Below are 265,478 nucleotides of genomic sequence, written 5' to 3' on the forward strand. Positions count from 1 at the left end.
TGCATCTGGTTTTTTCCGAATCTCTAACGCTACCTTAATAGACGATTACGTTATTTTTCATTTTTAAGTGATACTAAATCAACACCCTCGCAGGTTTATTGCAGAAAGATCTGTTCCACAATTTTACTGTACTTTGTTCATGTTTTTCCACAAACGCACACCCATGCAAACACAATTAAAGATCCTGATCATTTGGGGGGGGGGGGGGGGGGGGCAACTGATGGGGTAACACCCTGCCGGAGATGGCAACTCTTCTTTTCCATCTGTCATATCTTCCTATGCTATTATCAGGACACCCTATACAATTTATTGGTCTATAGGTGGCGCTGTTCATCCTGTCGGTCTCGTGGGCCTTCTTTGCTTAGTGTCGGTCTCATGAACCTCTTTTGCGTAATGTCGGTCTCGTGAGCCTTGTATGCGTAGCGTCGGTCTCGTGGACCTTTTAAGTGTAGTGTCGGTCTCGTGGGCTTTGATTGCTTACTGTCGGTCTCATGAGCCTTTTGTGCGTAGTGTCGGTCTCGTGAGCCGTATAACTCCTGGGCTTATTTTACTTGATGTCGAACTCATGGGCTTTATTTACTCAGTGTCGAACTCGTGGGCTGTATAACTGGTGGGCTGTATGACTTGTGAGCTGTATGACTCGTGGGCTGTATGACTTGTGAGCTGTATAACTTGTGGGCTGTATGACTCGTGGGTGTCGGTCTCGTGACGTGCACCCAAAATGTCTGCCATATTGGTAATGCAGTGCATTGACACCATGTGCAGTATTGTAGAAGCACTGTGCACAGGCAAGGGCTGTTGAGTGGCATGTCAACATGTCTTCGTTGTTCTGAAAACGTCAAAAGTATTTCAAAACCCAGGCCAATAATGTACAGAAAAGAATCAGACGAGAATATTGAATTACTTAATCTTGACTTAGTGAAGGAAGAATGGCAAGAAGTGTATCTTCAAAATAACGCCGATAAAGCTTATGATATTTTCTTAGATAAACTTTTACATTATTATCGAAAAAACATTCCTTTAGTTAAGAAAAAAACACGTAGAAAGAACAAACATCCCTGGATTACAAAGGGAATCATCAATTCAATAAAAACCCGTAATAAATTGTATAAATTGGCGATTACTACCCACAATACAAAACATTTTACAGATTACAAAAAGTATAGAAATATACTCAGTAATTTGATTCGTATTTCTCGTAAAATGTATTATTCTGATAAGTTTGATAATCAAAAGGATAACGTAAATGGCTTATGGGAAACTATATATGAAATAACAGGTAAAAATAATAAGGAAACATCGTCCGTTTTTTATAATGACAACAAAGAACTCACAAACCCTGATGAAATATCTGATGCTTTTAACTCATACTTCGTAAATATTGGCCCCCAATTAGCTTCAAAAATAAAAAAAAAAACAAACATGTTCATTCAAACTTTACTGAATTTCTTCCACCAAACTGCGACAAATCCCTTTTCTTTACCCCAACAGATGAGGAAGAAATACTGGAGATTGTTAACAGATTAAAACCAAGTAGATCTAGTGGCCATGATGAAATAAGTGTTTATATACTGAAGAAAATCATCAAACAAATAACCACACCTTTATCTTACATTTTCAATCTTTCACTGTCTTCTGGAATATGCCCAAACTCATTAAAAATTGCGAAAGTAGTTCCAATTTTCAAAAGAAAAGACGACCCTTCTCTTTTAACAAATTATAGACCAATATCGTTATTACCTAGTATTTCTAAAATTCTGGAAAAAATTATTCATAAACGTCTGTACATTTTTCTTCATGTAAATGACCTACTTATACCTAATCAGTTTGGATTTAGAAAGGGCCATTCCACCGATTTAGCTATAATTCAATTGTTAGATAAGATTACTGAATCTTTTGCAAATAAAAAACACTTTATAGGAATTTTCATGGATTTATCAAAGGCTTTTGATACCATAGATCATGATATATTAATTTACAAATTAAAAAGATATGGTATTCACGGTTTAGCACTTTCTTGGATTATTGATTATTTATCCAACAGAAAGCAGTATGTACTATTTAAGTCATCTAAATCTCCGAATTCTAATATTGTATGTGGTGTTCCCCAGGGATCAATTCTTGGCCCCCTATTGTTCCTTGTATATATCAATTATATAATAAATACATCAAAAACTCTTAAATTTATACTTTTTGCGGATGATACTAATATTTTTTTACTCCCATGAGAACCTCGAAACACTGTTTAATACTCTGAACACGGAAATAGACAAAGTCTCCCAATGGTTCATATGTAATAAATTATCCCTTAATGTCTCTAAAACAAATTTTATACGTTTTAAACCTACTGCTTCACAGAACATTAACAGCAGTTATAATATCAATATTGATGGATTATCCCTAACTGAAGTAAGATCTACTAAATTTTTAGGAATCACAATTGACTCGAGTTTAACTTGGAACGATCACATTCATGATATCCACACGTCTGTCTCAAGAACTGTAGGAATTTTATATCGACTGAAAAACTTCATTTCTCAAAATTCCCTGACTATTCTATACAATGCATTGATCTTACCACATATCACATACTGCAATATCGTTTGGGGAAACTGTGGCTCAACTAAAATTAATCCAATTTTTACCCTCCAAAAACGTGTTGTACGTTTGATTACCAATTCCCGTTACTTATCCCCATCCAATCCCCTATTTCGTCAACTAAAAACATTGAAAATTTAGGATCTTCACACCTTTCAAACTGCTGTTTTTATGTATAAATATACATTTAATTGTCTTCCAAAAAATTTTGATGGCTTCTTCACTCCAAATTCCACCGTTCATTCATATCCAACACGTCAGTCGTCCGATTACCATCTCGAAAACCCCAGAATCATTTCAGCTCAAAAATCATTAAAACATAATGGACCAGATATTTGGAATTCTTTACCCCCTAATTTAAAACAATGTACGTCGTTGAACATTTTCAAACGAGAACTAAAAAACACCCTCATAACCCAGTATACTTCTGACACATAAATATTCATACCACCTGGTCAACAAACACCCTAAACAATGAGTTCACGGCCATAACTGAAGTAACATTCACCTCATCACACTGATACACAAAATAACACTCAACGTACAAACCAAGATTCATCCCAACACAATGCACACCGCACTGCACCGCACGTCCTTCGCACAATTACTTCCCACTCAGTGAGTGGTAAGATTTTCTTTATGTATCTCTTTATTGTGCCCTTTGCACAATTACCCCCCACTCAGTGAGTGGCAAGATTTTCTATATGTATCTCTTTACCTGGGGCCATCTTCCACGTCAAGCTTAGCTTATGATGATGGTCCCCTGCATTTCATTTTTATCATTTCCAATTGCTTCCTTTCATATATGATATTCGTTCTTGAAAAAAAGAAAATGTATGTAAGATCCAAACGTTACGAATATTAGCTGTGTAAATGACTATGTAAGTATTTTGTTGATTTGTTGATTTGTATTGATTCTGAAATGCAGAAATAAAAACTGAACTGAACTGAACTGAACACAAAGACTACAAAAGCAACCAACGTGAAGAGACCCGTCATGACAGGCAGGTCACTATTGTGATGAACAATGGACCTCGCAGTGTAGAATGAATGATGGCTGCACTTGCTGGTCATGTCGGTCATTATAAAATGTTGAACAGACAAATTTTCTGCAACCATTAGTTTCTCTGCAGAGAGATTTGTCCAGCAGAATCCAGGAACTTTGTTTAGAAGGCTCATAACGTTGAATGTAGAGATGATGATGATATCATCACTAAATGACCGAAGGATATGAGTAGTTCATCTGAGTACCTGTGCCTGTGATCCCACATGATCCCTCTACTAATGGAATTTGACATAAAATTCTCTTGCTTTGTGTCAAGGCTGTTGGTGCAACATTGTGTAAATTTTCCTGTTGATTGGAAGTTCATGAATATTATTGTATATATTTTCTTTTGTTTGAGGGCTCCAGCCACAAGCACATAATTGCTTCTTAGGAGTCCTGGCATGTACTTGTTTCTCTGTAATGACCTGTAAGTTGTATATTGTTTTATATTTTGCCAATAAAATAAATTAATTAATGAATGAAAGTCTTTGTTGTTTTTTTTTTAATCTTCGGCTTGTGTAGTTGTTAATAGGGGGTCGTTCAATTATCCCAACACCCAAGAGTCATACGGCCCATAAGCTCCACACTTAATATGTGACCGTGCACCTCAAAACGAACATAAAGTCGCACACACTGATTTTGCGTGAGGACTGAAAATAAGTGAAATGGGTCAACCTAGCCGAACTTGGCTTTTTCATATTCTCTGAAAGAGCGAGTCTTCTTTTATATTATGCTAAAATTTGATATCATAAAACGGGCAGGAAAGTGTGTTTTTTAGCAGTTTATCTTGAACATTTTTGGTAGAATAGTGTGATTAGGTGTGTCTTTAGAATCCCTTTTTCATTTCTGAAAAACCTTGTCCACACTCTTCATTTTCAAATCTAATAACTTTTGAAAGGATAGTGCTACTACTTTGAAAGTTGGCATTAATTATGGAAAGAATGTGTTAATGAGGCATGCTTAATTTCAGTTTAATCTGATAATCCCTTCATTGTTGTTACTCTGGTGGATTACTTCCTGTTTTTTGTCCCATTCATCGCGCAGCCAGCACGGTTTGGTAAAGAATAAGCGCTTGAATAGACACTGTACTTCAGAGCCTCTTTTCTCAGTTCACACTTTTCTTGAGTTTGTGCTTTCTTTCTAATATTTAGATAGGTTAAGAGAGTCCATTTGATTTGAGTTATACATCATTTTAAAGCTTAAAGTCTGTTCTTTCAGAATATGGTCTTAACTAAAAATTCATGTCTGGCGACTTTTTGTTTGTTTTGAGGTGCAGGGTCACATATGCAAATAGGCTTTGCGGGCCCGACGGGAGGCCAACAAGGCCCATGCGTCCGACAATAGGCAAAAAGGCCCATCAGTGCGACGCTTGTAGGCAAACAAGGTCCACGAGTCCGAGAAGAGGCAAAAAAGTTCCACGACAGTGTCAGACTCGTGAGCCTTGATTGCATTTATATCATCATAGTGTCGAACTCAATGACTTTGCTTTTTTTTGGGGGGGGGGGGGGGGGGGGGGGAAGAGTCGATGTCTTTCTTGCCTAGTGTCGGACTCGTGGTTTGTATGACTCATAGCTGTCGGACTCGTGACATGCACCCGTGAATATAGAATTTTCAGGAAGGCCAGGTTCGAGATCGCATATTATGCAAACGATCAAATAGCTTAGCGATATAGTGATAGCAGGGGACAAGTCACCCGTATCTGATGCAGCGTTAGTACGTCATTACAGATCATTGTGAAAATCCACAGCTGGCTGTGGAAGTAGAGACATTTTCCATTTTCAAAAATTCAGGATATAAAAGCATGTCAGTTCATATGAACACAATTATAAGAGAAGTATATGTGAAAAGCTGAGGAGTTTACACACATTTGATACTGTACTGTAATGAATACTTCATGTGATCTGATGACTGAAAAAGAAAGAATGGAACCATTTCAAGTTTCTGTTCATTTCACCCGTTTAAAAAGATACAACAAAAATACAATATTACATACAATATTACATTGAAAATAGATATGAGAGGAAAATATGTCATTGCATTATAGAATACTTATTAGTAAAATCATAACTGTCATTTAGGATACAAAGTAATTACATATTCTAGGTGGAAACATGGTCGGATTACTCATTATCAGAAAAAGAGCGCATCAGATGTAGGGACAACAGCAAAAGCCATTGACTAACCAAGGCTTAACGTTTCGTATACTACTCTTGTTACAAATCCAACAAACACTAACAAAGCCAAACAAAAGCTAAATATACATCAACAAGAACAACAAAAATATACATGAATGAACAAGAAAGAACAATAACCCTCAAGTTTCTTGTAGACATATATACCTTCAAATGGCTTTTGTGTTTGTGGACATCACGTTAGCATTTTTAGTTGGTAGATTCGTGTCAGAAACCCTTACTATGAACAACAAAATAATGACGGAGACAACCCTTAACTTCGATCAGAGTTGGATAAGAAGTAATCGGTATCCTTGAGGATGGCAATTTCAAGTACTCTTAGAGAGGATATTCAGTCCAAATATAAGTTAGTGTGATAACATTGAGTAAAATTTTACGAGTTCAACATTAACAAAATTTAACTGAAATCGGATGAAAATTTAAGAAGTTATGAAATTTTGAATTTTGATAATTTCTCCAAAACAGTTCTTGTACAATGGGTATGAATATGCAAATGATCGTGTACACACCAAAAAAAAAAAAAAACAAAAAAAAAAACAACACGACGAAAATTCAATGTTTCTGTCATTGAAGTCTGAAACATGACGTTATTCCTGGTTAAATAACTTCAGAATAGTCATTGTTAGATATAATAAATGAGGATTTGAGCCTCGGGCATAATTGCGTTTGAATGAAAAACTTGAACAAAAATTGCAAAATTTTACGTAGAAACTATGTGGTAAGTTGTGACGGAATGACATGCTCACTTTGCCATTTGCATGTTCATATTGACTGCTCAAGAACTGCTTTCTCCAAAATAGCGAAACTTCAATATGTCATTACTTCCTTATTTTTATCCGATTTCAATCGAATTTATACCGTTGAACTCGTAACATTTTACTCTTTCTATCAGACAAACATATATTTGGACTGGATTTCCCCTTTAAAATCAAACTAACATGGGTAAAACCTTTACACAAGTAACTTAAAAAGGCTCTGTACTAATCGTCACCAATTACCATGGATTACTTTCACCCAACTTCTCTTCTTTCTCAGCCTACATCTTTCACTTTCACGTCAAGTGGTCGTGACGCATGCATTCAATGGTCAAGCTATACTATGGTGCGCTGCAGAAACATCAGATTAAACGTCCTTGATATATTCCTTGTGACCTACATTGTACTTGTATATCATTTTTATCTACAATGTTCTCCTTCCTCATATATCACGTGAGGCAAAATAACTAACACTTTATATACTTAAAACAAAACAGTTATTAATTGTAAATGCGATAATGTTGCAAAGAGAATCAATTTAGACGGCCAAGGTATGAAGAATATTATGCATATGCAACATACTGGATGCAAATTGGAACGTCTTTGTTACGGAAAAACATGATTGATACAAACACAGAGAACCATCTTGAATTTTGGACATGGCCATTGATCAACATACATGCGTTCTCTCGTACAGTTTATTTAGATATGAAACGCTCACATGTGTCACATTCGTTATCAAACCTCGTTTCAGTATCATGCTAGGAGACTAAAACAGGCAGAACTATAGGAACATAAAATCCTTAAGTTTAACAACAAACCCAATATCTTCTTAGAACACGTCACTTTGCTTTTCGGGTCATGGGTCTTTATGACGGTAATGACAAAACATTAACTTGCTCCTGCGACGATCGCATGTCCATGTAGTGGTCCGTGTTGCTACCTTGTCTGTCTATCTGTGTAGACGCTGTCCGTGCAGACACCTATGTGGGATCACATCCACGCCGGCATTGAGAGGTAAATTGGGCCGTTGTGCGCCGGGACACCACGGATTTTTACGAATTTTCGTAAAAATGCGATTCGATGTTATCTGATTCTCGATCATCATCATTCATTGCTCTCCTTATCGAAAGGTCTGTGATGTATATACCTTGGTAGGCCCTAATGTGCTGGATGGACTCACTATCCTCTGAGTCATGTGGTGAATCAATCTGATTCTCTTGTGATCTGATTTTGCAAGTGCAAAATACATAAACAAAAATCGTCATGAAGAAGAACAAAACGATGGAGATTCCAGTAGAGAAAATTGTGATCAAAGAGGCTGATTCATCTTCCTCTTTGGATTTTACAAACGGAAGTGAACACCGAATTGGAGTGACATTCAAAAAGTGGTCGAGATGAATATCCAGTGAGCGATATGTCAAAATTTCATGCTCCAGAGAATAAGTAAATGAGCCACCAGACAAATTAATGCAGCTGACTTCCTGATGCAGGTTGCGAGGTCTAACTGTCCAGTCATATTCTTTGTCACGTAGTCCCGTGATGTTACAACTTACGGACAGGGTGTTGACTTTCAGAAGTTTTTTGCCTGAACCTGCATCAAAGAAACAAGTGCATCCGAACACACGAACATGAAACGTTGTTGCCTTTACATATCCTGTGCCATTACCTGATAATGAACATGTATAGTTGCTCGAGTCGCTGTAGGAGATATTAGTGAAAGACAGGTTCAGGGAACCAGTTCCCTTCACATCTTCTACGTATGTGCTGATGGTGTGATCATTTATGACTTCACGTCTTGGTAAGTTTTCATCTAATTTCGAGTAAAAGGCAAAGTAGTCGTAGTCCGTCACGGTGGTACTATTCATCAGGTAGCTTGTTTTGGAAAAGCGAAAACTGTCAGTGCCTTCATAACCGTTGCATTCCAAAGTCAAATTATCACCTACGTTGATAGCTATATTTGCAAAGTCTTCTCCGGTATCGATATGTAGCGTGCAGACCTCCAAGAAGACGAGAGAAAACAAGATAAACCGACATATATTCCAGTTTAAATTGAAAATGGTATTACGGGACCCCATCATACCGTTGCTACTCTCTGTGATGTCTCGATTAGAATAAACAATTCAGTGACAAAGTCTCCAAGAGGCGTGAGCTCACTCCATGACCAGTTGCCTCATCGAACGAGTGTACAGAACTTCAGTATTAACACTCAAACCTGTTCTTTCTGTTGCCTGTAAATTAAATTCGTAGAGAAGCAAGAGCACGAATGTAGTAATTATAGCCACTGTAAATAATGCCTATTGACAACTCCTTTGTACACGGCTTTATATACACTGAGTATCCATTCTGATTGCAAAGATGGAAAATGGAAGCGCCGCTCTTGTGCAACAAAGGCGCCTCGTGTACTGTAAATAGATTTGTTTTTTTTCTGCAATGTGTCGACGTCAGATTCCGTGTGCATTGTGTACGAAATGAAAGGCCATCAAATTTCTAAAGCTCCTGTAAGTTTTATGAACTTTAGTTTCTTCGCAAAGTGCAAGGCTAGACAAGGGAATAAAAAATTAAGATCGAGTACTCATGAACATGCGTTCTCACTATCACATTTCTTAGCCGCTCAAGTTGACGTATATAACAACAATAGGTTTTGAAATCGAAACCCCGACATTGTTGGTGAATGTACTAAGCATTCATTTTAGAATATAACTTCCTTGAATCGAACATTACTAATTGATTTTAAAGTGGAACTGTAAACATTTACCTTTCATATAATCGTAAAGAGAGTGTAATGTGCAGTTTACAACACGCATATCACTTAAATTGCTCGAGAAGCTCGCTACGGGGATTACCACAATGTGTGCATTTATCAGGAATTGGATATTGAGGACATATTTCAGGATTCAAACAATTATGTTTTGTAGGTATTTTTTTAAAACAACAATTGCAAGTTATTGCTGCACCTCGGTATAGTCTGCGCGAAGTCTTTGAATTCTTATACGGTGTTACAACAACGCAAAATTACGCACATTGGTTGTAATGCCGTGTATCATCCATATCAAAAGTCACTTTGCAAAATAATTCTTCCTTTAATACTTGAAGGATATTCGAAGGATACAAAATGTTAATTTGTCACAACAAATGTAGTGGAACATCTTATATTAATCAACCAATGTATTAACTAAACAGGCTTTTTACTAAAAATTATTGATTACAACAAATTACGCTTTCTTCTGTGGTCTCCTCTATTTCAGCATCCAGCATCTGTAGCATTCACTTTCACTTCAAGAAGTCGTGACGCATTGTTTAAATGACCGACGTATTTTGTGGTAAGACTTCAAAAGCTATATCCTCATACATTCCCCTCGACTATCTTGTTTCTCTTTTTTACATTACGATTCCTCTTATCTCGTTTATATATCACGTGACGGAAAAAGAACTCACGCTAGGTATAATTGATATATAAGGTAATGGATAGGTTGCAACTGCAGTAATGTTGAATCAATTTATACCAGATATTATAGGTTTTCCCGGCCAATTTCGCACTTTTTTGTCCATTCCTAATTGCTGCATTCAATTTAGCACAATTTAGCCTAGATGGCATGTTCGGTATTTCAATTGTATAATCTTTTCCTTCAAAGTCATTTTGGAGCATTCAAATTACCTTTAACATCATTGAAATGAGCACTTTTTCAGTTCAAATTCGTAAGACAAGCATCATTTCGCAAATCGTTCATTGAATTTAGCATGATATAATCACGTGATCACGTATACGCTGCGCTCGTTCATTCAAATTCATTCTTGGCCATCCAATTTTGTATTTACTGTAATCAATTTAGCAGACACGTTTATGCTTTCATCCCTTATTTTCTATTTTCATTCATCATAGGTATTGTTTGCAAGCATGTCAACGTTTTATATTTTCGTATTCATTCTTTATTCTGATACCACATTTGCAATAGTCTTTTCAAAATATGTGTATGTGCTTAAAATGTTCGATAGCATTATTTCATTCACAGATACATTAATCTCAAATTTGTTTCGATGGTAAGTAGGAGAAGGAGATTTCAATTTACATCGTGATTATTTCTTTCATCTTCATGTTTCACTATTTTCATGTGGTATAGGTGTTATATTGCGTTAATCATCAGTAGGAATAAAGTCTTGTATCAGTTCTAGCCATCAATTTGTCAAGGTTATTAATCTCAAATGCTTCTATGATTCTTTCCCTGTCTTCTTGAGAGATACACCTGTATCTAACTCGTGCTGCTATTACCGGACATAAGTGAATCTATGGTACTGCATGGTGCATATATAGTTCTGATAACACGTATGGAAGAGGAGGGGCGTTACAGAGCAACAAACTTGAGTTATTTAGGGTAAGAGATATCTTTACTATATATTTGTCCGTGTGTGGATGACAAAAAAAAATCACATTTAAATACATATAAATCACGGTTCTCACTTTTTCAAAATAGAAATAACATTACGCCGAATTTGAATGAACATGTTTGGAATTTGACTGCCCATACGCGAAATTGAATGGCTGACACACCATTTTCCGCCAGTGCTGGCGAATTTGAATAACTGAACAGCACGTGCCAATTTGTATGCCGTTTTACGAATTCGAAAGGCACATGTGCGAATTTCATTGATCGAAATGCTAAATTGAACGAACAAGTTGCAATTTTGAATGTCAGAATGTGCAGTGATTTTCGCTAATTTGAATGAACTTTTTATCAAATGGACTGACAAAAGTGCGAAATTGGCCGGAAAAAAACCTACACACTAAGAAAAATGGTTCAATAAGGGAGCTAGAAGGGTTCGAAGTCGCGAAAATGGGTGCAAACTACACGATTTGAGAAAATGGTGGAACTTTGCTTCTTATATGATTCATTTTGGGTTCGATCTTGCCACGGTCATTGACGGTGCAATATTACGCCCCAAACTAGTCGCAAAACAAAGGCCATCCTATGGTGTTGCTCGGCACTAAAATGCAATAGTACATATCCTTGTGCTGATATTATGAACATATATTTTTTGATATCAGGAAACTTAAATTTCTTTCACATTCTATAATCATTCATCGAGAGTATATTTTCAAATTAAGTTGAGTCCATGATGAAAGGGGTCTACTAAAAAAAAAAAAAGTAGAATACCTGATTGCTTGTCTGGTATTGACCAATCACATTGTACACATAACCTAGGAGGTTTAACAGATGAAGTTCCAACTGGATATAATTATTCAAATAGTCGTCAGATTTCTATTGCTGTACAAAACAATTCCACAGGTGCATTTGTGCCTTGGCTGATCGGGATTCGATGCCGCCGTCTCACTGAGCAATCTGAAGATTCATTTTGGACCTTTACATAATTTTGGCTATATTTTGCTTCAAATGAAATCCTATACTTTAAGATAAAAACATATAAAACAAAAGTCAATTCTGAACAGAAATATTATTGTGCAAAAGTGTCAATCAGAGCTGTTTCATGTGAAAGTGTTTAAACTGTACCCTGGATAGCCGGTTTATTTTATCACTTTTCCTCATGATTCTGACAAAGCAAACTGATATGAATCTTCAAATAGAATTCTCTATCAATAGAAACATCAGATTACTGCCCAGGCATGCCTATTAGAATAATGTTCGTTTTATTTCATTTTTTTTTTTTGGAGCAATTTCTATTCGTGTATCCCCGTGTCTTTAACATTCACCTAACTTATCTCTTATTGGTTGGGATGTCGAAACGTAATTACCATTACAAAGACATATCTTCCTGTTTGTGGTTCATTCTTGCTAAGGTGCAATATTGAGCCCATAACAAGTCTCAAAGAAAGACCCATATGGTGTTGATTGACACTCGAATACAATATTGCATACCGTCGTGGTGCTACTATGTACATGTTTTTTTTTAAAGACATCATAAAACTTGCTGTTCTCCCATAATTTCATAATCATTCATCGGAGCATCTTTAAATGAAGTTGAGTCTTTGATGAAAGGGTCTGCGAACAAGCTAACGAAGAATACTTGACTGCTCGTCTGGTATTGACCAATCGAAATGGAATACGTTACAGCATTCCCTGCATGCTTACTGTGCGATGATGGAATCAAACCCTACTACACGCTAAAGATTTTCGTTGCGACTCGATCTCGGGACAGAAAAAAAAAGTCAATATTTTTTCAAGGCCCTCAAATCTGGAATTCCATCCACTCTGATGTGAAATGTAAGAAATGGTACAAAGTTTTAAGGAAGCTTTAAAACGTATTTTACTTGAAAGGTTTTCTGGAAGTTACCAATATCATTTTACGAATTTATAAGAGACTAGCAAGATAGGGTGTGTTTGTGAAAATGACATCTTGTGTATTGCTAATATGCGCTGGTCCATGTTTTTGTCTGTGTATGCATGTGTGTGTGTATGTGTGAGTGTGTGTGTGTTTGTGTGTGTGTGTGTGCCAATATTTTTCTCTGTATATACAATGTATTTACTTTTCCGGGATTAGTTTTAAATAAGGCCAATTGCCTTCTCACTCACCCCTTCACTTGATATCTTTTGCTGTTTGTTTGCTTTGTTTGTTTGTTTGTCACATTGTCATTTTATTCATACCATTGTCACATTTTATGTATGCATATTTTATTAAGTGAACGTAAAGGAAATTATAAACTAAAATCATTTAGAGAGCAAACTCGCGGATATGTAAGGGTGCAAACTACACGATTTATTTGTAAGGGTTGATTTCCCCCCCCCCTTTTTTTTTCATGGATTCATGCACGGTAAAGCTTAAGGGTAAAATGCATGCACATGAAAAATGTAAGCACATGTTTCCGTGTGCTTGCAAACACCACATTTTAGAATGAATAAAGACTAGCTGTGATAGTGGAATTTCTCATGAATAAATAATAAAGCATTAAAACCCTGGCTATTGTTCAACACCAATGTCAGGGTGTTAACCACATACTCCCATACACACCCATTGACCCCTGTGCAAAGTGAAAATTTTGTACAGAGGGTTGGAAATAGAGCAAAATCTGTAACCTAACTGTGAAATTGATCATGGATTTCATGAAACTGATTTGTGTTTTAAACCACCTCCAACGAAATTGTACACTATACAACTATCTCCCATATCAATGATAGTGTTATCTGATATATAGTTACTGAATTATTAAGAATCAAAAGTGGAATTTTTTTTTTTAAACGCCTATTAATCCATAAAATACATTCGATGCAAAATAATGACATGGATGTTTCCTAGAATGTCAATTCACGGACCCAGTAGTTTGGTCACCTGGTGTGGGCATGTTCGTTCTTTTCTTGAACATGATTTATGAATTCAATGAATTGTTGAGTCGTGCAAACTTATGTGCACATAAGTTGACTCCCAGATGGCTCATTGTACAGCTCGTTCATGCGTGTTTGAGCTGAGCATCTAGCGCAAATTCCATTTCCATAGCAGATCAGCTCTTCTGAGGCTTTTCGTAGCGGCTTACTGCAACTCTGACTTCAAAATTATTTTGTCCACTTCATAATATCAAGACCCTGCAGATTCCTACCACGTGGAAAATGGTGAGTTAAAACATCATCGTAAAGCATGGTTTGAAATATCCACAATGTTCTCGACCAAGGCCTTACTCTCGATACTACCCTTCATCAAATTTCTTGTATCTGTTATGTTTTTGGTTGTATAGCCATGTCTTATAATGTAGGCTTGCATGCAGTAATATTAAAATGTTCATTTTAGATTTCTGTTAAAACTGGCTAGTTTTATGCGTGCTGTTTTCTGTTCTATTTTGTTTTGTTTCGTAACCATTCTGTGGAATTAGAGCAGCTTTAGCGATAAAATGTCTTGCTAAAGACGTCATGGCATTCCGATTTCAGATTTCAGATTCATTTATTGTTCATTTAGGAAATTCTTTTTGTTGGTACATGGGCGTGCACATAGGAATATCTACATACATGCATAAACTCACATATATTCATGTACATGTACACATTATAAATGATACAATTTTTACTACATACACAATTATACAAGCATAATTTATACTCACAATACAGTGAACACATACATAATCACAAATTTCAAGTAATTCTTTATATTTACCGATCAACAACAAAACAAAATAGTTAAGAAAACGTGGAATCGGATATTCCTATAGGAAGTGTATCCTTAACATATCCTTTACGCCACCTCCCCCCCCACACCCCCCCCCCCCCACACACACAAACACACATCCCCAAGGATAATACATCGGGTCGTGCCATACCACATTTGATTAATAACGAATAAAAGGAACGGAACTGAAGTTGATGAATAATTGTTATGTTATGTTAAACTTATGGATAAATAGACTAGTGTACTAACTAAACTTATAATGGCAAACAATGCACGCTTATCTTTATGCTGGGATAATTCTCTGTAGTCAGGTAGTGTTAGTGGTAGACTTAAGTTCACCTTGTATGCAGCAAGGCAGTGCATGAAAATTGAACTATACATTAAGCTGCCATGGAGAGAGTTATGTAGTCACATTTACATAAGTTAGCTCTTCTGCAAAATTATTACACACGCATGAACAGTGGCCTTGAACTCATGACACTTGATTTTCCTTTTCAGGTATTCAAGCAAGATACAATAATTTGCGCGCATTCTCCTGATCACGTAAACTGATATGCAATTCTGAAGGACAGAGTGATTCCTCAACAGAATATGTAAGTTTCATTAATGGATTAATCCGTAATACATGTACACTTGTATATGTATTTTCAGGTTATTGATTCATCTAGATTTTCAGCATGTGATATCCGTGAAGTATATTATATTAAAGCGTATTATTACACATGAACGCAGTTTTATCAGTTACTATAACGTAGCCACCGTTTAGTGGGTTGCGGAAAATTTGATAAGACTATAGTGCAATTTTTGATACCATCTATAATCGAGAGATATGTTACTCAAGTGGACCATTGCGATCATTCATTCTTGCCTTTTCCGTTCTACTTCTTCTCAGTTTTTTTGGACTTTTCCTGAAAACTCCATGATGGATTGTAACTCATACAGACAGCATCTCTACCCCGCAAGAATCTTCATTTTTTTTTATTTTTTTTATTTATTTATCTATTTATTTATTATTTATTTTATTCTATATTATTTGATTTATTATTATTATTATTATTTATTTATTTATTTTTTTTTTGGGGGGGGTAATCTTCTTTTCTGTAACCAGTATTATCAAAGTAAATCAAATTAATGTTATGAATAAGTAGAGGGGGCTATATTTTCACTTTTTTTTGTGTGAGGACTACAACCTGCCAGGCAGTATGGCGGAACAATACTCTATTATCAGCGTCATAGAATAAATGACAATGATGTAGTTCTGAAGCATGCTATTCATTAGATACTTTTGCAATGACTCCATGTATACTTTTAATCGAACTAGGTATATAATCATCAATGTCTTGTACTTGAATAACGACAGAATGATTTCGGTGAGGAAAGTTTTCTGTCACGTCATTTAGGAATAAGGGAACGTGTCAATATTATGCTATTTGTTCCATAGTTATTTCTGAAGTGGTTAAATGTATTTTCCTTTAAAAAAAAAAAAATCATTTTATATATACCTACGTTGCATCCAGATGCTTATTCGTTGAAAAATATGGGCAATGTATTCAAAGGACAAAGATCATACACTAATGGGCTTAGGGTATACAACATTTCACTCGTTGTTGTTGTTTTGCTTTGTTTTGTTTTGTGTGTTGTTTTTTTTTTTGGGGGGGGGAGGGGGGGAGGGGGGGGGGGGGACACGGTTCAAAGTGTCCTGAAACCTTGTATAATACATGCATTTAGTCATGTATGATGCCAAACTGTTCCCGCTCATACAAATGCAGCCGTTTCAAGGAAATAACATAAGATTATTCTTATACTCCATGATTTGGTAATGCTTAAGTGGTTCATAAGAGTCCAGTGAAACTGTGTACAGAACAAAAAGTGGATTTGACAATGGTATACGATATCCGCAATTTACTCTTTGACGGGGTCTATCATCCGATTAATATGTATAAGCACGGTAGTCCCCTATTCGGAAACTACAAGTTAGATAAGCTGCAATCATTTTGCACGCGACCATGGCGTTATAGCCAAAGGTGATCTGCAAATCCCTGTGTGCCTACAGAGGATTGGAAAACGTAACAACTTTCTATGTATAGAACAACGAAACAGAAACTGGTGCATGTATTATTCTCAGTCACTTTGTTAGTCATTATGATGATTTGCTCATTGCAGTTCCGGAATCTCAGCTCGAGGGACTCGAATTGATCACCCAAAACAAAATCTGAATACATAACCATGATAACTGCGATTCTGCCTAGTCTCCATTGGTAGCCCATAAGGGCTGGTATCAAGTTCGATTTTCATATTATAATTATACCTTGTATTTAGATGTTTTCATCGAAATGCCCGTATATCTGAATATGGTATGCGTATGTCAGTTAAGTATCTAAACCATAATAAATTGTATAGTCGTAATCTAAGTGCCAAGAATCTCATGATTTGAATAAGTGTGAACACCAAGACATGTCGTGATAAGGACTTTAAGACAATTGGCATCGTCATTATAAAACAAACTCCTAATTGTAAGACATGTTTTAAATTTTAGATAAATTCATGTCTATGCTGGAAACATATCTTTTTGATGATTCATGATGACGTCACTGTTACATGAATATTGCACGCATGGAAATATGTAGGCCTATTCGTTTAAATGCATACAAACAACTTGTTAAATCCTCTTACATTTTTTTTTTTTTTTTAGATATGGTGCATACTTTAGAAATGTACGTAGCACGCTTTTGTTTTTTGAGGCTTTGTGTACTGGCAAAAAGCATATCTTATTCTTATAGATTATGTGAATAAGTACGTATTCAAGTACGTTTTGAATAAAACGTATCCAGACAAATGTATATCATATTTTTACCTCTTCCTTCATGCAGATGTATGCTCTTGCCTAGAGGGTTTGTTTGATAGATAGTGATAGTGCTCACCTCATTGGAAAGGTAATTGGGTTAATATTTGGTTTTAGTATGTCATTAAAACACAACTATAAGTTAACTTCTACATTAACATTTCAACACTCACAAATTCCACGCACACATTTCATGATTCACAGGATCCAAATTACACCAATCTTATTTACTTTGCAGAGTGCAACAACAGCATAAGTTTGATATACTGAGCAAACTGGCTTGCATTAGTTCGCACTATTCAAGGTTTAAAGTAGTTAAGTAACCAAATTGTACCTTGTTATGTGATGCTAAGTATATTTGTATATCTAAGTATATCTGTTCCTCTAGAGACGCAATATTGCCCAGTAATCTCAAAGTTCACTTGAGGTTATACTGGGCAACATTGCGCCTCTAAAGGCGTAGACAGTGACACTGACTGGCTCCTTTAAAGAAGCAATTTTGCTGCAGTCATGGATCAAATAAGCACCACATAGGTGCAACATTATACCTATATATATGGCACAAAATCGCACCCTCAAAAGAGGCTACAATCTTGGAACTTAGGGTGCTTCTTTGCACCCTCACGAAAGGTGTAAAGTTGCACCAAAAGTACACTGTAAAAAATGCGACATGCGACATGTTTATGAACTAAACACAGTGTTAAAAATCTAAACACTTTGTTTAACATCTAAACACCCGGTGTGTATAGCACGTGGAAAGTATTGAGAGTTAAAGTGTTTAGCTTGGAGTGTTTAGTTGGAGTGTTTATTCTGGTCACGCTATGTTAATCTCAATATGTCCATATATATATATGGAGAAGTGTTGGAAATGGTGTGTAAATTGCAATTTCTAGTTTCCTTTTATCACGAGAAAGTGGAAACTGTTACGACATCAAGATGCACTATGAAATAATTCATGTTTTAGGCCTTTCACGGAAATGCCTAATCAATAAGGAAAAAGGATAACCTAAAAATATGTAATACAACTGTAATAAATTTATATTTTGGTTTCGCATGTACAGTCCTATATTTTAACTGCTAGAAAAAAAATGGGAATTGCCTTTGTTAATGATTTCGTTCATGGTTTAGGGCATTACCCAAATGTTTGTTGGTTAGGCCTAAACACTTCTACTGTCAGGGTAAACAGACGCGTTTACATTTAGAACGCCTCGTAAACACGTTCTAAACACCGCACATGTTTAACATAAACACTGTGATACTCGTATGCTCTACAAGTCAGCTCAGCGCATGTGACATGACGGCCGCGGCCACAACGCACGCACGCAGTGGTGCCCTGTGCGTGCGCTTCATAGCGCACACTCGTGCTATGCATGCATGACCATAATCAATGCACAATTGGCGGGAAAGGAGATGTGCGCGTATACGTATACGTACCTGTACAGATGGATCTGTCTGATTGGCTGGCTGGTGCTGCGCCCTAGCAGCGTGATGTGCGTAGGCCTACAAAGTACGTGCGCATTCGTTCTAGGCTTGGTACTTGTTATGCTTGGTACGACTCGCTCGATCGACTGCACTACTACTGCATAAAGCTAAAGGCCAAGGAGCGGATCTAGCTAAGATGGCGTCGAAGCGATAAAGTTCTAGCCTGGCCGGCCTGCATGAAAGCGGTAAGTCTGCTAAGCCTGCTAAGTCGGATAATAACAAGATTTATTGCAAAATTGCCCTCGTTTAATGTAAAACTGTAGTAGGCGTAGAAATAGGCTACACCCTTAAAGATTTTGCTCGTTTGTTTTAGTTTTCTATTTCTAAATCTAACGTTTATAGAACGGGGAACGCTCACTACATAACGTGTTAGTGTTGTTAACGCTTACAATAGGCCTACACTCTACAGATTACCGGTACCGTAGTTATGGGTAAACTCGGCCTAGCGGGTAAACTCACTGTATCTTTTACGAAGTTATGAAGTATCTTTCATGTGAATGACGATGGGTTAGTGACTATATTTTGAGTGAAATTCAGTTTTATTCCCTGTAAATTCTTCATAACTCAACAGGTGGTGAAATTTGAATGTAAAGCCCATCCATTAGGATGTCTTGGAAAGGGATGCCGATGGCACCAAAGTGGGTGACGATGATGTCCTGACGACTGTAGAACCTCTATAGATTCTGCAAGACATTACCTCTGCTGGCAGAGAACGAGGCATGGTGCAGTCAGCAGAGTGAATCAACTGGGGATAGTACATCACTGTATACTACCCATGTGGAAAGTGGAAATCAAGTAAGTACTCAAAATTGCAGAGCCTAAATCAATGAATATTATGTATGGTATAGTAAGGTACCATCTATCGGCAGGGTACCTTCCCATCGGCACCCTGCGTATCATGGCTGTTTGCGTATAGAACGAAAAGGTACGCGCGGGATTAAGTGTCATTAGCTATAAAGACAATAAAAACGAAGAAACGAAAATCAAACTCAAAAACAAACTAACAAACGCTCCAATTACACATCCACTCAGTAACGACGCATGGCTGTGAAATTCACGTGTATTTAAGGTGCCGATCGCAAGGTACCCTTTGTAGCTGCGCGAAGAAAACGGAACGCACGCACTAAAATTGCGCTATTTTAAAACGGAGATTCATAATCAACGAGACGGTCACGACATTCAAAACTGCAGTATTTATGGCATATTTGAGGTAAGGATTAGGCGAATTTGTGTTATATTTTTAGAATAAACAAGCTACAGATCCTTAGGGTGACGATAGGTGGTACCCCCAATACTACTTAAAGGGCATGTAAATGATTTTCTATAAAATGCAGATTTTAGATGCTTTAAGTTCTTCTGTTTGTTTGTCTGTTTGTTAAATTATTTGTTTGTTTGTTTGTTTGTTCGTTTTTTTTTTTGAGGGGGGGAGGGGACCTACTCCCGACTCCCGAATACATTCCATTACCTAAAATAAATATGGAAAATTGATTTATTGCAAATATTGTTGAAAGTGTAAAAATCTTCACCCAAGAGACAAAGGATACAGTAATGGTCGTAACTCTGCTTGATAGTGATGATGAATAAAAAAGAAGGAACAACAACAACAACAACAAAGACTTGAACTATGTCCAGAAAATTCAGCAAGGTAAGTAAAGACTGACGCAAGACACTAAGTGCTAATGTGACGAAGGGATTCTGTCATTCATTTTAATTATGTGAACTTGCTTATGGATTCAGTCAACTTCTTTGCTACCCAATAATTTTCAGAATCTATGGGAGCAGTTAAGTCCATTGTATTGCAAAGCCAACTGATTTGTTTTCCTTGTGTAATCATTTCTTTTACCAGCACCAGCACGTCGTGGAAGAATTGATCAGGGATCACGCCAAACCTGTCTGGATTAGAATGAAAGATTGATGCGCTTACTTCTATACAACCCGTCTAAAAGTGCAAACATCTGAGGATTACAAGGACATCGCAAGATATACTGATATACAGTATATCTATAGGCCTACATGCCATATGAAAGAAATGAACCATGGATAACAATTTTGAATATTAATGATCTTTTTCCCGCTAGCCATGTGATGTCTCACATCGTCATGATGCACTATTACAGACCTATTAGGAGGCATCCCACCTGTTAAAGCAACCTTTCTATTGTTTTTTTTTTCTTCATTGACAGTGTGCATGTAAACCTGTATACTAGAATACTTAGTAAAGTAAATCATATGGGGGATGATAGGGTTTTGTATGCGATGGGGCTTCAGTTCTCCGTGTGTGTGTATTCGTGTGTATATTACATAATGACGATCGAACCTCTAAAGAAATATGAAGGTAGGGGGCCTATATAATTCAAAGAGGAATTCAATGCTTATTTGATGAAAATTGGTTTTGAAATGGCTGGGATATCCAAAACAAAGCGATTCTATTGTCCTCTGTGCTTACGATAATGGTCACCTGCATTCTTATTGCTCATAGATATGTGTAATTGTCTTTTTTTAACAGCTGGTACGTAAAATTGTAATTTTATCTAATATGTAAAGACACTTGCTCGAAATCGTTTTGCACTATTAAGAAAAACAGTTTCATTCGCTTCATTTTATTCATCAACCAATGTCCTTGTAATTCACTGTTAAGGTATTACTCAAGAACTTTGTTCGATTGGCTCTCTGTTATATTCTTGTGCAAAAAGTAATATAGAAATCAAAACAAATCAAATCAAAATATCTGCCATTTCATTTTTTTTCCCTCAGGTGCTTCCTATACAATCAGCAGATATTGGACGCAAATAAGAGGCCAGTAGTTGTATTTGTTTGGGAATTCTTTGCAATTTTCTTGTAGACCTGATAGGAAATGCAGTATTCGGTAGTTAATAGTTTCTTTCTGAGATATTCTTGAAATCCGTCACATGGAGAGAGGTATTAGAAATGTAGTACAACATGTATGGAGAATAGGGAGGAGTCTTGCAACTGACTGACAAATTGACAAGGGAGGAGTCTTGCTGATCACATTGCGTGTTCATAGTTATGACAGCCTTGCATACCCTCCCGCCTCCAGTTGCAATGCACTATTTTTTTTTTGTTCATACCCTCTTGTCTTTACCAAAAATTCTGCTGTGTCGAGATTGAAAGTAGCCCTCCATACCATGAGTATGTGGAGTATGATTAGACTGATTAGACTCTAATAGACTATTCATGTATACCCATTGGGTTTGACTTCTTTCTCCAAGGTTCTAGCAAGGTACAGTTGTAGAAGTTTTTTCTCAATCACCCCTTGAAATCCACTAACATTCTAATATTTCTCTCAAAATAGCAAAAGTGAAAAATCCATACAGTACTGTTAGCTTACATGTACTTTCAGTGATCGTCGCAGTGAAAAGAACAATATCATGTATGTATTTAAGTTCCATTATTGGTACTGATCAGGGAGTGCAGATGTTCACCACAGGCTAAATACAGTGAAAACATTTTTTTTTTTTTTTTTTTTTTGGGGGGGAGGGGGTCTCTTTATGATGGAGTGCATCATCTACACTCCCTGATCAGTACCAATACGACCATAGTGTTGTGCATGGTATAATTTGCCGTGAGCCTAATCTGGTTCGGGTACCCAAAGCACTTTGCCAATAATTGATGCAATCTTCAAGGTCGGCATGGATTTGTTCACAGACTGCAGTTATGTTCATGGAGGTGTTACATACATGTCAAGCTTCCGAAGCGTTGAGTTGCAATTCACAATCAACAAGTTTATTAGTTTGTTTTACAATGCTAAGAATTAATTCTGAATACAGTAGAAAGACGGCAATTCTTGAAAGTAGGCCAAGAATTACATGTGACTGAAAAGTAATTGTTAAATGCAATATTTTTTTTCTCCAAAATGAGTTGTATGCCATTTCCTGCATATACATGTACAAACTTTACTGTGTGTATAGGAGAGAATTTCATTTACGTCTTCGTGTACAGGCCAGTGACTCCCAGGTATCTTGCATTTAACTCAGTATGGTGTCGTATAGCAAAACATGGCAATATCTAAAGGGGAAATCCAGTCCAAATACAAGTTAGTCTGATAAGAAAGAGTAAAATATTAAGAGTTCATTGGTAAAATTTTGATCGAAATCGGATGTAAAATAAGGAAGTTATGACATTTTGAAGTTTCGCTAATTTTTGAGGAAACAGTTCTTGAATGGTTAATATGAATATGCAAATGGCAACGTGGGCATGTCATTCCCTCACAACTTACTTAATTTAACGTTTTTTATTCAAACGCAATTATTCCCGAGGCTCAAGTCCTGATATATCTAACTGATTACTTTCTGAAGTTATTCAACCAGCAATACCATAATGCTTCACATTTCATTAACATAAACATTGAATTTCATCATTTTTTTTTTTGTATACGATCAATGGAAAATTGTGAGGTTATGACAAGGTCAACTCACTCATTTGCATATTCATATCCACTTTTAACTGCTTTGCAGAAATTAGCAAAACTTCAAAATTTTATAACTTCCTTATTTTTCATCCGATTTTATTCAAATTTTTACTCTTAAACTTATAAGATTTTACTCTTTTTTATCTTATTTATTGGACTCGATTTCCCCTTTAAAGGATTTTAACTTATTATTCATCAGATATTGCCCAAGCTTTGACTGATGTTTTGATAACTTGCATTCAGAGAATTGCATTTGACTCTTGTAGCCAAAATGTTTGTGAAAGCTAACCCAGATCTTCCCTGGTATTATGCGATGCAAGTGTGCTGATGATTTGGTACATCACTGGGTAAATTCTATATAATGTTATGCGTTTATCTCATTCCATGCAAAAGTGGAAACAATCCACTTTACATTAATAATTACATGGGAATTAACATGCATGATGAGTAACATGTCTCATTTAAACACGTAGAAATTAGCATGTATGAATGTATGATGTGTAAACATGTCTCATATAAACACGTGGAAATTACCATGTATGATGTGTAAACATGTCTCATATAAACACTCAGCATGTATAAGGTGTAAACATGTCTCATATAAACGCTGAGAAATTGCGATGTTTAATATGTAAACATGTCACATGTTTAGTGTATGCAATTTTGTGATCGATCTAAAAATCAGACATGTGTTCTGAGAATAAACACTCAAATGGCAAATAAACATGTCGCAGTGTTTTTAATCTGTCACAGCGAATAAACATGTCGCAGTGTTTACATTGTAAACAGTGCGTCATGTTTATTTTTTGGTGCAGTGTTTAGATCTTAAACATTGTGGGTGATTATGTGACTGTGCGGTGTTTAGTATTTAAACACTGTGAGTGATTATGGTGTAAACGTTTGGTGTTTAGGCTATAAACAGAGCAGGTGTTTAGTTTTTAAACATCAGAACCGTTTAAAACATAAACATGTGTGTGTGATAAACACCTAGGGTGTGCTGAAAATAAACACAGCATGTGTTTAGTTCCTAAACATGTTTGATATATAAACGCGTCGCAGTGTTTTTAAACTGTCACAGAAAAGTGTTTAGTTAGGTGTTTAGAAACTAAACAAATTTTTTACAGTGTAGAGGCAAGAGAGGGTGCAAAGTTGCGCCGAAAATTACAGGGAGAAAGATCGCACCCTCAAGAAAGGTGCATCTCAGCACCAATTAGTGTGGGTGGAAAGATGCACCCTCAAGAAAAGGGTGCAACTTAGCACCACTTAGTGTGGGTGGAAATATGCACCCAAGGGAACCACTTCGCACCCTCAATAAAGGGTGCAATGTTGCACCTTCTTTGGCGGTGCAAAGGTACACCCACAGGTTGCAAGGTTATACCCTTGCGCAAGGTACCACTTTTGCACCCATTTCTCGAGGGTGCAAGATAACACCCATAGGGAGCCACCAGTGTGACATCACTTTGCACCCTTAAAAGGTGCAAGAATGAATCATTTTTTTCTTAGTGTGTATAATAAACAATACACGATGTAAATTGGAGAGTTCCTAATAAGAGCATGGAAGACAGGGAGAACCATAAAGAACTTACATAGACTCATATTATCATTGCACAAACTCACAGTTGTATACAGGTCCCCTCATACAGACAGTAATTTATTTTTGGAAAATTTGGATGTTTTATTAGAGCTGATCAATCAAGAAAACAAAGATGTTTACTTGATGGGTGATTTCAATATTGATCTTTTGAATCAAGGAAGTAATGCTAAGAATAAGTTTTGCAATATTTTGCAAGCAAATTTCTGTAATGTCACTATAGATAAGCCCTCGAGAATGACGGTTAACTCATCAACACTGATTGATGATATTGTAACTAATATTGACACAGATCATTCGAAATCTGGTCTTTTGTATAGTGATATATCTGATCATTTACCTATATTTTTTATCTGTGACGAGATACAACATTCCCATGTCAAGCAAACAGAAAGTAAGAAGAATCGCAAATTCACATCAGAAAATATATCATTACTCAACGACGATTTAATCTCGGAGACATGGGATGATGTATTGCTTTGCGCAGACCCAAATATTGCTTATGATACGTTTTGGAATATATTTCTTTCTTATTTTAACAAACATATCCCCGCAATTGAAAGGAAAAGTAATAGAAAAATTAAAAATCCATGGATAAGAAAAGGAATTTTCCGATCAATAAAGAAAAGAAATATGTTATATAAATGCAGTTTACGCTATCCTAATAATAGCTTATAAATCATATAGAAATAAATTGACACAAATTATAAGGCTTTCCCGTAGGATGTTTTATACAGAAGCCTTTCAAAATGCTACTGGAAATATGTCAGCCACTTGGAAAGTTATTAATGATGTTATTGGTAAGCAAAAGAATATGTCAACATTTCAAATTATGCATGACGGTCAAACACTCTGTAACCCTAGGGATGTAGCATGTTGTTTCAATGAGTATTTTGTTGCTATAGGTCCTAGTCAAGCTTCAAAAATAGATCCCACACAAACTAATTTTTCGCAGTATTTAGGTGCGTCAAATGATAATTCATTATTTTTTAAACCAACAGATTATGGTGAGATTCTTGACATTGTTCACTCATTAAAATCAAGTTATGCAACTGGTCATGATGAAATGAGTACGTATTTTTTAAAACAGATTATTGGTAGTATACTGACACCCTTAGTGTACATCTGTAATTTGTCACTCTCAACTGGTATATTTCCGAATGCATGTAAGATTGCTAAAGTTATTCCAATATATAAAATAGATGACTCTTCTTTTGTATCAAATTACCGTCCTGTTTCTATTCTTCCTAGTATTTCTAAGGTAATAGAAAGGCTTGTATATAACAGATTGTATGATTTTTTGACACAATATGATATATTTAACCAAGGCCAGTATGGTTTCAGGAAATTTCATTCAACAGATATGGCACTAGCCGAATTATACGATAGAGTGTCGACTGCCTTAGCTGAACAAAAACATGTCATCGGTGTTTTCATGGACCTAAGCAAGGCATTCGACACTCTTGACCACACTATCCTCATACGTAAATTGCAGTCTTATGGTGTTCGTGGCATTCCACTTGAATGGTTTAAAGACTACTTGTTAAATAGAAAGCAATATGTGTACTATGAATCTGTTAATTCTGAAGTATTACCTATACAATGTGGAGTCCCACAAGGATCCATATTGGGACCGTTATTATTTCTAGTGTATGTAAATGATATTTCAAACTCATCTAAGTCACTGCAATATATTATGTTTGCTGATGACACCAATGTATTTTGTTCCAATTCTGATTTTCATTCGCTACTAAGAACTCTTAACACTGAATTACCGAAATTATCTATGTGGTTTAAGAGTAATAGATTATCACTTAATCTGAAAAAGACAAATTTTATGTATTTCTATAACAAGAAGCACAACAATGAAATGCAACATTTAAATATTATAGTGGATGGTGTATTATTGGAACAAAAACAAAGTATTAAATTCCTCGGAATATATATAAATGAAAATATGAAATGGAATGTTCATGTACAATATATCTCTGACAAAGTATCTCGTAATGTTGGTATACTTCAAAAGTTAAAGTATTATGTCCCTCAGAATATTTTATTTATGTTATATAATTCACTGATATTATCGCATATTTCTTATTGCAACATTGTATGGGCAACATCAAAAAGCCACATTGATAGTATATTACTTTTGCAAAAGAAAGCAATACGTATATGCACCAACTCAGGTTATCGAGACCATTCAGATCCTTTATTCGCAGAATTAAGAACACTTAAGGTAAATGACATTAACTTTTTGCAAAACTCACTCTTTATGTTTCGCTTACATAATGGTCAGTTGCCATCTTCTTTTTACTCATTATTTCAATTAAATAAGGAAATACATTCTTATCCAACAAGACAATCTGATAAGTTTCACTTGTACAATCCCAAAACAGTGATGGCTCTGAAATCTGTCAGACATACCGGACCCGATGTTTGGAATTCTCTTCCTTCTGAAATTCGAAGTTTAAAGTCCACGTATTCTTTTAGGAAGGCTGTAAAAACGATGTTGTTATCTGAATATCAGTAATTCCATTGTCATTGTTATATACACGAAATTCTTTCGTACAAATATCGACACAATTAATCTATTATGTAATAATGATTATGTAACCGACCATGACCTGTATCAACTGTCCACCTGTACCTCGTTGAAGAAACATTTTGTCATGTCTTGCTAAATCAGTGATACAGGTGATTTTATTTTGTATAAACCTTTAGTGAAAGCAGACAAGCCTCTCCCTTCCTTTTCTCCTTTCAACTATCCTATCTCTATGCAAGTCATCCCTCCCTCCTATTCTCCTTCCGATGTAAATTATATATTATGTTATGCTACGGGGGCTGCACGCAAATCAAGCTACGCTTATGCTGTAGCCCCTCTGTATTATTCATTGTAGTATGTTTTGTTGTACTTTTGCTGTACATTGTACACAGGCAATGAACAAGAAAATACTTATATATATTGTGATATTTATGTTTGTACATGAATGTGTATATGTACAATGATGATACAGAAACCAATAAATCAAATCAAATCAAATATGAATCGAGCATTCTCAATGAATGAATCAATTATGTAAGTGAATATAATTGCATTATGATATATTTCACATGACAGTAAACAAAATATACCTTGTAATTATGAGTGAATGGGATTGCATTATGATATATTTCATGTTGCCACCGAACAAGCCAGAAAATGCTTGTTAGTAAGCAAACATGAGATATGCAGGAAAAAAAAAGTCTGTTGTAAGGGTTTCATGGAAGATATTGATAAACAAATGGACAGAGAGATGAATGAATACAGTGAAAAGTAAAAACAGATCATATAGCGTGTTTAACTCTTCATGGTTGTGAGTGGTAATGGGGACCCTTAGATTGAGGTCAAAGCTACAGCCACCATACAAGTGGAAATCTTGGTGCCTTCCTTGTAAAAATGAAAGCACAGTCAATTTTGCTTGTTATTTATGAGTAATGCTAGAATGTATTTTATACTTTGATAGCAAAAACACACAAAATTCATCAGCTTTCCCTGCCAAGTGCAGAGAAATCACTCAAGCAAAAATTTCCGCCTTTAAAGTTTACTTTAAGGACCACTGTTTGAAGTCTGTGTGAACTCTGAGGGGGCGTGGGCATAAGATATTACGCAAAATTCATCTTTCCCTGCTAAGTGCGAAAAATCGCTCAAGCAAATATCTCTGCCTTTAAAGTTTACTTTAAAGGACCACTGTTTGAAGTCTGTATGAACATCGAGGGGGCGTGGGCATTGAAGCTTCTCTAACAGACAAAATAATGCTAAGAGTGTGTGTGTATGTGTGTGTGTTTATCTGTTTGTGTGTGTACCACTTGGTACTGTATAAATATATTCGTATGATATGCATGAGGGTTTATGAATGAGCTCAGTAGGGTCCTATACACTGCATCACCTGTCGAAGTACATCTGCCAAATTTTCCAGGCTACTTCACAATGGCCATCTCTTCTGCTTTGTGACATGACTGGTATTAAACCGCATCTTGTTACCCTGGCATCTATCTAGATGGTAACCCAGTTAATGTCTATTCTCCCGCCTATATTCAAACCATCATTTGATCTTTCTATTTGACTCGTAATCATTTTACATCGATGACTTTTGCCTGTAATATCATTGGATTCTGGGGAAGGATTTTCAAAGCAGGGTTGAAAGTATATATTTTCCTTCAATACACATATATTTATTTATTGCAATGAAGACAAGACAATTCTAGCTGCAAAACATTGAGATTTCTTTCAATTACTCTGCAAGAATAGAAACAGGTAGATTAATTTTGTCACAAAATTTGAAAAGGATAGTGATTATTTTGGTTCTGACTTCGATAGATTGCAATGTCATTTCCAACTGTCACAAAGTAGAGTGATATCACAGTTAGTTCAAATACTTACATATTTTTTCTTTTTAAGTTGAAAACTGATTAATTTAAAGGTAAACATGACAAAGAATAAGGACTTGAGCTGCCATGCTCTAGGTTTGTTTGTTGGTTTGTTTGTTTTTTATCCAATCTTATGAGGGAAAAGAGTCCATATGTGAGATTAGATTGTGTTCAGATGGAAGAGGAAATAATCTTATTGCTTTCTATCTCTCTCTTTCTTTTCTTCCTTTTTTTTTTTGGGGGGGGGGGAGGAGGTGGATGGTTTGTGTTTTGTCTATTTTTTTATCATTTTGGGTGACAAAGATGTATAAAGCATTAGAAGAAACCTTTGCAGTTGGCCAGAGAATAGGCGATGCACAGGACTGTTGTTAGTTTTCACAAGTTTTACAACAGTTCAAATTAGAGCTGACAAGGGAATTCTTCAAAATAGCAAGCATCGTGCAAAAAAATTTGTTGTATTTCATCAAATTGATTGTAGGCAAGATTCACTGAAAGCAGAAATAGAGAGCGAAGGATAGAGGGAGAGAGAGGAAAAAAAGAAAGCAAAGTGGGAGAAAGGGATAGATACAGAAGGAGTCATATCTACAGCAAAAATTAGAGAAGAGCCTTTCACATAATTCGATAGCGACAAGTCAAACTCGCCAAGCTCTCCATAGAGAGTGCAAAAGTTGCTTTCAAGAAAAATGCATTTGAAGCTTTACGTAGCCTACTTTATAACTAGCAGTCAATTGCGAACTGGCGAAGCCGCTTTTTCTCTGAAATATATCAAATTTTGGTCTAATGTTTTGCCACAAGATGGACAACACCTTGTACCATCAGATTACACAAAAACCTTGAATTTCAAGTATTTTGTGTGCTCAAAACACACATTTGGCCAGTGTGATTTATCTGAATTCCCCCCCCCCCCCATCTCAATAAAACTACACTATCCCTCTTAATAAATCTTGCTTCTTATTGGGTAGCACACAATTTACAGTCATCTGCATCAAAGCAACACAGAACACAAAATAAATGAGATAACTCTATAACATGTGGGGTGAAATTTGATATAGAATCTTCCATATTTTTTCCACTTTTCCCTGAAAAGGCGAATTTTCTATCACCCTTTCTTCTTGGGGAATTGATGAACTGTGTCATAAATGTGTAGGAGAAATAGCTTATCTGAATGAAAGACAATATATTGTGAGGAGAATTTGATTCCACTGAATAATGAACTTTTTGTAAGTTTCCTTGGGCTTGTTTCATCGGACATGTTTTAACTGTGAGAGCTTGCTGCAATGTTGTACCCAGCTGGGCTTGGCTTGTTGCCAGCACAATCTTGTACCTGAGAACAACCTCGTATGCTGTGAGACACATAGCAATAGATGACGCCTATTTGTTGCACCTGTAACCCCAGCACAGTGGATGAACTTTGGCACTATATATCTGCCATGACCTTTGCCCCTTGCCCTTTGACATACCTGCACAGTATGTAGTTAATACACACTTCACACCGGACTAGAATCCTCAACCTTCAAGTCCGTTTTCACCTTTAGTGTGTACGGTCTCTCTAGCTGACAGTGTTATTTCTGTGACCCGCAGAATACTAAGTCCAGGAACTTTCTCATAATGGATAATATTACTGTCATAGATAATGTATCTGTACGTTCTTGACTGTAACAGCAAAAGCAGGGCTCGACACTAACGGTGGCCCAGTGGCCCGGGGCCACCAAAAATGAAAGTCGGGCCACCAAATTTCAAAAAAGGGCAAATTTGGTGGCCTGCCTCGGGCCACCAACATTTTTTGAAGAGTATGTCAACAAATTTGTAACTTTTTGCGCCGGAAATTAGCAGTTAAATTTGTTCAAAGGATGGATGAAAAGGACTGAATGAGTGCCTGAGAGTAAGTGTTGCAAGTCTGTTGAAGTTTACTTATGAGTAGATATGTCCAACTTCTAATTCTTACTATCATAAATCTTAAATATTTGACTCATTAAAAAAAAAGACTTTTAATGTTTTTTATTGTTTTTTTTTTCGGGACACCAAATTTTTCTCTCGGGCCACCAAAAATGTGAAATTTAGGATTTTGGTGGCCCCATCAGGCCACCAAACAAAAAATCTTAGTATCGAGCCATGGCAAAAGGATAAACAATCAGCACTCTAACAAAAAATACCAAACAAAATATATAATGAGCAAGTCCCTCAAACCAGCAACAAAACTATTGATAAAAAATTGTGGACAGCTTAATATAATGTCTCTTTCTTTTGCATAATTGTATTTTGTGCTGAATGGTTTAGAAGTATTAATGCAGGGGTCTTTTTGTTGAACGTGCTTCAGATTTTTAAAGGACAAGTTCACCTTCATAGACATGTGGGTTGAGGGAATGCAGCAATATTAGTAGAACACATCAGTGAGAGTTTGAGCAAAATCGGACAATCCGTTAAAAAGTTATGAATTTTTGAAGTTTCTGCTCAGTCACAGCTGGATGAAAAGACTACTATAGATTGTGATGTCACATGAGTACAACGATATAAAGAAAGAATAAAGAAAATTCAACATATTTCCATTGTTCTCCCATAACAAAAGAACACTCGACTTCTCTCTTTCAGAAGGCGGGGGGAATAATATTACCCTTAACATACGTCAGTAGCAAGTCGAAGAACTGTGCACTTTATTCAAAAAGTAAAGTTTTGTGAAATTCTCTTTTTATTTTCTTTATATAGTTGTACGCATGTGACATCATACACTGTAGTAGTCTTCTCTTCCAGCAGTGGCTGCGCAGATACTTAAAATATTCGTAACTTTTGAACGGATTGTCCAATTTTCCTCACACTTTCACTGATGTGTTCTACTAATATTGCTGCATTCTCTCAATCCTTATGTATATGGAGGTGGACTTGTCCTTTAATATGCGCTGCACTGTTGCTTACTCGTATAATATTTTTAAATCTGATCCATGAGCAAGGTAGAATTTGGTTTGACATTTCTATTCATGAAAGTAACCGGTACACAGAAATCATGCGAGTATAGCCAACATGAGATATTAATGCAATGAATGCTAGGACACATACTCACACTGACTACTTCTGTAGAATCATATACTGTATGTCCCCACAAACATTACATTACATTACAAACATTACATTACAAACATTACACAAACAATGGGGCCCTCCGCATTGATATCTTCAAAAATATTGCATCATTCTAAATACAAATTCCGGGTTAGAAATTATAACTCTTGCCCACATCTTACAGAAAACCCCATTCGATTTGTTTCAGTGGTCAAAGAGAAATACAGAATTTTGTAAAGGATGTCCGGAATCTCTTCCCTCCAAGTTCTGCCTATTATTCACACACAAGATCATGGAAGTGCTAAACTTGGAAGAATCAGACTCATGACATGCTTAACCAAATCGAATGGGGATTTCTGCCAAGTAGAGCTAAAATGTTATATCTGAAGACCCTGAAGTAGCATTTAAAAAGTTCAATCATGTTGGGTGTTATCAATGCGAAAATCTGATTATAATTTTCATGGGGGGACATACTGCAGTATGTTCCCAAAAAATTACAATCAGATTTTTGAATTGATAGCACCCAATATGATCGACTTGTCTAAGTGCTACTTAGCGTCTTAAAGTATAATATCTTAGCTCTATTTTGCAGAAAACCCATTTCAATTTGGTTTAGCGGTCACAGAGAAATGTGGATTGTTGTAAAGCATGTCATGAATCGGATTCTTCCAATTTCAGAAATTCAGTGCTCTTGTGTGTGAATTATAGACAGAACTTGGAGGGAAGAGATTCCCAACATCCTCTACAGAATTCCTCATTTCTCTTTGACCACTGAAGCAAATCAAACAGCATTTTCTGTAAGATATGGGCAATGAGTTATAGTTTCATACCCTGAATTTGTATGTAGGTTGATTCACTATTTGTATGCCTCCGCCACGAAGTGGTGCCGGAGGCATTATGTTTTCGGGTTGTCCGTCCGTCCGTCCGTCAAATACATAAAAAGGTCAAATACATAAAATTTCACTATTTCCTCCATATCTATGCATTGCCTGAAGATATTTTCTTGAAACATAGTGTATGCAATGACAGCAGGATTATTATTATTTTTTTTTACACTTGGTGTATGCACGTGTAGCCCAATAGAGATTCCCTGTTAAGTTTGTTTTTCTTTTTTTGCCTCAAAGGGCAAAAGGTCAAAGATCAAGTGAAAGTGCTGAACTAACTGTTTCCTCCATATCTAGGAAATGGTTCAAGTTATCTTGAAACTTACTACATAATATTTATGCATGTTCTGCCTGACAGTGATTATCTTAATATAAAGTTTAAAGGCCAGATGAAAATGGCAACAATTTACTATTCAATACAGAAATTACACTTTTTCTCCATACCTTGAAAATTACTCAGTACCTAAACTTATGAATGGATCAAAGTCAAGTTAAAGTTCTTAAATCTACAAATAAATGCTCTCCTATTCATCCTATTAAACCTAGGTCAAGGAAGGTGAACATTCAACACATTTGTGACAAACTTGTCATTTTAATATTTTGCCAGTTTTGTGAAAATTCAATCACACATTGTCCACATGTACTATAGACCTGTTAGGAGAACCATGCATTATGGCGGAGGCTTAAGTCGCCGTAGCGACATTTCTAGTTAAAGATATCATTGCGGGGGGGGGGGGGGGCGTTGTAATTTTCTTTTGGGACATACTGTACAGTTCATCTGATAAAGCACAGAGCAAATTTAAGCATGCAAATATTTTTGAGGGTCTGAGAATTTGCACTGGCCAAAAGTAGTGCTGAAATCCAGGAAACTGTATGTATAGTGTACTGTGAATATTTATGCATTTACAGTACACTGCGGCTTTCACACAGGGACAGCACATCGCTTAAATAAAAAAAGGGGGGGTTATATTGGTTTATATTGGATTATACTGGTGCCACTTTCATGATCCATCAGCTAACAAGCAAAAAAGAAAAAAAAAAAAACCTTCGGTGGCAATTTTCTGGTACAACTTCCGGGGTTCATCAGCTTGTAGTCAGTGGCACAACGATGCACCGTAATATAGAAATAGCACGAGGTATAATTGGATCCAAAGAGACCCTCTGACCTAATTAACATAGCCACAAAATGAAAAAAAAAACCTTACCACCTAAGAAAAAACAAAAACACCTTAGCAACAAAAAGAGAAACCCTGAGCCATAAAAAAATCCTTAGCCACAAAAAGACACAACAAAAAACAAAAAAAGAAAACATCAGTAATGTCAGTTTTTGTAAAGATATGAAGTTCCAAATTCAAGAAGATGTAGCAAAGCAGAACATATTATGTATTGTGAAATATAAACCTTAAAAGAATATGAGGGATTCTATTTTTTTTTTTTTTTTTTTGTATTTGTAAGTCAACTATGTACTGAGGTGATGAGAAGAATGAACATTTTTCTTTCTATACTAAGAGAAAATATGCTCGGATATGCTTACAAGTGATATCTTATCCTATACTATCAACCCTCGTTCAGAGATACATATAAGTAGGAAAAAAAATCATGTGCTTTAGAATTATCTTTGTGACATGAAAAGAAAGACGGATTTTTTTTTTTTTTTTTTTAGTCTGGATCAGAAACAGGAGAATGGATCAGAAAAAGTTAGCCAAAAGTGAGACACCAACGAAAGTGGTGTTGTCACATTTTTGTTGTACACCAATCTCTGTCTTGCAGGGTGAGCTGGGTAGATTTAGGCGCGGCCCCTCTTGGCGGAAAATATTCAAAAGCAAAGAGGCCGCCGCCCACCACCGCAAAGACAAACTCCCATTGGACATGACGGCGGGGGAGTGCATGGAGGCTTACGGCCCCTCTCCGGGCTCCCCCACCCAGAGGACCATGATGTTCCCCACCCAGCGGGCTGCGCCCGTGGCCCACGGGGTACCCGTGCTGCCCGCCTCCCCACCCCCAAAGGGGCCCAGGGGCGGGGGCGGGATCGGTGGAGCCGGAGGGGGAGCGACGACCTCACCTAGCAATACGGGAGATCTCAGAACTTATTCCTGCTGACATAAGACCAGTGAGGGCGCTCTGACATAGTTTAGCGAAAGGTGTGTGTCATACCTGTCAATTTTACCCTAAATGTCAGAATTTTGCTAGAAGCTGTTTCGTACCCCACAAAGTGAAGATAATTAGACTTAAAGGGATGGTACAAGTTTGGTTGAGATAGGGTTTCAATCGTTGTTGGGTTTTTTTCTTGTGTGTGTAAGATAATAAGAAACTACTCATGAATTTTGAAAGGGCATACGATTCTAAGAGGAATTCAAAGTTTATTTGATGATGGAAATTGCTTTTGAAATGGCTGACATATCCAAAATCAGAGTACAAAATCAAAGTGGGCCTGATAGAATGTAGGACCCACCTTTTATTAGGGCCACAACCAAAACTGTGTCATCCCTTTAATGTGTTTGATTGGCTCTTTCCTATTTATGACATCATAGCACAAACTATTATTAAGGGTGCATTCCTGCAATGAGAGTTAGATTTAAAATCTATCGTTAAGTAAAACATAAAAACCAATGATGACACTATACAGTTCGATATTTAGAATGCAATTTGTAATGAAAAGAACAGGGCAGGAATAGTGTTGTTTGGACATGGATTTCAGATCCGTACTCACAACTGTGAACTTGAACAGCGGGAGCAAAATTTTGCTGCAGGAACTGAAGATTGACATCTTGGTTTACATCGACAGAAATTCTTTTGGAAGTATTGGAAGAGTAGTGGTTTCAAAAAAAAAAAAATACTGTTTATAATTGGTATTGGGGTCTTGGATTTTTTTTTTTTTTTTTTTTAGATATTTGTTATAACCCAGAAGGGACTTCATTTAGAAGGATGTCCTTGTATGTAGCCTTGCTTGATTAACAATCATTAACTGTATAATCGCAACTGCCACCTAACTTCCTGATCAGCTTTCAAAATGTCGCATGCTTCCATAGCTCTCACTACTAGTTGCATGTTGGATTAATCTCTATAGCCGTCTACTATTTAAAGAGCCAGATGGTGAAATTCGAATACCCAATACATGCGCAAAAGTCTCAAGAGGCCTGTGGTTCCACTAAACAGAAAGCACGCATTAGTTTCATTTTTGTCTCGCCCACCGGAGGTGAAGGCGAGACTAAGGGATCCAAATGGCGTCCGTCCGTCGTCCGTCCGTCCGTCGTCCGTCCGTCGTCCGTCGTCCGTCCGTCGTCCGTCACAAATGTTAAAGTTTACCTGCAAGACTCTCTTATGATGCATAACTTGGCAACTGTTACAGCAATGGCAGCCACACTTGGGTGATAGAAGCACTAGGGGTAGCTTCATGTTATGGTGTTGTCAGAGGTCATGTGATGAGGTCAAAGGTCATTTGAGGTCATATATTAAAGGGTATGTGCAAGACCCTCTTTTCTATGTTAAAGTTTACCTGCAAGACTCTTTTTTGACTAATAACTTCACATAAGTTGCTTGGATTACAACCTAACTTGGGTCATAGATGCACTGGGGGTACCTTCATGTTATGGTGCCATTTGAGGTCACAGGATAAGGTCAAAGGTCATTTGAGGTCATACGTTAAAGTTTACTTGCAAGACTTTCTTATCACTCGTAACTCGACACATGTTGCTACAATAGCAATCAAACTTGGGTGATGGATGCACTGGGGGTACCTTCATGTTATGGTGCCGTAAGAGGTCACATGATAAGGTCAAAGGTCATTTGAGGTCATACGTTAAAGTTTACTTGCAAGACTCTCTTATCACACATAACTCAGCACATGTTGCTACCATGGCAATCAAACTTGGGTGATGGTAGATGTCTCTTGGGAAGTTGAAGGTAACCACAAGGTCAAAGGTTACAGACAGGGGTCAACGAACTTTTAGGGCCCAATGTTAAGTCTTTAGGGTGCATTTCGTTTATGGCTCATAACTTTTGATCCCTTTGTCCGTTTGTGACCAAACTTTAATGGAACATGTCTCTTGGGGAGGTGAAGGTCGTCACAAGGTCAAAGGTCACAGACAGGGGTCAAAAAACTTTAGGGCCCAATGTTATGTTTTTAGGGCGCGTTTTGATTGTGGCTCATAACTTTTGATCCCTATGTCCGTTTGTGACCAAACTTGGACGGTAGATGTCCCTTGGGGAGTTAAAGGTCATCACAAGGTCAAAGGTCACAGAAAGGGGTCAACAAATTTTTAGGGCCCAATGTTAAGTTTTTATGCCGCGTTTCGATTATGGCTCATTACTTTTGATCCCTTTGTCCGTTTGTGACCAAACTTGGATGGTAAATGTCCCTTAGGGTATTGAAGGTCACCACAAGGTCAAAGGTCATAAGCAGGTCAATTAACTTCTGGGAGTTATAAAAAATATTAATTCCTTGTACGCGAATGGGCGAGACACAATTTGGCGATTGCCTTGTTCAACAGAATGTAGTTTCTGCTTTTGAGTTTTTTGTTTTCATGATTTAAAGTCCCAGATTGATGATTCGGTCAGACCAAAAGTTAAGCAACCTGTGCAATTTTCTATTCTTGGAAAGTTTGCGGTGTTCATTTCCTGTAAACTGTGGTGGAAAATAATGAATAAATAAAACAGTTTCTATTAAAAGCGAAAACATATATTAGGAGACCCAAGCTTCAAATTGAGAGTCATATCCTGAATATCGTTTGGATTTACAGCTTCAATATTTTTGTGACTATTAAGCCGTGGAGGACAGATTGATTTTGCTACGACACGCATTTCCCATAGACACCTACCCAAGTTAACTCGGGAGTCGGAACTAATCTTCGACGGGTTAAAGTGACAGTAGTGAGATTGTGGGTGTGTGCAAAATCCACGAAAGACTTGTTCTGCCTTTCCATTGCTCACAACGTCAGTGAATGACATACTTACATCCATGCAGGTGTGGCTTAAAATTACAAGTGTGCCCGTAATCTTATGAGATTGTTTTGTGTGTATTATATGGGAATGGGGGTGGGGGAGGGGCGGTAGTTTTGAGGTATGCACACACATGCACACACAAATGCACACACTTTCTAGTGTCAAGTGTATGTACTGTGCAGTGATAATTTCAATCCCTTAAAAGATGTAGGAGAGGTACATGTAAACTGTAAAGGAAGGAATTTGTGGCTAAAAACAATGAGAGCATTTATCTGTAATTACAGCATAGCATAGCAGCATCATTTTAATAGTCACATGAAAATATTTTGTGTTTTCTCTGCAGGTGATAACATTGCAATGTCACATTTTGTAGATAGATACTGATTTTATTTATTTATTTATTTATTTATTTATTTATTCATTTATTATTTATTTATTTATTATTATTTGTGTGTGTGTGTGTGTGTGAGTATCCAAAATGGGTCACATTTTCATATGCTGCTTTCAAGACAAAGGATGTATTAAAATGCATTCATCCAAATTCAACCAATACCACTTTATGGCACGAGACCTCAGGTTATGTGCATGGTACATCAAGTGTTCATCCTAGCAGACATTACATTGTGTATGTAGGTTATATAATTGCCCATGGATTTAAAAGGTCTGTAGAACATGGAGAGATCAACATCTTCATTTGCCAATTTATATTGCTATTTCTGAATTGCTAGAGAAAGTATACAGAGCAATTTTACGTTTGTTTTGTTTCTGGGTTTTTTTCCACCTTTGGAACATCTTCTAGGTATCATGCATAAACTATGACAAGTCCTGCATGTGGATGGGTACCCATAGCCTGCATTAACAGTCATGTGCTTCTTCCTGTAAAATAGCTTCCATCATGTGTGACATGTATTTTGTTGTATTTAACCCTACCTTTTTTACTTCCTGTGACGACTGAACTTCCTTTCCACAGATGTGCATTTCACAGATTCATCAAATTTTCCGTTTGCCCCCTTTTTTTTTCTTTCATCTTATGAAATATGTAGGACTTTGTCCTCGTTTCCATTTCAATTCTGGGTACTATTGAGCTAATTTTTCATTAGGGATGTAATCTGTGGGAGCGGGAAATTACCTTGTATGATGTGCAAAGAGAGAAAGAGACTTATTTAACGCACCTCTTTTCCTTCCAATCAAAACGTTACCCGAGATGGGATGTTTTTGGCTTTTATAAATGTAAAAACATTCTGGGCTAGTTGATATACAACGTTTGTAGATGGCAAAATGAAACAAAGAGTGCAAAGGAAAAGAATACATCTACTTTCTTTATCTTTTGTCTTCTTTCATGGATTTCCAAAGTTTGTCAGCATAATGCAGTGCTTGTGGTATACCTAAGGTGGCCTCTCAGCTAGAATGCATTTCTGTGTAAAATGCTCCTTTATGATTGCCTGCTTTACAGCAAACTTGTATTTGTGTCCGTCAGTATGTTGGCAGGAATAGTAGAAATCAAATTTGTGTTGTAATAGCTTCCGTGTGCTTGTGTATAATCCCAGCTTCATGTCAAAAAAAAAAAAATGAGTCAAAATAAGCTAAAGAGGGAAGGGATCTGTGTAGTAACTGCATTGTGCTATTATGTTCAAAACCTGTATTAAAGTGACAAACAGTAATTATTTCAGCATTTGTTTTTTGTTTGTTTGTTTTTTCACAAGAAAGGCTGCCTGTTCTTTGTTTTACCTTCCTTGAGACTTTCACATGTCCTTGTTTTTTTCCCCCGCCTACAGAACACATCACCGTGGAAACAAGGACCAAGTCACCCAATCAGCTGACCACGCTTTCCCTAGCGGAACAGACTGTATATGGTAGGCCAAACTTTCGGAAAGCGCAGGACGTCGTTCTGCCGCAGTTCCTCGTGACTTGCAACCCTTTGCAGGGAGCGCTACGTGCGACCAATCGCTCGCCCAGATCGGCAGATGCTCTGTGGTGTATGGTTCAATTCATTTGTGGGGGGATGGCATTATTCCACTATGGACCTGTGAGTGTCGGGGGCCATTGGTGTTAATTTGCGATGACTTCCGCGTGACACAAGAGTCCGCGAGAAATTGTGCACCACATGCAATGATGGGATGACCAATCAGTTTTGTTAATGTGTCCAACCAGACAGTAAAGAGAAAAGCTGGAATACTCCAGGCCACCAAATGCAAGAATTGTCCTTTCCGCGCACGGTCAAGCCAACCCACGTCCAGAGAAAGACGGCCTCTGGGCCGGATGACAGTCCCGCAGGATTTGAGGTCCTGCCCCACCATGATGCAGAAGAGATGACCTGTTTCTGAACCCGACCTGACCCCCCTCCCTCCAATATTAGCAAAGGCAGCTCCGCAGATCCACGAACAATGTTACTTCTGTCTTGGTGAGCAAGCCTGGCCAAACTCTCAGCAAGTCACACGCTCTCTTCAATGCCAAACTCTCACACATCCTCTCCAATTATCTTTTACGATGCTCTCCGATCAACTGAAACTAAAATGCTGACATGCAATGAAGTACTTAAATCACTGTATTGAAATGTTTTCTGTGTATCCTTCTACAACAAGCAGAATCTACACATTCCATTGAGGAAATAATATTTTGTTATTCGTAAGGTTCTGTCCCTGGAGTGTAAATGCTCACGAGATTCCATTGTTTCGATGTACAATTGTATGTGCACTTATTCGTTAACAGAAAGGAATGAATAGAAGAATCAGAGTGTGGTATTCTAAACAGACTGCGGAGTCTGGTTTTGGTAAGAGGAGACTTCCGGTAGAGAATATTTTGTAGCAGTAAAACATATTAATTTAGCTGTAGCATGGTTTAAAGGGGAACACCTTTCAGCCAGATCTGCTTTCAGCTCATTTAAAATTCCAGCAGCAGATGAATTTATATTGCTGTAGATTTGCTTAAAGGGACTACGACGTAGCCCACTTGAAATCCCAGAATGACCTCAAAATTAGTATTCCTGTCATGTTATGTTGCCTCCGTAATACACACAGTGAAAGGGGACATATAGAAAATCATATATGTTGATTTCTAAAAAGTTTAATTGTGTTTGAATAAAGAGTAGAAAAGAGATGATGTCACAGTCTTTTGTTATGAGCTTGGCTTGGAACCAGGTGGGAGCCAACAATAGTGTTCACAGACAGGGCCAGATGAGGTTGTCTAGAACCAGTTTCCATAGCGATGCATGCCTATGACATCACTCTTTGGTACTCTGTTGGAGGGTCTGAATCATGAATTCGGGGACAGACATTTGAAAGAGTGTGGTAAAGAGCTACCAAAAAGATGAAGTTGTATGGTCAGTTATGGTGCTTGATGGTGTCATTGATCATTAATTTTAGATTTTTTTTCCATCTTCATTGGGCTTTTGCCTTCACAAGCATGCAGGTAATTTTTTGTTTTTTCTAGGTAGAGGACATTTTGAATATTTTCGCTAGATGCCGATATTCATTTATGATGTGTATCGATCATCCCATTCACATACATTGCACATTCTGAGGTGTAGGGGTCATATGGTACAATGAATAGGATAATGTGGTATATCCTTTGTCTGTGCTATTGTACATGTACGTAGTCACCAGTTCACGCTCATCGTCAAAACTACCTCTCCCCCTCGTAAAGACCGGACACCGATGGTTAAAGCTGCAAGCAGCCAGTCCGTCACAGGTCAGCCTGCATGGAGTGAGTTCATTGACCTCTGTCTCCCCAAAGTGCTCTTTTGCAACATTATCCCTACAAGTACTGAGGAGAATAAACTGGAAGAAATCACCTTTTTCCTCATCAAATTGGCAACATTCAATATTGATGGATATCCCATGTTTCAACATGATAAGATGAAACAGGTTAGAAAAATGCAATTAACTTAGAATAAACTTTCATCTTTAAAAAATGTGTTGCCAATTTAGCAATTACTTTACAAGTATTTTCTCAAATTTGTGAAAGTTTTGCAACAGCATCAAACATTGTATTTTTCAAATACATCTTTTCTTAATTCTATATCATTTTGACTTTATTCTTGTGAGCGGCAATATTTTTAAAACCCATTTGCTATTGAAATTAATGAAAATGAACAGTCACGTAAATTGGTATCCCAATATCTCATTTGCTTCACTTTTCTTTGATAACAGTCAAGATTCTTTTTTGTTTCCCCCACTAATAAATTCTTAAATGATATCATGTCTGTATCTCATCAAATTGATCATACCAATGATGTATAAAAGAATAATGACGAAAACCATAAAAAAAATGCAAACAAGAAACTTAAAAAATAGACTTTCGCATTAATTCTTCCAGCCTAACAGGAAGGAAACAAAAAATATAGATACTTGTTGCCAATTTTCAATGCAAAATGGTCAGGATGAGGGTAGTGCCAAGTGGTAGAGATGACTTTCTTCCGTTGATGCAATGCTTGTGGTTGTTGCAGAATGTGCCATGTGTCGGGGACGAAAATCGTCGTCTTTATTTGTCGAAACATCAGGGAACCCGTAGGGACCGCGAGCAACTCACAGTAGAGACAAAGTTAGAATCTAAACAGTGTACGTGTGTTTTCTGCTCTGACTGAAGATGCAAATATTGATATAATGAGCAGGAATTTAGAGAGAAAGATAGGGAGAGAGTGAGATGAGAGAGGGTGAGTGAGAGTAGATATATGCAGTATGTAGAATGTGAATTACGTTTATTACTTAAACCGAATTCACGCGACAAAATTTCTCTCAAGTATTGTGTACATAAAACTATATAAACGTGATGATATACACTCTATGTATATGATGTACAGCATATCGCAAACGTAGCTAGTGGAGAGAGAGTGTGAAAGAGAGAGAGAGAGCGAGAGAGAGAGAGAGAGAGAAAGAAAGAGGGAGATAGGTTGGCGATCCCCAGTTAACGTAGAGTTAAGACTGTTTTACAAGCCAAATATGTAATGTACTTTTTTTTTCTATCGAAGTCTAGGGATCGACTTTGAGAAGCTGGAGGATGAAGTTTACGTTGTCTATGCAAATAATAGAACAGGGGAGAAGAGAGAAGAGATATTTAATATGAATCAAAGGAAGTGCATGTGGATTGACGAGCTGAAAAAGCTAGCAATCCTGTCAAAGTCTTATGGTGTTTTTGTATTTGTTTTTTGTTTTTTTAGATGCAAGTACTCCCTATGAAGACAAGAAAGTCGGCTCTGTGAGGCGTGGTGAAGATACACAGGTGTTTAAAGATAGCAAGATGTTTTATGTTTTTCATAGTGCTGTGGTGAACATGATTCTCTCTTTTTTCCTTTTTTTCCCCTTTAAATCGTTCTTGTATTGCAAGGTAGTAACAGTGTTACCTTTTTGGTATATTGCTTAGTCTGAATTGTGTTTTTGATCTCACAATTTACACTTGGTATCAGAGGGAATGCAAAATGTGTTGATTATGGATTTCAATTTGAGATGTTCAGGCACCTAATAAAGGACACGAAAACAGAGAGAGACAGGGAAAAAAATATCGGCTGCTGTAATTGTCACAAATATTATGGTCACACAAGTTATTCCCTAAGTCCCGTCTGCCTACATGTGTGTGGGATTGGGAGATCAGTACAGCCCCTTACCCCAGCTGCAGGGAGTATTAAAGTGATATTAAGTGATATTAAATGACTTGTCTGGGTAAACCTCCTCTTATGACAGAGAAATTGTGACCCGCTACAACAAAATGATCCTAAAGTCGGGCGAGGTCGATTATTTGAAAATTTCATGACACAATTCCCTAATCTTTCTGCTTTAAATTGATATATAACACGTCTCATAAAAAAATTTTTATCGGAGAATGGCTGTTTAGGTTGTTAATTATAAATGAAGACGTGATGATATTATGATCGTGTGAATTCGAAGAAGAAATTTCAAAAAAAATAATAAAGAGATAGATAGATAAATAAATAAATAAATAAATAAATAAATAAATATAAAAAAGGGGAAAAGGTGACATCGAATGATGAAACATATTCAAAAACCACAGTGGGTTTTTTTTTATTATTATTGCACAATTCTTTGTTACTCTGTGTATGGTGTTAAATACATTGCTACCTTCATTGTGAATTTGCTCAGTATACCTGGTATAAGTATGTGCAAAAGGAAAAATCTTTGTTTGATTTCAAATGGTGTCTTTAGATTTAGTATGTTGTCTTCTAGTACAAAAGAATGAAGGATGAACCATGCCCATACAAAAGGTTACGTTTGGTATTTTTTTATTATTTTCTGTTTAAACATTGCGGATACACATAGAAACTGTGGTATGATTTAGTGGACGATATCATTTCGGACAGAGTTTGATTTGTAATTCTTACTGTAAGGTCCTTCCGTAATGCAATCATCAGTTATTGTGCCCCATGTTTGTAATACATGTGAGTAAGATTGTTAATGCCTTCCTTGTTCCTTATATACTCTTTACCCTTTTCTCCTTTTTTGTTCTATTTCTTGGAGGGTTAGACTAAGATTCAAACTCTCAAAGTAAACCATCTCATTCAGTGAAATATGCCATCAGACTGAAGAAATGCCATGTTAATACATCATTTCAACACACAAAGGGTGCATTAATACTCAATTTATGAAGGCAGAATCAGCACTTTTGAAACATTATTCCAAATGCCATTCATTGGAATGGTGTTTATGCTCAATTATTTCAAGCTCCAGAAAGAGTTGATTTTGCAAACATGGACTGCGTATTGTTGAAAAACTATAAATTCCTCTTGTAACTAGCTGAGCAGCATACATGAACATGATTTTGCATTTATGCGTCCCCAGTAAATGTGATTAGAAAGACTGCAAAGACATCCTTTTGTGCATTTTAAATCAGCGTTTTGAAAGAGTGCTTAATATCAAAATGAATCAGGATGCAAGGGTGTTTGCACCAGCTACCACATTTCAAAGCACAGATTGTTTCCCAAAGAGTTAAGCAGAAATCACCAAAGGTGATTTCTTGTCCCTGCAAACTGGAAAGCTGTCAACTTAGTTTAGGACGCCGCTCTGTATTCATCACAGTTTGTCTTTATGTTTAAAAACAGATTCTTAAAACCAAGATGATAATGCCCAACACAGGGATAAACATAACTATAAACATACATTATCAATATTTATGTATACTATTTTATCATATTTTGTCCACAACCTGAGTGGGTGCATTGTCTAACCTTGTTAAACTTCAGTGTATGTGTAGACCATTTGTTTGTATTGGGAATTATTTTATTTATGTTCACAAGCAGTGTCTTTAGTTTGTAATGGTAACACCGATGTATTTGTCTAATTAGTCCAGAATATATGCGCACCAATCTTTCTGATTCTAGGAAATAGCATTCAAACTATATACCTTCTCGTTGGTATACTTATTCAGGATGCATATTCATTTTAAAGAAATATACCTCAGTGGAGTCAAATATATGCATTGTGCTCAGTTCCTGTGAGTGCAAATGATATACATTCCTCTTCATATTTTTCAGACAAAATAACAGCTGTTGTTTGTGCCTGTTGTCTGTAGAACAAAAAAAAAAGAAACGAGAGTACACTGCACCAAATTACTATTGATTTCTTGATTACTGTGTTGAATGAAATAACAACAACAACAAAGACAGAATGTTTGCCCTCTATACCCCCTATCCAGGCAAAATATGTCACAGCTAGCTGCTAAAAACCCTGTAAAATTATTCTCTTCAGATCAATGATGGACCCAGGCAAGAAACTAAAATCATGCAGTTCAATTTGTTTGTAGATGTACTGAATTATCCCCCCCCCTTTTTTTTTTTTTGAGAGAGAGAGGGGGGGGGGTAGGATTGTGTTACGTTAATGTCCTTTGGTTTTTCCTACTTTGAGATGTGATTCATTTTGTCGCAAAGTCCGTAGTAGAACATGTTTAAAACTGATTTTGTGGGAATGAGAACTACTAGTATACATAGTGTCGCATGTACCATTCTCTGCCCCACCCTACCACCTTCCCTTTCTGGTGTGGGTGCTGGCATAGGGTTGACAAAAATCCCTAGAGACAGTGAAAATGTGTCGTCCTTTAATAGTCAAGCCACAAAATCCATGGACTTGTGAAAGATCTTTGAGTGGGAATGTCCCTGACTTTTCTGTTGATTCAAAAATATGTTATCGTCACAAACACAGGGACCTTCACTTGTATCTGTACTTTGATGAATTATTCATGAACCTGTGTATGAAAGAAGTATACTTTATGCATTTTGATATTTCATATAGTTGTAGTACGAGAAATGAATTTTGAACGTGCGAGAGAGAGAGATAAAAAATGATTTTATATTCAGTGAGATCGTTCTGGGATTGTCTTTATATCAGAAGCAAATTGGTAACATGAATAAAAGAAAATCATCTCAGAGTGTATATTTTATGGGTACATTACAAGTAGTACAACATTTGTCCAGGTATAGAGGATTAATTTGCTTTCTTTTATTTGTGTCTTTTTTTTCTGTTGTACTGATATTTTTGCTTGATGTTAGTTGTATGTAGTGTAATGCAAAATGGTTTTTAATGCTAGAGTGGACTCCACCCTGTGACATGGAAGTTCACAAAGAGGAGAAACTGTTGCATAATCAAAGACAGTGTACAGAGGATAAAGAGGATACTTAAAAATTGATTCCTTCAGAAATCTGCTATGATTACTATGATACAATAACTGACGATGTTGATAAAAGAAGGGTTATTTGTTTTATGTACCAGATACACTCTGTATGTTACAGGACTGAAAATAGAGAGTGAGAGAAAGCAAAGCAAAAAGAAAAAAAAAGGAGAAAGATAACCAAATAAACTACCTGAGTTATTCTTTACCAAGCCTTGTGTATTTTTGTGTACTTTTTCCTCCTTGTATGTCCTTGGGTGAAAAGGAAATTGATCTGCCGTGCGTGTGATGTGGTTTGCGGAGTTGGTAAATACTCAGTATCAGTTTGGATACCCTGTCAAGGGAATGTAACAGAAATGAAAATATATTATGGTGAAATGTACAAATCTTTGTAGCAAAGAGTTGTACGTTCTTTGTAGGCTTGTCTCTTATTGATAGGACACACAATTGAGGTCCCGTACGTGTGTGGGAAAGTCACAACTCGTGCACGTAAAAGATCTCGCTTCATTCATTCATGGCAAAGAGCAGGGTGCATGACTCGGGGAAGGAGTCCCGCCTCACATTCAGCTGGACCCTATGAAAGACCAGCTAGTGTAGCTGAATATGGGCTATCCAGCCATCTCAGATGGAAAATTAAAGCAAACAAACATTACATGGTATCTGGATGTGTTTTGTTCTTAACGTTTCCTTCCAAACCAACATTGTGATTTGAAAGCTTGACTGAAGGAAAGGAGAGATAAAGAGAGACAATTATATAGACAGATAAGGAAAAGTAATGGGACTTTACAGTGGGGATTTATGTTTTGAACATTCCTAAGTGAGATAATGAGAAACCTCTTATGAAATATGAAATAGCATGTAATTTTAGGAAGGATTCAACGTTTATTAGATGAAACTTGGTTTTCAAATGGCTGAGATATCCAAAAAAAGTGACAATAATAAAAGGTGACAGCCCACGCCGTTTATTAGGATCTCTTTGTTTCACCGTGCTTTTTGTTTTGATATCTCAGCCATTTCAAAACCGATTTTCATCAAAGAAGCTTTTGATACCCCTTAGAATTGCATGCTCTTTGACATCTTATAGAATTGTTTCTGAATATCTCGCAAAACGTTAAAAGCTAAACCCTCACTTCAACCAGAACTATATACAACAAAAGAAAACACTTTTCAGGAGATGAATATCTATCGTCATTAGTCGTCATACGTTACGAGTGGTAATATGGTTATCTGAAAGACACCCGATTGTGCGCTATTTTTGTTTTCGCTCAGCTTAATCGTGTGTTACAGTACAAAACTTTTCACAGACATAAATCTGCAATGTATGAAAAAAATCCTCTGCCATTTATTTCATGAAAGTTTGACACATTCGAAAGCATTTGAAACATGAAAGTACTGGGAAAACCATACTTTCATCCGTCACAAGTACTCACAGTAGATTAGATTATTATAAGGCCTTAATTTCCTCGTCTACCTGACAATCAGATGAACAACACGGCACAGAATGCCTGTGCTAGATTAGTTTGCGATTCTCGTCGCAAATTACATGTATAAAAATAACCTCATTTTGTTACCTATGAATCAGAGATCTTAAAACTGTAGTACACTGTATACAGTCAGTGTAGGGATCTGTCTTCTGCTGAGAATCCTCAATTTTCGCGCGATTACTCTCCATTGCAAACATGGTGTATATAATGTAATTACATTTGCTGATGTGTTTGTTCGCGACACTCAGTATGCTATGGTTTCATAATCACTGATGAATGCTTCGCTTTTGTGACGTACGTCAATGCAGTGTTGATGCATGAGTTTTGAGGATATTTCTTTATGGGTATAATCACGGGATTAAACTGTAATTTATCAAGTTTTTATTGTTCTGATATTTGTTGGTACATGGACACAGGACTCTGCTCTTCCAGCCGCTGCATGATTAGGCTATGTACATGTATTTTATGAAATGACAGTGCGTGACATCTAACTTTCTCACAATCACCTTTACAGAGTGTCAGGCGTATATTCAAGAGGGTTTGACATTCAGAAGCGAAAGAAAACCACTTCACTTCGATGCTTCCATCACGTCCATGTATCCATGTATTTTGAATTGTGTAGCACAACTGTAGCACCAATGGCTGCAGAATAATATCAGCGTATAATAGGTCCTACTTTAATGGGCGTTGTACTTATCACAATGACATTTAACGACACTATAACTTTGTCTAGGAAAACAAATTTGGTTGTGTCTGTAGACGCGAACGAGATCTCCAGTTAAGTAGTGTTGTATGCTCGTTCTAGAGACTCTAGAATACAAATTATCTGCTGTGTTCTGCTACGAGATATTAATGACAGTACGAGAATGGCGGAATAATGCCTTACGATTTCATTCCATCATTTTTTTTTTATTGTCAGCTGTTTGAAAGCTGTGTTGACCACAAACGAAGACTTACACAGTGTGTCATAAACGCAAACTCTTTCCTGGATGGGCAATGCCTATTCCGGTAAACAGAAAAGGGTTGCTATAGGAAAGAGGATTTTCCGCTTCTTCCTTTGTTTTCATCAGGATTTGATAAGGAAGAAAAAGTATCTATACACAAATTAGGAGAGTATGTATAGTCTTAAGAGGAGCATAATTCGTTAGTAAAGGGACTGCATGTATAGTCATTATCTTTACTATATTAACACTAATAATCATGTCATATTCTTCATTATGTCTTCATTGCTATCTTCACAATCTGGTAATGGCATTTCTCTATGTTTGCACACGATGAGAAAAAACATCAACAAAAACAAAAATCTGTTGCGAAAGAGGCACGCTTTTCTTTATTTGTATATTCCCATATTAAAATTTATCATTACATTTATTTATCTATTTCAGTCATTTATTTGATTCTTTAGTTATCTTTCAGTTTATTAGTATATTTATTTATTTATTCATCCATTCATTTATTTTCTATTCATTCATTAGTTGATTGTTTATCAAATAATTAGTTTATTTATTTATTTATTTATTTATTTATTCATTTATTTATTTATTTATTCATTTTTGCGTTAATGCCTACGTATCTTGTAACGGTGGCAATACCTTGCATATTATGTAGGGCTCGACATTTGCGGAGGCCCTGTGGCATCATGACGGGGGCCTTCATAATTGATATCGGTCACTAAACTGCCAAATAAATCCCAACAAACCCACAATTTGATAACAATCACTTGGGGCCCTTAAATTCTACTTTCAAGTATGAGTAATTTATTGAAAATATATGCGTTCTTCGAGTTCCATTGTTGAAAATAAAATGTTCATGAAAAATTTGTAGTATGAATTATTCCTTTTTTTCTGGGGGGGGGGGGGTCGTTTGTCTGGAGGAAGGGGCTAGCGTGACAAATTTGATTACATTATATAATCACAGCTTCTGCAATGAATAATAATTGTTTCTGTTGATACATTTTATTATAATCTTTCGAAGTTTGCGAATATGTGTGTGAATTGTTTTACCAGGGTCTCCATTGTTGTACTAAAAATGAAGCCATCCTGTGAAAATAAGATAAATTGATAGACTAATGAATTAAATAGAATAGTACATGAAAAAATGAATTGGAAAAATAATACTGCTACATGAACTGTATTCAATAGGTATCAACTTTAATCAAAATATCTTGTCACTGAAGTAATTCAACAACGTTATCAAGATTTTTTCTTTTTTTTTTCATTTCAAGCATATTTAGGAATGAATAGTACGAAGATTTGTATATTTGAACCTCTAAGATTTTTATTTCCTGAGGTAGAATTTCTGGATATTATGGTCACTTTTTGCAGGATGATTCATATCAACTTTTAACATGGAGTTTATCTCCATGATGCTTAAATTTTCTGGTCGCTGCGATAGATTTTTGACAAATCATTGTTTGTATCCAAACAACATCGATTGTTAACAAATGCATCAATCATCGAGATGAACATGAAAGAGACGTGTTCATAAGATACGCAGGTGTATTGATAATTTTAAATATTAATAAAATATTTATGCATAATAGAGAGGACAGATTGCGTACATTGTTATTCATGTAGCATGGAATAAGGTAGAAACACTGATCTCTTTCCTATACACCTTATGAGTTTTGAATGCAATTATGTAAACTCTTATACCAGAAGATTAGTATGATCAAGTAAAGATACCTTCCGTCCAATTACCCAATTCAATATGGAATGCTATTTAGACTAAATACATATATGATTCCAATAAAAGATTCATGTTGGATTCAGGCTTTGTATATTTAGTCTGTATACGTTCAAGAACACGAGGTTATTTCAGCAACTTTACGTGTGAGGGTAACATTTAGGAGTGAAAATTGAAAGATGCGAGGTTAAAAGCTTTGTATGAAAAACGTACAGTCGTGGTTATAATACCGCCGGTTATTGGCGGACTGCTGAAAATCATTTCGCAGTTGCAGTATCCATCTTCTCGGATTCTTTTAAATTTTCAGCTACTTCCACAGGCCATCTCTCCTTATCCGATTAATATTCCTTGTTCGAATCACGTTGTAGGTTTGTTACATCGCTGGATTCGTAGAGTGGGTTGACGACCACTTCGTCGTCCTCGGCGAAAAAGTCGTAATCGTACAGGTGGAGATCGATGTCATCAAGCTCTTTATCCTCGTACCCAAATGCCGTTTCCTGTGATTGATGCGGGATTCTTTCGTAAAGGTGAGGGTACTGTACTGATTTACACTTCTCTGTGTCATCCAGGAGTCCTGCTCCCGGTGAATGAGCATGAGCAGGGATCGTTTCGTAGAAGTGACCATGCTGACTGAGAGATCCACTCGCCACGGCTCCATCATCTACTATATCCCGCTGATTCCTGCAACCTTTGACTGGGCACGCGTGTTTCATATTCTTGTGTCTGCTAATCAGGCAAACGAGGATCACTACGACTGCTATCACGCTGATGATGATGACTCCAGTTGATGGCCAAGAAGGAGGAGATGGTGAAGGATAAGCTAGAGATGGCGAAGTGGACGAAAATGCTTGCGGTGCTGACGGGAGAATGCCACACCAGATTGGAGTGACATTCGAAAAAGGTTCAAGTGTAATGTGCAATGAACGAAATATCGGAAAGTGTTGATCCAATTGATATGTAAATGTGCCACCAGACATTCTCACTTTGACTTCTTGATGGAGGCTACGAAGTCTAACTGTCCAGTCATACTCTTCACTGCTTAGACCCGTGATGTTACAGCTTACGGTGTTTACTTTTCGGTTTTTATGGCCTGATTGGCTTGCATCAAAGAAACAGGTGCATCCGAACACGCGAACATGAAACATTTTCGTCTTTGCATATCCCTCATTGCTATTCGATGATATTGAACATGTATAGTTGTTGGAGTCGCTGTAGGAGATAATAGTGAAAGACAGATGCAGAGAACCAGTTCCGTTCACATCTTCTACATATGTGCTGATGGTATTGTTATTTAAGATTTCACGTATTGGTAAGTTTTCATCTAATTTGGAGTAAAAGGCAAAATAGTCGTCCGTCTGATTATCTCTCTGATAATCTGACTTGGAAAGGCGATAGCTGTCAGTTCCTTCCAAGCCATTGCATTCCAGTGTCAAATTATCTCCTGCATTAACAAGTACAGTGATAAACTCTCCGTTATCAACACATAACACACATACCTGCCAGAAGACGAAAGAAAAAAAACGCAAGAAGAACAATATTCCAGTGTAATTTGCAAACAGCATTAAGGGATGTCATCATGAAGTTTCATCTCTCTCCGATTGATATAAACGATATCAACATTGTTCAGTCTTTTGGCGAGTACAATTCTTTTAGCGAGTAGAATTATTCAATGATATAGTATGAGACGTAAGCTCACTCCACATCAACATTCTCATCAAACGAATGTACGCTGTACAGAGCATGGAAATGAGCAATTCATCATGATATAATCCCCAGTCAGAATACAGTAGTATTTGGTTCAAATCATTTCTCTTTACGTATCCGTCTGTAGCCCAATATCAAAGAAACGTAGCAGCAGAAATCAGTTATGAAGTTGGTGATAAGACGTCAGTAAGCTCCTGTTCAGAACTTCTCTGCGCACTGCTGGTACTTCTAAATACAGTAGTCTATTATATTGTGATGAAGCGTCACGTACTGTAGATTTATACTGTCTTCAATGTGTATAACCGCCAGTCGCCTTCCAAATTTGAAACCCCTGTGATGGATCAACATCCAATCTAAAGCAAACCCACCTACTTTCGGATATTGAGGCGACTGAAAAGAAACGTATACACTCTTTCCCAGGCTGATCTATGAGTAATCATGATTGAAGAAACAATAGTTGGTTTTGATACCAATGCTTCATCATTACTGGTGATTGTTCTCAGTATTCATTTCAGAGAGTACCCTCTTTGAATCGAGCGTGAAGAGGCATGCTTATCGTACACAATTTGCAGTGAGCACGTCTTTACAGTAAAGATTGTTTAAAGGAAACTTCCGAATGATTTTCAGACTTTTTTTTATAAACAACTATGGTTGTGCGTGGTACAGAGTTTCAGGATTTATAGTAATTGGGATGAGGAATGAAAATGTTTTCAGAATTTATAACAAATCACAATGAGCAAGGCTGATGACATGGTATCCTCACTATACACAAGAATGCATTAGTATGAACTCAAGGAAGCAGAACAAAACTATACACAGGTGATCTTGTGAAGCACGTGGTATTGCTATGGAATTACACTGCTACATTTCTGTAATATGTGAGGCTGCATGTCATCATCCTTGTTTAATGTAATTTGTTTTGGAATTTTCAGAAAAATGTAATTCTCTGCTCAAGTGCCGCAATACATACCACAAATCTATACATGGAGCTGACAATTTATGTAATCCATAATGTCAAATTATGAAATCGTCTGGAAAACCCCCTTTATAAAGAGTGACATGCTGCCGGAGTCGCTTCAATATAAAGGGCATATTTTGTTGTTGTTGTTGTCTGTTGAATACCCGGCACACCAAATTCCAGAGGGGGAAAAAAGTGAAATGTTTCCCAATATGTTACAGGTGTGGTATATTGGTATAGTCTGAACAAATTCTTTTAAATTCTGTTTTAATAAGTGAGTAATTACGACTAGGAGGTGATGTCATCACCATGTCTATGTTACAGTTCTAAATTATTCTTCCTTGACTACTTCAAGCTTTCCATACTGGAGGAATACAAAAACAATATAATTCTAAACAAAAAAAGTGAGTGGCCTGTAAACTTCGAATCGGACCAGAGTGGGACATTCAAACGGATTCAAAGGATGGATGCAAATCTCGCATACTCTCAAAACCAAACTCACATGGACAAACTTTACCCGAAAGGATGCACGCTTTCATCTCTTAACCCTTTCTGTGTCAGGGACTTTGGAGAGTGTGTACAATGCTATGGGGTTTTCTGAGCCAATCGGTACTAAAAGCACGTACAAAAGTGGTTTGTGTCCGAAACAATTTAGCTATACATGTTGTGTACAAATCATCGCCAATTGTCACGAAATATTCTCTTCTAGCTCGTCTTTTTCAGCCTACAGCTTTCACTTTCACGTCAAGCGGTCATGATGTATTACTTTCAAATGGCAAAGATGTTTTATTGTGAAGAGCAGCCACATCAAACAATGTATCACGATAGTTCCCTCTCTCTGCCTCTTCCTCCCTCTCTCTCTCTGTTGTCTTTGTATGCCAGTGTTATCTCTTATAGTAATATTTTAATAACAATTTGTTCGCTATATTGGGCTTCTGATATCAAAGTATGTTTTTTTTTTGTTAGAAGGTCCAACATTATGACAAGGGCTGTCTGTTCAATAGGTCCATCCACTTTCATACAGTATGTATTAATTGTTCTCGTAGATCTTTATTACAATGTTTTGTTACGTCAATGATGTATCATCATTTCTTGCTATTGTTTTACAACGTTCCTTTATTAATTTGCCTCTTTCGATATGAATGTATATGTTTTGTCGAAATTTTGAATAAATTTAGATTGAATTGACTTGAATCTTAAAGAACTCGTATCATAATGATGCATGTCTACAAATAATTATTCAAAGTAATCTCATAATGTTGTAAAGAAATTGATATCGTCTGCTTCGAGGCAGTATGGTTGAAATAAATGGTTAAAAATTTGCACATAGGTGATTCTTCAACTTATGCAAAGACTACTAGTATGCCAATACCATGCCAAAACTGGTAATACCCCATCTACGGCGAATCAATGCCAGTCTGACGAGGCTGAGAAATTGAATTTAGAAGAATTAGGAAATATAAAATTGGAAGTTGTTTATACAGGTATATCTGGAAACTCGTTAGAAAAGAAAGGATGGAATACAATTATATTGGTGGTTCAACATATTATTATCACATCGTTGTCGTTTTTTTTTTTCTATTTCTTCTACCTTTTCCACATCATCTCCATATTGATATGATTACTATACTGTATGCTGAATAAAATGGAAACTTACACGGCAGAGTTATTCAAGTGTAAATATAAACCTGGGGGCGGAAGGCACGGGGAGGGTGGGGTAGGGTGAGGGGAGGGCATGTTGGTGTTATGTGGGTGTGTCCTACCTGTCATGGACTCAAATGGATTTGAATGAAATCGAAAATATTAGTTTAACAGCTCTGCTTGGTAGGCTTCAGTGATCTTTCACATTGATCCGTTCCCTGTTCTTAAATTTCCACATGCAATTCAGACTGGCGTTATTGTTTCATGGAAATTGTAGAAATTCTATATCTTCCTTATGTTACATTTTCTGGTATACCACCTTAGATCATCGACTCTTTTGTTGGATGGAAATGAGTTCAATGTAAGTTAGTGTAATTGAGCAATAAATGAAGTAGGTTGTCATAAATTTATAACATCGTGGGTTCATGTGACCACTGACACGACTCTTAAAGCTCTGATTGAGAACAAAGGTTAAAATGTGCACACTGTTTGTACGTGTGATTGATAAGGTCTGTCTGTCTCAGTGTTAAGCACAAAGTCCAAATGGTATAGAGTATGAATTATGTATATTGATCACGTTAAATCAAATACCAAGACCTCATTTTCGTGGATGCCTTATCGTTTTACAAACTTATGTTTCAACACTTCTATATTGCATAGATATATCACACTGTAGACCTAGTCGGGGCGTATTACTTACGATACTCAAATGCGCTGGTTTTTCCGCGACTTATGATTTCAAATAAATAAATGTCATCTTACTTGGATGAATTGCTGATAAGTTTGTATACTTTACATGCTTTATCGAAAAATCACTTTTTCGCAAATAGCAATCTAATTTACAATAGTCTTAAAAACAAAGCACACTTCCACAAACAAACAAACAAGATGTATGTCGAGTGCTATTAGATTCAGTGGAGACAGACAAACTTTTTAGTTCATAAATATTCTCCTCCTTGCTTCATTCAGTATTGACAAGACAATAATCTACGATAACATATGTGACCCGCTACAACAAAAGGATCCTAAAGTCGCTGACGGGTGAGCCGAGAACATTGGGTTTGAAGTCAGCTCACCAAAATCTATCGAAACGTTCGGATTTCTGTTTTTAACATAATTTTGTAGTCTCGTTGATCTTCTATCAGGTGCCGAAATTTCGAAGCTAAATGATCAAAGGAAAGGCCTGAAAATATCATTTTTCTGGGCCATGCTCGGCTCACCCGTCAGCGACTTTAGGATCTTTTTGTATACACTAAGAAAAAAAGGTTCAATCAGGGAGCTAGAAGGGTTCGAAGTCGCGGAAATGGGTGCAAATTACACGATTTGCGAAAATGGTGGAACCTTGCTTCTTATATGGTTCATTTTGGGTTCGATCTTGCCACGGTCATTGGCGGTGCAATATTGCGCCCCAAACTAGTCTCAAAACAAAGGCCATCCTATGGTGTTGCTCGACACTAAAATGCAATATTACTCATCCTTGTGCTTATGATATGAACCTATATTTTTTGATATCAGGAAACTTAAGTTTCTTTCACATTCTATAATCATTCATCGAGATTATATTTTCAAATTAAGTTGAGTCCATGATGCAAGGGGTCTACTAAAAAAAAAAAAAAAACGAACGTAGAATACCTCATTACTTGTCTGGTATTGACCAATCACATTGTACACATAACCTAGGAGGTTTAACAGATGAAATTTCAACTGGCTGTAATTATTCAAATAGTCGTCAGATTTCTATTGCTGTACAAAACAATTCCACAGGTGCATTTGTGTCTTCGCTGATCGGGATTCGATGCCGCCGTCTCACTGAGCAATCTGAAGATTCATTTTGGACGTTAACATAATTTTGGTTATATTTTGCTTGTTTATCTATTAAGTGAAATGACATCATAACATACTTTAAGATAAAAACATACAAAGCAAAAGTAAATTCTGAACAGAAATATTAGTGTGCAAAAGTGTTAATCAGAGCTGTTTCATGTGAAAGTGTTTAAACTGTACCATGTGGATAGCCGGTTTATTTCATCACTTTTCCTCATGATTCTGACAAAGCAAACTGATATGAATCTTCAAATAGAATTCTTTATTAATACATACATCAGATTACTGCTTAGGCATGCGTATTAGAATAATGTTCGTTTTATTTCATTTTTTTTTGCGCAATTTCTATTCGTGTATCCCCGTGTCTTTAACATTTACCTAACCTATCTCTTATTTGTTGGGATGTCGAAACGTAATTACCATTACAAAGACATATCTTCCTGTTGTGGTTCATTCTTGCTAAGGTGCAATATTGAGCCCATAACTAGTCTCAAAGAAAGACCTAGGTGTTGATCGACACTTGAATACAATATTGCATACTGTCGTGGTGCTACTATGTACATGTTATTTTTCAAAACATCATAAAATTTGATGTTCTCCCATAATTTCATACTCATTCATCGGAGCATTTTTAAATGAAGTTGAGTCTTTGATGTAAGGATCTGCGAACAAGCTAACGAAAAATACCTGACTGCTCGTCTTGTATTGACCAATCAAAATGGAATATGTCACAGCATTCCCTGCATGTTTACTGTGCGATGATGGAGTCAAACCCTACTACACGCTAAAGATTTTCGTTGCGACGCGATCTCGGGACAGCAAAAAAAAAGTCAATATTTTTTCAAGGCCCTCAAATCTGGAATTCCATCCACTCTGATGTGAAATGTAAGAAAACGGTACAAAGTTTTGAGAAAGCTTTCAAGCGTACTTTACTAGAAAGGTTTTCTGGAAGTTACCAATATCATTTTACGAATTTATAAGAGACAAGCAAGATGGGGTGTGTTTGTGAAAATGACATCTTGCGTATTGTTAATGCGCGCTGGTCCATGTTTTTGTCTGTGTATGCATGTGTGTGTATGTGTGAGTGTGTGTGTGCGTGTGTGCCAATGTTTTTTTTTTTCTGTATATACAATGTATTTACTTTTCCGGGATTAGTTTTAAATAAGGCCAATTGCCTTCTCACTCACCCCTTCACTTGATATCTTTTGCTGTTTGTTTGCTTTGTTTGTTTGTTTGTCACATTGTCATATTATACTTGTCATACCATTGTCACATTTTATGTATGCCTATTTTATTAAGTGAAAATAAATGAAATGATAAAACAAATTCATTCAGAGAGCAAAATCGCGGATATATAAGGGTGCAAACTACACAATATATTTTTAAGGGTTGCTTTTTTCCCCTTTTTTTTTCATGGATTCATGCACGGTAAAGCCTAAGGGTAAAATGCATGCACATGAAAAATGTAAGCACATGTTTCCATGTGCTTGCAAACACCACATTTTAGAATGAATAAAGACTAGCTGTGATAGTGGAATTTCTCATGAATAAATAATAAAGCATTCAAACCCTGGCCATTGTTCAACACCATTGTCAGGGTGTTAACCACATACTCCCATACACACCCATTGACCCCTGTGCAAAGTGAAAGTTTTGTACAGAGGGTTGGAAATAGAGCAAAATCTGTAACCCAACTGTGAAATTGATCATGGATCTCATGAAACTGATTTATGTTTTAAACCACCTCCAACAAAATTGAACACTAAACAACTATCACCCATGTCAATGACAGTGTTATCTGATATATAGTTACTGAATTATTAAGAATCAAAAGTGGAGAAAAAAAATTAACGCCTATTAATCCATAGAATACATTCGATGCAAAACAATGACATGGATGTTTCCTAAAGTGTCAATTCACGGACCCAGTAGTTTGGTCACCTGGTGTGGGCATGTTCATTCTTTTCTTGAGCATGATTTATGAATTCAGTGAATTGTTGAGTCGTGCGAACTTATGTACACATAAGTTGACTCCCAGATGGCTCATTGTACAGCTCGTGCATGCATGTTTGAGCTGAGCATCTAGCGCAAATTCCATTTGCACAGCAGATCAGCTCTTCTGAGGTTTCTCGTAGCGGCTTTCTGCAACTCTGACTTCAGCATTATTTTGTCCACTTCATAATATCAAGACTCCGCAGATTCCTACTACGTGGAAAATGGTGAGTTAAAACATCATCGTAAAGCATGATTTGAAATATCCTCAATGTTCTCGACCAAGGCCTTACTCTCGATATTAGATCTACCCTTCATCAAACATCTTGTATCTGTTATGTTTTTGGTTGTATAGCCATGTCCTATAATGTAGGCTTGTAGGCAGTAATATTAAAATGTTCATTTTAGAGTTCTGTTAAAATTGGCTAGTTTTATGCGTGCTGTTTTCTGTTTTGTTTTGTTTTGTTTCGTAACCATTCTGTGGAATTAAATCAGCTTTAACAATAAAATGTCTTGCTAAAGACGTCATGGTATTCCGATTTCAGATTTCAGATTTCAGATTCATTTATTGTTCATTTAGGAAATTCTTTTTGTTGGTATATGGGCGTGCACGTAGGAATATCTACATACATGCATAAACTTACATACAAATGTAATTATATTCATGTACATGTACACATTATAAATGATACAATTTTCACTACATACACAATTATACAAGCATGATTTATACTCACTATACAGTGAACACATACATCATCACAAATTTCAAACAATTCTTTATATTTACCGATCAACAACAAAACAAAATAGTTAAGAAAACGTGGAATCGGATATTCCTATAGGAAGTGTATCCTTTACATAACTTTTACGCCCCCCCCCCCCCCCCCAAACACACAAATCCCCAAGGATAATACATCGCTTCGTGCCATACCACATTTGATTAATAACGAATAAAAGGAACGGAAGTTGAAGAATAATTGTTGATAAACTTATGGATAAACAGACCAGTGTACTAACTAAACTTATAATGGCAAACATTGCACGCTTATTTTTATGCTGGGATAATTCTCTGTAGTCAGGTAGTGTTAGTGGTGGACTTAAGTACACCCTGTATGCAGCAAGGCAGCGCATAAGAATTGAACTATACATTAAGCTACCATGGAGAGAGTTATGTAGTCACATTTACATAAGTCAGCTCTTCTGCAAAATTATTACACATGCATGAGCAGTGGCCTTGAACTCATGACACTTGATTTTCCTTTTCAGGTACTCAAGCAAGATACAATATGATGAAGTTGCGCGCATTCTCCTGATCACGTAAACTTATATGCAATGCTGAAGGACAGAGTGATTCTTCAACAGAATAATTTTATGTAAGTTTCAATAATTGATTGATCCGTAATATATGCATTTTCAGGTTTATCGATTCATTTAGATTTTCAGCATGTGATATCCGCGAAAATAAAGCTCATTGTTACACATGAACGCAGTTTTATCAGTTACTATAACGCGGCCACCGTTTAGTGGGTTGAGGAAAATTTTATAAGACTATAGTGCAATTGTTGATACCATCTACAATCGAGAGATATGTTACTCAAGTGGACCATTGCGATCATTTGTTCTTGCCTTTTCCATTCTACCTCTTCTCAGTTTTTTTTTTTCCTGAAAACACCATAATGGATTGTCACTCATACAGGCAGCATCTCTACCCCGCAAGAATCTTCAAATGCCCTGAATAGCCTTTTTTTTTTTTTTTTTTTTTTGGGGGGGGGGGGTAATCTTCTTTTCTTAAACCAGTATTATTAAAGTAAATCAAATCAATGTTATGAATAAGTAGAGGGGGCTATACTTATATACTGTGTGGTAGCAGGATTAGAGGTGTCAACCATAATGGGCATCATTATACACATTGCCATTGCCAGCACCCGGACCATCATCTGTGGCAAGATCAGCAACGGGTGAATGGCTGAGGTCTATAAGTCTTACTCCTTTCCTAACTGTGTAAAATACCCTGCAAACTGATGTTAAATTGGCATGTAATATGATGTTGTCTTACTTTGTTATTTTATGTTATGAAGACTTTGAGTTGGTCAGGAAAAATGTGGGAATATTTGAATTATTATGCAGGCCTACATAAAAGGTGTGTATTTTCATCTCAGCCCAAATTCGCCACATTTTTTTTTTCAACATGACTTTACTCAGGCTATTCCTCATCTAGTCTTTTTTTTTTCAGCTCTATCTTAGTGATGACTGTCTGCATGCTGTCTCCTAATCCCCGTCTGCCTGCAGAGGACATGCTGTATGTCTGTGACAAAGTAAGTGCTGCATTTTTTTTTTTTTTAATGGGAGACAGGAATTCCATCTGCTTTGTGACTAGAAATATAAGAGGAATATTTCTTTGCAACATTACTATGCTTTACTTATATGACAAAGAGCTGAAATAAATCTATCCGACCGGATTTGTTTAGAAACCAATATCAAAGCCGAAAGGGATGGTATAGTATTGGTGGAGGTGAGGATTTGGGCTTTTCACTTTGTGTGACATACCAAGAACCTACTTATGAAATAATAGAGAGTATGCCATTCTAAGAGGAATTTTCTAAAGATTATTTGATGAAAAATGGTTTTGAAATGGATGAGGCATCCAAAAACAAAGTAAAACGCAGCGATCGTGATAAAAAAATGGGTCCTACATTATATCATTATTACTCTGTGTTAGATATCGCAGCCATTTCAAAACCATTTCTCATTATCTCAGCAAAAGATGTTAGAAACCTGAAGTAGATCTCAACAAAAACTATACCAGTATACAATCAATTTGATTTTCCATTTTTTGGTCAATGGTCATAGTTGCAACCTGTTAGTTTATGTAAGCAACAAAACTGCGTATAGTGTAAACGACCTATTTCCTTCGAAATTTTATTCAGTCATTATTTATTCATGCCAAAATCTCTTTCAGAACCTGGCAGGACTAAATCCCACAATCTTCACTGTGAATGCTGCGCACTAGTGACATCACTATTTGGCTGGATGGTTGTGAAATCTGCCCGAATTCCTGTATTAGACAGGGCAGTGCCAGGCAAAAACTGCCTTTTTTTCCAGTCAAGGTTTTCTCACTTGATTCTGGTACTTTAGGCCATACTTAACGAAATAAGCTTCTGCGCCATCTTGAAATCTGTCCCGAATCCAAGATGGCCGCCAAAAATCCAAAATGGCCGCCAGAGGACCCAAAAAGTGCCTTCTGTGGTTAAGATTTGTCTGGGGATGGTTTTTTTTTTACTCTATTTGATGATAAATGGTAAGAGAAATAAGATTCAGTGGATTAAAATTAGAATCAGTTTCTTTTTTATTGCGAAAATCCAACATGGCCGCCAGACGCAGCTCCCGAAATTAATAAATGTCATAGTAACCGGAGGGCCAAACCATAAAAACTCGCTTACTTCACGAGTGAGTTCCACTCTCTCTACAAACTAAGTAGACCATGCTTATTTTCAAATTTCTATCAATTGTAACAAACAACATTTCACTGGTCTACCTCAAAAAACTTGTTGCGAAAGCCTCCAAATCCAAAATGGCGTCCAAGATGGCCGCCATATTTGCTGAATTTGCTATTTGAAAGATAGAATTTGATAGAAACATCAAATTTCAACAAATGTGATGTCATATGAAAGAAAATAAAAAATCCTACAAGTTGATACCATTTGTGTGGGAGATTGTGATAACTGAATTGAGATTTTAAGGAAAAATTCTCATTTTTTGATATTTTTCTGAAAAAAGGAAAATCATGAAAATGCTTGATTCAGCATAAATCAGAAAAAGACTGAAGTATTATCTTGAAACGTTTTTAAGAATTTTGTTTTAACATATAATTAATATTTGGAGAAAATTAGGGGTCAGTACCATATGCGGTTCAGGAGTTATAATGTCTCAAACTTGAAAACTCACTATGTAAAAATTTCCACTTTAGCTATGACAAGACCTTGTTGGTCGTAAAGAGAGTCTGCACACGCCAAGACTACTACACGCACCACTGGCACTGACGCTTGTAGCAGTGCCAGTGGTGCGTGTAGTAGTCTTGGTGCGCGCAGACTATTTTTGACAAACAAGAGTTTGTGCCTGCAAACTAACTTTTCATACCAAGTGGTAGCTCAGGTGACGCCGATCGCTATCATTTCAAAGTAGATTGTTCTGGAGCAGATGAGATGAAGCAAAAAATGTCTTTCAAATAGAGGTAGAAGCTTGAAACAACCATGCTATAGAAAGTTTAAAACAAAATTTGGATCAATCACTCAAAAACTTGAAGATTGCAGGCCATCAAAGCTGACATAGTTTATTGCGCCAAATTAATGTATTATTTTAATTTTGGTACAATTTTGTCTGTTGTGCTATCTATTTATAGTTTTTACATATTTTGAACATTGTAGTGCTATTTCAAACCGTCATGGGTTTTTATGGAGATATTTTTAAAACCAGTGATATTCTACTCAGAAAAAGAAAAAAAAATCGAGTGGAAGTTTCATTTTTGAAGGAGTTAATAACGGAAATCAGTAAATTTAAAGTAAAATAGGAGTGAATTTTGAGTGAAAATTGTCATTTTCACTCATTTTAGAGTGACCTTAGGGATCACTTGTCACTCTTTGAGTGATCCCTGAGATCACTCTTAAAGGAATGAAAATGAACATTTCCACTCTCGAGTGATCCTGATATCTAAAATGTGAAAGCATCTACAAATGGCATTAGTTCAATTCAATTTTAACACTATAACCCACATGAAATCAGCCTAAAACGAAGTTAAAATCTATTCACAGTGAATACACTTTCAGCATGCTTATTTGTAAATTCAATCCGATTCAATTCAATTCAATTCAATGTTTTATTTCATTTTTCGACAAGAACATACAGACATCACTTCTTCTTTTTTGATCACAGAAAATCAGGTGCGTAGAACTATGTGGGATGAAAAGAATATAGTACATTAATTGTAGCACCTTGCAATAATTACACATTATCATAAAACTCGAGTGATTTGAAGTAAGTAAACATTGTGGATAATTCGAAAAATGGAGGGACCCACTAAAAAGACAAGTCTGGTAGAATGTTGGCCCCTCAGAAATGTGAATATACAGCATGAATAATCATTTGGAAAGTGTTATTTGAACAATATACTGAAAAGTAATTTCGCACAACACATTTAAAAGCAACTTTGAGAAATTGCCGCCATGTCGGATTTTTCGGGGGGGGGGGTGCTCGGATCTGAAGGGCTTTCAAGGACATGTACGGATCAGATATCATTACACATATACCATCATCATTCACGTTTCTTCAACAGCAGAGTAACAAACAAATACAAAAGCATATCTTTGGTACAGAAGCATTTCTTTTTTAAATCAAAGATCGGTCCTTAACCAAACACTAAAATGAGCTCACCCCCCCCCCCCCCCAAAAAAAAAAAACCCTCAATATGGCTTAAACAAGGACAATATGATAGACAGCAATACAAGAAATTCTAAAAATATATCAAATTATTAATCAAGATTTGACTCTGACGCAACACACTAAAGGTATCGTTTACCATTGGAAGAGATATCACATTCGATTTATATGTGCAGGTTAGTTGTATCACAAAACATTCTACCATGTAGAAAAAAAAAAATATATATATATAATGAAGCCTAAAACATACGGAGATATCACCAATTCTTTTCAAGAAACCATAACATTGATAACTGTTGACAGCTTAGTATAAAAAAACTAGAAATGTCGCTACGGCGACTGGTATATGCCTCCGCCATAATGCATTGTTCTCCTAATAGGTCTATAGTACAATGTCTTGACAATGTGTGATGACAGTTTCACACAATTGGCAAAATATTAAAATGACAGGTTTGCCACAAATCAATGTCTTGACAATGTGTGATGACAGTTTCACACAATTGGCAAAATATTAAAGTGACAGGTTTGCCACAAAATGTGCTGAATGTTCACTTTCCTAGAACTAGGTTCAATTGGATGAATGATTAAAACGTCAGAGTGCAGGTATTTGGGGAACTGATGATTTTTACTTGACTTTTGACCCTTTTATAAGTTTATGTATTGAGTAATTTTCAAGGTATTGAGAAAAAGTAATATTTCAGTATCAAATGGTTAAATAGCATTATCTAAACCTGGCCTTTGACCTTTGACCTCACAGTTCCAAAGAGAATCACTGTCAGGTAGAACATGCATAAATATGTAAGTTTCATGATGATACCTTGAGTTACTTTCGAGATATGGAGGAAAAAGTGTAATTAAGCACTTTCACTTGACCTTTGACCTTTTGACTTTTGACCTTTTGGCAATAACTTCCCACAGAATGTATATTTGGTAACACATGCATACATCAAGTTAAAAAAAAAAACCTTCAGGCATTGCATAAATATAAGAAGTGATATTTTGAGGAGTTGACCTTGACCTTTGACCCCCTGACCTTTGACCTTTGACCTTTGACCTATGACCCCCAACCTTCCTAGATAATCACTGCCCATCGGTACAAGCATATCAGTTCCATGAAGATACCTTTAACCATTTGCGAGAAAAACATGAAATTTCAACCTTTTTTCACAAAATAACGTGTGACCTTAGACCTTTGACCCCATGACCCTAAAATCCAAACAAAGTATTATCCCCCAGGATATACCCTCATACCAAGTTTGATGTAAAACCACCACACGGTTCTTGAGATATCGACAAAAACAAAACGGGACGGACGTCCGGACGTACGGACGTACGGACGGACGGACGGACGGACGGACGACCCGAAAACATAATGCCTCCGGCCACTTCGTTGGCGGAGGCATAAAAACATATCAGAACAATCTACTTTGAAATAATAACGATCAGCGTCACCTGAGCTACCACTTGGTATGAAAAGTTAGTTTGCAGGCACAAACTCTTGTTTGTCAAAAATAGTCTGCGCGCACTAAGACTACTACACGCACCACCGGCACTGCTGCAAGCGTCAGTGCCAGTGGTGCGTGTAGTAGTATTGGCGCGTGCAGACTCTCTTTACGACCAACAAGGTCTTGTCACAGCTAAAGTGGAAATTTTTACATAGTGAGTTTTCAAGTTTGAGACATTATAACTCCTGAACCGCAAATGGTACTGACCCCTAATTTTCTCCAAATATTAATTATATGTTAAGCAAAATTCTTAAAAACGTTTCAAGATAATCCTTCAGCCTTTTTCTGATTTATGCTGAATCAAGCATTTTCATGATTTTCCTTTTTTCAGAAAAATATCAAAAAATGAGTGTTTTTCCTTTATATCTCAATTCAATTATCACAATCGCCCACAAAAATGGTATCAACTTGTAGGAAATTTTATTCTCTTTCATATGACATCACATGTGTTGAAATTTGATGTTTCTATCAAATTCTATCTTTCAAATAGCAAATTCAGTAAATATGGCGGTCATCTTGGACGCCATTTTGGATTTGGAGGCTTTCGCAACAAATTTTTGAGGTAGACCAGTGAAATGTTCTTTGTTACAATAGAAATTTGAAAATAAGCATGGTCTACTTAGTTTGTAGAGAGAGTGGAACTCACTTGTTAAGTAAGCAAGTTTTTAGGGTTTGGCCCTCCGGTTATTATAATTTCAGGAGCTGCGTCTGACGGCCATGTTGGATTTTCGCAATAAAAAAGAAACTTATTTTAATTTTAATTCACTGAATCTTATTCCTCTCACCATTAATCATCAAATAGAGTAAAAAAAAAACCCATCCCCAGACAAATCTTAACCACAGAAGGCACTTTTTAGGTCCTCTGGCGGCCATTTTGGATTTTTGGCGGCCATCTTGGATTTGGGACAGATTTCAAGATGGCGCAGAAGCTTATTTTGTTAAGTATGGTCTAAAGTACCAGAATCAAGTGAGAAAACCTTGACTGGAAAAAAAGGCAGTTTTTGCCTGGCTCTGCCCTGTCTATATACAATCGTGTCTTCATTCGCTACAATGTTTGCGGCCTTCTGTGCTCTGTGGCTTTGAATATCCCCGACAAGGCAGAAACATTCGATGCATTCTTCAGCAGTACATCATATGTACATTGCAAGCCCTGATCTGAACAGGCAACTATCACGAAAAAAAACCTACGGCATTTCATTAGCAATATTGTTCAATAATTGTCTTGATATAGTTTACCAGCCTAAAGTTTTCATGGTGTATACTTTTACAAGGAATTGTCACCAGGGAAATGATGTTGTTCAGGTTGTCCCTCCGTTCGTACATCAGTCTGTAATCGATTATGGCATCGTTGTATCACGAAGGGAAATGAAACGAAAAGTACAAGTGGACTAGTTTATGCAGGGAGATTACTTTAGCAGTTGAACACATCGTGACAAATTGAGGAATATCGGCCATACTTTCAGAGCTATATATACACATATATTTAGAGTTTCAGTGCCGCCATTACGAGATGAGAAAGCTACATCTTTGACGTCAACCATGGAAAATTGTATAAAGAAATGTAAAGAAAACAGGCATAGTTTCACGTTTCTAGCATTACAAAAGGAGCACTTGATTTACTTCTTCCAGAAGGGGGGGGGGGGGTAATATTACCCTTAACATTATGGCAACGACAAATAAGTGGAGGCAATTTTGTACTTTTCATTTAGAATCAGATTTTATGGAATTCCCTTGATATTTTCTTCATATTAGTTCCCATACATGAAAGTGACACTGAAACTGTAAAAAATGCATAACTTCCACTGGATCATACGATTTTCCACGTTAACGAATGTGTTCTCATGATATTGCTCCAATCCACGGGCACATTTGGGTTTCATTCCCCTTTAAGTACTGTTTGAGGTATCCAAATGAAACTTTGCATGTATGTACGATTGGACAAAGTTACTTCTACCACCTTGTGGTTGCCAGCGTTCAAGGTCAAATATTGTAGGTCATTGTCAAATTCTACAATGTCATTTCGTGCTCTTTCTTTGTATCTCACCTGGTAAGCACTGTCGACATAGTATTGTGGTGTTCTTTTAATAACTTTCCACACTTTTGAGCTATATGACCACCAAATTCACTCATCAGATCATCTAAAGATGGCTGTCAAGTGTTGATAATGGTAAAGTCCGACTCTGTCAACAGTCAAAAAATTCAATGAGCTTACATTTGAAAATCAGTGTAATCACAAATTCGATATGTGGGCAAGACATCACTTCGCTTTTACCTTGTTATATGGTGAATATTTGTGAAGCTTCCGTTTCTAATTCATACAGCATCAGCATACCTCATGTCTGAGAATAGTGGTAAAGAAGATTAGAGACTTTGGCAACAGCGTGTAAAATTCGCAAAATTTAATTTTGTGCCTTATTTGCTGAACAAACGTCGCAGGAGTACTACAACCTGTTAGGCAATATAGTGGAACAATAACTCTATTATTAGCGTTATAGAATAAATGACAATGATGTAGTTCTTAAGCATACTTTTCATCAGATACTTTTGCAATGACACCATGAATTGAACTAGGTATATAATCATCAATGACTTGTATACTTGAATAACGACAGAATGATTCGGTGAGGAAAGTTTTCTGTCACGTCATTAAGGAAGAAGGGAACGTGTTAATATTATGCTATTTGTTCCATAGTTATTTCTGAAGTGGTTAAATGTATTTTCCTAAAACATTTTTCATTTGTGACCGTGCACCTCAAAACGAACATAAAGTCGCACACACTGATTTTGCGTGAGGACTGAAAATAAATGAAATGGGTCAACCTAGCCGAACTCGACTTTTTCATATTTTCTGAAAGAGCGGATCTTCTTTTACATTATGCTAAAATTTGGTATCATAAAACGGCCAGGAAAGTGTATTTTTCTAGTAGTTTATCTTGAACATTTTTGGTAGAACAGTGTCATTAGGTGGGTCTTTAGAATCCCATTTTCATTTCTGAAAAACCTTGTCCACACTCTTTGCTTTCAACTCTAATAACTTTTGAAAGGATAGTGCTACTGCTTTGAAAGTTGGCATTAATTATGGACAGAATGTGTTAATGAGGCATGCTTAATTTCCGTTTAATCTGATAATCCCTTCATTGTTGTTACTCTGGTGGTTTACTTCCTGTTTTTTGTCCCATTCATCGCACAGCCAGCACGGTTTGGTAAAGATTAAGCGCTTGAATAGACCCTGTACTTCAGAGCCTCTTTTCTCAGTTCACACTTTTCCTGAGTTTGTGCTTTCTTTCCAATATTTAGATAGGTTAAGAGAGTCCATTTGATTTGAGTTATACACCATTTTAAAGCTTAAAGTCTGCTCTTTCAGAATATGGTCTTAACTAAAAATTCATGTCTGGCGACTTTGTGTTTGTTTTGAGGTGCACTGTCACATTTTATATACACCTATGTTGCATCTAGATGCCTATTCATTGAAAAATGTGGGCAATGTATTCAAAGGTCAAAGATCATACGTTAATGGGCCTAGGGTATATAACATTTCACTAGTTGTAGTTGTTGTTTTGTTTTGTTTTGTTCTCTCTTTTTTTTTTGGGGGGGGGGGAACAGTTCAAAGTGTCCTGAAACCTTGTATAATACATGTATTTAGTTATGTATGATGCCAAACTGTTGCCGTTGCAAATGCAGCCGTTTCAAGGAAATAACATAAGATTATTCTTATACTCCATGATTTGGCAATGCTTAAGTGGTTCATAAGAGTCCATTCGGAAACTACAAGTTAGATAAGCTGCATTCATTTTGCACGCGACCATGGCGTTATAGCCAAAGGTGATCTGCAAATCCCTGTGTGCCTACAGAGGATTGGAAAACGTAACAACTTTCTTTGTATAGAACAACGAAACAGAAACTGGTGCATATATTATTCTCAGTCACTTTGTTAGTCGTAATGATGATTTGCTCAACTTGTTAAATCCTCTTACATCTTTTTTTTTTTTTAAAGATATGGTGCATACTTTAGAAATGTAAGTAGCATGCTCTTGTTTTTGAGGCTTTGTGTACTGGTAAGAAGCATATCTTATTCTTATAGATTATGTGAATAAGTACGTATTCAAGTACGTTTTGAATAAAATGTATCCAGACAAATGTATATCATATTTTTACCTCTTCCTTCATGGAGATGTATACTCTTGCCTAGAGGGTTTGTTTGATAGATAGTGATAGTGCTCACCTTATTGGAAAGGTAATTGGGTAAATTTTGGTTTTAGTATGTCATTCAAACATAACTATAAATTAACTTCTACATTAACATTTCAAAACTCACAAATTCCACACACACATTTCATGATTCACAGGATCCAAATTACACCAATCCTATTTACCTTGCAGAGTGCAACAACAGCATAAGTTTGATATACTGAGCAAACAGGCTTGCATTAGTTCGCACTATTCAAGGTTTAAAGTAGTAAATTAATCAAATTGTATACCCGGTTATGTGATGCTAAGTATATACCTTATAGACATAATGTTGCAAATATGTGGTGCTTATTTCATCCATAACTGCTGTAAAATTGCTTCTTTAAAGGAGCCATTCAGTGTCACTGCCTGTTCCTCTAGAGACGCAATATTGCCCAGTAATCTCAAGGTGCACTTGGGGTTACTGGGCAACATTGCGCCTCTAAAGGCGTAGACAGTGACACTGACTGGCTCCTTTAAAGAAGCAATTTTGCAGCAGTCATGGATCAAATAAGCACCACATAGGTGCAACATTATACCTATATATATGGCACAAAATCGCAACCTCAAGAGAAGGCTACAATCTTGGAACTTTGGGAGCTTCTTTGCACCCTCACGAAAGGTGTAAAGTTGCACCAAAAGTAGAGGAAAGAAAGGGTGCAAAGTTGCGCCGAAAATTAAAGGGAGAAAGATCGCACCCTCAAGAAAGGTGCAACTCGGCACCAATTAGTGTGGGTGGAAAGATGCACCCTCAAGAAAAGGATGAAACTTAGCACCACTTAGTGTGGGTGGAAATATGCACCCAAGGGAAGAACTTCGCACCCTCAATAAAGGGTGCAATGTTGCACCCTCTATGGCCGTGCAAAGATGCACCCACAGGGTGCAAAATTATACCCTTGCACCATGGTGCAGCTTCTGCACCAATTTCTTGAGGGTGCAAGATAACACCCATAGGGAGCCACCAGTGTGACATCACTTTGCACCCTTAAAAGGTGCAAGAGTGAACCATTTTTTGTTAGTGTGGTATAGTAGCGGGTCACATATGTCACAATAACGCCACATATTTGCGATGACAGTATGAATTTTAACAAATCTAATGAAGTTTGATAAATTATTCAAGACAAGCAAGGTTAGCCACAAATGTCTATCCAAGCTCAAACAATATTGTATTCATCTGTTATCATAAACTGCATCAGTTGTACTCTTTCGATTCATATCATAATTCTAATACTTATAAATTCACGTCAAACTCATACACAACCAAAGTGAAAGCATACTAGAGAAAGAACTTTGTTTTGTGTTTGTTTGTATATATCCTTTTATTAGCCCTCTGAATTTTGCACATTAGTTCATATTATATGTATAGGACATAGCAATAACGGATGATTCTTGTTATTCCGAAGGTCCGTTATTCCAAACAAACAAATTCCGTATTTTACCATAGTCGCTGATCCCTAATGAAATTGTGTTCGTTAATCTGATCATCAGGTAGCCTTATTGTAGAGGTTTGTTACTCAGAAGTTTCGCTGTTCTGATGGATATATTATTTGGAATTTCGAACTATATTGGTTCATTTTCGGATTAATACAATTTCGGAAACAGTGAAAGCACAAGAACACCCGACACATGTGTATGATTTGTGTCTGGGAGCAAGATTAAAGCTAACGTATTTCAGAGAGTGGTCTATTAATTCTTGTGTGTTACTTGCGTAGCGCAAAGTGTCCACATAAGCGCCCTTTTTAATTTCAAATTTGAGGTCATGATAATCATGTGTGTGTGTGTGTGTGTGTGTGTGTGTGCGTGTGTGTGTGTGTTCGTGTGTGTGCGTGCGAGCGTGTGATCATGCAGTGGAGCCCTTCCAAGAGGGTCATTCCAAGATGATGCTAAATACCCATATTCAAAAAAAAAAAAAAAAAAAACATCCATACGCCGACGAGTCATACACCCTTAGACTCATTCAGCTCACCATGCAGGTAAAACAGACCCATAAGCTAGACACTTCTAAGTAAATTCTAAGATGTAACGTCCAGCTCGTGTCCAGTTCTTTGGGCCTCATTTTAATAGTGTCTAACTCGTGGTCCTTATTTGCGTAGTGTCTAGTTTTTTGCATAGTATAGCTCATGGGCCTCATTGACATTAGTGTCGAGTTTGTGGGCTGTTTAACAATCGGGCTGTATCACTCATGGGTGTCGAGCTCGTGACGTGCACCACTCGCAAGTACCCAATTTGTAACGTGCTCATTACGCCAACTACACACATGAAACACGATGGCGCGTACTGTAGAAGTTATCTTAACTGATACTTTATCATAACTACAGATGTCAGCCATGCACTGATCTGAAGACCGTATCATCATTCTCCAATGCTATTGTACAAGTAACACTCCCTAATTATCCTCAGGTTGGCCTTTGGCCGCGGAAAAATAAAGCAGAATGAAATGGCCATATAAGAGTTTACCGTCTAAGTACGCGTTACACGATAGGCCTATGGAGTTCATTATCAAACACGATATGAGCAAACAGGCAAGTTTACTGCTCATTGGACCTTGGACTATGTCTCCTACGAACAAACAGTGCCAACAGCATGATGTCAGCTACATGATCTCGAAATACGAAAATTTTAACAACTTAATAAGAAAAGCAAGCAAACGGCTGTGTCGCGGGTAGGAGCGTCACATTTACTTCCACACGCTCACAGACGAATTCATTTTGTCCCGCGAGGGTTTATTACTTGGGGTGTATTTCACTATTTTCATTTTTCATTATGATTATTGTGATTGCCTGAGAGTATTTTAGGACATTACGATCCAAACATGTATTCATCTTATTCTTTTTGAATCATCTCAGTCTCAGACTACCAGCGATGGATAGAATATACGAGCTCTTTCTCCTTTTGACACTGACTGCTACTATGTTCTGTGACCAAAATATAAAAGGTAAGTGCAACTTTGTTTTCATGAATCTGCACTCAATTAAATCGTTGCCGAGTAATTACCAATATGATAGGTTGGTTCAAAACAACAGATCTTTCTAGAAAATTACAAAATTCTGAGAATGTCTTAAAACACTATTATGTTTATTTTTATTTATTTATTCAGTCTTCTTTAAAAACAGGGTAGTCTTTTCAGAGCCAAAAGGCCTGCTTTTAAAAAGAGCCCTGTTAACATAAATATAAGAATTACACATCGAAACATATTTGCATAAGTGTAATGAAAAAGTAATTACATCAAAACCAAAACATACCAAGTCAAAACACAGTAACAACTAAACAGAAACAAAACAAACAAACAAACAAACGAGACAGAAACCATTAAACTGAGCTCATAACAGAACAATATGCGACATAACAAGACAGGGTATATAGCCAACGTGCCACATAACAGTTGTGGCTACAGTTGGTGCGCAAAACTGTAAGAATGAATGAACCAGAATATTTGCGTTAAATCTGCACTTACAAGTTGATCGATTGAATTTGGGTCTTGAAAGAGATGAGTGTTGTTGCCGTTCGAATGTGGGTTGGAAGTTTGTTATAAATACTGGGTGCTATGAAAGAAAAGAATCGCTTTTTAAATTTGGTGTTGGGCTTTGGAATGAATAGTGGATTTAGAGTAGAATGACGGGTGACATAATATATAGAACGTTTTGTGGCAAGATCATTCAGGTAATACGGTGCTAAGTCATTTAGTATCTTGAACACAGAAATACAATACTGATAGTTGATTCTACTGGCGACACTTTGCCACCCAAGTCTATTCAAAAGCGTTTCTTTGGTTGCTGAGTAGTCCGCATTTAAAATCAGTCTTGCATATCTGTTCTGGGTTCGTTGCAATTTGACAAGGTCTGTTTTGTTACACTTCCCCCAAACCACCGAGCAATAATCTATGTGAGGTAGTATAAATGAGTAATACAGCTGTGCCAGAATTGTTTCTGTTAGGAAAAACTTTATCCTCCTGATACATGCTATTGCTCGATTAACTTTTCTGATTATACTAGATACATGTAATGACCAGTTTAAACTCTGGTCAAGAATTACACCAAGATACTTAATATTTGTAACATTTTCAAGGTAATCTTCTTCATGAGTAATTCTTAAAATCTGGTTTCTAATTTTACGTTTGGTTCCAAAAACCATAACTTTTGTTTTTGTGGCATTGATTTTCATTTGATTAACTCTGAACCATTCACACAATGTATTATATTCCTTTTGCACGGTCATTTGAACACTAAGAATATTTTTTCCCTTGCAAAACAATGCCGTGTCATCAGCGTAAAGGGTGATTTTAATTTGATTTTCAAAAGATAAATTACACATATCATTGATAAATAAACAAAAAAGTAAGGGCCCCAGAATAGAGCCTTGGGGGACACCAGAGGTAACCTTCTCAAAAGCACTCTGGGCACCTTGAAAAGAAACACATTGCTGTCTGCTACAAAGATAAGATGAAAACCATTGTAGTTCAGTTGTTTCTATGCCATAGTAAGGCATTTTTGATAAAAGGATTTCATGCGATATAATATCGAATGCCTAGGTCTAAAAAAATTGCACCTGTTATAAAACCAGAATCAAGGTTATTTAACAAAAAATCAGTAATTTCAATTAAACATGTAGCCGTTGAATGCTTTGGGCGAAAACCTGATTGCCTCTGCGAGAGCAGTTTGTTTTCTTGCAAGTATTCGTAAAGTTGTATGTGGACCGCCCTTTCAAGAATCTTTGACACACAAGATAATAGGGATATCGGACGAAAGTTGCCCAGTTTACTTGTATCACCACCTTTGGGTACAGGAACAATCTCGGCCTTTTTAAAATCACTCGGGAATTGCCCAGAGTTTAAAGATTTGTTTAAAATACGTGTAAGAGGTTCCGCGATGTACGGAGCTGCGGATTTCAATAGCCTTGGATGTAAGTCATCTAAACCGGCAGCTTTTTTGGCGTCTATTTTGTGTAATTCTTTTTTAACAAAGTCTATTTCAATTTCTCTGAATTTGAAAGTTGATTTCACTTGTGACAATGTATTAAGGGAGTTAAAACACTTTTCGGATTGAGTGAAACCATTTCCGACATTAACGAACATCTGATTAGACGCTTCAGCGATTTTATACTTATCTGAAATAATTTCATTGCCTATTTTGATATTTGAATTGATTGTAGCTTTTTTCTTGGGCAATAGATCTTTCAGCACTTTCCACGAGTTCTGCATATTGCTGTCGCATTGTCGTAACCTGGCATAAAAATATTCCTTCTTAAGTTTCTTATTCAAATTATTGGCTTTGTTTCTAAGATGCTAGTACTTGTCCCAGATAACGTTCAGATGACTTACATCCTCTTGACATGGTGTTTGACCTTTCTCAGACAATCTTCTTTTCAGTTCAGTGAACTTTCTCTTATGGTAATCACGGTCTCTGGCTATTGCTAGATAGTCATTAGTAATCCACGGGGCACCTCTTAACTTCTTTCGAACAGAGACAAAGGGAGCATGTTTACGTGATATAGCAGAAAAGGTTTCTTTAAATTTTGCAAAGCTCCTCTCTACATCGTCACTCTCAGTAACAAGACGATCCCATTGAACATGTGAAAGGTCATTAAGAAAATCTTCTTCGACAAAGTATCTGAACGATCTGAATGAAAAACATTCAGGCTGGAATTTTGATGGTCTGCACCTGAGAATTGCATAGACAAGGGAGTGGTCACTAAATCCAACAGAATCTGTCCCACAGATTTCTTTGTGATCTCCACCATTGAGTCTGACACACAAATAACATCGATCAGTGTGGAGCTATAGGGGGTTGTTCGCGTAGGCTCCTTGATGAGCTGCGTAAGGTTAAACACTGAACACAATTCGTTAACCTTGTTTGACAAAGAACTTTTTGCTAACATGTTGCAATTTAAATCTCCAAGTATAAGAACGTTATCAGAGAAGGAAAAAACCTGCTCTAAATTCGATTCCAAACTACTGAAAAAAGTCGAACATGGGGAATCCGGTTTTCGATATATCACACCGAGAAAAAATGACATATGATTTTTAACTTTGATTTCTAACCACATTATTTCCAAATCATTATTTTCAAGATCTTTACGTCTAACGTATGACATGTTTTCTCTTAAATAACACGCTACTCCACCGCCATGGTTATCCCGATCTCTCCTTTCCAGGATATAACCAGGAATCTCTAAAACACTTGAATGAATGGAGTCATCAATCCATGTTTCGGAAAGTGTAAACAGATCAACTGATTCTTTCTTAATGTAATTATCCACGTCCTCCTTTTTATTCCGTATACTTCGAACATTAAGATGGGCAATCAGCAGACCATTATTATTTGTACTCTTAAGCTGAATAACATTTCCAGGCAACGTAACATCATTCTTGGGCTCTTTAACTTTTTCTAATTTTGGTATAGCCGTTTCAGGAGTTTTCGGATCTTGTTCGAAAAATGGTAATTCTTCAAAAATACACATGGAACACATCCAGTTTTCAAAACATTCATTTTTGTCATCGTACTGAACTTGAGTTATACCGGCACATATTATATGAACCCACTTGTTACACACTGTACAGAGCAATGCATTTTACTGGTGTTTTACAACACACACATGGAAACCTAACTGGCATAAATTGATATATCAAAATAGATCATCAAACATATCAAACACCAAAAGAATGAAACAAACAGATAATCACATAAATCACGAAAATGATTATTCAAAGGTATTGCACAAAATTTACTCAAGTTAGCATTACCATTCAGACGTTTCTAATCAGTCTGAGTTCAGTGTTCACGTGTTTAGATTCAATCTCACCAAGTCTCTTTCTCTGACGATTGTGATTCTCTGACGATTGTGAACAGAGTTGTTCGTTATTGTTGCATCTCTTTCACTTAAACCGTTTGGAATTTAGCCAAATAGCGACTTAACCCTCGTATTGTAGACCTATTATAAAGTTACTTCAGTTCAACGTATCCAATTTAACTTGGACAATGAGTGTATTCACTTTAATTCTTTACCAGGTATCAGTCCTAGATATATAGGCCTGCGGATTGAGGCTGAATTTGGGGGTCAACTGGCAACTATCGTATAACAAACAAATGTTGTAATTTTTTGAAAGTATATGTCTTAACAAACTTACCAGTAACATTTACCCGAAATTTCTGCGTCGGAACATGCTCAAATGACGTCATCAATATGGCCACCCCAAAACCAAAAAAAAAAAAAAAAAAAAAAATCAATGAGAATTTTAGGATATCTCAAGTGTTCATTATACAACTGACATTATGATCATTAGATAAGTTGCCAGTGTATGTATTTCTTATTTCCTGCCTTTCTTCAAACAAAATTGGGCCCATTTGTGACCTCTTTTCAAAAAAATCTGAGCCCAAATTCGGTCATTTCTATGGCAACTTTATGCTGAAAACATTTTTTTTTCTCAAACAAAAAATGCAACACCCTCTCAACGATAAACACCATTCTAGATTTATATAAGTATGTAAATTTAATAGACTAGAGTTGAGACCTAACCTGTGAGAGACCATAGCTACCATGGTTACACTCAAATTTGCCTGTTGCCATTATAACACAGCTGTCTAGATATCACACTTTTCATTATTAGTGGTGTATAAACCAATATTCCATCTCAGTAGCTGGGTTTTTTTGTTGTTTTTCGTTTTGCATTTGGCACAATCATAAAACAATCTGACATTTTGTTCAAGCCAATTAGGCATAGAACATAAAGATAAAGTCAATTTCTCATATTAGATGAGACCCTCCTCCACCTCAGCCCCCTTGTTAGTTCATGGCTGTTCCTTTCTTCCAGTCCTGTAGGGTGTTTCACCAAACTTCTCATTGGCTTCAGTTTCACTTCACTGGTTTCAGTCTCGCTATCTCACTTGTTCATGGGCGTCACCAGGGGGGGGGGGGGGGGTGCGTTGGGTGCGAACGCACCCCCTTCAGATCCTTAAAAAAAAAAAAAAAAAAAAAAAAAAAAAGCTTCAGTCTGCAAGCAACCTCAACGCCGGACGCTAAATAATCATTCTTTTCTTTTTCTTTTTTTCAATTTTGCACCAGGGACATTAAAAAAAAAATCGTGGGCAAAAACAATTCGCACCCCTGGTTCTGGCAGCACTGATTTTATTCATATCTACTATATAGTATTCTATACAGTGTTTACTATGTATCGACCGTACTGTACATCCGTACGGTACGGAGCACGTACACGTTTGCATGTACGTCTGCTACTTACAAGTATGTAGGGTCTATGTAGGTTACTTCTGACCAATCCATATTGCCAGTCCAAGAGCGAGCCCTAAATTAGCCTCATTAAAAAAAAAGAATGGAGGGGCAAGCATATCATTTTGCCCACCCCCCTCTCCATAATTCCAGAGACGAGAAGATTTTCTTACCTTTTTTTTTTTTTGAAAAAAAGTTGCCCCAATAAAAACATTGGAGGGGCAAGCAATGATAATCCTTATAATTTCGCCCCCCATAATTAATAATTCCCGAAATGAGAAGATTTTCTTACTTTTGAAAGAAAACAAAAATGTTGCCCCCATAAAAAATATTGGAAGGCAAGCGCACCATTTGCCCCATCCCACATGATCATAATTCCCGCGATGAAAAGATTTTCTTGTTTTTTTTTTTGTTAGAAATCTGTCCAATTATTTCACCCAAAAGCAGTGGCGTAACTACGGGGGGGGGGGGGGGTAAGAAAATCTTCTAAGGTAAGAAATTCTTCAATGATTTCTTTTAACCATAATAAAATAGGTGTATATAATAGTGTGAAACATTGTTCAAAAAGCCCGGAGCCGACAAAAGATTGTGATTCAGCGTGATTCCTGGTTGGCATTCTGCATATAAGCAGTATGTGCGCAGTGTGTACTGCAAAAAACGGCAAAAAGAGTCGCTACAATGTTGCACAATGTGATGTAGAATTTACACCTTTGTACCTTACGCTTCGTTATATCAAAGCTAGATCATTGATTTTGCAGTGTTGCTTTACATACTAGTCTGTATTAAAATGTCTTGCATTGCCAATAAAAAGACTTCACCTTTATGGGCTAATTCCTAACTTTTCCATGTATATAGTACACACACACAAACAAACACTCACAATTAGGGGATGCTCTAAAGTCCAGATTTTGGACATCCTTCCCCCGCTTGGTCACTTCGACGCCACCTCGCTGGTCATACCTCCCCCAGTCATGAACATAAACCGACACCCTTGACTACCAGTGGCGGATCCAAGGCGGGGGGCGCACCGGGCGTCCCCCACCCCCCCCCCCCCCCCCACAATTTCCAAAGCGAAAAAATATAGCTTCAAATGGCAGTTTTTGGACTGTAAAATGTCAAAATTTTCAAGCTCGCTCGCTCCGCTCGCTCGCATTTAGTCGCATTTAAATTCTCCTGATATTGCTGCCAGTAATTGCCAGCAGTTGCGCCCGGTGCGCCCCCTTAATTTCGAAAGCAAAAAAGACATAGCTTCAAACGGCAGTTTTTGGTCTGTAAAATGTCAAAATTTTCGAGCTCGCTCGCATTTAATCTTTATGCAATTCTTCTGATGTTGCTGGCAGTAATTGCCAGCAGTTGCGCCCAGTGCGCCCCCCCCCCTTAATTTCGAAAGCGAAAAAAATATAGCTACAAGCGGCAGTTTTTATACTGTAAAATGTCAAAATTTTCAAGCTCGCTCTCTTCGCTCGCTCACATTTAATCGTTATGCAATTCACCTGATGTTGCTGACAGTAATTGCCAGCAGTTCCGCCAGGTGCGCCCCCCTCCTTAATTTCCAAAGCGAAAAAAAGAAATATGGCTAAGAACGGCAGTTTTTGGACTGTAAAATGCAACATTTTCAAGCTCGCTCGCATGTAATCGTTATGCTCTCCTGATATTGCTGCCAGTGCCAGCAGTTGCGGCCGATGCGCCCCCCTTAAATTCCAAAGCGAAAATATATAGCTTCAAACGGCAGTTTTTTTTTTTTTTTTACTGTGATATGTCAAAATTTTCAAGCTCGCTCGCTACGCTCGCTCGCATTTAATTGTTATGCCATTCTCCTGATGTTGCTGCCAGTTATTGCCGGCAGATGCGCCCGGTGCGCCCCCGTTAATTTCCAAAGCAAAAAAAATATGGCTACAAACGGCAGTTTGGGGACTGTAAAATGTCAAAATTTTCAAGCTCGCTCTCTTCGCTCGCTCGCATTTTTTTGTTATGCCATTCACCCGATGTTGCTGCCAGTAATTGCCAGCAGTTGCGCCCGGTGCGCCCCCCCCCCCTTAATTTCCAAAGCAAAAAAAAAAAAAAAAAAAAAAAAATGGCTACAAACGGCAGTTTTTGGACAGTAAAAATGTCAAAATTTTCAAGCTCGCTCTCTTCGCTCGCTCGCATTTAATTGTTATGCCATTCACCCGATGTTGCTGCCAGTAACTGCCAGCAGTTGCGTCCGGTGCGCCCCCCCCCCTTAGTTTCCAAAGCAAAAAAATATGGCTGCAAACGGCAGTTTTTGGACTGTAAAATTTCAAAATTTTGAAGCTCGCTCGCTCCGCTCGCTCGCATGTAATCGTTATGCCATTCTCCTGATATTGCTGCCAGTAATTTGTCGTTTCACACCGCCATTTCATAATCCATTTATAGGGGGACAACCCCCTTCCACAACCTCCCCTCTTGCTCGGTCGCGTTCATGACATCAGTGTAAGAATTGCTTCTAGAAATTTATCTAAATTATACCATTTATAGGCAAATTGTTCAATAACAATTTACTTCAAAATGTATGGATACCTTAAGCAAGTGGGACTGTTTCAAGTCGATAAAACACGCAAAAACTTGCATCACATTGCACTATTTACAACATCAAAATGCAAAAAGTGCTCACCGTGGGAGGGGGACACCCACATCCTCCCACTCGCTCACTCCTCTCGCTCTTGCTTGGCCGCGTTCATGATATTCAGTGTAAATATTAAAACAGGAAGTTTATTTGGATGATACTATTTTACAGGCAAATTGTTCACTAATAATCTACATCAAAATTTACTGCTACCTTAAACAGTGTTAAACAAGTGGGACTGTTTCAAGTCGATAAGACAAGCAAAACATGCATCAAATTGCACCATTTACAACATCAAAATGCAATTTCAGTTCGAACCGTGGGAGGAGGGGGGGGGGGGGACAACAGGCACTTCTACATCCTCCCCCCCCCCCCTTGTTCGCTCCCTCGCATACTAACCCCCCACCCCCCCCCAAAAAAAAAAAAAAAAAAAAAAAAAAAAGATGAAATCCTAGCTACGCCGATGCCCTTTCCCCGCTTGGTTTCCCTCAAAAAACAGTAAAAATCTAGGGATTGAGAGCTTCCTATGTTCCAAATGTCCAAAAAATCTCGTTACATTTTAGTGTCAAAACGCACCCCCTTGAAAAAAAGCTGGTGACGCCCCTGCTTGTTTGATTATGTTTCAGTCACGAGGACATGCTAAGTGAAACTGAAAACACTAATTGACACTGATCTCACTGAAATCAATGTCGGTGAAACGGGTCTTGCATGGATTTCTGTACGATATCAAAGCAAGCTCATTATACTCGATGGACTACTACAACAAATACTGTACTTCTGAAAGAAATGAAGCACTGTTAACAGAAACTGGATACACATTTTATCATAGATCACATTAGTCCAGTCAAAATAGGGTTTCACCCACTATACTAATTGCAGTAGGAAATTCCACTGCAGTGCTACTTGTTATGGGCTCCTAAACACCTTACTTAAAGTCCCAAGAAATCCAGTGGGGTATAGTGGCTAAATTGCCATAATATGCAAATTAGCACCCATTATGATAAAAAATACAGTGTTTCCATGAAAACTATACTTCTAGGTTTTAGATTGGAACACCGAAAGTGTTGAAACCTATGTTTATAATGTAAGTTAGTGCGATGCAAACATTCGCCATAACATGTACATAGTCTGGGCCTCATTTGCATAATATGCAAATTAGCTCCCATACGCCTAATGATAAAAATACATTGTTTCCATGAAAACAATGCTTCTAGGATTGAGACTGGAACACCGAAAGTGTTGAAATCTATGTTTACGATGTCAGTTAGTGCGATGCAACTATTTCCATGTACATAGCCTGGGCCTCATTTGCATAGTATGCAAATTAGCTCCCATAATGATAAAAATACAGCGTTTCCATGAAAATAATGCTTCTAGGTTTCAGATTGAAACACCGAAAATGTTGAAACCTATGTTTGCAATGTGAGTTAGTACGATGCAAACATTTCCACGTATATAATCTGGGCCTCTTGCATAATATTCAAGATTCAAGATTCAACTTTATTTTCACCTCCATCAAAATGAACAAAGAAATTATGTACATTGCATATGCACGGGATAGTTGTGATACAGAACAAAATGTGAAAAGGTACATAAAAAAAAATTATGAAAATGAGAAGTAGATGCGATTACATCTTTGTTAAATACATAAAGCGTATGATACAAGTCAACTAAGGATGAGGATGGAAGTGGAGGGTCCCACTAAGAAGCAATGCTTGTACGATATGGGACCCTCAGAAAATACACAAAACATCAATATAAAACACAATAAACGAACCGATGTCAACTGACATCAAGATGATTGGGAAGAGAAAAAGAGAGAAAAGGAAAGGAAAAAAAAAGAGGAAAAAAAGAGAGAAAAAAAAGGGAGAAAAAAAAAGAGGGAACTACAGCATGTGCCAATATGCAAAGGGTTCCTAGCCAACGGAATATTCTAATGCATCAATGTGCCCGATATGAGCATATCAAGAGTGTTCAAATATGATATTTCAGTTTCTCTTCACCAAACACAAACTTTACAGCCTTAGTAAACTAGCATGAATAATATCATACAATTAGAGTTTGTTATCCAACAAATAATGATAGCTTAAAAGTAAGAAATTAAACAAGTGTCAACATCTATAATTTGTCTAATTTTGTAATGAATGAACTCTATTTGGAGGGTGGTTTGCTCGAATCTTGATGATTCATCTCTTGTTTCCTTGAGGGTTTTGAGATATGGAAGATGGCACAGTCAAAAGAAACCCTGTAGGTAGTGCCCAAAGTCACCCCCAGTCGATCATATTATCCCCACGACCATTTAACAACATACATCAACCAACGCGATTTCCGTTGTTTTAAGCGTACGAGATTTTATTTATAAGTCGTTTGGCCGTCTAGCAAAGACTCTTTTATTTCCATGAAATAGAATTGGCATTGACAGAGACATTTTCCTACAATGAGTATAATTGTCTTTAAAAAGTGGTGCACAGTCAAAGCGACTCGGGAGGTACCCGAATTCATCCCTATACCCTCACGGCATGGTACAAAACATAATTATACACACGTAAATACAGCTGTTTGAAGCAAAAAAACTCTGTGCATAACCGTTTTTTAGTTTCATTTCAATTAAAATTCAGTGGAAGTTATAGAAGAATTTTTGTTGTACAATATCTAAAGGGTAAAAATGGTTCACATACGAAGGCAACCACGTGGAGGGCGCCCAAAATTACCCCACCCAAAGGCAGTCTAAGACATGCAATAATCATGTATATACCAACGCAAATACATAATTATGTTCTATGGGTACATGCCTTTAAACAGTCCTTTTGGTCCTCTAGCAAAGAAAATTTTATTTAATGAAATTCAACGGAGTCAACAAACGATATATTGCTCTGCAATTTTGACTTACACTGACATAGTTAAAGTGGTTATCATTCGAAGGGAGCGTACTATATGGGAAGTACCCACATTAATTGCCTCTATACATGACCCTTTGTAACGCAAATATCAACGCAATTAAAGTCGTTCCAAAAGTGCATGTCTCAAAAAAAAGTCGTTCCTTGAGTTTTATGACTATCACTTGAGTTTTATGTTCATGTATAATTATCGTATGGTGGTATAATCATTGTAAATTCTTTTCATTCGACATAGTTTTACGCACCTCATTTTCTTTTACAAAGAAAGTGATGTCTCGATCTGTTCTTGTTGAAAATGAAATAAAAATTAAATTGAATTGTATTTAATAGGATTCCTGCCATATCAAAACACTTTTTTTCCTATAAAAGTTGCCGGGGTAGAGATAAAATAACAACATTGATCTACAATATCTATGCAGTCCAAAGGGTTCACTTGCAAAGACCACCTTAGGAGAGGTGCTCAAAGTAACTCCATGCATCCTAAAGGCGATGAAAAACATGCAGTATATATACAACCGAGAAAAATGTTTCATGGTTACATACCTCTGAAAAAGCTCTTCCGCCTGTGTAGCACATACGCTTTTATGTTCGTAAATTGCCATTAAGGTGATATAGGACACGTCGCTTTTCAATATATATTTTGTCAAGCCCTTGGGAAGTGCCCAGATTACCCCTCCCCTGACCGTCGTGGTCCTGAAACAGATTCACAAAACGTGCATTTATGCCAAAGCAAACTCACTTGTACATGCATGTAAAGTCGTTTTGCCGAGTGGTAAGTAAAGACACTTTACTTTTCATGAATTTTAAATGTTAGAGACACTGCTTTGCAATCATCATATAGTCAAAGGGGTGCACATTCAACGGCAACCGAGTGGGATATGTTCAAAATCATCTAACCCCACGGCAATATAGAAACATGCACTAGCATATAGCACAAATATGTCTCAATTCTCCATGCCTTCACGTTTTCCCGATCGTTACGGTTGTAGAGCAATTGCCCTTTTGTTTGTAAGAAATGCAATATAATTACAAAAAGAAAAATGTTCTACATTAAATACATTGTCAAAAGGGTGAACGTTCAAAAGCAATCCCTTGGGAAATCTCCAGAATTACACTGCCGCTCAAGACCCGTAATTACATCACACGGATACTATGAACGCAAATACCGACGTTCTTTCGTGCATGCATGGTTTTAGAAGTATTTGCAGCAATACAGCTACACAATTTTATATCAATGAATGTCGTGGAAATGATGGGAAAAGCATTGCTTCAAAATATCTATTTAGTGGGAGGATGCACATTAAATGCCAATCCTGTGGGATGTGTCCCCAAAGTGCACCACCCTCATGGCAATATAGAAAACATTGAATATCATTGACGCGAATACACTATAATCATGTTCCAAACATACATGATTTCAAACTTCGATCGTGCCGTAATCCAAGGGCACTTTTGTTTTCAAAAATACGTTGTAGCTAATAGAGGAGAAATTGCTCTACAGTATCCACATCGTCAAGAGGGTGAACATTAAAAGACAACCCCATGGGAATTGTCCAAAGTACACCTACGCCCAAGCCCCCTTAAAACAAAATATAGATATTAGCAACACAAGCATCGTTGTTCTATAGCGTGGATGGTTTTAAAAGCAGTTACGGCAATTTAGCAAATACACTTTTTAAAAGTCATGGAAATGATAGAAGAGGTTTAACCTTACAGGATCTATGCAGTGAAGAGGGTGCACATTAAATGGCAACCCTGTGGTAAGTGACAAAAAATATTCCACCCTCACGGCAATATATAAGACATATAAAATCATATAACGCGAATATATTATAGTATTATATGTGACCCTGCACCTCAAAACAAACAAAAAGTCGCCAGACATGAATTTTCAGTTAAGACCATATTCTGAAAGAGCAGACTTTAAGCTTTAAAATGATGTATAACTCAAATCAAATGGACTCTCCTAACCTATCTAAATATTGGAAAGAAAGCACAAACTCAGGAAATGTGTGAACTGAGAAAAGAGGCTCTGAAGTAAAATGTCTATTCAAGCGCTTAATCTCTACCAAACCGTGCTGGCTGTGCGATGAATGGGACAAAAAACAGGAAGTAAACCACCAGAGTAACAACAATGAAGGGATTATCAGATTTAACTGAAATTTAACATGCCTCATTAACACATTCTGTCCATAATCAATACCAACTTTCAAAGCAGTAGCACTATCCTTTCAAAAGTTATTAGAGTTGAAATTGAAGAGTGTGGACAAGGTTTTTCAGAAATGAATAAGGGATTCTAAAGACACACCTAATCACATTATTCTACCAAAAATGTTCGAGATAAACTGCTAAAAAACACACTTTCCTGCCCGTTTTATGATACCAAATTTTAGCATAATGTAAAAGAAGACCCGCTCTTTCAGAAAATATGAAAAAGTCAAGTTCGGCTAGGTTGACCCATTTCACTTATTTTCAGTCCTCACGCGTAATCAGTGTGTGCGACTTTATGTTCGTTTTGAGGTGCACTGTCACATATGTTCCAAACGTGTATGTCTTCAAAATGCCATCGTGCAGTACAGCAAAGGCACTTTTGTGTCCAAGAAATACAACTTATTAATAGAGGAGACATTGCTTTACAATAAATATAATTGTCAAAAGGGTGAACATTTATAATTAATCCCTTGGGAAAGTGTCTAAATTCATACCTAAGCTTACGCCCCCTTGTTACAGAACACATATATTACCAACGCAAATACCGTTGTTCTAGCGTGAATGGTTGTCAAAGTAGTCCCGGCAATACAGCAAATACAATTTTCATCGACGGGAAGCAATGGAAATGATAGAAGAGACTTAACTTTACAAGATCTATACAGTGAAGAGGGTGCGCATTATACGGCAACCCTGTGGGATGTGCCAAAAATACTCCACCCTCACCGCAATATAGAAAACAGTGTAATAATATCATATAACGCAAATATAAATGTTCCAAACGTACATGTTTTCGAAATTCCATCGTGCCGTATAGCAAAGGCACTTTTGTATCCAACAATGCAACCAATTACTAGAGGAAGCATTGCTCTACAATAACTACATTGTCAAAAAGGTGAACATTCAAAGGTAAGCTTTTGGGAGGTGTCTAAATTTACACCTACGCTAACGGCCTTTATTACAAAATACGGATATTAGCAACGCAAATGCAGTTTTTCTAACGTGAATGGTTTTAAAAGTAGGTCCGGCAATGCAGCAAATATACTCTAACATCAATGAAAAGTCATCAAAATGATAGGAGAAGATTTACCTTACAAGATCTACATGATAAAGAGGGTGCTTATATATTGAAGGGCGACCCGGTACCGTGTGCCCCCAAAATGCCCTTTATCCTCTTGGCAATATAGAAAACATATTATCCTATGACGCGAATATATAATATGTTTCAAACGTACATGCTGTCGTGCCTTATAGCGAGGGCACGATTGTTTCCAAGAAATGCAATGTAATTAATACAGATTGTCACATAGTTCTTTACCTCAAATGTGACATCCATATTAATATATTTTGATAAACAGAATACACAAGCAAAATGACACTCGGCAGATATGTTGAAATTGCACTCTCATTCCATTGCGTAAACCTGTTTCCAAAGCTCCTTCTCGTTGCCATGGAAACAATTTTGGTGACCATGGTTAGCCTTACAATAAATTGAGTCATCTAGTGACTGGATACGTTTACTGGGCACCTACTTGTTTGAAAGTTATTAAGCTTAATTTATAACTATTTGCGTAGAAAGAATTACATTTTATCATTTAGGGTTTTTTTCATGGAAGCGTTACCATGGCATTGACTATATTTCCCCCATATTAATACATGATTAAGACGGAAATTGGTTCGGCACTTCGCTGAAACCAACAAGACACATCAAAAAACATATCTTTAGGCATTCTTGTTTTATTTCAACAAATTAAATGAAAATTATGAAAATTATTATTATTTTTTTTGTTTATTTCTACTACGTCAGTGTAAGGTTGCTATAGAAACGCTATTGGTATGCGTACAACTCACCAGCTCAACTGAAAATGAGCATAATTGATGGCTGATGACCTGAGGTACATGAGAAATAGCATTACTGTAGCTAGAATTACTTCCTTTCCGAAATATTCCATTTGTATTATTAGAGATGTCAAGTGACAATTACTCTGGCAAAATTGCAGATCTTAAGAGGCCATTTTGATGACGTCATTTGAGCATGTTCCGATTAGATTTTCGGGGGTAAATTTCAGGTGGGATATTGTCAGGATGTATACTTTTTAAAAAAGTTAAAATTTGCTTGTTATACGATAGTTGCCAGTTGAGCCTTTCAAGCCACTTTTTGGCCATCGTCTGCAGGCCTAATAGGCCCACAGCAATCTATCCAAAGTTACATGTTTATTACTTTGGGGGCCCAAGAATGTGGGAAAAAGGGAAAGTCCTTAAAGGTTTGAAGTTATTAGCATAAGCTTTTAATTACTGTAAGGGAAAAGATTAGAGTAGAATGTTATTGAATGATTTTCAGGTAAATATTTGTGGTGTTACAACGGAAAGTTATGACATTATTGACTTTAATTAGAATCTACCAGTTAGAATTTCAATAACGTCATGATTTTTTTTTTCGGACAATATTTTGATTTTTTATTGAGGACAATGTTGGTTTATTTCAAAACGTGCAAGAGAAGAATGGTAACGTGACTGTTTGTTTATTACGTCATTTGTGATGTATTATTCTTACATCTTATCTTTTATGATCACTTTAATCAAATGGAGAGAAGAAAATAATTGTTACATAGGTGCATTAGGACAACATTGATTATTTTTATTTGAGCTAATATTACTTATTATATTCCATTCTTCAGGGCAAAAATGTTTTCACTTCACCTTGAAAATCAGACTCAACTTTTTTTTTAATATTCAAAGTTTTATACCTTAGTTACGTATGGGGAAGAAATTTTTCTTCTGTATACAGCCCTTACATTTTATGATTGAAAGCGTAAGAAGGACACTGAGTGAACAACTTTTTGCTAGTTTACGAGACAAACTGGGGTATCAAAAATAGTAATAATAATAGAGAAACAATCTGATCTCTCTGCTGCACCTCCCCCATTTCCGGGGGGGGGGGGGGGAGGGCATGGAGACAGGCATCATGCAAATAAGAACTTTAGAGTAGAAACCTTATGTTTATGAAGTTCAATGCATGCATACTATCACTCGAACTCAAATTTCTGCCATCTATAGCGTCAGTGGTAGGCACTGCCCCCAACGTTCAAGGGTGGAAAGGAGAAGACATCCTGTTGCGGTGTGACATCAAGGAGGAGCCTCTTGGTGTGTACTGGTTAAAGGAGGGCTTCTTAAATCCCGAACAGAAGACGCCTAAGGCTGAATATTTCGATGGAAATTCGGGGAGTTTTGAGGAACGGTTTAACATCGACAAGAACTTCAGCCTCGTCATCAACGACTTGGAGGTGTTAGATGAGGGTCGTTACTATTGTCAGGTGCTGCTGAAGAACACCCAAAGTTTTGACAGTTTCACTTTCTTGACAATTAGCTGTAAGTAACGTCTGTCTCTATTCATGTCAATATTGGTTACAGGGGAAAATTGTTATGATTAACTTACCGGTAAGTAGAACAAAAGAAGAAGCTTTAGAAACTCAAGCTTGAAAGAACGACATATCAGTGATACTTCGTCACAGTATTAAAGTATCACATTGACACTGTTAGCATTTAAGCCAATTCAAGAGTAATTGTGGTGAAGAATAACTGAGACTAATTGAGTATCCGAATATAAGAACGACCCAAGTCCATGAAAGGCCATTTTGAGTAAACTTAAAAAAACCGCCATATACTTTTTTTTATTCGTCCAATAGTATTCCATTTAACTGTGATGCGAAGGCAACATTGTATACACACATAAGAACATATATTATTATGACAATTAAAGGGAAGATAAACCCCAAGAGCATTGTGGATTGAGTGAAAGCAGCAACATTAGTAGAACACATCAGTGAAAGTTTGAAGAAAATCGGACAATCGATGCAAAAATTATGAATTTTTAAAGTTTTGGTGTTGGAACCGCTGGACGAGGAGACTACTAGAGGTTATGACGTATGAGTGGACAACAATACCAAGAAAACATACAGAAAATTCTACAAAAATCCATGTTTCATGAAAATTACAAATTCCATCAGCTTGATATTGACATATGTTAAGGGTAGCAATTATTCCCCCTGCTTTCTGACAGAGGTTGGTCCATTGCTCTTTCATAATTCCAGAAAAGTGAATTTTTGTTGAATTTCCTTTATATTTTCTTTGTATTGTTGTCCACTCATACGTCATATCCTCAAGTAGTCTCCTCATCCAGCGGTTCCAACACCAAAACTTTAAAAATTCATAACTTTTGCATCGATTGTCCGATTTTCCTCAAACTTTCACTGATGTGTTCTACTATATATAAATGTTGCTGCTTTCACTCAATCCACATTGCTTTTTGGGTTTACCTTCCCTTTAACATTTGAGGACCCATTTTGTGTGATGGACTTGGATCGTTCTTTGAATCATATACAGGATAGGCTGCTATATGAGATGAGAGAAGTAATGAGATAGGGCACTATAATGTGAATGTCAGAATGACCCAAGTCCTGGACTTGGGTCATTCTTACATTCATTTAAGATTTCACTCATTGATTTCAGGCACTTCCGGGGGTAATTAAGATTTATCATTTATAAACAAGATGAGTCCATGCCTAAGCGACAATTTCCCATGTCAAACTGAATTTGGCCAAAAATTGGACTTGGGTCGTTCTTTACAACGACAGATATGATGACAACTTCAAGCTCACCCACTACGGACCCGGTTTGCTGAGTATGGTCTTCAATTGCAATTAAACCTTTTGCTTGAAAGAAATACAAGTCACAAAAAGTATACATTGTTAATCAGAGCATGTTTACATTTGTTCATTTTCTCACAAACACACTTTACCTTCCGTTTAGTTTCCTTTTGATAAAGCATTACATTCCTAGACTTGCAGTGTACGATGACATGATATATGAGACTGTTCTCCTATCACAAATTTCACAACAAACATATAAATGAATATAGTAGAAACACTTTTGTATAAAAAAAAACTATATTTTACGTACAAACCATTATTTCATAATGATTTTGTGTCAGAGAGGAAGATTTACATTTACAACAATTTTTAGCAACTGGACCTTGTCTTCTTTTTTTATTTTTATTTATTTTTTTTTTTTTGGGGGGGGGGCACTTTTCTAGATTGTGGTGTCATATCATCTGTCATATTTGACATTACCGTTTATGTCTTATTTCAAAATAGATGTAGACTGCGGACAGTTAGTAGGTAAACTTTTTGTATTAATCAGCCATGAATAATGTTTTGATACAAATTATATTAAGGTATATTTTTCCCTAAAACAGCAGTTTCTACAAAGGCGTTACCATAGCAACCACCAAGGTTAAAACATAGTAAGACTTTTGATGACCGAGTTTTTTATGACTAACATAATTTTCACTTGTAGAAGACATACTTAGACAAGTTCAGTCACTTGTCTCACATTTGAATTTACCATTATTGGAAACATGTTTATTTTTTTATAGCTTTATAACTACAGTATGAAAAATGATTTTTCTTTCCGTTTCATTTTGTTACGCTGTTCCTTTTTGCGTTTATCATATTACTTATGAATTTTTAGGTATATTAACAGTGATTTTGGTATCAAGTCATAAAGCTATATATGTAACCCTGCATCACAAGATCAACAAAAGTCGCCAGACGTAATTTCTAGTTCAAGGCAGATTCTGAAAGAGCAGACTCCACGCTTATCAATGATGTATGGCTCAATTGAAATTGACCCTTCTAACCTATGTTAATATTGGAAAGAAAGCACACCCTCTGGTAAAGTGTGAACCAAGAATAGAGGCCCTAAAGTACAGGGTCTATCTCTCTATTCAAGCGCTTAATCTTCACCAAACATTGCTAGCCGTGTGAATGGAAAACAAAAATAACAAAACAAAACAGAACGTTAACCACTTGAGCAACAACAGTGAAGAGATTGTCAAATTAAGTTGAAATTTAGCATGCTCTTTTAGCACATTCTGTCCATGATTAATGCCAACTTTCAAAGCAGTAGCATTATCCCTTCAAAACTTATTAGACTTTAAAATGAAGAGTGTGCAAAGGGTTATCAAGAACTGAAAAGTGGCCTCTAAGACATGCCTGATCTCACTACTTTACAAAAAGGATTGGAGAAAAACTGCTGAAACTGCACTTTCCTGTTCATTTTGTGATCCAAAACCTAATTAAGGATATTCTAGAAGAAGGGTAGCTCATTCAGATATTATGAAAAACGTGATATTGACTTGGTTGACTTGTTTCACCTTTTTTTGAGCCCTCACTTAAAATCAAGGAGTGCGACTTTTTGTTCGCTTTGTGGTGCACGATCACATATATAAATTATGTAATCATCCTAAATTTCGAATTCAAATGTAAACAGGTGGGGTTTGTTTATTTCATGCTATCATTCTATAATGTCATCATTATGTTTCTTCATTGTTCAGGTTGTACGTAGTTTCGTTTGTAAAATGGCAAATCCAAAAACAACAAAAGCGAAAACAACTCTCCGTTACATCTACGCAAAGCGTCAGGTGATACCAAGTCCTGTCGCTTAACTGCCGACTGAATATTAGGATACGTATATAACATATACGTCATTTTAAAAATTATTGTCTTATTTTCCTAGCGATGGCATCAGGACATACGATTGAGGAGTGTGCTGATAGAAGTCAATCTCGTCAAAGCCGGTGTACATATCAATCTCCCTCCAGCACCCCTTCCGTTACTCTTACGTGTGTCGTGAATGGATTCAAACCTAACGTTTCCATGCTATGGACCGAGGAGTCGGGAAAGAGACTGAATTCCGTCGTTTCACAACAGAACACACTTTCTGATGGCACATACGAGAGGTTCGAGAAAATCACTGTTTCAGCCAATCATGGGACAGAGCAAACCTTCACGTGCGTGGCTACCGGTGACTCGCTGAATGGAACGTCGACCCAAGAAATCACAGTTCTGCCTTTATCAGGTTCTTGAAATATTGCCAATTTTAAGTTTCTGAATAATAACTGTCAAACTGAAACCAATGTTCTTATTGAGATTTGTAACGAGGAAGTATAATTCGATCATTCATATTTTGAGCAAAGTCATCTTTCCGCACAAAACATGTCCATTTTACTGGTCTCCAATTTACTGTAAAAAAAAGAAAAAGAAAAGATCTATTCAAAAGAAATGTTGAACAATTCTAATGAATTACAAGTAGGAAAAGAAGAAGAGAACGAAGAAGAAGAAGAAGAAGAAGAAGAAGAAGATGAAACTTATGACAGTTGACAGGGGGTACGTGTCACAAGTCCGACACCAACGAGCTATAATACAGCATGCACACGAGTCGCATACACAGTCCGTGATATCGACACTTCTAAGCAAGTATATGAAGGCCCATGAGTTTAGGTATAAAAAAAGGTCCACGAGTCCGACACCTATTATTCTTATAATTATGCAGTATTGGTCTTATTAACCGCTTTTTTGTTTTTGTTTGTTTGTTTGTTTGTTTGTTTGTTTTCTTTTGTTTTGTTTGTTTTTGTTTGTTTTTGTTTTTTGGCTACGGCACGTGGGACTTGCAGGCCTTGTCTGCCAAGTGCCGGACTCATGACCTTTCTACCTATATAATGTCAAACTGGCAGGCTGAATGACTCTCGAGCCGTGTGACTCATGGACCTGGACCTTTTATCAATGTCGAGCTTGTTGGCGGTATGACTCGTGGGTGTCGGTCTCGTATGATGACTTAATGAGAAGTGTGTCCTTTGAATAATTAATTTTTATCATCATAATGATGATAATGTGACCGTGCATCACAGACCCAACAAAACGTCGCACCCCTTGCTTTTACATGAGAACTCCAAAAAGGTGGAACAAGTCAAAAAAAAAATCGTTTTTACGTTTTTATACTTTCTGCAAGAGCTAGTCCTCGTCATCGTCTAATTCTTAAAAGTTTGGGATCATAACATGAATGGGAAAGGGTTTTCCAGCAGATTTTCTACAACCCTTTCTTGTAGAGTAGTGTGATCAGGTACGTCTTACAGGTCCCTTTTCATTTCTTGAAAATCCTCTGCACACTCTTCACTTTGAACTCTAATAACTTTTAAAAGGGCACCACTACTGCTTTGAAAGGTGGCAATGATCATGAACAGAACGTGGTAATAAAACATGCTTAATCTCAGCTTAATATGAAAATACCTCCATTGTTGTTGCTACAGTGGTTTACATCCTGTTTTGTCCCATCCATCGCACAGCTAGCACGGCTTGATAAAGGTTCAATAGACCCCGTACTTCAGATCCTCTTTTCTCGCTTCACACTTTTCCAGAGTGGGTGCTTTTTTTCCCCATAATTTATAGGGGAGTCCATTTGAATTGAGTTATACAACATTTTGAATCTTAGAGTCTGATCTTTCAGAATCTGTCCTTAACAAAAAAAAATCATATTTGACGACTTTTTGTTGGTTTTGTGATGCAGGGTCAGATATTTATTCAGGCAATCAACCACTTCGTTGTCACTATTAAACATAATACTTTTTCTCTCTTTCTCTATCTCTCACACACACATACACACTCAAACACATATACGTATAAATATTGACATTGTGTTGTATATCTTAGTATTCATATGTGTTTATTTTACTGTCTTCTAAATGAAGTAATGAATGAAAACGTGTTTCATTTGTGTCTCTATCAAGTTTCAGGAAAACGCGTTAATTCGGGTCTCATCATTGGACTCACCATTGGTGTGCCTGTTGTCATAGTCATCCTATTTCTCTCTGTTGGGACACATCTGCAAAGCAAACATCCGGACTACCTACCGCGAAAAGGTATTGGTTTATTTTCTTTAATATTAGATATTTGAATATGTTAAGTTAATAATCATGCGCGCGTGTGTGTGTGTGTTTGCGTTGTGCGTATTAGTGTAAATGTCTTTGTTTTTTATGAATTTGACACAATTTTGATACAAAAAATAATATTATTACTAATATTTGTCAACATTACGGAGACCGAAAACTTGTCCCATGTATAAGCAGAACTTGCAAATCTATTATCAAGGATGGTTACTCTAGTCAAATAAAATAAGTAACATTATCCATTAAAGGTGAATGCATCAGACCACACATCGAAAGTGTATAGATTATGCTTGAAATGATGTTGGCCTGAGAGTCTGGTAGTGAAAAGAGGGGAAACGAGAAAGGTGTTGACAATAAGTTGTAACCCTGACATACTGAATATAAAAACGATTATTTATATTGATGCTCTTTTTGAAATATTGATAATGATAATATTTCAGGATGTGGCTGGAACCCCTGTTGGAGAAGACCAAACATACCAGAGAGATTTCATGAGGAAGCAGAATTAATGCTGAGAAAGAAAAGTATGTAGATAATCACAATATTACTGGTTGTCTTGAAATAGTGCATTATTCCATTATGCACAGACTTTTATATTTCCAAAATTACGAAATCTTATATCTTTTAACTACATTCTTTGTACAGTGACACAGCTGTATATGTAACACAGTAGAAGAACGATAAATCATATCCCAAGCCCTCTGACCAGTTGGTCCCTCCCTCTCTCTCTCTCCTCACCTGCCCCCCTTTATTTCCCTTTCTTTATTCACCCCCCTCTCTCTCTCTCTCTGTCTGTCTCTCTCTCTCTCTCTCTCTCTGTATACATGTACATGTTATAGTAATCAATCTACATGTCTGCGTGTATTTACGTACACTCATGCATTTTTAACAATGTTTTTGCTTTTTCTTTCATTTTGCTTTCTCTTCTAAGAACCACCATCGCTTAAAAAGAGACAGGTACAGCAATGCAAGGACGATCTGAAGGCATACTACCGTGTGTCACGACGCAAGGTCACGGTGGATCCACTCAGCTTTATGGAACGTATTGAATTGGATGATATTTTCACGGATTTAAGGATAAGAAATGAAAATAGCAAGAGTAAGGCACGACTAACATACGACGATCTTCTGACAAACGATGAAAAAGGAAATCTTTCAAAAAGGCTTCTGATCCAGGGTGAGGGAGGTGTTGGAAAAACAACACTTTGCGCTAAGATTGCCTGGGACTGGTGCCAGGGAAGGATTCTCCAGGATCTGGACATGGTGCTCCTAATACCTCTACGAGATATTAAGAACGCAACAAGTATTGGTGGTATTGTCAGAACGTACCTCTCTCATTCAAATAGGGCAACAACGGAAAAGATAGATGGCTATATTTCAACAAATCCGAGTAGGATTCTCATTATATTTGACGGTTTCGACGAGTTTGACGAAAAATTAAGTAAGACGAGCTGCAGTGACGTCATTCGCATTCTACGAACAGAGCAATACAATTCATGCAAAGTAATTGTCACAACACGCCCTTGGAGGACAAATGAATTCGTGATGGACAGGAGTCTTGCCGAAACTTACACGTTTCTAAACGTCGAAGGATTTAACAAAGAGAATTTATCAACTTATATTAGGAGGTACTTTCGGATTAGAGAGAAGGACAATCTTGCAGAAAGCTTAATCAGTTTTATGGAGGAAAATGATGTCATCCAGTCAAACATGGCCCCGTTTCCTATTTACTGTGCCATGCTTTGCCTCCTGTGGAGCGACTTCAGTGAAGAAAGACGAAGAGAAATGCAAAAATTGCGCACTTTCTCCCAGATTTTTAGAGAAATTATTTCTTTCCTGATAGAACACTACGCTTCAAAAAAATATGAAAATCTACAAAATGAGAACATTGTTGGACATTTAAAGGAAACTGGTAGGGCAATTCAAGAAATAAGTGAGATAGCGTTAGAGGGTTTATTTGACAGGAATCTCTTATTTCCTGAAGAACAATTCAGAGAGTGTCATGATGCCATGGTCACATGCTGCAGAGTGGGAGTTTTGACTATAGAAAAAGATGTCATCCCAAGGGAACGTCGGCGCGATGTCAACATCTCATCCTTGGTTACATCAACTGTTTCTTTTCCCCACAAACTGTTTCAAGAATATATTGCAGGGGTATATATTGAGTACTTATTCGAAAATGATCGTGCTAAATACGACAAGGTAAAAAACAAACTTCTTAGTCGACCTGAGGAGTTCCGCTACGTACTCTACTTTTCCTCAGCTTCAGGGAAAGAACTTGGCCTTGATATCATCAAAGGCTTGATAAACTGTGCTAGTGAAATATTTCGTTCGAGAGATTATGAAAAACGTGATTTCTGCGTTGACGTTGCGTTTGAATGTCACACTGAGGAGGCAGCAAAGGCAGTAGGAGAACGATGGCATGAATACACACTAGAAGGTTCAACAGAACACACAGTGTCAGGAGTAGTGTTCATGGTGCGCTATAACCAAGTGGTGAGTAACACAACTTGAATATTGATTTGAAATATATGTCAGAAAATATAATGTCGAACGAGAATAACATTCCTTGTGTGTGGGGTGTGTGTTTGTGTGTGTGTTTCCCCTGTGTGAATTTGAGTGCATAATCTACAACCTCAACAGCTTCATTTACATTCTTTTTAGACCTGGAACAGGCCCTATTATTTAGGGAAATCGTTTTTATATAACATTCTGTGCAATTGTATCAACGTTTTAAGTATTATTGTTATGTAAAATAATTGCCCTCCTCGCATGATACATTATGATGACTTAATGTGTAAGTTTAATCTGAATTGCCATGGTACTTATTTCATGTCTTGATATCAATTGGAACGTTTGATGGTAAATTGTATGAAACGTTTTTCGTCGTGGCTTTTAGAAAAACAAAATGTTATGAGGAGTCAAGCAAAATGTTCTTATGGCAAAATAATTGCACTCCACGAAGTTTCAACGTCTACTGAAATGAGACCCTTTGCGAGAGTTGCAGATGTCAAACTGCCCTTTGTAGTAATCACCCAGCCTTGCCTATAATAAAGACGCCGTGTGTATTAAAGGGAGATGTCAAACTGACTATCGTGTATAGTGTTTTGAACATACAGCTACTTAGGGCACCTAACACGACGGCCGTGATAAGGCAAAGGAACGTAACTCAAAATTTGGGCATTTTGAGTTATGAGCATATGGCTCCTAAATAAAATGCGTTCTTTTTAAAATGGTGAATGTCTCAATCCTCTAATGTTTACCATTTCAGAGATAAAAAGCGTATCTCAAACACCTTTTTCACAACTTTGCCGTTTCCAGCTAGGCAAAACAACGTAAGCTGAGATACGTATAGAAATGACAAAGAAAGCTTTTTCGCTGTTACGGCAAATGCACGTATCTATACATACACTGTTTTTTCATGGTGGTTTCTCAAGAAAAAAGAAGGAAATTGCGACGCCAAAAGAACGTATGTCATCATACAGCGCTTTGCTGTATAAAATCAGGGTCATGCGCGCGACAGTCAGCACGGCAAAACAACGTATCAACATTGTGGCAATCAAACACACGCTACACTGCATAACTCTATGTGGAAGACCTACGGCTACGTGCTGCAGATCCATTTCATCCGCGGCAGTGAGTGTAGTGCCGCCGCTCGAGTATTGATGTAATGCAATCATATTCATCGCCCCTCTACCTTTCTCATCAAACTGAAAATGCATTCTTTCCTTTCCGAGTTGTGATTAGTGAAATGACGATATGAATAGAACCTGTATAGAATGATTCTTTTTTGCTCTGTGAGTTTCAAACCTCCAGTCAACTGCGAGTACTGTATCAACCTTATTCTTCTGAGAATAATTTATTTCCTCTACTGTCAATTCATGTTCGTTCTATAAGCAATCGCTAGATATGAACGAAGTGAAGTGCGGAAGAACTGTTTCACGTGACTTGGCGGAGGGCATGTCCTCCAGCAGTGTACTCCGTAATGTATGGCTATGGCGCTCACAATTTCACGTGGAATTCTACAAGATCCTCCGGGCAGAGGCTTCAAACTGTCTGGTAAGAATATTCACGTATTATCATGATCTACAACACATGTCTTTATGTACAGACTACAGATGAAGTGTTACTAAGATATTTCAAAGAGGAAATACATTAAATGGATGGTAATAAGAAATGTAAAAAAAACAATCTTAGGTGCAAACAATGTTTCCTTGCAGAAAAAAAAATCTTCTCGAACAAAGAATCCAAGTTACATCTGAAAACATATACTGATCATGTTATAGTAGGTGTTTCAATATATATATATATATATATATATATGAGTATATAAATATAAGAACGACCCAAGTCCAATTTTTGACCAAATTCAGTTTGACATGGGAAATTGTAGCTTATGCATGGACTCATCTTGTGTATAAATGATAAATCCTAATTACCCCCGGAAGTGCCTGAAATAAATGAGTTAAACCTTATTATGAATGTAAGAATGAAGGACTTGGGTCATTCTTACATTCATATTATAGCGCCCTCTCTCGTCCTTCTCTCATCTCTATAGCAGAATATCATGTATATGAATCAAAGAACGACCCAAGTCCATATGAATCAAAAAACGACCCAAGTCCATCACACAAAATGGCCTCTCCACAATTAATGTTAATGTTAATTGTCATAATACTATATGTTCTAATTTGTATATACAATGTTGCCTTCCCATCACAGTTCAATAGAATATTATTGGACAAACAAAGAAGATATGAAGTTTTTTTTTTAGTTTACTCGAAATGGTCTTCCATGGACTTGGGTCGTTCTTATATTCATACTCATATATATATATATATATATATATATATATATATATATACACTCAGCAAAAAAAGTAAGTTCCCCCTAACATTATGGATATATCTCAAAAAGTATTTTACGGATGTTCATAATTCGAACGGGAATAGATAGGGAATTTTATTACTCATAACATGAATGGCATACTATTGCCACCAGATATCATTATTGGTGTAAAAAATCACATTTTATGTCAAAATGCATGGGAAAAAAAGTTGCACTTTAGGCCATAGAGAGCATATTGTATACATTTCCTATGTAAGTCATCAAATGATCTTTTTAAACTGTGTAATTCTCAGGAACTTCTTCAGGTACAATGTGCTTCCCTATTAAACAGATGTTATGCATACTTTTTGAACAATAGGCCTTCTCAATATGAAAATATTGGTAGAAGCCATGTGATTTGTAATTCCAATTCAGGTTGATCACATTAATGTGCCTGTGGGCATTTTGCATCATGGCAAATGGCATCGAACGTATGGAGTGGCCTGCAAGATCCCCTGACTGTAATCCAGTAGAGAATCTTTGGGATATCATTAAGTGGAAAGCGGGCAAGAAGTTGAAAGATGACACTTCATTGCAAGAATTTCAGCGCATCTTGCAGAGAGCATAGACCAACATTGAGCAGCGCCAATTACAAACTTTAGTTAACAGTTTGAGGAGGAGATGGCGGCTGGTCATTGCGGGTGGTGGACCTATCAATTATCAAATATTTCACTATATGCTCATGAAAAGAAAGAGATAGAGAAATATGCAATAACCCATGCTTAAATGTTCAGAATCATGAGTGATTGTTTGATTATTAAATTGTGTAAAAGTCATTGCAAATCACTAAAGTGCAACTTTTGTTTCCATGCATTTTGACATAAAATGCATTTTTTCACACCAATAATGATATCCGTTGGCAATGATTTTCCACTCATGTTATGAGTAATAAAATTTTTTATCCATTTCCGTTTGAATTATGAAAATCGGTTGAATACTTTTTGAGATATATCCACAAATGCTAGGGGGGAATTTACTTTTTTTGCTGAGTGAATATATATATATATATATATATATATATATATATATATATATGAAGAGTTTGTTCGCAAAAACCGATAAGTCCATTTTCGAAGATTTTGAAGTACGATCTCTGTCATAAAGTACAAATTAATACCTTTTAAATGATATATTGGTCACTACATATAAAGGTACATTTTTGAAGTTATGGTCAAAAGAAGCAAACAATTTTTATTATTCTCTTTATTTTTCTTGACCTTTAATCGCAAATATATCAATTTGGCAAATATGGACTTATCGGTTTTTGCAAACAAACTCTTATATATATATATATATATATATATATATATGACCATCATCACTGATTCAGAGGGAAAATCCTTAACCACTCACGAAGAACATAATGCGATCTAAATTATAGTATGCAAGTTTGAGTGAAATGAAGGTCAACTTGTATAGAATAAAAACATCGTTAAAAATATATGGAATGTTTCTAGATATGCATTTCACCGCAAAAGTGATGTTGAGGGCATCATAAATCAACACAAATCGACATGCATTTAGATTTCAGGGGCCCTTTAAGGTGAAGGATTATCCCCATTTTTGGCTGCAGCTCTTCAACTCTCCCTCGCCCCCCCCCCCCCAAAAAAAAAATGCGTTCGAAGCATCGCGGTAAACTATGACTATGTAGTCACTTACCTGTAGACGCAAAAGGCAACACAGAAACAAGGATGCAATAATATATCATGGTCAATAGAAAGGCGCACCTGGCATCCTTTTCAATGCAATCGTCTTTATCGTCAGTTAAGCTTGTTATTAGAATTAATTGAGTAATATGTTGTTTTCCCATCTTCTTTTTGACCAACAGCAATAAGCCCTAAACATATTCTTGTCCTCGCTATTCTGAATATCTTTGCAAAGACATACAAGAAGTGGATACTATAAGATTAAATCTACAATATTCATTTGCGTAACGAATGACAATCATCCAGCAAAGTCAATGCAAACCCGGTAATTATAATTCAAATATGCAGGGTTCTAGAGGAGCCTTTACAGGGATTTTCACTCAGTATACAGCTGCTACAAAGATGGGGAGGAAGGAAGGCTTCTGTTAGATCCGGCGTCCGGGGACCTCTGTAGGCGAAGGTACCTCTCCATCTAAGAGTGCACACAAAGTTGACAATTACATTCGAAACGCTTGACATAATATTCCGTCTTAGAGCATTACTTCAGGCATAACATTACATAGCGACGAATGAACCCCATGATGATTGTGCACATAATTATATAGGCGATTGTTTACTATCATGATTAGGACAATGGATGTTCTACTACAAGGGGAAGTTATATCAGAAACCGAATGGATTATGACGTGCAGTGAGTATTTCTTGCGGCAATCATGCATGGGTAAATACCTCTTGTCGAAACGGAAACTAAATCCTAGCCTCGCCACAGTGTCCGTGTAGAAGTGTATGAGTGAAAAATAATTCCCCCACCCCCACTTACCCCAAATGAAAGGCAGAGTTCAAAGCCTGACGTTAATGGCGAACGATAAAGTCAATATTAAACCAATGGGCGTTTATAAGGCAATCCAGGGATAAGACAATAATATGCACAAAGTGTCCATTTTGGAACTAAGTTATTTGGCAAATAGTAATAAAAATGACTTTCGTATGAGGGACTTTGATCAAAAAAAAAATGTAAACGCAATCACCTTTTATCATTTTTTAATATTTATTTTCCGTATAAAACAACAACAAAACAATAATCGTACAGTCAACAGAATGATTTTTTCTTAAAGAGGAAGTCCGGACGATTATCAGCCGTTTCGTGTGTAAAGAACAATATTTCATGAACCTATCACCCTTTTCCCGACGACAAAAGACCATCAAATACATTTACTATGATTTTTTTTTTTAGATAAGGTAATTCTTCATGTTCGAATCCGTCGCGAGCTGCCCTTCGTACTATCTGTCCCAGGATGCAATTGCGCGTGACGTATCGGGCGCAGTTTCCTCAGCTGAGAGCAACGCGAGCGAAGCCCAGCTACGCATCGATCTCCCATGGCACTGCTGACTGCGGGCGGTATCTGCATGCCTACATAGGTGTGCCTTGCGGCGCTACTGCAGGAGACCGTACACCGATTTAGGAGTGCTGTTGCCAAACGCTGTATTCCTTTATTCAAATAATCTTCGTTATATATCTATATAAAATCTTCAAAGATTAATGTAAAATAGTTGCAATGCTATAACATTTTCGTTTAAATTGAAATATGTATGTATTATAATACTGCCGTACTTATTAGTGTCCACCCCATCACTTACAATGCATTAGCTGTTGTCGGGCTGTGCAGGCATACATTTACGTCTGCTGCTGCCAAGTGCTATCACAATCCGCGATCGTTTTTTCGACTTTTGAGTGTGAACAATCTGAAATCAGTGTGTCAATGTCAGAATTATTGCCTCTTTTGTTGTCCGAGACTGTTGAAAAGTGTGTCTGACGGTGATAAAATACGACAGTATACATGTAACTTAAACCGAGGAAGAAACGCCAGCGCCAGCTTGGTACCGCCGCCGCGCCGCGCCGGTAACTACGACCAGCAGCCCAATACACACAGCGTAATCGGGCTGCGTGTTGTAGCATTCAGGATCATGTAAAGGTAGTATCGTGGATAGATATCAATTTAAAATCGAAATATTTCTTCAATTTGAAGACTTACTAGTAAAGTTGAAGTATTGACAACACCCTAACACTTGACACATCGGCATTTTTTTAATGAAGCAATAGATCATGCCGCGTGCATCCGCTGTGTGGTCAGAGACTGTTGAGCGGTACGCTACTACCGCTTGCTTGGCCCATATCACCGTTGCTCAAGCAGGGCTCCCCCGAGCCAGCTGACGCTCCAAGCAAAAAGCAATGTGAGGATGAAACGTCACGCTGTCACGTGATCTTTCTCGCCGGCGTACAGAAATCGAACGGTTACGATTCAAAATTAGTGATGCTAAAAAATCGATTGTGGCGAGTTGGGAGGGTCTTTTTCAATGAAACTTAGTCATTATGGTCCTTTATTTATGTAGATTTTGGTTAATTTTTTTTTTCAAAATCGTCCGGACTTCTCCTTTAATACGGCTGGATTGCCCTACTCAGCTGTGCCTACACGATACAGCTGTTCTACCGAGGGGTCCAGGAACAGAGTAAATTATAAATGCAATAGAAAACATTGAATGCGAAAAACAAAAACCCCAAATAACAAAAAGAAACATTAGTATAACTTTACAACAATTTCTAAAAAGAAGGGAGCAAGAATTAGGCCTAAGTACCTCCCAACCTCCCACCCTATTTTGTAAGCTTGATATTTATCTCAATATGAACATTATGAAAAGGGAATACAAATTACAGGTACAGTTTATTTTATGCCACATTTAAATCAAAGGTATTTCAGAATAACATTAATCATTTTATTAAAACTGGCTACACTAAAACAGCCCTTGGGCTCTGAATGTAATTCATTATAACTGAAAGCACCTCTGTACGAAGACATTCTCCGACAATATTCGGTCCTGGGTTTTGGCAGTGAGAGGGTACCATTTGAGCGGAGAGAGTAATTTCGGGACATAAAGTTAAATGATTCTTTAAGATATGGGGCACTGTAGTCATGGAGACATTTGGAAACCATGGAATTTAAATGCTTTTTGCGCCTTACGTTTAAAAACTCCCAGTTTAGAATTTGATGAATTTCATGGTTTCATACGTGCTTATATGGATTTATCCCAAGAATTATCCTACCCGCCCTATTTTGTAACTTTTCTATTTGCGAAGTATAATTTCAGCGAGGCCAAGTCATAAATTAAATCGGCATAATCAAACAGAGGGAGTATAAGAGAATTATATGACAGTTTTAAGCATGTTTCATTAACAATATGACGAAGTCGACTAAAATATTTTACAACTTTACCAGCTTTACCAAGTAATGTATTGATATGAACATCCCACTTTAATTGGTGGTCAAATGTAACTCCAAGGTACTTAACTGTTTCTTTGTGTTTGATCGCCTGCCCGCATAACTTTATGCGAAGGGCATTGCGGCGTGATAATAAAGAGCGAGAACCAATCAAAAACCCTCAGTCTTTTGGAGATTTAGACTAAGTTTGTTAACGCACATCCAATCATGATATTCTTTTAAGATCGTTGTTTAGGACGTTTTCAATATTGATAGGGTCATTATGTGACAAGTGAATGCGACAATCCTTTACTTAACTGACAATGTCATTGATATAAATCACAAAGAGAACTGCCCCCAGGATAGAGCACTGTGGGGCACCATGGAGTATATCTGAAAAATTTGACATAGAAGAATTTAAAAGTGTTCCGACTTTTCGATTTGTTAAATAGCTTCTAAACCAAGCAAGACAAGCGTCAGAAAAACCCCATTCGCTTTAGCTTTTGCAACATAATGAAAGGATCCACCGTATCGAACGCTTTCTTCATATCAATGAAGATTGACCCTGTGTAAAGACCTCTGTCGATGGCGACCAAAAAGTCATCCGTGACTTTTAGCAAAGCAGTGGTGGTAGAATGTTTCTCTCGATAGCCTGACTGTGCTGGAGATAGCAGATCGTTTGTTTTTAAATAACTTGTAAGCTGCTTTTGTACTATATTTTCAAGATCTTTTGAACACAGGGTAAAATCGCAATGGGGCGATAATTTGTAGGACAAGATTTATCACCTGACTTGAATAAAGGAATGAGTTTAGTCCTTTTCCACTGAATGGGGTTGATTGATTGATTTTATTTCTAAATTTCTTTGTCATATGTGACCGTGCACCTCAAAACGAAAGGACTGAAAATAGGTGAAATGGGTCAACCTAGCCGAACTTGACTTTTTCATATTTTCTGAAAGAGCGGGTCTTCTTTTACATCATGCTAAAATTTGGTATCATAAAACAGGCAGGGAAGTGTGTTTTTTTAGCAGTTTATCTCGAACATTTTTGGTAGAATAGTGTGATTAGGTGTGTCTTAAGAATCCCTTTTTCATTTCTGAAAAACCTTGTCCACACTCTTCACTTTCAACTCTAATAACTTTCGAAAAGATAGTGATACTGCATTGAAAGTTGGCAATAAATATGAACAGAATGTTTTAATGAGGCATGCTTAATTTCAGTTTAATCTGATTATCCCTTCATTGTTGTTACTCTGGTGGTTTACTTCCTTTTTTTTTTGTCCCATTCATCGCACAGCCAGCACGGTTTGGTAAAGATTAAGCGCTTGAATAGACACTGTACTTCAGAGCCTCTTTTCTCAGTTCACACTTTTCCTGAGTTTGTGCTTTCTTTCCAATATTTAGATAGGTTAGGAGAGTCCATTTGATTTGAGTTATACATCATTTTAAAGCTTAAAGTCTGTTCTTTCAGAATATAGTCTTAACTAAAAATTCATGTCTGGCGACTTTTTGTTTGTTTTGAGGTGCAGGGTCACATATATAAATGAAATACAAAGTCAATTGAACAAACTAATTGAATACAGTGTAATTTGAATCTTACAGTTAAAACAAATGACTAATTCAAATATTTAACCTTTTCCCCTTACACGATGCAAAAATAGAACTAAACAAACTATTTTGTGCATACATTTATGCAAACATACGTTACAATATATTTATTACTCAAAAACAAATTATGTCATTATTCTTGATGCACAGAATTCAGGAGACCATTATCATAAGCAAACGCTTGACGAGGACAATAGCCTCAGAAATTATTGTCTACGTAGAATACAACATTAAGAATATAACATATAAATTACAACTCACTGAGTGGCGATAAAGAGAAAGAAAGAGAAGAATGAGGGGACAACGTGCAGTGATGCATTGTGCAAGATTTGAAGTGTTTGAAAAAAAAAACAATTTATATGCGTTCTTTTCTGATGCTTTAGGAACGATAGCTTGTGCGTTTACATGGTAGCATTATCATTATAAGAACGTGTAATATCAGGAAAAAAAGAAATAACAACGGATATGTTCAGCGGATTCTCTGACTGCAAAATCAAATGTGGAAAAATTGATGCTCTTGGGATATCAATGTGAAAATCCTCATTTTTAGAGAACAACCAACACTGTCGGCAGCAACTCGATACCATAGCACAACAGAAAGATGAGTATAAAGCTGCTAAAAAGATGGGGAGGAAGGCTTCTGTTAGATCCGGCGTCCGGGGACATGTAGGCGAAGGTACCTCTCCATCTAAGAGTGCACACAAAGTTGACAATTACATTCGAAACGCCTGACCTGTATTCCGCCTTAAAGCATTATACTTCAGGTATAACATTACATAGCGACGAATGAACCCCATGATGATTGTGCACATAATTATATAGGCGATTGTTTACTATCATGATTAGGACAATGGATGTTCTACTACAATGGGAAGTTATATCAGAAACCGAATGGATTATGACGTGCAGTGAGTATTTCTTGCGGCAATCATGCATGGGTAAATACCTCTTGTCGAAATGGAAACTAAATCCTAGCCTCGCCACTGTGTCCGTGTAGAAGTGAATGAGTGAAAAATAATCCCCTCCTCCCCACTTACCCCAAATGAAAGGCAGAGTTCAAAGCCTGAGGTTAATGGCGAACGATAAAGTCAATATTAAACCAATGGGCGTTTATAAGGCAATCCAGGGATAAGACAATAATATGCACAAAGTGTCTGTTTTGGAACTAAGTAATTTGGCAAATAGTAATAAAAATGACTTTCGTATGGGGGACTTTGATAAAAAAAAAAAGAAATGTAAACGCAATCACATTTTATCATTTTTTTTTAATATTTATTTTCCGTATAAAAAACAACAACAAAACAATAATCGTACAGTCAACAGAATGATTTTTTTAAAATACGGCTGGATTGCCCTACTCAGCTGTGCCTACACGATACAGCTGTTCTACCGAGGGGTCCAGGAACAGAGTAAATTATAAATGCAATAGAAAACATTGAATGCGAAAAACAAAAAAACCCAAATAAAAAAAAAGCAAATATTAGTATAACTTTACAACGTTTTCTAAAAAGAAGGGAGCAAGAATTAGGTCTATTATTTAAAGTACCTCCCCAACCTCCCACCCTATTGTGTAAGCTTGATATTTATCTTAATATGAACATTATGAAAAGGGAATACAAATTACAGGTACAGTTTATTTTATGCCACATTTAAATCAAAGGTATTTCAGAATAACATTAATCATTTTATTAAAACTGGTTACACTCAAACAGCCCTTGGGCTCTGAAGGTAATTCATTATAACTGAAAGCACCTCTGTACGAAGACATTCTCCGACAATATTCGGTCCTGGGTTTTGGCAGTGAGAGGGTACCATTTGAGCGGAGAGAGTAATTTCTGGACATAAAGTTAAATGATTCTTTAAAATATGGGGCACTGTAGTCATGAGACATTTGGAAACTATGAAATTTAAATGCTTTTTGCGCCTTATACGTTTAAAAAATCCCAGTTTAGAATTTGATGAATTTCATGATTTGATACGTGCTTATATGGATGTATCCCAAGAATTATCCTACCCGCCCTATTTTCCGACTTTTCTATTTGCGACGTATAATTTCAGCGAGGCCAAGTCATAAATGAAATCGGCATAATCAAACAGAGGGAATATAAGAGAATTATATGATAGTTTTAAGCATGTTTCATTAATAATATGACGAAGTCGACTAAAATACTTTACAAGTTTACCAGCTTTACCAAGTGATGCACTGTAAAAACATCGGTGTTAGATGTAACTCCACGTTTGTTAAATCTAACACCGATCAAACTTCAATAAAGGACCACACCCACAGGTGGTAAAAATGCACTGTGATGGTGTTGAAAAGTGTTCACCTGACACTTTGTGGTGTTAATTTGACACTGTACTGGTGCTAATTCAAAAATGACACCACATGGTGTTGATTTGATATTTGTTGGTGTTAATATCGATGGTTTAACACCCGTCCAGCTTCAATAAGAGACCACACCAGCTGGTGTTACTTTGGTGTAAATTTATTTTCACATTTTTTCAAAAATCTAGTATTTTAATGTAAAATTCTTGATCGTCTTGTTTAAATTAAAAATCAACGAGAAGTGCAGTTACTAAGAAACTCTTCAAAAAACAGTTTAAAATTTGGAAATGACACCCGGAGGTGTTAGTTTAACACCATAAATGAGCACCGAAAATTTAATACCAGCTCGGTGTTCACTAATTAACACCGGACTTTTTGCATTGTGTATTTAACCGGAGGGCCAAACCCCAAAAAGTCGCTTACTTAACGAGTGAGTTGCACTCTCTCTACAAAGTAAGTAGACCATGCTTATTTTCAAGTTTTCATTGTAACAAACAACATTCCACTGGTCTACCTCAAAAAATTTGTTGCGAAAGCCTCCAAATCCAAGATGGCGTCCAAGATGGCCGCCATATTTACTGAATTTGTTATTTGAAAGATAGAATTTGATTGAAACGTCAGATTTCAACAAATTTGATGTCATATGAAAGAGAATAAAATTGTCTACAAGTTGGTACCATTTTTGTGGGTTATTGTGATAAGTGGATTGAGATTTTAAGGAAAAAACACTCATTTTTTGATATTTTTCTGAAAAAAGGAAAATCATGAAAATGCTTGATTCATCATAAATCAGAGAAAGACTGAAGGATTATCTTGAAACATCTCAAGAATTTTGTTTGACATATGATTAATATTTGGTGAAAATTTGGGGTCAGTACCATTTTCGGTTCAGGAGTTATAATGTCTCAAACTTGAAAACTCACTATGTAAAAATGGCCACTTTAGTTGTGACAAGACTTTGTTGGTCGTAAAAAAAAGCCTGAGCGCGCCAAGACTACTACACGCACCACTGGCACTGGCGCTGGTAGCAGCGCCAGTGGTGCGTGTAGTAGTCTTGGCAAACGCAGACTTTTTCTTTGACAAACAAGGGTTTGTGCCTGCAAACTAACTTTTCATACTAAGTGGTAGCTCAGGTGACGCTGATTGCTATCATTTCAAAGTAGATTGTTCTGAAGCAGATGAGATGAAGCAAAAAAATATCTTTCAAATAGAGGTAGAAGCTTGAAATAACCTTGCTATAGAAAGTTTAAAACAAAATTTGGATCAATCACTCAAAAAATTCAAGATTGCAGGCCATCAAAGCTGACATAGTGTATTGCGCCAAAGTAAATGTATCATTTCGATTTTTTTTACAATTTTGTCTGTTTTGGTGTCTATTTATATGGTTTTTATATATTCTGAACATTTTAATGCTATTTCAAACCATCTTAGGTTTTTATGGAGACATTTTTCAGAATGCACCATGAATATTTCTCTAAAAAGTTATAAAAAATTAAATAAAAAATGTTTATGAAAACCATGCAGAAATTAAAATCTTTCCCATATAATCAATATTTGGAGGTCAGTATTGTATTTGGTTCAGGAGTTATAATGTCTCAAACTTGAAATCCCATTTTACATAATATGTATTTGCACGCATCTATTCCCAAAGACGTCACAGAGGGTCAAATCCAAGATCGTGCTTACTTTTCGAGTTCCACTCTCTCTATAAACAAAACCATACATAATATTAAGCATACTAAGCAATGTTCCGTAAGTACACCTCAGTAGATTTGTTGCAAAAACCTCCAAAGTACAGATGCGGTCCAATATGGCCGCCATTTTTATTGAATTTAACATTTCAAACATAAAATTTGATAGAGACTTTGGATTGCAACAAATTTGATGTCATATGAAGGAGAGCAAAACTTCCTAAAAGTTGATACCACTTTAGCTGTGTATTGTGATAAATGGGGGGGGGGGTGTTTGCTTCTCTTTTTTTTTTTGGGGGGGGGGGGAGAATCCATCTTTTTATATTCTTTTGAAAAAAAGGAAGAAATGTAAAAATGCATGATTTAGTATTTATCAAAGAAGAACTGAAGAATTATTTTGAAACCTGCGATTGAGATTGAGATTTACTGAGATTGAGACATAATTCATATTTCTGGAATTACAGGCAATATCATACACTATCATTCATGCATTATGAATTTTGCATACAATGTGTTTACATGGTTACATGTAATACTGTAATGGTCTAGTGACTTGCAAGTACCTGCATGCTAAGTAACTTTTCATGCCAAGTGGTAGGTGACGCTGGTCGCTATTACTGTAGCATTTCATCATAGTAGATTGTTCTGAGGCAGATAAGATTGAACAGAAAGTATTTTCCAAAAAGAGATAGGAGCTTGGAATTTGGCACAAATTTTTCCAATGTGTAATAATTAGCGATAAAAACAGTATCCACACAAAATTCAAGATGGCGGTAATTAATCGAGGTTGTCGTTCAAGGCATTATTTCCCATTAGTGCACGTAAAACAAAAAACCCAGCTTTACTTAATTCCTCAAGCTAGTTCTAAACTGTGAGTTAGGGATAGAACTAATGTACAAACTTAAATCAGTATATTTAATGCTAAATATTGTTAGATGTACTAAATAGATCTGATAAGAATTTTTTTTTTTTATAATTCAAATTCAAATTCAAATTCAAATACTAAATTGTTAACAGTTATCATGGTTATGGTTTCTTGAAAAGAAATGGTGACATCTCCATATGTTTTAGGCTTTATTATGATTTTTTTTTACATGGTAGAATGTTTTGTAATACAACTAACCTGCACATATAAATCGAATGTGGTATCTCTCCCAATGGCAAACAATACCTTAAGTGTGTCGCGTCAAAGTTAAATGTCAACCTATAACTTATAATTTGATATATATTTTTAATCTTCTTATCTTTCTGTCTATTACATGTTTCTATGCATCCGAACGATATTGTACTAGTGTAAACCATATTGAGGGTCTTTTTTTTTGGGGGGGGGGGGGGGGGATGGAGCTCATTCCAGTGTTTGGGTAAGGCCCAATCTTTGATAAAAAAAAAAAGAAATGCTTCTGTATCAAAGATACTATATGCTTTTTTACTTGTATGTTACTCTGCTGTTATAGAAACGTGAATGATGATGGTATATGTGTAATAATGTCTGATCCGTAGATGTCCTTGAAAGCCCTTCTGATCCGACTCCCCCCCCCCCCCCCCCCCACAAAAAAGAAAAAAATCCGACATGGCGGCAATTTCTCAACTTTGCTCTTAAATGTGTTGTGCGAAATTACTTTTCAGTATATTGTTCGAATAAAATTTTCCAAATTGATTATTCGTGCTGTATATTCACATTTACAAATAAGCATGCTGAAACTGTATTTACTGTTATCAGATTTTTCTTACATTGTTTTGGGGCTGATTTCATGTGGGTTATAGTGTCACAATTGATCTGAACTTATGCCATTGGTAGATGCTTTCCCATATTAGATATCAGGATCACTCGAGAGTGAAAATGTTCATTTTCATATTTTAGAGTGACCTCGGGGATCACTCGAAGAGTGACGAGTGATCCCTATTCAAAGGCAGGGCTCGACACTAACGTTGGTCCGGTGGCCCGGGGCCACCAAAACGCACGTCGGGCCACCCAAATGTCAGAAATGAAGAATTTGGTGGCCTGATCGGGCCACCAAAAATGGTCGGATATTTGCCTTTGGGCCACCAAAAAAAAAAATAAAAGTTAGTGTGGAGCCCTGCCTAAGGTCACTCTAAAATGAGTGAAAATGAACATTTTCACTCTAAAATGAGTGAAAATGAACATTTTCACTCAAAAGTCACTCCAATTTCACTCTAAATTCACCGTTTTCTGTTATTCACTCCTCACATCAAAAGTAAAAACTTCCACTCGATTTGTTTTTTCTTTTTCGGAGAGTAGAATATCGCTGGTTTTAAAAATGTGTCCATAAGAACCTAAGACGGTTTAAGATATCACAACAGACAAAATTGTATCAAAATCGAAATAATACATTTAATTTGGCGCAATACACTATGTCAACTTTGATGGCTGTCATCTTGATTTTTTTTTTTGAGCGTTTGATCTAAATTGTGTCTTAAACTATATAACAAGATTGGTGCCAAGTTTCAAGCTATTACCTCTATTTGAAATTTTGCTTGCTTCATCTCATCTGCTTCAGAACCATCTACTTTGAAATAATAGCGATCAGTATCACCTGAGCTACCACTTAGTATGAAAAGTTAGTTTGCAGGCACAAACCCTTGTTTGTCAAAGAAACCCTTGTTTGTCAAAGAAAAAGTCTGCATTTGCCAAGAATACTACACGCACTACTGGCGCTGCTACCAGCGCCAGTGCCAGTGGTGCGTGTAGTAGTCTTGGCGCGCGCAGACTTTTTTTTATGACAACAAGGTCTTGGTCACGGCCATTCTTACGTAGTGAGTTTTCAAGTTTGAGACATTATAACTCCTGAACCAAAAATGGTACTGACTCCTAATTTTCTCCAAAAATTAATTATATGTCAAACAAAATTCTTGAAACATTTCAAGATAATCCTTCAGTCTTTCTCTGATTTATGCTGAAACAAGCTTTTTCATGATTTTCCTTTTTTCAGAAAAATATCAAAAAATGAGTGTTTTTTCCTTAAAATCTCAATCCACTTATCACAATAACCCACAAAAATGGTATCAACTTGTAGACAATTTTATTCTCTTTCATATGACATCACATTTGTTGAAATTTGATGTTTCTATCAAATTTTATCATTTAAATAACAAATTCAGTAAATATGGCGGCCATCTTGGACGCCATCTTGGATTTGGAGGCTTTCGCAACAAATTTTTTGAGGTAGACCAGTGGAATGTTGTTTGTTACAATAAAAACTTGAAAATAAGCATGGTCTACTTAGTTTGTAGAGAGAGTGCAACTCGACCTCTGTTTTTAGCTTTTGGCCCCCCGGTTAATTGATGTGAACATCCCACTTTAATTGCTGGACAAGTGTAACTCCAAGGTACTTAACTGTTTCTTTGTGTTTGATCGCCTGCCCGCATAACTTTATGCGAAGGGCATTGCGGCGTGAAAATAAAGAGCGAGAACCAATAAAAAAACCCTCAGTCTTTTGGAGATTTAGACTAAGTTTGTTAACGCACATCCAATCATGATATTCTTTTAAGATCGTTGTTTAGAACGTTTCCAATATGGATAATGTCACTATGTGTCAAGTGAATGCGACAATTCTTTACTTGACTTACAATGTCATTAATATAAATCACAAAGAGAACTGGCCCCAGGATAGAGCACTGTGGGACACCATGGAGTATATCTGAAAAAATTGACATAGAAGAATTTAGAAGAAGTGTTCCGACTTTTCGATTTTTTAATAGCTTCTAAACCAAGCAAGACAAGCGTCAGAAAAACCCCATTCGCTTTAGCTTTTGCAACATAATGAAAGGATCCACCGTATCGAACGCTTTCTTCAAATCAATGAAGATTGACCCTGTGTAAAGACCTCTGTCGATGGCTACCAAAAAGTCATCCGTGACTTTTAGCAAAGCAGTGGTGGTAGAATGTTTCTCTCGAAAGCCTGACTGTGCTGTAGATAGCAGATCGGTTGTCTTTTTTAAATAATTTGTAAGCTGCTTTTGTACTATATGTTCAAGATCTTTTGAAACACAGGGTAAAATCGCAATTGGGCGATAATTTTTAGGACAAGATTTATCACCTGACTTGAATAAAGGAATGAGTTTAGTCATTTTCCACTGAATGGGGTTGATTGTTTGATTTTATTTCTAAATTTCTTTGACATGTGTAAATGAAATACAAAGTCAATTGAACAAACTAATTGAACAGTGTAATTTGAATCGTACAGTTAAAACAAATGACTAATTGAAATATTTTACTTTTTCCCCTGACACGATGCAAAATAGAACTAAACAATCTATTTTGTGTATACATTTATGCAAACATACGTTACAGTATATGTATTCCTCAAAAACAAATTATGTCATTATTCTTGATGCACAGAATTCAGGAGACCATTATCATAAGCAAACGCTTGACGAGGACAATAGCCTCAGAAATTATTGTCTATGTAGAATACAACATTAAGAATATAACATATAAATTACAACTTACTGAGTGGCGATAAAGAGAAAGAAAGAGAAGAATAAATGGACAGAGTGCAGTGATGCATTGTGCAAGATGTGATGTGTTTGAAAAAAAAATCATATGCGTTCTTTATTGATGCTTTAGGAACGATAGCTTGTGCGTTTACGTGGTAGCATTATCATTATAAGAACGTGTAATATCAGGAAAAAAAGAAATAACAACATAACATGTTCATCGGATTCTCTGACTGCAAAATCAAGTTTGGAAAAATTGATGCTCTTCAAGCTCTTGGGATATCAATGTGAAAAACCTCATTTTTAGAGAACAACAAAAACACTGTCGGCAGCAACTCGATACCATAGCCCAACAGAAAGATGAGAGCGGGGAGAAACATTTTTCTTTTTATCTTATGGTAAAATACATGGTCGATGTTGCACACGTTTTTAAATTATGCAAAAGAAGAGCAAGTTACAAGTAAGTAAGCGTCTTTATGCAAAGGTCGATACAAGTGTGATATCTTTTATTCGTAGTATTTCTATTCTCTTGTTTTGATAGTCATTTCCAGGTCAAGTATCTCGCCATCAAGTAGAATGGTATTTTAAGTTGTAATTAACTACAGTCAAACCTGTCTTAGCGGCCAACTATCTATGGCGACCACCTGCTTTATAGCGGCCACTGAAAAATCCCCCGCACGAAATATCTTTATCAGTGCCTTAATATAACGGTCACCTGCCTAACGCGGCCAGTGGCCACTAAAAAAAATTAGCTGAACTGTTGAATCAGCTATTAATACCCTGGTATACGTTGGCTTTCTTTTTCATTGCGTGAATTCTACCGAGTCCTATCTCAGTCACAACTACACAGAAATGATTGACAAAATTAATGCAGCTCTTTGCCGTGAAAAGCTGTCTTTTGAATACCGCTGATTTGACACGTTTGACTAGAACTAGGCTCTAGTAATGTCGCTCTAAATAAAGGCTACAAGGACAAAGACAGCTCCTAATAACATCGTAGAATTTGAACAAGATTAAAATACCTTTGAATAAATAGGTCACTTGTCTGGGTATTGTGTGTTGCTTATGTCAGTTTCGCACATCATCAATCGAAATGATGTTTAAAATGTTGTTTTAGAAATCAAAAGAACAGAAATAGGACAAAAAAAAACACCAACAACAATAACAACCAGAAAACAATAAAATGAAGCAAATTGTACACACACACACACACACACACACACACACACAATCCATATAATAGCTGCACATGCAAACTGATTTGCTTGTGGTTTTTGTTTGAATAACACGCGGTATCTTATGCTATAATACAATGCAAGTGTCAACATTAACAATGGCCACAGACCTGTCTATAGCGGTCACTTTTGTTGTTTCCCTTGGATGGCCCCTGTAGACGGATTTGACTGTATCTGTAACTACATATCATATTCAGCGAGATAATTCATCTCGCCATAACGACATATACTATCTCGTGAGGTCGAGTTGACTGTATAATTCATGTACAGACGACATTCACTTTTTGTGAAGGGTACTTGTTGAAAGAGTGTAAGTGTCTCTGCAGGTATACACGTGTGCATGCATTTGGAAACGACTTTTGTACAGCAAGATAAATTTTATGTCACCATGACAATTATTCTTTTTCAGGAAGCAGACTTGAAAGATGATTTGTATGTCATCGTGGCAGCATGAGTTTTCGGAAGTCACTTTTAGCGAGATACGTCAGGCAGCCATATCGACATAATATACTTTTTTAAAGAAGTTGACCTGGCATAATGAACTGCTTTAATAACAATGATAGTCTATTAGATTTATATACCAGGAACCCAGATCAAAGCTTACCAGGGAGCAGCGTACTGTACGAGTTTGACTGCAGTCACAGACAGACAGAAGTGATCAATATACAGCGTGAGGGCGCTATTATGTGGGAGTTACTTCATGTGGAGACAAACATTGTAGATGAAGGAGAAGGAAGGAAATCAGAAATGTTGCTTTATTGTTCTCTTCCTTTGATGCACTTGTTATTTGCTCTAAAGTTTTGTTTTTCTTGAAAAACAACTTTGATTTTCTCATTCTATTGTATGCATCACACTTTTTTTTCAGGGAGCCTGGCTAATACGGTATAATATGATAGTTCGAATAACGATATGCAATAAATCAGACAGTACGTTGCATCCTGCTTGCATTTTACAGCTACATTACAATGTTAAATTGTCCACTAAAATGAAGAGTTTGTTTGCAAAAACCGATAAGTCCATATTTGTCAAATGGAGATATTTGCGATTAAAGGTCAAGAAAAATAAAGAGAATAATAAGAAAATTTTTGCTTCTTTTGACCATAACTTCAAAAATATACCTTTATATGTGATGTCCAATATATCATTTTAAAAGTATTATTTTGTACTTTATGACAGAGACCGTACTTCAAAATCTTCAAAAATGGACTTATCGGTTTTTGCAAACAAACTCTTCAAATATATTCCTCTTGATTAGGCAACAATAATGTTCAATAACAATTTTCAACAATGTTCTTTACTTTGGAGATTGCCTTCATAAAATATCGCGCGACTTTACTCCTCTTACATGTCTTAATACTGTTCAAGGAGACTTTGTCACTATTTCGTCCAGTTTTGTCCCGCCTTTTTTAGTGCACACGGGTCATCTTATCTTTTTGACAATTTCACCCATTATTCATTATGATTTATGATATCATTTTCACTTTGATTCATGCGGTGTACATAATGAATCGTTATGACTGACAATACATGCATTCACTGACTCAACTGGTTGGTTCTGTACACTCCTATTATATGTATAAAAGAGGAGTACTTTATACTGTATACTTCCAATAAACGTCGTTATTATTGTTATCGCAACACAATCATGTCAGTTTGTTGATTAAGTAAAAAAAAATAATTTAGCTTGATCTTAATGTCTATAGCTTTAGAATGTCCGCACTTTACATCATATGGTAGTACTCTTCCTACCTCTACATTGGTCTCTTTTCTTCGTGTCCATTTATTCCTTCTTCCCATTTTCTCACCATTCCATTAATCTCCCGTTTTCAATTTCACATTTTGATTCCGTTATTTTCTTCAGATTGAAGATCTGGATTTCAATCTTAGCAGCAGTGATGATGATATCCTAAATCAGTCCTCGGTGGGAGAAGACTTGGCCCAATGGGTGTGCGCTATGCCACGTCTTTCGAAGCTCATTCTGTGGTGCCCCTACTTGCCCAACAGTTTCCTCTCAACAGCCGCCACCTTATTATCATCATGCAAGGTAATTTCTTTTTCAAAAAATGAAAAAAAAAAAGCCTGTATGGTAGGGTAGTGCAATGACTCCTTTAGCAAATCAAGCCTATTTTACTTGATATTGACAAGACATTATTTGTAACTCCAGTCCTCAGCATTATGGCATTCAATGTATGAATGGAAGCATTTGTATGGCAAGATAAATTTTATGTCACAATGACAATTATTCTTTTTCAGGAAGCAGACTTGGAAGATGATTTGTATGTCATCATGGCAGCATGAGTTTTCGGAAGTCACTTTTAGCAAGATACGTCAGGCAGCCATATCGACATAATATTATTATACTTTTTTAAAGAAGTTGACCTGGCATAATGAACTGCTTTAATAAGAATGATCGTTTATTAGATTTATATACCAGGAACCCAGATCGAAGCTTGCTAAGGAGCAGCGCACTGTACGAGTTTGACTGCAGTCACAGACAGACAGAAATGATCAATATACAGCGTGAGGGCGCTATTATGTGGGAGTTACTTTATGTGGAGACAAACATTGTAGATGAAGTAGAAGGAAAAACATTAAAAATGCTGCTTTATTGTTCTCTTCCCTTAATTCACTCGGTATTTGCTTGACAGTTTTGTTTTTCTTGAAAAACAGTTTTGATGTTCTCATTTTATTGTATGCATCATCACACGGCGTGCCAACTTTGCATATTCTGCTCAACAAACAAAGCCGCCAAACCCGATCGATAAATCGCTAATCACTGCAAATCCCGAGGCACAATGAAAGCGTTTCTCGTGCTTTTGTTTCTGTCATATACGGCTTGCATTCCATGTGGTGATTGACTATCAAGTGGTGTTCCCAACTAGATATGCTCGTACATTCTAAGTTTTTGTCACGGTTTTATGTGCAAAGGTCATGCCTTTTCAGTAATGTAGCAGCTGGTCATTCAAAAGAAAAATTGAAGATAGATTCGTCATACAATTTGTATCGAAACAAAGCTTGGCATTCCTCTTTAACTCTGCCTGCTATTATGCCCATCTTAACGGAAATTTGTAGAAGTTATACAAATAGGAAAAACAGAATTCTGTCTCAAAGCATGACTATCTTCAGGGGCGGATCAAGGGAGGACCGCCACCGGCGCACGCCCCCCTTTATTTTTTGTTGAAACAAAAGAAATAAAAAGAAAAAAATGGGGGGAGGGGTGCCCCCCCCCCCCCCGTTAAATTTGTAAACGCGCCCCCTCTTTACGAAATTCCTGGATCCGCCCCTGATCTTCCTGTCTCAGAACAACGTGGCCGCAGGGGGTTTCCATCACGGCACATAAAGAGTTAAAGTTGGGGAGCCTGGTTAATTCGGTATAATAATTATGATGCTTCGAATAACGATATGTAATAAATCAGGCAGTACGTTGTATCCTGCTTGCACTTTATAGCTACATTACAATGTTAAATTGTCTAAAATGTTCTTTACTTTGGAGATTGCCTTCATAAAAATATGGCGCGACTTTACTCCTCTTACATGTCTTGTTACTGTTCAAGGAGACTATTTCGTCCAGTTTTGTCCCACCTCTTTTTGGTGAACATCTAATCTTTCACCCAGTTAAAGTTGTGTAGCCTGGTTAATTCGGTTCGAATAACGATATGTAATAAATCAACCAGTACGTTGTATCCTGCTTGCATTTTATAGCTATATTACAATGTTAAATTGTCCACTAACAATATGTGACTGTGCACCTCAAAACGAACATAAAGTCGCACACACTGATTTCGCGTGAGGACTGAAAATAAGTGAAATGGGTCAACCTAGCCGAACTTGACTTTTTCATATTTTCTGAAAGAGCGGGTCTTCTTTTACATTATGCTAAAATTTGGTATCACAAAACGGGCTGGAAAGTGTGTTATTTTAGCAGTTTATCTCGAACATTTTTGGTAGAATAGTGTGATTAGGTGTGTCTTTAGAATCCCTTTTTCATTTCTGAAAAACCTTGTCCACACTCTACACTTTCAACTATAATAACTTTTGAAAGGATAGTGCTACTGCTTTGAAAGTTGGCATTAATTATGAACAGAATGTGTTAATGAGGCATGCTTAATTTCAGTTTAATCTGATAATCCCTTCATTGTTGTTACTGGTGGTTTACTTCCTGTTTTTTGTCCCATTCATCGCACAGCCAGCACGGTTTGGTAAAGGTTAAGCGCTTGAATAGACACTGTACTTCAGAGCCTCTTTTCTCAGTTCACACTTTTCCTGAGTTTGTCCTTTCTTTCCAATATTTAGATAGGTTAGGAGAGTCCATTTGATTTGAGTTATACATCATTTTAAAGCTTAAAGTCTGCTCTTTCAGAATATGGTCTTAACTAAAAATTCATGTCTGGCGACTTTTTGTTTGTTTTGAGGTGCAGGGTCACATATATTCCTCTTGATTAGACAACAATAATGTTCAATAACAATGTTCAACAAATGTTCTATACTTTGGAGATTGCCTTCACAAAATATGGCGCGACTTTTCTCCTCTCACGTGTCTTGTTACTGTTCAATGAAACTTTGCGACTATTTCGTCCAGTTTTGTCCCACCTTTTTTTGTGCACATCTTATCTTTTTAACAATTTCACCTATATATCCATTATGTTTTATGATATCATTTTTACTTTGATTCACTCGGTGTACATGTGGATCGTTATGACTGGCAATACATTGCATTGATCCGAACCTGACCAAGAACGGTAGAAAAGCGAGTGATCTTAACTGCCCTTAAGTAAGAGGATCACGGACTGTAGGAAATGACGAAGCCATCTTTCATCCACTGACTCGTTGGTTGTGTCGATACACTCCTATGTATAAAAAAACAAACAAACAAACGGGGAGTACATTATGCTGCTTCAAATAACGTCGTTAGCAGTGTTATCGAAGTATAATCATATTACTGTGTTGATTAAGTAGAAAAAAATAATATAGCTTGATCTTATGTCTATAGCTTTAGAATGTGCCACGTTACATCAAAACAGTATGGTAGTCTTCGATCCACCTCTACATTGGTTTCTTTTGTTCGTGTTCAACTGTTCCTCTTTGCCATTTTCACACCTTTTCATTAATCTCTGTGTTTAAGTTTCACATTTCCATTCTGTTGTTTTCTTCAGATTGAAGATCTGAATATCAGCCTTAGCAGCCGTAATGACGATATCCTAAGTCAGTCCTCGGTGGGAGAAGACTTGGCCCAATGGGTGTGTGCTATCCCACGTCTTTCGAAGTTCACTCTCGCATGTCTCTACTTGCCCAACAGTTTCCTCTCAACAGCCGCCACCTTAGCATCATCATGCAAGGTATGTAGTATTTGACTATAATTGATATGAGTCATGTAGTGTTGGGGAAGGACTGCATTTTGTTTTTCGAAAAATGAAAAAAAAAAAACCTGTATTGTACAGTAGTAAAGAGACTCCTTTAGCAAATCAATCCGATTTTACTTGATATTGACATAACATTATGCTATTTTGTAACTTCAATCATCCTCAGCATTATGACATTCAATGTACGAACGAAAGCATATAGGTATGAACACTTTTCATGCATTGACAAATGTACGGAAATCAATTAGTGCAATGCGATTCTTCCGTGATCCGGTTGGGCTTTACACAGTCTTTTCTTTACTGACGATACAATGTTTCTCTCCGATAAGTGTGATTATTGAATTTTCGCCATGAAACAAACATTGCACAAGCAGGCAGAGAGGAGTGAGGGAAGTTGGAGAGAGAGGGAGAGAGATAAAGAGAGAGAGAGAGAGAGAGAGAGAGAGAGGGATTATATTGTATATATATATACATATATATATATATATAGAGAGAGAGAGAGAGAGAGAGAGAGAGAGAGAGAATGATTGAAAGAGAGGTCAGTGGGGGATCCCTAAATGTGCAGGTGTATGGCGCTGTACTGTTCCCAGGAAGTAAACATTGTACACAATATTTTTTTTTTCTTTTAATAGGAAGGGATAAGGCAAAGCATATCGTTACTGAAACACTGACACACAGACACACATTCATGTGTCGGGTTAACAAACAAAGACTTAGCAAATTTAATTCAATTCAATTCACTTCATTCATAATAAGCGAAAGAACTACACAAAACTAATGATGATATCTTAATTTTGGCTTGAAATAAACAAATGTATTTTTTTTTTTGCTCAAATTAAGACAAAGATAATAAATCCTTACAGCAAATTAGTTTTTAAAACAACCAGCGACGTCACTGGCTGTAGCTATCTCACGTCTAAAAGGAGTGTATTAGGCCTATTAAAACAATTATCATATAGACCGGGAAAATCGTTTTGATAAGATGCTCGGGATCATGATTTTTTTTTTTTCTGTCGTATATTGAAATCTTGCAATCCCAAAGACTGCACGCTACGTGTGCGTCTACGCAATGTTTGTGCCTCATAATAAATCAAACTTTTAGGATAAAATGGAATAGTGTAAAGATACTTAAAGAAATTCTGATCTATAGAGTGACACTGGGAGACTCTGTGTGCGAAAATATGATAAGTACTTGTATCACTTCCTCGCTGGCAAAGACCCCCAAAAGCTAGGCTGTGGTGCACTAATTTGCATTTGTAAGTCCCAACTCATTATTTGAGTCTAGACGGAATCAATATAACGTAACACGAAGGTGACTCAGTTGTCTTTGACTCTACGAGGATGTCGATTCATACAATAGCAATGATACACCTTCCTATCATCTGTCAAACGGTTTATTCTCTCCAGGCTTTACATTGTTTCATGCTGCTGTCATTGACGATTAGTCATAGAGAATGTTATCTTTGCTACAAAAATCCCATGTCGCATAGCATCGCTCAATAATGTAATTCAATACTGGACGTTGTGATTTGTGTTTGTTCGTTTGTTTGTTTGTTTTTTTGAAGTGATGAATCCTTCTTATTTACGCTAGAAACTGGTTGTTGTTATTTCGATGTGTTCCACTGCGAAGATCGTAACAAATACACAACTTAGTGGATTATATTTCGGTGTCAGGTTCCAAAGAGTATAAGTTCACTGATTTTTTGTAACATATAGTAAAGTGTGTACCTCTACAATGGTCTTTTATTTGCGTGTTGAAATTTCTTCTTGCGATTTTCACACCATTCATTAATCTCTCTCTCTCTCTCTCTTTTAATTTCCACATTTTGATTCCGTTATTTTCTTCAGATTGAAGATCTGGACTTACGTCTTGATGATGATGATATCCTAAAGCTTTCCTCGGTGGGAGAAGACTTTGCCCAATGGGTGTTTGCTATGCCACGTCTCTCCAGATTCAGACTGGAATGCGCCTACTTGACCGATAGTTTCCTCTCAACAGCCGCCACCTTAGCATCATCATGTCAGGTATATGTACAAGTAGTATTTGAATATAATTGATATGAGTGATGCAGTGTTGGGAGAGGAATGATTTTTTTCGATATAGATGAAAAAGAGTCTGTATTGTAGGGTAGTGTAGTGACTTCTTTAGCGAATCAAACCTATTTTACTTGATATTGACATAACTTTATTTGTAACTCCAGTCCTCCAAAGTCAGCGTTATGAAATTTAATGTATAAACGAAAGAATAGACCATGGACGCTTTTCATGCAGTGACAAAATTATGGAAATCAAGTGCAATGCGTTTTTTCCCCCCGTTATCCGGTTGTGCTTTACACATTTTTTTCTTTTCTAATGATACAATGTTTCTCTCAGACAAGTTTCATTGTGGAATTTTTGTCATGAGACAAACATTGCACAAGCAGGGGGTGGGGAGGGGTAGAGAGAGAGGGAGAGAGAGAAAAAGAAGGGAGGGAGGGGGAGATTGAAAGTGAGGTCAGTGACGGCTCCCTAATAATGCGGAAACGTTGTGCAGGTGGCGCTGTACTATTCCCCGGAAGTGTTTTTTTTTTTTTCCTTTCTTTTAATAGGAAGGGAGAAGAAAAATGATATCGTTACTAAAACACAATACAAACAGTCACACATACACACATACATGTGTCGGGTTAACAAACAAAGACTTTAGCAAATTCAAATCAATTTATTTCTTTTCTTTTATACTAAATGAAAGAACTAAACAAAACTAATGATTTATGATAATTTTGGCTTCAAATAAGCAAATATGTTTTTTTTTACTCGAATAGAAAAGTAATCGTTTTATTAAGTATAAATAAATGATAATATAATTATAATAGATAAATAGGTAGATATAATTTGAGTGATTTGAATGTTTGCAAGCAGTGGACGAACGAGAGTGCACAAACCTCGGTTCCAATGTACCATTCGTTCACAAATTGTGTGTGTGTGTGTGTGTGTGTGTGCGCGCGCGCGCGCGTGTGTGTGTGTGTATAAGTTCATTGTGCCCATGATGCAAATACATAGCTTATGTCAGGAGCTTTGATCTTTACAGCAAATTAGTTTTAAAAACAACCAACAACGTCAATGGCTGTAGCTATTTCACGTCTTAAAGGAGCGTATAAGGCATAAATAATAATCATAATATATTATAGACCGGTAAAACTCTTTTTATTATGATGCTCGGGATCATGAGTTCTGTTTCTCGTACAGTACACTGTATATGTGACCCTGCACCTCAAAACAAACAAAAAGTCGCCAGACATGAATTTTTAGTTAAGACCATATTCTGAAAGAGCAGACTTTAAGCTTTAAAATGATGTATAACACAAATCAAATGGACTCTCCTAACCGATCTAAATATTGGAAAGAAAGCACAAACTCAGGAAAAGTGTGAACTGAGAAAAGAGGCTCTGAAGTACAGTGTCTATTCAAGCGCTTAATCTTTACCAAACCGTGCTGGCTGTGCGATGAATGGGACAAAAAATGGAAGTAAGCCACCAGGGTAACAACAATCAGGGGATTATCAGATTAAACTGAAATTAAGCATGCCTCATTAACACATTCTGTCCATAATTAGTGCCAACTTTCAAAGCAGTAGCACTTTCCTTTCAAAAGTTATTAGAGTTGAAAGTGAAGAGTGTGGACAAGGTTTTTCAGAAATGAAAAAGGGATTCTAAAGACACACCTAATCACACTATTCTACCAAAAATGTTCGAGATAAACTGCTAAAAAAAACACTTTCCTGCCCGTTTTATGATACAAAATTTTAGTATAATGCAAATGAAGACCCGCTCTTTCAGAAAATATGAAAAAGGCAAGTTCAGCTAGGTTGACCTATTTCACTTATTTTCAGTCCTCACGCAAAATCAGTGTGTGCGACTTTATGTTCGTTTTGAGGTGCACTGTCACATATTGAAATCTTGGAATCCCAAACACTGCACGCAACGTGTGCGACTTCACAATGCTAATGCGGCACAATGAATCCTTCATTTACGATAAAATGGAATAGAGTAAAGATACTAAAAGATATTCTAACCGAGAATGACACTGGACGACTCTGTGTGCGAAAATGTGATAGGTATTTGTGATCATTTCCTCGCTGTCAAAGACCGCAAAAAGCAAGCGATGGAGAAGTAATTGGCAATTCGTAAGTCACAACTCATTATTTGAATCTAGACGAAAACGATATACCGTAACGCGAAGGCTACTCATGTGTCTATGACTCTACGAGGGCGTCCAGTCATACAGTTACAGTGATGCACCTTCCTATTATCTGTCAAACGTTTAATTCTCTCTAGGCTTTACATTGTTTCATGCTGATGCCATTGACGATTGACGATTGAGAATGTTATCTTTGCTACAAGAATTCCATGTCGCTCAATAATGTAACTCAATACTGGACGTTATGATTTTTGTTTCGTTTGTTTGTTTTTCTCTTAAGTGATGAATCAGGACTTATTTAAGCTAGAAACTGGTTATTATTATGTCGATGACACGTGTGTTCCACTGCGAAGATAGTATACAAATATCGACTGCTGCAGAGGGAGATGGTAAAACTATTTGCACCGAGGTGATGTCTCAACAGTGCTATGTCCCGAGACGAAGTCGAGGGACATGGCACTGTTGAGACATCACCGAGGTCAAATAGTTTTACCATGGCCCGAAAGAAAGCAGTCGATATTTGTTTTATATCCCTCTCGAGCATTTTACTAGAGTAATGACGGTTCCCTTTTGGAAAAGTGTGCAGGTTTCGTGAACGATAAATCTAACGTTAGGCTGTAGCAGTGCAGCAGCAGTGCGTGCAGCGCGTAGCGAACGACACCGCTGCGCTGTTGTTGATTCCTACACACGAGCTACACTACAGCGTGCAAAACTCCGAAAGATCGAGGTCCAGGACTACGTTAGAAGTAGGCCTAAAGCGGCTTCGTTACCCAGATCATCTTCAAAATCGGTTTTAGTTCATTCCTAATTCGTACCTGATATGGTGTCCTCCTGCGATCATTCTTCCGTTACTGGAAGCAGTCACTTTGTCAATTGAGCTGAATGCATTGATCACGTATCACACGTCCACACGTTACACACCGACCGGCCACGCCATCGCACCACACAGATTTCTGTAATGCTGTCGCACATCACACCGCGCGCTCTCTTAGCGCTAGCTAGCTACAAGCCACAGGATTGTCGCTCAAAAGTATCGCTACTACGCGCACTGCGTACATTCTTAAGTGAGAAATGTAGATATCGATCACACGATCACGATGGGTGCAAATCGTGGATTCCCAAAAGTACTATATCCCGCTGGCTAGTAACCAATTGCACCGCATCCAGCTGCTCGTAGCTAGCTAGTAAAACTACACCATGTTCGTGCTCTGTACAATCCTATGGCAAGAAGCTTTACATGAGGGATATAATAACAAATACACAACTTAGTGGATTCTATTTCGTTGTCAGCTTCCAAAGAGTATAAGTTCACTAATTTGTAACATATCGTAACGTGTGTAACACCTCTACAATGGTCTTTTTTTGCGTGTTCAAATATTTCTTCTCGAGATTTTCACACCATTCATTAATCTCTCTTTTTGATTTCCACATTCGGATACCGTTATTTTCTTCAGATTGAAGATCTGGACTTACGTCTTCATGATAATAACATCCTTAAGCTCTCCTCGGTGGGAGAAGACTTTGCCCAATGGGTGTGTGCTATGCCACGTCTTTCGAAGTTCAGACTGGAATGTCGCTACTTCCTCGATAGTTTCCTCTCAACAGCCGTCACCTTAGCATCATCATGTCAGGTATGTACATGTAGTATTTGAATATAATTGATATGAGTGATGCAGTGTTGGGAGAGGAATGATTTTTTTTTTTTCTCGATATGGATAAAAAAAGAGTCTGTATTGTAGGGTAGTGTAGTGACTCCTTTGGCGAATCAATCCTATTTTATTTGATTTTGACATAACTTTATTTGTAACTCCAGTCCTCCAAATTCAGCATTATGAAATTCAATGTATAAACGAAAGAATAGACCATGAACCCTTTTCACGCAGTAACAAAAGTATGGAAATCAAGTACCATGCGTTTTTTCCCGTTATTCGGTTGTGCTTTACACATTCTTTTCTTTACTAATGATACAATGTTTCTCTCAGACAAGTTTCATTGTGGAATTTTTGCCATGAGACAAACATTGCACAAGCAGGGGGGGGGGGGGGAGAGAGAAAGGGACGAAGGGAGAAGGAGATTGAAAGAGAGGTCAGTGAGGGCTCCCTTGATGCGATAACGTTGTGCAGGTGGCGCTGTACTATTCCCAGGAAGTTTAATAGGAAGGGAGAAAAAAAAATTATATTTTTACAAACTAAAACACACACACACAGACACACACACATGTGTCGGGTTAACAAACAAAGACTTTAGTAAATTCAATTCAATTTATTTTTTTTTCATTTATAATAAATGAAAGAACTATACAAAACTAATGATTTATGTTAATTTTGGCTTCAAATAAGTAAATGTATTTTTTTAATGAAATGTGACTGTGCACCTCAAAACGAACAAAAAGTCGGACACATTGATTTTGCGTGAGGACTGAAAATAAGTGAAATGGGTCAACCTAGCCGAACTTCACTTTTTCATATTTTCTGAAAGAGCGGGTCTTCTTTTACATTATGCTAAAAATTGGTATCATAAAACGGGCAGGAAAGTGTGTTTTTTAGCAGTTTATCTCGAACATTTTTGGTAAAATAGTGTGATTAGGTGTGTCTTTAGAATCCCTTTTTCATTTCTTAAAAACCTTGTTCACACTTTTCACTTTCAACTCTAATAACTTTTGAAAGGATAGGGCTACTGATTTTAAAGTTGGCATCAATTATGCACAGAATGTGTTAATGAGGCATGCTTAATTTCAGTTTAATCTGATAATCCCTTTATTGTTGTTACTCTGGTGGTTTACTTCCTGTTTTTTGTCCCATTCATTGCACAGCCAGCACGGTTTGGTAAAGATTAAGCGCTTGAATAGACACTGTACTTCAGGGCCTCTTTTCTCAGTTCACACTTTTCCTGAGTTTGTGCTTTCTTTCCAATATTTAGGTAGGTTAGGAGAGTTCGTTTGATTTCAGTTATACATCATTTTAAAGCTTAAAGTCTGCTCTTTCAGAATATGGTCTTAACTAAAAATTCATGTCTGGCGACTTTTTGTTTGTTTTGAGGTGCAGGGTCACAAATAGAAAAGTAATCGTTTTGTTAAGAATAAACACATGACATTATAATTATTACAGATAAATAGGTAGATATTTTTGAGTGATTTAAATGTTTGCATCCAGTGGACGTACGAGAGTGCGTGGACCTCGATTTCACTGTACCATTCGTTCACAAAATGTGTGAGTGTGCGTGTATGTGTGTGTGTGTGTGTGTGTGTGTGTGTGTGTATGCGTGTATAAGTTCATTGTGCCCATATGATGCAAATACATAGCTTACGTTGTATGTCAGGATCTTTGATCTTTACAGCAAATTAGTTTTATAAACAACCAACGACATCACTGGCTGTAGCAATTTCACGTCTTAAAGGAGCGTACAAGGCCTAAATAATAACCATATTTATATTATAGACCGGTAAAACTCTTTTTATTAAGATGATCGGGATCATGAGTTTTGTTTCTCGTACAGTACACTGTACATTGAAATCTTGGAATCCCAAACACTGCACGCTACGTGTGCGACTTCACAATGCTAATGCGGCACATTGAATCCTTCATTTACGATAAAATGGAATAGCCTAGAGTAAAGATACTAAAAGATATTCTAACCGAGAATGACACTGGACGACTCTGTGTGCGAAAATGTGATAAGTATTTGTGATCACTTCCTCGCTGGCAAATACCCACCCCCCCCCCCCCCAAAAAAAAAAAAAAAAAAAAAAAAAAAAAAGCTGAGGAGCAGTGATCGGCATCCGAAAGTCACAACTCATTATTTGAGGAAACAATATATAAAACGTGAAGATTACTCATGTGTCTATGACTCTACGAGGACGTCCAGTCATACAGTAACAATGATACACCTTCCTATTGTTTGTCAATTAGTTTATTCTCTCCAGGTTTTACATTGTTCCATGCTGCTGTCATTGACGATTAGTCATAGAGAATGTTACCTTTGCTACAAGAATCCCATATCACATAGCATTGCTTAATAATGTAACTCAATAATAGACGTTGTGATTTTGTTTGATTGTTTTTCTTGTAAATGAAGAATCCTTCTCATTTACGCTAGAAACTGTTAGATATTATTAGATATTATGTTTCACAGCGAAGATCGTAACAAATACACAACTTAGTGGATTCTATTTCGTTATCTTTTTTCCACACCATAATACGTAACTAATTTGTAACATAGAAACGTGTATGATACGTTACCAATGCTCAGAAAATTCAAAGAGAGCGAGCGAGAGAGAGAGAGAGAGAGAGAGAGAGAGAGAGAGAGAGATACAGAAATAGACAAAGGAAAATGGTTCGGTAGAGTTTAGAGATTTGTGACTGATTTTTTTTTTCTTTTTTTTTTACAGATAAGCCAATTGAACATAAGTAAACCGTCTTACTTGTCAGTGGGAATATTCATCTCAGAGTCAGCAGCAGCAAACTTGGCTGAATTTCTGTGTCGTCTGCCACATCTTACATCTGCCAGTATCAATGGGGTGAACCTGCCAAGGACATTCTTCACGACAATTGCCTCCCAGGCTTCACGCCCTAGTGTAAGAATCAGTCATTTTCATCTGTCCAACACTGTCGTGTTCAAAATGGCGGGGGGGGGGGGGAGCATCAATTACCTTGAGCGCGATATTTCGATTTATTTCACCATGCAGTAATGTCATTCCGGTTGCATTGATTAACGAAATCCGCCAATCCCATGAAATATAATCGCATACTTCCCCAATTCCAATATAAGATGTTGTAAAGGTTGACAAAAAAGGAAACGTCTCAAGCGTGACATTTTAGTCTTGTGTAAACTCAATCCGTGCCAACGTTCGACAATCAAAGAATGTCTGTAGAAGAGTAATGTATCAAAATGAACACTTCTTTGCAACGAAGGTGGATGTTCAAATTCGTGATATTCTTCCATTAAGGACTTTTTAATGCAATTGATTGTTCTTCATCGACGTAAATAAGCAATGAATTGATCATTGTTCTAGTAGTAGCCATAATAATAAAAAAAAAATTATTGGTGTATGTACTTGAGTATTATTCGAACCTGCGAATCTTGAATAATATTACGCAGTACCCGCTTCATGCTATAAGGATAAGATTCAACACTTGGTGTCGGGTGAAAGCTCGGTTGTCTATAGTGGAGATGACGCCTGTCCGGAGATCAGGAGGTCGTAGGTTCGAATCACCTGCCCATGACTTTTAATCATGACTACTATATACTAAAACACTGATCAATTCAGTGCTTATTTGCGTGGATATATGGCAACTATTTTGTCAATCAATTGCATTGAAGGTGGATGTGTCATTCCATATTGGTAAAAACACGAGATTCAAATATTCAGTATGCTGCCATGAAACGATTTCCTTCAGAGAATATCAAAATCTGTATGAATAGCGTGCTTCCAAAAGGCGCTTAACCCATTGAAAAATGATGGATTCAGCTCCTTTTGGAAGCAAGCTCTCCCTCTCTTTCTTACTCTCTCTCTCTCTCTCTCTCTCTCTCTCTATATATATATATATATATATATATATATATATATATATATATATATACAGGGTCGCCCAAAAAGAACGGAACACCTAAGATCTTTAATTTCAGCAATGTTGTTGCAAATATGTCATCATTTTGCATACTATTGGAAAGGCCATTCTTTTTCCAATACAATGACACCAAGATCTTACATTTTGGTTAATGTGTTATGATTTTAGGACATTTTTGTCAACCCTTGCAATTTTCAAAATGTGATCATTCAAAAATGTGATTCACTTCTAGAGATACCGCAACCAGCGACAATTCGGCTTGTCATAGAACCAGTAGCGTTCACAATGCGTGGAATGTGGGGCGAACAATGACAATCACACCGTCCGCCCCACATTCCACACACTGTGAACGCGACTGGTTCTATGACAAGCCGAATTGTCGCTGGTTTCGATATCTCTGAGAGTGCAAATTGATCACATTTTGAAATTTGCAAGAGTTAACAAAAATGGTCCTAAATCATAACACATTAATTAAAATTAAAGAACTTGATGTCATTGTACTGGAAGAAGAATGGCCTTTCCAATAGTATGCAAAATGATGACATATTTGCAACGATATTGGTGAAAATAAAGATCTTAGGTGTTCCCTTCTTTCTGGGCCACCCTGTTATATATATACATATATATATATATATATATATATATATATATATATTATATAATATATATCATTCATTATTATGTGCTTTTTTCATATTGGTCATCATGCTATAGGTGGAATGCATCAGCATCAATTACGCGCCGTTAAGCGAGTTGCTGAGTTACTATCAAGGAGGCACAGAGGTATACATAAATGTTTTTTTTTTTTTAATTTCATCAATTAGTGATGAACTAGCATTGCCTAGCCGGAGAAACAGAACAAAAAGATATCAAATCGAAGGCTCTGTTAAATAGTGCACACATTTATTAAAACCATTTCATCTTGCAACCCCTTTATGAGACAGTTTCGTGCATTTTACTTTTGATAGCCATTTTTTTTTCAGTAAAGATTTTATGCTGTGTCATGCTGTGATGACGACATCATGTTGGTACTAGTATACGTCTTGAAGATTCCGTCCAATGAATTGATCTATATTGCGTTGCTGTCGATCATAAATGTGGTCCGCCCATTTTTATTCACAACTTCATTTTTGACATAATTTGTCCCCCAGATTGCACGAAGACAGTATCAAGATTTGGCCAGTGGCTTGTTATGCACCTTTGAGATTTTCATGTCAGGGCAGACGTTTAGAGGCAACTTCGAAAATGTTTCAACCTTAAGTCAAAATGGGTACGGACATGACATAAGGAAATACGGGCGACTTCAAAAGTGAATTATTGCAAATCGCTACCAAACACGTGCTGAAGCCATATTCGGCCAAAGAAGAATAGTTTATATTTAATTGCATACGAGTTGTATACGTTTCCCATTCAATTTAGACCGTTTATTCTCAGTAGCATACTTTCCATTTGCTTCTGGATAATTTAAGAAATCCCATTTCGATTTGCAGTCTTAACCCAGTACAATTAGTTTTTTTGTTATATATATTATATCAATACCGTAATGGTGATCAGTGAAGTGAAACAAGAGGAAGTAAAGGTGAGAAAAAATGAAAAAAAATACATCAACGTTGCGTTTTATGGCATTACATTACATATATCCGTTTCATTAAAAAATGTATACTATAATGACGTAATGTCAGTAACTTCAGAAGAAAAAAAAAAGTTAACGTAAGGACACAATACACTTCAGTTCAAGAAATTTGTTCCATTCCAAAAATACCGAGTACTAGGGAATAAATTCTTCGTATGAATTGGAAAAGATGTATTAAACAATATAGAACGAGGGAGGGCGATAAAACATTTCAATCAGTTGTGTATCGTGGTGATTTAGAAACATTCATCTCTAGCAATGTCTAGTTTAGGAAATGACGTGAGTTTACTACCTTAAAGCGATGACATCGACGTCAGCTCGCACGTCACGAAGATCTCGAAAAGTAATTTCAGCAGCGGCATGCGAGTTGACGTCGATATGATTTCCTAAACTATACATTGCTAGAGATGAATGTTTCTAAATCACCACGATGCACAACTGATTGAAATATATGCCTGCGCAAAATGTAAATGAAAGTAGCCTTCTTTTTATGGTGCTTTCAGATTTGCGCAAAATGTAGGTTGCTAACTTCAGTGTCAGATACAATAGGCCGTGTAATTAGTGAAGGCGAAGTTATTTTAAGCGACGACATGAAACACCGCATATTTGCCTAAAACGTGCAGAGCGAAGTTCCATAGGCGAAAAATTGGCTGAACTTTAAAGATGATATCACACAAGTTGCGAATTAACACTGACGATGCTGACGATAAGAGTTCATGTCAACGAGGTACCTTATTTGGATCAGACAAAAATGTGCAAGTCATCTATAACTAACTAACTAACAAAACTTGGTCATTCTATTCAATCTCCTCTCACTCTCCAATAGACACTAAGTGACGGGAATGCCTCAGAAGGCGACAGCAGCCGCGAAAGTGACCAGGGTTCTTGGCAAGAAAACGTGCACTCTCCGGATGAAACAAACAACTAAGGAAGCATATTCTTATTCATGGAGTTGGTTTCTTGAGAGGACCAGAAAAAAGAAAAGAAAAACAACGATTGACATGCAAGAGGAAGAAGAGAACAAGCCCAGATAACGAAGTCATTGTTGGAGAGATGTACTAACCAAGGCTAAACGTCATAAAGTAGAATCACAACGCTCTTAGACATTGATAGACATAAATCGAAGGGGGGGGGGGGCGCAAAGAAGTGAAGAAAGGAACTAAGGGAAGGGAGAGGATGAGAACACGGACCAGAACGAAAGGACGCCAGCAGAAAGACATAGAAGCAACATTCGAATCGGGAAAGATAAGTAAGAAGGGGCAAGAAATGGACAAAGGGAGGACGGGACGTATAGCACTGTATGGTGAAAATATGGAAAAAGAAATCATTCTAGTGATGAATTCACGGGCTGGACGACGCAACATCCAAGATTCAGAGAGCCTCAGTGAGCTGAGCTGAAATACAGTCAACCCCCGTTATAACGAAGTCCTTGGGACCGGCAGTTCTCTCGAAATTTCGAAATTTCTTTCTCACCGAACAAATAAACAATACAGAAAACAATAGAGCGGATAAGTCGGAGCCTGAATTTTGTACTACGTTGTAACTGGAATTTCGTTATGACCATGTTTGATGTAACGGGAGTGCATTGTAGTAACAATTGATAGCTCTTATCGATTTACTAGAGGCATGTGCATGTAAACTGACGAAAGTTGAAAAAAAAATAGAAAACGCTCACGAAATTAAATACGACAGAATATCATCTTGAGTCATTGCTCCAACATTGTGACAGTAACTTGGGAAGATGCTCTTTTATGGCTAAATGATTTACCTTATTGACCGGTCTTGTACATACATTTGTGTTTTATGTTTTTCCTTTACTTGGTGTTGTTTTTATTAGTTTTCGTGTTCTTGTATATACATTTGTGTTTTATGTTTTTCCTTTACTTGGTGTTATTTTTATTAGTTTTCGTGTTAAGTACAATGATTCTGTTTTCATGAACTTTGTATTTGTGCCATACACAATGATCAATATAATAAAATCGGTTTTCGAGGAGCAGGAATGCTAACAGCAAGCAAGAGTTGGAGCTAGTAGTTCCGTGGCTATAAGTATACTGAAAAAAAAAAAACCAGTAGTAGCAACAACAAACACACAAAGGAACACATACACACCATGCAGCGTACTTAAGAAATTCATTGTTTATAAGAAGAGCAATGTGTATGGATGGTGTCTCACAATGTTCAATTCACTGTTTGCTCGTGTCCACCTGTGAATACAAGATCGATATATTGTACAACTTTTTACATTGACATCAAGAAGCAATGTCAACACTCCCACAAAGTTGTAAGAATGTTTGTAAAAATTGTAAGCATTGACTCATGAATTTGCATTCTACATTATGTACTTTTTTTTAGAAATAAAAACTTTTAAGCGATCTTCGAATTACTTCTGATGAGACGAATATTGTATTGAAAAAAAAAACAATTACCCAAAAAATACTATAAGTCAAAAGGGGATGAAAAACGAGGGCGTGATACACACACACACACACACACACACACACACAAATGATTATATTACATTGCACACAGGAGCTTCCGCACAACATTCGTTACACACATACAAATAGGAACATAAAATCATTATACTCTTGTCATATCCCACTCCGGCGGACCATGCAATTCAGAATACTAGTAACATGTATCCAATCGTATTGGTAGATTTTGAAATTTGATTGTCACAGTCACTGTCATAGTTAAGTGATTGATATGTAGCTATCAGTAATTCAATGATGATACATTTAGTGTCTAGACGATTTAACATGCTCAGGAATTTGTAATTGAGCTGCCTATAATACATGTACATAGAAAAAAAAAACAAGGTGTTGTTGTTTATAGACGACAAATACTGGGTGTACAGTTTATATTAAAGAATGTTTAGTGTAAGGATTTTCCCTCGTTGTTCTTGGAAATTCCATGCAAAGTGTCTTGTAATGGGACTCTTCATTATCATTGTATAGCTCATAGGATGTTATCGCCTTTTGCCTTCTTCCTCGTTATGTATCATTTTCATGGAGACTCATTGCGTTTTAAAAATAATGCCATAGATATTGCTTGTTTAGGACGAGCTTCCAGTCCTGCTTCTTGATTAGATTCGCTATTTTGTAACTGGATGAACACTCCTATAATGAGACAGTGAATTTTACTCAAATCGAATGAACCCAATCAAATCTACATGATTCACGGAACTGTACACTCCCATAGTACAGTAATATCATGCATGCATCGTTCAGTCTGCTTGCGCAGTGGGATTAGGTTTGCATTCTGCTCGAGAAGTGAAGTTGGGTTTGAGCCTTGCTCGACAAGTAAAATTTTATGTAGTCCCTGCTCGAGCAGTGCATTTTGGATTGCACCTTGCTCGACGGGAAGTCAGATTAGGTTGCAATGTGCCTGGGTAGTAAACTTCCTTTTATACTCATTCTAATCAGTGACCCTATATTCCATTTCACTTCGAGTCACACCCGACTCGGGTCGCCCACTTTCTTCATCAAATATCTGGATAATATTCTTCTCGTCAAAATTGTTTCTGGAACCCGTTCAATCATGAAAAATAAAATACACAATCTCAGTGATATTTCAGTATTGCAGTTTCGGTACACCATTCCTATGAAAAAATGTAATACATGCTGAGTCATTATGCGTTGTTTAATTAAGCTTTGGATAACTTTTGTCAAATGACTGGGAGGTGGATGTTTATGGAATTTAGCGTTGCTGTTAGTAGTGCTTTGATTGGTCAAAAATGTACAGGGAATGAATATAGGTGTAAATGTTCTCACATGCGTGTGTATGCTTGTTATTTCATAATGTCATTTAATCGAGAGAGCCTGTATGGGACTCTTATCACTTGCGAAATTTACAGTGTGTGTTATTTTGTTGCTACAATCGCATTCCCGAATGTAGCGTTGTCTCTCTTCAATAATATGTCCGAGATTCCTTCATTTTCTTTTTTCTTCTGCACATTTAAACACACACTCAAAGCTACAGCTGTACTTCCCGATGAACATTTTGCAGGTCACTGTCTCCATGTACAGTAGTTAACTCCCCCTCTCTCTCTCTCTCTCTCTCTCTCTCTCTCTCTCTGTTGCCTTTGTATGCCAGTGTTGTCTCTTATAGTCCTATTTACATTTTTTTTTAATGTTTACATTACATTTTTTCTCTGAATTGGGCTTCCGAAATCAAAGTATATCTAATATTGACCTATTTGTTCAGAAGGGCTAGCATTATGGCAAGGGCTGTCTGTTCAGTAGGTCCATCCATTTTTCATACAGGTATACGTATCAGTTCTCCTGGATAATTTATTACAATGTTTTGTTATGTCAATGATGTATCATTATTTCGCGCCATTGTTTTACAAAGTTTCTTTATTAATTTGCCGCTTGTAATATAAATGTTTGTTTTGTCGAAAAATTTGAATAAGTTTCCACTGAATTAAATTGAATCTTACAGAACTCGTATCACTTGGATGTTTAAAAATTAGTAAAATTGATGTCATAATGTTGTAAAGAAATTGATAATAATGTTAATAATAAAGGACATTTATATTGCGCAGCTACTATAATAATATACTCTACTGCGCATTACAAAATGACATGCATACAGGAAATTCAAAGAGAAAATACATTACTTCGAGAGATATCGGCCGATTCGAGACAATGGTTAAAATAACAGTGAGTATGATAAACATTTTCCACAGAGGTGATTTTTTAAATATGCCAAGACTATTATGCCAATATGTAAGGCTGGTAATACCCCATCTACGGCGAATCAATGCCAGCCGTGAGTCTGGTGAAGCCTGAGCAGAATTCAGTCGGGGAAAGCTGTATTATCCTTACTGAAGGAAGTGGGGGAAAATTAGTGACCACTTATGACCAATCAGAATAGAGAATGCATCGTATGGCGTATTGATTATATCATAGTATAACTATCATAGGAAAAAGTAGAGAAACGGCACATGTCAATTAACTTAATTTTTATCTATATCAAACCCAATGCCCCAAGAGGCTGCTGAGAATCTTTGTTCTTGTTGGTCGTATTCAAATCCTTCTAACCAATCATTATGCGCAAAATCAGTAACAAGGCAAGGTGGCTCAGTAGGTAGTCATAGTGTATCTCTCTACGGCTTCCAATCAAAGAACTCGTGGTGCTCGCGCTTAACTCCCCTTGAGTCTTTCTGAGTAATGACGTGTGTTTCATGTCCTTCTTAGTAAGATGAAATCTTTTTCCCTCTGATATGTAAAATGGAGGTCTCGTATTTGAGAGAGTCTCACGCCATTCATGCACGTAAAAGATCCAGCTTCAATACATTGCAAAGAGCAGGGAGCGTACACCGGTGAAGTGATCCACCCTATAAAATAAGTACTCAACCAGACTGTATAAAATAACAGTATCATACTCAAATTATAATGCAGATGAATGGGCTATCCTACCATCATGTACAGATTGCAAATTAATAAAACAAACAAAATGCAAGATAAATGATGCGATAAAAATGCACAACATTGTCCTTAAAAGGGTAAAGCGTTGATCTTTACCTCTCTCTATCCAGTAATTCGTGTTTCGCATTCAGACATCAACACACACACACACATATATCAGACGCACACACACAGACATACATACCAGAGAGATATAAAAATAAACACAAATTAAGTCATTTGAACATAAAGCTAGCATTAACACTGTTTGCTTGGATTACGGTACGCAAAAAGCAAAAAGAGATACATTGAAAACGATGATTTCTATTTTCTATTGTGTCTTCTTTTTTAATCACGAAACAAAAACAAAACAAGAATAAACCAAACAAACAATACAACTTCTGTGCTGTTTTTTTTTTTTTTGTTTTTATTCAAAAAAGTCATGTGTCAATGCACAACAGAAAATTCGTTTGCCCTTACTACTGTATGCACCTCTTGGCCAGGTACAGGATTGTATACTATCCCATGAAAGGCAATGTTGGGTGCATCAATAACTTAATGTAATTATACCTCTCATACTTTCTTAATATCTGTGTGTGAGTGTTTGTTTGTTGTGTTTAACTGTTCATTCTCATCACAAGAGAGAGGGAGAGAGAGAAGAAAGCCAGGCTTCTTTTTAATTGTATAGTGTTGTTAAGAATGGGTAGCTTTGTAATGACGAAATTTATCATCATACGAATCGAGAATGCTGCTGTATTGATCAGTCAAGTCCGAAAATAATGGTGATAACAAACTAATTTAAAGTTATGTAGGAGGTCCGAATCCCCTCCTGTCCTGGCAGGATGTAGACAAAGAATTAAATGAATAATCAAAATTTGACTGAGCTGCACGTTTACACACACACACACACTGAAAGCACACAAGGATAATATAATACAATGATTTCGATAATCATATCGGCCGCTAACCTGATATGGCATGGCAAGAAATCAAATAGAAGTTACGATTTTTTCCCCCTAACATGGCATATTTGCCTGATCACATAATTTAATTACCGGTCCTATATTTCCTAAGGCAGTTAGGACTGACATTAGTGTTTCATGAAAACATGAACAAAACTGTGAATTCTATATTACGTCTTTCACATCATGTGTCTTTTTAGATCATCCTCTGTTCTACTGGTTGGACATTATCATTTCATGTAAAAGGGCAAATTTCACATTTTCCAATGTTCAAATTTGACGGAACAAAGTTTATGATGTGTGATTCTATTCAAACATTTAGCCGAGTACAAAGTCCATGCTGCTTATGATACATATCATTACACATGATTATACATATTATCATGTATGTTAACATTATGCTATATTAATGCAAACGCCAAATCATAAGCGTTAGTTTAGTATCAATTCAGACAGTTTCTGCTTGGACACCTCTACACTGCATACTTACACAACATATTTTTATAAATAAAACTAGAGAGGGGCCGTCAAAGGCGGCAGACCCACGCCTTGTACAAAGTCGGGGTAAACATAATGTGCATTCGGTCATCTACCAGAATTCGGTCACTTAATTGCCAGTGTGCTTTATCACCAGCCAGTGAGTTCTACCAAAGATCGTACACTGAAGTGTACGATCTTTGGGTCTACAGTCACATCACACGCAAATCACATCATTTCACATACGGTAACACTCATTCAGCAGGAAAGTCCTTTAGTCTCCTCCAAAAATCCATCGAAAATCCCAAATACCACCGTCAAAAGTGCAGAATCAGAACTTTTCCAAGCGCGCGCGAATTAAGTCCAGTTTTAAGAGTATATTGTCTACGCGACGGGTCGCCGAAAAAGCGCTAAAAATCGAGAAATACGCCGTTTTCTTGCGGGATATTTTGATTATAGCAAGCCGAGAGTGTGATGATATCAAAGGTCGTATGAGTGTACGATGTTTGATGGTATCCACAAAAGCGCAAAAGAAAAACAAAATTTACGTACTCCCTAGGCAATTACCCCTATGATTAGTGTCTACGGAAATTATTCAATGCAAGGGTTGAATGCAAATGTCTACTGCACCAGTATTCGGTCACCAACGAGCGCCGCAACGTCCCCGATGCAATTTTGCACCAACAGCGTACAGCGCGATGCATTTTCAGCGGCATTGCACACGCATTGATATTGAGCGCGCATATCGTGCAGTGTAACTGACCGAGCAAATGCTCCTCCAACGAAAAAAACAATCAATGTTAATTTGAAAAATCATCAAAATACGGGCCAGTTTGTGACGACGGAGAACAAACTTTCATAAATCTAGAAGGACATAGTCCCTCAAATAGGCCTAAACGTAAATTTCGGAATTCTTACGAACATTTGAGCAGCGAAGTCGGATCGTTTGGGAGTTTATGTGTTCGTATGGTAGCGGAAAATCGCAAAGTGAGAAACGGGAAATTTTCAGAGTGGTCACTATATCATGGGGTCAAAACTTCAAGGTCACACAGAATTTGCAAGGGTCAACCGATTATCACCAAAATCTAATCGATTCTTTCCAATCATTATCCAAACATCCCCTGAACATTTCGTGCAAATCCGTTTACCCGTTCTCTTGTTATCTTGTACACAAACAAACAAAAAACAAACAAACAAACAAACAAACAAACAAACAAACAAACAAACATACGGAACCCTTTACATAACCCCCTGCCGATTTTCATCGGCGTGGGTAATCAGAGCGTATTGCCTATCTAGGCAGGTTTAGCCGCAAACATGTTTTCATCATAATTGTTTGATTCCATATAGTGTTATTTCAGAAGTGAGTTACAGATAGTTCTGGAAACATTTTTTCTTTAATCATACCTTTACACACAAATGATAAGCACTTAATTAAATAATGATCTTCCGGCTGGCGTGAGAACATACAACACGTACACACACACACACACACACACACACACACACACACACAATCACACACACAGACACATAAATCATGAGCGTTCATATGATTATTACCCACGCCGATGAAAATCGGCAGGGGGTTATGTAAAGGGTTCCGTATGTTTGTTTGTTTGTTTGTTTGTTTGTTTTTTTGTTTGTTTGTTTGTTTGTTAGTTTGTTTGTTAGTTTGTTTGTTTGTTTGTTTGTGTACAAGATAACAAGAGAACGGGTAAACGGATTTGCACGAAATGTTCAGGGGATGTTTGGATAATGGTAGGAAAGAATCGATTAGATTTTGGTGATAATCGGTTGACCCTTGCAAATTCTGTGTGACCTTGAAGTTTTGACCCCACTAGTAGTGACCACTCCGAAAATTTTCCGTTTCTCACTTTGCGATTTTCCGCTACCATACGAAAACATAAACTCCCAAACGATCCGACTTCGCTGCTCAAATGTTCGTAAGAATTCCGAAATTTACGTTTAGGCCTATTTCAGGGACTATGTCCTTCTAGATTTATGAAAGTTCGTTCTCCGTCGCCACAAACTGGCCCGTATTTTGATGATTTTTCAAATTAACATTGATTGTTTTTTTTCGTTGGAGGAGCATTTGCTCGGTCGCAGTCACACTGCACGATATGCGCGCTCAATGTAAATGCGTGTGCAAGGCCGCTGACAATGCATCGCGCTCTACACTGTTGGTGCAAAATTGCATCGGGGACGTTGCGGCGCTCGTTGGTGACCGAATACTGGTGCAGTAGACATTTGCATTCAACCCTTGCATTGAATAATTCCCGTAGACACTAATCATAGGGGTAATTGCTTAGGGGGTACGTAAATTTTGTTTTTCTTTTGCGCTTTTGTGGATACCATCAAAGATCGTACACTCATACGACCTTTGATATCATCACACTCTCGGCTTGCTATAATCAAAATATCCCGCAAGAAAACGGCGTATTTCTCGATTTTTAGCGCTTTTTCGGCGACCCGTCGCGTAGACAATACTCTTAAAACTGGACTTAATTCGCGCGCGCTTGGAAAAGTTCCGATTCTGCACTTTTGACGGTGGAATTTGGGATATTTGATGGATTTTTGGAGGAGACTAAAGGACTTTCCTGTTGTGAATGAGTGTTACCGTATGTGAAATGATGTGACTTTGCGTGTGATGTGACTGTAGAACCAAAGATCGTACACCTCAGTCAACGATGTCAGTGTACGATCTTTGGTAGAACTCACTGGCTGGTGATAAAGCACACTGGCAATTAAGTGACCGAATTCTGGTAGATGACCGAATGCACATTATGTTTACCCCGACTTTGTACTTCAGGCGTGGGTCTGCCGCCTTTGACGGCCCCTCTCTAGTTAATTCTGTGTCTTTGCGCATTTTTTTCTTTTCCTCATGTGATTTCAGTAAAAAAAAACAACACCCAAATGAATCTAATACAATCAACGTCGTAACATCGTACAGGGATCATGATATTACATTTTATGAGACCTCGAATAATGTTATCACTTGCAGGTTTTCAATATGTCATGTTCTCATTTTTATCACATAATCGCCAAAATGAATTAAAAACAGTTAATTCATTGCAGGCACACTGTTCAAAGTCCCCTCTTTCACAGACTTTGCGAGAACGTACATCATCTTCTGAACAAAACTTTTCAATACACGTTTAGTAACATCGCTTTTATTTGCTGATTTAAAGTTCGGTGTCAGTGCTATAATGCACGTAGTGTCATAATTATCTACCCTGGCGTCAGCGAAAATCCTGAACATGAAATCTGTCGGTGTAGTGTGTCCAAATAACTTCGTCAGTGGATCATGTAACTATAGTGTTTTGCCCCAATTTGAATATCGTCTACAGAGCGGAATTCTACTATTCTTTTTTCGTCTTCTTCTTCTTCTTCTGCCTCTTATTCTCCTCAATCTTTTTTTTCTTCTTCTTCTCCTCCTCCTCCTTCTTCTTCTCCTTCTACTATTTTAAGTGCTTTAAGCGAGTTACGTTCTTTCTAACTTATCTTCACTAAAGCCTCATCCCCTGTCAGAGCAATTATCATAATGGATATGCGGCGTCATATTAGCGTTGCCGTACATACAGTACGTATTCCTTTATATCAATGGATGTGCATGTCGTCCCATTAACATCAAATGTCTGTATAGCCTGGACTAATCCAACAATCAACTGTGGAAAGTGCAAAATCACCCTGTTGACACGGCAACATCATCCTGTTCCCAGGAGAAAAGATAAAATCAATGCAGGGGCGGATCCAGGAATTCCGTAAAGAGGAGGCGCGTTTACAAGATTAAAGGGGGCGCACGCACCCCTCCCCCATTTTTTTCTTTTTATTTTTTTTGTTTCAACAAAAAATAAAGGGGGGGGGGGGCGTGCGTCGGTTGTGGTTCTCCCTGGCCTGCAACGTATTTGTAGTATCTTTATTTTTCTTATATCACTATGCCTGTATGATATAGAACACCCATGCCTTCATGTTTTTTCTCTTACCTACTTTAATCAAAGGCAATCCCCTTCCTTTTTCCCCCTGCAGTTCCAACGCAAATGTCGCGCTGCTACAACTTAAAAGAAAATATCCTTGTCGGAAATAACTATTGGTATGGCTTGCTTTAGTTTGTCTATTCAACGCAGTTGTTTTGAAGATTACACCAACGCCTCACCATGAGCAACAATCTGAAAGTTACCAAATGTGTTCTCATCCATTTTGTTAACATGCTTCCGTCCATTTCCCTTTAGATAATCGTCACCTTCAGGCGTTAATATAAGTAATGAAAGGATCATTATCTCAACTTATTTTTTTTCAATAACATTATGTAGGCCTACTAACTTCCTTGGAAAATAAAGGGTCATCATTATATATGCCGAAGTTGGTGACAGAACAGTGACTAACAGTTTCAATGATAATAATTTGATATCAGATAAACCGATTCCATTTCACTGTTCTATCCAGGTATCTAGGGACGCAATTAGACTGCGAGTGAATAGTGTATTTATGCATTTTTTTTTTATTTAAAGCGTATGATCCTGCAGCATTTTATTCAACAGAAATATACTTGATGCTGCATTGCGTGATCTGTGCCATATTGCACCCAATCCCAATGTGCATGCGTAGCAAGCCTTGTGGAGCCGGGGTTTGTAAAAAAGCCGGGTTTTGTAAAAACGCCGGGATTTGTAAAAAATCTTCTTGCCGAGAGTTGTAAAAACGACGGGAATTGTAAAAGCGTCTCGTCGGGAAATGTAAAATCTCGACAATTCCATCAACGAGATTTGTAAAAACGTCTCGCCGGGAAATGCAAGAATGTTCAGTTTTGCCGGTACTTGTAAAAACGCTCATTTTGAAATAAAGAGGTGAGACATCTCTTTTACTCTTCTAACGATCCGAGTTTGACATATCAGTGGTCTCAAAAGGATCTACATAATCTGTTATGGATTCAAGTCTCAAGTGCCATCACTGTCAAATTAACGGGTGCTGTTCGTTATTCCGAAGGTTCGCTATTCCGAAGGTTCGTTATTCCGAAGGGTCGTTAATCCGAAACACACAAATTCCCTATATTTTGAGGTTCGTTAATCCGAAAATAAAAAAAGGGTTCGTTAATCCGAACATTTGTGGCGTTATTCCGAAGATTCGTTATTCCGAAGATTCGTTAACCAAAAAATTTGGAACAATGTACCTTCGGAATAACGAATCTTCGGACTAAAAAGCCGTCGGAATAACGAACCTTCGGAATAACGAGCTGTAACCAAATTAACATTGTGTAAGCTGAGTGCTGAGGCGTACATTTCTTCTTTTTTCATTCAAAACATCCTATGAAACCAAACAGGTTGTGTACCAATCGACGTCATTGGCACTATACACCGGATTATTTTCCTTTACGTTTCTCCTCTATTACAGCCTTTATCTTTCACTTTCATGTCAAGAGGTATATAGTGACTAATATTAGTTCTGCATTACTTAATTATATGACCATGACATCAAACATCTACTAATGTGGTACAGCGATGTCAAATAAAACATGCCCCTTTGATTTTTTTTTTTTTTTTTACACAATATCTGTTGTCACATAATTGTATCACGTGATGGAAAATGAGCACACGCTAAATTGATACATAACAGGTTATGGATTGTAAATGCCATAATGTTGCAAACAGGATCAGTTAAGAAAGTACAGGCATAGAATTCGATATCATTTACAACGTGTTGGATGGTGATTAAAAAGTTCCTTAAGATATGAATACATTTCAATTAATTTCTGACTATCTCGCAAAAAGTTAAAATCTGAATCTCCTGCTCAACCAATATTATCCCTATTACAAGTCCGAAATGTTTTAAATGAAAACAGCCTATTCATATCATTATTATCATTATCACTGCAACGATACTACTGTTATTATTATTATTATTATTATTATTATTATTATTATTATTATCATTATTGTTATTTTTATTATTCATTTTATTATAGCTATCTTTATTATTATTATTATTATCATCATCATTAGAGTGAGTAACAAGAGGATACTTCAGCAGAGTGTCAAAATTCCGTCAGTTTTTTTTTTTTTTACTTTGGGAGAGAGAGTTGCGAGGGTGAAAGATTTTCGTGAAAAATCTCCTACCATGCTTTGCTACAACCGAACAATATAGACTACGGATAATTATTCCACCGTTCAATATCTATTATCGCGGGTTACCTTATTTTGTGTTATACTTAATTTTAATGCTACTCTATAGATTACTATTCCTTGTTGGGATCACATTTATGGTTTGTTACATCGCTGAATTCATAGAGGGCGTTGACAACCACTTTGTCGTCCTCGGCGAAAAAGTCGTGATCGTAAAGGTGAAGATCGATGTCATCTGGTTTTCTGGCCTCATCCCAAACTGCTCTTCCCGTTGATCGATCTGGAATTGTTTCGTAGACGCCGTGAGGATATTGAAGAGATGAACCCTTTCCTGCGTCATCCCAGAGTGCTGCTCGCGGCAAGTGCTCCGGGATCGTTTCGTAGACGTCACCTTGCTGAAGGGATCCACTCGCCGCGCCTCCATCACCCACTGGATCCCGCTGATTCCAACCACCTCTGACTGGGCACGCGTGTTTTATGTTCTCGTGTCTGGTAATCAGGCAAACAAGAAACACTAGGAGGAATATCACGCTGCCAATGATGACTCCAATTAAAGAATATAAAAAGTTTTGGTACCTCAAAAGTTTCCCTGAATTTCCTTGTCTTGGTTTGTGTTTCACGTTAAAGTACGTCGTCTGTGAGAATTACTCGCCCCAAAGTGCTCTCGTGTCTTAGTAATCATGCAATAATGGTTTCGAACCAGAGCCGTCGCCGTACAGCGTCGATAAATATTGTACGAAACCACTGACTGAGACCAGCAGCGTGCAGCCCATTGTACGCATAGCTAACTGCGACCAGCAGCCCCATACGCATAGCGTAATGGGGCTTCGCATTGTAGCATTCAGGATCATGACAGAATTAGTATCGCGGGTAAATGTCAACTTAAAATCCTGATCGTAAAGGTGAAGATCGATGTCATATGGTTTTCTGGCCTCATCCCAAACTGCTCTTCCCGTTGATCGATCTGGAATTGTTTCGTAGACGCCGTGAGGATATTGAAGAGATGAACCCTTTCCTGCGTCATCCCAGAGTGCTGCTCGCGGCAAGTGCTCCGGGATCGTTTCGTAGACGTCACCTTGCTGAAGGGATCCACTCGCCGCGCCTCCATCACCCACTGGATCCCGCTGATTCCAACCACCTCTGACTGGGCACGCGTGTTTTATGTTCTCGTGTCTGGTAATCAGGCAAACAAGAAACACTAGGAGGAATATCACGCTGCCAATGATGACTCCAATTAAAGAATATAAAAAGTTTTGGTACCTCAAAAGTTTCCCTGAATTTCCTTGTCTTGGTTTGTGTTTCACGTTAAAGTACGTCGTCTGTGAGAATTACTCGCCCCAAAGTGCTCTCGTGTCTTAGTAATCATGCAATAATGGTTTCGTACCAGAGCCGTCGCCGTACAACGTCGATAAATATTGTACGAAACCACTGACTGAGACCAGCAGCGTGCAGCCCATTGTACGCATAGCTAACTGCGACCAGCAGCCCCATACGCATAGCGTAATGGGGCTTCCCCTAACAAAAAAGTCCTGTGGTACTCCCTGTGGTACTTGTCGGTACCACACAATGTACCACACACTTGTAATGTTACCACAGGAACTGTGTGGTACTGTACCACAGGCTTGTAGGGTACTCCCTGTAGTACTTGTCAGTACCACACAATGTACCACATAAATAAATGTTACCACAGGAACTGTGTGGTACTGTTTTACAGGCTTATGTGGTACTCCCTGTGGTACTGGTTGGTACCACACAATGTACCACACAAATATATGTTACCACAGGAACTGTGTGGTACTGTGTCACAGGCTCGTGTGGTACTCTGGGATGTACCACAGGGCAGTACCACAGGACATTACCACAGGAAAGTATCACAGGACAGTACCATAAGACAGTATACACACAAATTGTCCTGTGGTATTTTGGGACGTATACCACACGACAGTACCATAGGACAGTACCACATGAATTGTCCTGTGGTATTTTGGGACGTACCACAGGAGAGTACAATAGGAAAGTACCACAGGATAGTACCACAGGGCAGTTCCACAGGACAGTACCACAGGAAAGTACCACAGGATAGTACCACAGGGCAGTTCCACAGGACAGTACCACAGGAAAGTATCACAGGATAGTACCACAGAGCAGTACCACAGGAATTGTCCTGTGGTATTTTGGGACGTATCACAGGACAGTACACAGGATAGTACCACAGGACAGTACCTCACGACTTGTCCTGTGGTATTTTGGGACGTACCACAGGACAGTACCACAGGGCAGTACCACAGGACAGTACCACAGGGCAGTACCACAGGACAGTACCACAGAGCAGTACCACAGGACAGTACCAGAGGAAAGTGCCGCAGGATAGTACCACAGGACAGTACCACACGACTTGTCCTGTGGTATTTTGGGACGTACCACAGGGCAGTACCACAGGACAGTACCACAGGAAAGTACCACAGGATAGTTCCACAGGACAGTACCACACGACTTGTCCTGTGGTATTTTGGGACGTACCACAGGACAGTACCACAGGGCAGTACCACAGGATAGTACCACAGGACAGTACCACAGGACAGTACCACACGACTTGTCCTGTGGTATTTTGGGACATACCACAGGACAGTACCACAGGAATTGTCCTGTGGTATTTTGGGACGTACCACAGGACATTACCACAGGACAGTACCTCACGACTTGTCCTGTGGTATTTTGGGACGTACCACAGGACAGTACCACAGGACAGTACCACAGGATAGTACCACAGGACAGTACCACCCGACTTGTCCTGTGGTATTTTGGGACATGCCACAGGACAGTACCACAGGAATTGTCCTGTGGTATTTTGGGACGTACCACAGGACAGTACCACAGGGCAGTACCACAGAACAGTACCACAGGATAGTACCACAGGACAGTACCACTGTTACGACTTGTCCTGTGGTATTTTGGGACGTACCACAGGACAGTACCACAGGGCAGTACCACAGAACAGTACCACAGGAAAGTACCACAGGATAGTACCACAGGACAGTACCACATGACTTGTCCTGTGGTATTTTGGACGTACCACAGGACAGTACCACACGAATTGTCCTGTAGAATTTTTGGGACGTACCACAGGACAGTACTACAGGAATTCCTGTGGTAATTTTCGATATATACCACAGGAGAGTACCACAGTAACTGTCCAAAATCCCACAGGAAAATCATAATATGGTTCTATTCCACACAGCAGTACCACACAGCAAATTAAATTCGTAAGTACCACAGAAAAAATGCTACAGGATATTCTTTTTTTATCTTAACATTTTATACCAGAGGACTATCACATCAGGAGAATATCAAACAGCAGTACCACACAGGAGTACCACACAGGAAAATTGTAAGGCAGAATCAACTGAAATTCATAACAAAAATACAAAACAAAAAAGCACATATTAATATTGATAGATGAGTTATGCTGTGAATTATAGCAATTGATTTGCCATTACTTATTCTGTCCTATACTCCTACAGTATTACCTATTTAGTGAAAGTGCTAATGTAAAGCATGAGAAATTTCATAAGGACTTCTGTGGTACTCCTGTGGTACTCCTGTGGTACTCCTGTGGTACAAATTTTTACATAGCTCATGAATATTCATAAAAAGCACTCTAGATTTTAAAAAATACATATATGACTTAAAAAGTCAAAGTATTAATGATGGAACTTACTTTGAACTTTATGAAAGATTGTCTAATTATGTTATGTTATTCCCAATATCATAGATATTGTTATGAAAGTGTAATTTCATATCTTGATAATAAAGAATAATCGAGTTAGTAACCATGCCTTAATGCTTTACGGATAGACGGCCATATATATATGTACTGATACGGTCGATGGCTACCTAGGAATAGAATATGACTATATAGATCTATTATAGGACTAGATTGGCACTTGGCCATTAGACTCTCGTTTGAGGTTATATGTCAGGAGTAGGACAGGTTATTAAATAGGGCCATGTTTGTCCTGAAATCCATCACTCACCTACCAAGAATATTCCTTGATATGTGGCTAAAATTCTCCCAGATTTTTTTTTTTTGATCTATCCTGTGTGGTACTCTCCTGTGGTACCATGGAAATGCTGTGTGGTACTGCCCTGTGGTAATGCTGTGTGGTAATGATCGACCTGTGGTACTGTCCTGTGGTATACTGTCCCAAAATACCACAGGACAGTTCCTGTGGTACTGTTCTGTGGTACTAGTCCTGTGGTACTGCCCTGTGGTACGTCCCAAAATACCACAGAAATTCCTGTGGTACTGCCCCGTGGTACATCCCAAAATACCACAGGAATTCCTGTGGTACTGTCCTGTGGTACTGTTCTGTGGTACCGGTCCTGTGGTACTTTCCTGTGGTACTGCCCTGTGGTACGTCCCAAAATACCACAGGAATTCCTGTGGTACTGTCCTGTGGTATGTCCCAAAATACCACAGGACAATTCCTGTGGTACTGTCCTGTGGTACTTTCCTGTGGTACTGTCCTGTGGTACTGTCCTGTGGTCCCGTCCTGTGGTAATTACCACAGGAGTACCATAGGACTTTTTCATAAGGGTCGCATTGTAGCATTCAGGATCATGACAGAATTAGTATCGCGGGTAAATGTCAACTTAAAATCCAAAAATGTCTTCGATTTGAAGACTTACCAATTAAGTGGAAATATTGAAAACAGGCTTCAAACAACGTTTGGTTCTGTCACTAGTCCCTTTCTTTTCGAATTGATGACTGAATATGACTCGGTCGAGAGGACCTTGGGAGAGCTACATACACTGACTACTGCGGCCAGCACATGCGCACACAAACATCTTATCCGTTAATGGATTTGAAATGTGTGCGCATGTGATGTGTTCGCATGCACTGGCTGTGGTATTCAGTGTATGTAGCTCTCCCAAGGTCCTCTCGGCCGAGTCATATTCAGTCATCAATTCGAACAGAAAGGGACTATAGGCAGAACCAAACGTTGCCCGAAGCCTGTTTTCAATACTTCACCTTAATTGGTAAGTCTTCAAATTGAAGAATTTTTGGGATTTTAAGTTCACATTTATCCTGCGATACTAAATCTGTCATGATCCTGAATGCTACAATGCGAAGCCCGATTACGCTATGCGTATGGGACTGCTGGTCGCTATGCGTATGGGGCTGCTGGTCGCAGTTAAAACTTTTGAGGTACCAAAATTTTTTATTATCTTTAAAGTAGCGGGAAATGGTGAAGTAACCGAAAAGGTTGAAGTACTCAGAAATTGCGAATTAGAGGGAAATGACAAAGTGCCCGGATTTGGGGAAGTAGATGAAAATGGCGATGGTGTTGATGGTAATGAAAGTATATCACACCAGATTGAAGTAACGTTCGAAAAGGGGTCAAGTGTAATTTCTAATGAACGATATGTCGAAAACTCTTGTTTCATTGAAACCATAAATGACCCAGCAGCCAAATTAATGTTTACTACATGATGCAGACGAACTGTCCAGTCATACTCTTCACTTCGTAGCCCAGTAATGTTACAATTTACGGTGTTGACTTTCAGGTGTTGGTGGCCTGATGGGCGTGCATCAAAGAAACAAGTGCATCCAAACACGCGAACATGAAAAGTTTTAGTCTTTGCATATCCCTTGCTATTCGCTGCTATTAAACACGTGTAGTTACTAGAGTCACCATAGGAGATTTTAGTGAAAGACAGGTGCAGGAAACCAGTTCCGTTCACATCTTCTACATATGCGCTGATGGTGTGGTCATTTATGATTTCACGTTTTGGAACGTTTTTTCGTAATGTTGAGTAAAATGCGAAGAAGTTGAAGTTGTTGTTGTTCTTTGAATATCTAGTTTGGTCTCCATTCTTGGAAAACCAAAAATTGTCTGTTTCTTCATAGCCATTGCACTGCAGCGTCAAGTTGTCGCCTGCGTTGACAGATAAATTGACAACGTCCTCTCCTTTGCAAATAATGCAGAACTCAGAGAACACCAGCGAAAATACAAGTAGACAAATGACCAAATGCAAATTGCAAGTGACATTACGGGACTCCATCATGACGTTCTGCTCATTACGATTAAACCGGATCAACAATGTTCAGTCAGGTCGTGATGTTTCTGACGTATATTAAGGAGACGTTAGCTCAATCTACAACAGCCTCGTCAAATGAATGAAGAGAGCTGTAGGATAAACAATATTCATCACAATGTCACTATTCCGAGTACGAGAAAGCAATTCAAAGCATTTTCTCTCTGTTCCAATGTAAGCAGAGGTTCGAAGAAACGTATTAAAAAAATCACCTGGCATGTTCTTTGCGCACTGCTGCAACTTGTGAAATATATGTCTCCAGAGAAGGAAAGGGAAGCGCCATTCCACGCTTCTGTTGTGCGACGAAGGCTGCAAGTATTGTATCTTTCAAATCTCCATTCTGTACGATTATCGGTCACTTTCAACATGCTCGAAACAAAAAGCAATTGCAAATGTCAAGCAAAGCCCTAGTTTCATGTCCAATAGAAATATCAGTTGTATATTTCATTGGTCGAAAGGAGGCTGAAAAGGAAAGGAAAAGAAAAAACTTCCCCATGTAGAGCATTCATAAACATGAGTCCTTACCAGAGTTTACTTAAGCGGAGATGATAGTTGGTTTTGATATGCTCCTTCCGTATGCTCCTTCCGTACTGCATGTCACTTTTATTTCTAAACAACTCTTCTTCACCATTCAGATTGCTCCACTTATGATGTTGGAAGGATGCCAAAATTAAACAGTTTTTACAAGAAAAAAACAAATGAGATTGGCGGATCCTGAGGGGAAGCACCGGGTGCGTGCCCCTTTATTTTTTTGTTAAAACAAAAGAAATAAACATAAAAAAATGAAGGGAGAGCATGCGCCCCCTTTACAGAATTCCTGAATCCGCGCCTGGACACCTCTTCTACTTTCCATCCGAGATAAAAATGGCTTTAACCCGTTCCTTACGGGAACCGTGGGAGCAACTGATATACGGGAACCTGGTTTACCAGGTTCCCAAAATGAAGACAAGGGTGCCTGCTTCAGTGGCCTTAATTCATGTTTCTTTGTGTTAAAATGCTCAGAAAAGTGGGTTTAATAAAAAGATCAGAGTTTATTCTATCAGGATTTGTTCTCCTGCTGTTTAAAAAAAAAAGAGGGGGGGGTTACAGTATTATGTACCATTTCCTGATTTAGTTTTTTGCTTGTTCTGCTGTAAACTCGTACGAATATGTACATAATGATCAAGGCTGAGATCAGTTAGAAGTGCGGGTTCGCTGACCCCAGTCACCTCATTCAGGTACCTGGTTTTGTGTAGAACAAAAGATTCTGACAGCTCATCAGCGCACGCTCTATTCATACCTCGCACCCAATCGATATTTCCATTGTTCACGGGCACATGTAGTTGACCGTAGAAAGGGGGACACAATGAACCGCTTGACTGCCTTCACACAGCTGGATTACCAACATGTGTGTCTCTCTGTCGACGGGCGAAAAGAATCTCGTTTGGGGGCATTAAAGGCACTCAGAGAAATGCGGAAGGAACGGGTTAAAATGCATGGATCCGCGCCTGGACACTTTTCTACTTTCCATCCGAGATGACAACGGTTTTAAAAAGGATAATTTGCCCTGGATGCCAGCCTCAAGTAGGCCTACTTTCAGTTTCAAATCAAATGATTGTATAAACTTTTCCCGAAAGTTTACACTATTGATTATCTATTACTCAAAAGACCAAACTAGTTACAGCTTGTTAATTAATCAACACCATGACACTTATCACGTATTATTTTCCTTTCTAAACGTCTCCTCTCCTTTTGCAATTTCCCTCCATATTCCCATATGTGACCGTGCACCTCAAAACTAACATAAAGTCGCACACACTGATTTTGCGTGAGGACTCAAAAATAAGTGAAATGGGTCAACCTAGCCGAACTTGACTTTTTCATATTTTCTGAAAGAGCGGGTCTTCTTTTACATTATGCTAAAATTTGGTATCATAAAACGGGCAGGAAAGTGTGTTTTTTAAGCAGTTTATCTCGGAACATTTTTGGTAGAATAGTGTGATTAGGCGTGTCTTTAGAATCCCTTTTTCATATCTGAAAAACCTTGTCCATACTCTTCACTTTCAACTCTAATAACTTTTTAAAGGATAATGCTACTGCTTTGAAAGCTGGCATTATAATGAACAGAATGTGTTAATGAGGCATGCTTAATTTCACTTTAATCTGATAATCCCTTCATTGTTGTTACTCTGGTGGTTTACTTCCTGTTTTTTTGTCCCATTCATCGCACAGCCAGCGCGGTTATGTAAAGATTAAGCGCTTGAATAGACACTGTACTTCAGAGCCTCTTTCCTCAGTTCACACTTTTCCTGAGTTTGTGCTTTCTTTCCAATAATAGGTTAGGAGAGTCCATTTGATTTGAGTTATACATCATTTCAAAGTTTAAAGTCTGCTCTTTCAGAATATGGTCTTAACTAAAAAGTCATGTCTGGCGACTCTTTGTTTGTTTTGAGGTGCAGGGTCACATATAATCCTTACTAAGAGGGCTATCAACTCATAGTCAATTCATGATGATTAAATTATGTACATTACGTGTAATTCTACGTGCTTGTAGGTGCAGTTGTATAATTTTGCAATAGTATTGTTTGCATTCGTATATGTTCCATGACATGTTACCTTATTGTACAAATCGTTTATGCAACTTTGTGATCTTGTACACGTGTAGGCCTACCTTCATTTGCTCAGTCACGAGCAATAATTTGCACTCTTTTCATGGACAAATACGTCTTTAGAAAACTTTGTCGTTTGACTATAGACTCCTCGCTTACACACAGGCGTTTTTTTTTTTTTTTTTTTTTTTTTTTTTTTTTTTTTTTTTTTTTTTTTTTTTTTTTTTTTTTTTAATAAACACGTCTCTTTGAGTGCACCAGTCACATAGGACGTCGGGTTACATTTCCAGAAGTGACTGGGGAAAAGCAAAATTATGGAGCTGGTGCATGGCCTGGTTTTCGCTGTAAACTTCTCGTATTGTGAATGTTGTTGCGGAGCAAGGGAGGAGCGCAAGTGTGTTCAACTCCTGTCTGCCTATGCAATCGTGAGTGCAAGTGTCATGTGTAATGTTCGTTTGAATGTGGCAAATCGGCACTGGCACATGTGCTTTTATGTTTAATCACTCCACCAATGATAAGTCTTCTTTGCAAATTAAGCAGAGAATGCGATTAGCCGAGGAAAATTTGACATTCGTGATTTCTTAAAGTGTTTTATCTGCGATAAAATGTGGGTAGAAATTAGATTAGAAGAAAATTATTTACCCATTTACGCGGAGAGGCTACCCGATTATCAAGTAATTTGACTGTGCATTGGAACTGATTTTGACATTGATACCCAATTAAACGCGATACCCGATTACGCGGAGAGTACTGAACATCGTTGTATTCTTTCTCATCGTGCCATTTAATGCAAACGGAAATTCAAAATTACTGCATTACCATGTTACACATAGGTCACTGCTTGGACTCTTCTACGTTATAATAGACACGGGACATTTATACAAAAAGGCAGTTGGTGTTGCCTATCCACACATGCTCAAAATTGATGCAAACAACGTTTTATAATAATTGTTTTATGTCAATGCCAGTACCAGAAGGAAGTTTGAAATAACCAATGAGTTTTTATCCATTTTCTCGTTTTTAAGATCTCGTCCATTTCCTCACTGATCATCCCCTTCTCGTGTGTGAGGAAAACAACAGAGGAGACGAGTGAAAGTTTTCCCCGAAAGACGCTATCGAAAAATGCGCGTATAATAATGATAATGACACTGGAAATGGCACGAGCAATTAGTTATTATACATGTGGAGATTCAGGAGTATTCTTTTTACTTGTGGACAAAACAACAACAACAACAACAACAACAACAACAATAACAATAACGACAACATACTAAATGACATACAAGTGTACCAGGCTCCTTATTTCATGACATGGCATACTTTTCGATTTCGTTAAGGTCTGTTATATAAGGTGTTATATATATAACGTGTTATATATATATAACGTGTTATATAAGGTTACATTTTGTGAAGTGTGTTTATAATGCCTGTAGCAATATCATATCAAGTGAAAAATTGAAGTCATTTGATTTGTTTCAATAACATCATGCCGGCCTAAACATTATTTCTACTTCCTTGAAAAGTTTAGGTTCAATCATTTGTATGAATGATGAAGTGTATGTTAGAGTAACTGTCGTACACGTAGCATGTGAATATAATTTCTTATCAGATGAGCAATGGTTATGCCCGTGTTCTGTTCGGGTATATCTGGTTCAAAAATGATGAGTAACTGTGTATGCATGCTATTTCTGTTGTTAGCCACTGAACTTCTACCACTTTATTCATCATAACTATAATAATGTGGATGCCGAGGTGCCCTACGCTAAATTGAAGACTCCACACAACCCAATTGTACAGATAGCACTTCTGTATATTTAGAGGCCTGCCTTTGAATTTGGGAAAAGAATGTGTGTGTATTGTACGATGTCATCCATGCATGACATGAGCAAACAGTTATGTCTCCTACGAACTGAATTGTGCCAAAAGTATCAGCTGTGAAGGACATAATATGCGAGACATAATAAAGAATTCACGAACATGTCAGCCAGCAAACGGCTGCGTCGAGGGTAGGAGCATGATTGCACTAAACTCCCACGAACTCACTCAACAAAAGAGTTCGGTCCGTCTCGGATCGGTGCATTAATGTGTGTGTGTGTGTGTGTGCAATCGGCGCCATCTTTTTAGAGTGTGCTTACTTGACAGTCTGTTGAGACAGTACGATCATAACGTGCATTCAATTAATTCTCGATTAATTATCTCAATCTTTGACTGCCTGTAATGGATAGAAGATACTACCTCGTTCTCCTGTTAACATTGACTACTACTGTGTTCTGTGGCCACTATGGCGAAGGTAAGCGCTTGGACCTGCTATTATATACTGCACTGCATATCTAAACACTAATCGCTCGTTAAGTAATTCGTGCACCATGTCCTTTGTTTCTGCAGTAGTACAATGATATAATTTTCCAACTTTTATCTCGCTATGTCCACCGACGTCCAGTCTTGATAAAAACAAGTCTACAGCTGCATCATTTTTGTACTGAGAAATAATCTTTCAGGCAATTTCATTTGCGAAATGCAGGTGTTTTACAATAGAATACATATAATTAAGGAGGTCAAAGATTGTGAGAGGTAATATATTTTTTTATCACTTTTCGTTCATTGTTTCAAAAGTCCCGTGCCTTTAAATAAGGCTAAAATGGGGATACGATACTTTTTGTACAGTTACCATAAAAAACTGCCTGATGTCTTTTTATTCCATGTGTCATCATAATCTGACAAATCATAAACATCCAACTAGACCGTATAATCGATAACCATAAGTTGCTTTATTGCAGTGACGTAATCATCACGTGGTGATTATGTTACTTGACTAATAATTTCAAACGTTTACACAGCTTGCGTGTATTTTCTGAATGTGATAACGTATACGGATTGTTCTGTAAGACCTTTTTTTTTCAGGCACACTTCCATTTTGCGGAATTAAAATGGAGGCACCCAACAAAAAGAGAATACATAATAATTAAGCAGGTCAAAGATTGCGACAAGTAATCTATTTTGTTATCACTTTTCGTTCGTTGTTTCAAAAGCCCCGTGCCTTTAGATAAGGCTAAAATGGGAATACGATACTTTTTGTACAGTTATAATCAAAAACTGCCTGATGTCTTTATACTCCATGTGTCATCATAATCTGACGAATCATAAACATCCAACTAGACAGTAAGAAACTCCAACAGCATTTGCTAAGATTCGTGCTAATTTAGCAGACATTTATCCATACAGGTCCAAGTTTTAGCAACTTCCTTTTTATGGACATCAGATAGGCGCCTTCATTGGATTCATTTAAAACAAGATCGAAACTGTTTATTTGGATAAAATGATGCTATAGAAAAAAAAAAAGATCGTTATTTCTTTTTTATTATGTATTTTGTAATCACGTCATTTTTTTTTTCTTCCCAGGCTGGCTCCGCTTTTATAAGACATCCCATAATCGCATTTCATCTTCATTTCACTTTCTACTCTATCATGGGCGTCATCAGGGGGGTGCGTTGGGTGCGAACGCACCCCCCTTCAGATCCTAAAAAAAACAAAACAAAACAAAACAAAACAAAAATCAGTCTGCGAGCGACCTCAACGCCGGACGCTAAATAATTATTATTTTCTATTTTTTTTAATACTTTGCACCAGGGACACACACACACACACACACACACACACACACACACACAAATCGTCAGCAAAAACAATTCGCACCCCTGGTTTTGACAGCACTGATTTTATACATATCTATTAGTATTCTATACAGTGTTTACTATTTATCGACCGTACTGTACATCCGTACGATACGGAGCACTTATACACGTTTGCATGTACGTGTGCTACTTACAAGTATGTAGGGTCTATGTACATTACTTCTGACCAATCCATATTGCCAGCCCAAGAGCGAGCCTTAGCCTCATTAAAAAAAAGAAAAAATGGAGGGGCAAGCATATTTTAGTTTTGCCCCCCCCCCCATAATTAATTTATAATTCCCGAAATGAGAAGATTTTCTTGCTTTTGAAAGAAAACAAAAATGTTGCCCCCATAAAAATATTGGTAGGCAAGCGCACCATTTGCCCCACCCCACATAATCGTAATTCACGCGATGAAAAGATTTTCTTTCTTTTTTGTTAGAATTCAAGAAATCTGTCCAATTATTTCACCCAAAAGCAGTGGCGCAACTACGCCGCTGAGAAAAAAAAAATACCGAAATAGTAGTTCAAGTGTTAGTAAGTTGCTTTTGAATGAAAGGGTGATCCAGAAATAAGATATTTTTCTATGATTTCTTTTAACCATAATTGAATAGGTATATAGTGTGAAACATTGTTCAAAAAGCGCGGACCCGACAAAAGATTGTGATTCCTGGTTGGCATTCTGCATATAAGCAGGATGTGCGCAGTGTACTCAGTACATCCGAACGAAGAGTCGCTACAATGTTGCGCAATGTGATGTAGAATATACACCTTTGTACCTTACGCTTCGTTATATCAAAGCTAGATCATTGATTTTGAAGTGTTGCTTTACATACTAGTCTATATAAAAAATGTCTTGCATTGCCAATAAAAAGACTTGACCTGGGCTAATTCCTAACTTTTCCATGTATATAATACACACACACAAACAAACACGCACAATTAGTTTACAGGTTTAGGGGATGCTCCAAAGTGCAGATTTTGGACATCCTTTATCCGCTTGGTCACTTCGACGCCACCTCGCTGGTCATACCTCCCCCAGTCATGAACATAAACCCACACCCTTGACTACCAGTGGCGGATCCAGGGGGAGGGGCGCATCGGGCGTCCCCCTTTAATTTCCAAAGCGAAAAACAAAATAGCTGCAAACGGCAGTTTTTGGACAGTAAAATGTCAAAATTGTCAAGCTCGCTCACTCCTCTTGCTTGCATTTAGTCGTAATGCCATTCTCCTGAAGTTGCTGCCAGTAATTGCCGGCAGTTGCGCCTGGTGCGCCCCCCCCCCCTTAATTTCCAAAGCGAAAAAATATAGCTACAAACGGCAGTTTGGGGACTGTAAAATGTCAAATTTTTCAAGCTCGCTCGCTCCGTTCGCTCGCATTTAATCTTTATGCCATTATTCTGATGTTGCTGTCAGTAATTGCCTGCAGTTGCGCCCGGTGCGCCCCCCCCCCCCCTTGATTTCCAAAGCGAAAAAAAAATATGGCTAAGAACGGCAGTTTTTTGACTGTAAAATGTAAAATTTTCAAGCTCGCTCTCTTCGCTCGCTCGCATCTAATTGTTATGCAATTCACCTGATGTTGCTGCCAGTAATTGCCAGCAGTTCCGCCCGGTGCCCCTCCCCCTTTTCCAAAGCGAAAAATATGGCTAAGAACGGCAGTTTTTGGACTGTAAAATGTAAAATTTTCAAGCTCGCTCGTTCCCCTCGCTCGAATGTAATCATTATGCTCTCCTGATATTGCTTCCAGTATCTGCCAGCAGTTGCGCCCGGTGCCCCCCCCCCCCCCCCCCCTCCTTCATTTCCAAAGCAAAACAAATATGGCTACAAATGGCAGTTTTCGGACTGTAAAATGTCAAAATTTTCAAGCTCGCTCGCTCGCTCGCTCGAATTTTATTGTCATGCAATTCTCCTGATGTTGCTGCCAGTAATTTCCGGCAGTTGCACCCGTTGCGCCCCCCCCCCCCCCTCCTTTATTTCCAAAGCGAAAAAATATGGCTCCACATGGCAGATTTTGGACTGTAAAATGTCAAAAATTTCAAGCTCGCTCTCTTCGCTCGCTCGCATTTCATTGCTATGCCATTCACCAGATGTTGCTGCCAGTAATTGCCAGCAGTTGCGCCCGGTGCGCCCACCCCCCCTTAATTTCCAAAGCAAATAAATGGCTACAAACGGCAATTTTTTGACTGTAAAATGTCAAAATTTTCAAGTTCGCTCGCTCGCTCGCTCGCATCTAATTGTTATGCAATTCTCTTGATGTTGCTACCAGTAATTACCGACAGTTGCGCCCGTTGCGCCTCCCACCCCTCCTTTATTTTTAAAGCGAAAAAATATGGCTCCAAAGGGCAGTTCTGGGACCGTAAAATGTCAAAATTTCAAAACTCGCTCTCTTTGCTCGCTGGCATTTAATTATTATGCAATTCACCTGATGCTGCTGCCAGTAATTGCCAGGAGTTGCGCCCGGTGCGTCCCCCCCCCCCCCTTAATTTACAAAGCAAAAAAAAAAATAATAAATATGGCTACAAACGGCAGTTTTCGGACTGTAAAATGATAAAATTTTCAAGCTCGCTTGCTCCCCTCGCTCGCATGTAGTCGTTATGCCATTCCCCTGATATCGCTGCCAGTAATTTGTCGTTTCTCACCGTCATTCCACATAATCCATTTATAGGGGGTACAACCCCCTCCGGCACTTCCACACCCTTCCCCCCCCCCAACCCTTGCTCGCTCCCTCGCATACTACACCCCCCCCCCCCCCCTCCCAAGATGAAATCCTAGCTACGCCGGTGCCCTTTCCCCGCTTGGTTTCCCCCCCCCCCCCAAAAAAAAAAAAAAAAACAGTAAAAGTCTAGGGAATGAGAGCTTCCTATATTCCAAATGTCTGTCCAAAAATCTCATAAACATTTAGTGTCAAAAACGCACCCCCCTTGAAAAAAAAGCTGGTGACGCCCCTGCTATATACCTGCTTTCACAGATAGATACATTGTAGTCAACTCCGCTGCCAGCAGTTCAGTATGGCCATCTTTGCAAGTGCTTTATGCGATTCACTATCCTGGTATGGCTAATCGTCTTGTGGGCTTTGACGACTTGTTTATGCATCAATCTAGGCTATTTTGAACTCTTTCTTCAATATTTTCTGTTTCTTTTTTCTTTTTTTTTTTTCTTTTTTTTTTTTTTGGGGGGGGGGGGCGAATCCCTTTTCTTTATAATATTTGATACCCTCTTGCCTCATCTTTCTGCGCTCTTTTTAGTTGTAAGCCCGTCACGTGCCCCTCATTTCTCCTTCCCTCTCCAGCACCATCTTTTTCAGTCGGTGCCTCTATTTTCATTCCGCAGACTCGAAGTGTGTCCGAAAAAAAGTCTCACTGATCCATTCGTATACATTATCACATTCAGAAAATGCATGCAAGCTGTGCAAAAGTTTGAAACATTAGTCTAGTGATATAGTCACCACATAATATAAACTTCACTGCAATAATAACAACTCGTTCTTATCGAAAAATTTGGTAACAAATAACTGTCATGTATTTTCTCGTCCCTGTTGTCCTGATACACTTACACTGTTCGCTTACAGAGTAGATTTGATTTTAATTATGCTACTTCTCTACTGCTCTCTGTTTCTCTATATTTCCGTATCCTTTTCACGCATCCCATTTTTTTCTCGAAATTGTTCTGTCCAGGTTCGCTGGCTCTTTTTTTGCCTTTCTGTCCGTTTTGGTTTTTTTTTTCTTCTTGTTATGTTCTCATTCTGTCTTGTCTGTTAGTCTTTTTTTTCTATTATTGTCGTCTTCCCAGTCTCGTTAACGTTTATTCGCGTGTGTACTATGTGTGTCTGTTTGTTTGTTATTTAATGATTTTCAAGTGAATATTCATGGTGATTCAACGGAGAATTATAAAACCATTGACTGTAATTAGGATTAATCTGTTAACATTTCGATAACTTTACGATTTTTTTTTTCCGGACAATATTTTGACTTTCTGTTCAGGACACTGTTGGTTACTTTCAAATCGTTACATCCTATCTTTATGATCACCTTAAGCAAATGGCTGAGAAGAAAACAATTTAATATTTTAAAATTTAACAACATCGATTTTTTGATTGAAGCTAAGATTTTTTTTCCATTCTCTCGGACAAATTATTTCAACTTCACCTTTAAAATATGACTCAACTCATCCTCAGTTTTAAACGTTAAGTTACGTATGGGTAAGGAATTTTTCATCTGTATAGCCTTTACATTTGAATAATTGAAAGCATAAGAAGGACATTGAGTGAGCAACTTTTTGCTAGTTATACCAGAGAAGCTGGGGTATCAAAATAAGCAAAAGCAAAATAAAAAAAAAAAACAACAATTTCTGATCTTTTTGCTGCACCTTCCCCACTTTCTGGGGGAGGGGGCATGAAGACAGGCATTATGCTTACAATAAGTTTAAAGCTGAAAGTCATATGTATTAAGTTTAAAGCATATATACAATCACGCGAACTCAAATTTCTACCGTCTAGCGTCAGTGGTAGGTACTGCCCCCAACGTTAAAGGATGGAAAGGAGAAGACGTGCTGTTGCGGTGTGACATCAAGAAGGAGCCTGTTGTTGTACAGTGGGTCAAGGAGAAAATCTCAGATCAGCAGCAGAGGACGGCGAAAGCTGAATTCGTCGATGGAGAATTTTTTAGCAGGGAGGAACGGTTTGACATCGACAAGAACTTCAGCCTTGTCATCAGCAGCTTGGAGGTGGCAGATGAGGGTCGTTACTATTGTGAGGTGCTGCTGAAGAATTCCCAAAGTTTTGGAAATTCCACCATCATGACAATTAGCTGTAGGTAACATCTGTCTCTATCCATGTCATAATTAGTAAGAGGGAAAATATTGTTGTGAGTTAGGTTACCGGTAAATACAAAAAAAAAAAAAAATAAGAAGCTTTAGACACTCAAACTCACTGAAAAAAAAAGACAAAAGAACGACATGTCAGTAGTCCGTCACAATAATATTATAGTGTCACATTGACTTATGTATAATGCTTGCAAGTCAGCCAGTATCAAGAGTAATCGTGGTGATGGATAACTGAGTCTAATTGCAATCAAACCTTTTGATTGAAAGAAGTACAACATGACACATAAGGTACATTAAATTAATGTTGTTAGTCAGAGCATGCTTACATATTTTTCATTTTCTAACAAGCACATTTGTGACCGTGCACCTCAAAACGAACATAAAGTCGCACACACTGATTTTGCGTGAGGACTGAAAATAAGTGAAATGGGTCAACCTAGCTGAACTTGACTTTTTCATATATTCTGAAAGAGCGGGTCTTCCTTTACATTATGCTAAAATTTGGTATCATAAAACGGGCAGGAAAATGTGTTTCTTTCATAGCAGTTTATCTCAAACATTTTTGGTAGTATAGTGTGATTAGGTGTGTCTTTAGAATCCCTTTTTCATTTCTGAAAAACCTTGTCCACACTCTTCATTTTCAACTCTGATAACTTTTGAAAGGATAGTGCTACTGCTTTGAAAGTTGGCATTAATTATGGACAGAATGTGTTAACAAGGCATGCTCAATTTCAATTTAATCTGATAATCCCTTCATTGTTGTTACTCTGGTGGTTTACTTCCTGTTTTTTGTCCCACTCATCGCACAGCCAGCACGGTTTGGTATTAAGATTAAGCCCTTGAATAGACACTGTACTTCAGAGCCTCTTTTCTCAGTTCACACTTTTCCTGAGTTTGTGCTTTCTTTCCAATATTTAGATAGGTTAGGAGAGTCCATTTGATTTGAGTTATACATCATTTTAAAGCTTAAAGTCTGCTCTTTTAGAATATGGTCTTAACTAAAAATTCATGTCTGGCGACTTTGTGTTTGTTTTGAGGTGCAGGGTCACATTTAACTTTCAATTTAGTTTCTTGTTGATAAAGCATTAAATTATTTATTAAACTTGCTACAATGATAATTATATCTGACACTGTTTTCATAGCACAAGTTTCACAGCAAACAGATAAATCAAGACAGTAGAGACAACAACAACAACAATATATATATATATATATATATATATATATATATATAGCGGATTTTGTGTCTCCGAGGAGGATTTACATGTAGAACTATTTTTTATTTTATTTTTTTTTTGCAAATGGACCTTGTCTTCTACTTTATTTTATTTCATTTTTTTTTTTTTTGGGGGGGGGGGGGGAGGGGGTACATAATATTGTGGTGTCATAGCAACTGTCCTGCCCAGCATTACCGCTTATGCCTTAACCCTATAAAGCCCAAGCTATGTTGACCCTTCCAGGCCCGGGGGGGGGGGGGGGGGGCACATTGTGGCCCCCTACATAACTTCTTTATTATAAACGATGTATGACCGTCATATTTGGCACATGGGCAGAGCAATTCATGCTCTACATGACCCAACATTTGAAATTTCTCAAGGTCACCCACTGAGGGCGCTTTTCCCAAAATATACAGAAATACGTAGGAAATACGCTAAAATCATGTTTTTTCTCTCTATTTCTTTATCCCCAGTATATATGTTTTTATTTTATATCAATCATTTTCATGTTTACTACAAAGGAAGAGCAAGTCAACCTTCACTATTTGTAATGGTTGAAATTTCTCAAGGTCAACATGTGGGGGCGCAATTCATTACAATGTAAAGTAATATATGAAACCTATAATGTACTGCTTGGAATGGATACATATATTGTTATCACATTTCATATTTCCAAAATATTGAAATTTTGAGTTTGCAGATTGATATTATGATAAACAAATGATATTACAAGCAAAGCTTGTGTGAAGATAACACAAAATGAAAAGGTAATCTTTGAAAAATGCTGTATTTTCGATTATTTCTATTAAATCTATTGTTTGATACCTATGTCATATAAAAAACAAAGGAAATGATAAGAAGACCATTTCAGGGTAATTCTCAACTATAAGTACCACGGTACTTCACATTTCGGACCTTCAGCAAATAACAGCCAAGAAAACCCCCATTACATCCATAAGTATAGCTGTATAACTGAAAGTATAACTGAAATTGAAACAGAAAATCATCAAAATCTGACTAACATGGTTGTCAGTTTACAGTTGCCATGGCAACCAGGAATAAAGGACATATCTAAATTATATATCAAAATGTTTGCAATAAGATTTTAGGAAAAGTCACCAAATTTGGATGAAATCGGGTAAAGGGAGTAGGAGTGGCAAACGAAAACATGGTAGGGGGCACAATGTGCCGCCCCCCCCCCCCCCCCCCCTGGGCTTTTAGGGTTAAAACAAACCACATGTAGACTGCGGACAGTTAGTGTGTAAATTTTCAGTATAAATCAGTCATGAGTAATGTTTTGATACAAATTATATTTAGGTTTTTTTTCTAAAACAACAATCTTTATAAAGGCGTTACCATAGCAACCACCAAGTTCAAAACAAAGTAAAATTTTTGATGACCGAGTTTTCAATGACAAACAAAATTATCTCTTGTAGAAGACATACTCAGAAAGGTGCAGTCACTTGTCTCACATTTGCATTTCGCATAATTGGAAACATGTTTAATGGTTGCAACTGATTGACAAATTGCCCTACATCGACGTAAATAAGCACTGAATTGATCAGTGTTTTAGTAGTAGCCATGATAAAAAATCATGGGCGTACATACTCGAGCAGGATTCGAACCTACGACCTCCTGATCACCGGACAGGCGTCATCTCCACTAGACCACCGAGCTTTCGCCCGACAGCAAGTGTTGGTTCTAATCCTTATAGCATGCAGCGGGTACTGCTTTGTTATTCAAATTCATGAAATTCTTCCGTCGAGATGTTTTCATTGCAACTGATTGACAAATTGCCCTACATCGACGTAAATAAGCACTGAATTGATCAGTGTTTTAGTAGTAGCCATGATAAAAAATCATGGGCGTACATACTCGAGCAGGATTCGAACCTACGACCTCCTGATCACCGGACAGGCGTCATCTCCACTAGACCACCGAGCTTTCGCCCGACAGCAAGTGTTGGTTCTAATCCTTATAGCATGCAGCGGGTACTGCTTTGTTATTCAAATTCATGAAATTCTTCCGTCGAGATGTTTTCATTGCAACTGATTGACAAATTGCCCTACATCGACGTAAATAAGCACTGAATTGATCAGTGTTTTAGTAGTAGCCATGATAAAAAATCATGGGCGTACATACTCGAGCAGGATTCGAACCTACGACCTCCTGATCACCGGACAGGCGTCATCTCCACTAGACCACCGAGCTTTCGCCCGACAGCAAGTGTTGGTTCTAATCCTTATAGCATGCAGCGGGTACTGCTTTGTTATTCAAATTCATGAAATTCTTCCGTCGAGATGTTTTCATTGCAACTGATTGACAAATTGCCCTACATCGACGTAAATAAGCACTGAATCGATCAGTGTTTTAGTAGTAGCCATGATAAAAAATCATGGGCGTACATACTCGAGCAGGATTCGAACCTATAAGGATTAGAACCAACACTTGCTGTCGGGCGAAAGCTCGGTGGTCTAGTGGAGATGACGCCTGTCCGGTGATCAGGAGGTCGTAGGTTCGAATCCTGCTCGAGTATGTACGCCCATGATTTTTTATCATGGCTACTACTAAAACACTGATCAATTCAGTGCTTATTTACGTCGATGTAGGGCAATTTGTCAATCAGTTGCAATGAAAACATCTCGACGGAAGAATTTCATGAATTTGAATAACAAAGCAGTACCCGCTGCATGCTATAAGGATTAGAACCAACACTTGCTGTCGGGCGAAAGCTCGGTGGTCTAGTGGAGATGACGCCTGTCCGGTGATGAGGAGGTCGTAGGTTCGAATCCTGCTCGAGTATGTACGCCCATGATTTTTTATCATGGCTACTACTAAAACACTGATCAATTCAGTGCTTATTTACGTCGATGTAGGGCAATTTGTCAATCAGTTGCAATGAAAACATCTCGACGGAAGAATTTCATGAATTTGAATAACAAAGCAGTACCCGCTGCATGCTATAAGGATTAGAACCAACACTTGCTGTCGGGCGAAAGCTCGGTGGTCTAGTGGAGATGACGCCTGTCCGGTGATCAGGAGGTCGTAGGTTCGAATCCTGCTCGAGTATGTACGCCCATGATTTTTTTTATCATGGCTACTACTAAAACACTGATCAATTCAGTGCTTATTTACGTCGATGTAGGGCAATTTGTCAATCAGTTGCAATGAAAACATCTCGACGGAAGAATTTCATGAATTTGAATAACAAAGCAGTACCCGCTGCATGCTATAAGGATTAGAACCAACACTTGCTGTCGGGCGAAAGCTCGGTGGTCTAGTGGAGATGACGCCTGTCCGGTGATCAGGAGGTCGTAGGTTCGAATCCTGCTCGAGTATGTACGCCCATGATTTTTTTATCATGGCTACTACTAAAACACTGATCAATTCAGTGCTTATTTACGTCGATGTAGGGCAATTTGTCAATCAGTTGCAATGAAAACATCTCGACGGAAGAATTTCATGAATTTGAATAACAAAGCAGTACCCGCTGCATGCTATAAGGATTAGAACCAACACTTGCTGTCGGGCGAAAGCTCGGTGGTCTAGTGGAGATGACGCCTGTCCGGTGATCAGGAGGTCGTAGGTTCGAATCCTGCTCGAGTATGTACGCCCATGATTTTTTATCATGGCTACTACTAAAACACTGATCAATTCAGTGCTTATTTACGTCGATGTAGGGCAATTTGTCAATCAGTTGCAATGAAAACATCTCGACGGAAGAATTTCATGAATTTGAATGTTTAATGGTTTTACAAGCTTTATAACTACATTATGAATGGTGCCTTTCTTTCCGTTTCATTTTGTTATCCTGTTCCTTTTTTTTTGCGTTTATCATATTGCTTATGAATTCTTAGATAAGATAACAATGATTTTGGTATTTAGTCATAAAGCTATATACATGTAGATTGTAATCATCCTACATTTCCAATCCAAATGTAAACAGGTGAGTTGTGTTTATTTTGTGTTATCATCCAATCTTCATAATTATGTTTCTTCATCTGAGCATTGATCAGGTTGTAGTCCAAAGAAAAAAAAAAAACATAACAAAAGCGAAAACAACTCTTCGTTACATTTACTCGAAGTATCATGTCATCATCATGTCAGTTATTTGCCGAGTAAAGATTATGACACGTTTATAATTATACATCATTTCAAAATAATTTTCTTATTTTCCTAGCGATGGCATCAGGACATACGATTGAGGAGTGTGCTGATAGAAGTCAATCTCGTCAAGGCCGGTGTACATATCAATCTCCCTCCAACACCCCTTCCTTTACTCTTACGTGTGTCGTGAATGGATTCAAACCTAACGTTTCCATGCTATGGACCGAGGAGTCGGGAAAGAGACTGATTTCAGTGGTTTCACAACAGATCACACTTTCTGATGGCACATACGAGAGATTCGAGACAATCACTGTTTCAGCCAATCACGGGACAGAGCAAACCTTCATGTGCGTTGCTGCCGGTGACTCGCTGAATGGAACGTCAACCCGAGAAATCACAGTTCTGCCTTTATCAGGTTCTTGAAATGTTGCCAATTTTAAGTTCGTAAATAATAAGTGGCAAACAATTATTGATATTACTTAAAACAATGTTCTTGTTGAGATTTGCAACGTGGAAGTATAATTCGCTCATTGATATTTTGACCAAAGTAACCTTTCCGCACAAAAGTGTCTATTTTACTGGTCTCCAATTTATTATATCAAAAAAAAAAAAATGCATTCAAGAGAAATGTTAACCAATTTCAAAGAATACTAAGTAGGAGGACAAGAAGAGAACAAAGAAGAAGAAGAAACTTATTCTTTTGTTTTGTTTTTTGTTTTTGTTTTTTGTTTTGCGTATGAAGTGTAGGCCTTGTTTGCCTCGTGCCGGTCTCTTGACCTTTTTACCTAATGTTAAGCTGACAGGCTGTATGACAAGTCAGCTATGTGACTCATGCACCTGGACTTTTTATCAGTATCGAGCTCTTTGGCCGTATGACTCACGGGTGTCGGTCTGATAGGATCATTAAATATTATAAGTATGTCCTTTGAGTAATTTTGTCATCGTAGTGATGATATGTATTCAGGCAATCAACCACCTTGTTTTCACTATCAAACATAATCTTTCACAAACACACACACACACACCCTCAAACACATATACAGTGGAATCCCGTTATAACGAAGTCCTCGGGACCGGCAGTTTTCTTTCGTTATATCGGAATTTCGTTATAACCGAACAAATAAACAATAGAAATACATAGAGCGGATGACATTGCAGCCCAAATGTTTACTTCGTTATAACCGGAATGTCGTTATAACCGTGTTCGTTATAACGGGAATGCATTGTACATTGTATTAAAATATTAACTTTGTATTGTATAATATCTAAGTATTCATATGTGTTTATTTTACTGTCTTCTAAATGAAGTAATGAATGAAAACGTGTTTCATTTGTGTCTCTATGAAGTTTCAGGAAAACGCGTTAATTCGGGTCTCATCATTGGACTCGCCATTGGTGTGCCTGTTGTCATAGTCATCCTATTTCTCTCTTTTGGGAAATATCTGCAAAGCAAACATCCGGACTACCTACCTCGTAAAGGTATTGGTTTATTTTCTTTAAGGTTAGATATTTCCATTTGTTGCGTTAATGATTATGCGCGTGTGTGTCTGTGTGTCTGTGTGTCTGTGTGTCTTTGTGTACGTATGTGTGTGTGCGTATAAGTGTGCATTTCTTTGTTTTTATGATTTTCCATTGTTTTGATACAACAATATCAAAAAACTAGTACTTATACATGCGCACTTGTCAACATTACGGAGACCGAAAAATTGTCCCATGTAAGTAGAACTTCCAAATTTCTAATTAGCGATGATCTCTCTATGTCAAATAAAATACGTAATTTTTCATAAAGTAATGGATCATACCACACATCGAAAGCGTATATTCTTGAGATAATCTGGTAGTGAAAAGAGGGGAAACGAGAAAGGTGTTGAAAATAAGTTTGCCCCTTATAATATACTGTGTATGAAAATTATCATTTATAGTGACGCTCTTGTTGCTATTGATGATGATAATATTTCAGGATGTAGCTGGAACCCCTGCTGGCGAAGACCAAACATACCAGAGCGATTTCACGAGGAAGAAGAATTAATGCTGGGTGAGAAAAATATGTAGATAATCACAATCTTATTCGTTGTCTTGAAAAAGCGGATTATTCTATTATGCACAGTGACTTTTACATGTTCAAGGTTATAAAACTCATCTCTGCATTCTTTGTGCAATGATACAGTTGTATTATGTAACACGGTTATTAGAAAAGAAACGATGTATCATATTACAGGCCTTCTTCCCTCTCTCTTTACCCTCTCTCTCTCTCCCTCCCCCTCTTCACCCTCTCTCTCTCTCTCTCTCTCTCTCTGTATACATGTTAATATTCCTACGTGTCTGCGGGTATTTACGTACACTCTTATATTTATAATTTTGATTTTTTTTTCTTTTTTCTTTCATTTGGTTTCTCTTCTAAGAACCACCATCGCTTACACAGGAACAGATACAGCAATGCAAGGAAGAGCTGAAGGAGTATTACCGTGTGTCACGAAGCAAGGTCATGGTGGATCCACTCAACTTTATGGAACGTGTTGAATTGGATGATATTTATACGAATTTAAGTATAATAAACCAAAGTAGCACGCATAAGACACAAATAACATACGACGATCTTCTAGTCTTTCTAAAAAACAATAAAGAGGGATATGTTTCGAAGCGACTTCTGATCCAAGGTGAGGGAGGTGTCGGTAAAACAACATTTTGCGCTAAGATTGCCTGGGACTGGTGTCAGGGACGGATTCTCCAAGATCTGGACATGGTGCTCCTAATACCTCTTAGAGATATTAAGAACGCAATAAGTATAGGTGGTATAGTCAAGACGTACCTCTCGCATTCAAATACGGCAACAAAGACGAAGATAGATGACTATATTTCAAGAAATCTGAGTAGGATTCTCATTATATTTGACGGTTTCGACGAGTTTGACGAAAAATTAAGTGAAACGAGCAGCAGTGAAATCATTCGCATTCTACGAAGAGAGCAGTACAATTCATGCAAAGTAATTGTGACAACACGCCCTTGGAGGACAAATGAATTCATGACGGACAAGAGTCTTGCCGAAACTTACACTTTTGTAAACGTCGAAGGATTTAACGAGGAGAATGTATCGACTTATATTATGAGGTACTTTCGGATTAGAGAAAAGAACAATCTTGCAGAAAACTTAATCAGTTTTATGCAGGAAAATGATGTCTTCCAGTCTAACATGGCCCCATTTCCTATTTACTGTGCCATGCTTTGCCTCATGTGGAACGACTTCAGTGAAGAAAGACGAAGAGAACTCCAAAAATTGCACACTTTCTCCCAGATTTTTGGAGAAATGATCTCTTTCCTAAAACAACACTACGCATCAAAGATTTGTGTAAATCTACAGAATCAGAATGTTGTTGAACATTTAAAGGAAGCTGGTAGGGCAATTCAAGAAATTAGTGAGATAGCGTTAGAGGGTTTATTTCAAAAGAAGCTCTCATTTCCTGAGGAACAATTCAGAGAATGTCATGATACCATGGTTACATGCTGCAGAGTGGGAGTTTTGACTATAGAAAAAAATGTCATCACGAGGGAACGTCGGCGCGATGTAAAGATTTCATCCTTGGTTACATCAACTGTTTCTTTTCCCCACAAACTTTTTCAAGAATACATTGCAGGGGTATATATTGATTATTTATTCGACAATGATCGTGATAAGTACGACAAGGTGAAAAACAAACTTCTTAGTCGACCTCAGGAGTTCCGCTACGTACTCTACTTCACCTCAGCTTCTGGGAATGAACTCGGCCTTGATATCATCAAAGGCTTGATAAACTGTGCTAGTGAAATATTTCGTTTAAGAGATTCTGAAAAACGTGATTTCTGCGTTGACGTTGCGTTTGAATGTCATACTGAAGAGGCAGCAAGGGCAGTGGGAGAACGATGGGATACATACCCACTAAAAAAATCACCGGAACACTTACTGTCAGGAGTAGTGTTCATGGTGCGCTACAACCAAGTGGTGAGTGACACAACTTGAATATTGGTATGAAATATTCTAGAAAATATCATGTCGAACGAAACTAAGATTCCTTGTGTGTGCTCGTGTGTGTGTGTGTGTGTGTGTGTGTGTGTGTGTGTGTGTGTTTGTGTGTGTTTGTGTGTGTTCTGGCTCCCCTGTGTGAGTGAATAATCTACAACCTCAACAGCTGTACTCAAAGTTGGAATTCAGAACTGGAGCAGGTCCTATGAATTTGGGAAATTGTTTTGAAATACAAAACTCTGTACAATTGTGTTAAGCGTTTAGGTGTGATATTTTTATGTTAAATGATTGCATTCCTCGCATGTTAAAGCAGTTGTTATATAACTTGCTGTGTGAGTTTAATCTGAATCGCTATGCCACTCATTTCATGTCTTGTTATTATTCAGAACGTTTGGTGATAAATTGTATAAAAACATTTATGATCGTGGCTTTTAGAAAAAAAAAGATATGAGGAGTCTAGCAATATATTCTCATTGCAAAATAATTCGAATCCATGGAGTCAGACCCATTTGCGACAGTTCCGTTGTCAAACTGCCCTTTGTAGTAATCATCCAAGTTTGGTTATACTGAGGAAGCGGTGTATCTAAGGGAGATGTCAAACTGGTTATCGAGTATAGAACGTACCAGTACTATGTGTGTTTGGGCATATATCTACTTAGGGCACATAACACGAGTATTGATGCAAACATATTCATCGCCCCTCTGCCTTTCTCATAATATATCAAATTGAAAATGCATTCTTTCCTTCCCGAGTTGTGATTAGTGAAATGATAATATGAATAGAACGTGTACTAAATGATCCTCTTTGTCTATGACTTCCAAATCTTCAGTCAACTGCGAGCACTTTATCAACCTTATTCTTCTGTGTATAATTACTTCCCTCTACTGTCAATTCATGTTCGTTCTATTAGCAATCGTTTGTTATGGAGGAGGTGAAGTGCGGAAGAACTGTGTCACGTGACTTGGCAGGGGGTATGTGTTCCAGCAGTGCACTGCGTAAAGTACGACTATGGTACTCACAATTTCACGTGGAATTCTACAAGATCCTCCGGGTAGAGTCTGCAAACTGTCAGGTAAGAACTTTTATGTATTATCATGATCTACAGCACGTATGTTTTTATGTACAGATTCTACAGATGAAATGTTACTAAGATATTTCATAGAGGCAATACATTAACAGGATGATAATAACAAATGTAAAGAAAAAAAATAGGTGCGAACAATGTTTTCTTGAAGAAAAAAAAATCGTAAACAAAGAATCCAAGCTTCATTTAAAAGTGGGTCTATATGTAATGACCATGTTTACTATCATAGGTGTTTTAATTATGCGCTTCAGCATGATCTCTAATTTGAAATGCTCATTTCATAATTGAAGAGCTCAGTTGCAAAAGGTACTACATCCATTTTCCTTCAAAATCCACTTTTTGGTCTTGATGTACTCATTTTTAGGACCTCTTTACACCTATACTAACGAAAAGCTGAATTTCCAACCAGAAAGTGTTAAAAAAATCACATTTAAAAATCAGTTCGGTTGCAAAAGGTACTACATCCACTCCAATGACATCATCGGGAAATTGACCAATCAGAGTGCAGCATTGGCTTGACCCTCTACCATTGTCTACTGACTTAATCCGTAAACAAAAGAGGTTGGCTTTTGGCTTTTTGGCTTTCTGTTAAAATCACCACGCAAATCTTCAAAAAAACTCATCACATTTCTATCAAGCAATGTAGGAAAATGAAGGAGAACTCATTGACAAAACAAACTATCCCATGAGAAGGATCGTGAATTAAAAGCAGTCGACAAGAGCAAAGGGAAAACTGGAGAAATTACGCGACTCTCATGTAGTCCCATACTGCATCTACTGTTAGTTACCGGTACCGTGCGTTACTGCTAGCAGGGTGTTGAGTTTGAGCCATTAATTGTCCCCAAAATAAAGTACAGACACGTTGTTGGTATGGTCTATTTCTTTACATAAATAGCTTAACAGCTAATAAGTGTTTGACAACTAGTCTGAAAGCAAGGTTACTTTGTTGAATAGATGTATACAATGGCATGAAATTCTGACATCCTTACCAACAGTGCTTTACCTGTGGGTATGGTGTGATATTCTATACGTGCATAATGTCAAGTACCAGGCCCCTGGACTTGAAAGTACATTGTGACATACAGCTTTGAAAACTAGATTTTTATTCATTCTTGACACCTTTTACTTATACAATGTCACAAAGGTAATACCAAATGTGGGTTTAGTATAGGTGGTCATATTACTCATCGACGGTCTTGATTTCTATCAGCTATTAGATTATGAGATTTATCTTACCTGATAAAGAACATACAAGAATGAAATTCATGGAATGAATTTAATACCGATGAGCAATACAGCACATTCAGATGCTGCTTTGCCACCTTTTCCCTATAGAAGATACATTGGAAAAAAAAATGAAGAAAAGATAATGAATACAGTGTTCTTGAGACACGTGAAGGGAGAATTCGCAAAGAGAAAAATAGCCAAAAATGTGATACAAAGAGGAAGAAGATAAGAAATCTTCAGAGAAAGCTCGTGAGAGAAAAACAAAAGGAGAAAACGGAAGAGAGAAATCACCTGGTGAGATATTGTGACCCCTCCCCATCTATAACTGTTCACGCATAATAGATCCCCCCCCCCCCCATGCTTATGACCAATTGACCAATGACAGTCATTCATTCAAAATGTGACCGTGCACCTCAAAACGAGCATAAAGTCGCACACACTGATTTTGCGTGAGGACTGAAAATAAGTGAAATGGGTCAACCTAGCCGAACTTGACTTTTTCATATTTTCTGAAAGAGCAATTCTTCTTTTACATTATGCTAAAATTTGGTATCATAAGACGGTTTGAACAGTTTATCTCGAACATTTTTGGTGGAATAGTGTGATTACGTGTGTCTTTAGAATCCCTTTTTCATTTCTGAAAAACCTTGTCCACACTCTTCACTTTCAACTCTAATAACTTCTGTAAAGATAGTGCTACTGCTTTGAAAGTTGGCATTGATTATGGACAGAATGTGTTAATGAGGCATATTTAATTTCAGTTTAATTTGATAATCTCTTCATTGTTGTTACTCTGGTGGTTTACTTCCTGTTCTTTGTCCCATTCTTCGCACAGCCAGCACGGTTTGGTAAAGATTAAGCGCTTGAATAGACACTGTACTTCAAAGGCTCTTTTCTCAGTTCACACTTTTCCTGAGTTTGTGCTTTCTTTTCAATATTTAGATAGGTTAGGAGAGTCCTTTGATTTGAGTTATACATCATTCTAAAGCTTAAAGTCTGTTTTTTTCAGAATATGGTCTTAACTAAAAATTCATGTCTGGCGACTTTTTGTTTCTTTTGAGGTGCAGGGTCACAAATATTAGTCAGCAAGGGAGAAATGGGGCATTAGCGATGCACATTGGTTTGTTATTCTTGATGCTAAATAGGGCAGGCCATTGTCAATTACCTATAGGCCCCCTTGACCTCGTATCCTATCCTCATCAACACCATTGCTGAAAAAAAATTAATCCGCGAAACATGTCATAACATCACACTAAATATATCTCTGGCATGTGAAATTTCGATTTCAAAAGTTACTACATCCACTTTCGGTTGCAAAAGGTACTACATCCACAAAAATATAAAAAAAAAATTAATTCATAAAGAATAAATGAATGGACCTGGATTGTCTTAGAGAGTGGTTTTAGTGTTGTATCACCTAGCAGTATGATAGGGGGAAATATCATTCCAGTCTGAGCTTGCAAATTTGATAATTTAAAAATCGCGTTTTTCTCAGAACTTGAAATTATGGATGCAGTTCCTTTTGAAGCCGAACTCTTCAATTATACACTGTATTTTTTTTTATCCAATCATAATTCTTTGGTAAAGTAATCATTATGGAAAAAAATAGAATTATTGTTTTGAGCGTGAAAATGACGAAAGTCACCTATAAGGATCTATGCGGGGGCCCAGCCGGACTATAACAGAGGAATACAGTTTGAATAGTCGTATAAACAAGTAGTCCTTTCCGCTTTGTGACAAATAAGCCTTGTGAATTTAAGCGGGACTGCCCACATCCCCTTTTGCATACGCCAGGCAGCTGCGGACAGATCATAACACCGTGTTTCAACCCGACAAAGAGACATTATATACCTTTGGAGTTGGAAAGATGTAATTTATGAGACAGGAGTGAGGAAAGATGATTTCCCTGGTAATCTTTAAATCATAAGCCACACTGATTAAGGTCCTGATTTGGAGAAAGAAACTGTGTCCCTCAAAAGCCACTTCATATTTTTCTGCATATTATTCCATCTCTGAATCGTTCTTTTTTGACCCCTCAAAATTGAACAGGAAGTGTTGAATGTAATAAAATAACACAAAAAACATATGGTTTTGTTTTTAGATACCTCACCGAATAGTATAAAAAGAATGATGCTATGCAAATAATTCATTCTTTTGTATATAATCTTAATTTGTCAATAGATAATGGCATCATACCCTGAAAAATGAAAATAACCAAAATTATACCGATATTTTTTTTCGAAATATAGGCTAACATCTTTAATTACATAATTTTCCAAAGTGCTTTAAAAACATTTTTAAAAGAACAGTATATTTTCTTTATAAAAATGACAAAAAATATATTTCATAATATAAAAACATATATATTGTTGAGGGAAAATGGGTGTTGTTGCACTGACTACTGGGTTGGCAGGATGTTTACCGAGCGGGAATGATACCCCCAATAGAAAGGCACATTTTCCACAAAGGAAGAGAGCTAATGTAAGATATAAGGTGCATCAGGTACATTCACACAATTCACCATCACGATGAGAGGGCTGCAACGCAGTTCAACTGGAAGAGCGTATTTTCCGGGTAAAAACTGCTATTTTATTGGCAGATATACTTCACGTCGAGACACGTACATGATCAAAATGAGTTATTAACAGGACTTGTCTAATTACTCTAACTGCATGACACGAAGATTCTCGCTAAAGTCCTTAGATTCACGAAGTCGCTCTTAAGAAGTAATGCACTTGTCAATGTAATGACGCACCCCACTACCCCCGGACATGGGTGCGTCATGGTCATTTTTTGACTGACCACACGGGGTTTTTGACGCACCCCCACAGTCACTATTTGACGGACCACACGGGGTTTTTGACGAACACCACAGTCACTTTTTTGACGGACAACACGGGGTTTTTGACGAACACCTAGGTCACTTTCTTGACGGACATCCTCGGTACATTTGACGCACCCCGTAAATACTGAAAGGACTTTTGCATACGCTTTATTCACGCAATTTAATTTTCTTTCGGTTCGTATACACAATTTGTCAAAGTTTCGGCAAGTTTCCCTTACCCTGGCCCTGTAAGCACCGTACCGTCATTCACCGTACAATTGTACATCACTCTGCTGCTACGATATTCCGAATGTATGTGTGCATGCAATCCATAGTCACCTGGCCATGACTTGTCTGCAGATGCGCTGTATGTGCGCGGCCATTTCTAGTCCGGTTGAATGCAACACATGGACGATGTACGTACGTTCGATGAGGAATAACGAGCACGCTGCTCACTTGCGAATTGCACAGCGTTAGCGAGCGAGTCGCGCACCACTAACACTCGACTTGCCTGCTACTGCAGGTACGCGCAGTACGTGCGCACCACGCAACGGTATACCAAAGATCGTATACGGAATTCCGTATACGATCTTTGATTTTACTATCTAGTACTGTGAGGTTGAAATCGTTATATCGCTAAACAGTCCGTCTGGCTTGAGATTGAGTATGCGTGATTTCATGAGTTTGTTGGAAAGAAAATGTGAGGAGAAAGGGTGGCTTTTAAATCATTTTGCTTGCCAGATTCGGGCAAGCATTTTTCCCTCTTAGCGTTAGGCCTACTCCAAAACGCTTCCCGACTTTGATTTTCACTTGCCGCCGCGGGAAAGCGCTCACTGTAAATTCACTCGCGGTACGTACGTGTATCCGGTACTGGTAGCGTGCAAAAATGCGTGCAGTTTTCCATAGCCAAGTGCATACCATGACGCACCCCTCGGTTCAGAATAATGCGTGTTATTTTCCATAGCCAAGTGACGTACCATGACGCACCCCTCGGTCAAAAATTTGACGACAATGATGGGATTTTGACGCACCTCTCGGTCAAAAATTTGACGGACATAGCTGGTAAAATGACGCACACCTGGGTCACAAATTTGACGGACCAAACGAGGAAATGACGCACCCATGTCCGGGGGTAGTGGGGTGAGTCATTACATTGACAAGTGCATAAAGTTTCAGAAGTAATCTGATTCGTCAGAGCAAGCGATATTTATACCTCTATGTTTAGTATATTTTCTTAAACTTTCAAAAGTATTCGGGCAATTCAAATTATGTGGAAACCATGAGAAACATAAAATGTTAGGGGCGCATACCTTGATATGGGGTATTTCAACTGTTCTCGACTGTTTTCAACGGGTTTCAACTAATTAAATTTCAACTGTTCTCGACTGATTTCAACTGTTCTCGACTGTTTTCAACGGGTTTCAACTGATCTCAACTGGTTTCAACTGATTTTGACCGGTTTCAACTGGTTTTAACTGGTTTTAACTAGTTTCAAGTGGTCTCAAGTGGTTTCAGCTAGTTTCAACTGTTTTCAACTGATTTTAACTGGTTTTAACTAGTTTCAACTGGTGGCAACCGGTTTCAACTGGTTTCATCTGGTTTGAACTGGTTTAAACTTGTCTCAACTGGTTTTAACTGGTTTCAACTTCTTTCCTTGATATTCATCTTTGCATTCATCCAGGTTTGATTCATCTTTTTTGTTGTTTTCAATTTGCATTTCTTTATAGTAATTGCTTTCATCATTTCTTTTCAAACTTATCCATCTCTCCCTTGCTTTCCTTTATAATACAAGTTTATTCAGAGGACTATGCACAACATAGACTTCCAAACGACGTAATGCGAGGAATGGACAGAATTTACGGAATGTGCAAGGAATGTGTACTTTATCAGAGATTCAGTCTAGAACGGAAATCCACTTGTTTTGGAATGTGCCCTGCTTGGTACTTTATGAGGTAGAGTTATGCCAAAAATCCTAATGTTTTGGGACGAAGGCCGGGAAGAGGAGAAGCCCTAGAAAGTGTAAACATGGAAGGTGTGCTTGGCACGTGTGGAATGTAAACATTGAACCCACGAGAATTCGCTGCGGACGGCAAGTAGTGGTTTTCATCTACAACAACGCACATATTGTTCTACATATTATAGTCAGTGGTTCTCTGCTTTCAATATCCACATTCGTAACAATATCTCCCCTCCTCGGAAGTCGATGTCCCCATCGACAGAGTGATATTGGAGGACATGTGAACACGTTTAGGTTGTACTCACGTTACGTCAATACTAAATGGGCTAACCAGAAAGCAATTTTATGATGGCATGCGTGACTAAAAGCTCACAAATACTAAATTATACTAAACTAAATAACTGTATGCTAGTTCTACAAATACGAATACGAGATAGCAATTGCATTAACACACAAGAATGACATCAAAAACAATGTACTTGATATACTCGAATGATTAAAAGATGAGAAAAAAAAGCAAGATAATAAAAAGGAAAGAATCAGATGATTCGAAGAAAGAAGAAAGGATAGAATTAAGATAGGGAAAAGGCAAAACATCGACAATATATAATACTTCGAATAATGATATGCAATAAATCAGACAGTACGTTGTACCCATTTCATAGCTACATTAAAATTGTTAATTTTCCACTAATAACATATTCCTCTTGATTAGGCAACAATAAACTCAGTTCTTTACTTTGGAGAATGCCTTCAAAAGATATCCCGTGACTTAACTCATCTTGCATGTGTTGCTAGTGTTCAAGGAGACTTTGCGACTATTGTCCCACCTTTTTTAACCCACAGGGATCATCTTATTCTTTTAACAATTTTACCCATTATTCATTATGTTTTATAATACCATTTTTACTTTGATCCATTTGGTGTACATGTGGATCGTTATTACTGACAATACATGCATTGGTCCGAACCTGACCAAAAACGGTAGAAAAGCAAGTGATATTCACTGCCATTCAAGTATGACGATCATGGACTGTAGGGAATGACGCAGCCATCTTACATCACGTAACTCAGCTGGTTGGGCCTGTACACTCCTAGGTATAAAAGGAGAGTACATATACTGCTTCCAATAACGTCGTTATTAATGTTATTGCAGCACTATCAAATTAAGTGTGTTGATTAAGCAAAAAACAATATATATATATATATATATATATATATATATATATATATATATATATATATCTAGCTTGATTTTACGTATCTATCTATGAAATGTCGGCACATTAAATCATGAATATAATGGTAGTCTTCGATCCACCTCTACAATGGTCTCTTTTCTTCGTGCTCAATTATTCCTTCCTGCCATTTTCGAACCATTTCATTAATCTCTGTTTTTTAGTTTCACATTTCGATTCCGTTATATTCTTCAGATTGAAGATCTGAAATTCAGTCTTAGCAGCAGTGATGATGATATCCTAAATCAGTCCTCGGTGGGAAAAGACTTGGCCAAATGGGTGTGTACTATGCCACGTTTTTCGAAGTTCACTCTCCAAAGTTCAAAGTTCAAAGTTTATTTCATTTTCAACAAAAACATATTTTTCACTTAATTTAATAACAGAAAATAAGGTAAGTAGAACATAGTGAAATAAAAAGACTACAACAATTGAGGACCTATAGTAATCATACATTGTATTGCAAGAAAGAAACATAAGTGATCAAAGTGAAATCCATGTATACCGTTGTTTTAAATGCGAAAAATAGAGGGACCCACTAAAAAGACAGAGCTTGTAGTATGTGGGTCCCTCTGGAGAAGAACATCAACGAAAAGATAAATTGAACCGTTGTATATACAAAAAAAAAACAAGTGGAAGAAGTCTGGAAGCCCACTAGAAATTAGATTAACAAATAAATACATTTACATAGACGCGAACTAACATAAAACAGGACTAGACAGCAAGACAACTACTAAAGAAAAGGTTGTACAGGAGAAAACGGGATGGACAAAACTGACGAACAGAGACAGAAACAGTAACAGAACAACAGAAACAACATAAACATAAACATAAACAGCGATCTTCGGCAGAAGCATGCCAAGAGAAACAAAAGATAGTTGCTTGGGAAAGTGAAATTTTGACGCTTTAAAGAAAGACACGAAAATGAAAATAGAGGTATATATGAACCGAAGTAGCATACGGAAAGTAAACTACTAGACGCTATAATGGGTAAAATGGCATAGATGACAACATTGCAAACATCCAGGGAAAAAATACCATTAATTCTTCGAATAGGGGACAAAATAAACAGGTTAGTATATAAAAAAGGCCAAAAGATTAATTCAGTATTGTACAGTCATACGATTGCAATGAAAAAGACTTCAGTTTCCTCTTGAAAGAGCATCTTTTAAGCCGTAATTCAAAGAATTCCAATAATTTGGGCCTACATAAATAAGTGTGTTTTTAGCAAAAATCGTTCTTAAAAGAGGTAAATGAAATTCACTAGATCGCCTAGTGGGATATTTATGAAATGATTGATTTTTGAGGAACATAGAATAAAAAATAGATGGTAGCAAGTTATTACAATACTTGTACATAAATTGCCCTAGATTAAACAAAAACAAATCTGTCATTTTTAAGAGCTTGTTGGAGGCTTAACAACATATTTGTATGAGAACGTACAGAGGAATTACAGATAACACGAAGAGCTTTCTTTTGTAAAAGGAACACTTTCTCTAGTAAATTCTGATGCGTGTTGCCCCAACATAATACTCCATAATTAAGATGAGGCAATATTAACGACGAATATAACATAAGTAATGATTTTTGTGCAATATGAAATTTCAATCTATATATATTAAGTGATATTATATTACAAACATTATCAACATGTGATTTCCAGGAAAGTTTGTCATCCACAATCACACCCAAAAATTTGGCATGTGAGACTCTTTGTAGATGAGAGACATCTAATACTATATTCATACTTAAACTATCAACAGTGTTACTAAAAAACATATATTTCGTTTTTGAGCATTGAGTGATAGCCTATTGGCCCTGACCCAATTTGTCACTTTCTTCAATTCATTGTTAATTTTATGAACAAGAAAATCAATATCATTATGGGCAAAAAATACATTTGTGTCATCTGCAAAATGAATAAAGGAGAGGCTGTCGGATACGCGACAAAAGTCATTGAAATAAATAATGAACAATAACGGCCCTAAAAGACTTCCCTGTGGGGAGCCGCATTTGACTTCTCTGACAACTGAATCATTGTTTTTAATTGTTACAAATTGTTTTCTATCAACTAAATAACTCCTGAACCACTCCAAGGCCCTCCCACGTATTCCATAATGCGATAACTTATAAAGTAAAATATCATGATTGATAGTTTCGAAGGCCTTGAAGAAGTCCAAGAAAGTACTAACTAAATGAGAATGGTTATCAATTGCATGAACAACTCTATCAACAAAATGCAAAAGAGCATGCGTAGTACTATGTTTCTCGAGAAAACCAAACTGATAATTCGTTAAAACCTCATGTGCCTTCCAAAAATTGACCATTCTCTTATAAATTAGTTTTTCTAGGACCTTAGACAATGACGATAATTAAGGACATTGGGCGATAATTGCTAATTTTAAGCTTATCACCTGCCTTAAATATTGGGATTACTTTAGCTAATTTAATTTTATCAGGAAGCACACCGTTAAAGATTGACAAATTAAATATATGAGCAAGTGGATCAGCATCCGAGGAAATAACACCCTTAGGTACAAAATTATCTATCTCATCTTAACCAGAACTACGTTTATTTTCAAAAAAAGAAACTATATCAATAATTTCAAATCTGTTAGTTGGTGTGAAAAATATGGAATCAGAGTTACGCTGACCTAAAATTTCAGTGAAATGAGTCTCTGTTGCAGGAATGTTATGAGCATAATTTTCGCCTATTTTGGAAAAATAAGTATTAAAAATATTTGCAATATGAAGGGGATCATTAATCAATTCATCATTCAATTTAATTCTATCAATGTCAGAGTTTTTACTCGGAACATTCATGGCCTGTTTTAAAACTTTCCAGGTATTTTTCATATCAAACTTATACCTCGATAATTGCTTAGAGTAATATTTTTTCTTTTCAGAACGTAAAATCATTGTCAAAGTATTTTTGTATGATGTGTATCTATTCTTCGATCGCTCAGTTTTTTTTTTCATTTTGTACCTATAATACAAACGATTTTTCCTATTAATGGAACGAAGAATCGATCTTGAAATCCAAGGTAACCTGGGTGTTCTTTTATACTCTGTTCTATTTCTTTATTTTTGAATTACATCATCTAAATGATGATTGAAAATTTCCATAAAGTTATGAAAAGATATATTAACGTCATCGCTGCCAAATACTCCTGACCAGTCAGCATTCTCGAGAGCCGCATCAAAACTAGCTAACTTTTCAGGTGAAACTCTGCGTCTGAACAATAAAAATGAAACAGATTTTATAGTATTAGCTGATGTTTTAGGTGTAAAACGAGTCATTATTGGAAAATGATCGATCATATCTGAAAGAATTATAAAAGAATCGGGGAGGGGTAAAATATTACAAAACAAGTTGTCAATGATGGTGGCAGAGCGATCTGTAACACGTGTGGGTTTAGAAATAAGCGGACGAAAGGACGAGGACAGAAGTGTGTGGAGAAAATCACTAGAGATATTATTATGCTCAGACTTCAGTAAATCAATATTAAAATCGCCGAGTAAGAAACAATCATTATTTTGAAAAACGTGTGAATTAGCCAGATCTGAAAAATAATTTAAAAAAAAATCATTAGAGTTTGAATTAGGGGGTCTGTTTATAACGCCTACCATAAGATTTCTACATCCTGGGATAAGAATTTCTATAAACAAAGATTCAACGATATTGTCCATTCTAGAGATATCTTCATGAATAATAGTGTCATAGGAACGTGCTACATACAATGCAACCCCCCCCCCCATTCTTATCAGACCTATTGTTAACAAATAAATTATAACCCTCGATTGCGAAATAATTTTCTGTATTGGAAGCTAACCATGTCTCACTTATTCCGATAACGGATAGCGACTGACTTGCATCAGATTCTAATAAAAATTTTAGATCATCAAAATGTTTATTCAAACTCCTTATATTTACATGCAAAAAAGAAAATGTATCCTCAGAAAAATTATGAATTATATTTTGTATTGATTCACCGTAATATAATTGCACAACTTATTTTGAGTGATATTATCATTAATAAAATCAAAAGGCAATTTATTCGCAGCTGTGTTCAGGCTACCGGTGACAAAATTATCGTTAGGGGAGGTTCGTATACTGGTTTACCCACTCACTGGATCAGAGTCTAAGCCTGTGTCCCTAAACAATTCAAAAAAAAAATCATCGTTCGATAAGGAATAAAATGGAGCATTCAGATAATTAGCCATAATTACAAATACAAGACGAATTGTTTAAAGTCTGCGTCATCAACGAAACTAGGATGTAGTGAACGAGTGGACAATACAGGAAAATACCCAGTCGCCGTAATGTGGCAAGACGCTGGAGTAAGTTACGAACATGGGTGACGTTCACATAGAAGTATTCGGCGTTCGGTATTCGCTATTCGGGCACCGATTACACCATAACCCGCACCGTCAACTCACCATCCCATGCAGTGAGGATTTCTTCCTCCTACATCCCAGCAAATCTTATTAACAATTTCTAAACTGCATCAGAATGTCAGTCTACATGCTTATTTTTGCTAAAGGGCAAATCCAGACCAAAAGTGTCATTATTTCATAAACGAGAGACGGTATACGCTGCAAGAAAATCGAACAAGTTCGATTCCCACTTTGCTATACTTTTCGCAGCTATTCGGTACTTTCGAATAGTGCCCTCCTATGTGAACCGGTGTGAGGAAATCCTATCGTTCGATTCAAGCTATTCGCGTGCCCTCGAAAAACGAGCCCGAATACCCGAATAGTATACTTCTATGTGAACGCAGCCTAATGTGGCAAGACGCTGGAGTAAGTTACGAACATGGGTGACGTCAAAAACATGATAAGCAGAAGATCGTTGAGGAGACGTACAACGTGAAACGAGAAGGGAAAGAATAAGGTAAGTAAGAGCAGTGAGAAGAATCGACAGAAAAGGACATAGAACACACACAACACAATAACAAGAATAGATCCAGTGTCTCAGTGGGCTTCCGAGAAGACATACATGCATTGGAAAGGATAAAGAGGAGTGCGAGAGGCAAGCCGATATGCTAGAGCGAAGAAGGTGGGATAACAAAACCATGTTGTAGTGTGTTTGGGGGAGGGCTCCCGCCAGATACGGAGAATACGATGGGGAAAAGAATTACATTAGATGAAATAAAGTTGTAGTGAATAATAATCCTTCGATGATAACACGACAATTCAACAGCATGAGAGAATGTGTAAGGAGGTTTAAATACATATTTCTTAAGTTTCGGATAAAACATTTCGGAACGATTAATGAAAGAAAGAAAGAACAAAAAATAATAATTACATTCATACATAACATCCAAGAAAGAAATGAATTTAAGTTTTAGGATTAAAGTACTGTACACGGTAATCCAGAATTGTAAAATATAACAAAGTAATCCATGAAGCGAAAACGTTTGATAATAATGGCCATCAGACAGAAAGGTAACAGAGATATGTACTGGACGGTATGCTGAGGATGCAAAGAGTATGCAGTATACCACGTGTGTAGGAAATCAGAGGGAACGCCAGTGCAAGCGAGAGAGTGAGGGCGGCATAGAGCCGGAAGCTAGCGTCCGTATCCTGTGACATCAACATTGTTGAGACTAAGTGTAAGCCAACATATAAGTAAAAGGGGAGAAGAACTTTACAGTGTACATAAAATGCATTTTGAAATAGACAGCATGTATACTATGAACATGGGAAGTAATATCCGCACAAAAAAAAAATACAGGTATCAAAAAGGGTAGTGCAAAATTGTACCTCATGACTTCAGGTTATAGGAACAAAATTTCCCTACTTGCCCAATAGTTTCCTCTCAACAGCCGCTACCTAGCATCATCATGCCAGGTATGTAGTTTTTGACTATAATTGTGACCCTGCACCTCAAAACAAACAAAAAGTCGCCATACATGAATTTTTTGTTAAGACCATATTCTGAAAGAGCAGATTTTAAGCTTTAAAATGATATATAACTCAAATCAAATGGACTCTCCTAACCTATCTAAATATTGAAAAGAAAGCACAAACTCAGGAAAAGTGTGAACTGAGAAAAGAGCCTTTGAAGTACAGTGTCTATTCAAGCGTTTGATCTTTACCAAACAGTGCTGGCTGTGCAATGAATGGAACAAAAACAGGAAGTAAACCACCAGAGTAACAACAATGAACGGATTATCAGATTAAACTGAAATTAAGTATGCCTCATTAACACATTCTGTCCATAATTAATGCCAATTTTCAAAGCAGTAGCACTATCCTTTTAAAAGTTATTAGAGTTGAAAGTGAAGAGTGTGGACGAGGTTTTTCAGAAATGAAAAAGGGATTCTAAAGACACACCTAATCACACTATTCTACCAAAATTAATGTTCGAGATAAACTGCTAAAAAAACATACTTTCCTGCCAGTTTTATGACACCAAACTTTAGCATAATGCAAAAGAAGACCCGCCCTTTCAAAAAATATGAAAAAGTCAAGTTCGGCTGGGTTGACCCATTTCACTTATTTTCAGTCCTCACGCAAAATCAGTTTGTGCGACTTAATGTTCGTTTTGAGGTGCACGGTCACAATTGATATGAGTCATGTAGTGTTGGGAGAAGACTGCATTTTGTTTTCGAGAAATGAATAAAAAAACCCCTGTATTGTAGGTTAGTAAAGAGACTCCTTTAGTAAATCAATCCTATTTTACTTGATATTGACATAACATTATTTGTAACTTCAATCCTCCTCAGCATTATGACATTCAATGTACGAACGAAAGCATAGGTATGAACACTTTTCATGCAGTGACAAATGTATGGAAATCGAGAGCAATGCATTTCTTCCGTTATCCGTTTGGGCTTTACACAGTCTTTTCTTTACTGACGATACAATGTTTCTCTCCGATAAGTGTGATTATTGATTTTTTGCCATGAAACAAACATTGCACAAGCAGGCAGAGAGGAGTGAGGGAAGTTGGAGAGAGAGAGAGAGAGAGAGAGAAAGATAAAAAGGTAGGGAAGGGGAGGGATATTACATATGTGACCCTGCACCTCAAAACAAACAAAAAGTCGCCAGACATGAATTTTTAGTTAAGACCATATTATGAAAGAGCAGACTTTAAGCTTTAAAATGATATATAACTCAAATCAAATGGACTCTCCTAACCTATCTAAATATTGGAAAGAAAGCGCAAACTCAGAAAAAGTGTGAACTGAGAAAAGAGGCTCTGAAGTACAGTGTCTATTTAAGCGCTTAATCTAATACCAAACCGTGCTGGCTGTGCGATGACTGGGACAAAAAAACAGAAAGTAAACCACCAAAGTAACAACAATGATGGGATTATCAGATTAAACTGAAATTAAACATGCCTCATTAACACATTCTGTCCATAATTGATGTCAACTTTCAAAGCAGTAGCACTATCTTTTCAAAAGTTATTAGAGTTGAAAGTGTAGAGTGTGAAAAAGGTTTTTTTCAGAAATGAAAAAGGGATTCTAAAGACACACCTAATCACACTATTCTACCAAAAATGTTCGAGATAAACTGCTAAAAACACACTTTCCTGCCCGTTTTATGGTACCAAATCTTAGCATGTTGTAAAAGAAGACCCGCTCTTTCAGAAAATATGAATAATTCAAGTTAAGCTAGGTTGACCCATTTCACTTATTTTCAGTCCTCACGCAAAATCAGTGTGTGCGACTCTATGTTCGTTTTGAGGTGCACGGTCATATGCTATATATATATATATATATATATATATATATATATATATATAATTATATATATATATAATTATATATACATATATATATTATATATATATATATATATATATATATATAATTGTATATATATATATATATATATAGAGAGAGAGAGAGAGAGAGAGAGAGAGAGAAAGAAAGATAAAAAGGTAGGGAAGGGGAGGGATATTGTGACCCTGCACCTCAAAACAAACAAAAAGTCGCCAGACATGAATTTTTAGTTAAGACCAAATTATGAAAGAGCAGACTTTAAGCTTTAAAATGATATATAACTCAAATCAAATGGACTCTCCTAACCTATCTAAATATTGGAAAGTAAGCGCAAACTCAGGAAAAGTGTGAACTGAGAAAAGAGGCTCTGAAGTACAGTGTCTATTTAAGCGCTTAATCTAATACCAAACCGTGCTGGCTGTGCGATGAATGGGACAAAAAACAGAAAGTAAACCACCAAAGTAACAACAATGATGGGATTATCAGATTAAACTGAAATTAAACATGCCTCATTAACACATTCTGTCCATAATTGATGTCAGCTTTCAAAGCAGTAGCACTATCCTTTCAAAAGTTATTAGAGTTGAAAGTGTAGAGTGTGAAAAAGGTTTTTCAGAAATGAAAAAGGGATTCTAAAGACACACATAATCACACTATTCTACCAAAAATGTTCGAGATAAACTGCTAAAAACACACTTTCCTGCCCGTTTTATGGTACCAAATCTTAGCATATTGTAAAAGAAGACCCGCTCTTTCAGAAAATATGAAAAATTCAAGTTAAGCTAGTTTGACCCATTTCACTTATTTTCAGTCCTCACGCAAAATCAGTGTGTGCGACTCTATGTTCGTTTTGAAGTGCACGGTCATGTATATATATATATATATATATATATATATATATATATATATATACATATAATTATATACTGGGTGTCCCAAAAAAAGCGGAACGGTGGATTTTCAGTTCTTTGCGGTCTAAAAGTTGTATATCTTTTGACATCATTAGAAAGAGCATTTTCCGCAAAAGACTATGATACCAAAATCATTTAATTTGGTTCAGTACTTTTTATTCTACGCCAATTTCTGAAAATGCAGTCATTGTCAAATTTCGCCGGATTTTTGCGACTTATGAGATGATAATTTGAGTGCGACACGCGATTCATACGGTGAATATTGTGTAAGGTCGGTGATCCATGTCAACAAAAGATACAGCTTTCACATTGGGCACGGGCCAGGAAAAAACAGTGTGTGTGTGTGTGTGTGTGCGCGAGCTCCCAATATGAAAGCGTTATCTTTTGTTGACATGGATCACCGACCTTACACAATTCACCGTATGGAACGCGTGTCGCACCCAAATTATTATCTCATAAGTCGCAAAAAATTGAAAATGACTGCATTTACAGAAATTGGCGTAGAATAAAAAGTGCTCAACCAAATTTAATGATTTTGGTATCATGGTCTTCTGCGGAAGATGCTCTTTCTAATGATGTCAAAAAATATATCACTTTTAGAACGCAAGGTACTGAAAATCCACCGTTCCGCTTTTTTTGGGACACCCGGTATATATATATATATATATATATATATATATATATATATATATAATTATATGTACACATAAATATTATTATATATATATAATTGTATATATATATATATATATATATATAGAGAGAGAGAGAGAGAGAGAGAGAGAGAGAGAGAGAGAGGGCGTGATTGAAAGAGAGTTCAGTGGGGATCCCTGAAAATGCGGTAACGTTGTGCAGGTGGCGCTGTACTATTCCCAGGAAGTAAATAGTGTACACATTTTTAGGGATAAGGCAAAGGATATCGTTACTGAAACACAGACACACAGACACACATACATGTGTCGGGTTAGCAAACAAAGACTTTTGCAAATTCAGTTCAATTCAATTCAATTCATTCATTCCTAATAAAAGAAAGAACTACAGAAAACTAATGATAATATGTTAATTTTGGCTTGAAATGATTTTTTTTTAACTCAAATAAAGAAAGATCCTTAGAGCTAATTAGTTTTTAAAACAACCAGCGACGTCACTGGCTGTAGCTATCTCACGTCTAAAAGGAGTGTATTGGGCCTATTAAAACAATTATCATAATATAGACCGGGGAAAATCGTTTTGATAAGATGCTCGGGATCATGATTTTCTTTTTTCTGTCGTATATTGAAATCTTGCAATCCCAATGACTGCAAGCTACGTGTGCGTCTACGCAATGTTTGTGCCTCATAATAAATCAAACTTTTAGGATAAAATGAAATAGAGTAAAGATACTTGAAGATAATTATTCTAACCTAGAATCACACTGGAGGACTGTGTGCGAAAATGTGATAGGAATTTGTGATCACTTCCTAGCTGGCAAAGACCCCAAAAAGCAAGGCTGTGGAGAAGTAATTTGCATTCGTAAGTCCCAACTCAGTATTTGAATCTATACGGAAGCAATATACCTTAACGCGAAGGCTACTCATGTGTCTATGTCTCTACAAAGACGTCGAGTCATACAGTAACAACGATACACCTTCCTATCATCTGTCAAACGGTTTGTTCTCTCCAGGCTTTACATTGTGTCATGCTGCTGTCATTCACGATTAGTCATAGGGAATGTTACCTTGCTACAAGAATCCCCTGTCGCATAGCATCGCTCAATAATGTAACTCAATACTAGACGTTGTGATTTTTGCTTGTTCTTTTGTTCGTTTTTGTTTTTAAGTGATGAATCCTTCTTATTTACGCTATAGAAACTGGTTATTATTATTTCGATGTGTTCCACTGCGAATATCGTAACAAATACACAACTTAGTGGATTCTATGTCCTTGTCAGCTTCCAAAGAGTATAAGTTCACTAATTTGTAACATATCGTAACGTGTATAACACCTCTACAATGGTCTTTTTTTTGCGTGTTCAAATATTTCTTCTTGCGATTTTCACACCATTCATTAATCTCTCTTTTTTATTTCCACATGTCGATTCCGTTATTTTCTTCAGATTGAAGATCTGGACTTAAGTCTGGATGATGATGATGATATCCTAAAGCACTCCTCGTTGGGAGAAGACTTTGCCCAATGGGTGTGTACTATGCCACGTCTTTCTAAGTTCAGACTGAAATGCCCCTACTTGACCGATAGTTTCCTCTCAACAGCCGCCACCTTAGCATCATCATGTCAGGTATGTACATGTAGTATTTGAATATAATTGATATGAGTGATGCAGTGTTGGGAGAGGACTGATTCTTTTTTTTTTTCGAAGTACATGAAAAAGAGTCTGTATTGTAGGGCAGTGTAGTGACTCCTTTAGCGAATCAATTTTTTTTTTTACTTGATTTTGACATAACTTTATTTGTAACTCCAGTCCTCCAAAAGTCAGCATTATGAAATAAAATGTATAAACGAAAGAATAGGTAAATGAACGCTTTTCATGCCGTGACAAAAGTATGGAAATCAAGTGCAATGCGTTTTTTTCCCGTTATCCGATTGTGCTTTACACATTCTTTTCGTTACTAATGATACAATGTTTCTCTCATACAAGTTTCATTGTGGAATTTTTGTCATGAGACAAACATTGCACAAGGGGGGGGGGGGGGGGGTGGGGAGAGACAGAGAGAGAGAGAGACAGAGAGAAAGGGAGGTAGGGAGAGGGATATTGAAAGTGAGGTCAGTGAGGGCTCCCTTACTGTAGTGGAACGTTGTGCAGGTGGCGCTGTACTATTCCGAGGAAGTTTTTTTTTTCTTTTTTTTTATAGGAAGGGAGAAGAAAAATGATATCGTTACTAAAACACAGACACACATACACGTGTCGGATTAACAAACAAAGACTTTAGCATATTCAATTCAATTCATTTCTTTTCATTCATAATTAATGAAAGAACTAAACAAAACTAATGATTTATGATTATTTTGGCTTCAAATAAGAGAATGCATTTCTTGTTTACTCAAATAGAAAAGTAATCGTTTCGTTAAGTATGAATAAATGACATTATAATTATAATAGATACATAGGTAGATATTTTTTAGTGGTTTAAATGTTTGCATGCAGTGGACGTACGAGAGTGCACGGACCTCGGTTTCAATGTACTATTCGTTCACAAAATCTGTGTGTGTGTGTGTGTGTGTGTGTGTGTGTGTGTGTGTGTGTGTGAGAGTGTGTGTATAAGTTCATTGTGCTCATATGATGCAAATACATAGCTTATGTCAGGAGCTTTGATCTTTACACCACATTAGTTTTAAAAACAACCAACGACGTCACTGGCTGTAGCTATTTCAGGTCTTAAAGGAGCGTAAGGCCTAATTATATTATACACCGGTAAACTTTTTTTATTTAGATGCTCGGGATAGTGAGTTTTGTTTTTCATACAGTACACTGTATATTGAAATCTGGAATCCCAAACACTGCACGCTACGTGTGCGACTTCACAATGCTAATGCGGCACAATGAATCCTTCTTTTACGATAACATGGAATAGAGTAAAGATACTAAAAGACATTCTGATCTAGAATGACACTGGACGACTCTGTGTGCGAAAATGGGATAGGTATTTGTGATCACTTCCTCACTGATAAAGACCCTAAAAAGCAAGCGATGGAACAGCAATTTGCATTCGTAAGTCACAACTCATTATTCAAATCTAGACGGAAACGACATACCGTAACGCGAAGGCTACTCATGTGTCTATGGCTGCGTTTATCAACTCCTTTTCTCGGCAGAAACAGGTTATCCAAACAGCTTTCAAGGACTTTTTAAGAGTTGATAAACGCAAAGCTGTTTTGAAAGCCCTTTAGGAAAGCCTTTTACGAAAGGGTGCGTTTATCAACTCTCCTTTCTCGGCAGAAACAGGTTATCCAAACAGCTTTCAAGGAATTTTCACGAGTTGATAAACGCAAAGCTGTTTTGAAAGCCCTTTAAGAAAGCCTTTTCGAAAGCCCCAAATTTGTGACGATCCAAACAGGTTTCCTAAACAGGTTATCAGAAACCTGTTTGTTAAAGCCTTTCGAAGTTGATAAACGCAAAGCTGTTTTGAAAGCCCTTTAGGTCGCCATACTGCGGTTACGCAACCATGCGTTTCCGGTTTCTGAAAAGACGCGCGCCACGTAAAGTGCACACGAGTACGTGTACACAGGTGTATACATACAGCTGTGTGTAATGCACGCATATGCTTGGAACAAGGAGGTGTTTCTCTCACCAACAAGGTTTGAGAAATAGAGTAACAACAGTCTCATTCCCTTTGATCCCATGTCTCATGCCGCCACTCAGAAATATTTGAAGTATGTGCTAAACTGGAGCTGCCTCACAGATAGGAAGACAATTGATTCATGTGCCATTGTATCATGACTCGTCACTCTCAACGGAAGATAATGTCTTTATGATGGTAATTGCTTTTCGCCGTCCCTTCTTAGAAAACAAGCGGCACATTAATAGTACAGGCAGTCAGGGCTTTGGAAAGGGCTCTCGAAAGGGCTATCGAAAGGGCTATCGAAAGCCGTTTAAACAGGGAAAAGTTGATAAACGCAGCCGACGATGAAAACAAGCGGCACATTAATAGTACAGGGAGTGGACAGGGCTTTCGAAAGGGCTATGGAAAGGGCTTTCGAAAGGGCTATCGAAAGGGCTTTCGAAAGTCGTTTAAACAGGGGAAAGTTGATAAACGCAGCCTTTGACTCTACGAGGACGTCACGTCATACAGTAACAATGATACGCTTTCCTATCATCTGTCAAACGGTTTATTCTCTCCAAGCTTTACATTGTTTTATGCTGCTGTCATTGACGATTAGTCATAGAGAATGTTACCTTTCATACAAGAATTCCATGTCGCATAGCATTGCTCAATAATGTAACTTAATACTGGACGGTTAAATTTTTGTTTGTCCGTTTACTTGTTTGTTTTTCTTGTAAGTGATGATTCTCATTTTCACGACAAACTGATTATTATTATTGCGATGTGTTTCACCGTAAAGATCGTAACAAATACACAATTCAGTGGATTCTATTTCGTTATGTGCTTGACAGAATATAACTTCACTAATTTGTAACAAATAACGTGTATGATTCGTTACCAATGCTCAGAAAATTCAGAGAGAAAGAGGGAGAGAGAGAGAGAGAGAAAGAGAATCATAAACGGACGAAGGAAAATTTGTCGGTAGAGTTTAAAAATTCATTACTGACTTTTTTTTTCCTCTTTCTCTTACAGATCAGCGAGGTTTACATATCTAATCTGTATGCCATGGCAGTGTTCGTGTCAGAGTCAGCAGCAGCAAACTTGGTTAAATTTCTGTGTCGTCTGCCTAATCTCACATGTGTCAGTATCACACGGTTCGACCTGCCAGGGACATTCCTCAAGACGATTGCCTCTCAAGCTTCACGCTGTATAGTAAGAACCAGTCATTGTAATCTGTCCAACACTGTCATGTTCAAAATTGGGGGGGGGGGGGGGGGGGGGGCATCAATTACATTGAGCGCGATATTTCGATTCATTTCACCATGCACTTATGTCTTTCAGGTGGCATTGATTTGCGAATCTGCCAATCACATAGATAAAAACCAAAGAGTATAGAGCGCACGCAGTGCGCTAAGAGGGAACACTCTCCCGATTTTAAACGTAAACGGGCGTAGTACGCAATGGAGCCCAACGGCGGCCATTTTAGGATGCAAGCCGCTGGATCGTTCGGAGCGTATATCACGTGGTCGTACGGAGAAAATTCTGCCTCCCTTTAATTTTCTTCGTTTTACTGGGCTTTGCGATACAAGTTTTCAGATGTATGTAGGACCTTGTTGTATTATAAAGAAGCATCATTTCTACTGAAATATGATATAAAATTGAAGAAATGCCTTTTGTTTCAAATTGTTGTCCCTCAAAGTTTGAGCTAACTAATGAAAGTATGTGCAGGCCTAACTAAAACGTACTCGCAAAGCGTTTTTAAGTCTCCCTCTCCTTCCCTTCCCCCTCTCTTTCTCTCTTCTCTATCTATCCCTCTCTCTCTCTCTCTCTCTCTCTCTCTCGTACCGGACCCTGTTGGCTGTAGATTATATGTTATATTATTCGAATGATATTATGAATATCTATTCCATTATTCATATTTTTAGGTCGTTCTCTTCTTTTGATAATGAATTCATAGGATGTTATGGTACATGTATATACCACTGGTATACAGTACCATAATTCTCCCCAGAGAATCTATTCAGAACGCAATTACCTAACATAACAAACTGAATTTTCCTTATTATACTTTAGTCACAAGAAAGAGATATTTTCATATTCATATGTTTCATGGTCCATCTGCACACATAGTAAAGAGGTTATTCAAATTTATGAAGTTTTTCCGTCGAGATGTTTTCATTGCAACTGCTTGACAAATTGCCCTACATCGACGTAAATAAGCACTGAATTGATCAGTGTTTTTAGTAGTAGCCGTGATAAAAAGTCATGGGCGTACATACTCGAGCAGGATTCGAACCCACGACCTCCTAATCACCGGACAGGCGTCATCTCCACTAGACCACCGAGCTTTCGCCCGACAGCAAGTGTTGGTTCTAATCCTTATAGCATGCAGCGGGTACTGCTTTTGTTATTCAAATTTATGAAGTTCTTCCGTCGAGATGTTTTCATTGTAACTGATTGACAAATTGCCCTACATCGACGTAAATAAGCACTGAATTGATCAGTGTTTTTAGTAGTAGCCGTGATAAAAAATCATGGGCGTACGTACTCGAGCAGGATTCGAACCCACGACCTCCTGATCACCGGACAGGCGTCATCTCCACTAGACCACCGAGCTTTCGCCCGACAGCAAGTGTTGGTTCTAATCCTTATAGCATGCAGCGGGTACTGCTTTTGTTATTCAAATTTATGAAGTTCTTCCGTCGAGATGTTTTCATTGCAACTGATTGACAAATTGCCCTACATCGACGTAAATAAGCACTGAATTGATCAGTGTTTTTAGTAGTAGCCGTGATAAAAAATCATGGGCGTACATACTCGAGCAGGATTCGAACCCAGGACCTTCTGATCACCGGACAGGCGTCATCTCCACTAGACCACCGAGCTTTCGCCCGACAGCAAGTGTTGGTTCTAATCCTTATAGCATGCAGCGGGTACTGCTTTTGTTATTCAAATTTATGAAGTTCTTCCGTCGAGATGTTTTCATTGCAACTGATTGACAAATTGACAAATGGGAACCAACACTTGCTGTCGGGCGAAAGCTCGGTGGTCTAGTGGAGATGACGCCTGTCCGGTGATCAGGAGGTCGTGGGTTCGAATCCTGCTCGAGTATGTACGCCCATGATTTTTTATCACGGCTACTACTAAAAACCCTGATCAATTCAGTGCTTATTTACGTCGATGTAGGGCAATTTGTCAATCAGTTGCAATGAAAACATCTCGACGGAAGAACTTCATAAATTTGAATAACAAAAGCAGTACCCGCTGCATGCTATAAGGATTAGAACCAACACTTGCTGTCGGGCGAAAGCTCGGTGGTCTAGTGGAGATGACGCCTGTCCGGTGATCAGGAGGTCGTGGGTTCGAATCCTGCTCGAGTATGTACGCCCATGATTTTTTATCACGGCTACTACTAAAAACACTGATCAATTCAGTGCTTATTTACGTCGATGTAGGGCAATTTGTCAATCAGTTGCTAGTAAAGAGGTGTTGATCGTTTGGGTGATGCCTGTCTCTCGGCATCCCCCCCCCCCCCACCTCCAAAAAGGAAATGTTTGACAGCTTTTCTGTAAAAAGGCTGCAATGATAGCAAAAAAAAATATGACCTGTATTATTGATTACTACAGGGACGATGTTTAGTAACCCCCCTCCCACCCCACTGGCGAGCAGAGTCCGCTTGAACAAGGAAAGAAAAAAATCCAGTCTCTACAGCTGTGACAGGTTGATTCCCCGTGTACCCCCCCCCCCCCATCCTTTCTGCCCCTTCATTGGCGTTATAACTGAAAATCTTGACTCCTAGAAACGGATGAGAGAGATAGTTTCATGAGAGCGAGTCAATAGGCATCACGGACGTCTCATTTACTGCATGGCGGGAGGACTGGTCTTGAAGGGTTTTCATTTCTTTTATGATGGATTTTTAAATAATTTTGATCAGTAAAAAACCGTGAAACAATAATTACAGATTGTATAATACCCTTCTTTTTGTTGATTGCATTTCTTGTGATCCTATTGTGATACCTCGGAGATCGTGATATCTATATGATCACCATATTCCATTCAAACAGCTGTTTTTAACCGGTGAGCGCTATACATCCACACCCATAGAGGCTCGGGTATATGGTGAAGACGCATACGCGGACAAGGGGTGACAGATGTACAATGATTTACCTCTTCATAATCGATAGAATAATTTTACTCATGTTTATTGAAAATATTTGAGTGTGTGTTTCGAAAATATTCAATGAAAAGTGTATACCAAGATTTGAATTTCAGTAACAAAATGATACAAAAGCTTTCTTGTGTTGGAGGGGGCATCCCATCCCACACCTTCTGACCTTCTCAACTCACTGTGTGCATGATCAATTAACTCTTTATCTGCCATGGTGGAAACCCCCTGTGTGCCACATTATTCTCAGACACGAAGGTAGTCGTACTTTGAGAAAGAATTCTGTTTTTCCAATTTGTATAACTTCTACAAATATAATTTCTGTTAAGGTGGACATACTAGTGAGCAAAGCTAAAGAAGAATTCCAAACTTTGCTTCGATATAAATTGTATTAGTGAGGCGGTTTAGCTCGAAAATTTGAAGGAATTGTGCATTTTGTGATACAAGCACCAAAATTTGGCACAAATGTACAGTAACATGTTGCAAACATTTTTAGATATTGGGCCACTCGGAATTCTGTCTTTATGTCCGCCATATTGGATTTCAAAATGGCCGCCATTTGAAATCTACATTTGCGACTATCTCTGGGTCTAATGCTGCTATTGACTCGATGCTGGTGTCTAAATGTATGTTTTGGGGGGGCAAGGAATCCAATGGTAGCAATCTGCATTGCGTATTTTCACCAATGGGCCGCCATTTGAAATCTACATTTGCGATTATCTCTGGGTCTAATGCTGCTATTGACTCGATTCTGGTGTCTAAATGTATGTTTTGGGGGGCAAGGAATCCAATGGTAACAATTTACATTACGTATTTTCACCAAATTGGCCGCCATATTCGATTTCAAAATGGCTGCCTTTATACATAGCCGCTTCTCAATCTACATTTGTTGATATCTTTGGATCTAATGGCTTGATTCTGGTGGTGATGGTGGTGGTGGTAGTAGTTGTAGTTGTAGTGGTAGCTGTAGTGGCATTGATGATGCCAGAAATGTTACATTGTGTCATTCCAGGTTCATTGTGATGCATACATGCCTGTAGACTGACGGTGCTGGTTTTTGTTTAAGACAGTTCCACCATGCATGTCCAAGAGGTTCACACTAGCTCATGCTGAGCGAACTTCACCATCAACATCACCGTACCTCACCACAACTGACTGCAGGTTGTGCCTCATATGTCAAGAAGACAAGATGGAGGCACTGACCAAACCTGACCAATCAAAGAGGAAAGACAGTGGTAGTGAGTATAGTTCACTCGCAGAGAACTTGATCAAATTCAATGAACTTTTGGAGCTTCTTAGGATCATTTCACTTGGAAAGACTCGATGATGGCCATGGCATTGAAGCTGCGATGGTTGCACACGATGTACAATATCACCAGACGTGCAGGCTCCTGTACAACAACACCAAAGTACAGAGGGCACAAAAGAGAGCACTCAAGAAAGAAGGGCAGAGCGACGAGGAACAATCTTTATGGAAATGTACCAGGGCACAGTCACGTTCATTGAGTACAGAGACTGTCCCAGAAACTTGTTTGTCTTGTGTGTCTGCTGTTTGCGGTCTACAGTATTGGTTCCCATCCTGGAATCCTTCGATCACCCTAGCAATAACCTCCGGTCCCGCAACCATCCAGCGACGAAGGGCACTAGGGTTGTCAGTGAGCCGAACTGTGCGCCACTGTCTCCTTTGATACAGGCATTATTCTGTTCATGTGCCTGGTCAATCGGGATTGAAGAGAACACCCTCTGTGTTTTCTGAACTGTGAAGTAGTCTTCACTGAATTTCCTGGCTACGTCTAGGTGTTTGGTAGTGAGTTCGGCCATGTCCTTTAGGTGCACTGGTATCCACATAGCATAGGTGGGACAAGCTCTGTCAGAGCATCGAGGTACATGTACATCATCAATGCTCCCTGCCTGAGAGAACGCACATACACTAGAACCAACAGTTCTAGTTCTAGCATAGTTGCCCAGTAGCGAAACTGGGGGATGTTGTCTCGTCTTTGGCGACACCAGTCTTCAAACGCAGGAAGGTCTTCTGCGTCCCTAGTTTCTCCCAGACAGTAGTGGTTGTAGGCATGGTGTTGCAGGATGTACAGTGCTGTTGCAGTCACTTGATGTGCTCTTCTTTTACGTAAAACATGAAATGTTCGCAGGAACGAGTCTGCTGTCCCTGCTGTCACGATCGTAATCTCAGTTTGTACAAGTGCTTGCACCTAATCACTCCATTGCAGTCAGTCCCCCAGTGTTTTCAGTCCCGCCATCTCTATGTGGAGACCACTAAACATCACCACTATGCGGTCTTCACTATAACTCTCTTGCCACTTCCACTGTATCTGCTTGGCCAAAGCAAACAGTATCTGATCAAAGGTGACCACTGGTGTCTGCCCAGGATTCAGGTGTCCTGCAGCATTTTTCACAACATCCATTGAATGCCGGATCATGGCAACAATGTGCGCACTTTCCAGGGAGAGTGGAAGCAGCGACATGGGCCAGATGACTCAAGCATCTGGTGGCTGTTGGCTGGCATGGAATGCAGCCCAAGATGACGAGAGAGAAATGCTCAGGCCAACGTGTGACAGTCTGTCGACCAATTCTTTCTTGCGTGTATGAGCATGCAGAAACATCATCCCTATGTACGTTGGAAGTGGGGTCTCCTGTGCAGCACTGCGCTTGACACAGGTGGATGATGTGGTGCCACATGTTCACCTGTGTTTGATGCTGTTGAACTTCAGTATCTGGGCTGCGGTAAGTGCTGCAGGGTTAGTGTCTGCGGTATGGGCCTTGATGCTCGGTTCCTCTAGGATCATACTGACTAGAGCAAACAGCAACGGTGGCACAGATTCTTCTTGACATCCTTCAGGGAATCCTGTGAAGGGCTTGGCTTCTCCAAACATGTGATGGCGAACAATGTGTGCAGCACGGGCAAGATGGACTGCATCACCATCACTGTCCAGCTCGCAGGATTTGTCAAGAGCAGCACCGAGATCTTCTTTAAATGTCATCAGGATGTCTCTCCCTTGATGTGCGCCCGCATGTCAGGAAACTGAGATAGCAGTCTCTGTTTCACTCGTGTGGAGTGGACTCTCGTGTCGAGCTGCACTCCAAGCTGTTCCATTCTGGACTGATAGAGGTGGACAAGATCGGCTAATCTGAATACTGGTGTCGTCTCCTCATCTTGTCTGGTTTCTTCAATGTAGAGGACGAGTTAAGCGAACACAACTGCCGACATTGCAAGCTCTTGGTCTGAGTCCTGTAGTCCTGTTGACTGGACCATTCTTGTGCAGTTGTAAAGTCCTATTAGGCACTGTGGGTGATACTGGGCGTCCAACACTACCATGTCCCCACCACTGAGACGGCTAAGCAGTTCTGTATCTCCAAGAAGGGTTACACAGGCACGTACCCGTCTGTCCATTTAAAATGTTGCAGCTTTCCATAGACGGTTAGCCCCAGTAGGTTATCCACAGTAGAAACACGTTTCTGGGACCTCTGTACTCGATGAACATGGATGTGCCCTGATGCGTTTGCATAAAGATTGTTCCTCATCGCTCTGCCCTTCTTTCTTGAGTGCTCTCCTTTGTGCCCTCTGTAGTTTGGTGTTGTTGTACTGGAGCCTGCAGGTCTGGTGATATTGTGCACCGTGTGCAACCATTACAGCTTTACTGCCATGACCATCATTGAGTCTTTCCAAGTGAAATGATCCTCGAAGCTCTCAAAGTTCACTGAATTTGATCAAGTTCTATGCGAGTGAACTTTACCACTACCAATGTCTTTCCTCTTTGATTGGTCGGGTTTGGTCAGTGTCGTTATCTTGTCTTCTTAATATATGAGGCATAATTTCCAGTCAGTTGTGGTGAGTTACGGTGATATTGATGGTGAAGTTCGCTCAGCATGAGCTAATCTGACCCTCTTTGACAAAAAAAAAAAAAAAACAGCACTGTCAGTCTACAGGCATGCATACATCACAATGAACCTGGAATGACACAATGTAACATTTCTGTTATCATTACCGCCACTACAGCTACCACTAAAACTACTGCCACCACCACCACCAGAATCAAGTCATTAGATCCCAAGATAACGACAAATGTAGATCGACTAGTAGCCATTTTGAAATCCAATATGGCGGCCCATTGGTGAAAATACGCAATGCAGATTGTCATCATTGGATTCCTTGCCCCCCAAAACATACATTTAGACCCCAGAATCGAGTCAATAGCAACATTAAATCCAGAGATAATTGCAAATGTAGATTTTAAATGGCGGCCATTTTGAAATCCAATATGGCGGCCCATTGGTAAAAATACGCAATGCAGATTGTTACCATTGGATTCCTTGCCCCCCGAAACATACATTTAGACACCAGAATCGAGTCAATAGCAGCATAGACCCAGAGATAATCGCAAATGTAGATTTCAAACGGCGGGCATTTTGAAATCCAATATGGCGGCCCATTGGTGAAAATACGCAATGCAGATTCTTACCATTGGATTTCTTGCCCCCCCCCCCCCAAAAAAAAAACAAACAACAACAACAACAACAAAACATACATTTAAACACCAGAATGGAGTCAATAGCACCATTAGACCCAGAGATAGTCGCAAATGTAGATTTTAAATGGCGGCCATTTTGAAATCCAATATGGCGGACATAAAGAGAGAATTCTACGTGGCCCAATATCTGAAAATGTTTGCAATATGTGAATGTACATTTGTGCCAAATTTGGTGCTTGTATCACAAAATGCACAAAAAGTTTGCTAAGCTGCCCCACTATATGACAAATCTATTTTCAACATTTCTTTTGAATGACCAGTTGCAACATTACTGAAAGGCATGACCTTTGCACATAAAACCGTGATAGAAACTTAGAATGTACACGCAGATCTTGTTGGGAACACCGCTTGATAGTCAATCACCACGTAGAACGCAAGCCATAGGTGAGAGGAACAAAAGCGCGAGAAACGCTTTCATTGTACCGCAGGATTAGCGATTTATCGATCGGTTTTGGCGGCTTTGTTTGTTGAGCAGAATATGCGAAGTTGACACGTCGTCGACTGAGTCGGAAGTGCGAACGTGGCACATAAAGAGTTAAGAGTTTCAAACAAATTTTGATCTTTAGATGAGAAAATCACCGAATTACAGATTTTAGTTTTTTTGTGGGCTCCTTTCTTCAAATTTCTTATACAACCGACAAAAAATGATACTGTAATATACTTTCTTTTTTTCCTTTCAAAATTTCCATATCATTTCATCATGACTACATCCTAAAATACATAACTGACATAATTCCTTAACACAAATCCAAGAAGGAGGATGCTGAAATTGATAAAAGCCAAGGGCCTGTTTCATAAAACTTGTCATCAATGACAAGTTGTCATAGATGTGACAAGCTACTGAAATGGCCTTGCATCTGATTGGCTGAAAACAAATTTGACATAGAAATGTGGCAGTTGTCACTGCTAAAATACTAAAATGAAGAAAAGTCTGGTCTTACCAGTTTTGAACCATTCATAAAAAAAAATATATTACGGATCTGTTTTATTTTGTCCCCGGAATATATTTCACCATGGGGATATTAGTCTATGCGTAAAAGAAAAAGTACGGGTGACTTGAAAACATGCATGATGGAACTGATATTCTTTTCACGGCCCAAACTGAAGGTGGAAGAAAGAAAAGAAGGAAGATGGAGGAGGAACAGGAGGAGGAGAAGAAGAAGAAAATGAAGAAGAAAAGAAGGGGAAGAAGAAGAAGAAGAAGAAGAAGAAAGAGAGAGAGAAGGGGCTATAGAGGGAGAGGGAGAGGGAGGGAGGGAGGGAGGGAGGGAGAGAAAGTGCCCTTATGAGCACCACGTCATTCTGTACATAAGCACTACTCGGCTTACGACACAAGTAGGCTTGCATACGGTCATGAATTAGCCGGCGAACATTGATGGACTATAGATTGGAAAATTAAAAACATTATTCTTCAATTCTTTTTCATGATTAGGCAGGAATTCTACTTCTATATGCCATAATGATGTCCTGAATTCATCTTTTATCCTGTATGCCCCGTGAAATGAAACGGAGACAGAAATACGCCCTCTATCGATCACCCGGCGGTTTGAATCCTAAAATGGCGACCGAGCCCGCCCATTAGCGTACTACGCAAAATCGGGAGAGTGTTCCCTCTTAGCGCACTGCGTGCGCTTCTATACTCTTTGATAAAAACAGATCTCATACTTCCCCATTTCCAATGTGTCAGTTGTAAGATGTTGTAAAGTTTCTTTAAAAAGAAACGTCTCAAGCATTGTCATTTTGATCATGTGTAATCTCAATCCGTACCGACGCTCTATAATTAATGAAAGTTTTGTATCTATAAAAGTAAATTAATCAAAATGAACACTTCCTTCTGCAACGAAGAAGGATGTGTCATTCCGTATTGGTAAGAACACGTTATTAAAATATTCAGAATGCTGCCATTAAACGATTTCCTTTAGAAAATATCAAAATCTGGCATATGAAGCGCTAAATCTATTGAAAAATGATGGGTTTAGATCCTTTTGGAAGCTCTCTCTCTCTCTCTCACCCCCTCTCCCCTTTCTTTGCTTCTCTCTCTTTCTCTCTCTCTCTCTCTCTATGTATGTATATATATATATATATATATATATATATATATATATATATATATATATATATATAATGTATTATATATAAGTTATATATTGATATAGAATATGTACCTTTTTTATACTGGTCATCATCCTATAGGTGGAATGCATCTCCATCGATGGCAAGCCGTTAAGCGAGTTGCTGAGTGACTATCAAGGAGACACAAAGGTATACATGTTGTGTTTTTATCTCATTGAATATTATACCTTATCAATGATGAACTAGCATTGCCTAGCTGGACAAACAGAACAAAAAAAAAATCAAATCAAATGTTCTGGAACCATTTCATCTAGCAACCTCTGTATGAGACAGCATCGTGCATTTTATTTTTGATAGCCATATTTTTCTCAGTAAAGACTTTGTGCTGTGTCATGGTGTGATGACGGCATCGTGTTTGGCACTGGTATACGTCTTGAAGATCCCGTGCAATAAATTGATCTATACTGCATTGTTGTCGATCATAAATGCGGCCCGCTCATTTTTATTTACAACTTAATTTTTCACATTATTTGTCTGCCAGATTGCACGAAGAACGTATGTAGATTAGGCCCGTGGCTTTTTACGTGTTTTATGCACCTTTGAGAGTTTCATGTCCAGGCACACCTTTAGAAGCAACTTCGACAATGTTTCAAACTTAAGACACAATGGGTACGAACATGATATTAGGAAATACGGGCGACTTCAAAAGTGACTTATTGCAAATCGCTACCAAACACGTGTTGAAGCGATAGTCTGCCAAAGAAGAAAAGATTATATTTAATTACAGACAAGTGATACGTTTCCCAATCGATTAAGACAGTTTATTCTCAGTAGCGTACTTTCCATTCGTTTAGGATAATTTAAGAAATCCCATTTCGTTTTGCAGTCTTAACCTAGTACAATTATGACCGTGCACCTCAAAACGAACATAAAGTCGCACACATTGATTTTGTGTGAGGACTGAAAATAAGTGAAATGGGTCAACCTAGCCGAACTTGACTTTTTCTTATTTTCTGAAAGAGCGGGTCTTCTTTTACATTATGCTATAATTTGGTATCATAAAACGGGCAGGAATGTGTGTTTTTTTTAGCAGTTTATCTCGAACATTTTTGGTAGAATAGTGTGATTAGGTGTGTCTTTAGAAACCCTTTTTCATTTCTGAAAAACCTCGTCCACACTCTTCACTTCCAACTCTAATAACTTTTGAAAGGATAGTGATACTGCTTTGAAAGTTGGCATTAATTATGGACAGAATGTGTTAATGAGGCATGCTTAATTTCAGTTTAATTTGATAATCCGTTCATTGTTGTTACTCTGGTGGTTTACTTCCTGTTTTTGTCCCATTCATCGCACAGACAGCACGGTTTGGTAAATATTAAGCGCTTGAATAGATACTGTACTTCAGAGCCTCTTTTCTCAGTTCACACTTTTCCTGAGTTTGTGCTTACTTTCCAATATTTAGATAGGTTAGGAGAGTCCATTTGATTTGAGTTATACATCATTTTAAAGCTTAAAGTCTGCTCTTTCAGAATATTGTCTTAACTAAAAATTCATGTCTGGCGACTTTTTGTTTGTTTTGAGGTGAAGGGTCACAATTGATTATTTTTATTAGATCGATAATGTAATGGTGATCAGTGAAGTGAAACAAGAGAAAGTAAAGGTGAGAAAAAATGGAGAAAAAAAGGTAAAATCACATGAACGTTGCGTTTTATACTTAGACATTATATAGATATATCCGTCTCATTAAAAAAGTATACTATGATACATAGGTATGCATTTTCTTTTGACGACGTAATGTCAGTAATTTCAGAAGATACAAAAAACAGTAAACATGAGGTAACAATCTGATAATACACTTCAGTTAAAGAAAATTGTTCCATTCCTAAAATACCGAGTACTAGTAAATTCTTAGTATAAAGTGGAAGAGATGTATTAGACAATATAGAACTTGGGGGGGGGGGTGGGCAATAATGCATTCCAATAAGTTGTGTATCATGATGGTTTATAAACAGTCATCTCTAGCGATGTCTAGCTTAGAAAATGACGTGGATTACCCAAAAGCGATGTATCGACGTCAACTCGCATGTCGTTGCTGAAAACATTCACTTTTCGAGATCTTTGCGACGTGCGCTGCTGCCTGCGCAAAATGCAAAATGGAATTAGTATTCTTATTTTGGTGCTTTCAGATTTGCGAAAAAGTAGATTTCTAACATCAATTTCAGATATTACAGTATGTCCCCCCCCCCCACAAAAAAAATATACAACAGAACCCTCCCCAATGATATCTTTAAAAATATTGCATTAATTGAAATACAAACTCGGGGTATGAAACTATAACTCGTTGCCTACATCTTACAGAAAACCCCATTCGATTGCTTCAGTGGTCAAGATCAATAGTGAAACTTTTTACATTAACATAAAGAAACAATGTCTACACCCTCACAAAATAGTAAGAAAGTTATAAGACTTATTATCATTGACTCATGAATTTTCATCCTATATTTTCTACAGTATCTTGATTAAATCTTTAAAGCGATCTTCGAATTCTGATGAGACGAATATTGTATCGAAAAACAACAACCAAAAATACAATAAGGCATAGAACCTCATGGGATAAAGAGTGAGGCGCGACACACGCACACATACACACTAACACACACACACACGCACACACAAATTATTTTATTGCATTGCTCACATGAGCTTCGGAACAACATTCGTTTGACACATAAAAGTAGGAACATAAGATCATATACTACTCCAATCATATCCCACTCCGGTGGACCAGGCAATTCAGAATAACATTCGTCTCCAATGAACAATAATGCGCACTGGTAGATTTTACAATTTGATTGTAAGAATATTGTCAATCTCTTAGTTAACTGATTGACATGTAAATCATGATTAGTAATTCAATTATGATACACTTCGTGTCTAGACGATTTGACATGCTCAGAATTTTTTTAATCGAGCTGCCTATAATACCTGTATATAGAAAAAGGTGTTGTTTAAAGACTACTATACTATGATACATCTATGCATTTTCTTTTGACGACGTAATGTCAGTAATTTCAGAAGATACAAAAAAAAACAGTAAACATGAGGTAACAATCTGATAATACACTTCAGTTAAAGAAAATTGTTCCATTCCTAAAATACCGAGTACTAGTAAATTCTTAGTATAAAGTGGAAGAGATGTATTAAACAATATAGAACGGGGGGGGGGGTGGGCAATAATGCATTCCAATAAGTTGTGTATCATGATGGTTTATAAACATTCATCTCTAGCAACGTCTAGCTTAGAAAATGACGTGGATTACCCAAAAGCGATGTATCGACGTCAACTCGCATGTCGTTGCTGAAAACATTCACTTTTCGAGATCTTCGCGACGTGCGCTGCTGCCTGCGAAAAATGCAAAATGGAATTAGTATTCTTGTTTTGGTGCTTTCAGATTTGCAAAAAAGTAGGTTTCTAACATCAATTTCAGATATTACAGTATGTCCCCCCCCCCCCCACAAAAAAAATACATCGGAACCCCCCCCCCCCAATGATATCTTTAAAAATATTGCATTAATTGAAATACAAACTCGGGGTATGAAACTATAACTCGTTGCCTACATCTTACAGAAAACCCCATTCGATTGCTTCAGTGGTCAAAGAGAAATATGGAATTTTGTAGAGGATGTCGGGAATCCCTTCCCTCCAAGTTCTGTCTATTATTCACACACAAGATCATCGAAGTGCTAAACTCGGAAGAATCAGACTCATGTCATGCTTTAGAACAATCCACATTTCTTTGTGACCGCTTAACCAAATCGAATGGCGTTTTCTGCAAAATAGGGCTAAAATGTTATATTTTAAGACCCTAAAGTAGTACTAAAAAAAAAATATATTCATATTGGGTGTTATCAATGGGAAAATCTGATTGCATTTTTTTTTCGGGGGGGGGGGGGGGATACTGCAGTATGTCCCCCTAAAATTGCAATCAGATTTTCGAATTGATAACACTCACCAATATGATCGACCTGTCTAAGTGCTACTTCAGGGTCTGAAAATATAACATCTTAGCTCTATTTTGCAGAAAACCCCATTCAATTTGGTTAAGCGGCCACAGAGAAATATAGATTGTTGTAAAGCATTTTATCAGTATGATTCTTCCAATTTTAGCAATTCAATGCTCTTGTATGTGAATAATAGACAGAACTTGGAAGGAAGGGATTCCCGATATCTTATGGGCAATTCCGCGGTTAGTAACGTTACATTTGAACAAATTTAGATATTTGTTTTTACTACTAAATTACCATTTATTCATTTCAAGTCAAAATTATGACAAAAACATGTTCATCTTTCCCAGGTTTATGATACAGAAAAAAATGGATACAATCCACGAAATATTAGAATTGTTATGGCAACTTAAAGGGCTGGTTAGTAACGTTACGAAAAAAGGACATGACAAAAAAATCAATGTCTTGTAACAAAAAGTATGCAAAAATTAAAGTTACTTCAAACAAATTGTTGCATTAATTTCAATTATCGCATCATTACAAATGTTCACACAAATTTTTTTAGCAGTTCGACCAATAATTTCTTAGCTAGACCCCCAAAAGCATGGTTAGTAACGTTACGGTTAGTAACGTTACATTTGTCCGGAGTAATTCCGCAGGTCATTTCACCCTTTTGTAATTGACAAAATGTCACATGACTTCTGGAGTACTTAAATGTATTCATCTTTTACCCTTTAGCAAAACTTTGAGGAAAAAATTTCAAAGGAACCCACTGTAATTTGCATTTAAGTGAATTTCAGCGTCCCCAGTCCCACATGTACATTTTCAATGATGGTTTTAGATCTCGCAAAATCAATAAATATGAAAAATAAAATCTACTGAATTTGAAAGACCTTAATGATTGGTGAACATCCATGGCATTAGTTGAAACCTAAACTAAAGAGTATGATAAAGAGGCACATTTCTTTTATCCATGTCATGTCCACCTAACTGCGGAATTGCCCTTATACAAAATTCTTCATTTCTCTTTGACCACTGAAGCAAATCGAATGGGGTTTTCTGTAAGATGTGGACAGTAATTTATAGTTTCATACCCTGAATTTGTATTTAGATTGATTCCTTTTTTTTTTTTAAAGATATCATTGCAGAGGGTCACTTACATTTTTTTTTTTTCGGGGGGGGGACATACTGTATAATGCAGTGTAAACAATGACGGGTTAGTTATGTTGAGCGACGACGTGCAACACTGCGTATTTGCGTAAAATGTGCTGTGCGAACTTCCATAGTCGAAAAGTTGGCTGAACTTTAAAGACGATACTACATAAGTTGCGAATTAACACTAGCAAAGCTGACGATAAGAGCTAACGTAACCAAGATACCTTATTTGGATCAGACGAAAATTTACAAGTCATCTATAACTATCTGACAAAACTTGGTCATTCTTCAATCTCCTCTCACTCTCCAATAGAAACTCAGTGACGGAAACGGCTCAGGAGGCGACAGCAGCCGCGAAACTGGCCAGGGTTCTTGGCAAGAAAACGAGCACTCTCCGGATGAAACAAACAGCTAAGGAAACATGTTTCTATTCGCGGAGTTGGTTTCTTGAGAGGACCAGAAAAAACGATGGACACATGCAAGAGGAAGAAGACACTTCAGCTACGTCTACAACTAGCAATGCGTCCCTGTTTGAGTCCAGCGACCAGCCGGTCCCTACAACAGCCGCGCCTCCTGAACTTCTTTCATTCATGAGGGAAATTAAGGACATGTTTCGCTCCTTCACGAGTCAGGTAAACACGAAACTTGACTCTGTAGTGAACGAAATAGCTTCGCTCAAGAATGACCTTGCATGCACGAAAAAGACGGTTTCTGACCTGGAAACGGGTCTAACTGATGCTTCTGATCGGCTGTGCACAGTGGAGAGGGATACCCTTCCTCAGCTGCGTAGCTATATCGACAACAAAATCGAGGAATTGAATGAAAAACTTATCCTGAGCGAAATACATGACAGGAAGCAAAATCTCCTTGTCTATGGCGTACCACCTAAACAGAACGAAAACATTCATGAAGTTGTCACTGAAGTACTTACCAACTTCCTGAACATCTCTACAACGGAGGCCTCGTCGATACCCATCATCAATGCTCATCGCTTGCCCCCAGCTAATCGTGGACCCCATGACTCTGGACGCCAGCCACCGGCTCTCATCATAAGATTCGCATGCATGACGGATAGAGACCGGCTCTTGAACGCCTACGAGCATCGCCCCCGCCATCGCCGTGACCAAGGCCAGCAACCCCCTCCTCCTGGTAGTGACGCGTCTCCAGCCCTGAATCCCTTCAGTCGAGTCTCCATCCGCACTGATCTTCCCCCAAAGATGAAGCGCGAGAGAGGGAGACTGGCAGCAACGGCATACAACATCAGAAAAAACAATGACCTATCGACCAGGATAAAGGTAGTTGGAACCAAAGTCATCCTCCAAACCAGGAAAAGTGCACGAAATGGAGGGAACGCCGACCGTTGGACTGACTGGAAGGAATAACATGTGAGATTAGTATCATTCCAATTTGTTTTTCTCTTGGAAATTACAGTCTGTCTCTAATGTGAATTGATGTTATTTCCGCTCCATTTATATTTTTTTCTCTATCTCATACTTTAAACAGCACAATAAGTATTGCATGTAACTGTAGATGCTTGCTGCTTTTATTTTCCTGCCGAAGTAATTGGTGATTCTGAATCTCTGTCTTACTTCAACCCAGTCGCCATGTGGCTTACCCCTAATTCCCCCCAAATTAAATGGTAAATTATATAGCAAATTACCCCTAAATAATATTGTAATTTATTGTTGAACTATATAGTAAATTATAATAAAACACCACTTTTTGTATACAGTGACTCATCTTATAATTATGTTGTTGTCAGTTACGAGATCAACTGAATTGTGAATTCAATACACTGCTGTTGTAAGCCTCACTCCAAAACTGTCACCAAAGTCACTGACGCGATACGTAGCATGTCCTCCACATTCCTCCAATATCGCATGTTTTTGTCTGAAATCATCATGCTCAAATTTATAATTACCCCATGCATAAAAAAAAAAATACTGAGTAGTGTATATTATCTTCTCTTTTTTTAATCTGCCCATGAGTAACTAAATTTTGTGTTATGTTAACGATTTATTTTCATGCTATCAAAACCGATGTCTGCTATGCGTCCAGCTAAATCTACGATTTGTATGTATACATTTCTGTTGTGTATCTCCTTTGAAGAAGGATACTGAAGGCACTTGGGCAATTTACAGTAATTCAATTTCCCACATGATTCTTTTTATCCCAATTGCATACAGAGTGCATAGAACTCGTCCATACACTCTCCATTGATATCCACTTGTGTGTTTTCCTTAGATTGTTTCGTTTGCCTTATACTCATAATGTGTTTAACATACTCTTGCATTGTAAGACGCTATGGAATCCAAATAACACTCATTCTTTGTACAGTTTTTTAAGGGTACATACCCCTCCATTGAAGGTCAAGGTGTGTTTTGAAACCTGTTCCACTCTCCCATTGGTATTCACACACTATAAGACGCATTTATTTTATGTATGTATACATGTGTACCCCCAATTCGATTCTAATTGTCTCTTTCCCAATACTCATAATGTCTTGAAGGTCAAGGTGTGTTTTGAAACCTGTTCCACTCCCCCATTGGTATTCACACACTATAAGACGCATTTATTTTATGTATGTATACATGTGTACCCCCAATTGGATTCTAATTGTCGTTTTCCCAATACTCATAATGTCTTCAGTTGTATCCGTTTTCGCAATGCCCATGTTTTTTTTTTCTCCAATCATTATACATTCGTTTCAACCCAAGTTAGAATACGACCAGAGGGTCATTACGTGTATGTTCTCCTTATTCATCCCTTACACCCCCCCCCCCACTAATCGAGGGCAGTCACCTCAACCACTTAGCCAGATCAGCTATAATTTCAATCTGCATTTGGATCCGTCCTGTATACCTTCCCTGTTATGTAACATTTGCGCGTGAACTGTTTTCACATTTTTTCTATATATACCTGTTATGTAACAGGACGCGTGAACTGTTTCGCACATGTTTCGTACCTTTTGTAAGCCAATGCCGGGTAAAACTTGACCGAGAAGGTCGTTTGTCTGCCTCAATTCCTCGCAAGTTCACCCACCTTGTAAAAACTGAATTGCATATGCATGTGTTTAAACAGTCTAGTATTTCACATGCCGTATTTTTTTAACACATGCCTATGAAATATTTGTCTATCCCATCTCCGTCCTCTTCACCCTTCTCAACAAACACTTTGTTGTTTCATTTCTTTTTACTCTTTTTATGCATGAACGCCTATAATTTCCATCGTTTCACCCACCATGTCAAACAATACAAATTCCACATGCAAACAGTGCGTTTAAAACTGCGGGAGGGTTGAATCGGCAGCGGAGGTGGGACATACAGTACATTCTTTTCTGAATATTAGGACCGGTTTATTTATTCATGCATCCAAATATATGAACAGCGCTTTCCCTGAGATTTTGGAATGAGCTGTTGTTGTTGTTTTCGTTTCCTTCCCTTTTGTAAGTGTGGTATTCAGTTCTCATACAGCTGTTGCCGATGCGAAAGTTTTCAGTAGTACAATACTATATACTGTCCACTCATTATAGCAGTTTTCCGACATACGTAATGTCAGTAAATTAATTCAAACCTGGGCTCCACTCACGTACTGGTATTCACACACTATGATACTCATGATAATAATATTTTATGTATGTACATGTGTACCCCCATTTTGATTCACCTTGTCGACATTATGGATCCCAATACTCATAATGTTTTCAGTGGTATTCTTTTTCACAATGCCCATGGTTCTTTAAAAAATCGTATGAATCCGAGCTAGAATAAAACCAGAGGGTCATTACGTGTTTGTTCTCTTTATTCTCTTTATTCCCACCCCCACAACTATCGAGAGTAGTCACCTCAGCCACTTACCGTCAGATCAGCTATGATTTTAATCTGCTTTCTGATGCGTCCTGAATACCCCTATGTAACCCCTGTGTACCCCTCCATGTTATGTAACATTGCACGATCATTGTTTTCACATTTTTTCACACTTCTTTTGTAAGCCAATGGAGGGTAACACTCGTCTTGACCGAGAAGGTTGTTGCGCAAGTTCGCCCACCCTGTAAGAACTGGATTGTATATCAGGGAGGTGGGACTGTGTTTAACCCTATTAAGCCCAAGCTATTTTGACCCCTCGCAGGCCCAAGGGGGGGCACATTGTGCCCCCCCTATATAACTTTTTTATTATTTGATGTATCATCGTCATATTTGGCACATGGGTAGAGTAACTCATACTCTACATGACCGTACATTTGAATTTTCTCAAGGTCACCCATGGAGGGCGCTATTTTCCAAAATATAAAGAAATACATAGGATATATGCCAAAAACATGATTTTTCTGTATAATTTCTTTATCCCAATTTATATGTCTTATTAAAGACCAATCATTTTCATATTTGTCACAAATGATAAGCAAGTGGAATGTTATTATTTGTTACGGTTGAAATTTCTCAAGGTCACCACATGGGGGCGCTATTCATGTCAACATAAGAATACATTATGAGACCTGAGATGAAATGTTTCGGATGGGTACATGTATAATTATGACACTTCATATTTGCATAATAGTGGAATTTCAAGATTGCAAATTGATGATATGATAAACTAATGATATTAGAGGCATAACTTGGGTGAGGGAATCAAAATAACACAAAATAGAAGGGCAATCTTTAGAAAATATTATTTTTTTCAATTATCTCTATTATATCTATTGTTTTATGCCTTTGTCTCATAAAAACAAAGGAAATAATAAGAAAAACTTTCCAGGACCATAATTACTTCAAATTTTGCTCCTTCAACAAATTTCAGCCAAGAAACACCCATTTCATCCACTGTAATGCTGTTAAATAAAATGTGAACAGAAAAAAGATGCAAAATCTGACTGACATGGTTGTCAGTTTATGGTTACCATGGCAACCAGCAACATCAAATATAGCTAAATTATATATCAAAATGTTCGCAATAAGATTTTAGGAAAAGTCACCAAATTTGGTTGAAATCGGATAAAGGGCGAAGGAGTGGCAAATGGAAATCTGGTAGGGGGGGGCACAATGTGCCCCCCCTTGGGCTTTATAGGGTTAAGCAGCCTCAGCATTTTACATGCTGATTTTTTTTTTTTTTTTTTTTTTTTTTTTGTCGACACATGCCTAGTATGAAATATTTGTCTATCCCTCCTCCGCCCGCTTCACCCTCCTCAGCAAAACACTTGTTTGTTTTATTTTTTAATTTTTCGCTCTTTTTACAAGTGAGCGCCTATAATTCCACTGTTTTTTCTCCACTTTGTCAAACAATATAAGTTATACTGTAGTTTCCATATATCAATGCAACCAGTGCGATGAACTCCAGGAGGGTTGAATCGGGAGCGAAGGTGGGATACACAGTACATCTTTTTTTCGAACATTAGCCCGGTGTATTCGTGCATCCAAATAATAAATGACGCTTTCCCTAGGACTTTGAAATGAAGTGGGTTTTTTTTTTCTTCCTATTTCCTTGTCACCTTTGTAAGCATGGCATCTAGTTCACATACAGCTATTGCCCCGTCTGCCCCTGCGAGGGCTGTCAGTATTATTATATTGCTCACTCACTTCAGCAGTTGTCCGACATTTGTAATGTCAGCATATTATTTTAGCCTGATTAGTTATGCCCCTTGTGTATAATGTAAAATGAATGTGAGACTTCCGGGCCTTGATAATATCGTCGGCGTTTTCACGAACCGACGCTATTTCGTTTTTGAGCGAAAATGCAGTTCTGAGAAAATCGCGTTTAAAGATCTCACAAGTTTTAGACAACGTTTTCAATGACTTTTCCTGTCTTGTGTGTGAAAATTTTGACAGGGTGATGAGAGTGGAAGTTGTTCTTCCTATCCATAGTGTAATTTTAGTGTGAATTCAAAAAATTTACGATATTTCTGTCTTCAAACTCACTGCGTCGGTTCGTAAATCCATCGTTTCTTGCGCGCACCATAGGTTATGTACTTAAGCGCGGGTCTCACGAACCGACGTAAGTTGTATTACGCCGGTTCGTGAGACCCGCGCTGTAGGGCCTGTACAATAGGTAACGTGCAATACGCGTGTATTTACGAACCGTCGCTATTTCATTTTCGTATGTGTTTACATACAAATACTATTAGGGCTATACCTGCTTATCAACAATAACCTTATTAATTGAAATTAATTGTCATGTAATGATTGTTGTGATGATTACAATACATTTAGTGATAATTAAGATGATAATACAAGCCAGTTTCTCTTAATTGTTCTAAAAAGAGCCTGTTGTCATTGTTTTCATCTTCATTTAGTACACGCATGTATTGTTATTATAGCTGTGGTTGATCGTTCCAAAGATTTCTTTGCCCCCCCTTTTTTTGTGGATATATTATTATTTAACACTTTTGCATTTGGACATCTATCATTTGGTAATACATGTATTCGGTATACTGTGTTTAATATTTTTTTAACTTTTTACTGTTTTTTTTTTACTTAATTAACTTACTTTTTCATTTTTTCACATTATTTTTAATTCAAATTCAGTTCACTTCTTTCATAATAATTATGAATGTTTGTTCTAAGATGAAGGATACCGCTAAATCTTGGGAAAAAGACGTGCCAGTCAGTAATTATTACTTGTATTTACTCATCTTTCATACTCATGCATGCACTCTGTTATTTCTTTCTCTGAAATAATATATTAATTTCTTTATTTCTTATTATTCCACATATTTGTGACATTTACTTTGTCACAATTTTTATCAGTGTCATTATTGTCATTTGGCTCGCATGCGAATTCACTCATAATTCCTCATTTTCCATCTTTCTCTTTCCTGCTCAACAGATTCTATGATAGCTGCACCTGATCATATAAAAACATAAACTCATCCTGCATGCACTCTTCGAAACTGATAAACTCCTAAAAATACATGAATATCAACACTATCAGAGTTTCAAGCTTCATTTTAAATATATAATAATGGTCATGTTTTATTATGCCTTTTGCAGCAATATATTGAAGAGGTACATTATGTAATCGAAAAAACATAGGTCCTCAATAAAATATCAAATTTGAATTATTCAGAGATGAGTACTGACAATGGGAAGGATAACAATTGTGGAAGAGCTCCATAAATCAATACATATCTAATGGCAAATGGAGATGGAATCAAGATTCAAGAATATGTGTAATTCAAGTTCATTATTATATCAGTTCTTGTGTGTTCACAAAAAGAGGAACACAGTTCGAACATGCACACCAAATCTTACATCGTACATTTACATCTATAGAGTGCGGACGGAACATATACAAGAGAAAGAATAACATTCTCAAATTAATATATCAAGCATAACTACATGTATGTATATGACCACACAAAGATGTTGCTGCATATGCATGAAGCTTGAGAGTGCTGCAACAACCATATGCTCAGATAAAAACTTGATGTGTATCATACAAAAGAGAAGAGGTACTGCATGTACATGTAGTTACACTATTCACAGGACAGTAGAGAAAAAGCACGAGAGGGAAATGGGTGTCTAAAATAGGTCGATGTAAGGAGTGCCAAGCCAATTAAGTCTCTAATAGAAGTCATACATATATAAGGAAATAAATTAATCACAACATAAATGATCATGCTCATGTTAACCTTAATTAGCATCTAAAAATGTGTGTAGAAAGCCCATAATATCAGCCTTTCGCCCCGAAGGCTTGTTACATGAGAAAAGAGAAATTTTGGCCGACCCCCCCCCCCCTCCCTGTGAATCCTTAATCCACCAGTACTATAAACACATTCTGAGAATGTGTTTTAGTACATGTACTAGCAAATTCACAAGAGGGGTGGGAAAATTCAGCCAAAATTGTGTGTGGCTAAAATAATTAAAAAGAAAGGTCATCAGCAAAACTACGGGGTGGATGCAGACGAATTTTCATGTGATGACTAAAAAAAATGCAGCTAAAGGAAAAAAAAAAGACGGCGGAGAGGGGCCAAGGCTAATTTGACTCCCCTCCCCCCCCCCCACCAAAAAACAAACAAACAAACAAACACCACTGTTTTACAGTACCTTTAAAGGACTCTTACTTTTTTGTTTGTTAAAAACAAACGTCTCGAAGTAAAGAATTCCATATTGTAGGCGAAATGTAGACCGATACAGTGTATAAAGTGTACATCCCAAGCTATTAAAGAAAAAAAAAAACAGATTATGAATATCATTTAAAGTAAGAATTTCAGTGTGTTTAATCATCTTTAGTTGAGTTGCAAATGACATGTACATATTTAATAAGAGCAGTAAACTTCGAAGCGCCCCCAAGCCCTTCTATACTTAATTATTCATGTGTAAAGGTAGCGCCAGGGCACTCCGGTGGTCTAGTGGTTATGACGCTGGTCTAGTAATCCAGAGGTCGTGGGTTCGAATCCTGCTTGGGCTGCCTGTGATTTTTTTTTTTTTCACAGCAGCCTACAAACTGCACCCTGCAGTTGCGTGCGTTACTACGGATGGAGACAAATGAATAATCTATTATTTTAATATACGATGTTTGACATCCTTATTGCAATCACTTTCTTTAATTGTAAATTTAGAGACATAATGAATTATTATTAAAAGAAATCAAATTTCTGTATTTTGTTGTGAGTTTGCATGGGAACATACACGTATCATAATTTACAATTTTAGTTAGATAAAGAACATCTTGTAACAGAACTGTCTAGTAATGGTTGAATAATTATGTCAATTTGTTATAAGTCCTATCATTTACATGGAGTGCATGTTCCCATGTTTATAAGAATCATACGTGACACATTCAAAGTGGGTTGAAGACAACAAAATAATAAATAAAAGAATAAAGGAGAATAGAACTTAATCTGATTACAGCATCATCTAAATGTTGCCAATGTGCACTTAGAAATCTATCAAGATTTATCACAAGGTTATGATTACCACACAAAACCTTCAAGATTTATTATCATGAAATACATACCAATGAACACTTAAAAAAATCTAACATTCCATATCCACATGAAGCTTTCCTTGATAAAAATGTCTCTCTGTAGTGTTATTAAAGTGTAGCAAAATTGTAATTACGACATCACAGAATGGAATGCATTGTTTTCACCTTCAATCTTAGGATCTCCTTTCATGTTTCCACTTTACAATCACATTTCACTGTAGATATACCGTCCTTATGTTGTCGCCTTCATCCCAATTTCTCCCTTCTATCCTATCTGTAGATTGTCTTCTTTCCTAAGCCATTGTATTCACATTCCTTGATGATCAGCACGATGCTGTACTTTTTTCTTCTTCTCTGAAACAGTCCAGCTCTTCGCTACTGCATGGCATCAGTCATCTGAAAGAAAAGACAGAAATTAAGAACTTTCGATTAAAATCAAACATCATGATACAAGATACAACTTTCATTTTGAGAAAAAGAAATCAGCCAACTAAACTGTAGTTGAAATTATTTTGCTCTATTTATATTAAACATAAAACAAAACGGTATACAGGATCAAAGAATGTCAAAAAAATACTGCTGTTTTTGATGCATATTCAAATTGTCTCGCCTTTTACATATTTTAATGATGCAAGATCTTATGTCTAGCACTTAGTAAGTCTCATGTAGAATTTAAATTATTATTCACATGAATAAATCTGCATGTCCTTGTAAACAAGGCATTGCTTTGAAAAAGCTGAATATTACTAATTGCATTTGGGAAAGAGTCTACGACAATCAAACTTGTTTATTATCAGAGACTTTAACATCTTAATTAGACCTAGACTCTACATTACCATTGTATTCACATCCGTTGGTGATGTACACGACCCTGTACTTTTCCTTTTCTTTTCTGAGACAGTCCAGTTCTTCGCTACTACATGGCACCAGTCATCTGAAAGAAAAGAAAGAAATTAAGAACTTTTGATTAAAATCAAACATCATGGCACAAGATACAACTTTAATTTTGAGAAGAAAAAAAAAATCAGCCAACAAAACTGAAGTTGAAATTATTTTGCTCTATTTATATTAAACATAAAACAAAATGGTAGGCCTATGCAGGATCAAAGAATGTCAAAAAATGCTGCTGTTCGTATTTGATGCATATTCAAATTGTCTCTTCATTTACACATTTTACTGATGCAAGATATTATGTTTAGCACTTGGTATGTCTCATGTAGAAATTGAAATAGCTGAATATTACTACATGTACCTGCATTTGGGAAACAGTCTATGACAATCAAACCTGTTTCTTATCAGAGACTGTAACATCTTAATTAGACCTAGACTCTACATTATCATTCAGCTTTTAAAGGTATTAACCATTCACCTATAAAACACTGGCATTGTCATGTGCATCATATTTCTTTGATACTGCACATATTTTCATGAAGTCTGCACAAGAATGCAAATGAAACACGTCTGCTGTTTGGTATTTATGAAAAAAAAAATCACTAACCCGGAAGTCCTTGGCCTTAGGAATAACACGTGGCGAGTTAGTAGGAATTGACGTTAAAATAGAATAAGAATAGATCTACTAAATAGGCCTTTGCCTCATGAATGTCTGGTCTAATTATAGACTAAGTGAAGTCTAGACCTTTCACTTTTAAGTTACCAGTGGTTCACAAAATTTATATTATAGATCTAGACTACATCTAGATCTAGACATCTAACAGGAACGGCGCAGTGTTTTCAAAAGTGTGGGGGCCCACTTCCGGGTTTCATGAGCTAACAAAGTGATGACACCTTATGTATTCCTTTGTATGGTGCACAAAAAGTGTGGGGGCCCGAGCCCCCACGGCCCCCACGGCTGCGCCGGCCCTGTCTAATACTATTAGATCTTGGCAACTTTTGTCTTTGTGACACGAAATTAACACGTCACGGATGATATTGCGGCGATATCCAACAGGATGACAGTACCACTATTACTGACTCAGTAAGTTGACATAGATAACTAACATCAACTTGTTAACGTACGTTAGAGATGGCACCATATACAATAACCGGTGACACTGACACTGACAGATCTAACGACTACGTTTAGACTAACGTTAAAGAGTTAGACTCGCCATCTCAGTAAGTCGGCCAAAGACAAAGTCAATACAGGGCTAAGTCAGTGTTATTGTTATGTTAGGCCTAACAAATGTTAACGGTTACTCGGTTAGGTTAGGTTTACCAGGACTCAAGAGTCCTGGTTAAATCAGTCGAGGGACATTTCTTAGAAGTCCTTCGATTCCAAGAATAAAAAGGGTGAAAGAACAAAGGGAAAAAAGGAAAGAAGAAAGGACAAAAGATTATGTATGGATGCTGTGGAAATCGACAGCGCTACTGTATCACTATCAATCACGCGTGAATATGTAAACGCCATTTGGTTGGGCCGCATTCACAAGTTTTAGGGAAAAAAAGCCCCACCGCTGTGCTTCAAAGGTACTCCACTCGAACTAACGTTAGACATAATGTCACATATCTACACACAGTACGGTACTAGGGCTGAATTCACAAGTATACTATAACACTGCACTGTACAGGAAAGCCACCTAACCTGTAGAGTACTACTCGTAGTGTTTATGTAGTATCACGAGACCACATACTGTCATAGATGACATCTACACCAACGCTGCACACTGGCACTGGTCCGACGGTCCCTGACCAGGAAAAATTACTGTTGGACACTGACCAGTAACTTTTTCAGGAATGGACCAGTAAAAATTGGGGGAAAATGGGTGGACTCTACCTACTATTACCACTAGTCTAGATGTAGATCTAGAGCTAGACTATAGACTCTGTGTTAATTTGACTTGGTCTTACACTTCAGCTGATCTTAGTTTTAGTAACTGGCATTACAAGTAAAGTCTTAACTTAGACTTAATAGTTAAACTTGAAAGTTAAAGTCTAACATGTCTAACTTTATTCTTTACTCTTCCTTTGAGTTTTACTTTTAGACTTTTTACTTGTGTTTTTAGTTTAGTAGGCCTACTTTGTCAATCTCATGATTTCATTTTCAACTCAAGTCAAGGCATAGCCATGAGTGTCTTCGAGACTTTGACATCTTGCATGTCTTGCACACAGACGTTACGACTACGTCTACAGTACTCAGTAGTCTCAGAAGTAACGACATAAGTTGAAAAGAAACTATAAATAATATGATTTGGGATCTAATTTGAAATTGGATGGCGTTTACAGACTAGGCTTCATAAGCATCACGCGATTGAATACATGGGACTACACTCTACCGCAATTAATGGTTATGGTAGTCCAACTGAAACTGTTATTTTGAGCATGATTTTAATAGGATTATAGCTTACCATTCACTTCACTCGTGGACAGTGGGCTGGCTTAGGTCGTCATTCATCTTTCAGATGGTTTGGTTCTCACTCTGAGATCTGGATTAGGGCCAAAACCTAATTCTAGGCCAGTAAGTTGAACAAAGCTCAAAATAATGCAACTGCGACGGTTCGTAAAACCCGCATTGCTCTTCACCCTAGCAATTCGGGTTTCACGAACCGGCGTATCTTTACTGCGTCGGTTCGTGAAACCCCTTTTTCTCAATTTCTCGATATTTCGAGTACCGTCGTTTTTTTCTTTCTTTGATAAAATTAAGAATAATTAATTTTGTGATCTAAAATTTTGGGATTTGGTAGAGTTTTGAAAGCACTTTCATTTGGTACCAATATCTCGATTTTGAAAATTTTGACCAAAATCGAAATAGCGTCGGTTCGTGAAAACGCCGACGATATTATGATACTACATAATGATCCAAGAAATGAAAGGGGTTTTATTTTTATTTTTATTTTTATTTTTACACGCATTTATCATCCATTTTCTATATTTTCATCCTATAAATCAATAATTATTTCCTATAAATAACGAATGATCTTTCCAAATTCGGGAGCTATCTTTATCTCCATGTCCGTTTATATGCTTTGCACTGGTTCTGTCAAAGTTCTTTTACAGGCTTTGGCTATTTGTGTGTACGCTTTCTTCCTGTGTTGTTTATGTATTCTATGTTCTTTGATTATGTTGCCTAAAGTCTATGTTTTCGTGAATTTGCCTACTCGCTGTACTATCCGTGAACCCGGAATTGTCCGTGCATCTTTTGTGCCAAAAATGTTCATTCCTTTGCTAACTCGTCAGTTGACATGCCTTCATATACGTCATGCCTCTTTTTATGGCTAATCGACTTAATGTAGCTTTTGATTCCCTAGATGATGATGAACTCTTTGATCTGTTTAGATGTTCCCCTTCGGAATTAAGTCGGAATAAGTCACAATCGTCTGCTTTTTTGACGATCTTATTGTTAATAATGTAGCAATTCTGTAGAAGCTTTGCGCACAAATATCATTTTTGATGACACTCTGTTAGAACGTGTATCTCATATAAAATTCCTTGGTATCACAGTGGATGATAAACTTTCATGGAGACCGCACATTATTAACATTAGTACAATCATTTCACGTAATATTGGTATCATAAATAGACTCAAGTCTCATATTCCAATGTCCTCTTTGTTGACCTTGTATTTTTCTCTGATTTTACCGTATCTTAATTACGGACTCCTAGCATGGGGTAGTGCCCATCAAACTTTATTAGATAAATTACTAGTACTGCAAAAAAGGGTACTTCGTATCATATGCGGCGTCCCGCCACGTTCCCATTCAGAGCCATTGTTTACTAAATATAAGATTTTGACAATTAAAGATTTGTATTTTTTTCAGCTTGGTCAGTTCATGTTTAATTACAATGCAAATGCACTTCCCAGTATTTTCAAGTCAATGTTTCCACGGAATCAATTTTTTCATAATTATCCGACTAGACAATCTAATGAGTTTCATTTGCCCCTCCTGAGAACTTTATTAGCTCAGAGTACATTTATATACACCGGTCCTAGATTTTGGAATTCATTAAGCTGTGAAATAAAAAATTCCCCTTCTTTGCATTCTTTCAAGCGCAAGTTGAAATCATTTCTGTTAAATCCTCTTTGATATATTTCGTCATTAGTTAGATCTCATCAACCTCAGGGTTCATCATCCATCCACCAATCTTTCGTTTACTGACTTCATTATTACGTAATGGATTACATGGATTATTATGCAATAGCCATTAAATCCCTGCACAGCTGCGTGCAGTACCAGCCCTCTGAAGCACATTCTCAATCACCCCCTGTTCCATTTCCCTAGTTCAGCGTGTAGGCATTCTCTTATTCTCTTTCTCTTTTTTTTTTTCTTTTCCTTTCTCTCTCCCCATTCTTTCCGTCTTTTTTGTCAAGTCGTGTCATGTCTTTTGTATTTCTCCTGTCTTGTTCCTTTCTGTCGTAAATTATAACTGTGATAAGTATTTGTAAATAAGTAATTCATAAGTTTGTTCATTTTTTGAGTGGTTCACAACATACAAGCTCGCTTTTCAGTGGACCTCTCAGTTCTTTTTTTCCCCTCAACTGAAGCATAACTTTGTACTTTTTTGCCAGTAGGCCTATGCATTCTTTTGTTTATTTGTATCATTTATCTTTTACAAAGTCGAATGTTTATGTTTATGATGTAATTCCAAATATATTATGTGTTATGTTTTGTTGAAAAAAAAGAAGAATGAAAAATAAATGAATTGAATTGAATTGAATTGAATTGAATAAACCCAGAGAGCGACTTCAACGCTGGAGATGGAAACTAACTAAAGCTAAAAGAAAGAGTCACAGAGTTCTTCGACATTGGTTAACAAGCCACCGAAGGGGTGAGGTGGGGGGGGGGGGGTCAAAGAAGTAAAGAAAGAAAGTGAGGAAAGGAAGAGGATGAGAACATGGACCTGAAGGAAAGGACGCTAGCAGAAAGGCATTGAAGCAACATTAGAATCGTGAAAGAAAGCGAGAAGGGCCAAGAATCAGTACGAAGGGAGGACAGGAAGTATAGCACTGTAAATATAGTGAAACATCGGGGGGAAAAATCCTTCTAGTGAGGAATTCACGTGCTAGACGACACCACAACCAAGATTCAGAGAGCCTCAGTGAGCTGAGCTGAAATACAGTCGACCCCCGTTATAACAAAGCCCTTGGGACAGGCAGTTTTCTCCCGTTTTATTGAAATTTCTTGATAACGAACAAATAAACTATACAAAATAGAAATAAAGGGGATAATGTCGGGGCCTGAATATTTACTACGTTGTTACTGGAGTTTCGTTATTATCCTGTTTTGTTTTGTTTTTGTTTTGTTTTGTTTTGTTTTTTGTTTTTTAAACGGGAGAGCATTGTAGTAATAATGGAGAGGTCTATCTATTTACTAGAGGCATGTGCCTGTATACTGACGAAAGTTTAAAAGAAAAACATTTAGAAAACGTTCACACACTTAAATACGACAGATACTATCTTGAGTCACTGCTCCAACATTGTGACAGTAACTTGCGAAGATGTTATTTTATGTCTGAATGATTGACCTTGTTGACCAGTCTTGTAGATACACTTGTGTTTCATGGGTTTCATTTACTTAATGTTTTTTTTTTTTATCAGTTTTCGTGTTAAGTACAATAATGAATTTGTTTTCAAAAATGTTGTATTTGTGTCATGTAGAATGATCAATTTATCGGTTTTCGAGGAGCAGGAATACGAACAGCAAGTAAGAGTTTGAGTTAGTAGCTCCATGGCTATAAATATACTAAAACAGCACACAAACACACACACACACACACACACACACACACACACACACACACACACCCATACATACCAGGCAACTTAACAATTACATTGTGTAGAAGAGCAATGTGTTTGGATGATGTTCCCAATTTCACTATGTTCGCACGTGGCCACCTGTGGATACAAGATCAATAGTAAAACTGTATACATTAACATAAAGAAACAATGTCTACACTCTCACAAAATAGTAAGAAAGTTAAAAGACTTATTATCATTGACTCATGAATTTTCATCCTACATTTTCTACGTTATTTTGATTAAATGTTTAAAGCGATCTTCGAATTCTGATGAGACGAATATTGTATCGAAAAACAACGAACAAAAATGCAATAAGGCATAGAACCTCACTGGGATAAAGAGCGAGGCGTGACACACGCACACATACACACTAACACACACACACGCACACACAAATGATTTTATTGCATTGCACACATGAGCTTCGGCACAACATTCGTTTGACACATAAAAGTAGGAACATAAGATCATATACTACTCCAATCATATCCCACTCCGGTGGACCAGGCAATTCAGAATAACATTCGTCTCCAATGAACAATAATGCGCACTGGTAGATTTTACAATTTGATTGTAAGAATATTGTCAATCTCTTAGTTAATTGATTGACATGTAAATCATGATTAGTAATTCAATTATGATACACTTCGTGTCTAGACGATTTGACATGCTCAGAAATTTGTAATCGAGCTACCTATAATGCCTGTATAGAAAAAGGTGTTGTTTATAGACCATGAATACTGTGTGTACAGTATATTAAAGAATGTTCATTGTGAGGATATTCCCTCGTAGTTCTTGGAAATTGCATACAATTGTCTTGCAAAAGGACTCTTCATTATCATTCTATAGCTCATAGTTATGTATTATTTTGATGGTGACTCCTTGTGTTTTGAAATGTTATAGATTTGCTTTTTTATTACGAGCTTCCGGTCCTGCTTCGGGATTAGACTCGTTATTTTGTGACTGGATTAACACTCCTATAATGAGACAGTGAATATGACTAAACTCGAATGAGCCCAATCAATTCTACATGATTCACGGAACTGTACAATCAGGTAAGAGAGTGATCGTGCTGTCTGCACGAGGAGTGGAATTGGGGTTACATCATGATCGAGAAATTATATTGGGCTGGTACCTTTCTTGTTAAAAGAAACTGAGTTTCGGCCTCGTTCGATTAATGGATTTGGGTTGACACCCTGCTCGAGAAATGAAGCTAGGTTTGAGCCTTGCTCGACAAGTAAAATTAGATTAAACCCTGCTCGAGCAGTGTATTTGAATTGCACCTTAAAGGGATTGACAGATTGGGTTTGCAGTATGCTGAGAAGTGAACTTGTGTACATACTCATTTTAATCAGTGAAACTATTCATTTCACTTAGAGTTATATCCGACTCAGATCGCCCACTTGCTTCTTCGAATATCTGGATGATATTCTTCTCGACAAAATTAATTTTCAATCATGAAAAATAAATTACACAATCTTTGTGGTATTTCAGTATTGCAGTTACGATACACCATTCGGATGAAAATACTATAGGTGTAATAATACATTCTGAGTCATTATGTGTTGTTTAATAAAGCTTTGGATAACTTGTTTGTAATGACTGAGATGTCGATTGCTGTGATAGTGCGGTTTTTTTTTTTTTATGTACAAGAAATTAATATTAGTGTAGATGATTTTGAATTCGTGTGTCTGTTTGTTATCTCCACGTAATCTAGTCAGCGTATATATATAGGACTTTTATCACATGCAACATTTACAGTGTCCCTTATTTTGTTGGTACAATCGAATTCTTTTTCTTCTGCACATTAAAAAAGCACACTGCAAAGTTACAGCTGTACTTCCTGATAAACATTTGCAGGTCACTGTCTACATGTATTTACCTCCCACCTCTTTCTCTCTCCTTCTCTCTCTCTTTCTCTCTCTCTCTCTCTCTCTCTCTCTCTCTCTCTGTTGTCTTTGTATATCAGGGCCCGCTGTCTCTTATGAATATCAATTTGTTCTTTGTATTGGGCTTCCGAAAGCACAGTATGTTGTACTGACTTTTTTTATTATAAGGGCCAACATTATGACAAGGGTTGTCTGTAAAGTAATAGGTCCATCCATTTTTCATACAGTACGTATCTGTTCTCCTAGATGATTTATTATAATATTTTGTTATGTCAATGACGTATCATAATATCTTGCTATCATTTTACAAAGTTTCTTTATAGATTTGCCGCTTATCATACGAATGTATGTTTTGTCGAAAAAAATTGAATAAAAATAATGTCCACTGAATTGAAATGAATCTCAAAAAACTTGTATCATAATCATTGTGCATGTTCAAAACTTAGTAAATCTCACATCATTATGTTGTAAAGAAATCAATATCGGCTGCTTTGAGGCGGTATGGTTGAAATAGCAGTGAGTATGGTTAAAATTTTGCACATTGGTGATTCCTCAACTTATGCAAAAACTGTGTCAATACTATATATGCCAAAACTGGTAATACCCCACCTACGACGAATCAATTCAATTCAATTCAATTTATTTGGCACAAAATAAATCAAAAGTACATTATGTACACAGTAAAAACAAAAACAATGTGTATAAACATATATGCACATATTTGGAAATTAATGCCGGGACCCCTTTGAAGCATCTGGTGCTTGTTGTTGGGGCCCAAAACAAAATTATACAAAATACAGTTGCTATGTGCAAAAATGAAAATGAAAAAAAAATATATATATATACAAAAAAAAAAAATACTTATCAGCCCTATACTATGCACACACACACACACACACACACACACACACACACACACCACATTCTTATCACTCGCACCCATGCAGCGCACACCCAACAATCAATGCCAGTCTGGTGAAGTCTGAGCTGAATTCAGTCGACGGAAGCTATATTATTCTTACTGTGAAGGAAGTGGGGAAAACTAATGACCACACGTGTCCAATCAGAATGGAGGATTCATCGTATGACGTGTTAATTATATCATACTATTATAATAAAAACATGTAGAGAAACAGCACAACATGTCAAATAACATAATTATTAATGAGGCACAGTTGCGTTTTTCCGACATTAGCAAGTATGTCGCTTTCGCGGAATTCCAAGAGGAGGCGGGGCCTGGCATGTGTAGAGTGTAGATGGATCACATGCTTTCGGTGCCTTCATGCCCATGACGTGGGTTCAGGAAGACAGTAGGGGTGAAGATGGGGGAGAAGAGGAGGAGGAGGATCCCAGCTCGTCCTGATGACCTAAAAAGGAGGGGGGGGGGGGGACTTCCAGTTGTATTACTCATAATCACCAGTATTTCTAATAACCTGTACATTTGCACCTATTGCCATTCTATTTCCCTAGCTTATCATGCCATTAATATTCTTGGGGGAGAGGGAGCGATCCAGCAGTATTACTCATAATCATCAGTATTTCTAATAACCTGTACATTTGCATATATTATTACTATTCTTTTTCCGCTAACCTTCTTCGGAGGAGGGGGGTGGTCCAGCAGCATCACTCGTAATCACCACAATTACTAATAACCTGTACATTTTCACATATTCCTAACCTTATCATCCCATTGATATTCTTCATCATACATAATATCGCTGTCATCTTCTGCAGACTGGAAGTACAAATATATACTTATTCCTATAATATTCTAATCTCCAGAAGTCACTCAATCATGGAATTCAATTACACACATATATATATATATATATATATATATATATATATATATATATATAAGAAAGAGTCTCAAGTACGCCATGGATCCAACGATTACAAAAAATTTTATTACAAAAAAAATAAAAATAAAAATAAAAATTACAAATATTTTTTTTTTTTGTAATCGTTGCATCCATGGCGTACTTGAGACTCTTTCTTCTAATAATTACAACATTCGAAGTTCAACACGTTGAAAATTCCAAGATGAACATTAAGAGAAAAAAAATAAAAATAAAAATAAAAAAGTTAATGTTAATGTTAATGTTAATGTTTTTTAATGTTTACGAGTAATATTATTACTCATAATAATCATTGTGAATATTCGCACTGTCATCCCTGAAGAAGAGGAAGGTTCCTCGAAAATTCGGATTATTCATTAAATCAAGATTGGCTATTAATGCATTCCCTGCATTCCTCTGTTGTGACTTTATTATTGCTATATATGGGTGAGAATTTTGAACGATGTACAATTGCCAATTTTCGCACCTTATGACATTCTTTCCCTTAGAACACGCCAGGATGATTTAAGAAACCAGATTTTTTCATGTCATCTCAAAGATTGGTAAATTTTCTTTCAGGAAATATATGGTTTGGTTGACTTTTGGCTGATATTTTTCATTTGACAAGGACTTAAAGCGTAAAAATACGGTAAAAACGCTATTTTCACAATATTTTTTTTTTCAAACTAATGATGTGCATTTTTAAGCGTACGTGGCATCTAATATCTGACCATGTTCTGGATCTGACATATCATGGGTATGAACCACAAAATTATAAGAACTTTATGAGCACGTATAAAATCACAGAGAACAATTGAAATATCAAAGTCCTAAACAGACGGACGTCCGTGATGCTTTTATTTCTATCACTGCTGCAAATTCTACTTTGTTGTCCCAACTGTAATGTATACGAAAATTTGGTGTTCCACCTAATGAACATATCCTGCAAAAATTGTATGTCTGCTGGCTGTACATGGGACGTAGTATTCTTTTATGCAAAATTATACTCAGTTTTCGTCACGGACGTGCTTCCGCTATTTTCTAATAAAGATCGTATCCCATTAAACGTTATTGGTGATATTGTTCTGAATCGTAATCAACTAAGATCTAGCCACACGATAATATGTTTGTTTTGAGTTTCTGTCCATCCTTTGTCAAATAGGAACCGAAATTATATTTTTAGACGAACCTCCGAGAAAAAAAGAACGTCCGTGATGATTAAAACGTTTTCGAGTTGGACACCATCTTGCTTTGATGACGAACGTGCATTTTACCTTTGGCTCAATAGCCGATGAGCTGCATGTTATTTTTGGAGAGGACTGAGGCTTGTCCGCAGTTTTTGGACCATGCAATTCACCGAAAACCAAGCAAATAATTTATATTTTCTCTGAAGATTCACCTCCTGATCCCCCTCTGAGCAATACATACGTTGTAAGGATGTCAAATTTCTTATAATTTGCATTGACAATACCTTTTCAAATTTTTGAAAGCGTCAGGAATGCTCGGTACTCTCTGCCGATTAGTTATCCGTCCTGGAACATGACCTTATCAGTAGAACTAACGTCCGTGACAATTCCAGCGAACGTCCGTGACGTATGCAATCCCCTCGATAGGGATGACTTGTCCCGAAAGTGTCCTGTATTCTTTAAAACTTTTAGCTCCAATAGCCACAAATAAAGTTTTACAAAGTAAACAATGAGTTTAGGGCAGTAGTTTCAGAATTTTTAAGGCGTTATGTGATCATGATGAACAAACAGTTGAAAATTTACTCACAATTTTACGCTTGTTTTCCCTCTAATTATACAAAAACAGCTAAACACTGAAAACAAAGTTATAGGAAAATGGAATTTTGCGTAATCTGTAATTTCTGTGCATTTAAATTTCTTTCTAATGGGGATGTGGAGACAATTTGTACTGTTACAGGTTCTGAAAGTTTCGCTCACAGACGTTCTGTGCGAGAAAGGAAATCTCTGATAATTACAAATATATCACTGCACATAAAGTTAATGTTAGTTGAAAATATTACCAAATCACCGAGCCGCTCATACTCAAAAGTGAACAAAGTTCAGCACTCAATTTACTTGTAATAACAAAAGGAAAACGTTTTGGTCACGGATGTTCGTTGGTAGAATAAGTCAATGGATTACATAGTAGGAGAAAGAGGATCAGTGCCACTTTTTAGTGACAGGTGCGCCAAGTGTTTATTTTTTGTGTATGGTAGCTGCCGTCTCAAACAGATCACATCCAGTTTTGGTGTACATAACGGACGTTCGCTGTAATTGTCATGATATTAAATGCCTTAATTCATTCTTATTTTTCTCTTCATGACGATTTTTCTCTCATTCCCTCAATAGCCTGGACATGCTGCGACCAAACAGAAAACAAAAACAAAAACAAAACAAAACAAAACAAATCCGAAAAGTGCTACGTAATCACATGCAGGATAATAACGGAAGAAGTCTGTAATGGGCATGTGTTGAATAAAAAAATGGAAAAGTTTCAAAAGGACGTGGAAGCAGTTGAATGAAAATGACTGAGAAACAGAGAAGGGATCGAGCGCCAACACACAGAGAAAAGAATTGCCAGTGCACTCCCGTTATACCAAATTCCTCTGGAGAAGTTTTGGTTTGTTTGTTTATATTTTTAATTCATCGAAATGCCGTCACAAGCGAACAAAAATAATGCAGTATACAATTATTGTCTGATGAAAAGAAACAAATCCTCCGCTTATCATCACATGGTGTTGTTTTATACTCATCAATGAAAAGCAATGTTCATTTGTAATTCTTTCCAAGATTTTTTTTTTCATTTTACATTTAAGAGACAGAGAGATCGTCAATTTGTCTGTGCTTTTGTTCTTACTTTGAAAACACATGTTTAAAAAAGTAATGATTAAGAATAGGTTTAAGGTTGCACTTTGATACGTTCGCTCTTCCTAAGATTCGTTACTCCGATGTCCAAAGGTTTGTTATTCCGAAAATGAAAAAAAAAAGTTTGTAGTTAATTAAGGAGGTTTGTTATAAAAAAACTTCTTATTCCGAACGTTTGTTAGTTCGAAAAAAAAAAAATATCAAGGATCATTATTTTTAGGTCCGTTCTTCTAAAAGTGGTAAGGGCCTGATATTCGTTTAGGTGAAAACGGTTATTATGAGGTTTTGAAATTTGGAGGATTTTAGTTGTTAACTTGTTTCTCCACATTTGGATAAGCGAACATGATTTTTCATGTTCCAATTAATAAACCTTTCGATTAACCTTCGGAGATTCCTATCATTTACCGAATAAAAAAGCTTCATAGTTATACGAACTCTATCAATTTTCGTATTGACAAACTGTATGAATAACGAGCCTCCGAAATAACGCGCTACAAAATGTTTGTTATAACAACCCACATTGTATAATATCGAAGTCACAAACATCCATCCAAGTTATATGAACTTATTGTGTCTTGTTATGACGAAACTTCGCAGTATCGAACCTATTATCATTTCTGACTAATATAATAATACAAATTCTCCTTGGTAACAGTGTGTAGCTCAAGGAGCAAACATAGAGGGATTTCTTCCCAACGTATTCGTTTGCCCTCCCCAGCTAAACTTCGTATTTCTATAACGGAGCACATTTCTGTTGTCTTTCTATGTTAATTCTTTGTCATAATTTTAGCTGTGACCATGTTCGTTATAAGCAAATTTTGCATTGTAGACTGTATATAACAAATTTAGGACCTGAATCTTTACTTCATGATAACGAAATTTTGATAAATATATTCGTTCTCAAGGATGGACTACGTCACTGAGATTACACGTATGTTTGTACGTTCATTTACGAGACATGGAAAAATTGTTTTCTTCTATTCCTCAGTATGAGAAGATAAACAAGCTTATATAATTGAGAATTGGTAATATCTATTCAGGATTTTGCAGAGGAGTTTGTTCTCGACATGAAATTGCTGTTTGTTGTGAGTAGAATGCGTTTCCAACTCAAGAGAGCTGCATCTTGTTTGTTCCGAACGTCCGTGAGCTACATGCGAACCTCCGTGATGAAAACTATGCTATGTTTGTTGGGTTATAGAGACTGCCTAGATCAGATACATCTTAAAAAGGTATGTTATTATTTTGGAGTGAGGATTGAAAGTATGGGATAGTGAAATAAGAGGTTAAAATATTGAGTTTCTGTAAAATGCGCGTAAAGTGGAGAAAGTGTTTAGTGGAAGAGCAATATTTCAACAGAAACGACGAATTTAGTTAAATCATCAGTTGTCTACCATTACGTACAGGTTAAGAGTACAAGCTTAATATTCTGCAAGCACGTACACATGTCCCTTAAGATATTTTGTTAGGATTTTGAACTGAATCATATCTTTGCAAACTATGTTAAATGGTATTCAAGTGTATGTGCTGTACTATTCCTCACGGACGTCCAGCGTCGATAGATATTGTACGAAACCACTGACTGCGACCAGCAGCGTGCAGCCCATTGTACGCATAGCTAACTGCGACCAGCAGCCCCATACGCATAGCGTAATGGGGCTTCGCATTGTAGCATTCAGGATCATGACAGAATTAGTATCGCGGGTAAATGTCAACTTAAAATCCAAAAATTTCTTCGATTTGAAGACTTACCAATTAAGTTGAAGTATTGAAAACAGGCTTCGAACAACGTTTGGTTTTGCCAATAGTCCCTTTCTGTTCGAATTGATGACTGAATGTGACTCGAGAGGACCTTGGGAGAGCTACATACACTGGATACCATGGCCAGCGCATGCGCCCATAAACATCTTATCCGTTCACGGATTTGAAATTTGTGTGCATGTGATGTGTTCGCACACACTGGCTGTAGTATTCAGTGTACTGTATGTAGCTCTCCTAAGGTCCTGTCGACCGAGTCACATTTAGTCATCAATTCGAACAGAAAGGGACTAAAGGCAGAACCAAACGTTGCCCGAAGCCTGTTTTCAATACTTCAAGTTAATTGATAAGTCTTCAAATTGAAGAATTTATGGGATTTTAAGTTGATATTTACCCTGCGATACTAAATCTGTCATGATCCTGAATGCTACAATGCGAAGCCCGATTACGCTATGCGTATGGGACTGCTGGTCGCTATGCGTATGGGGCTGCTGATCGCAGTTAATTGCATGATTACTAAGGCATGAGAGCACTTTGGGGCGAGTAAGTCTCACAGTGTTAGTTATATGAAAGGTACTTTAACCTGAAACACAAACTAAGACAAGGAAATTCAAGGACACTTTTGAGGTACCAAAACTTTTTATTATCTTTAAGGTGAAGGATTATCCCCATTTTTGGCTGCAGCTCTTCAACTCTCCCCCCCCCCCCCCAAAAAAAAAAAATGCGCTCGAAGAATCGCGGTAAACTATGACTATGTAGTCACTTCCTGTAGACGCAAAGGGCAACACAGAAACAAGGCTGCTATAATATATTATGGTCAATAGAAAGGCGCACCTGGCATCCTTTTCAATGCCATCGTCTTTATCGTCAACTAAGCTTGTTATTAGAATTAATTGAGTGATATGTTGTTTTCCCATCTTCTTTGTGACCAACAGCAATAAGCCCTCAACATATTCTTGTCCTCGCTATTCTGCTGAATAGCTTTGCAAAGACATACACGAAGTGGATGCTATAAGATTAAATCTACTTTATTCATTTGCGTAACGAATGACAATCATCCAGCAAAGTCAATGCAAACCAGGTAATTATATGCAGGGTTCTAGAGGAGCCTTTACAGGGATTTTCACTCAGTATAAAGCTGCTACAAAGATGGGGAGGAAGGAAGGCTTCTGTTAGATCCGGCGTCCGGGGACATCGTAGGCGAAGGTACCTCTCCATCTAAGAGTGCACACACAGTTGACAATTACATTTGAAACGCCTGACATATATTCCGCCTTAAAGCAGATATTTCCTACTTCAGACATAACATTACATAGCGACGAATGAACCCCATGATGATTGTGCACATAATTATATAGGCGATTGTTTACTATCATGATTAGGACAATGGATGTTCTACTACAATGGGATGTTATATCAGAAACCGAATGGATTATGACGTGCAGTGAGTATTTCTTGCGGCAATCATGCATGGGTAAATACCTCCTGTCGAAATGGAAACTAAATCCTAGCCTCGCCACTGTGTCCGTGTAGAAGTGAATGAGTGAAAAATAATTTCCCCCACCCCCACTTACCCCAAATGAAAGGCAGAGTTCAAAGCCTGACGTTAATGGCGAACGATAAAGTCAATATGTGACCCTGCACCTCAAAACAAACAAAAAGTCGCCAGACATGAATTTTTAGTTAAGACCATATTCTGATAGAGCAGACTTTAAGCTTTAAAATGATGTATAACTCAAATCAAATGGACTCTCCTAACCTATCTAAATATTGGAAACAAAGCACAAACTCAGGAAAAGTGTGAACTGAGAAAAGAAGCTCTGAAGTACAATGTCTTTTCAAGCGCTTAATCTTTACCAAACCGTGCTGGCTGTGCGATGAATGGGACAAAAAAACAGGAAGTAAACCACCAGAGTAACAACAATGAAGGGATTATCAAATTAAACTGAAATTAAGCATGCCTCATTAACACATTCTGTTCATATTTAATGCCAACTTTCAAAGCAGTAGCACTATCTTTTCAAAAGTTATTAGAGTTGAAAGCGAAGAGTGTGGACAAGGTTTTTCAGAAATGAAAAAAGGATTCTAAAGACAGACCTAATCACACGATTCTACCAAAAATGTTCGAGATAAACTGCTTAAAAACACATTTTCTTGCCCGTTTTTTTTTATACCAAATTTTAGCATAATGTAAATAAGAAGACCCGCTCATTCAGAAAATATAAAAAAGTCAAGTTCGGCTAGGTTGACCCATTTCACTTATTTTCAGTCCTCACGCAGAATCAGTGTATGCGACTTTATGTTTGTTTTGAGGTGCACGGTCACATATTAAACCAATAGGAGTTTATAAGGCAATCCAGGGATAAGACAATAATATGCACAAAGTGTCCGTTTTGGAACTAAGTCATTTGGCAAATAGTAATAAAAATGACTTTCGTATGGGGGACTTTGATTAAAAAAAAGAAATGTAAACGCAATCACCTTTTATCATTTTTTAATATTTATTTTCCGTATAAAACAACAACAAAACAATAATCGTACAGTCAACAGAATGATTTGTTTTTTTTTTTAAATACGGCTGGATTGCCCTACTCAGCTGTGCCTACACGATACAGCTGTTCTACCGAGGGGTCCAGGAACAGAGTAAATTATAAATGCAATAGAAAACATTGAATGCGAAAAACAAAAACCCCAAATCAAAAAAACAAACATTAGTATAACTTTACAACAATTTCTAAAAAGAAGGGAGCAAGAATTAGGCCTAAGTACCTCCCCAACCTCCCACCCTATTTTGTAAGCTTGATATTTATCTTAATATGAACATTATGAAAAGGGAATACAAATTACAGGTACAGTTTATTTTATGCCACATTTAAATCAAAGGTATTTCAGAATAACATTAATCATTTTATTAAAACTGGTTACACTCAAACAGCCCTTGGGCTCTGAAGGTAATTCATTATAACTGAAAGCACCTCTGTATGAAGACATTCTCCGACAATATTCGGTCCTGGGTTTTGGCAGTGAAAGGGTACCATTTGAGCGGAGAGAGTAATCTCGGTTAAATGATTCTTTAAGATATGGGGCACTGTAGTCATGGAGACATTTGGAAACCATGGAATTTAAATGCTTTTTGCGCCTTACGTCTAAAAAATCCCAGTTTAGAATTTGATGAATTTCATGATTTGATACGTGCTTATATGGATTTATCCCAAGAATTATCCTACCCGCCCTATTTTGTAACTTTTCTATTTGCGAAGTATAATTTCAGCGAGGCCAAGTCATAAATTAAATCGGCATAATCAAACAGAGGGAGTATAAGAGAATTATATGATAGTTTCATTAACAATATGACGAAGTCGACTAAAATATTTTACAAGTTTACCAGCTTTACCAAGTGATGTATTGATGTGAACATCCCACTTTAATTGCTGGTTAAGTGTAACTCCAATGTACTTAACTCTTTCTTTGTGTTTGATCGCCTGCCCGCATAACTTTATGCGAAGGGCATTGAGGCGTGATAATAAAGAGCGAGAACCAATAAAAAAACCCTCAGTCTTTTGGAGATTTAGATTAAGTTTGTCAATGCACATCCAATCATGATATTCTTGTAAGATCGTTGTTTAGAACGTTTTCAATATGGAGAGGGTCATTATGTGACAAGTGAATGCGACAATTCTTTACTTGACTGACAATGTCATTAATACAAATCACAAACAGAACTGGCCCCAGGATGGAGCACTGTGGGACACCATGGAGTATATCTGACAAAAATTGGCATAGAAGAATTTAGAAGAAGTGTTCCGACTTTTCGATTTGTTAAATAGCTTCTAAACCAAGCAAGACAAGCGTCAGAAAAACCCCATTCGCTTTAGCTTTTGCAACATAATGAAAGGATCCACCATATCGAACGATTTCTTCAAATCAATGAAGATTGACCCTGTGTAAAGACCTCTGTCGATGGCGACCAAAAAGTCATCCGTGACTTTTAGCAAAGCAGTGGTGGTAGAATGTTTCTCTCGAAAGCCTGACTGTGCTGTAGATAGCAGATCGTTTGTTTTTAAATAACTTGTAAGCTGCTTTTGTACTATATTTTCAAGATCTTTTGAAACACAAGGTAAAATCGCAATGGGGCGATAATTTGTAGGACAAGATTTATCACCTGACTTGAATACAGGAATGAGTTTGGTCATTTTCCACTGAATGGGGTTGATTGATTGATTTAATTTCTAAATTTCTTTGTCATATATAAATGAAACACAAAGTCAATTGAACAAACTAATTGAATACAGTGTAATTTGAATCTTACAGTTAAAACAAATGACTAATTCAAATATTTTACTTTTTCCCCTTACACGATGCAAAATAGAACTAAACAAACTATTTTGTGCATACATTTATGCAAGCATACGTTACAGTATATTTATTGCTCAAAAACAAATTATGCAATTATTCTTGATGCACAGAATTCAGGAGACCATTATCATAAGCAAACGCTTGACGAGGACAATAGCCTCAGAAATTATTGTCTATTTAAAATACAACATTAAGAATATAACATATAAATTACAACTTACTGAGTGGCGATAAAGAGAAAGAAAGAGAAGAATGAGAGGACAAAGTGTAGCGATGCATTGTGCAAGATGTGAAGTGTTTGAAAAAAAAAATATATATATATACAATTTATATGCGTTTTTCTCTGATACTTTAGGAACGATAGCTTGTGCGTTTACATGGTAGCATTATCATTATAAGAACGTGTAATATCAGGAAAAAAGAAATAACAACATAACATGTTAAGCGGATTCTCTGACTGCAAAATCAAATTTGGAAAAATTGATGCTTTGGGGATATCAATGTGAAAAACTTCATTTTAGAGAGCAACCAACACTGTCGGCAGCAACTCGATACCATAGCACAACAGAAAGATGAGAGCGGGGAGAAACATTCTTTTTATCTCATCGTAACATACATGGTCGATGTTCCACACGTTTTTCAATTATGCAAAAGAAGAGCAAGTTACAAGTAAGTAAGCGTCTTTATACAAAGGTCGATACAAGTGTGATATCTTTTATTCGTAGTATATCTAATCTCTTGTTTTGATAGTCATTTGCAAGTCAAGTATCTCGCCATCAAGTAGAATGGTATTTTAAGTTGTGATTAAACTACAGTGAAACCTGTCTTAGCGGCAACCTGCGGCCACTGAAAAATCCCCCGCACGAAATTTCTGTATCAGAGCCTTTATATAGCGGTCACCTGCCTAACGCGGCCAGCCCCACAAAAATTTAGCTGAACCGTTGAATCAGCCATGAATATACGTTGCCTTTCTCGTTCATTGCGTGGCTTGTAAGGAGTTCTATCTCAGTCACAACCACACAGACATGATTGACAAAATTAATGCAGCTCTTTGCCGTGAAAAGCCTTCTTTTCAACGAATACCACTAATTTGACCAGAACTAGGTTCTAGTAATGTTGCTCTAAAGAAAGGCTACAAGGACAAAGACAGCTCCTAATAACATCGTAGAATTTGAACAAGATTAAAATACCTTTAAATAAGGGCAATATGTTACTTGTCTGGGTATTGTTTGTTGCTTACGTCAGCTTCGCAGATATCAATCCCTCACATTCATTCGTGAACCCCTTTCATGTAAACCGGCACGAGCCAGTGCGGTTTCTCGGGCCCGAAATGTTGTTTTAGAAATCAAAAGAACAGAAATAGGTAAAAAAAAAACAACAACAGCAACCAGAAAACAATAAAATGAAGCAAAGTGCACACACACACACACACACAAATCCAAGCTGCACATGCAAACTTATTTGCTTGTGGATTTTGTTAGAATAACACGCGGTATCTTATGCTATGATACAATGCAGGTGTTGACATTCAAAAATTAAATGTCCACAGACCTGTCTATAGCGGCCACTTTTGTTGTTTCCCTTTGAGAGCCCATGTAGACGGGTTTGACTGTATCTATCACTACATATCATACTCAGCAAAATAATTTATCTCGCCACAACGACATATACTACCTCGTGAGGTCGATTTGACTGTATGATTCATGTACAGACGACATTCACATTTTGTGAAGGGTACTTGTTGAAAGAGTGTAAGTGCCTCTGCAGGTATACACCTGTGCATGTATTTGTAGACGACTTTTGTATAGCAAGATGAATTTTATGTCACCATGACAATCATTCTCTTTCAGGAAGCAGACTTCCTGAAAGAGAATGATGATTTGTATGTCATCATGACAGCATGAGTTTTCGGAAGTCACTTAGACAGATACGTCAGGCAGTTGACCTGGCATGATGAACTGCTTGAATAACAATGATAGTTTATTAGATGTACATACTAGGACCCAGATCGGAGCTTACCAGGGAGCAGCGCACTGTACGAGTTTGACTGCAGTCACAGACAAACAGAAGTGATCAATATACAGCGTGAGGGCGCTATTATGTGAGAGTTACTTCATGTGGAGACAAACATTGTAGATTTAGTAGAAGGAAGGAAATTGGAAATGTTGCTTTATTGTTTTCTGCCTTTGATGCACTTGTTATTTGCTAGAAAGTTTTGTTTTTCTTGAAAAACAATTTTGATTTTCTTAATCTATTATATGCATCACACTTTTTTTGAGTTAAAGTCGGGGAGTCTGGTTAATTCGGTATATTTCGAATAACGATATGCAATAAATCAGAGAGTACATTGCATCCTGCTTGCATTTTATAGGTACATTACAATGTTAAATTGTCCACTAACAATATATTCCTCTTTATTAGGCAACAATAATGTTCAATAACAATGTTCAACAAATGTTCTTTACTTTGGAGATTGCCTTCATAAAATATGGCGCGACTTTACTCCTCTTACATGTCTTGTTACTGTTCAAGGAGACTTTGCCACTATATCGTCCAGTTTTGTCCCAACTTTTTTTTTTGTGCACATCTTATCTTTTTAACAATTTCACCTAGTATATCCATTATGTTTTATGATATCATTTTCACTTTGATTCACTCGGTGTACATGTGGATCGTTATGACTGGCAATACATGCATTTATCCGAACCTGACCAAGAACTGTAGAAAAGCGAGTGATGTTAACTGCCATTAAGTATGAGGATCACGGACTGTAGGGAATGACGAAGCCATTTTCATCCACTGACTCAACTGGTTGGTTCTGTACACTCCTATTATATGTACAAAAGGAGAGTACATTATACTGTGTACTTCCAGTAACGTCGTTATTAGTGTTATCGCAACACAATCATATCAGTTTGTTGATTAAGTTAAAAAAAATAATACAGCTTGATCTTATGTCTATAGCTTTAAAACGTCCGCACTTAACACCATATGGTAGTCTTCTTTCTACCTCTACAATGGTCTCTTTTCTTCGTGTTCAATTATTCCTTCTTCCAAAGTTCACACCATTTCATGAATCTCTCTTTCTTTTTAGTTTCACATTTCGATTCCGTTATTTTCTTCAGATTGAAGGTCTTGATTTCCGTCTTACCAGCCGAGATGATATCCTAAGTCAGTCTTCGGTGGGAGAAGACTTGGCCCAATGGGTGTGTGCTATGCCACGTCTTACGAAGCTCACTCTGTGGTGCCCCTACCTTCCCGATAGTTTCCTCTCAACAGCCGCCACCTTAGCATCATCATGCCAGGTATGTAGTTTTTTACTATAATTGATATGAGTCATGTAGTGTTAGGAGAGGACTTTATTATTTTTTTTCGAGAAATGAAAAAAAAAAAGAACCTGCATTGTAGGGTAGTAAAGACACTCCTTTAGCAAATCAATCCTATTTTATTTGATATTGACGTAACATTATTTGTAACTTCAATCCTGGCTTCTCAGCATTATGACATTCAATGTACGAACGAAAGCATAGGTATGAACACTTTTCATGCACTGACAAATGTATGGAAATTGAGTGAAAGGCGTTTCTTCCGTTATCCGGTTTGGATTTACACAGTCTTTTCTATACTGACGATACAATGTTTCTCTCCGATAAGTGTGATTATTGAATTTTTGCCATGAAACAAACATTACACAAGCAGGCAGAAAGGAGTGAGGGAAGTTGGAGAGAGAGATGGAGAGATATATAGAGAGAGCGAAAGATAAAATGGGAGAGAAATAGAGGGATGTATATATATATATATATATATATATATATATATATATATATATAGAGAGAGAGAGAGAGAGAGAGAGAGAGAGAGAGAGGGAGTGAGTGAGTGAGAGAGAGAGAGAGAGAGTGATTGAAAGAGAGTTCAGTGAGGGCTCCCTTAATGCGGTGACGTTGTGCAGGTGCATCGCGCTGTACTATTCCCAGGAAGTAAACATTGTACACATTATTATTTTTTCTTTCAATAGAAAGGGATAAGGCAAAGGATATCGTTACTGAAACACAGACACACAGACACACATACATGTGTCGGGTTAACAAACAAAGACTTTGGTCAATTCAATTCAATTCAATTCAATTCAATTCATTTATAATAAAAGAAAGAACTACACAAAACTAATGATGGTATGTTATTTTTGGCTTAAAAGAAAGGTATTCTTTTTAAACTCAAATAAAGAAAGATCCTAACTGCAAATTATAGTTTTTAAAACAACCAGCGACGTCACTGGCTGTAGCTATCTCACGTCTAAAATGAGTGCATTAGGCCTATTTATACAATTATCATATAGACCGGGAAAAATCGTTTTGATAAGATGCTCGAGATCATGATTTTTTTTTTTCTCACGTGTATTGAAACCTTGCAATCCCAAAGACTGCACGCTACGTCTGCGTCTACGCAATGTTTGTGCCTCATGATAAATCCAACTTTTAGGATAAAATGAAATAGAGTAAAGATACTTTAAAACATTATGACCTAGAATTACACTGGGCGACTCTGTGTGCGAAAATGTGATAGGTATGTGTGATCACTTCCTCGCTGGCAAAGACCACAAAAAGCAAGGCGATGGAGCAGTAATTTGCACTTGTAAGTCCGAACTCATTATTTGAATCTATACAGAAGCAATATACCTTAACGCGAAGGCTACTCAGGTGTCTTTGACTCTACGAGGATGTCGAGTCATCTACAATAGCAATGATACACCTTCCTATCATCTGTCAATTGGTTTATTCTCTCCACGCTTTAAATTGTTAAATTTGTCATGCTGCTGTCATTGACGATTAATCATAGAGAATGTTGCCTTTGTACAAGAATCCCCTGTCGTATAGCATCGCTCAATAATGTAACTCAATACTATATAGACGTTGTGATTTTTGTTTGTTCGTTTGTTTGTTTTTCTTTTAAGTGATGAATCCTTCTTATTTACGCTAGAAACTGGTTATTATTATTTCGATGTGTTCCACTGCGAAGATCGTAACAAATACACAACTTAGTGGATTCTATTTCGTTGTCAGCTTCCCAAGAGTATAAGTTCACTAATTTGTAACATAGCGTAACGTGTATAACACCTCTACAATGGTCTTTTTTTACGTGTTCAAATATTTCTTCTTGCAATTTTCACACGATTCATTAATCTCTTTTTTTTTTATTTCCACATTTCGATTCCGTTATTTTCTTCAGATTGAAGATCTGGAAATATGGCTTAATGTTGAGGATGATGATGATGATGATATCCTAAAGCTCTCCTCGGTGGGAGAAGACTTTGCCCAATGGGTGTGTACTATGCCACGTCTTTCAAAGTTCATACTGGAATGCGCCTACTTGACCGATAGTTTCCTTTCAACAGCCGCCACCTTGGCATCATCATGTCAGGTATGTACGTGTAGTATTTGAATAAAGGATTATTGGGTTATTGATATGAGTGATGCAGTGTTGGGAGAGGACAGATTTTTCTTCGATATAGATGAAAAAAAGAGTCTGTATATTGTAAGGTAGTGTAGTGACTCCTTTAGCAAATCAATCCTATGTTATTTGATATTGACATAACTTTATTTGTTGGTTCAGTCCTGCAAAGTCAGCATTATGAAATGCAATGTATAAACGAAAGAAGAGGTATGAACGCTTTTCATGCAGTGACAAAAGTATGGAAATCAAGTGCAAAGCGTTTTTTTTTTTTCGTTATCCGGTTGTGCTTTACACATTCTTTTCTTTACTAATGACACAATGTTTCTCTCAGACAAGTTTCATTGTGGAATTTTTGCCATGAAACAAACATTGCACAAGCGGGGGGGGGGGGGGGGGTGGAGAGTCAGAGAGAGAGAGAAAGAAAGGGAGGGAGGGAGAGGGAGATTGAAAGAGAGGTCAGTGACGGCTCCCTTATGCGGTAACGTTGTGCGGGTGGCGCTGTACTATTCTCAGGAAGTTTTTTTTTTTTTTCTTTGAACAGGAAGGGAGAAGAAAAATGATATCGTTACTAAAACACAGACAAACATACTTGTGTCGGGTTAACAAACAAAGACTTTAGCAAATACGATTCAATTTATTTCATTTCATTTATAATAAATGAAAGAACTAAACAAAACTAATGATTTATGTTAATTTTGGCTTCAAATAAGCAAATGTACTTTTCTTTTACTCAAATAGAAAAGTAATCGTTTTGTTCAGTATAAATAAATGACATAACAATTATAATAGATAAATAGGTAGATATTTTTTGAGTGATTTAAATGTTTGCATGCAGCGGACGTCATACGAGAGTGCACGGAATTCGGTTTCAGTGTACCATTCGTTCACAAAATGTGTGTGTGTGTGTGTGTGTGTGTGTGTTTAATTCACTGTGCCCATATGATGCAAATACATAGCTTATATCAGGAGCTTTGATCTTTACAGCAAATTAGTTTTACAAACAACCAACAACGTCACTGGCTGTAGCTATTTCACGTTTTAAAGGAGCGTAAAAGGCCTAAATACTAATCATGATACATTATAGTCCGATAAAACTCTTTTTATGAAGATGCTCGGGATCATGAGTTTTGTTTCTCGTACAGTACGCTGTATATTAATTCTTGGAATCCCAAACACTGCACGCTACGTGTGCGACTTCACAATGCTAATGCGGCACAATGAATCCTTCATTTACGATAAAATGGAATAGAGTAAAGATACTAAAAGATATTCTAACCGAGAATGACACTGGATGACTCTGTGTGCGAAAATGTGATAGGTATTTGTGATCATTTCCTCGCTGTCAAAGACCGCAAAAAGCAAGCGATGGAGCAGTAATTTGCAATTCGTAAGTCACAACTCATTATTTGAATCTAGACGAAAACGATATACCGTAACGCGAAGGCTACTCATGTGTCTATGACTCTACGAGGGCGTCCAGTCATACAGTTACAGTGATACACCTTCCTATTATCTGTCAAACGTTTAATTCTCTCTAGGCTTTACATTGTTTCATGCTGATGCCATTGACGATTGACGATTGAGAATGTTATCTTTGCTACAAGAATTCCATGTCGCTCAATAATGTAACTCAATACTGGACATTATGATTTTTGTTTCGTTTGTTTGTTTTTCTTTTAAGTGATGAATCAGGACTTATTTAAGCTAGAAACTGGTTATTATTATGTCGATGACACGTGTGTTCCACTGCGAAGATAGTAACAAATACACAACTTAGTGGATTCTATTTCGTTGTCAGCTTCCAAAGAGTATAAGTTCACTAATTTGTAACATATCGTAACGTGTGTAACACCTCTACAATGGTCTTTTTTTGCGTGTTCAAATATTTCTTCTCGCGATTTTCACACCATTCATTAATCTCTCTTTTTTATTTCCACATTCGGATACCGTTATTTTCTTCAGATTGAAGATCTGGACTTACGTCTTCATGATAATAACATCCTTAAGCTCTCCTCGGTGGGAGAAGACTTTGCCCAATGGGTGTGTGCTATGCCACGTCTTTCGAAGTTCAGACTGGAATGTCGCTACTTCCTCGATAGTTTCCTCTCAACAGCCGTCACCTTAGCATCATCATGTCAGGTATGTACATGTAGTATTTGAATATAATTAATATGAGTGATGCAGTGTTGGGAGAGGAATGATTTCTTTTTTCGATATAGATGAAAAAGAGTCTGTATTGTAGGGTAGTGTAGTGACAGCTTTAGCAAATCAATCATATTTTGCTTGATATTGACATAACTTTATTTGTAACTCCAGCAAAGTCAGCATTATGAAATTCATTGTATAAACGAAAGAATAGGTAAATGAACGCTTTGCATGCAGTGACAAAAGCATGGAAATCAAGTGCAATGCGTTTCCCCCCCCCCCCCCCCCCCCCCCGTTATCCGGTTATGCTTTACACATTCTTTTCTTTACTAATGATACAATCTTTCTCTCAAACAAGTTTCATTGTGGAATTTTTGCCATGAGACAAACATTGCACAAGCAAGGGGGGGGGGGAGAGAAAGGGAGGGAGGGAGAGGGAGATTGATAGTGAGGGCTCCCGTAATACGGTAACGTTGTGCAGGTGGCGCTGTACTATTCCCAGGAAGTTTTGTTTTTCTTTTGATAGGAAGGGAGAAGAAAAATGATATCGTTACTAAAACACAGACACACAGACACACCTACATGTGTTGTGTTAACAAACAAAGACTTTAGCAAATTCAATTCAATTTATTTCATTTCATTTATAGTAAATGAAAGCACTAAACAAAACTCATGATTTATGTTAATTTTGGCTTCAAATAAGCAAATGCATTTTTTTTTACTCAAATAGAAAAGTAATCGTTTTGTTAAGTATAAATAAATGACATTATAATTATAATAGATAAACAGGTACATATTTTTTGAGTGATTTAAATGTGTGAATGCAGTGGACGTACGAGAGTGCACGGACCTCGGTTTCAATGTACCATTCGTTCACAAAATGTGTGTGTGTGTGTGTGTGTGTGTGTGTGTGTGTGCGTTCGCGTGCGTGTGTGTGTGTGTGTATGTGTGTATAAGTTCATTGTGCTCATATGATGCTAATAATAGCTTATGTCAGGAGCTTTGATCTTTACAGCAAATTAGTCTTAAAAACAACCAGCGACGTCACTGGCTGTAGCTATTTCACGTCTTAAAGGAGTGTATAAGGCCTAAATAATAATCATGATATAAAAATAGACCGGTAAAACTCTTTTTATTAAGATGCTCGGGATCATGAGTTTTGTTTCTCGTATAGTACACTGTATATTGAAATCTTGGAATCCCAAACACTGCACGCAACGTGTGCGACTTCACAATGCTAGTGCGGCACAATGAATCCTTCATTTACAATAAAATGGAATAGAGTAAAGATACTTCAAGACATTCTAACCGAGAATGACACTGGACGACTCTGTGTGCGAAAATGTGAGGTATTTGTGATCACTTCCTCGCTGGCAAAGACCGCAAAAAGCAAGGCGGTGGAGCAGTAATTTGCGTTCGTAAGTCACAACTCATTATTTGAATCTAGACGGAAACAATATACCGTAACACGAAGGCTACTAGGACGTCGAGTAATGCTGTAATAATGATACACCTTCCTATCATCTGTCAAACGGTTTATTCTCTCCAGGCTTTACATTGGTCCATGCTGCTGTCATTGACGATTAGTCACAGAGAATGTTACCTTTGCTAACAGAATCCCATGTCGCATCGCATTGCTCAATAATGTAACTCAATACTAGACGTTGTGATTTTTGTTTGTTTGTCTTTCTTTTAACCCGATCCACACTCGATCCTGGTGGCCTGTGTATTAAGGCTATTGGGATATTAGAATTCAGTATGGAATGGATTAAGTGATGAATCCTTCTTATTTACGCCAGAAAATGATTATCATTTTTCGATGTGTTCCACTGCGAAGATCGTAACAAATACACAACTTTGTGGATTCTTTCTTGTTGTCAGCTTCCAAAGAGAATAAATTCACTAATTTGTAACATATAGTAACGGGTATAACACCTCTACAATTGTCTTTTTTTTTGCGTATTAAAATATTTCTTTTTGCGATTTTCACACCATTCATTAATCTCTTTTTTTTTATTTCCACATTTCGATTCCGTTATTTTCTTCAGATTGAAGATCTGGACTTACGTCTTCATGATAATAACATCCTTAAGCTCTCCTCGGTGGGAGAAGACTTTGCCCAATGGGTGTGTACTATGCCACGTCTTTCCAAGTTCAGACTGAAATGCGCCTTCTTGACCGATAGTTTCCTCTCAACAGCCGCCACCCTATCATCATCATGTCAGGTATGTACATGTAGTATTTGGATATAATTGATATGAGTGATGCAGTGTTGGGAGAGGACTGATTTTTTTTTTCGATATAGATGAAAAAGAGTCTGTATTGTAGGGTAGTGTAGTGACACCTTTAGCAAATCAATCCTATTTTACTTGATTTTGACATGACTTTATTTGTAACTCCAATCATCCAAACTCAGCATTATGAAATTCAGTGTATAAACGAAAGAATAGGTATAAACGCTTTTCATGCAGCGACAAATGTATGGAAATCAAGTGCGATGCTTTTCTTCCGTTATCCGTCTGGGCTTTACACATTCTCTTTTTTGTTAACGATACAGTGTTTCTCTCCGACAAGTTTAATTGAGGATTTTTGCCATGAAACAAACATTGCACAAGCTGGGAGAGAGGGGGAAGGAGAAAAAGAGAGAGCGAGAGAAGGATAAAGAGGGAGAGGGAGAGAGAGAGAGATTGAAAGGGAGGTCCCTAAATGCGGTAACGTTGTGCAGATGGCGCTGTACCATTCGCAGAAAAGTAAATAGTGCACACATTTTTATTTTTTTTTTTAGAAGACATGATATCGTTACTGAAACACAGACACATAGACACGCATATACATATGTCGGGTAAACAAACAAAAACCTTAGCAAACTCAATTCAATCCATTTCATTTCATTTATAATAAAAGAAAGAACTAAACAAAACTAATGATTATCTTTTTTATTTTGGCTTCAAATAAACATTTTTTTTTACTCAAATAAAAGTAAACGTTTTATTAAACATGAATAAATGACATTAAATTAAATACACACATATATACATATATACATAATATATATATAGATAGATAGAATCTCAGATAGGTAGATATTTTTCATTGATTTGAATCTTTGCATGCAGTGGAGGTACGAGAGTGCACGGACCTCGGTTTCAATGTACCAGTCGTTCAGAAAGTGTGTTTGTGTGTGTGTGTGTGTGTGTGTGTGTGTGTGTGTATATGTGTGTTGTGTGTGTGTGTATGTGTAAGTTCATTGTGCCAATATATTGCAAATACATAGCTTATGTCAGGAGCTTTGATCATTGCAACAAATTAGTTTTAAAAACAACCAACGACGTCACTGGCTGTAGCTATTTCACGTCTTAAAGGAGCGCATAAGGCCTAAATAATAATCATTATATACTGTAGACCGGTAAAACTCTCTTTATTAAACGATGCTCGGGATCATGAGTTTTGTTTCTCGTACAGTACACTGTATATTGAAATCTTGGAATCCCAAACACTGCACGCTACTTGTGCGACTTCACAATGCTAATGAGGCACAATGAATCCTTCATTTACGATAAAATGGAATAGAGTAAAGATACTAAAAGATATTCTAACCGAGAATGACACTGGACGATTCTGTGTGTAAAAAATGTGAGGTATTTGTGATCACTTCCTCGCTGGCAAAGACCGCAAAAAGCAAGGCGGTGGAGCAGTAATTTGCATTCGCAAGTCACAACTCATTATTTGAATCTAGACGGCAACAATAATACCGTAACGTGAAGACTACTCATGTGTCTATGACTCTACAAGGACGTCGAGTCATACAGTAACAATGATACACCTTCCTATCATCTGTCAATTAGTTTATTCTCTCCAGGCTTTACATTGTTAAATTTGTCATGCTGCTGTCATTGACGATTAATCATAGAGAATGTTACCTTTGTACAAGAATCCCATGTCGCATAGCATTGCTCAATAATGTAACTCAATACTAGACGTTGTGATTTTTGTTTGTTCGTTTGTTTGTTTTTCTTTGAAATGATGAATCCTTCTTATTTATGCTAGAAACTGGTTATTAATATTTCGATGTGTTCCACTGCAAAGATCGTAACAAATACACAACTTACTGAATTCTATTTCGTTGTCAGCTTCCAAAGAGTATAAATTCACTAATTTGTAACATATCGTAACGTGTATAACACCTCTACAATGGTCTTTTATTTGCGTGTTCAAATATTTCTTCTTGCGATTTTCACTATATTCATTAATCTCTCTTTTTTTTATTTCCACATTTCGATTCCGTTATTTTCTTCAGATTGAAGATCTAGACTTATATCTTGATGATGATGATATCCTAAAGCTCTCCTCGGTGGGAGAAGACTTTGCCCAATGGGTGTGCACTATGCCACGTCTTTCCAAGTTCAGACTGGAATGCGCCTACTTGCCCGATAGTTTCCTCTCAACAGCCGTCGCCTTAGCATCATCATGTCAGGTATGTACATGTAGTATTTGAATATAATTGATATGAGTGATGCAGTGTTGGGAGAGGAGTGATTTTTTTTTTTCGATATAGATGAAAAAGAGTCTGTATTGTAGGGTAGTGTAGTAACGCCTTTAGTGAATCAATCCTATTTTACTTGATATTGACATAACTTTATTTGTACCTCCAGTGCTCTAAAGTCAGCGTTATGAAATTCAATGTATAGACGAAAGAATGGGTATTAACGCTTTCAAGCAGTGACAAGAGTACACTGTAAAAACATCGGTGTTAGATTTAACACCACTGGTGTTAAATCTAACACCGATCAAACTTCAATAAAGGACCACACCCACAGGTGTTGAAAATGCACTGTGATGGTGTTGAAAAGTGTTCACCTGACACTTCGTGGTGTTAATTTGACACCGTACCTGGTGTTATTTTGACACTGTACTGGTGTTAATTCAAAAATGACACCACATGGTGTTGATTTGATATTTGTTGGTGTTAATATCAATGGTTTAACACCCGTCCAGCTTCAATAAGAGACCACACCAGCTGGTGGTACTTTGGTGTAAATTTATTTTCACATTTTTTCAAAAATCTAGTATTTTAATGTAAAATTCTTGATCGTCTTGTTTAAATTAAAAATCAACAAAAAGTGCAGTTACTAAGAAACTCTTCAAAATACAGTTTAAAATTTGGAAATGACACCCGGAGGTGTTAATTTAACACCATAAATGAGCACCGAAAATTTAACACCAGCTCGGTGTTCACTATTTAACACCGGACTTTTTGCAGTGTATGGAAATCAAGTGCAATGCGTTTTTTTTTTTTTCCGTTATCCGGTTGTGCTTTATTTTTTTCTTTACTAATGATACAATGTTTCACTCAGACAAGTTTCATTGTGGAATTATGCCATGAGACAAACGTTGCACAAGCAGGGGGGGGGGGGGGGGGGGGAGAAAGAGAGAGAGAGAGATTGAAAGTGAGGTCAGTGTGGGTTCCCTTAATGCGGTATACGTTGTGAAGGTGGCGCTGTATCCCTATTCCCAGGAAGTAAATATTGTGCAGATTTTTTTTTTCTTTGAACCCGTTGAGGATGAGCTGATTTTGCTACAACACGTATTTTCCATTGACACCTGCCCGAGTATACTCGGGACTCGTCCTCAATGGGTTAATAGGAAAGGAGAAGAAAATGGATATCGTTACTGAAACACAGACACACAGACACACATACATGTGTCGGGTTAACAAACAAAGACTTTGGCAAATTCAATTCAATTCAATTCAATTCAATTCACTCATAATAAAAGAAAGAACTACATAAAACTAATGATGATATGTTAATTTTGGCTTAGAATAAACAAATGTATTTTGTTGTTTTACTCAAATAAAGAAAGATCCTTACAGCAAGTTAGTTTTTAAAACAACCAGCGACGTCACTGGCTGTAGCTATCTCACGTCTAAAAGGAGTGTATTAGGCCTATTAAAACAATTATCATATAGACCGGGAAAATCGTTTTGATAAGATGCTCGGGATCATGATTTTTTTTTCTGTCGTATATTGAAATCTTGCAATCCTAAAGACTGCACGCTACGTGTGCATCTACGCAATGTTTGTGCATCATAATAAATCCGACTTTTAGGATAAAATGGAATAGAGTAAAGATACTTAAAGACATTCCATACGAGAATGACACTGGAGAACTCTGTGTGCGAAAATGTGATAGGTGTTTGTGCTCACTTCCTTGCTGACAAAAACTGCAAAAAGCAAGGCGGTGGAGCAGTGATTGGCATTCGTAAGTCCCGATTATTTGAATCTATACAGAAGCAATATACCTTAACGCGAAGGCTAACAGGTGTCTATGACTCTGCGAGGACGTCGAGTCACACAGTATCAATGATATACTTTCCTATCATCTGTCAATTAGTTTATTCTCTCCAGGCTTTACATTGTTAAGTTTGTTATGATGCTGTCATTGACGATTAGTCATAGAGAAAGTTGCCTTTGTACAAGAATCCCATGTCGCATAGCATTGCTCAATAATGTAACTCAATACTAGACGTTGTGATTTTTGTTTGTTCGTTTGTTTGTTTTTCTTTGAAGTGATGAATCCTTCTTATTTACGCTAGAAACCGGTTATTATTATTTCGATGTGTTCCACTGCGAAGATCGTAACAAATACAGAACTTACTGAATTCTTTTTCGTTGTCAGCTTCCAAAGAGTATAAATTCACTAATTTGTAACATATCGTAACGTGTATAACACCTCAACAATGGTCTTTTATTTGCGTGTTCAAATATTTCTTCTTGCGATTTGCACTCCAGTCATCAATCTCTCTTTTTTTTTTATTTCCACATTTCGATTCCGTTATTTTCTTCAGATTGAAGATCTAGACTTACATCTTGATGATGATGATATCCTAAAGCTCTCCTCGGTGGGAGAAGACTTTGCCCAATGGGTGTGTACTATGCCACGTCTTTTCAAGTTCAGACTGGAATGCGCCTACTTGACCGATAGTTTCCTCTCAACAGCCGCCACCTTAGCATCATCATGTCAGGTATGTACATGTAGTATTTGAATATAATTGATATGAGTGATGCAGTGTTGGGAGAGGACTGATTTTTTTTTCGATATATTATATGAAAAAGAGTCTGTATTGTAGGGTAGTGTAGTGACAGCTTTAGCGAATCAATCTTATTTTACTTGATGTTGACATAATTTTATTTGTTACTCCAGTCCTCCAAAGTCAGCATTATGAAATTCAATGTATAAACGAAAGAATAGACCATGAACGCTTTTCATGCAGTGACGAAAGTATGGAAATCAAGACTAGTGCAATGCGGTTTTTTTCCCGTTATCCGGTTGTGCTTTACACATTCTTTTCTTTACTAATGATACAACGTTTCTCTCAGTCAAGTTTCATTGTGGAATTTTTGCCATGAAACAAACATTGCACAAGCAGGGATGGGGTGGGGGGGGGGGGGGAGAGAAAGGGAGTACGGAAGCTTAAAAGTGCCAACCAGATGACGAGATAAGAAGACGAGAAGACAGGTTAAATACCGAGAAGCCGAGTTATTGCAACTCGGCAAGTCGACTTGTTTAGGTCAAGAAGACAAGAAGCCGATTTCTTGTAGCTCGGCAAGTCTACTTGTTTAGGTCAAGAAGACAAGAAGCTGATTTCTTGTAGCTCGGCAAGTCGACTTGTTAGGGACAAGAAGACATGATATCGAGTTGTTGAAACTCGGAATATCGACTTGCTTGGGACAAGAAGACATGATAACGAGTTGTTGAAACTCGGCAAGTCGACTTGCTTGGGACAAGAAGTCAAGATGACAAGTTGTTGAAACTCGGCAAGTCGACTCGTTTAGGACAAGAAGTCAAGATGACAAGTTGTTGAAACTCGGCAAGTCGACTCGTTTAGGACAAGAAGTCAAGATGACAAGTTGTTGAAACTCGGCAAGTCGACTTGTTTGGGACAAGAAGACATGATAACGAGTTGTTGAAACTCGGCAAGTCGACTTGTTTGGGACAAGAAGACAAGAAGCCGATTTCTTGCAGCTCGGCAAGTCGACTTGTTTGGGACAAGAAGACATGATATCGAGTTGTTGAAACTCGGAATATCGACTTGCTTGGGACAAGAAGACAAGATGACAAGTTGATAAAACTCGGCAAGTCGACTTGCTTGGGACAAGAAGTCAAGATGACAAGTTGTTGAAACTCGGTAAGTCGACTTGCTTGGGACAAGAAGTCAAGGTGACAAGTTGTTGAAACTCGGCAAGTCGACTTGTTTGGGACAAGAAGACATGATATCGAGTTGTTGAAACTCGGCAAGTCGACTTATTTGGGACAAGAAGACAAGAAGCCGATTTCTTGTAGCTCGGAAAGTCGACTTGATTGGGACAAGAAGACATGATATCGAGTTGTTGAAACTCGGAATATCGACTTGCTTGGGACAAGAAGACAAGATGACAAGTTGATAAAACTCGGCAAGTCGACTTGCTTGGGACAAGAAGTCAAGATGACAAGTTGTTGAAACTCGGTAAGTCGACTTGCTTGGGACAAGAAGTCAAGGTGACAAGTTGTTGAAACTCGGCAAGTCGACTTGTTTGGGACAAGAAGACATGATATCGAGTTGTTGAAACTCGGCAAGTCGACTTATTTGGGACAAGAAGACAAGAAGCCGATTTCTTGTAGCTCGGAAAGTCGACTTGATTGGGACAAGAAGACATGATATCGAGTTGTTGAAACTCGGAATATCGACTTGCTTGGGACAAGAAGACAAGATGACAATTTGATAAAACTCGGCAAGTCGACTTGTTTGGGACAAGAAGACATGATGACGAGTTGCTGAAACTCGGAATGTCGACTTGTTTGGGACAAGAAGTCAACAACTTGTCATCTTGACTTCTTGTCCTAAGTAAGTCGACATTCCGAGTTTCAATAACTCGTTATCATGTCTTCTTGTCCCAAACAAGTCGACTTGCCGAGTTTCAACAACTTGTCATCTTGACTTCTTGACCCAAGTAAGTCGACATTACGAGTTTCAACAACTCGTTATCATGTCTTCTTGTCCCAAACAAGTCGACTTGCCGAGATCCAACAACTTGTCATCTTGACTTCTTGTCCCAAGTAGGTCGACTTGCCGAGTTTCAACAACTTGTCATCTTGACTTCTTGTCCCAAGCAAGTCGACTTGCCGAGTTTCAACAACTTGTCATCTTGACTTCTTGTCCCAAGCAAGTCGATATTCCGAGTTTCAACAACTCGATATCATGTCTTCTTGTCCCAAACAAGTCGACTTGCCGAGCTACAAGAAATCGGCTTCTTGTCTTCTTGACCTAAACAAGTCGACTTGCCGAGTTGCAATAACTTGTCATCTTGTCTTCTTGTCCCAAGCAAGTCGACATTCCGAGTTTCAACAACTCGATATCATGCCTTCTTGTCCCAAACAAGTCGACTTGCTGAGCTACAAGAAATCGGCTTCTTGTCTTCTTGACCTAAACAAGTCGACTTGCCGAGTTGCAATAACTTGTCATCTTGTCTTCTTGTCCCAAGCAAGTCGATATTCCGAGTTTCAACAACTCGATATCATGTCTTCTTGTCCCAAACAAGTCGACTTGCCGAGCTACAAGAAATCGGCTTCTTGTCTTCTTGACCTAAACAAGTCGACTTGCCGAGTTGCAATAACTTGTCATCTTGTCTTCTTGTCCCAAGCAAGTCGATATTCCGAGTTTCAACAACTCGATATCATGTCTTCTTGTCCCAAACAAGTCGACTTGCTGAGCTACAAGAAATCGGCTTCTTGTCTTCTTGACCTAAACAAGTCGACTTGCCGAGTTGCAATAACTTGTCATCTTGTCTTCTTGTCCCAAGCAAGTCGATATTCCGAGTTTCAACAACTCGATATCATGTCTTCTTGTCCCAAACAAGTCGACTTGCCGAGCTACAAGAAATCGGCTTCTTGTCTTCTTGACCTGAACAAGTCGACTTGCCGAGTTGCAATAACTTGTCATCTTGTCTTCTTGTCCCAAACAAGTCGACTTGCCGAGCTACAAGAAATCGGCTTCTTGTCTTCTTGACCTAAACAAGTCGACTTGCCGAGTTGCAATAACTCGGCTTCTCGGTATTTAACCTGTCTTCTCGTCTTCTTATCTCGTCATCTGGTTGGCACTTTTAAGCTTCCGTAAGGGAGGGAGGGAGAGGGAGATTGAAAGTGAGGTCAGTGACGGCTCCCTTAATAATGCGGTAACGTTGTGCAGATTGCGCTGTGCTATTCCCAGGAAGTTGTTTTTTTTTCTTTTAATAGGAAGGGAGAAGAAAAATTATATCGTTACCAAAACACAGACACACATACAAGTGTCGGTTTAACAAACAAAAACCTTAGCAAATTTAATTCAATTTATTTCATTTTATTTATGATAAATGAAAGAACTATACAAAACTAATGATTTATGTTAATTAAAGCAAATGTTTTTTTTTTACTCAAATAGAAAAGTAAACGTTTTGTTAAATATAAATAAATTACATCATAAGTATAATAGATAAACAGATAGATTTTCCTTTGTGTGTGTGTGATTTAAATGTGTGCATGCAGTAGACGTACGAGAGTGCACGGACCTCGGTTTCAATGTACCATTCGTTCACAAAGTGTGTGTGTGTGTGTGTGTGTGTGTGTCTGTGTGTGTGTGTGTGTGTGCATAAGTTCATTGTGCCCATATGATGCTAATACATAGCTCATGTCAGGAGCTTTGATCTTTACAGCAAATTAGTTTTGAAAACAACCAATGACGTTACTGGCTGTAGCTGTTTCACGTCTTAAAGGAGCGTACAAGGCCTAAATAATAATCATAATGTATTATAGACCGGTAAAACTCTTTTTATTAAGATGCTCGGGATCATGAGTTTTGTTTCTCGTACAGTACACTGCATATTGAAATCTTGGAATCCCAAACACTGCACGCTACGTGTGCGACTTCACAATGCTACAGTTTGTAATGAGGCACAATGAATCCTTCATTTACGATAAAATGGAATAGAGTAAAGATACTAAAAGATATTCTAACCGAAAATGACACTGGACGATTCTGTGTGTAAAAAATGTGAGGTATTTGTGATCACTTCCTCGCTGGCAAATACCGCAGAAAGCAGGGTGGTGGAGCAGTAATTTGCATTCGTAAGTCACAACTCATTATTTCAATCTAGACGGAAACAATATACCGTAACGTGAAGGCTACTCATGTGTGTATAACTCTACGAGGACGTCAAGTCATACAGTAACAATGATACACCTTCCTATCATCTGTCAAACGGTTTATTCTCTCCAGGCTTTACATTGTTTCATGCTGTTGTCATTGACGACTAGTCATAGAGAATTTTACCTTTGCTACAAGAATCCCAAATCACATAGCATTGCTTAATAATGTAACTCAATACTAGACGTTGTGATTTTGTTTGTAAGTGAGGAATCCTTCTCATTTACGCTAGAAACTGTTAGATATTATTGCAATATGTTTCACCGCGAAGATCGTAACAAATACACAACTTAGTGAATTCTATTTCGTTATCTTCTTCCACAGAATAATACGTAACTAATTTGTTACATAGTAACGTGTATGATACGTTACCAATGCTCAGAAAATTCAAAGAGAGAGAGAGAGAGAGAGAAAGAGAGGTTCAGAAATAGACAAAGGAAAATGGTTCGGTAGAGTTTAGAAATTTGTGATTTTGTTTTTCTTTTTCTTTTACAGATAAGCCAATTGAATATAAGTAAACTGTCTTACTTGTCAGTGGGAAAATTCATCTCAGAGTCAGCAGCAGCAAACTTGGCTGAATTTCTGTGTCGTCTGCCCAATCTTACATCTGCCAGTATCGACGTGCGAAAGCTGCCAAGGACATTCTTCACGACAATTGCCTCCCAGGCTTCACACTGTAGAGTAAGAACCAGTCATTGTCATCTGTCTAACACTGTCGTGTTCAAAATGGGGGGGGGGGGGGGGGGGGGGCATCAATTACCTTGAGCGCGATATTTCGATTTATTTCACCATGCAGTAATGTCATTCCGGTTGCATTAATTAACGAAATCTGCCAATCACATGAAATATAATCGCATACTTCCCCAATTCCAATATAAGATGTTGTAAAGGTTGACAAAAAAGGAAACGTCTCAAGCGTGACATTTTAGTCACGTGTAAACTTAATCCGTACCGACGCTCGACAATCAATGGAAGTTTTGTAAAAGAAAATGTATCAAAATGAACATTGTGGATGGTCAAATTCATTAAATTCTTCCGTCGAGATGCAACCCATTGACAGATTGCCCTATAACATCGACGTAAATAACCACTGAATTGATCGGTGTTTTAGTAGTAGCCATGATAAAAAAAAAAAATAAAAAAAAAAAATCTTTGGCGTACGCACTCGAGCAGGATTTGTTCCTACGAATCGCGAATAATTGGAGGATTAGAACCAACACTTGGTGCCGGGCGAAAGCTCGGTGGTCTCGTGGAGATGACGACTGTCTGGTGATCGGGAGGTCGTAAGTTCTAATCCTGCTCGAGTATGTGCGCCCATGATTTTTTTTTTTTTTTTTATCATGGCTACTACTAAAACTGATCGTTTAAGTGTTCATTCACATCGATGTAGGGTAATTTGTCAATCAGTTGCATTGAAGGTGGATGTGTCATTCCATATTGGTAAGAACACGTGATTCAATAGTATTCAGTATGTTGCCATGAAACGATTTCCTTTAGAGAATATCAAATCTGGTATATGCAGAGCTTGCTTTAAAAAGGCGCTAAATCCATTAAACAAAGATGGACTTAGGTCCTTTTGGAAGCAAGCTCTCTTCATCTCTCTCCCCTCCCTCCCTCTCTCTCTCTCTCTCTCTCTCTCCCTCCCTCTCCCTCTCTCTCTCCCTCTCTCTCTCTCTTCTCTCTCTCTCTCTTTTCTCTCTTTTGCTCTCTCTCTCTCTATATATATATATACAATAATGCTATGCATTGTATACATTGATATAAAATAAGAGCCTTTTTTTTCATCATGTCCATCATGCTACAGGTGAAGTGCATCACTATAGATGACGAGCCGTTAAGCCAGATGTTGAGTTACTATCAATGAGGCACAGAGGTATGCATATTATTGTGTTTTAATCTCATCAATTATTATACCTTAGTAATGATGAACTAGCATTGCCAAGCGGGGCAAACATGAAAAAAAAAATAATGTGTTAAAAAGTGCACACATTAAACCATTTCATCTAGCTACCTCTATATGAGAGAGTTTTTCGTGCATTTTATTTTTGGTAGCGATATTTTTCTCAGTAAAGACTTTGTGCTGTGTTATGCTGTGATGACATTATGTGTGGCACTAGTATACGTCTTGAAGATCCCGTCCAATAAATCGATCTATATTGCATAATGTTGTTGATCATAAACGCCCATTTTTATTCACGACTTTTTTTTTAAATTATTTGTCTGGCAGATTGCACGAAGACAGTATCAAGATTAGGCCCGTGACTTTTTATGCACCTTTGAGATTTTCATGTCAGCGCAGACTTTGATTATACTGTAGAGGCAAATTTGAACATGTTTCAACCTTACGTCACGATGTTTTCAAACAAGTCATTAGGAAATACGGGCGACGTCAACAGTGAATTATTGCAAATCGCCACCACACACGTGCTGAAGCAATAGTCGGCTAAAGAAGAATAGTTTATATTCAATTGTATGCTAGTACTAGTATTACGTTTCCCGGTCAGTATATTCTTAGACAGTACATTCTCAGTAGCGTACTTTTCATTTGCTCAGGATGATTTCAGAAATCCCATTTCGATTTGCAGTCTTAACCCAACATTTATCATTAACGTAATGGTAACATTGAAAAGCAACAAGAGAAAGTAAAGTTGAGAAAAATCGAGAAAAAAGGTAAAAATACATTAACGTTGCGTTTTACACTTTTGCATTATATGTATCCGTTTCATTAAAAGTCTACTATGACACATGGGTATTCATTTTTGTTTTAGCTACGTAATGTCAGTAACTTCAGAAAAATAAAACAATTAACATAAGGACATAATACACTTCAGTTAAAGAAATTTGTTCCATTTCCCAAAATACAGAGTGTAGGTCGATTCTTAGTATGATTTTGAAGAGATTTATTAAACAATATGGGGGGGGGGGGGATATTTCAATCAGTTGTGTGTCATGATGGTTTAGAATCATACATTTCTAGCAATGTCTAGTTTCGGAAATGACGTGGGTTACCCGAAAGCGATGTCGTCAACTCGCATGTCGTTGCTGAAAACATTCACTTTTCGAGATCTTCGCGACGTGCGCTGCTGCTTGCGCAAAATGTAAATGGAATTAGCCTTCTTATTTCGCTGCTTTGATATTTGCCCCAAAATAGGTTGCTAACTTCAGTTTCAGATATTATAGACAGTGTAAACAGTGAAGGGTAAGTTATTTTGAGCGACGACATGCAGCACCGCATATTTTCGTGAAATGTGCAGTGCGAAATTCCATGGGCGAAAAATTGGCTGAAGTTTAAAGGGATGATACAATATTGGCGGAGATGAGAATTGGGCTTTTAAATTTTTGCGAGATACCAAGAAAACACTTATGATATGATACAGAGCATACCATTTTAAGAAGAATTCAAAGTTTGTGACCGTGCACCTCAAAACGAACATAAAGTGGCACACGCTGATTTTGCGTGAGGACTGAAAATAAGTGAAATGGGTTAACCTAGGTGAACTTGACTTTTTCATATTTTCTGAAAGAGCGGGTCTTCTTTTACATTATGCTAAAATTTGGTATCGTAAAACGGGCAGGAAAGTGTTTTTTTTTTTTTTTAGCAGTTTATCTCGAACATTTCTGGTAGAATAGTGTGATTAGGTATGTCTTTAGAATCTCTTTTTCAATTCTGAAAAACCCTGTCCACACTCTTCACTTTTAACTCTAATAACTTTTAAAACGATAGTGCTACTGCTTTGAAAGTTAGCATTAATTATGGACAGAATGTGTTAATGAGGCACGCTAAATTTCAGTTTAATTTGATAATCCCTTCATTGTTGTTACTCTGGTGGTTTACTTCCTGTTTTTTGTCCCATTCATCGCACAGCCAGCATGATTTGGTAAAGATTAAGCGCTTGAATAGACACTGTATTTTCGAGCCTCTTTTCTCAGTTCACACTTTTCCTGAGTTTGTGCTTTGTTTCCAATATTTAGATAGGTTAGGAGAGTCCATTTGATTGAGTTATACATCATTTTAAAGCTTAAAATCTGCTCTTTCAGAATGTGGTCTTAACTAGAAATTCATGTCAGGCGACTTTTTGTTTGTTTTGAGGTGCACGGTCATATTTAATGAAAATCGGGTTTGAAATGACTGCAACATCCAAAAACAAGGTAAAACAAAGCGATCGTAATAAAGTGTGGGTCCCACGTTTACTAAAATCGCTCTTTTTTGGATGTCTCAATCATTTCAAACCTGTAATTAGGTCTCAGCCATATCTGTACGATCTCTTTAAAGATAATATCACGTAAGTTGCGGATACTAGCAATGCTGACGATAAAAGTTCACGTAAACGAGGAATATACCTTATTTGGATCAGACAAAAATGTACAAGTCATCAATATCTAACCTTGGCCATTCTATTCAATCTCCTCTTACTCCTCAATAGACACTCAGTGACGGGAATGCTTCAGAAGGCGACAGCAGCCGCGAAACTGGCCATGGTTCTTGGCAAGAAAACGAGCACTCTCCTGATGAGTCTGAAAGAAACAGCTAAGGAAGCAGTTTACTAGTCGCGGAGTTGATTTCTTGAGAGGACGAGAAAAAAACCAAGGACAAATGCAAGAGGAAGAAAAGAACAAACCCAGAGAGCGATTTCAATGCTGGAGAGGAAAACTTACTATAATGCTAAACGTCATAAAGAAAAGTCACAACGTTCTTAGACAGTGATATCCAAGAGCCGAAGGGGGGGGGGGGGAGTGAAGAAAGGAAGTGAAGGAAGGGAGAGGATGAGAACATAGACCTGGACGAAAGGAAGTAACATAAAGCATTGAAGCAACATTCGAATCGTGAAAGAAAGTGAGAAGGGACAAGGATGAGTACGAAGGGAGGATGGGAAGTATAACACTGTGTAGTGAAACACCGGGGAAAAAAATCATTCTAGTGAGGAATGCACGTGCTGGACGACGCCACAACCAAGATTCGGAGAGCCTCAGTGAGCTGAGCTGAAATACAGTCGACCCCCGTTATAACGAAGTCCTTGGCAGTTTTCTCCAGTTATATCCAAATGTCTTTATAACCGAACAAATAAACAATAATAAAAATCATAATAGAGCGGATAATGTCGCGTCCTGAATTCTGTACTACGTTGTAACTGGGGTTTCGTTGTTACCATGTTTGTTGTAACGGGAGTGCATTGTAGAAATAATGAAAGGCTCTATAGATTTTCGAGAGGCATGTGCCTGTACAACTGACGAAAGTTGAAAAAAAAAAACATTTAGAAAGCGCTCACAAACTTAAATACTACAGATGCTATCTTGAGTCACTGCTCCAACATTGGAACAGTAACTTGCGAAGATGCTCTTTTATGGTTGAATGATTTATCCTGTTGACCGGTCTTGTAGATACATTTGTGTTTCATGTGTCTCCTTTTACTTGGTGTTGTTTTTACAAGTTTTCGTGCTGGTAAAGTACAATAATTGTGACCGTGCCCCTCAAAACGAACATAAAGTCGCACACATTGATTGTGCGTGAGGACTGCAAATAGAAATACGAACAGCAAGCAGGAGTTTGATCTAGTAGCTACATGGCTATAAGTATACTAAAAAAAAAAACCCAACAACACACACACACGCACGCATGCACCCATACACAAAGGCAACGTACTTAACAATTAAGTTGTGTTGAAGAGCAATGTGTTTTGATGATGTTCCCAATTTCACTATGTTCGAACGTGTCCACCTGTGGGTTCAAGATCCATAGTAAACTTTTTTTACATTGACATCAAGTAGTAATGTCAACACTCTCACAAAATTGTAAGAAAGTTAGTAAAATCATAATCATTGACTCATGAATTTGCATTCTGCATTTTGTACAATATTTTGATTAAAACTTTAAAGCAATCTTCGAATTATTTGTGATGAGACGAATATTGTATCGAAAAACAACCAAAAAATGCAATATGTCATAGAACCTCGACGGAGATGAAGAACGAGGGCGTGACACCTGCACACACACACACACACACACACACACACACACACACACACACACACACATATACACACACTCACGCGCAAAATAATTATATTACATTGCACACAGGAGCTTCTGCACAGCGTTCGTTTGACACAAGCATAGAAATATAAAATCATTATACTACTCCAGTCATATCCCACTCCGATGGACCATGCAATTCAGAATAATATTCGTCTCAAATCAACATTAATGCGTACTGGTAGATTTTGAATTTGATTGTCACAATTGTAATTCTAATACTTAATTGACTGACATGTAAATTATGATTAGTAATTCGTTTATGATACATTTCGTGTCTAGAAGGTTTGACATGCTGAGGAATTTGTAATTGAGCTGCCTATAATGCATGTACATTATACATAGAAAAAAAGTTGTTGTTTAGACCATGAATGCTGTGTGTACAGTGTACCAAGAATGTTCATTGTAAAGATATTCCCACGTATTTCTTGGAAATTGCGTACGTAGGTGTCTTGCAATGGGACTCTTCATTATCATTCTATAGCTCATAGGATGTTATTGCCTTTTGTCTTCTTCCTCGTTATGTATCATTTTCATGGAGACTCACTGCGCATTGAAATGTCATAGATATTGCTTTCATTAGGACGAGTTTTTAGTCCTGCTTCGGGGTTAGACTCGTTATTTTGTGACTTGATGAACACTCCTATAATGAGACGGTGAATTTGACTCAAATCGAGTGAACCAAATCAAATATACATGATTCACGGAAGTGTACACTCAGGCAGGAGAGAATAATCATGTATCGTGCAGTCTGCTTGTGCAGTGAAATTTTGGTTACATCATGATCGAGAAATGTGTTGGATTGGTACCGTTCTCGCTTAAAGAAACTGAGTTTGGGAGTCGCTCGATTAATGAAATCAGGTTGGCACCCTGCTCGAGAAATGAAGTTGGAGTTGACCCTTGCTCGACCAATGAAATTTGATGTGAATCCTCCCCGACCTGTGCGTTGTGGATTCTACATTGCTCAGAACATTTTTGGGTTTCCAGTGCGGCTGAGAAGTGAACTTAAATACTCATTTTAATCAGTGAACCTATATTTCATTTCAATTCGAGTCATATCAGACTCAGATCGCCCATGCACTTCTTTTATCGAATATCTGGATAATAATCTTCCAATTAATTTTGGTGCCCGTTCAATCATGAAAAAATAAATACACAATCTTAGTAATATTAGTAATACACAATCTTAGTAATTCTACACAGCTGCGTGCAGTCACCAGCTGTTCGAAGCACCTCATTAATTCTCTCTTCCGTTTCTCTTGTTAGCGTGTAGGCATTCTCTATCTTTCCTCCCCCCCCCCCCTCTCCCCCCCCCTTCTCTCTCATTTCTCTCTCTCTTTCTTCCTTTCCCTTTCTTCCACTAATTTTGTTTTTTTCCCATTCCGTTCGATTGTATCTCCTTAGTTTAGTTATGCCATGTTGTTGTGTGTAATGTATTTGTAATTGTATGTGAAATACTGTATTTTTGGAAGAAATTCTTGAGTGGTCCACAATCTACAAGCACTGCTTTTTAGTGGACCTCTCAGTTCTCTTTTTTTTTTCTCCTCAAAATTTAACTTTGTATTTTCCCGTATGTATACATGATTCATCTCTATTAGCTTGTTGTATATCGTTAATCCTTCGCACTTTGTACTGTACACATGCTTATGATGGATTTTCTGATTTACCTCGTGTTATGTTTTGTTGGAAAGAAAATGAGAATGAAATAAATGAATTGAATTGAATTGAATTGAATTGAATTGAATTGAATATTCAGTATTGCAGTTACGGTACACCATTCCGACGAATATACTGTAAGACATTCTGAGTCATTATGCGTTGTTGAATTAAGCTTTGGATAACTTGTTTCAAATGACTGGGGGTCAGTATTGTTGTCTCTGTTCGATATATTTCCGAAATTCTTCATTTTCCTTTTCTTCAGCACATTCAAAAACACTGCAAGGAAGTGCAAAGCTACCGCTGTACTTCCCGATAAACATTTCTCTCTCTCTCTCTCTCTCTCTCTCTCTCTCTCTCTCTCTGTTGTCTATGCTAGTGTTTTCTGTTATAGTCCTGTTAACATATCAATTTTGTCTTTGTATGGCTTCCAAAATCAATGTATGTTTAATATTGACTTACTTATTCAGAAGGGCCAACATAATGACAGGGGCTATCTGTTCTGTAGGTCCATCCATTTTTCATACAGTACGCATCTGTTCTCCTAGGTGATTAACTAAAATGTTTTGATATGTCAATGATGTATCATAATTTCTCGCTATTGTTTCGTAAAGTTTCTTTATTAATTTGACGCTTATGGTATGAAATCTATACGTTATATTTTGTCGAAAATTTTGAATAAATTTCCACTGATTTGAATTGAATCGTAAAGAACTCGTATCATAATGCTTGCCTAAAAACAAATTATTAAAACTCTCATCATAATGTTGTAAAGAAATTGATATCGGCAGCTTAGAGTCAGTATGGTTGAAATAACACTGAATATGGTTGAAAATTTGCACATAGGTGATTTCTCAACTCATGCATAAGACTATGCCAATACCATGCCAAAACTAGTAATACGTGTACGGCGAGTCAATGCCCGTCAGGTGAAGCCTGAGCAGAATTCAGTCAGCGGAAGCTGTATTATTCTTACTTGAGGAAGTGGGGAAAACTAGTGACCACACGTGACAGTCAGAATGGAGGATTCATTGTATGAC

General features: G+C 37.4%; 2 protein-coding genes and 2 long non-coding RNA genes across 4 annotated transcripts; all 4 read left to right on the forward strand.

Annotated features, from left to right (window-relative positions):
* Window positions 1-73,056: 73,056 nt before the first annotated feature.
* On the forward strand, window positions 73,057-97,600 carry LOC139742033 (uncharacterized). Its single transcript, XM_071652595.1, has 6 exons — window positions 73,057-73,330; window positions 89,362-89,673; window positions 92,881-93,222; window positions 94,934-95,059; window positions 95,527-95,610; window positions 96,018-97,600. Exons 1-6 carry the CDS (start codon window positions 73,258-73,260, stop codon window positions 97,598-97,600), a joined length of 2,520 nt encoding a protein of 839 aa, XP_071508696.1. The 5' UTR covers window positions 73,057-73,257.
* A 1,388-nt stretch (window positions 97,601-98,988) lies between these two features.
* On the forward strand, window positions 98,989-243,461 carry LOC139742032 (uncharacterized). The gene is made up of 3 exons (XR_011711659.1): window positions 98,989-99,145; window positions 241,063-241,242; window positions 243,164-243,461. It is a non-coding gene; the product is annotated as an uncharacterized lncRNA (long non-coding RNA).
* Window positions 130,117-134,744, forward strand: LOC139742031 (uncharacterized). The gene is made up of 3 exons (XR_011711658.1): window positions 130,117-130,299; window positions 132,008-132,076; window positions 133,753-134,744. It is a non-coding gene; the product is annotated as an uncharacterized lncRNA (long non-coding RNA).
* Window positions 154,857-200,398, forward strand: LOC139742030 (uncharacterized). The gene is made up of 12 exons (XM_071652594.1): window positions 154,857-155,004; window positions 156,805-156,869; window positions 162,746-163,057; window positions 168,469-168,810; window positions 169,743-169,874; window positions 170,356-170,430; window positions 170,798-171,903; window positions 173,304-173,465; window positions 194,659-194,838; window positions 198,882-199,029; window positions 199,357-199,446; window positions 200,178-200,398. Exons 1-12 carry the CDS (start codon window positions 154,997-154,999, stop codon window positions 200,396-200,398), a joined length of 2,841 nt encoding a protein of 946 aa, XP_071508695.1. The 5' UTR covers window positions 154,857-154,996.
* Window positions 243,462-265,478: the final 22,017 nt, after the last annotated feature.

The sequence above is a fragment of the Diadema antillarum genome, unplaced genomic scaffold, assembly GCF_040938485.1.
Source record: "Diadema antillarum isolate AM-2024a unplaced genomic scaffold, OU_Dant_1.0 seq00000974_RagTag, whole genome shotgun sequence".
NCBI classification, from domain to species: Eukaryota; Metazoa; Echinodermata; class Echinoidea; order Diadematoida; family Diadematidae; genus Diadema; species Diadema antillarum.

What these genes read in the sequence shown, in the direction of transcription:
- LOC139742033 (XM_071652595.1), top strand. Translation starts at nt 73,258, where the DNA reads ATGGATAGAATATACGAGCTCTTTCTCCTTTTGACACTGACTGCTACT. An exon ending in CTGTGACCAAAATATAAAAG is followed by an intron (nt 73,331 to 89,361) that starts GTAAGTGCAACT and finishes TGCCATCTATAG; the next exon opens with CGTCAGTGGTAGGCACTGCC. An exon ending in CACTTTCTTGACAATTAGCT is followed by an intron (nt 89,674 to 92,880) that starts GTAAGTAACGTC and finishes TTATTTTCCTAG; the next exon opens with CGATGGCATCAGGACATACG.
- LOC139742030 (XM_071652594.1), top strand. An exon ending in CACCATCATGACAATTAGCT is followed by an intron (nt 163,058 to 168,468) that starts GTAGGTAACATC and finishes TTATTTTCCTAG; the next exon opens with CGATGGCATCAGGACATACG. An exon ending in CTCAAGCTTCACGCTGTATA is followed by an intron (nt 194,839 to 198,881) that starts GTAAGAACCAGT and finishes TGCATGTCCAAG; the next exon opens with AGGTTCACACTAGCTCATGC.